This window comes from Pezoporus flaviventris, unplaced genomic scaffold, assembly GCF_033815535.1.
Source record: "Pezoporus flaviventris isolate CSIRO_AGI_PZ_B2104156 unplaced genomic scaffold, CSIRO_AGI_Pfla_v1 ptg000007l, whole genome shotgun sequence".
NCBI classification, from domain to species: domain Eukaryota; kingdom Metazoa; phylum Chordata; class Aves; order Psittaciformes; family Psittacidae; genus Pezoporus; species Pezoporus flaviventris.
The window spans coordinates 36,871,719-37,160,076 of NW_026892555.1; the positions used below are offsets into that span (position 1 = coordinate 36,871,719).

Sequence of the window (288,358 nt, forward strand, 5' to 3'; positions counted from 1 at the left end):
ATTATCTAACTTCTGCTTCTATTCCTCCTGTTTTTCTTGCTTTTTTCCTTTGCCTGACAAACTTGCCCCTTTCTCACTGTTACATTATTTTTCTGCTCTGTTTCTTTTCCTCCTACAAACAAAACTAACGATGCATATCTTCTTGTGGATTAGAGCATGCCCTTATAATATACCAAACATGTTGCTCTCAAACAACTGAGTGGATTAAAAGATGACAAGCTATTCCCATGAACATTCACCTGCTCATGTTGTTTGCTTTCCTCTCCATCATCTTTCCCACAAGGACATTTAAAAAATTTGCTGCAGTTTTCATTACATTTCAGATCAGAAGGGATCATCAGATTGTCTGCTGCAACAGTCACCTTGCAAATTTAAATTGAATTAAGCATTACTGTCACTAGAATAAGACACATCAAACTGTCCCAAGCTTCTTCAATGGTACAACATGGATCACAGAGCCTGTGAGGATTATCTTCACGTGATCCCAGTAGGAAAATCTGATCTACTGCTTTCTGCTAAATTTATCTGAAAGGCTGCTTACTCCAAAACCATGCACAATCAAATTTTAAACATGTGATCAGACAGGAACTAAGACTTTCTGATCAGTAGAAGACAACAGCCCCTTTTATTCAACATTCCTCTTCAGTTTAGAGTTATCTTTGGACTGGGAGGAAAAAGTCTTCCTAATGCTACAGGAGATCAACAGAAACCTTTGAATAACAAGATCATGCAGAAGGGTAGCGATCAGCATAAGATACAACACTGCTGTGAGCATCTGCATCTGTGTGTATAGTTTAATCCTGCAAGAGTCTGCTTGGACAGAAGAGCATACAAGCAGGTACTGAATAGACCAAAACTGAAATGCTGCAGCTGTGTGCCAATGAAAACAGAGGTAAGGAACTTTACAGTCCGTTTACAGCCATAAATTTTGTTCACAGTAAATCATTAGCAACATCCTTTGCAAGTGTCACTGCTCACCCAGTTGCTTCAATGTTCTTAAGATCTTTTCTAATCAAACTGCCACCTCCATAGTGGTTTCAGGAAACTGTATCCCACATTAACCACATATGTGACAGCAGTCACGACTCGCAAGAATATAGCCACACAGGCAGTTGTTTTCTACTAATTCTTAGGCATACAGTAATCCCAGGTACAGATTATCTATTTTTCTCTTGCTTGCTTTAGGACAATTTGTTCCTTCCATTGTACTTTCCGATTTGATGAAATGTTAATAATTTATCCTGTTAGCTTTTCTGTGATAAATTGTACATGCTTATGAGTGCATCTGCTCCTCCCTGTCAGCTTTTGAATTTGTTTGGCAGTTTCAGCCTCACTAGACAAAAGGAGTCTCAAAAATATTTGTACTTACACATCATTTGGACACTCAATACTAATAAGTAGGCTTTATTTGTTACGGCTTTCACAAAACTAATAGCTTTTACTTCTACTGGCTAAAGCACCCACACTGCCATCCCTGTTACCTGACTAAGCACTTCAGTTCAAGTCTCATTCAAAATTACTAATTAATGATCTTCAGTAAATTATTATTTCTGGTTAGCTCCATTACACTACTCAGCTCAAAACACAGTGCCACCATTGTTTGGGAGAAAGCGCTCTCTCCCCACACATCCATTTGCAAAGGTGCAAATTTCCAAACCTCTTTATTTTGATCTGAGTAATAAATACAAGCATTTACGGTCAAGACTCAAAGGTGGGGTTTCTTTTTTTGCTTCATTTTTACTGTTATGACAAACTAGTATTTTAAAAGTCTCAATCTAAGTAAGTAAAAAGCAGCATCCTGAATTCCTGTACTAAAGAGGTTTATTTTGTCACAGACTACTTTAAAGCCTCAGAAAGCTTAAGGATTCACCCGTTGGCAGTACAGCATTTGAAAGTCACCGAGCTGACAGAAAAACTCTCTCTGAAAGGCTTAACGAGCCATTTCACATAAATTGGGCATTTAACCGGATGCGTCATGAACGCCTGAACACAGCGGAGGGGGGGTTAAGAAACAGTACAGGATGCTGCAAGCGGAATCTCCATAGAAACAAACGCCTCCCGTTCAGGCACACCGTCATCCCAGCACACTCCCACTTCCCGCAGTTCTTATCCTCACACACCTAGAAGCACCTGAGGCCGCAGAACCTCGGGCCACACAACCCTCTCGCCGCACAACGGCAGTCACCACCTCGCCCACCTCCGCTCCCTTCTCTCGCGCTCGGGACCCGAGCCCCTTTCCCTACGAGCTAGGAGGGAAGTGAGGCGCCTCCTTCCCTCAGCTCAGGGCTACTGCAATCACTGAGCGCAGCCCCAAACCGGCCATCATGAGGGGCGCCCTCAGCGGCAGCCCCACCTCCCGCTCGCGGCCGAACCCTCGCGAGAGGCCGCCGCTCGCTCCCGCGTTGCCACGTTCAAAGTCGCCGGCGGCGGGGACACGCGCGCCCGGCACACCGCCGCCCCGCCCCCCCGCGCCACCCGCCAATCGGAGCAGAGAGACGCCCCGCCTCGTTCTCGGGGCTGGTCCGCGATTGGCTGGTGGCGGGCGGGCCGGTCCGCGGTGCGTTTGGTGCTGCGCTGCCGTGGCCGCTGGCGCTCCCGCACGCGGCGCTCAGGTGGCGGCAGCGGTTCCTGGCTCGCTGTCGCTGCAGCGGCACGGGCTCCGCCCCGCCGTCGCCTGGCGGTGCGTGACAGGAGCTGCTATGGCCTCACGCAAGGGCTCCAGAGGCGCTGGCGGCAGCCCTAGCCCTGGCTCTAAGAGAGGTGAGCGGGGCCGCTGCGCCGTATCTCGGCGGGAAGGGGCGGGGGCTCCCGCGGACCCCGATGGGCGGCCGCCGGCGTGTAGCGCGGCGGGGCGGTGGCTGGGGAGCCCCGGAGCTGGGGGAGGGGAAGTGGTTGATGCCGCCCTTCAACGCGGGCAGGGGGGGCTCCCGGGCGAACTGAGAGGGTGCTGCGCCTTTCCCTGTATCCGTCCCTCCCGGCGGGCTGAGGTGCAGCTTCCCCCACCTGTCCCTTCGCCCGGCCCTGAGCTCCTCCGGCGCCGCGGGGGCTGGAGAGGGGGCGATGGCCGCGGTCTGTCTGTCCCTTGCGTTCCCCGCCGTTCCCCGCATTGGGAGTTCCCGTGGAGAAGAAACTTGGGTGGCTGGGCCTAGGCGGTGGGGACGCCCCTCGAAAGCTCACCGGAATGGCCGGGCTGGCCCCGGGCGAGTCTCGACATTTGTTGGTATCTCCGGAGAGGGTGCTCAGACCTTTTCCTCCAGAACCCTGTGATAGAACCAGAATGCCCAGCATCTGATGCTGGTGAAGTCGTTATTCTTGTGTTGAACTTGGACGCTGGAGTATGTCCTTAGGCTGACCTGTTTAACCGCACTGTTCTAAAGTTATTAGTTTTCTTGTAGATGTAGCATCTAGGATGATGGTTTCTGTAGGTATAGAAGGAAAGAGAAATAATCTTAAAAAACTTGCAAGTGTAAGGTTTTTTGAGACAGCTCCCCCAGATAAAGGACATCTTAGCAAATCTGTCTATTCATAAAATACTGTGTGTGGACAGCTTAGCTACAGAAACTATGTCTAGTAGCTTTTTTAAGCATAGCAGAAAGAGGAAAAAAGTATGTACTTCTGAAGTCACTATGCAACCATGCACACTGTGCTGCACTGAAGAAAGGAAGTGATTTTAGAGATTGAATGTTTGCTCATTATATGTAATTTCTTTGGGTTTGAGATTCATATGCACAGAGCCCCAGTGGTGAAATGTGGCGGTAACACTGAAATAATATCTGCTGATATTCTCTGAATATAGCAGTAACATGGAGAACAGTGTCAATTAGGAGAGGGACTTCTTACAAGGACATCTAGTGATTGGACAAGGGGCAGTGGCTTTGAGATGAAAGAAGGTAGGTGTAGATTAGATGTTAGGAAGAAATTTACTGTGAGGGTGATGAGGCACTGGCACAGGTTCCCGAGAGAAGCTGTGGCTGCCCCATCCTTCGGCAGCGTTCAAAGCCGATCAGATAGCTTTGAGCAACCTGGTGTAGTAGGAGGTGTCCCTGCCCGTGGCGGGGTGGGGGTGAGTGTTGAAACTAGATGATCTGTAAGGCCTCTTCTAACCCAAACCATACTGTGATTCTAATGAAAGGATGAATCATACAGGCTTTTTTACCTATCACGTGATGAATTTAGGAGAAAAAGATTTCAAACATACTTAAGCATAAAACAGTTTAGAGATTATATTTAAATTATATAACAATATTCATAGAAATGTATTTTTTTTTTATTTTTCATTTTTAAAAGTAGCTTCTGTCATTGCTGGCCTATGCTGCAGAGTCTATATTATACTTTTCTTGCTTGGACTGGAGGTGCTTTGATCCTCATCCAGTATTAAACATCTAAATACAGATTTTCAATTACAATGCATTGAGAACATGCATCCCTGGTATGATTTTAAATACTGAATACAGGTCTGTTAATTCAGATATCACTGTAAAGCTGATAACTTTATCAGGAAACTGAATCTCTGACTTAGTAAAAAAGTATTCTGTTGGTTTTCATTTTAAATCTGAGTAAAATTTTATCTCTCTGTATTAAAAGATGTCTGGTTTGTGTAATTGCACAGGGGATTCTGTTTACTTTAATCCAGGAGAGGATGAAGCAGTATGAGTAATGGCTTAGGCACTCCCCTAAGATGTAACTGCTTTACACAAATGTTTTGTTAGTATCAGCAGCTCCTAGTTAGAATCTCTTGGACAACTGTAAAAATGACAGTGTGAAGCTGATGCTGTTTTCATAGTTGCAGCTGCAGAAGGAGGTAATGGATGATTACTCCTGTGCGAATAAAGGAACAGCTAGGGGAAGAGAGTCTTTAGAGCAGCCAGTAAGCCTTCCACAGCTGGGGGAAGTGAAAATGGGATAAGGAAGTAATTTTGAGACTGCTTTTAATTGAGACCTGAAGTTTGAGACTGTTCCTGATAATGTTGTAGTATTCACTTTCACAGCAGTCTGGGAGAGGATGTGGCTTCTTGCCAAGGCGTTGCTCATAGCTCTGAAACCACTGAGGTTGACAGCACATCTAAAAATCTATTTGCTGAAGACAATGCCTGCATCTAATTGTGGTCATCTGCTTTTAGGTTTCTGCATCAGAAAATGTTGACAGTAATCTTGCAAATAGATGAAGTCCAAGATAGATCTAAGTCTAGTGTATATAGGGTTTGTGTGGGTTTGTTGTTTTTTTTTTCAGATTTTTTGAAATGTCAGAACTGGAATTAAATATTTTTTAGAAATAGAACTCTGTGTTTTACTTTAAAAAATCATATTCTAGAAGCTGTCAAATCAGTCCTGACTAAAAATGCTTAAACTTGTATATAAGCTTTATATTGCTTATGATGAATACTTCTTTGAAAGCGACACAGAATTAAATAAATATGGCAATGATTATATTTGGAGTACAAAAATGAAAACCAGGTCAAAATTTGACAGTTTGAGGATACTTGGAGAGGGAAACATGTTTGTTATTTACTGGAAAGTTTGGCTGCTTGTCCTTACCCCACAGGATCTATTGTAAAAAATGTGGCTTCTCTAAAGGAAGAAAATCAGTTTTAGACATCTAGATGAAATAACAGATACTTGCTGGAATATTACTCAAAGCTTCATTAGACAAGGGACAGGCATGTCACCTGGTCATGAATTAACTCCCTCAAATCTCATGAGATGAGAGATTTGGAAATGTCTTGGGTATTAGCACTTACAGGAAAGCCTTCCAGTAAGAGTGAAGATCAGCAGCCCAGCTGCTTTTGAAACACAGTGTTGTGTGTTTCAAAACCCAGGACACACAGATAGCTGAAAAAATATGAATTACTTTGTAAGCTATCCTAACGTGTAGAAGTAAGAGTACTAATGATAAGGCATCTGTCATTGTGGTGTTGTCTTTTATCTTACAGTATGTAAGCAAAGACTTACTTAAACATAATTATCACCGATCATATAGTTGGGCAACAATTGCTGTCTGTTTTCTTTGTGTTTCTAACAAGTGGGTGAGTGGTTCTCCAGTAAGGCCGACACTACACAAACCACATTTCCAACACAAGGCATTGTCTATATTTACAGACAACTGTATTTTATATTGAAAGAAAAAAAAGTCCTAGCTCTGCTAGTTCTGAGGCTTTGTCATGGCGCAGATAGAAATCAAAGAACTCTACTGTTGCTTTGATAAATTTTCTTTAATCTCTGTAGTAATGATTGAGATCATCTTCTGACATTCTTTACTTTTCTCTGCAAGATCCCAGATGTTTGATTTAACTTTTTCTGGTTTTAACAATGTAGCTTCCTTATATATCCAAATACAAAGGTACTACCAAGCTTTTAACTCCTTTTACTCATCTTTTAGACCTTCTAATGTCCCTTAATCCAGACCTTTCACTAATTTCTGGCTTTTCAACTTTCTTCAAATTTGAATTATATATTTATTTGGTATACAGTAAAGTTGACCTGATAATAATATTACTTCTTATTTTAGTTAACAGGATCAGTTCTAGAAAGGTAGTTGTCTGTTAATTTGCATGAACTTTGACATTTTAGCTCATCTCTGTTTTAAAGACTACTTTATAGTGTATTCTCTCTGGGTGAGACTCTCTATTAGTGGGTGCTGTTGTTTTTGTGGTTTGTTTTTTTTTTTTTTTTTTTATTTACCTAAGGAGCAGAGAAAGATCATTGACTAAACAGGTTGCTCTTTTGTTGGCTCTTGGGAGTGTTGAACTTTGCATCACTGCTTCCAATGCATGTGGGACTGTTTGTGCCTTCTCTGGTTTCTCAGCTACCCAGCTGTGCTGTGGTATAACGACTCATCTTTTTACTCTGTGGATTCTATGTAAATATGATGCTCCCATCTTTCTAAAAATTCTGTCTTATCTAATTTCTGACCTGAGCTAGTGGGCTTGTTTTTATGCTCTTGGCTTTGCAATTGTGTAGTGTATTCTCTGATTTCTTGTGTTACAATTTATCCATCATATCCTTCTTGATTTTAATTGTAATCCTTAGGAAGAAGGGTATTAAGGTGTTGGAGTACATAAGTGAGGTGTAAATTTGAGTTGCTTTGTGGGGCTTCACAAATGTTTTGACTGGTTTGTCCAAGTCTAACTCCTAGTGTTTGCTGGACTAATACCGATCATTATGAATTCAGCTAGTACACTGCTCAGTACTTTGATTTGTCTATTTAAACTCAGTGTTACAGTGTTTTTGTGTCACATCTTTGGTGTTCAGGTGTATGCAACAGAATGTTACTACTTTGTTAGAGTTGCTATAGGCTATTGCAGACAGATGAGAAATTCTTTGTGTCTCACAGGCAGAATCTTTATATACTGTTCTAGAAATGTTGCTGTGATTTCTTCACTGAGCTTATCCTATTGCCTAATTTAGTTGCTTACAACTAGTTGAAGATCTTGAATTATTATTAATGTCAGATATTGCTGGTTTTTTAAACAGTTTGGCATAGACTGTTAAAAAACGTATCTATTTGGATGGATTTAATCAGAAAAGTTGATTATGGTTTGTGGGACTAATACTAGATCTCTGAATTTTAATGGCATCTAAATGCAAAACCATGAAATGCAGGCAGCCACCTCTGTGATTCGTCTGTCTGCCTTGCATCTTGGTCAAGATGGCAGTTCTGGAAAACATGTTGACATATTGTAAAATAATCTGCCAAATTAAGTAGTGGTAGCAACAGTAATGATCCAAACATCTGTAATTTACATGGTATGCTGCTGCAGTGTCATCACTGAAATTCCTGGTTCTCCTGTACAAAACTCGAGGCAGTACGGTTTCAAATAAGTAAGTTTTCTTATCTCTGACTACACAAAAGTGATGTAGATAACATTCTTACGGTTGTAAACACATGTATTCCCCTGTATACTTGAGCAGATTTGCATTGGAATAGTGAGTCCTTGATAAACCTCTTTGTTCATTCATCTAGAACTGGAGTTAAATGACTTCCATATTCATAGAATCATAGAATAATTAGGGTTGGAAAGGACCTTAAGATCATCACGTTCCAGCCCCCCTGCCGTGGGCAGGGACACCTTACACTAAATCATGTCACCCCAAGGCCTTGTCCAACCTGGTCTTGAACACTGCCAGCGATGGATCATTCACAACCTCCCTGGGCAACCCATTCCAGTGCCTCACCACCCTAACAGGAAAGAATTTCCTCCTTATATCCAATCTAAACTTCCCCTGTTTAAGTTTTAACCCGTTTCCCCTTGTCCTGTCACTACAGTCCTTAATGAAGAGTCCCTCCCCAGCATCCCTATAGGCCCCCTTCAGATATTTCCTGATATTTGTTCTCTTTGATTTTTCTCAAAGTATTATTTTAGGTTTTAAGATTGATACCTAAGTATAGCAGGATTGGCTAAAAAAAAAAAAAAAAAAAAGAGCCTGAACCTTTTCCCTCTTTCAGTACTTCTTGGGAATTTTGGAGCGATGGTAGATGCTTCTAGAGATGCTCCTGCTTGATAAAGACATCAAGGAAAGTTCTCCTGTCCCTTTTGATCTAGTGTGGTCTGAAATCCTGGGCTTGCTGTGTTGTCTAATATATCTTACCTGCATGCAAGAAGTCATTGTGGGCTAAAAGGTATTATTACTCATGGTGCTTCAATATGGAGGAGCCTTATACTTGACATCTGCGAGGATATCTGTGTTCATATATTTTTTTAAGTATATCATCAAGAGTTTAAATGTTATGCAAGAGAAGTAACCTTTTCAATTGCCTTTGGAGGATAGGATTTACTTAAAATGCTAGGAGGAGAACCTAAAGTACTAAAGTAATCCCAGTGTGACAGATTTTGCCAATTACTCAGAGAATGCACGTGAAAATTCCCCATCTGAGCTAGACTAGGTTCAGACTCCAGGTATGTATATTAGATTGGGGGATTAAGGCGTTACATTTTTTTACAGTTCAATGCTATATGTCTGTATTCAACTTAATCCAGTCAGAGATTGCTCTGCAGTCTTCTGTTTTTCAATTCCCCTTCTCTGTACCTGAATTAGTAGTGCAGTTCATAGGTGAACCACACAGGGAACTGACAACCTGAAAGCTGACTCTCCTTTTTCCCCCAGACTGGCTCAGCTCACAGCTTTATGGAAAGTCGTTTAGGTAGAAGGGAAGAGATGACAATGGGTGGCTGGGCATTGAGGCATGGTAAGGTTGAATCTGGAGTTTTATGTTTGATCATGTCATCATGGAGCGGTAGTGTGAACATAGAAGGTGAATGGTTTGGTTGGATATGCTAATGTAATGGCTGGATATGTAAGGACTTCAGTAAAATCAACAAAGTTTACCAGGAGTAGAAGATTGTTTCTTATTACAGAGTGCATAAAGAGGTGAGATTCCAATATTGCTATTTCTTTAAACTCAAACCCCTTTTAGCTATCACCTGTCTGAAAAAAATAACCATTTTCAGCTGGACATTTCTGGATCACTTTGAAACATGTAATAACTGTTCTTGTGCTAATTCTTATGTTGAATTCTTCATTATAGAGATCTTGAGCAGAGGAGTTCAGATTTACTCCAAGTGGTTCTTTCCTGATGAAGAGCACAAACTGGTAATTTGTGTGCATAGCCTGCAGCAACCTTTTTTCCTAACTGCATCCTACGGGCTACCTCTTTGCATGGAAGAGTTTTGAGCTATGCTTTGAAGTGAAAACTATAGCTCTATTATGTGTCTTTAAACACACTGGAAATAAGTATGCAGATAAGCGTATACTGAGTTTGAACAGACTGTGTGGTTCAGCTTTGTTAGAACTTTTTAAATGAAACAAATTTTAGACTGCTTCATGTGTAGTTGCACTGTTATTATGCATGTACTTACCCAGTGTAACAAATGCTTCCAAGTAGTTTGTTTGAAGATTTTCTTCATAAAATATTTAATAGCTAGGGGTTTTGTGACTATTGCATAGCAGTTTTCTTGCTTCACGTTTTTATTTCCTGAGGTTCTGTTGAATGACAATTAATTACTAATGTAACAAATCTCACTTTTTACACTAGTGTTTTATTAAGTTTGAGTTGTGTTGTGCCTTTATTTAATACTAAAAGAAAAAGGTTCACATAGTAATTTTGTAGCTGTACTATTTCTTTCCATAGTAACTGGAGGGGACAGCTGTATGTTTTGAAACAAGAAAGCTGTGAAAAGAGCAGTATTTTTGCAACTGCGATCTCTTAGCAATGTATTTTAACAAACATTTTTAAAACCGTAGGTGTGAGACTCTTTTGAACTTTGTAGGAGTTGCAGATGCATAGTGCCTCTATGAACTAACCCCTAGTTACCTTGATGTAGGGTTTTTGTTGTTTTTTTTTGTTTTGGTTTGTTTTTGTTTTTTTTTTTTTTGTGAGCAGAAACCTGCAAATAGCAAGAGTTGTAGGTACTTGCATGGCAACTAGAGTTTTAGTTGCTTCTATTTGAAACTTCCTCAAACCATGCGAAAAATTGAAACAATATAATCTGTTTTCTTTCTTTTGTAGCATAATTGGGACTTGTTGCTAAAACAAATTGATAATTTGTCGGTATGGTCAACTTGTCCCATATGACAAGATAGGAAAATGGAACAAGGAAAAATACTCTAAAATTAATTCCAGTGTGCTCCACACAATGAGGATTTTCAACCTTATGGAATAGAAACTCTTAAAGGTCACTACCAACAGAATTTGCATGTTCTGGGCTTAAGCATTTCTTGTGTTTCTTTTCCACATTTACCTTTTGTGATCTCTGCTCTGACCTAAATACCACCAAATACTTAATTAACCTAGTAATTATGTAGGACTATCGGCTGCCTTAAATCATTCAAATACAAGATGGGTAGATTGTTTAATTTTAGATTGGATTATTTCCAAATGTTCTGTGGGAGAGAGTTGGCTAATCAAAATAGCACCTATTAAAAGTCTTTGTCATCTACACAGTTAAAATTGGTATTAATTTTGTCTCATCAGTGTTATAGCTGATACAAGTATGTTGATCCTGTAATAGAAAACAAGCTAATTTTTTTTTTATAAGCTTGTAGTCTTATCCTGGAACTTCTTGGCTTGATGTTTAACTCAAGTAAATTTATAACAGCCAAGTTCTGCATTCAGTTTTGAATGTGAATTCTTTTTTTTGTGTGTGTGTATTTGTATACACGTACAATAACACTTCAGAAAATTGACTGAAGTGTTTGGGACAAATATCAGACTGTAGGAAAGTATACTTAGTCTAAATAGATCTGTATGGAAGAGTAAATAGATAACAAGCAATATTTTTATTCTGTCTTTAAAGGACTTAATGTGTCTGTCCTGAAGTGCTGAATCTTTAAGCCTGTGAAGAAAAGGTTTTATAAAAAATAATAGAAGTAATCCAAACTATGATACCTGAATAGTAATGGGGCATGAGGCACTAGCACAGGTTGCCCAGAGAAGCTGTGGCTGCTCCATCCCTGGTAGTATTCAAGGACAGGTTGGATGGGGTTTTGAGCAACTTGATCTAGTAGAAGGTGTTCCTGCCCATGGCAGGGGTGTTGGAACTGGATAAGCTTTAAAGTCCCTTCCAGCCCGATCCGTTCTGTGATGGATGCATTAAATACTGCTGTAAATACATTCCTGTTGACAGTATTCATTATACAACTCATTTAAGTTGTAAGCAGTGTTGGTTTTATCCATTTAAACTATGTGCACATCTGTGTATAGTTTTCCTTGTAATAAATCCTAATTGAGGAACTAATCAAAAAAGATGTTCATCTGGATAATCAAAAAGGAAAACCTCAAACATGGCTTGGACAAAATTTGACTGGCTTTTGGAAGCAGTCGTATTCCTAGCACGTTTAGAAAAGAAGCAGGTGCAGGTTCAGGATTTTCTTTTACTAACACGTATCTGTGCATTCATTTTTACCTCATCTGACTTCAGCAGTAATGCTTAGATAAACAGAACTCCAGAGGAAAGTAACAGCAGCAGCTTGTATGGTAGCAAACAGCTGGTCTCCCTAAACCTCACTGAAAAGTGCAGAGCTAGAATCGCAAGTAGAATTCAGTGTTGTGATGTGTTTAGATGAAGTGCCTTTGACAAGTCTTATGGAACTATGCAACCTTTCAGGGCGGAATTTCTCATTAAGTTTCTTTTTTGTCTTTAATTTGTGTCTGTTTGTGTTTTAGAGACAAAAACTTCTGTTCCTTTAAAAAGATAAAACAGCAAAGCTAGTCATTCTTCTGATGTTTCTTTTATGAGTAGATTACTTGTGGATAAATTTTCTGATTTTTGTTGTGTATGTAGTAGAAGAATCACTTGAATGGAAAGCAGTCAGGATTTGTTCGCTGTTTGTAAGACAGAATGCATGTAATTGCATAAGAATAATGATGAAAACAAATGCTATCCTTGGAATGATCCTTGACCTCAGTCAGCCTGATGCTAATCTTATTCTTGATGTGTGCTGGATTTTTTTCTGACAAATAATTAATTCCGTCTTGGTAACAAATCACCTTAGTTTGCAACTAAAAAACTCTTCCGAATGTTGTGGTGCTTCCTGTGAACCAGAAAGGTATCTATAGGCTTAAAAATACTTGACTTATAACAGCATGTATTCAGAAATAGGCTAACTTTTTAAAAGTATTGACCATCTCTCTTTATAAATTGAATATAAAAAAGAAAAATCGACATATATCAGCTATTTTACCTGAAGTGTATTTTCAGATAATAGGATTGAGGAGCTGATGCTGTGTTGGAAAAAGTGCCTTCGTACTTCTCAGCAAATATACTTAAATAATCAGAGCTCTTACTCAGGATAGAGTAGAAAAAGTTTTAATTCCATTTTCTTCCTGAAGAAAAGGTTTGGCTGACTTCTAGTTTTGCAGCTGCTGTTTATGTGGTATACTTGAACAGAAGTGAGAGTGTATACTTTAAATTCTTGTTGTTGAAACTGTTCCAATCCAATGTGAAACAAAAGATTCAGGCTGCTGAGGGTGAGCATGGGGATAGGCCAGTTATGTCTAGAGTCCCCTTCTTTACCTAGAAAGGAGGGAAAGAAATGTGCTTTAGTCTCTGTTTTGCAGAGCTCCTCTCTTACAAATTCCTGTTGTGGCCACTTAAGATAATGACTATGCATGAATAAATAGCTTCATCATGAAGGACTAAAATGGCTTTGTTCTCATACCCTTGGGCATGCTTAAATATGTGATTTAGACCTCTGAAGAAATTCAGACACTGTTCCTCATAGGAGAAAACTGAATCTCTGATTTTTCACATCCTGGTTAAGTGCTGAATTCAAGGGGGTCGTTCAATGGAATCACTTCATCTTTTGAAGGGAGGAGCTTCCTTTCACTAGGGAAGTTCAGCAAGGCACTTATGATCCTACAGTTCCTTTACATAATTTTTTGGTGCATGTCTTTTCTTTTTTTTTGTCTCTTTCAGTTGGCCACCAGCAGCATCTCTACAGTCAGCCTGCTTAGTTGTCACATCCTGAGTTTATGACTTTGCTTGTTTTCAATATTTATGCTCTTTGATTGTTTGCATAGTAGGATACTTCACTGTGAGAAATCTGACTGAAAATTAAGTACCTTAAAGGCTTATGTGAGGATCGATATGTGGAATAAGGAAAAATTCCTCAAATACTAAAGTAAAAATCAGTCAAGTTGGCAGCAAGAAAGACAAACTTGCCTTTCACTTGGTTAACTTATTATTTTGACTTTAAGTTCTGGTCTTTGTGTTTTCTTTGATCTTTCTGTTCCATTTCCCTGTTCTTCACTAGAAAGTTTCAGATTTAGTTTATTGAAGTCCTTTGATAATGTGCACAGGTATCTTTATAACCATATAGACTATATTATAGTCTATAGTCTATTAGAGAAGAGATTCGGAGCAGCCCTGTGGAAAACGACTTGGGGGTGGTGGTTGATGAGAAACTGAACATGAGCAGGCAGTGTGCACTCACAGCCCAGAACGCCAACCGTATCCTGGGCCGCATCAAAAGGAGGGTGACCAGCAGGTCAAAGGAGGTGATCCTGCCCCTCTACTCTGCTCTTGTGAGACCTCACCTGGAGCATTGTGTGCAGTTCTGGTGTCCTCAACATAAAAAGGACATGGAACTGTTGGAACAAGTCCAGAGAAAGGCCATGAGGATGATCAGGGGACTGGAGCACCTCCTGTATGAAGACAGGCTGAGGAAGTTGGGGCTGTTCAGCCTGGAGAAGAGAAGGCTGCGTGGAGACCTCATGGCAGCCTTCCAGTATCTGGAGGGGGCTATAGGAATGCTGGGGAGAGATACTTCATTAGGGACTGTAGTGTAAGGACAACAGGTAACAGGTTCAAACTTAAACAGGGGAAGTTTAGATTGGATATAAGGAATAAATTCTTTCCTGTGAGGGTGGTGAGGCACTGGAATGGGTTGCCCAGGGAGGTTGTGAATGCTCCATCCCTGGCAGTGTTCAAGGCCAGGTTGGACAGAGCCTTCAGTGATATGGTTTAGTGTGAGGTGTCCCTGCCCATGGCAGGGGGGTTGGAACTAGATGATCTTAGGGTCCTTTCCAACCCTAAGTATTCTATGATTCTATATAAAGTGCAGAGCAGATAATTTAGTTTTTAATGATAATAATAATAATAAAAAGGCCAGGTTTGGGTCCGTCCCCGTCCCCCCCCATTTCCATTAAGGTTGCAGTGGTGAAGATATTTTAGATAGCAAAAGGAAGAATCAGTTTCATATCACAAAGAATTTATATTGAATTTATTAAAAGTAAACCTTTACCTTAAGCTTTAGATCTTGAAAGACCCTGCTGTCATGATTGTTTGTAAAAAAAAAAAAACAAACAAATTTCTGAGTATGGATATTTGTGAAAATTTTAGATTGGAATATTTTGTATGTGAAACCACAATTATTTCCTTAAAAGTTTATGTCTTATCTGTAAAAACAACAGAGAGAAAACAATAATCCTGTCTCCCTTAAAAATGAAAGAGAGTTTGTAAAAGCTCATCAGAAATGCAGATTTGTCCATTAAAATTGTATTATTCCACCACTGGTACAATTAATGAAAATAAAACATTAAAATTGGTCTTACCTCAGGATAGTACTTGCAATCTTTGTGGTGTTTAGCCTCTTAGAATAGAGCAGTTCAACATAAATGCATGTTGACTCTAGATTTTAAAATCTGTCACAAACCTGTGTGTATACATATGCATACGCATATACGACAGTAGTGAGAGGGGAACAAAGAAGCTCCTTTTTTTAATAGTTAGGGGGAAAATAGTATCAAGAGAATACTGTATGTTTCCCTTTAATAGATATTTTACTCAAAATACTTGTTACTGTGACCCTACCCCAAAAAACTTGTGAACTGCAATTTTATTACAGAGAATGACTTGCAGAAGTTGTTTTATTGTTAATCATATTGGAAAAGATAATTTGGCAAAAATGTTGAGACGTAGTTGGCCATGCTCATACATGAGCCAAAATAACTGAGAGAGGTTTTTTTCAGTCTTTGCACTGGTATTAGTTCCGCTCTGTTGGTGGTAGGATGGTCCTACTGTAACTTTAGTTTTTAGTTCTCTTCTGTATCGTTTTATCACTCCGCATTTTGCTTTTAAAACAAGCTTGTTCTAAAGTCTCCCTGGGATCTATCTGGTTGATAATTTTTACTTCTGAAATGCAATTTTTAGATATTTTTCTGAGATTGGTGTTTGATTTGTTTGGTCTTTTTTTCTTTTAGTGTGGATTTCTAAATTCTAGTAGCTGCCTGTTGTTGTGCACCCTTCCCTTCATGCGATAATCCATAATTGCTTCTGTATTAATTCCTAATGTACCTTTGTGGGACATAATTATACACATTACAAAGTTCAGCTTGATGTCTTAAAGTCTGCCTTTAGTTTTGTATTTGTAGTTGACATTTTTTTTCCCCTCTAAGCTTCTTTGCTTGCATATTGGTAATGTTCTACATCTAGAATTAGTATTGCTAGTCTTGATTGTCAATTTTGATTTTTTGAAAATACCCTGGAGTGAATAGTTATACCAAAGCTAACTCAAAAGTAGCTTTTAAATTTGAAACGGTTACGCAAGTGAGCTGAAAAAATAATTTTGAGTGATAATGAAGCAATTTGATATGCTTCAAAAACAAACCAACAAAGTAGCAGTCATGGCATTTGAATGCAGTAGAATGAGACCTTGCAAGAAGTCCACGTGGTCTTGAATTGTATTTTAACTATATATGTATTTAGTTTAACCTTTTGTCTTCCACAAAACTAACCAAAATTCTATTGTTTGGTATTTAGTACCCTAGCATTCAGAGGAATATATGCGTAAGCTGTATTTTTCAAGGTGTGCGTTGATGAATGGTGTTCATTTGATGTATAGTCAGTTTTAGCTGTAGTCTCCCCTTTCAGGAAGAAAGGTGTTTGCCATTTCCTAAGAGGACATATTCTTGTGATCAGTTGATTTTTTTTTTAAAGGGCACAAGATGGCTGTGGGTATTTGGTTAAAGGTCAACATATGAGTGTTAGTTTAGATTGGGAGTGTGTATTTGAACTGAATTTCTTTACTGTCTCCCCTCACTTTGTTTTTATGTGATGTGCTGTTGTCCCTGAATATGCTTACTTAGGTTTGAGTGAAATAAAACAGAAAGATATGCTGCAACCACTTACAGGCATTCAGCCAGGTAAGATCTAGTTTGGGGCAGTCCCCCCAGGATATGTGTTATGTGGGCTTCAGGTTCTCAGCATCATTTGAATGCTTTATGAATCCACTTGTTCTGCAGACCTGGTATCAGCACATGCAGGTGCCCCTGAAGTAAAGTTTTAACAAATTGCCTAATCAAACCCTGCCTGTGGAAACACTGTAGGTTTTATATTCAGTAGACTACATGTCATTGCATGTAGAATTACTTCCTTAATGAGCTGTTAATTTCTCTCTGTATTAGGTGACTTTCAGTCTTTGTTTAAATTTTCTTCCTGTCTTGCTTTAAATTGCTTGCACATAGCATAAGTTGGTGAAATGTGCTAGTTAGGAGGTTTTAAAGCATCTGTTCTGTCTGACGAATTCGGGTGGCTTTAAAGATAGTTAAAAGATACACTAGTTATAGAATCAGCTGTCCGTGGTTTGTTTACATCCATTTTAAAACTTTAAAACTCAGGTTTTATTTCTTACTTTTTTTCTCCCTTGAGCTATTGGGAATTTCATTTGGTAATTAGTTGCTGGGTGTTAAAACCACCGGGGGGGGGGGGGGGGGGGGGGGGGCGGTATATGTTGTTTTTCAAATAGCCGTAAGATTCTGCTGTTCATTCCGTCTACCTGATGGTTATGTTATTTAAAGAAGCAAGGGGGAAGAAGGGCATAGTGCTAGATCCTGAAGTTTTTTTGAAGTTTGTTTCTGTCTTCTTCCCACCTAAAAGGAGCTGGCTTTTGTTTGAAATGCAGTGGGAAAATAATAGTTTGTTAAAATTAAATAGTGTATTAGTGGAGTTTTTGTCCTCCTTTTCTTGCTCTTAAGAAGTGTGTGTGTGTTAGCTTTAAATTGCACAGGTTAGGTGTGTATTGTCAGAATTAAAAGGAGGGGTGAGTGAGATGAGTTAGTGTTACTTCTTTCTGGAAAGGGAGTGCAGCAAACCAAATTCAACACCTCTGCTCCTCTTAACAAGCAATAGAAAATTTTCCTGGTTTAGCTTTATGGGATTTGCTTTGGCAAAAACCATCAGTAACCCTTCTTTGGGTCTGCTACAAGCAAACATGAGGTGTACCAGGGGAACGATTCTGATTTGAAAAATCTTTAACAAGAATGTGTGTGGTTGGTTTTAAGTAATTTTTTTTAAAGACTCAAAACTACGTCTTAGAATAACTGTTGTCTTTTATTCTTAAAGTAGTTAAAAAGTTTCAAATGAGCAGTCTCTACAGAATACTCGGGAAACCTGGTAGAGCAGTGCCAACATGGAGAAAGTTTCTTGAGTGAGAGCCAACTTAACAAATGCAAGCAGGCAAGCTTTGTGTTCAGACTTGTGTTTCAGCTTCTGCTGATGGATTTAATGTCCTTGGTGCTCAGGCAACTGGGGCATACGTTGCAGGAGAAATACTACAGTGCAGTGTGTTCAGTTTCATTTGCTGCTGTGTTTGATGTTGGAGGGTTAAGGGGAGGGGAAAGGATCAGCTACCCAGGATGCTCTGTTTGGAGGAGTAAATGAATTTTATTGTCGTCAGAACTACATTGCCATATGAGTTCTGAAAAGCGTTTGGCTCCTGAGGATAACTGCTCTAAAAATAGATTTGGAGGAGAGGTTTCTCTTGGGTCCAGTTTCAGGTTCCCGCTGAGCTGGCTCTATGAAACTTGTTTGCTCCTGTTGCAAGACTAGTGAGGATAATTTTTTTCTTATTTTGCCTTCAACATTAATTTTTGGAGATATCAACATACTTGCTCTGTCTGTGGAAATCAAGAGCTGTTGTTATGGCCGACGACACAGGTATAACCCTAATCTTTTTGTGAACAAATGGAAAATGCGTGGTTGCAAATACTGGCTAATGTCTGATTTTATAATCAGCAAGATAACTGGCTTACTGTGGTATGTTGCGTACTCTGTTTACTGTTTTAGTCTGTGTTACAGGCTGCCTCTGTGCTTTGATTAAATGTTCCCTGGAGTAATAGGATTTAATCAGTTTGTGACGGGCAGTTAATAGTAACTTTAGTTTTAGCTTGAGTAGGGTATGTGTTAACGGAAGAGATGTTTTGTCATCAGATACCTGACTTTCAAGTTATTTTGGGAGTATGTGAAATTAATAGGTGTCCTTTTAATGTAAGGTAAAGTAAAAGGAATTAATTTCATACATTTTTATCTGGTGTGACTCTTAATGCAGTGTAGGTGGGTTATAGGACTTTTAGAGATTTGCCGTTGAGACATAGAGTGCACTTTAAGACTTCTGATGTCTGCATAAAGACATCTGGTGGTATAAGCACAGGCTTACCAGATATGGCAAGTGACCTACTTCTGACATGGCTGGCAGCATGTGCAGGGAAAGGGCTTGAATTGAGAATTAACTGTCTGGAATGAGTGCTGAGCCAGCTTCAGTCCTTGCAATGTTTTGTTCTAACCCTGTGTATAGGGTTATTTGTGCAGACAATGGGTAAATGTTATGTAACTTCCATTTATATTAAAGCATGGCCTGATCAAGCTGCCATGCTTGAAATCTTAGGAGAAGTTTTCAAGAGTTTTGAAAGTAATGTTCCTATAAGATAGGAAGCCACAGCATAAAAATGTATCTTTGTGACTGTTGTGAATGATATCTTTATGGCAGGATCTGTTTTTGAGGGGTTTCCATGAACAGTCTTGTAGACTGGAAAAAATGTGGAAGACTATGCTTGATTACTTAAGTTGTATCTTCCTTTATTTTCCTGTTCTTTTCCTCTGATAAATAAAGCCCCTTTCTTCAGAAGCAATGAGCAGTAAACTGTAGAAAACAGTAAGGTAAATGAGTAAGTGAAACAAAATAAGATCTGTTTTCTGTTTAATTTTTCTAATGCCTAGCTTGCATAGGACAAAGTTGTAACCTGGAATAATGTAAAATGTTTTCAGCCTTAAGGTTTAATTTTAAATACACACAAAGCTTCCATTGACTGCATTGGAGCACAAGAGTAGCAAAGTTCTGCTTTTACAAAGTATAATTGTTTATTTCTGAATATTAACATTTCCAGCTCAACAGTACTTTAAAGAGTTTTCATTTACAGTTGATCCTATTTCTGAGTGTAGTGGCACATGCTGCATGACTTTGCCTCTGTTTTCAGGCTATCTGTACATCTTTCTAAGAGAGATGTTATCATGGATTATATATGTGAGCCTTGCACGCATGTAATTAGGGTACTGTGCAGCAGCAAGTGATACATGCTTGATGTGAAGCTAAGTTGTCTTGCTTTCTGAGTATTCTTGAAAAGCCCATATACCAAGGCAATTTTGTCTTTAATATAGAAAGGAAACTAAATAGTTGGTATTTCATCTTTGTACAAAGTATGCAATAAAATATTTTTTTTTAATTTATTTTTTAGTCTTTTTGTAAAACGCTGAGCTGAGTAAGAGCTGATGTGAGTAATTTATTGGTCTGAACTCGATGTAGCACAGTGAATGTAATAAAAGGTTAGTTTATTACAGCTGTGAACCTGATGGCAAGCAGGGTCTGAAAGTACTGGTGGTAATATCTATTACAGAAATAAGTAAATCAGTCACCAGTGTCTCATTACTCATCTTCCAGAGCAATGTTAATATTTCAGGGCATTTTTCATCTTTTTCTATGATTAGTGTTGATAAAGCATCAAACTTACTTGCAAGAAGTATTATAAATTTGTCTCCCTACTTTATTATATTATCACAATATTCATGGCAAACTTCCTCAAGTATTTAAAAATCCATGAGAAATAGTTTTACTTCAGTAACTAGGACTGGATAGGGCTGAACAAGCAAAGGCTGGTGCTTAGGAGGAAATGGAGTGAAATAGGCTGGTAGCCGTGGAACTGTGGCCAAATGCCAGCCTTGCAGCACTAGTATCTGGAGGCAGAAGAGCAGACCTTGAGCTCTGCAGAAAGCCACAGGCATTTTTTGGAATGCATGTTTATTTGCTACATGTATCCCTCTGTCCTGTAAATGATCCTAAAGGAATGGACCAAGTAATTTGTTTTCTAGTCGTGATGTCCATTTTAATCCTCCTACCCATATGCTAGGTTGAGGTCTTTCCCAGTGGTTTGTTTGTAACTACTGTATTTTTTTATACACATTTATTTTTCATATGTGCAGTTATAAATTAAGGTGTGATTTGTATTAAGTCTCTGTGTCATCCTTTTACTTGTATTTTTCCATCAGACTGTGAGTCTAAAGGCATGTAGTGAATCTCTTCTTGATTTTTGCAGCTTGATTCTTGCAGCGGGGGGGGGGGGGGGGGGGGGGGATATTTTTAGCTGGTACAGTATCTGAACATGGAGTCTTACCCTTAACATTGTTTTTATTTTAGAGCCTTCTTAGGCTATTTGAATTTTCATGTTGTTTCTGTGAGCTAATTCAACTAGCTTTGAAACTTGCTTCAGAAGAAAAGCTTTTCTTCCAAACTGTTTCTGCTAGTCATGTTGCCCTCTGGTGGCAGTTTGAGAGCTGTTGGCATAAATGTAAAGCATCTCAAAAATGTTAAGCTCTATATAAATACACACTAAAGGGGAGCAAGGGGGGATTTTCAACTAAGGTGTTAAGACAAATTGCATCTGGCGTTTTGGTGTTCGGTTGATTATAGGGCTTTTGCTTAGACAATCATCAGGCTTTCTGCTGTAATTCACAGTGATGTGAAAAGCAAGCAACTAGCAAAGTTTAAAAACAGCACAAAAATGTTACTCAAATGCTGTGTTCTGTGTAGTCAGAAGAAACAATATTTATAATTGTATCATAAATCATAGTTTTCTAACGTGTACAAATTCATCCTTCCTATTTGTTTGCCTTATTTTTACAGAGACCAAACATGGAGGAGGTAAAAATGGGAAGAAAGAAGGCTTTTCTGGAAGCTCATTTTTCACCTGGTTTATGGTAATTGCTTTGCTGGGAGTTTGGACATCAGTAGCAGTTGTCTGGTTTGAACTTGTAGATTACGAAGAAGTTCTAGGTAAGAATTTTAAATATTAAGCTGCTTCTAATATAATTATGATATGCCTTAAATGGAGGCCATTTTAAATAGTTGATTTGATTACTGGGGTGTTCGCAAATGACCTACGTGATTAAAAATAGGCAATGTAGTTCAAGAAGTGTATTTTAATGCTGAACTCTATTATGATGTTAAAATGGGATTCTCATAAGACTGAAAAAGATTATTAATATACTGCATTTATTAAAGAACTGAAGAAGTCTCAGAGGATAGGTCTGGATCCACAGATATATCTGTAATATATCTAAGATAGATCTGGATCTTACATCTGTAAAACAGTTCGTTTGGAAGGCTAGTGTTGCCAGTTCTCTGATGGATTGTGTTGCCTATAAAGTCAGGACAACTGATCAGTCATCCTCCCATATGTGACTTGTTGAGTGACCTCGGTTTTAAGCTTATAAAGATGATTATTGTATCTCAGTATGTCAGTGTTAAAATCATATTGCTAATATAATATCTAAGGATGAAAATTAGTATCTCAGATTTCAGGCTCTGTGTCCATATGTAGAGCTATTGACCCTGATGTTGTAGGACTCAACATGCTTTTGCAACTGCAGGTTTTACAAGCCTTACAAATCTGTTGGTACATGCTTCTTTTGATCTGGACTGATTTTAAGAGAAACTTCTGGTTTGGAACTTAATTGGGTCTAGTAATGCAATTAATGGTTTCTGTATTTTTACCGTGCATGCAGCCAAAGCAAAGGATTTCCGTTATAACTTGTCAGAGGTCCTACAAGGTAGGATATTGGAGAAATAACTCGTTTTGCAGTCTCTTCGCTGAAAAATTTGCTTTTTTATGTTTTTAATTTTTTTAGAGAATTAATATTCTGCATTGACATGAAACAGTCATTTCTCATCTGTCTCATTCTTCATGGTTTTGAAGATGATACAATTCTTATTTCCGGAGAATTACATTTATTCCACCAGTCTGCGTGTTTAACCATAAGCTGATAAAGATCCTTTCTAATTGATTTGCTTCTGTACAGTGGTGATGACCTTATTTTTTTTGTCCATTCTAGACCCAACTCTGAACTTTTCTTCCACAAAACTGTTCTATAATTTTCTAAGTACCCTATTATGAACTGTATTTATTTTAATTGTAATCAAGTTCTGCCTCCATTTTGAGAATGTCAAGTGTTAATAATATACTGCAAACTCTAAGGACTTAGAGGTTTTTTTGCAAAGAGTGCAGTCTCAATCCTATTAAAAGTTATGTCTGAAGTTCGTCAGAACTAATTAGAAAGCTCACTGCTCACATGGTGATCCCAGGACACTTCTAATCCTGGATACCATGTTTCTGTGCTAAAAATTCTTTTTGGATAGAAGCTGGGTTCTCCTGTGAATGCTTAGGGCTGTTAGAGCTGCAGTTTAAGAAAAAAGTGAGAAGTCTGACGTATTAGTTGCCTATAGGAGGATTGGCAACTTTTTTTGTCTGCAGTAAATGCCATACAGTTGTTGATTAAAAATTATGTATGTTTTTTCTTTGTCCAGGAAGTATGTTGCTTACATAATTTTTCATGCCAAGTTAATAGAAGGTATCTGTCTGTTTTTTTCCTCCCAAGAATTTAGAAAGGCAGGAAACCAATCTGAAAACAAATGGTGATTATTTGTTTAATTCTTGTTATTTCTTTTCCGTCAAACATGTTGAAAGTTCCTCGTGAACTGAGATTTTATTCTGAGCTCAGTATGTTCAAATAAAGTGCAACACTTGATTATGGATTTATTTTAAATCTGTGAGTAGCATAATAATGTGTTGAAAAAGACTAACTTGTGTTCAGTTTAAAGTCTAGAAATTGCAGAAAGGAACTTAAAGTATTTGTAAAATTTTCCAGGAAACTTAAAATGTAGATAAGAAGAGTATGGCTAAATGATTTTTAAAATACATGGCAACAACCTACCATCAGCAGTCAACCATTGCACATCGAAAACACTGTGCTGGGAACAAACTGCTGAATCCCTAATTCTTTCTTCTTTTTGTGTTTCTAGGCAAGCTTGGGATATATGATGCTGATGGAGATGGAGATTTTGATGTTGAAGATGCTAAATTATTGCTAGGCAAGTACAAACACAGGTGGAAAAATATATACAACTGTCATTTATGTTTGGTTTTTGTTTAATGTCAAAACAGTATTTCTGGATTTTTTTTTCTCAATTAGGGAACTTAAAATGATCTAATTGTGGTTGGCATTTTTCTTAGTGCAAGTTGTGGGATTGTGTGAGCAACTTGTAGCAAGTTGTGTTCTTTTTTCACTAGTATAGCAATGTAAGTGGGAAGCATTTAATTAAAGGATGATTTTGATGCTGCTGTATCAACTGCTGAAAGATGTTTGTGGTTATTAATAAATTAATTTATTAATTAATAATAGAGCATAAGATTTTTCAACAGTTAAAACATTGTGGTAACATGTTAAGCCAGATCAATTTTCAAGTTACTTCCAACAGGCCTTTGTACTTCTTCGATGACTGTTTAGCATATTTTATACTGGCTTTCCTCTATTCTGAGTTCTCCACAAGTCTGTTTATTTTCTTTGACTTTCAGAAATCCTATGTGACATAAATTTATCTTTTTTGATGTTGAAACTCTGGTTTTAGGTTTCTTTACTTCTAGTGTGGGAGAATGTCTCTCTGTTAACTATATGTCTTCAGAGAGATATTTCAGTCATCAGACATGCTTCATGATACTGCCCTTCTACATCTTCTAGCAGTTAAAGCACTACCATCTTCAGTCTCACAGTCAAGCATTGGATAGATACTTCTTGCATACGTGATGTTAGAAAGTTTACTTGATTTGTTCAGGTGTAAACTTACTCTGGGCACGCAAACCTAACAAGTTAAATAAATGAACAAAGCAACAAAAATCCCCAGCATAATAAATAGAAGCTTGAGCAGAGGGCAAAGTGAAATGCCTCAGACTACTCAAGATTGTCAGTTATGGCTTGCTATTCAAAGCTTGTATTACATTAAAAAAAAAGAAAACTTTATAGTCAGTTTTTTTTCTCCAATTATGCTGGCAGAAATAAGGAACTCTTTGGGGGGCGGGGCTCATTTGGTTAATTTCTTCATGGTTTAAAGAAACCCCATGCAATCAAAATTACTGAACCACTTTGCAGTGGTGTGAATGCAAGAGTCACTCCAAAGAATCTCCAGTGTCTACTCCAGAATCTACAAATTGGGCGTTAATTATAAATGGTCGATAAGATAACTCTTCATATATTTATATATATATAGGGTTTTTATATATATATATATATGAAGTGTTGTATATATGTAAATCCTGACTTTTCTTTGTCTGCTGTATAGTGTATAAAAAGCAGATATCAATTTCTTGTGCGTCATATTAGTTGGAGTCAGATTGCCAAAGTGGTAGTTAGAAATATGCTGCAGCTTTGTGACATCTCTGTCACTTGATACAGCTGGGAATTCTGCCAGTATATGACAGTGTTTCTATTACAAGCTTGTCTTATCACACATTTAAACCTTGTACTTCAAATGTGACATTAAAAGGTCACAAATCAAAAGTTATCTTTATTAACTTTTGAATACTTGCTTAGATCGTGATTTTATCTCATTTCAGAATATTTGATACATTACAAAGGAAATAGTAATTTTTGAAAAGCTTCACAACATTGGTTAAAATTGAGTATAAAAATATTTTTTCTAATAACTAGCATATAATATTATGAACTGAAGTTCCCAGAAAAATATTTTGCTTACTTGTATTTAGCTTTTAACCTGAGCTAAAAATGAATACGACTATGCTGATTAAAATTATTGCTGCAGAAACTGGAAGATTAGAAATTTGTCTTGCAAAATTAAGGCTTTGTGGGAAAGCAAGCCATATAGTAGGCCTATATTCAATTGCACTAGGGTATCATTGAATGCATAACTCCTTTTGTATTTTATTTTTGAGGATTATTGTTAGCATATATAATGTGTGTGAAGACTTGCTGCTTTCTGGGGTATTTCTCTGGGTCAGACTACAATAACAGCAAGTGGTTCCTTTGCTGATTTAATATTGTCCTGAAAAGGAAATGCCACTGATGTTTAACCCTAGGAAGTCGTATGCTTTTTTCTTCTCTGCTCTTTAGTTATTAGTAAACTACTGTGAATTGAGATTGTGGCAGGTACAATAGTTTAATGTTGTCTCCTTCCGTAATCTTTATGTTTTGCTACAAATTTTATGTTTAAATTTGCATATTGATGATAAATATATTTTTAAGTCAATTTAATTTGGAAAATGATTCTACCAGCTTAAGTTTGTTTTGTATTTCAAAGAATGATTTAGTAGCTGATAACTTAGTAGTTTTCTCTACTTGGTCACACCTAAATAAAAGGATTGCAGTTTGTTTATTTCTTCTATGTATAAGGTATGATAGGGTCTGTTCTTTTTTAATTTCTTGAACTCAAAGGAGGTTAGATGGTTAAGTTCTCTAGAGATATTAGTATAATTCTAAAAATGGTGTGCAACAAATGTGTTCTTCCCCTCTTCCCTGCTCTCCCACCCACAAGTAAGAGAGAGAGGACAAAACCCCAACTAAAACCTGGCCAGCTACTCAACCCCAGCTGTATTTGTTGGTTAGTTTTATATCTGTTTATATAAGAATTATCCAGGGTGGAAATGCAAACTTGTTGAAGCTAGCCTGCAGTTATCTTAGAGATTTTTTTTCCACAGGTATTTGTGAGGTCTGTATACTGAATTCCATTTGGTAATGGGAAGAGAGGCTTAACCTCCTCCTTTGAGGGCTCCTGTTATTAATAACTCTCTTCCCACTTTTTGCCGTCTTAACTCTTTAATTGTTCTTTGAAGGAACTTTTTATCCTTTTTAAGAGGAGTGTTACATCTCTCTACTTGCTTTGCTCAGTACAAACAGTGGCTGTAGTAGTATTACCCCCAAAATCATGTATAGAGACTACCAGTGTCTGTTGTAATAGACTCTTTGGAACTAAGCCAGTTTTTTATGTTTCAGATGTTTTTTAACAATCAACAATATCCTGAGAAATTCTACTGAAACACTTGCAGTAGTTAGTATAATTGTGGAACTGCAGCTACAGAAAGTTGTCAAAATGTTGTTCTTGTGTTTAGTTCAAAGTAGTTTGCCTAGAGCAAAAAAATGGGGGAAAAAAACCTGCCGAAACAACCTGATGTATTAGCAAACCAAGGGGAGTAAACAGCAGAATTCAAACTTTTGTAAACCAGCTTTTTTCCCATGGTTCACCTATGGCAGAAAAAAATGTTTTCAAGCAGTTGTACTAAGATTGCACATTCAGAAAATCTGTGGCGAGATAATAGGAGATCAGAAAAACACTTTTGTATGGCTCAGCTGTTTAGGGGAAGTTTCATACTCTTCTCTATTTTTCTCATGTTCTACTGTAGCACCTTCAAATATTAAGGGATGTATATGCTCATTCTCATAAAAGAGATGTTTCAGGAGAAGAAATGCTTTGACTTGTTAAATGAATGTAGGCAAGCCCTATGCGCCATTGATTGTGGCAACACTGTGAATAGATAAGGATTTTGACTCCCTTGATCACTTTTGGGTTTAAATAGTAATGTTCAGAGTTCTCTTGAAATAAAGTAGTTATTTCCTCTGGGTCACTGATTTAGCGTGGTATTCATCGGGCAGTTCCATTTTTATCACCATTTTTAGGCACTTCTTACCATGCTTATTTGTGCTTATCAGTACCTGAGTTTTAACATTGAAAAGCAGTTCTTCTCGGTCATAGGAATGACTGAATATGAAAAGCAGTTTGACTATTAATTAGTTTGGGATTTTTTTATTGTAAGTCTCTCTAAGAAAGAAAAAAAGGTAAGTTTATGAAATAATGTGTTACTTTGGGTAACTCAAGCTGAAGTGTTTTGTGTTAGATTCAAAGGCCATTAATAAAATCTTTGGTAGTTTTTGTAAAGAATTTGAAAGAAAAGGTTTGGGGGGCGGTTCTTTGGTGGGGTATTTTTTATGGTAAAGACTGTAAGACACGTTCTTCCAGTTTGTCTTTCCCTTTGGTTACCAGTCTTTTCAAAGAAAATACGCTGGTGTAGTCCATATTACATTTTACAATCTAATATGGACCCAAGGGTCTTATTCTTGATTTAGTGAAAGGACATCTATATAGGTCTTCACAGTGCTTACAGAAATACTATCTAAAGTCTGGAGTCTTTTTTTTGCGTGGCATTTTGTTTATTGAATTATTTTTAATGCCAGTTTCCAGCACAGTAGAATGATAAAAATATTTATAATTCTGTTTATAACTTAGTTTTTTTAACTTACTATTTTTAGATTAAGGTTTCAATTCTTAAATTGAAATTTCATTCTTCAGTAAACATACTTACTTTGTTTTATATCTTTACGTCTCACTTGGGCCAAAATTCGGAAACAACTTAGAATGATGATTGTCTGCCATGCATAAAGTTAAGTCTAAAAATTTAATTTTTGTAGAACTAAGCCATGGAAGAAGTTGGAGAGGGATATTTGTAATACCTTGATTGCGTCCTGGATTCAGTCTCTCATTTTTAAAACTTTGAGCTATCCTGTGAAAAAATTAAAGAGAATGGCTGATCACTCAAGTAGAGGTTCTGGACATCCAGGTACAAGGATGTGGAACATCGTGGACTTGGAAGTTTCCTCAGAATTATCATTGATACTTTCACTATGTGCTGTAAGAAAAATGTGTTGAAATGTGCTAAATGTCTCTGCCATGAACTCCTCTATCTTGAATGTTTCATTAACCTACACCTAATATTGCTTTGCAGTCTGCATGTGCGTCGTTTTCAGTTAATCTTATGTCTCAACAATTTGTTTTCACCCTTAGCCCACTGTTCTGCTTCTCCTTCCAACACAAACCAAGGTTTGTTCTGGTTAGAAGTAGGGGAAGCTCCTCCCTCTCCTGCTTTGACATTTGTCATTGCTTGGTCATTCTGTTGTGCTTTTTCTCAGAATAGAAATGTTGAAATATTATTTAGTACTGACTGTAAACCAGTGGATTTCAATTAAAAAACAACAACAAAAAACACCAGACAGGAAAAAAATCGTTAATTATGGCTTCTTGGTATTTTACAAACACCAGTTAGATCGGTGAATTTCATAGTCCAGGATAGCAACCGCTGGTATCTGAGAGTTTAGAAGTGACAAGCTCTTTCTTTTCTGCTCTGACCATCTCTTCTTCATCTGATTTTAGCCTGCTTTAGATCTTCTGTGTAACAATACACACTTTCATATTGGCTACATATGCAGAATACTAGATGAAAATGCATGTCCTCAGGTTTGGAAGCTATTCCTGAGAAGCAAGTATATCATGCAGAATATATATCATAGAAAAAAAAATTGAGAAGCATCTTAAAAAAACCCAAACAAGCAAACAAACTGCAGAACACTACCCCCCAGCAATTAAGAGTCCACACTTCTAATCAAAATCAAAAATCTGCATGGTGGAATAACTTATGTCTTTAATAGTATGTCTGTGACAAGATTTTTAAATACTGTTTGCTTTTGGATGTTATTTTCAGCTATCAGTTGCAAGCTCTCAAAATTGAACATGATGGGTTTAAAAAGAAAAGGGCAAATTGGGTGATTTTAAGTAGTGTGAGGATAAATGTTAAAGAACTGCCTGCATTAAGGTAAATGCCATGGCAAGAAAACTGAATATAAATAAATTTGGTTTTAGGACTAGGAGCAAAGGAAAGCAAAGCTGCTGCATTTTTTTCTTTTAAGATTTTGGCATAATATTTTGCGTGTTTATTGTCCAAATTGTAGTTTGTACTTTGAAAGGTTCAGCTTTCTTAACGTCTTTCTATTTTCCTGATTAGCATTCCTGTAAAGACTGCTGTCTGTGACATGAGATGTCTTTCACAGATCCTCCTTTTATAGTTTCCTCTTTCCACCTAACTGCTGTCTTTTTTTTTTTTTTCTTTCCTTCCCTCTTTCTCCCTCTCTTTCCTCTCTTCTTGTGTAGGCCTGACCAAAGATGGCAGTAATGAAAATATTGATTCCCTTGAGGAAGTCCTTAATATTTTAGCAGAGGAAAGCTCTGATTGGTTTTATGGCTTTCTCTCATTTCTCTATGATGTATTGACTCCTTTTGAAATACTAGAAGAAGAAGAAAGCGAAGCTGCAGATGATGTTGATGGTACGTCACAGAATGAAGGGGTTCAGGGAAAAAAGACTTGTGTTATTTTGGATTTACAGAACCAGTGACGGAGAGACTAATTTGATTGGCTTTCAAAAATGCCCATGAAATCATCAGTCTTAATGTAACAAGAATTCATGGCATTGAGGGGCGACTCCCTACTGGACGCTATAAATACTGAACTTGAAGTCAGCTACTCAATGTAGTTTTACTAGTTGAAAGCCTTCAGTTACCTTTCCATTTTTGTGACAGGATGACATACTACACAGTTGTGTAAATATGTAGAATAAAACATGTATCTGTGGTTGTGTAGTTGGTTTCTGTATGTGCTTCAATTTGTGCATTTTGTGCACAAAGCTTACAAAGCTGAGTGTAATAACCTCTATTAACACTGTAACATTTGTCTTTCTAGCAAACGTTAACTGAAACGTTTTGTAACAGCTTTAACTGTATTCTAGCATGACTGCGTTATGTAAATACATATTTATGTTAATCCTTAATATAGACATGACAATGATAATTCTCTTGTGAAATATGATTTTAATAAATAACTTTTGTGATTCACTGATTTCTCAGATTCTTTTTACTTGTTTGAATAAAAGCACTCCATTTAAAAGTGCTTGAAAATTTTACAGAAGCATTTATTTCTAAGTTAGCTGTTATCTGTTGTATTCAGAAGATATGATGTCATCATATGGTTTGTTCCTATTGATTTGACTATTCTCAACCCAAGTTTTCAGTCATTTTTTCAATATAACAGTTGCATCAGAAGGACTGTTCTAAATTTGAAGTTTTTTTAAAGTGGGCCTTTTATGGAAGTGGGAGGCTGTGATTGTGTTTCTCATATAATGCTGAATCTATTAAAGACAAATTGGAAATAAGATTGTCTTCTATTCCTTGCTAAATTCAAGAGCTTAATGCAGTTTTGAAAATTTTAAGCCTTTTCCTGTGAAATTGTCTTATGATAGTTGTTCCAAAAATATTTTCAGTGTACATGAATTCTGTCTACTATCATAAAGATACTGGTCTAGAAAGGGGAGTTTATAATTGTGTTTTGCAGTTTGTATCTGATACTAAAAGCTAAAACCAGACTGTCATTTTAATAAATGAATACTATACTCAATCAGATTATTATTAGAATTATTGTTTATTGTGATGCCTGCTATGCTTAAGTTCATATCAGTTTCCCATGTAAAGTTTATACTCAGAACTTAACACTGGTGGATGCAGGCTGAAATTTTAATCTTTTTAAATTAAACTAATTTTCACTTGCTCTGGCATGGCAATTTAACATGCCTGATTAAAGAAAAAAAAACCAAACTTCCAGTAAGTCATCCAACTCAGGGTTTTACTTAACCTTTTAAAGGTAGTAAAAGAGAAGTGTTAATGTTAAGCAAGTGAAATGCTTTAAAAAAAAAACCAAAACAACAGCACTGGGACATGTTAATACTGTTGCTTTAGATTTATGAATGGAATAGAGCCATAAGAACATTAGTCACATTTTCTTCCAAATATTTTAGGATTTGGATGTAAGAAAGTACCATGCAAATTTAATATTTTTTAGGATGATATATATGAAGCATAAAGCAAAGGGGGGGGGAACCCTGTACATTATGAAAATAAGTTGTAGTAGATCTGTGGAATATTAGTGTCTCAGCAAGTGGAAGAAACTTCTGAAGTATCTGACAAGTGGGAAATAAGCAAGCTTGTTTTGTTTGGTTTCTCTTTTAATTTTAGAAGCACATTTGAATTAGAAATAAGAGTTTCATCACAATAGTGGGATAATAATAACAGTATGAATTAGAAATACTGTCATCAAATGTGGAATTCTTTTGTAGATGCCTCAGTAAGGGAGCTAGATATCCTAGAAGAAGAATAAAACATCTACTATGAGGATTCTGTGTCATGAAGTTTATATGAAATTGTTAAAATATACAAGATAATCTGGTGAAGTTTCAAGTGAAATAAACAGATTGCAGCTTTCAAGTAGTTGAAGCAGGCACTGAAATTGTAATGGTTATATCAGTAAACTGTAAATAAATTTAACTTGGGCTGGGGAGATAAAATGCAGACCAAGAAAGTTCTACTCTGATATCATGGAAGTTCCTTGTTTTTATTGCGTGGAAATCCACAATTATAATGGTAATAAAGAATTTGTAGGAGTAAAAGGGGTGGGAGAGCAGGGAGCGGATAGGATGCACCTAGGGGAAATATTAACAGTAAATAACTTTCTAAAGCGTTGTTTCTGGAATGTAGGTGGTTGTTTTTTGGCTTTGTTTTTATTTTTCCAGAAGTGCTGCTCCTGTTGAGGTGACAGTTAAACCCTCATGAATGGTTTTGACAGAGCAGAACTGTCAAAGCTCTCAAAGTTTAGGATAAAGTGTTTGATTTTAATGTATTGGGTTAATTGTTGGGACTGCAAGCAGGAGGACTTGGCTAGTGAGGATAATAATAAGATTTAAATGAGTCTTTAGTTTATAATAGCATGGCAGCGATTTCTTTTGTGTGTTTGTTGGTTTTTGTTTGGGTGGTTTTTTGGTGGTGTTTTGTTCTTTTTTTTTTAAGTGATTTAACAGCAAAAAGCTTGCGCTGAGTATGACGTGCACATGAAGAAGGAAAACAGAACTGTATCTCAACCCTTTCTTCTAAGTCCACACAAAGTGTTTGGAATCAATTGAGGAATTTGAAACCTAATTTTTTAGTTTGACTTGTGATTATCAGTTATATAAAATACAGTCAGTATATTAATGCTTTAAAAGAAGTCCAGGAAACTTTTAATGTGCTTTTAAACTGCAGTTAGAAAGCCATAGCAGCTTTGCCTTCTGATGTAATTCTAGAATAATCATTTTTAGAGGCAACGCTGCTGCTTTCTACCTGCAGTTTTTTGGTTTGAGAATTTAAAATAGGAGCAAATTAGTAGGAAACAGTGTTTTTAATGAAGAAAATACATTGTTTAAATCACAGGAACTTGCTAGCTTTTGTAGCTAGTTAAGAATGAGAATTTAGTGATTTTATGTTGGACATGGAGCTTTCATTAGCTACTTTTGTATTCCTTACAGGTTATTTATATTAAATTTTAGAGAGCTCCAGAAGTAAAAGTCTGTCTAAAGTAGTAGTCTTCCAGTTTGGCCAGCATTTTTAGAAGTAAGTGGGGTGTTTTACTTTCTCGTTTTCTCATGTTGGTAAATGTTTGATATTTTAACTGTCAGTCTTCAGCGGAAGTTTACAAACTTTAAACAAAATACTGCATTAACCTTTGTAGCTCTGCCTTGCTTTGTTGTGGTACTAATATAAAGAAATTGTTGGGAAAAAAAACTTAATACCCTTATATCTGAAATGGTTGAGAATTTATGGAAGGTTTGAACCCCAGATTTCTGTGGCTACCTTCAACAGTATGTGAAAGTAAGACAGTGTTTTATGGGGGGAGGAAATCACAGTGCTCATAATTTATAGAATTAACTTAGAATTGAAGAAAATAAACTCATAATTGTTTGCATATCTGTTGAAATTCTTACTGCAACAACTTTTTGCTAGTACTTCTCCCCCCGCCCCACACGCATAGTGATCTCTGAGAATGTGTTCAATCTTTTGCTCCTGACATTTGTTTCAAGGTCAGTCAGTGAATAAGGCTTGCCACCTGTAGGTTTCGGTTTATGGTAATTTGCATTATTAGTTAGTCTCAGTTGGCTGGCCTTAGAAGAAATAGAATTTTTATTGCAGTTATTCATGTAGGTTATGTTGGATTGGGGGGTAGAAAAAGAATGCATTGAAGCATTAGGATTTTCATTTCATTTCATGGTCAGGTGGAGTGGGGGAGCCACCTATACTGTAAAAATTATTGATTAGTATTTGAGAGCTGGAGAAGACTGTTGTGTACAGTGTAGTATTTTGGGATGTTTTTTCTATTCACTTGCCATCATTTAAACAGATATCATAATGATCACACGCCAGCATGAAATACGCTAAATACTGTCTTTCTGGTCATGACAGATTTCTTAAGATGAGGCTAATAAAGGCAAGGCATACCTACTGGTTTCTTGTATGTTCTCATACAAAATGCAACATAAGTATTGGTGACTTCAAAAAAGAATATGTTTTCTACCCTATGTCTTCAATTCAGGTTTTTCTTCTAAAATTATGCAATTACAAATAAGCAAGAGATATTAAAGCAACTTACTGAGAATGTACTGAGAATAATTTGATTATTTTTAATGCTCATGTGAATTAAAAGCTGCATTGTATTAGCCCTTGCATTTGGGACAGTTGCAGGCTTTGGTATGCATACAGGTAACGAGTTAAGTTTAAGGTAAGTGGGTGCTAGCTTTCTTGGTAAGATACTTCGTTTAGTGGAAGACCTTGTATATCCAATGTAGAATATTGTAAATGCTGAATAATAGTAATAGTTAGCTGCAGGTGCATATGCAGACAATCATAGCTTTTTCTGACTTGCACTTCCAGAGAAAGAAAACAAGAGAGAAAAAAGGTTAATAAGGGTTAATAAGGTTAATAAGGGTTAATAAGGGCTTACAGATTCGTATTTCCATTTTTAGTTGTGCAGTTTTAACATCTTTTGCTAATTTTCTGTATGATGAAGACAGTTTTTGATGGGATCTCGTGGTTTAAAGCAAGAGTCTGAAAACAAGCCCTACTTTTTAAAGCTTGACACTTTGTTACCGAGGCTTCACACAAATCCCAGAAGGGTGGCAAGTTCTGTCTGTCAGCTGCATAGTGTTAACCTTGACCATATGCTTTCTATGGTAAATGTAAAGTAGCCTCTTCCCTTTTCGCATGTAAGTGGATAAGACACAATAATTAGCTAGCATTTGTTGCGTGATGCTGTAGGTTAAGAGGATTTATGCTGGGAGATGATGTGGTGAAGTTGATTTATAGGATTTTTATTTCACATGTCAAAACCTGTTGTATAGCGAGGCTGTCAAAGTTTTCTGTATTACTAAATGAATAATATGAAATTTATATATGCAAGAAGAAATGTCAGGTTTCTCAATATATTGCTGAATATGCGAATGTTATCTATCAACATCTATTAAACTGCTCAAAAAGAGTGCTTTGTATTATCCTTTGGTTTTGTTTTGCAGTGCTTTTGTATTTCCAAATAAAAATAGTATTAATGTTTTTCTCTTGATGCTGAAATTCTAAAGCTCTGCTCTCACTTGGGGGTTATTTTGTGGAGGTTATTCTTGAAGATTTTTATGTGGTAAAAATAGAGGAAATGACTGGATTTTGTTGCAGAATTAGAATGGTTTGTAATGTTCTAAGTTTCAAAGAATGAGTTAAAATATTATGTATCATATGTATCATTAAGCATTTGGTAAAAATAACCACTTAGACATAATTAATTTTTAGTATGACTGCTTAAAACAGTTCTTTGGAAAATACTGGAAACCTATCCAGCTATGTTAACTTTGAAGTCTACTTTTTAATTCCCTGACTCCAATAGTAGCCATTTCTGACATGATATCATAACCATATTTGTGGTTATAAATTCTGTATTTCTTTTTGTATTGCCAGCTCTGGCCATTTATAATGTAGTAAAAAAAATAGTTCAAAAAGAAGTTTCAAGGCACTTGAATTGAAACTTAGAATAAATGTTCATAAGCTCAGTTACGTGATTCATAAAATTCTGGACGTTGATTTCTGTCTCCCAAGGCTGCAAGAGCCTATGTCTTTGCCAGTCATTTTACTTAGGTGCCAGATTTTATCACATGCCCCAGGCCATTGCTGTCTTGGAAAAGTGAAGTGATTTTGCACTCATGTCTGCTTCAGGCTCTTTGGCCTTCACAAATGAGACTTCCCTGTGTTGTAGTTTCTGTAGGGAACCAGTCCAAGTGGAAATCAAGATGCAGCAGGATTTCTGTCTTGTGGTTATTACATATTGGGATTTTGAAATATTCATTTCACAATGAATACTTTTCCTGTAAATTGGTCTCTTCATGGTATGTTAAAGTATGCATGATTTACAGAGTTAGTTCATGCATTGATAATTTACTGAGAATCTTAAAACTCTTCATTGTATAAAAGCAGATTGAAAGAAATTACTGCTTGCCTGAATATTTAACAAGTATCAATAATCAGCAAACAAGGTATTTCATAATCTTTCAGTGTAGTACTTTTATTTAAAAATAATTTCAAACATCTGTATTACAATTTTTATGTGTACAGATATTTGTAAAATTTTCTATTTTCCCTGACAAGATGTGCTTTTAAGAGTATATCTTAAAACACTTAGTAACATTTAGTTTTATTATGAAAAGAGGGGAGGAGCTGGGAACTTAAATATGGCTTTGTGCAGCTTTGCTGAGGATCCTTTATTATTTATAGTTTCATTAATGCTGTAGTATAACAAAGTTGGAATCTATTCTTCCTTTTATATTAGAAAATTACTTCTTATTTTTCCATGCACTGCATATAAGTAATAAGATTGAGTAATGAATTTAGCTATATTAGAACTCTGGATTTAAGCAGTGATTGTAATCTGTGAGGGGGGAAAAAAAAGGCTTTTATATCCCAGGTATGAATTTGTAAGGACATTATTGTAAAAATTGTATTTTTACCTGGCTAACCCATTTTAAAGAAGTATTGCCCATAATGTCAATGCTTGGTACTTTCAATACCTGCAAGATAGAAATTAGGTGCAAGTTTATTACAGTGCTTTAGTGGCTACATTCTTAAATTTATGTATGTATGTATTTGTTTTAATTGTAGAATGTGGGGGGTTTGTATTGGTTCTTAAGAGTAACTTGATGTATGTTGTTACTGGAAACCTAAGACTGAGGTTCAGATGTCCAGCATAGGTGCTTTATATATCTGATTGAGAAGCATAATTACGTGACATGGGAATATCTCTTCTAGTTTAGTAAGTTTATGTACGAGTTTTAAAAATATATTTAACGTAACTTTTGTTAACTTTCTAGTTGTTTTTTAGGTAGCAATGCACAAGATTTTTGTTGTTAAGGCAGTTCTGGTACGATTTAGGTCTTAATCCACAGCAGCATGATGGTGATAGTCCTATATATTCTGATAATGTTAGAAGATAAGGCTAATTTGGTTTTCTTTTCTTGGATGGGGTGGGTAGAAGGCTTTTGCCTCCAACCCTTTTGTGGATCTACATGTAAAGCACAATCAAGGTGTTGAATAACCTCTTTCTGTTAGTTGCAATGGTGAAATAGGGCAGCTCTTGACTTTGGAGAGTGAGGTTGGCTTTTTCTTTAATGCAAGTCTCAATAGCCTTACATAGCCTTAAGCAAAACAGTATTTTAGCTGAAATGCAATGGCAATGAAATATGAGCGGTACCTTTGCCAAAACACACATTCTGCAATTGATAAACAAATAGTAATTCATTGTAAGAAAATACTCAATTTATGTGTATTAATTAGACATTACATATGTGCTTGAAGATCTTAAAGTTAGTGTTTATTAAATATTTATAAAATCACATTGAAACATAAGTTAGTGGGTTTGCAAGAGAACTCAATACCTAGCAGAGAAATCAGCTGGGAGATTGGTCATAATTATGTGGCATCACACTGTCTGGAGTGAACTGAGCTAGCTCTACGAAGTTAGAGAAGCATTTTAAGTAGCATGAATCTAGTAATGTGATACTTTTCTTGGATTATTAGTCTTCCATCTCAGTACTTGTGGTGGTCTTGCTACTGAAGATGCTTTATTCTTAATGAGTTAACATCATCTCTCCATTGCACTGCCGTGTGCTGTGTAACGATAACTTCTTACATAGCATAGCAAAGTCGAAAATTTTATGTCATATTTGTTGAACAGCACAGATGTGTTCATAACCTATTTCCATTTTGCAACAAATCAGGTGAGGAGCCAGGAGGGGTAGCCAAGAAAAAAACTAGAGTCAAAGGTATTCTTAAAGTTCTTTTTCTTGTGGAACTTTATGCAGATAATGATGTCTGAGATGCATGCACATTGCAAATACAAACTGCAGATTATAATAATGTTTACTAATACTAGCTGTGTTGGCTAAGTGTTGTTCAATGGTATAAACAAACTATTATCCTTCCCATTTTTCATTGTTTTGGTGGCGTTATTTTTAATACTGATTGTAATTTAATGGCAATGTGAATGCTTTCCTAACTAGAGATTTTGTTTGTGCAATTTTATTTTTATTTTTTTTTACAAGGGTTGTTTTGTTTGGGTTAAAAGTAGTTTATGGTAACTTCATATTATGCATGTGTTTAAAAACAAAAACAAAAGAAAAAACCAATATTCTGATTTATGTGTAGTTTTTACTCTGTGAAATCCTCCTTTAGTTATCTTATATGAATTCTTAATGCTGTTACTATATCGTAATTGGAATTGAGCACCTGAATTTCTGCTCAAGTCTGTATTTAAATAGTTTAATCTGTTTCTTTCTTATGGAAGGAAACATTTAGTTAAAATTCAATAACTTCCCTTTTAATATCATTGCAGGATTGATTGCAGTGATGAAACTTATCATTTTTTTCCCAAAAGCTTAAAGTAGGATAGCTTGCAACCAATTTATACCATATATTTAATTATAATTTCATTTCTTCATGATCAGGACATAATGGTCTAAATGTTTCAGTGCAACAGAGAGACTAAGAAATCTAATTAGCCTTAGCAAAACACCAAGTACCAGATGTAGTTCAGGTACTTAATTTCTTAGATATGCTCAGCTATTTCCACACAGCATGGCATTATGTAAAGAACACAGTCTCTTTGTTTCATTAAAGACATTTAGACTTTAATGGGATTTTTCTAGCAGTATGTGAAAAATGCACACTCTTTATAATATAAAATCTCATTGGTGAAAAAGTGTGTTTCCTGAGGGAAGCTTTAATACTCATGTATGAATGTGACTTCTCTTGGCATCTTCTGTGCAAGCTGAAATTTTCAGCATTTATTCTACATTGTGCTTGGTATGACTTGGTTGCAAATTGCTTGTTTCTAAGAATGTAATAAATATAATTTAGCAAGTCATTACTCAGTTTTTCATTATTTGTCAGTGTTTGGTATAAGAATGAAGAAATGGTACGATACAGTTTGAATGCTTTATGTCAAAAAACATTTGGAAGAATACATGATGTTATTCCTTTTAGTTTGAGCTGTGTGACTGAATTGTTCATTCCACAGAAATGTTACACAGTGGTTAGAGACAGATGTTACAGGAGAAATGTCACTTGCCTGCTTTTTACCTTCCAGACTGTGATTTCTCTCAGAAGTTTGAATAAAAACAGAGCTGTTGTATTTTATATATGAAATTGCGATTGCTTTTTCACTAATACGAGAGTATTAATTTTAAAATTAAATGTAAATACTGTATTTAAATCAAATGCAAATGCTGCTGGTGGAATCCAGGACAGCTGCATACAAAGATTTTATGGAAAAAAAATCATAAATTTTATTGAGTTAAAAATTATTTTGGAGAATGCTGCTGATACTGGCACATATTTTTGGAACTGTGGGCAAAGTGGAACTTAAATATTAAACATCTAAATTCCAAGGATGTTTTTCTGACTGTTCTTCAGATGTGTTACCTAGATACTGTGTCACAGCCAAATGTGACTTGAAATAGAGAAAATAAGCACAAAGCAAGCAAAAAAAAAGTATTACTAATAACACTACATATGGAAAATGTAGGAATTAATTTACAGTTGCTACTTTGATTTCACTGCATATGTGTGAACCAAGTAAAACTTTTTGGAGTTCATTTAATTCAGCAGGACATTGCTGTTTCTTCTTACTTATGGTGTACTTATTTCTTATTTTTGTAAAATATGTACTTCAGATACATTTTTAAGTTTTGGCTTAATCAGAGGTAACAATGTCAGTAGAACATAATATACATTTGTGTTGTTATAACACTTGCATTTGTAGTTTTAGAAAGTTGAGAAAATTGGAAGAATAATTATTTTGGTGATGCTCTTGACATTTATAGATCCTACCATTGTACGATCTATAGAATCTCTTGTCCAAGATTCAAAATCTACTGTGATTTTCATACTTGCAGAGAAAACTGATTTTAGCATTCTGCACAAGTTAGTTAACAGTAAGCTAATAAAGGCATGGTTTTTAATGGATTAATGCTTTATTTGGGTGCAGTTGCAGTAAGCTGAGGTTAGTTATTGGCTGGCTGCATGGTGTGAGATATTGCCAAAAGTCAAAACTAATTGTTCAAATTGCTTCGAGCTCAAATAGTTAATTATGCAAGTTTAAATTGGCGCCTAACAAACATTAAGTAATAATTCAATCAAAGCTTTTAGATGGTTGTTCATAAGATGTTTTCTGATCTAAGAATGGTTTTCTTATTGAACATTTCCTCTTTTTTAAATGAAAAACTGAAAAGTAAAAGAAGCTGTTAAAGAACCACTCAAGAAATTAAGGGAGAAGCAGGAATCCAAAAAGGAAGATAACAAAGATGAGGAAGAAACCAAGAAAGCCAGGAAAGGAAAAGATGCTGCTGATCGAAAAGACAAGAAAGCTGTTGATACGAATAAATTAAAGAAAGATTCTGACAAGGCTAGAAGAGACAGAGAAAAGGAAAAAAGCTCAGACAAAAATGTAAAATCCAAGGAGGCTACAAAAAAATCAGCCAGTGAAAAGGATGGTACTAGTCAGGTGGGAAAAGAGAAAGAAACAAAAAAGGTAGCTAAAAACCCATCCAAGGAAGACAAGAAAGAGAAGAACTAAACAGAGTATCAGTTCTGCTACCAAGGAACAGACCTGAAGAATGAGAAATTCTGCATATGTATGTGAATGTGGTAAATATGGCAATAAGAACATAATATTTTCTGAAAATAAGTGTGAACAAAGGCTATATATAATAATATTTTTTAAAAAGCTGTTAAGCATGTTCTTGCAGTGTAAACGCAAAGCAAAAAATGTCTTCTGTGAATCTCAAATACGTACATATGTGAATATGCCTGCATAACTGTGTATTGAAAACAATCAAATGTGGAATCAATGCAAGTTATTTCAGACATACTCTGAATCTCTTGGGTTGTTTTGCTCTTTCATTGTTTCCTCATATTAAAATGCTTTTTTCTTGATATGGGGATGAAAATGTGATGCTGTATATTAAATGCAAATTTAAAAGCAGCATTAAGAGGATTTTCTGGACACCTAAGAGGGAAATAGATTTTTGTTTCATAAAAACAACCAAGAGGAGTATTAATGGAATGTATTGTCATAGGAACCTAGCAAATAATTGTAAATTATTCCCTGCTAAATTTTTTTTTCCCTAAGTATGCCGAGAAAACTATTTAATACGCATTCAATCCAACTTTAGTGTTGTGTTAATTTGAGACTTCAGTGTCTACTCAACCAAAATGTTACAATACTTTTGCTTATTGATCCTGTGACAGTATGTTCTGCTTTCTTCTTTCATTTATTTATTTATTTATTTATTTATTAGCTATCTTTAAGTCTGAAAACTTGATTCATTAGCTTCATTGTCAGTGTTCAGTTAACTGCGTCCTGATTTTTCTGAGTTTCCTAAGCTTCTGGTAATGAACATTTCTAAAAATTAGGCCACCTATTTAACCATTGATGGGTATTGTTGGATTCCAGTCACATTTTAAGTGATGCACTGCTTACTACTAGTGTATTCTGGTTGAACTTGATTAGAGAACACCTTACTTATTTTTGCAGTTACTATTTTCTACAAACGCGACTTTTCAAGTATGTGATACTTCTGTAAGCAAGCTCCTGTGTTAGTTTGCTCTTATAGTTCCTGTATTTTTAGCACAAAAGAATGATTTATTCAGTAGTCTCATTAAAATAGACAAAGTTACAAAACATTTCTGCAGAGGTATTTTAGTATGTTATTGAATCTATACTTGCTTTCATGTTTATATGGGAAAGTAGTATATTCTAATTTTACCAGACAAATAATATTGCTGGGTATATTGAAATACTGATTGTACAATAAAATGACACAAGATTCAGAATGAAATTTGTAATTAAAGTTGAAGTTTTATTTTTATATTGCGGTATCATTTTAAAGAAAACAAAACTAAGGAGTGAGATTGAGCATAAGTATGTCTATGTGGGTGGTGGTGTAAGATTAGGGTCCTGATGGTTGCTTCTTTTCCTAGTTTTGCTTAAATGTTGTCTATAGCAGTTGGCAATACACTTACCTCAGACTTGCAGTAAAGAACATACATGTGTAAGATGCTTTGATCCCTACAGGTATAAAAAGTGGTAGAATAAGATCTAATCTGTTGGGGTTTTTTGGAGGAAACTTACAAAAAATAGTTTAAATGAAAACTGTAGAAAATAGTACTGTAGATTAAGATTCTAGCTGTGATATTTAACAGATTATATACTGAGCTGTTTTCTAAATATTTATATGTGTGTGAATAAGGAATTAAAAGATGTGTGTGTTATAAACATTGTAATGCTTAGCAAAAAACCGACAGAATGAAGATCTAATAAATGTACTTGCATAATGAGCATTCTTTTTTAGGTTGTGAAGATGATAGACGTGTTTATTAATCTTTGGTCTGATAAGTGCTAAGATAGATATTTAACAGAGGAGCACTCAAATCACACTTAAGTAACTGTCTGGGAGTGAATTTGGAATGAGTTGCCTTTCTGTTTAACATATTATTGTATCTATGACCCAAAGTCTAGCTGGTCCTAAAAAAAGGTTTGTTGTGGGTTTTTGGGTTGTTGTCTTTTTTTTTCCTCCCCTCTTAATTTTTGTTTCATTTTGTTTGAGCAGCACACCAGGCTATATGGGTAGCCACACAATAAAATGAGGTTTTTGCCCCAGGTGTCTGTTGTGCTGTTGTATATCTCCATGAAATAGTACTGTCATTTAACTTAACATAGCAGGTTACCACATAAGCTCAAAGAATGCACCACACAAGTAAAAACTGAGTGCAACTTTATTTCAATAAAAATATGAGACAAAATAGTATCTTGCAAAAAGTAAATGACTTAACATATTACATACTTGACAGGGTTGAATAAGTACTGTAGATAAACACATCATAGATGTATATAAAAGCCTGAAAGCAAAGTTGAGAAATGTGCAAGCTAAACAACCAAAATACTCTTTTTAGTATCTTTACTTTCACAACAGTCTGGTTGGCTGTGAAATACTGAGTATCTTTTGAAATACTTTGAATCCATTTATTAATGAAGCAAAGCAAGTGGTTGTCTAGAATTGGAGATGCAGGTTGTCAGAGAATATGAGGACTTGCTTGAAGAGGTGTGTATGTAAGGGAACTGTATTTTTGAAAACAAGTGGCAGTTTCTATGCTTAGAGATTCTAAAGTGTGAGGCAGTGGCTTATAGAAGTAACTGAGTTTATCTCAATATGTAGTTACAGATGATTGCAGAAGGAAGTAGCTTCTTACTCTTGTAACCGTTAATGCAGTAAAAGATTAATGTAAGTCTTCATAATATTTTTTAATGTTTCAGGGTCTTAATGGTGCAGAAAAAAACTGCAAAAAATAGAGTCTAAATTTGGTGCCTTTTTTTTCCTAGCTTCTTACCTTGATTCCATAGTAGTGGACTCTCGATTACAGTGCTTCTAGATACAGCCTAACTACTTACCTTCATGTAACTTGAATAATATAAAAAGGTGTAAGTAGAATTCATCCTGTTACTTCAGTTCCCATTGTTTACATAGAGCAGTAGAATAAATATATATTTTTCTCACGATGCATAAAATAATAAAATCTCTCTACATAGTCATTTTGAGACATACTAGTCCTATTGATATTGAGATACGTTTGACTTCAGCATGACATGGCAATTAAAACCAAAACCCAAACCAAAAAAACTAAGCTTTACTGACTTGAAATATAGTACTTGTTCCACTTAAAGTTACTTTCCCAAGACTGTTAGCAGTCAGGAGTGCTCATTATAGTGTAGCCTCTGCTTTCTTAAATACTATTTTTCTACTGATTTCTGTGCATACAGGTCTTGAGAAACTACTTTGTGTGCTTAAGGTAGTTTTATCTTCATCTTTATTGACCTTGGAACTTAAATGTGACCCTTAGAAAAATGGCGTAAGATTATAGGAGAATTCCATTTGGAAGGGACTTCAGGAGATCCTTATTCCTGCATCCTGCTCAAAATGTGGTCATCTCAGAGATATGACTAGGTTACAGTGGCTGTTATCTAGTATGGCCTTTAAAACCTCCAAGAATGGGAATGCACAACCTTTCTGTGCTGTGTTTTTCCACTGATTTGACTGTCCTCATGGGGTGGGTGTGTGTAAGTTTGGGTTTGTTTTGGTTATGTTTTTGTTTTTCTTACACCCAGTATGAATCTCTGTTGTTTAAGTCTTTCTTGAAACCTTCCTGAAGAATAGTTTAGGCTAATACCAATACATTCTTTCTTGAGGATGTGTCTTAAAATGTGGCATAATCTTTCAGGGCTATAAATTATCTCTTACAAGGATGTTGATTATTGCTGTTACTGGTTCCTTTCTTTTCATTGTGTTTTGATCTAGAAAGACTGTGGTATAAATAGTAAGTATCTTAGTGGTAAAATGCCATCAGTCATGTTTTTTCTGTAGTAATTTAGTTGTCAAAAGAAACTGGAGATTGAGATAACCTTATTTGACTTTCTGTCCAAAGAGAAAACAGTGAGAAAAGCCTGTTGCCTATTTTTCTTCTGGATACTGATTTGGTGTTGGGAATAGCACAGTCATTTGTTCAGTTACTTTTAAATAAAGGCATGTGCTTAAATTTCTGTTCCTTTTTTCTCCTCATTATATGTTGGTCTTCAAAACATATTTGTTTATTATCTGAATAATCTTTGAATATATCACTGTATATCAGGACAGATGTGTAATTGAATACATTTTGGAGAGTTTTGGCATCAGTTAATTTAATTGAAACAGCTTTCTTAGTTTATAATTGAATAAGATCAAAAAGAGCATGAAGTTAACTTTATAACTGAAAAATGCAGGCCTTAAAGAAACATCTGTCCCAGCACAGCCAATATCACCAGCATCTGAGGAGACCATCCAGCCTGCTGAGAAATCATATGTTGAATCAGGTAAGGCCTTTTGTAAGCTAAACTAACTCATTGTGTTCTTTGGGTAAAAAAATAACTCTTTTGTTGATTTTTATGTGTTGCTTATCCACTTAAATTGATTTAACGGTAATCACTGTTGATAACTTTATATAAATCACTGACCATGAAAAGCTTGTAATTTAAATGTATAGAAGGCACTCTTGTCAACTCTCATGGAGCCATATCCCATCAGAATAACTTTCTGTTGATGCACTGTTGTGGTTTTTATGTATATGCAACAGCAAATTCTCTACCTCAGAAAGCCCAAAACCAGCCAACCAAACGTAAAACTAACAGTCAACTTCGTAAGGTTAATCAAATATTCACTTTTCCACTAAAATGAGTAGTATATCATAAATACAGTAAATAGAAAAAAAAATCATTTAAACATTTTAAAAGCCCCATAGAATTAGTAAAATTCATTAGGTTTAAGAGGAATTAAAAAAAAATACTTCTATATGTAAGATTTCATATATGTGATTGGCATTTTTGTGTTACTCAGAGACTACGTGTTTTCTCCTGTTCCTTGAAAAGGCTAATCCTACTCGATGTTTATGTGAACCTAGCACAACCCACAAATGTTGAACATATGGTCAATAAAATAGAATTTGTTTTTAAAAGACTCGCATTACTTTTTTTAAGTTATAGTTTGTAAAATATGCAAAGTTAAAAATTTTCTTTCTTTCCACCCCCCGTAACTTTGTACCATTTTGGGTCTTTATTTGAACAATGCAGTTATTTGGTTTTGTGCTGTGGGGTTTCTCAGTGTTAATTTCAGGACATTTATACGAAGGCAACCCTTAATACAAATTCCTGTTGTGTCCTGGGCTGGTGTGGTAGCTGGTAATAATTTGTCCCTGAAATCAGTTTGTGATTAATTCTGGTGTGACTTGATACTGTAATGTTAGTATGTATTTTACCTGTTTATGAAGCCAACAAAATCCTACTTCTGCAAGTGACGTTTTGTTGACTAACGTGACATCCTAGTGCTGCTGCCTAAAATGTAGGAAAGTAATGGATGAAAATAATTACTTTGAAAAAGAATTCTTGGTTTGAATAGATACCTGAAGTTATCAATGTTACTGCCACTGAGAAAAATATACGTGCAGAGAATGCAATGTAGATAAATTCTTCTGATTCATCTTCAGAATTAATTTAGTGTGATTAAGGCAACACTTCCCATACTGGAGAGTAAGCAAACCCAAATTGTTTTTTGTTATTGTGCAAGTTGCAGAGGTTCACCAAGTCTGTCTCTGCAGAACTTTATGGAATGGAATAAGAACTTCATGGAGGCTACTGAAAGCTGCAAGCCTTGACCTAATGTTTAGACTTTGCCTTTTGCACTTACCTTCACTGTAATTTATAATCCTTTTAGAGCACAAGAATGCTGAGGTAGAATTGGAAGAAGAAATGCAGTCTGTTCTTCGTGAAGCTCTTCACTCCCAGCCTGGTAATGCATTAATGCTTAGAAGTCACTGAAGAATTTATAAATACCACTGTAGGGTAGACTGTAGAATCTCAAGAGTCTGGTTTTGGTACGTACTTTAAGTACTCATGCCTGCACAAAACATTCTAATCAGCTAATTTGTTATTTGCAAGAGAATACAGGAAGTTCAGTCACCAAATCCTAAAACTGTGGCCTCTTCCCCAGGGTGTAGCAGTAGCTCAAATCAATCACTTGACAAAAGCTTCTTCAAAATACTGAGTGGAATGCAAGAGTAGGTAAGCAGAGGTGGTTTTTACCGTTGGGCGAAGAAGGCACTGGCAGGTCAGTGCAGATACTTCGGGTTTATACTGCTGGAAGGTGCAGACAAGTCATCTGTCCTCATCCCCTTTGGAAACCAGTTGAAAAACATGAAGGGTGTGCTGAAGACAGAATGCTTGCTGGTGATAGAATTTGCCAGGGTATGTATTCTCTAACAATCTGTATGATTGATTAGGAGAGAGACATGAAGATGTAGATGAAAGTGTAAATAACCAAGTGAAGGAAGAAGTACATGGAGAAACACTTGAAGCTACCACAACAGATGACTTGCTCACAGAATTAGAGAATGAACTGCCAGAAGCATATGAGACACCAGATTCAGTTCAGAAAGGTATCCAAAAAACTAAATATAATGAAAATTAAATTCTGTCATAAGAACAGACAAATGGAAATGTGTCACTAAAAGTTTGATTAATAATTCCTGCTTGCAGTAGAGACTTAACAAATGTTAACCACAGCAAGTATTATTTAGAAAATTTTTTTTAAATCAATGCCTTGAGTTTTAGAATCAATATAACTGTATATTGATATAAATATATATTATATTTAATTACTGCTATACCAGCTTTCAACCAAACAAATTCTCTTCCCAGTAAGAGAGACTTCTTTAATATCTGTATGGAGTCTGCTTCTGGACTTCCTAGTTTATCAAACTACTTTTTATGAGTTTATTAGCACAGCCTTTTATAGACACTTAGTCTCATTCTACTTCTGTCATGGCTTAAGCGACTCTAATGTAGCGCTCTAAGAGAATAATTGTTTGTAATCAAAATATTAAAGAAGAATCATATGATCTAAATCCAATTCAGGAAAAAATGTTTCTGAATGCTTTTTTAGATGTACTACTGAAAATTTTACATATATCTTAATACCTGTTCTTTTTGGAAAAATTCATGTCATTGATCAACTAAAAGTTTTGATTGCTAGAAATACACTGGGATTTTTTTCTTTGCAACTGAAGTAATTAATTTCACTTTGTGTCTATTGTATGACCTTGTTTCTATATCTCTTTCATTCATCCACAGTGCAAGTTAAAATAGGGGAATAGAGGAGAAATTAAAATTCCAATTATTTTAAATCTTTTAAAATGACTAGTAGGAAGGCAGAGTGAATGTTCTGCTTCCTTTACATTTATACAGAAATTTCTGTGGAGAGTCATTTTTTGAGCAAATGTGAGTAGTTTATATATGTATACATATTCTCAGTATCTTAGAATTATAGAATGCTTAGAGTTGGAAGGAACCTTAAAGATCATCTAGTTCCAGCCACCTGCCATATATAAGAATAAAATATTTCAATCTCTATGCGTATCCTGCTGAAGTCAGAAATTTTCTTAAAATTTCTGCTTAGATATTTAACTATACTTACATAATCTTATGTAATATTCTGTTACAGGATTTGCAGTACTATATATTGATATAAAAATTTTAAGTTTTGTAAATACATGTTTCTTTCTTAGATGCTGATCTTTTGGAAGATGACCTTGGAGCAATGGAGCCTGAACCATACGAAGCACCAGGTATAATTCTGTTTTTTGAACCTTGGCAATATTTGCTTTCAGTCTCAAAGTAGCAAATTATATGAGAAAGCAAAACAGAAAAGGTTAGACTGGTGTAGGGATAGATAATTTTTTTTATCTTTTTTTCTCCAAACAATTATTCTTGATTGTCTTGGATATTTTCACTTTGAATGAGATGACTGTAGTGTATTTGCTATTGCAGATGGTTCTTAAAAAGAATGATGTCAGGTATGAAAATTGTCTTCATTGGTGCAAAAACTTCATTTTACTTTTCTGTGTGTATGATTAGGAAGTGGATAGGCAAGAGATGTGTGATTGTACAGTCTAAGAAAGTGAGAATGAGGTTTGTTGCTTATATTACTATCTTCATACAGCCTACAATGCTAAGGGCATTCTAGCCTGTTATTTTTGGCATTAGGAACTTCTGTTCTCACACAGATCCAGTCACCTTTCAGAAGCATCCAGTTTGTAACCTTTCCTTCAGGACCTTTTATTTCTTTATTGCCAATTCTACTATCAGAGAGCGAGTCAGGACCAAGAACTAGCCTTGCACTGTCTTTCTGCACACCTTAATTAATCTTTAAAGCTTTTTGGAATTTTGCCTGGACTAATATGATTAGTTTATTCATCTTTGTATTGTGCTTGATATCGCATACAGTGGTATTAGTGTTTCCCATTATAAAGTCCTGTTTGATGCCAAATAAGACAAAAATAATTTTGTTAGATGCATCTAAAACTACTTGTCCCTGTCTTTGTGGAAGACTGCTGCTTTCCAGTTACCAATTTAGAATCCAAGCTGCGATGGCTCCAAGTGAAAGAATAGTTACTTTACCTTCAGTACTCTGCGTTGTCAGATGTATCATACTGAGCATATTAATAACATTGCAAAGAATTGTAGTCATAGAGGAAAATAATCCACATATTTAACTAGGCAGCAACAACAACAAAAAAAAGGTAAATTGCTTTAGATCTCTGATGCCAGCAGTGAACGTACATGTTTCTCAAGGTCTGATTTCTGGCTTTTGTCTTCTGTAGATCATCACCAATAGGTCCTCCTGGGCATCAGTAAAGAAGCTTCTTTAGAGCTTTGAGGATAGGGGAAGATTACCTTTTTTTAATTCTTCTTAAAATAATTATTAAAAAATTGAGGGAGGGTAATGGTTCTTGTGGATCTAGTTTTCATACAGATGGCTAAAACAGAGTGGCCCAACACCTTCCATTAGATTGCTGTGTGTCAAGTTGCAAGTGTTTGTAAGGTTTGTAAGCTATCGACAGACGCATTATGGATGCAAGTTAAAATAATTGATTTTATTTTAACAATACTTTTTTTCATATTTAATTTACAGTTTCACATGAATATAGTATGGATGTGGAAAATACCTTAAGTGATCCAGAAGCTCCAGGTTTGTAAATTTTCATGGCTTCAGGTGACAATGTAATGACTTGTGCTTATATTTTTAAACATGCTTTGAAGTAATGTCATATTGACTGTTTCATCACAGTTTTATTTTCAATTTTTGTTAGTTTCAAATAAGCCTGATTTTTTTTTTTCTACGTTACTGTTACATTTGTGAGTTACCGTTACAAATGCAATTCAGAAATACATAAATATCTTGTTCTGTGAGGAATCTTACTGTCTAATCAATGGATTATCAAAGACCTACTTGTAAATACAGATATCATGGACCTTACTATATTGTGTTACTTACAGTGTAGCTTCTTGAACGTGTTTTACAGTCCAGCTGTCACTTTCAAGTAAACCACTGTAATATTAACTCATTAAGTTTAGTTCTGTTATTCTTGAGCTAAATATGTGATCTTTTAAACTTCTCTTGTGCTATTTAGTTGTTGCATGAAAATTTGATTGGAATATGAAATATTAAATATTTTTATTTAAGGTCACTCTGAGTTAATGCTAGAAGATGCTGTGGAACATTACGCAGGTACACTCCAAAGTCTTATTTCTTTTTATTGAAGTTTTATTGAATGTGGTCCCCAAACCAAGACGAACAAAAAACCAAACCAAAATAAAAAAAAAACAAAAAACCACCAAACAAAAAACCACCAAAAATATATAAAAAAAAAAAATTAAAACCCCAAACAAAGAAAACCAAACTCCTGGAGCTCATAGATAGTATCAGTTCCGTAGTGAGTTACTACATCTGTATTTCTATTTCCATTCTGAAAAAATAACGAAGACCTTCACAAATATTACTGTAATGTCATCGTAGTGGGCAGAATTGCATTTTAAGGGTTAGATTTCCAGTTTGTAATTCAAATTGCATAGAAATGTTTCTGTGGGTAAACAATATTTTGAGTTTACCAATGATGTTGAAGTTGGTATGATAAGTGTCAGGAAAAAGGTAGTATCTGAAGAAGAAAAAAAAAAAAGTTTGTAAAAAGAAAATGAATCATAACAGGAGGATTCTAAAATTGTAGAAGTTTTCTGTATATAGATACAATCTTAGAGTATTTCCATTCTGAATTCTAGGTAATTTGTAGATGAGTTCATGAACTGTGTAAGAAAAGCCTGCTCATAGTGTTTTATCTTTTTAAGTCTTTCTCATGATGCCGGAAAATGCTTCAGTTCTTCCTACAAGGTCTTTTAGAAATCTTCACCTTTTTTGAACTCTTAATAACTTTAATACAGTATAAAATACTATAGTTTTGATTATCATATTTGGTCTGAATAAACCATAGATTATTATTTGTGTGTGTTTCATGTCTTAAATTTCAGTGAATTTTTACATTTTTTTGGGGGGGGGGTGTTTTGTTTTCTTTTTTAAACAGAAGATAAAGTGCACAGCAATTATAATGAAGACCATGGTAAGACAACTGCTATATTTTGTGAAAAGATAGTATCAAGTCTTTAATTAATAAGAAAGTAAAATTGCTTTGTCTTTAAATTTTCTATGCTGTCACATTACTTTGCAAGTTTGAAGTTAAGGTTTTAGGGGGTTTTATGTTCAAATCCCCTGTAAACAGTTTATAGCACTAAATCAAGTGTAGAGTATACACTTGTAGAGTATGTATGTACATACATAGTATGTACAACTATGTCCTCTTTTTAGCATACATAGACATGTCAAGTCTTCAACATAGAATGGTAGTACTCGTTTATTTTTTACGTTTATGTAATCTGAGCAAAGGACATAGATTCTTAACTTCAGAATATTTCAGACAGAAAACCTTCAGGTTTATTCTTTGCCATCAGGAAGGAAATTCTGACATCCAGCTTTCGGCTAGAAGTCAAAATCCCATTGTAGGACTTTGAGTGGCCCAAAGGTGTATTTAAGCTCTTAGTGCAAGTTTTTCTCAGTCTACAGAAAAGAATTATTTGCCTCAGCTATGGTGGCCTTGGTGAAATGCGTCTGTTCAATAGAATGGAAAAGTAAAACAGACCTGGCTTTTTCCATGGGCTAATGGTTTACTCTCCTTTCCAGGAGATACTTATTTTACAATTGGTTCCTAATCAGGAATCACTTCTTGTTTCTCACACCTATATATGAATGAGAAGCACCACTTCTAATCTTTACTTTCCGTGCTCCTTCATATGTAGTGACATGAACAGAGAATGCTCAAATGGTTCCTGCCCCTAAGAAGTGTTACCTATACCTGCTTTAATAGTAAGATGTTCATGGAGGTTCCCAAAGTAATCTGCATCAGTTTTTCATAGAATTAGTTCCAAAATCATTGCCTATTCTGCAGTTTCTTGTGGTGATCCCGCACAATAACAGTGAATCACTCTATTTTGTAATTCATACTTTTTTAGTATTTAAAAAAAATCTCATGTAAATAATTTTTTCATATGAGAGTTAGTACCTTTTGCAATAATGAAATTGTCCAAAACATTGGATGAACATTGAACATCTTCAGTTCTAAAATTCACAATACTTATATTGAAAATTCAGACTGTTAGTGAATAGCATTTGTCTATTTTCAGATACTAGCTGAAGTAAAATAATGCATATTCTTAACTTATTTCTTCAGAATTACAAAAATTAGACTGGCTCTTTACTCAAAGATTAGGAGTCTGGGTGGATTTTATAACTGTACAGAATTATAGCTCTTTTTTTTTTTCCCGTATTTCATCTGTGTAGATAGAAATGCTTCAAATTTCAGCATTATGTTCAAATTTGATATTTGGGTTTTGTATAGAATTTTCAATCTCCAGTGAGGGTTCTTATAGCTATTCAGGCCCCCAAACTAGAGAAAGTCTTTGAGAGCTTTGCATTTAGCAGTAATGAACGGGATGCTTAAAAAACAAATTTGTAGGATACTCTGCACAGTGGGCACTCAAACTTTATTTTTTTTTTCCTTTCAGAACCAAAACATGAAGAGCAGACTGAGGCTGAAGATACAGGTATACATATACATACACACACACATATATACATTTATATATATGTGTGTGGGCAGGGTGTGTGTTTATTCCAACACGCATCCATCATCTCTGTGTATTTATATATAAGGAGCATATTAGAAAAATCTTTGTTTCCTATGTAGTTAAAGTAGAAAAACCTCCTAAAGAAATGTTAGTGGAATATAAATTGGTTTGAAGTCAGAGAAGTATTTCAGTTGAGTTACCATAAAAATCATTAAAATAATCCTGTTATTTATATATATGTATTGAAATACGTAATCTGTGTGATCTTCAATCATGATATATTGCCAGTTATACCACAGGTTCATTACAGTCTGTGTAGATACAAAGTTAGGGTTTTAACTATGAACTTAGACACCTTCTTTTAATATGCCATTCTTAAGGACTCATCTCTAAGATCTCAGATGAAACAAAGCTCGTATGTGAGGCTTTTTATGGACATTTGGGACACAGTAGTTCTGCTTAGACACTCAACATGCTGCCTGCCATGAGCTTTGCTCATAACCCTGTAACTGGTACTTAAGGTGATTTGAAATTTGAAGGCTGTCAATACTAGGTCTGCTTTGATGCATACTTTTTGCTACTACCTTTGTGTAATAAGCAGAAGCAATTTAAAAATTACTTGTCTGCAGTGCTCTCTCTGGGTCCTGTATGCTTTGTGGTCTTGAAATAACAGCTCTTTTTTTTTTAAGACAGTCTTAGAATCATAAAATCATAGAATAGTTAGGGTTGGAAAGGACCTTAAGATCATCTAGTTCCAACCCCCCTGCCATGGGCAGGGACACCTCGCACTAAACTGTGTCACCCAAGGCTGTGTCTAACCTGGCCTTGAACACCACCAGGTATGGAGCATTCCCAACTTCCTTGGGCAACCCATTCCAGTGCCTCACCACCCTTACAGTAAAGAATTTCTTCCTTATATCCAATCTAAACTTCCCCTGTTTTAAGTTTTAACCCATTACCTCTTGTCCTGTCACTACAGTCTCAGTCTTCTTAAACTGCTGATTGAAAAAGATATGATTGTTTAGTTTAGAATGAAGTCAAGAAATTCTTTAAGTAAATTTTACATACCTAACACAAACCTGTTTTGTTACCTTTGGGCTCAGAAGTTTAAGAGGACAGTTAAATGAGTTAGAAGGTGCCATATTCAAATAAAAATTAAAATAATTTATCTTTCTATGGAATCCATAACTTTAAGTTGAAGAACTTGCTCATTGTCCTTCGGGAAGGAAAGTAGGATTTACCAGGGAATTGCATGTTTATTAAATATAAGAAAGCCTTTTAAAGGGGAAGTTTATAGAGGGCTTTTTTTTTTTTTTTTTTAAATCGTTTTTAATGTATAGCAGATGGAGTTGATGCTGCAAAAGGTAAAATTTGGATTACTGATCATGCTTAGAAAGATGAAGTGTTTTCAAAATTTCAGGTTTTAAAGTTACTGTGTCTTAATACAAACAACATTTGTTCAGAGGGTATCTAATGAATGCAGCAGTTCTTCAGTGAAACAGGGAAGGAAATCTAAAAAGTAACTTGTTTGGGTTTTTTTCACCTCAGTTTCATTGAAGATCCTGTTTGTTTATAGCAGTTTATTGTTCATAGTTAAACATGCCTGTTTGCTAGCTCTGTTCTTCTGTGTTGTATGAAAGTTTCATCAGTTGAGGGTTTGAATTCATAATTGCTCTGAATTGAACATGTTCTTAGCTGTTGAGGACCTTCTGGAGGAGGTGAATGAAGCCACAGAGCCAGGTATGTATTTTGTAATTGTTATCTTAAAGTTTTTTGATGAAACAATTTTGAAATAATTTTGAAATCTGTAACTGTAAAAGCAAATGAACAAAAAAACACATGTAATTTTTCATTTGTGTTTTTATACTGTCTTTTATAGATGAAATATCAGAAGATTTTGATATTGGTAAAGACCTGTCAGGTATGAGGTTTTAGTTTGGGGGGGGGGGGGAAGTTCTTCCACTTAATTATTAATAAAATTAAAAAAAAAACAAGCAAATGAAAAAGCAGAAAAATGTGCTATATAGATTCACAGTATGGTTTGGGTTGGAAAGGGCATTTAAAGATCATCTGGTCTAACTCCCTCGCCATGGGTAACAACATCTTTCCCTAGACCTAGTTGCTCAAAGCCCCATCCCCTGATTTTGAACAATTCCAGGGATGGGGCAAGGGTGGATGCTATGTTTATTTAGGTTATCCATTTGAAAAATGTGCACTACTATAATTAAATGGGTAAAAAAAAATATTGTTTCACACAACCAACAGTTTTAGCCAGAATCCCTTTGGGGGTGTAATAGGAATGGATGTTAATAACAAAGAGTAGCTAAACTTATGGACATGAAATGCATTCAGTACCTTCTTTCTACTCTTACCGTAGTTAGGTGTTCTGCAGTTTAAGTCTTCATTTTTGTTTGATATTAAATTGATTGGGTGGCTGGTGGGAAACAAAAACAAAATTGTAAACATACTGTGTGTAGCTTTCAACACTTAATTTTCTTTCCAACAGTAGAAAGTGAGCATACAGAAGATCTTGTGGCCACTGAACCAGAGGCATCAGGTTTGTGTATTATCTTTTGCATGAGTTTGTTACTTAGAAAAAAAATGTTAATTTAGAGTAATAGGTGTGATAGAGTGGAAGTCTGTGCTGCAATAAAAATATTTTTATTGCAGTTATGCTAGAAATACCGTAAGTTTTCCTGCAGTTTCTTTTTTAAAGGAACCATAACTGTGGTGTTGGAATCTAAGGTCTTGGTTTTTTTAATGGTAATATTTTAGTGGCTTACTGATGAGCACACTCATCAGTTTTAGAAGTTGAGAGTGCTCCCAGTTCAGAAAAACTTAACTTACATTGATTAAAATGGTCATATTACATCATATGAAATCAAAGATTTCTTTGCTATGCTGTGTTTTCTACCAGCTAGTCAGTACTGTATACTCATGAAAGACAGTATATGTTAGAAATAAAATGGGATGTCTCTCCAGTTTTGAGCACTTAATTTATGGGCTTATGAAGTCAGCGAATATATTTTCCTCTCTTTGATTCTTATTAACTACAGCCAGCCTCCTGGCTATTGCAAATTCTTTTCTCTGACTCCCTCTATGCATGAACAGGGAGCTATGTTTAACCTTTAGTTTTTCAGCAGTAATGGCACTCAGTGACATATGACATGTCTAATTTAAACATACATATGGAAAGAAAGAACTGAATTTTGAAGTCAAGTATTTCACAGTTAGAGCTGAGGACATAATAAGTATATGAATGTTTTCTAAGCCCTTACTGTGATAGCATGTGAAACTGGAGGAGATTTGTGCTTTGAATAGTTTACTTTCAGAATTTTAAAGTATCTTTTTTGAAACTCATTGGCTTACTTAAGTATTAATCTTTCCCCTGAAAAAATTCAGCTGAGGAAGATTTGCATCCCACTTCTGCAAAAGTATTACAGAGTAGTCTTGATAGGTGTTTTGAGCATAAGGGAGAAAATGATCGTTTTGTAAATATTTAGTGAATGTCCAGTTTGAGTTGTTTTTATGCTTTTGACTTGCAGAAGTTCCTGTTCAAGCGGAGGATTATTCAAATGACAATCTAGTGGGTAAGTTTATCTTATATGCTTGTTGTTTTCCCCAAAGAAATGTAGCTATAACTATATAAAAAGTTTGTAAATAAATTACATCTTGGAAGGGAGTGGAAGAACATCAGTACTGTCATTTAAAGTTCTCTCCTGTTTTTGAGGCAATAGTTTTTATCTTATACTGGATAAATGCTGATGATAGTTCCAGGTTATATGGAAGCATTCCAAATGAAACTTCAGACAGAAGAGATTACTCTTACTGCATAGGGAAACAGAAAACTTTGGGTCTCAAAATATGTGTGTATTTCCTTCCCAGAGTAACTGATGGTGGTGATACTGTTACTTCTCTATGTACCAGTCAGATCCAGTGAAGTCTGACTGTGGCACATTCTGTGGGCACTGATCTGGAAACAGGACTGTTTGTCATGCCATCACATTTTTCTTGACATAACTGATTTTAAAAACAAGAGTACTTCCAGCTTTTCCATCTGTGCCTTGACAGTAGTAAGCACATAGTTTACCAAACCATTTTAGATTAGACAGATTGCTTCTGAATTTGAAGATTGTATTGCTACATTTCGTCTGCTTTTTGGAGATAATTGTTCTAAGTTGCTAGTTCTTTTTGCAGTTGTGTTGAGTGGAACAATGAGTTGTATCTCTGGGCTGAGATATCACAGAAGCTGCAATCCAAGAGCCCTGACAAGTATATTTCTGTTCTGTTCTCATTAGCTTGAGCACCTTTCTGGCTTAGTCAATCTTTGCAATATGCAGAAGCTCTTGTGTGATGTGGTGCCAGGTAGTTCTGTGGGGTTTTGCTTTTCCTTGCAGGTTCTTGGGCATGCCAAAAATAGCCAAAGAAGTGAAAAAACATAGGAGGCCTTTGTGTTTGCCCAGAACAGATTTGAGGCATGGTTTAATTCATGTTTTAATTTACATGGTAAACCTTAACTGGGGTGATCTGAAATGCTCATGTCAGTATATAACTGTGCTGTGAGGTCTTTCTAACCTTTTTATCTTAACATGGTGTGTGTTGAAATGTTTGAAGCCACAGGTATTAATAGATGCACTCTCTAAAAAAATGTTTCATAATTAATAAGAAACATTTTTAATCAAAGCTTATATTTGGCATGGGAGCAAGCAGTAGTTACCTATGGCAGCAAAGGCAAAAAGTTCAGGTGATTTGTTGTGCTTTAAGTTGAAAGTGTAGAAGAAGAAAAGGTGTTTTGGCAGAAAATGGTGCTGCTTAAAACAACAAAAAGTTCGTTACAGGGCATTACAGGACAGTTGCAAAGTTTCAGTAGTGGGTTGCTCTGCAGTGTCAGTTGTATTGATATGAAGATGTTGAAATGATCTCTTGACTTATATACACTATTTTAAAGCTAAATTCAGAATCTAGGTATCAACTTGAAATCTTTAATTTGTGTTTTTGTGGACCATGTTCTTACCACTTTTTAGGCTACAATTTACAGCTTGGTCTTGCAGCAGTAAATGCATTTCCTACCTTCACCATAAAAACTTCAGTGTATTGTACAGTAGTGGATGGTTTTCCAAATATTCCGTTTAGATTCATAGAGTCATTTAGGCTGGAAAATACCACAAAGATCGTTCAGTCCAACCATAAACCTAACACTGCCAAGTCCACTAATAAACCATGTCCTTAAGCATTGTGTGTACATGTCTTTTAAATACCTCCAGACATGGTGACTCAACCAACTGCCACCTTACTACAGCCTCCTTTCAGGTAGTTGTAGAAAGTGATATTGTTTCCCCTGAGCCTCCTTTTCTGCAGTCTAAACAACCCCAGTTCCCTCAGCTGCTTCTTATAAGACTTGTGCTCTAGACCCTTCACCAGCTCCGTTGCCCTTGTCTGGTCCTCCTCCAGCACCAAAATGTCTTTCCTGTACTGAGGGGCCCAAAACTGAATACAGTGTTCAAGGTGCAGCCTCACCAGTGCAGAGTACAACAGGTCACCCCTTTGATTGTAGATGGACTTTCAAATAAGGTGGTGAAATTGAACCTAATTATCCACTCTCCTTTTATTGTATTGTGATACAAAGAGATTCCTTACTGTTTTCAGACATGATTAGAATAAAAAAATAACTTGTATTACTCTGAAATAGTATATATTTCTGATCCTTTTGAAAGGGTTTTTTAGATTTGATTATTTTTTTTCTTTTTTCCCTTCATGAGGAAGAAGTGAAAGAATCAGTCACAGAATCATGGAATGGTTTGGGTTGGCAGGGACCATGTAGTTCATTTAGTTACGACTCCCCCTGCCATGGGCAGGGACGTCTCTCACTAGATTAGGTTGCTCAAAGCCCTGTTCAGCCTGGCCTTGAGCACTTCCAGGGATGGGGCATCCACAACTTCTCTGAGCAACCTGTACTGGTATCTCGCCACCCTCACAGTAAAGAATTTCTTCCTGTTGTCATCTAAGTCTCCCCTCTATCAGCTTAAAGCCATTCCTCCTTGTTCTGTCATTAAATGCCCTTGTAAAAAGTCCCTCTCCAGATTACTTGTAGGTCCCACTTTAGGTACTGGAAGGCTGCTATATGGTCTCCCCTGAGCCTTCTCTTCTGCAGGCTGTTTATTCAGTTATTAAACACAAAATAACTACTAGATGTAGTACCGTGTATGTGATTCTTTGTTTAGCAAGTAGAAAACGAAAATAATTTGATCAGCATAAAATCTGCGACAGTGTGCTGACATACTCAAGAATCTTTAGTACTTTGTGTAGTTATGTGGGAACCACTTTGAAGGCAGAAGAATCATTGTTTATCAGTTTATGTAAAAAGCTCATTGTTTTGGCACATAAAGTAAAATTCAAATAGCATCTCTGAAAATTAAGAAAAGAAGCAGGAGATGTAATTAAACTACTAATCAGGAATAAAAATTTTACTACTGTTATTATGTTTTCCTGCTATTAGTTGTTTATCTGCCTTTTTTGGATGTGAAAAATTCAGTTTGAAGGCAACATTATTCTCACATATTCCTCTTAGACTGCAAAATTCATATTTATTACTTTGGTATTTTCATTATTATTTGTGATGGAGGATTCAGTATGAGGGTTTTGTTAACAGAAGTCCTTTTTTTGTTCATGTGATTTCATTTCTCAGATATTCAAAGCTAGTATTTCCTGTTACGTCAGCAATAATACTAGTAAAGTTCATTGTACTAGAGACAGTTGAGAACTCTCTTCTGAATGAAGAAAATGTTTATATGCATATATATATGCTTTTTACATATATGAAAGGTTTTAGCTGTTTATATAATAAGCATATCTTCAGGCAGCATAAAGGATATTCAGAAATACCACTGTAGAGTTCTTATTCTTCAGTAATTTAAATACGTACAACTTTGTTTGAAGCATGACGGCACCAGTTTTTATCACGTTAGAAGCTGTTGTTTGATTTTATCTGAAACATAGGATCTTACTTGTTTTGGAAAGAAAACAGGAGATAGGATGAATTTAGTTATGAGGAACATTCTCATATCCCCAGTGAGGAGATTGGGTGTGGGACTTGAATATGCCAGAATGCAATTGAAATTTTTTGCTGACTTCAGGGCATAGCACAAAATAAATACAGTAGGCAACTGCATCCTTAGGTATCTGTAGGTACGGTTTTCCAATTCTTTAAGTTTACTTCTAAAACAATTACCCGTATTTCTTTGCAGCAGGAGGCTATTTGAAGTAGTTGTAGACTGTATTCTTGTAAACTAATGCACTTAAGTGGTATGAGAGGTCAGCTTGAAATATTTCCTATTTAAGATTTTTTGCTAATCCTGTTTTATACTGGCAGGAGGGGTTACTTGCTGAAGACCTATTTTAAGGGAGTCATATTATAGGTTTGGGGATATTTTTACTCTCTCTGTCTTAGAGTATTTTGATCCCTCTCGTAAATGTTCAGATTTAAAATATCTAAGGTTTGTTCCACCACCCCCTTCCCACTTCATCTACATTTATTTTACTGCTGAAATCCTTTACCTGTAGAAAAGTTTCCGCTTTAGAACTTTGACCCTTCCTCATTCCCTGGCTCCTTTTTTCCCATTTTGAGTGTCCTTGACATAAAAAACCCCTAGTGAGTTTAATGTATTTGTGCCATGGCCTAGATTTCCTTTACAAGGTATATGAAGTGCCATATATTGAGGAAAAAAGTTACTGCTTAGGTAAATATTTCAAAGTTTATATTTCCCACCTTACCTAGCAACTTTGTGCATATTCATTATGATAGCTCCTAGAAATGGTAGCTTTTTCAAATTAACTAATCTGATACAAAGTTGCATTTTTTAGCATTTAAGTTTAAGATTTTTTTTTTCTGTGGTTGTTCTAGAGTAAGTTGTGTTTTGGTTGGTCCTTTAATATAGATTTCCCCTTATTTTTTCAGATACTTAAAGCTTCAAAAGAAAAGTCCCTACATCAGGAGGACCAGCCCTAACCATACGCTACAAAAGGGGAGCAGATGGTTGTAATAGATCTTATGATGTAATTACCAAGCAGTTCAGGGTTTGGAGAATGAACACTAAGATACTGTAAATGGGTTTTAGCCAACTGTCATTTTAGTAAGGTTTTTTTAACACTTGAATGTTTAATTTACATTCCTGTCTGATTTCTCCCCTCTCCCCCCTTGGTCAAGTTTAGTGAATTCATTATTTTTCTTCTGTGTTTGTGATGGAGTTGCAACTTTGAGCTACATTTCTGATGTGCTGTTCAAGCAATTGTTAATAATCTATTTATAATGCAGCAGCAAGTACACTTTTTTTTTTCCAGATTTTAGTATATATCTTTTGTTGTGGATTCATACAGTATGTACAGAGCAGTTTGGTCACATGAGACATATAATATTATGAATTCTTAGATGTCTTACAACTGCTGATATAGCATACAACCTAACTGCATTTTAGTGAAAACACAAATCAGGCACACACTATGCTGTGAAGTTTGAGTTGCATCTCTTTGCACTGATGTTATGTCAAAAGTTACACTACATGAATTTCAGGTATTTTTAAAATAGTCTAATAAGGTACAAAATGTGTGTGTTTAATTCATGGTAGTAAAAAGGCAGTTTACTAAATTACTTTTTTCAGAAAACTTCTATGTGTGAATTCAAACCTTTTATTTATTAACATTTGGTTTTTAAAGCACAAATGTATAGAAACTGCGTAATAGCTTGGCAGGGAGTCTGTACATTGCAGTGAAACTGAGTTGCTGGAATCAAGTTGAATTCAGTAGAATAATAAAAATAATAAGAAATAATGCTGAATTTAGTAAGCTTTCTATACAGTGAATTATTTTAAGTCAAATTTGCTTAAATACAACTTGTAAAATCTATTTAAAAAAATTGAAAATTCAACCTTAAGAAAACAGGATATCAAAATTTAAGACCTAACATCATAAATGCTCTTGTAAATGGTACGTCTGATATTTAGACTTCAAGTGATTTAGAATTTTAACATAACAGGTGTACTTTTTACCTGTTCTGTGCTGCTGTTCCACAATTACAAAGCCTTTTTTTTTTGTTGTTGTTGCCATTTTGCATGTGTTCCTTTTTGGCTCAGGAATGATTGCTGTGATTTTAGGAAATTGCTAAGCCTGAAATAGGAGGTTAGAAGAAATAAGATAAATTTTGAAGGATAAAATAAAATCAGTTTGGTAACCCTAAAGGTGGTTGCCTTTTGTTTGACAGGGAAATTTTAAACTTCCATAGTACTGTTTTGAAGTCAGGTTTTTAGTTGCTAACGTTTATAGTGAAAGGGGCATCATATATGCTTGCCTTTTTTTGTTTGGCGTTTCAGTAAGACTCCACTTAAGTGAGTGGTACCTCTGATCAACAAACACAGATGTCCCAAAGTGGTTTCTTTAGACTTTTCAGGAAAGCAATAATACTCTTAGACTGTGATGTGGTTTGGGATGGGATATTCTGGTAAAATTACCTGTGATTGTGAATTGCAGAGCAATAATTTTTACAAAGCCATATTCTGTCAGGAAGCTTGGGAATAATTTTAGAATGGTATATGGAAGACTTATATAAAACAGTGGCAGCCTGTTTGTAGAATTATGGGACTGTGAGAATATATTATGCTGTGATCAACTTCTAAGTATTTTGTAACTGGGTATGTGATTTTATGTGCTTCATGTTTACAAAAATATGCCAAGCTGAGCAAGGTCAAGTGAACTATTAAAAAGTGTATATTTAATCTGTTTTAATGTTTGGCTGCAATAAAACACAGAAGAATCTATTTGTCTTTCTAGTGTCATTATTTTTTCTAAAATGTGGTAGATGTTAATTATGGGGATAAATACTTGCCCCATCTACAATGAACATTATTATTTTTCAAAGTTACAATTTGGAATGTTTAAAAATATATTTGAGAGATTATTTAGAAGGAGAAAGAAATGTAGCAAGTAGAAGAAATTTTTTTCTGGATGGTATTGTGTGAAGGAAATGGGCATTTCTTTAAGGTCTGTGTCTTCAATAATTGTATTGTGTTTCTTCTTTTTGCAACCAGTTTGGCCTGAGTTTTGCCCATGATATATAATTTCTATTTGTAACTAAAAAGGATGAGATAGTGGTCTTTAACAGCCATAAATGTGTGTGGGAAGTATGATATCTACCTTTCATAGAGAAGTATTCTGGGTTATGGTCCAAAATTTAAAACAGAACTCTAGCAAGGACGTTATGTCTTTGCAGTTCTTTGGTTTAAAGCAAAAGTATTTCCTAATCTTTTCAGTTTTCAAGCACCTCCATATTTTTATGATGAAATGCTGCTGAATAAAGAACAGTAGTTCAAGAAAAGGAAAAAGATTTCATCTTTGTTTTCACATTGCTACATTGCTTCTTGCTATATCTCACTGAATTTGTGAAATCTTGGATTCTGAAAATTACAGAAAGAAATCAATAAGGAAAGCAAATTTAAATAAAATACTAAAGTTTAATTTTAATATTGAAAATTTAAGTGACTTTCTCATTCTTAGTGATAGGAAAGGTATTGTATCATGACCCTATTCTTTCTAAGAAGTAAATTGATAAGATTAAATATAGGAAAGAGACTGGAAAATATCATATTTTTACTGAATATCATTATGTAATTTTGAGTTTCAAAAATTATGTACATTTAAATAACAAATTGTATTGTACACTTACAGTGTTGATTTGGTTTCTTGCTACAAGGTCTGAAACTATTTTCAGTTGGCTAATCATTTGGGTCATGGTTACATGCACTCACAAATATTTATAGACATACTGTTATATGAAAGATAAATTTATTCTTTATAATAGAAACCTTCTTAGGAATACCTGGTGCATACGTTACCCAGTGATAGCAGTCCTAGACTGTAGAGATTGGTTAAAACAATTTTGTCTGATCTTGAACTAGATTTATTTTGCTGGAAACAGAAGTTGAGTAATGGATGAGAGTGGTTTGAAGAGCTAGGAAATTTTTTTTGTTTAAGTTAATGACAAAGTAGTCTCAAGGTTTACTATCATATCCCTGTATCAAGATTATATGATACTTACTATCATATCTTTGAGAGAGCATATTTTTAAACCTTTGTCAGAAATAGCAGATGCTAATTTAGCAGAATACAGTTTGAAAAAAGTCTGAGAATTTGGAGAATAGATCCTAGTGCATAGATAGGTGTAGAGAACTGTAGGGTTATATGTTGTGTGAGCCTCAGTAAGGAAATGTGAAGCTAGGCAAGAAATGGGAGGTAGGAGCAGGCTATAGAGTGATTAGTTCATACCTCGTTCTTCCTGTGATGGAAGAGAAGTTGCAGAAATAACATGATTGCCCAAGATGGGTGGAAGATGGTCACTGAGTAGAGGGAATTAAAGAGGAGATGTCAGGTGAGAATATCAACTGTTGCTGATAAGGCAAAAGGTTCAGAGAAAATGGATGGCTAAGTAGCATGTTATATAACGGTTTACTATCCTGAGTTGTTCATGTGCTTTTAGTTGGTAAAAATAGTAGAAATACGAGTATATAAACCATTGTGTTTCATCTGGAGCTGCATTATTGCTCTTTTTAAAAATACTGTATTTCTGATGCCATACAGATGGACATGGCCATTTTATGTTTTGTGTGGTATATGAGAAAAAAAACCACAAACAAACAAAAAACAAGCAAAAATAACCAAGCCAATATTTTAGCAAGTACTGAAACACGCTTTCGTTAATACACCATTATAGTAATAATATTCCTTCTCCAGGTTATCGCATAGTATGTAACTGGCTCTATAGATCTTTTTGTCATTTCTTTCAGTTTAATTTACAATCTGGATTTTATGATGCAGTTGAAGAGGTGAATGACTTTTAATGTGGCCGTATTTATTTAATTTACCATATCATAATCAAGTTAATACTTATTCTGCTTTGTGCTGAATATAAAAATCATTTGTACTGTCCGCACATTCTGTAGTAGTAGTTGTCACCTTGTAGTAAAGGGTCAAATTAGAACGTGAAATAGTTTGATTTCTTGTGTGTGTATAACTCAGTTTCTCCAGGAAAAAAAGCAAAGGTTCTCAGTGTTTATATCTGGTGCATTCACAATATAAAGCTTCTGAGCAGTTGGTTTAAAAAGCTCTGAAGATTGAATATCCTGACAAGCTGTCTTTAATTGACTTAGGAATGAAATAAAATGTTTTTTTCTAGATATAAGTATACCTCAAAATTAAAGAGTATATGTTAGAGAGGAAAATAACTGAAAAGCCAACTGACCTCTTGTTTTAGTGTTTTCACTTGAGCTTATTGGGAGGAAATACTGGAAGCTTATTGGGATGAAACTGGAAACAGAATATTAGAATTGTGTGGCAGGATGCTTTAAATGTTACAGAGTAGGGCAGGATCAAAAAGTGCTGAGAGAGGAGAAAAAGAGGAGAGAACAAGCCTGTGTCTTCGTACTACCTTCAGAATATAAGTGTATGTGATTTTGGAGCAGTATGTCGTCTATCTTTTGCTGCAGACTCTTGTGCTTAGTTAATATTTACCTGTGCATTCAGATGCTTACAGTATTCATGGGTTAAATTATTTTAAAAGGTGAAGCAAGACCAAAGCTTCCAAGTTCCCAAGTCACTTCTGAAAATGCGACCTGGGTTCCCAAATGATTTTAATATTTTGTACATTTTAATCATAAATATATGTAGTAAACTAGTGGTCCCAAGAGTTTTTACTTATTGAACTGTTTTTTTTATTCCCTGCAAAATAGCTTGCGTTGTTAATGCGTATCATCGAAATCTACCAAATATCTAAGGGGAAAAAGTTTATCAAATCTTTTGTGACAGGAGCAACAAGGTAATATTTAAAGTGTCTGTAGAGAAAGAGCTTTATGTGACTATATAGTTCAGACGGTAATCTATGGTTACTTCAAAAAATACAAAAGTTTTTGGCCCAGTGATATTTTGCATGTAAGCTGAATTTTATTGTATCTCTTATCATAAACAATTAACATAAATTTATTTCAATGAAATAATATTTTTAATATTCTAGGGAAAAGTGAAAAAGAAACTGAACAAGACAAAACAGAAAAAGGTAAGTCTGAAACTAACATTCTGTTCTTCTGAAAGTCAAAAGCATGCTTTCTGAGAGGATTGATTTAAATCATATCAAATAGTAGTGAAGCTTTGTTCCTGGGCAATGTAGATAAACTGGAGTTGAATAAACATCCAAAGCGTGTTTGCTTTTGTAAGTGGATAGACATTTCCAAAGCTGACATCAAGATACTCCCCTCTTACATTGTCACAGGCTGCTGTTAAAAACTTCTACTGTTTCGGGAGTCAAGTGTTCAGTGTTACACTCCTAGATTAGGACTCAGGAAGTCACCAGCCTCCTCCTGCATCTGTAGGTGAGAGGCAACCTGGGCTGCCCAGCCAAAAAAGCTGGGTTCGGCACTGTCTGCTGTACTAAGCCTGGGGAGAGAGGTGGCACTAAAATCAGTCCTTGTCAACTCAGGAAGGCTAAGGGACACGCAGAGGCAGGTTTGGTTGAAAAGTGAGGTTTTGCTAAGAGTATTTGTGAATTTGTTCTCCTTACAATCACATCGGTGATGGCACCATGTGTTCCCTGTAACTGCATGGAGCTTGCACTATCTCCTTCATTGGGATCAGAGTCTATCTGATTTTTGCGTATATTGGCATGTATTGAATATTCATTTATATTGGTAAAGAATTTATATAATAATAGGAAGAATCATTCTTTTGCAATGAGTTGTTTCTTTCATGCACTGAATATCAGCATAGGTAGTTACAATAATTTTCACTTTTCAAAACTGATAAAATATGAAAGTGAAAATGAAGTTGGAGCACACAGTTGTGTTGTATCAGGGACAGAGGTATACATAAGCCACGCTTAGGATGATGTCATTCCACAATTAGCCCCACAAGTGTCATTCTGATACCAGGGTCAACATTCACCTCAGTTTACTATAGGTCTTTATCTTTTCATACGATATGTAGGATGTCCAAAGTGACACCTGTAACCTGCATAACCTGTGGAGGTTATATGCAGTTCTGGCTAAATGTAGGGTTTTTTTGCTGTAGGGTGAGATGAATTGCCACCTAAACTTGACTGAGAACCTTATCCAGAGCTCCACTGGCTATGGGAAGAGCTTACATGCTTAGCTCACCTCCAGCATTATCACATCAAGTTGAATGGGCTGAGTTCCACCCTTGTAAGCTCTACTTTTAAGGGTATACATACTACCTGTTGATTTACTTACATATTTAGTTGTAGCCTGCATCAAAAACGAGCTCTAGGCAGAATGACTGATGTTGTACTTCATAGAAATGTAGTTCTCAAAGCCCAAAACTGCTGCACAACACCATCCTGAACTAAATGTGTAGGACTTCAGAATATTAGCATGTATTTTTGTACAGAAAGTCAATGAAAAAATTTATTCCCGGTCTTGTCAAACGGTTGCTTGATTCTAACCTTTGAATGAAGCCAAAAGATTCCATGATGAAAGGGAGAGGTGAATGATGGAAATGCATGCCAAAAATAAAATTATCATTCCACAATTGTTTCTTGCAATCAGCATCTGACCAACCAATAGTAATTTCAGAAGAAAACCCTGTAGAATACTTTTTACTGCAAGGGAAATTGTTCTGGAATAAATGCAGCTAAAGATTTATTATAGTCATTAGATTCCACAGCCTTATTAGTCCCTAAAATGCCTCAGTTTTTATTGTCTGATTGCTTCCACAGATAAGCTGATTATAAAGGTATTGCCTGTTCTGGCAGTACAGTTTAGAAGGATCTTTTAATTATTGTAGTGCTACTGGCTTTAAATTGTTGAGATGCCATTACTTGTTTTTATATCTTCTAAGTTATCATTTATAGAACCACATAAACCAAGTGGATCACTTACACTATCTGTATCTCACCTAATGAGCTTCCCAAACAACAGGGCAGTGACAGTTTTTCATCATCATCAAATTCTCATTTGAGCACCCACTGAGAGGCAGCACAATTTCAGAAACTAATTTGGGTAACTATATGGGCCTAGTATGAGGAGAGAGGACAATTACTTGGGTAAATCTTGAATTGTGGGTAGAAGTGATTGGTCAGCTAATGTGCATATACATGTTTTTCAGCCCATAACTGAAACTGGAACTTGGAAGGTTGGAGTATTTGAGGGAGGGTTTGGGTGGAATTAGTAAAACAGAAGGTCACAAAATTAATTGGAAATATTACAGACAGTGATCATCTTTATCTAGTTGTCTTTGTCTTCTAAGGCACCCTTCCACAAGTTGCCAAGAGCATTATTACTGAATTTGTATTGCAGCAGGGATAGGAGGGGGTTTAGAAAACCAAGCTTATGGCTCCCCTGGAAATGGCTCCCTTAGAATTTGATGGTTTAAGAAGGAGAACTGGCAAGAGGAGCCTTTGTTAAGAAGGAGAACTGGCAGGAGGAGCCTTGGCTGTGAGACCACATCACATTAAAAAGATTTTTATTTCAGATCAGGCTTTGAGATGGCACCCCCCACTTGTCTACTTCTGTCAATGTGAGAGAAACAGAGACATCATTATATGGTTACGACCTCTACAGTTTAGAACTTAAATAAAACTTACCTGCTAGTCATAAGCACAGCTTACAGTTAGTGCAGCAGGATTGTTTCAGTGTAGTTTTCAATGCAAAAACTAGAAACCATCTGTCCTCAAGGTGGCTGTGAAGACTGTGGTTTATCTTGAATCCTTATGCCTATGAAGTAATTAACTAAAAGCCAGAGTTGTGGCTGCTTTCTGTTTTGAATGCCAGTAGTTGCAGATGCAAGATAGAGGAAGCTGCCAGGAAAGCTCCCTTAACATACTATAAGGCAAAATGGAATAAAAAAACTAACCGCAAGAGTTAAATCCCACTTATGAGGTGGTTTGTTAGAAAAGCAGCAGTGTCATTCTATCCTCATTTTCTCTCCCCACACCCTCAGAGACTGGGATATTATGGTCTTGCTATTTCTGAGGAACTAGAAGTTTAACTAAAGACACGTTTAAGAAGAAATACTCATGCCAATTGTGTAATATGGACTCATAATCGCTGAGGAGTCTACTGCCCCTCTCCATTGACTGAATCCTACAGCATTAGTTTCCAAACATTAAAGCAGTACAATTTAGCTGATGTGGAAGGCACCCTTTTTCCCATACCTCAGAGTTGAACCAACCAGGATGTCAGTCATCACTATCAATGTATGGGACAGGCCCAAGTTGCCAGCTCCAGTGCAGCAGGTAAAGCTTGCCCTCCCGCTCCACCACTTTCCTAGGCTCTGAACATAAGAAAGGGAGCAGAGGACTTAGGAAAGGTATTAGTACTGAGAGCAAAAGATGGAGGAAGAGGAGAAAAGGGCAGCAAGCATGGGTGGAAAATGGCCTTAGCTAGTCCCAGTTGGGATTTCTTCCTGGCCATAGTTGCATATCAGCTAACAAGCTCACTTGTTTGTGGTGTCCTTCTTCCTGGCAGTGCTTATCATGTCAGAATCAAATCACGGAATTGTAGAATATCTGCTCCCAAATTTTTGCAACGCACAAGAGTGAGAGATGATTTGTGTTAAGTGTATGGAAGTGCTTAGTGGTTTTCAGAGATAAGCACTAATTGTTCTGAGACTTTTAGTAGCAGTGTGATGTTGCCTCCCACTTACTTTGCTCAGGAGCAAAAATGTGCATGTGTCCTTTAATCAGAGGTTTGGAGGATGTCTATAAGGAAAAATCAGTTCATGCTATGTGTTGTGTTCAAGGTATCCCATTCTTTAAATGATCTTTTCAGAAAACAACTAATTGAAGTCTTTACAGTGTAGACAGTATCGAGACCCAGTTAAAAATAACTTGCTGTTAAAATGCCAAGTACATGGTGTAACTGTAGGACATAAAGAAATTGTATTTATCATGAAAGATAATTGTGATAGTATTCAATATTTTTGTTCTGTGCTTGTTAATGAAATTATTAACTCTTTTGAGATATCAGGCTGATGTCTGATCAGTTTGGTCAAAGGTGTCTCCTCTTTTAGGAGAATGAAGTTTTCCTTAGCCTCCCTTTCAGGAGAGGCTAGAGAGGGTTTATTTACTCCATTACAGAAGTATTCTTACTAGTTATTTCTGATACAATATTTCTACAAGTTTGTTACAATATTTCTACCAGTTTGTTCTGTATTGTTTTGGAGTTATGATCAGATGTAATTAATTTTTTGCCATGTACTGTGTACCAGTCACTATTACTTTCCATACATTTTTTCCCCTGGTACTTCATGATATTGGTTTGAATGCACTTACCACATTAACATAATTGGCTTACCTGGCATTTTACACTGACTTCAAACTTTGTGTTCTGCACAGTTCTACAGGAACATACAGACATTTGATCATTTGAAGACATTTGTCTAGAAATTTTGGAAAAGTTTCATTTCTCGACTGTTATCTCCTGAAATATCTTTTTGTATTATAAGTTGTAAAGCATCCCAAAATCATGTTTGCTTTATAATTATGTGAATAAAATCAACATAAAAGTTGCAAAATTATTTGCCTGATGCTGTTTGTCTGGACAGTTACTTAAAAGAAAATATAGATCTGCTTCAGATGAAGATTTACCGAACTTGATTGTTAATGTTACTAGCCTTTTGGTTTTAGAGCAGAAGTTAATAATAGAGCCAGTAATTCAGAGTGCTTTCACAAGGCATTCTTTTAATCACTTGTAGCTTTTCTGAAATTATATTTTGCCCTGGGAAAGCTCATCTTGAAAATGCCTTTCTAAAAATTGGTTTTTTTTGGAAGGTTTCAAGGAAGAAATTCAGTAGCTTAACAAGATGTACTTTGCATTGGTTGATTTGATATTTTCCCCCCAGTGTTTAAATGAAAAAATAAAAGAAAAAAAATAAAAGAAAAAGCTTTTCTTGTGAACTTAGTGTATGTTTTTTTCCTTTGTAAGAACATGTAGTATTAACACCTATAAAATATTAGCTCACACATGCACATGCCAGCTAGTAATCAGTGGAGACACATTTGTGTTTGGCCTCTATATTTCATTATCCATCCCCTGCCCAGTCCCTGTTTGCTGCTGTATCTCCACGTGTCTCAAAGCGGATGGCATATTCTGATCTAGATTTTCAGACCTGAGCAAGATTTCCTCTGATGACATTCCTGGCAGCTCTGAACTTTCTATGAGATCAGGTCCTGAAAGGAAGGAATGAACTATTTCCTTAGTCACACTATTGGCTTCCAAACAGTCTGTGGAGTAAGAGTTAGTATCTAACAGTAATGGCAGTGAATGAGGAGAACAACCTGGATGGGACTCGGTTCCAGATCAAGATGCGCATGTGGATGCATGTGCTGGTGTGGTGTCCAAACTGTGTTATATACAGTGGCCATCTGTACAGTCAGTGGAACATTCAGCTAATCACCTAGTACTTCATGCTGAACTCACTTTTTAGACTCCATGGGCTGTAATGACTAGATTTCTAAAGGTTGCAGCAATGTATAGGTGTCTACGTAGAGAAACCTAAACTTAGCTGCCTTAATTTTAAGCTGTCAGAGCACTGGTGACAAGCTCAACTGATGACTAAATGAATGACCTTTTAGCTAGAGAGCAAAGAGCTGTGCCATCAGGTACTGCAGCAGAGCTGAGTAGTTGTGCTGCTTCTTGCTCAGGCTATGATAATTTGCAGGTAATTAACACAGTCCTGCATCATATGTAGAAATAGGTGAAGTGTTTCTCGAAAAGGGGTACTTATGTTTGTCAGCACCGTTTGGTATGGGGCACATATAATTATGGGACAGCAGAGAGGCTTTGTCGCTTGCATTCATCTTTCCTTGAGTCACTTTCTTGACTGCTTGTAGCTGTAATCATTTTCTGAAGTACACAGCAGAGACTGAGCATAGCAGCATAATAGGTGGTGAGTAACCAGGATTTGGGCAAAAGAGTTTAGGGGAAAAGGCCCTTGAAGAAGGGCGTAAGCAACACGTGTGGAAGACAGTTCTCTTAGAACAAGTTGGGGATAATAGGAAGAGCTGGACTGAGGAACAAACTGAGAGCAAGTGTAGAAACGAAAGAGAAGAAATGTGGTAGGGCATTGAGGTTGAGAAGGGAGAGGTTCAACAAGAGGATGATAGGAAAGAAAGGAGATGAACAATAGAAGCTTAGTGGATGAGTAGATGCTGTAGAACATAAACACATGATAGTTCGACAAATCAGATAATCTGCAACTGATCCATTTAGTTTTGAACTTCGATATTCTGTTGCTGGCATAAGGCTAGGAGGAATCTCCGTCACAGTGATGACTGGCACAGTGAACTTCTGGGGGAATTTCTTTAATTAACAAATGAGAGAATGGAATTTCCCTATGTAATTATAACCTTAGCACTAAAGCACATTGATGTACAGTAGTATATTACAGAAATGGTAGAAAATAAGATTGGGTGGGACCCTAAGGCTTACTTTGTCCGTTCTGTTGACCAAAGATCTTAACTGAATACACTGTGCCTGGCAGATACTTATTCAGCTTGTTCCTACAAATTTCTGGGAGTTAGAATTCCATCACTACCCTCAGCAATCTGTTCTACTGTGCTTTCTCAGAGATACTCGTTCTGGATGCTCAATCCAAATTTTCTGCTCTAGCAATTTCAAGCCTTTTGTTCCTTGTCCTGAGCATAGTGGTAGAGAAAATAATTTACTCTTCTAATCTCTGTAGCTACTTTTTACAGAGTGCCCCTCTTCCAATAGCAAACTCTTTACTACTACGTTTTCCCCCTTTGTTGGTGCTTACTCAGATGTAAATGTTGTCCCCCACCCCTAGCAAAATGTTTTTAAACCATTCTTCAAAAGTACGTGTTTTAATCACCTTTAATCATTTGGTTACTTTCTCATGTGATTTCAGACTTGGAGTCTGAAGGGTAGCTAGCAGTGCATTCATTATTTTTTCAAAAGGTATTTCTCTGTCCTTTGTAGAAAAGACCATCACTGCCTTTGGTGATGACAAGGTGCCTTTCAACATAAAAACATAAAATATGCCTTGTATTTCAGTTTTCATGCTCCAGAATAAGTATATAAAACAGCTATTTCATCATCTTTCATTGGATATGTGGGAGGCTGTTAACTTTATTGTACATTTAATACATAACCTCTTAAAAAATGTTGTTCTTCTTGCGTTTGCTTTGTTGGTTTGGTTTGTTTTTTTTCCTTCTCTTCTATATCTTAATATAGAAGGAAGGTATGAGACTGCTTGTTTATTCCCCAACAGAAAAAAATTGTGTGGAGTTTCTTATAATACTTGTAGTTTGCTGCTGTGACAGTGGAACTGTTTTCTGTGAGGTGGTCTCCAGCTAGAAAGCCTATCCTTACATACAAAGCCATTATTGAAAATTCTCAGTATTACTCTTGCTAGACCATAGTATGATATATAAAAGAATTATTACCATTTTAATGCTCAACCAGATTTGGACTACAAATCACCCTAGCAGTTGTGTGATCATGCATCGCTTCAGCTACATGGTGAAATCTGTAAGTCATTAAAGGAAAACTGCATGTTTTTTTTCTTCTGAAAACATAACTTCTTTGTAACGTTGAATGTAATATATTGGGTCACATCTGCTAAAAGATTATTACACTGGAAGGAGGCAATGGATAATTTATTAAAATATCCCTGCAGAGAGATAGCAGGCTGTCTGGTTAATATAGAGGAATGCTTGATGATTGCACTGAAAGCTCCCTGGTGAATCCTTTAACATAGGAGTAGAATGGAAGATGAAAATGATTGCTCATTATATAATGTTTGCTGTGTTATATTGGTGCCTAGCAGCTGAATAATATTTATGTTAACAGCTCCTTTCCAGCTTTTCATATTGATCTCCTGCTGCTCTAGAGCTGATATATAATTGCACTGAAAATGGGAAAATAATACATTTTTTTGTAATGGAGGGTTGCAAAAAGGTTCTTCCAATGCATCACTGAAATTAGATATGGGGGGAAAGATGTCATAGCTTTGTGCCACAGACTTGTAAGATTTTCATTCTCTTTTTCTTCTGAGCAGTTTCTGTCTCATTTCCTTGTAATGTCAAAGGAATTGTGGAAACAGTGTCCCATAGGCAGTAGGAGTTTCTTGGTGGGTGGAAAAACACCTTTCCTTTGCTTCAGGGGAACCTCACTGGTGCTGTGCTTACTGAGTTTGAGGACCAAATGACTCTTTGTCTTTCCATGAATAGTGGAAGTTAGAAAGCTGACAGATAGCTTTCCTATATTAATGAATGCACAGCTTCTTAGCTAAAGATTTTCATTCATGCCATGAAAACTGAGAATTGACATATTAATTGTGACTTACATAATTTCTTTTATGTGCGGCCTCCTACGTGGAGAATAGGAGGAAACCTATTTTTGTGCTGATGTCCAGCTGGAAGCTTCCCAGATCATGTATCCACAGGAACTGACATGCCTTAGTTTTCCTGCTAACAAGAAATGACACTTTCACAGTGTCAGGAGCTGTGAGCTCAACCAACCTAAAGTCCTCAGGGACACTTGCTTTTTATTGGCTCTCTGAGCTGATGCCTCTGTGTTCATCCACACCTACCGTTGAGCAAGCCGGACCTTAGAAGTAGCAATGGTTTCTTGGAAAACTGAGCTGGCATATTTTTAGCAAAAGACAAAAAAAAATAAAATCACAAAACCACACAAACAGATTTTATTTTTCAGGCCCAGTGCTATTATGTTAGGAACTTCCGACCATACCTGTCAGTCACTGTGGACTCAAGGTCTGGGGTGGAGGGATACTTGCTGTCATGATAAGAGATGTTTCTATGGGTTTTGCTGGATTCAAGGGGTATGAACACTTGGAACAGAGCCAGTGAAGTACTCCATAGTCATTGTCAGTGACTTGAATGAAGGGTTAGAATACCGCCTCAGCAAGCTTGCTGGCAATATGAAACTGGGAGGAGTGGCTGATACCCAGTGTGCTGTGCTGTTGTTCAGAAGGATCTAGACAGGCTGGAGAGATGGGCAGAGAAATTCAACAAAGGCAAGTGCAGGGTCCTGCACCTGGGCAGGACAAACCCCATGTACCAGTACAGGCTGGGAGCTGACCTGCTGGAAAGTAGCTCTGCAGAGAGAGACCTGGGGGTCATGGTAGACAGCAAGTAGTCTATGAGCCAGCAATGCACCCTTGTGGCCAAGAAGGCTGGTGGGCTGCTTTAGGAAGAGATTGCCAGCAGGTCAAGGGAGGTGATTCTTCCTCTCTACTCAGGCCTGGTGAGGCCTCATCTGGAGTGCTGTGTCCAGTTCTGGGTTACCCAGTACAATGTTGCTCCTGGAACAAGTCCAGTGAAGGGCTGTTAGAACTGTGAAGATTTTGGAATATCACTCCAATGAAGAAAGGCTGCGGGAGCTGGGCCTGTTCAGCCTAGGGGAGAGAAGGCTTGGGGGGGATCTGGTCAATGTATTTGAGTATCTGAAGGGAGGGTGTCGACAGGGCCAGACTCTTCTTGGTGGTGCCAGGTGATAGGACCAGACGCAACAGGTGAAAGTAAAACATGGGAAGTTCCAGCTGGACACAAGGAAGAAATTCTTTACTGTGAGGATGACTGAGCACTGGAATAGGTTGCCCAGAATAGGTTGTCATGTCTTCTTCTCTGGAGATATTCAAGAGCTGTTCTGACACAATCCTGAGTAATGTGCTCTCAGTGTCCCTGCTTGAACAGGGAGTTTGGACTAGGTGACCCCCAGTAGTTCCTTCCAGCCTCAACCACTCATGAAAATGCAGTAAAGACATCAATTTCCTATGAAATAGATGATATTAAAGTAAGACACAGCAAGACTGGAATCAACCACAGATTGAAAAGCATTTCTACTGTATTATCTGTGGATGATGAATAAAGGACATTAAAGCCATCTATATTATTATATTGGGGGGAAAAAAAAAAAGAAGGATCAAAGAAAGCATCTCTTTGGTCAGTTCAGCATCATGATAACTAAATTCCTGAAGTATTTAGGGAAGCAAAACCAATATATTAAAGTGTGCTATTTGGTAGTTTATCTTGAAAAAGGAGTAAAACCCTGTATGCCAGGAGGTTTTTTCTTTCTAAACTTCTTGGTAGCTAATGCCTTGGAAAATTACAGTAATTTCTGCTATAAGAAGGATCAACAGGGATATAATAATCTTTATGCACTGCTTCTTTAGTACCTTTCCTTTATAGATCTTAATACATTTTTATATTTTATGCTTCATACAACCTTTGTGAATAAGTAAATGGAATTTAGTAGGATAACTTCAATCCTGCTTAAATTGTATTTACCCCCTGCCCCTGAAAAGCAATAGCATCTATATAACTGATGCAGAGCAGTTTATACGGGTAATGTAAAAACCTCTCTTCATGCAGAGCTGTTTGAATTCAATGTTGATAATGACAGTAGTCTTACACAGAAAGAACCACAGGTACCCAAGTTGATGGTTGTTTTTGTTTCGTCTTTTGGTGTTTTGTTTTCACCTGGTACGGAAGCATCTCGGACTCATGAGATCCTCTAGTCTTGGATGCGGTTAGCATTGGTTTAGCAGTAGCTAAGTGCCATGGTTTAAGCCCAGCCAGTAACTCAGAACCATGCAGCCACTCGCTCAGTCCCCCTGTTCTTCCTCCTCCTGCTCCCAGAGGGATGGGAGGAGAATGGAAAGAATGTAACTCCCACAGGTTGAGATAAGAACAGTCCAGTAACTAAGGTATAACACAAACCACTGCTGCTACCACCAATAATAATAATGATAAGGGAAGTAACAAGGGAAGAGAATACAACTGCTCACCATCTGCCGACCAATACCCAGCCCGACCTGAGCAGCTATCTGGGTCTTCCGGGTAACTGCCCTCAGTTTATATAGTGAGCATGATGTGCTGTGGTATGGAATACCTCTTTGGCTAGCCTGGGTCAGGTGTCCTGTCTCTGCTTCCTCCCGGCTTCCCCTCGTCCCTGGCAGAGCATGAGACTGATAATGTCCTTGGTCAGAGTAAACTTTACTGAGCAGCAACTAAAAACATTGGTGTTATCAGCACTGTTCCCAGTCTGAAAGTCAAAAACCCAGCACTGCACCAGCTACTGAGGAGGAGAAAAATGACTTCTACTGCTGAACCCAGGACAGTATCCACCCCTTATTCCATACCATTCACGTCATGCTCAGATCTCACATTTTTCAGTATACCATCAGTATACCATCTGGTCTTGTGTATATATATATATATATATATATATACACACACACACATACGCACAGAAAGTGAGAGAGATATCTTTCCTTAGTGCATGGACCAATCCCTATAAAGCTGTCAAATTCATCCGGTCCATGATGTCGGGCTGCATCTCTTCTAACAGTCTTTCAGAGCAGGAGAGATGGTGTGCAGTATTGGATTGTTGCCTGCTGATGACACCATGGAACTCATCTGGTCACTGCTGAGCTCATTTGGTTTCATCAAAGTTCATTCTTTGTTGGGTTGATGGTTGAAGGGAAGTCAGGGCCAGTCGCTGGTGACCTGAGGACATCTAGTTGGTGGGCTATAAAAGTGCTACATAGCAGGTAACAGCATACAATTGAGTTCATTGGCTGTTTTCCCCTAAAATCAAATCCCCTTGAGGTACACATTGGACTTCCCCATCTTCCTGCATTATCTACCAAGTATATCCATGTCCCTGAGCAAAATCAATCCCACGAGTGAGTTTGCCTTTAACTGAAGCAGGAATAACCCAGACTGTCTTCCCCAACAAATTCTTTATGTGCACCACAGGAACTTTGTCCCCCTCTACAATATGTAAAAGTTCTGAGTGGGCTGGGCCGGCCCTGTTGGCAGATCCTCTGGTGTTGACCAACCAGGTGGCCTTTGGTAAATGTGTATCCCAATGCTTGAAACTTCCCCCACCCATTGCTCTCAGTGTAGTTTTTAGCAGCCCATTGTACCGTTCGATTTTCCCAGAGGCTGGTGCATGGTAGGGGATGTGATATCCCCACTCAATGCCATGCTCTTTGGCCCAAATATCTATAAGGTTATTCCGGAAATGAGTCCCATTGTCTGACTCAGTTCTCTCTGGGGTGCCGTGTCGCCACAAAATCTGTTTCTCAAGGCCCAGGATGGTGTTCCGGGCAGTGGCATGGGGCACAGCGTATGTTTCCAGCCACCCGGTGGTTGCTTCCACCATGGTAAGCACATGGCACTTGCCTTGGCGGGTTGGTGGCAGTGTGATATAGTCAATCTGCCAGGCCTCCCCATATTTAGACTTCAGCCATCGTCCTCCATACAAAAGAGGCTTTAACCGCTTGGCTTGTTTAATTGCAGCACATGTTTCACAGTCGTAAATAACCTGGGCAATAGTGTTCATTGTTTAGTTCACCCCTCGATCACAAGCCCATCTATATGTTGCATCTCTGCCCTGATGGCCTGAAGTGTCATGGGCCCTCTGGGTTCAAAATAGTTCACCCTTACATTATCAGTCTAAGTCTACCTGAGCCACTTCCATCGTAGCAGCTTTATCCGCTTGTTAGTTGTTCTGGTGTTCCTCAGCGGTCTGACTCTTGGGTACATGAGCATCTATACAGCATACCTTCACCACCAGGTTCTGCACCCAGGCAGCAATATCTTTCCACAGTGCAGCAGCCCAGATGGGTTTACCTCTGCGTTGCCAGTTGCTCTGCTTCCATTGCTGCAACCACCCCCACAAGGCATTTGCCACCATCCATGAGTCAGTATAGAGGTAAAGTACTGGCCACTTTTCTTGTTCAGCAATGTCCAAGGCCAGCTAGATGGCTTTCACCTTGGCAAACTGACTCAATTCACCCTCTGCTTCAGCAGTTTCTGCAAGTTGTTGTCGAAGTCCCCATCTCTGATGCTTCCAAAGCACTGGAGAAGCCCACTGGACTAGATACTTGCCCATACAATCCCACACACCCTGCCTCTCATGACTGTCCAGCCTCGGGGAAAATCTCTTGGTGATCTCCCTATATTGTTGTTTAACCCTAGACAATACCCAAGCCAGACACTAATTAACTTTCAAGATCAGATGTAGTAGGGTGTTCTCAGGATGGGATGGCCATGGGTAAAACTTGGAGAGCATATGCAGCAGTAAGCTGGTTCCCAGCAAAAGGAACAGGATGCTTTCAAGGGCATTGAAAGGATATTCAAGATCTGTTAACTTTTCCAAAATCTACTACTACTGTAAATAGCCTGGTGGGGGAGCAGAGGGTGTGAGGGAATGTCTCCTCCAAAGGTTTATCCCCTGAGAGAAGGAAAAAGAAAGATACGTAATTGTTAAAAATTCCCATTACATGCTTCCCATAGTATAGAGGTGATGACCACACTGAGGACGCATACCAGGCCAGTTTTGTGATCAATTATTCTATTGTATTACAAGGCATTGCATGAAGTTCAGCGAAACAATAACCTTAGCCCAGGCCCCCCAGCTGATAAACACTGAAACAGCAAATAATGGCTGTAAGTAAGGTACGACATGCTGAAACTCTAAGATCAAGAGCAACAACTTTAAGAGCCTATAAATCAGCATTGTGATGAGTGACTATTAATCCGAAACAGTTAATGCTTATCATAAATAAGATCTGTCATTATATCTCAACCCTTTGAGCCCCACATTGGGCATCACAAAGAACTATTGTGGTTTAAGCCCAGCCAGTAACCACAAAGCTGCTTGCTCACAAGAAGGATCTTCTTGGTCTGAAGGTTGGTTGCTTTCTAGCAGTGGTGTCATTGACACTACCATGGGTGGGTCGTTGTCCCAGTCTTCCAGCTCACTTGTTATCTGTTGCGGTTTGTTGTTTAATGATTGATCTGCTTTGTTCCATTTCTCTGGATCAAATTCTTTCTTCATCTTTCCAGAGATTTGGTTTTTGCCCAGTCCATTAGACCCATGGCATCTAATGCTTGGGCTGGTAACTGCACTCCCATTCCTATTTTTCCCATCTTTGAAAGTAACATTTCTGCTCTTCTGTCCTGGTCTCTGAATGAGCAGTGTTGGGAGGGATGGGGAGGAGAATGGGAACAATGTAACTCCCATGGGTTGAGATAGGAACAGTCCAGTAACTAAAGTATAACACAAACCGCTACTGCTACCACCAATAATAATGGTAAGGGAAATAACAAGGGAAGAGAATACAACTGCTCACCACCCGCTGACTGATACCCTGCCCGACCCGAGCAGCGATCTGGGTCTTCCAGGTAACTGCCCCCAGTTTATATACTGGGCATGACGTGCTGTGGTATGGAATACCTCTTTGGCTAGTTTGGGTTAGGTGTCCTGTCTCTGCTTCATCTCAGCTTCCCCTCCTCTCTGGCAGAGCATGAGACTCAGAAAGTCCTTGATTGGAGTAATCGTTACTTCGTAGCAGCTGAAAACATCGGTGTTATCAGCGCTGTTCCCAGGCTGAAATCAAAACCACAGCACTGCACCAGCTACTGAGAAGGAGAAAAATGACTGCTATTGCTGAACGCAGGACATTTAAGGCATTGGTTTTTCTCTGGGGTTTGAAGTAGCTGAAATGATCTGCCTGCCTCAAGCTCTGTGTATCATCAGAGTCTCAGGGAGAAAGTACCATTTAATGAATCATGAGCACAGCTTCCAGTAGCATGTGGGTGGCTCTTGTCATTCCTGAAGTGTGCACCCAAGGACTTAGGAAGCAGAATAAAACATGGCTAGTTACAACGCCTTGTTATCCAAAATACTTGCTTACAGCACTGAAGCAGTCTGCGATCTGAAGCTGTATGGTGTTTGGGTTCAACTTTACACATATCAGTTAAAGCATTCCCTGTTTAAACTTCTACAAAGAAAATAATTTTACCTCTTTTCATGCTGTTAATGACTTCTTTTCCATACAGGGGAAAAAAACAGTAATGCATAATTTAAGCAACAATATGTACTACCAATTACAGATATACATAGTTAGTAGTCACTTGAATCAGCCAATATGTATTTTCCTTACTCATGTCAGAAAAGGTTGGTTTTTTTCCTAATGAAACCGAGTTTAGCTATAGCAAATGTGGGGAAAAGCACTTGCGTACTGTCATATCCTTCAGTAGTGTATTTGCATTTTTTTAACATCTAATCTACTTATTGTAACCAAATAGACATTGTTTAAGAGTGAACTGCTATGAAGTAAATAGCTGTTTAAATTGACACAATTTACTTCAATTTGCTTCAAATGCAATTTACTCCAAGGCTAGTTTACTAAATGCTGCTGCTCTGCTACTGTGTGGTAGCATGCTAAACTGTGGAGACTTGATCACTTCAAGAGTTCTTAATCAGGCATTTCAGCATTGAACATGTTTTCAGCAGGAAATTTGGTCTACGTGACTTTTTGAGTCCCTCCTACCCTAAGTAACTATGATTTCTATAAACTCTTTTAATTGCTTTAGATGAGGAAGTAGACATGCATAGGCACAACTTTAGAAACTGATAATATGTCCTGGTAATTCTATTTTTCATAATACCATATAAATGTGAAAAAAATACCTGTTTTCTTTATTTTTCCATTTCAATTGTACTAATTGAAAAAAAAATATCCTTCAATATATGCGATGAAAAATCCTTTATCAAAAACTCAACTGCAAAGTTATTCAGTTGGAATGACTGAAGATTGCTTTTTCATACAGGAATTTGTGATTGTAGTAAGTAAAAAAATCAATTTCAGTTGCTTTACTTGAAAATCATGCACTTTACCAGCACAGTACTAGTCAATAATTAAGCATTATTCTAAACAGCTGATGAAAAAGGTAATGAACGGTGTGGTTTTTAAATCTCTTCTAGCTAAAAAGAAGAAGAAGCCAAAGCTCTTAAACAAGTTTGATAAGACCATTAAGGCTGAACTAGATACTGCAGAAAAACTACGTAAAAAAGTAAGTTTTTAAATGTTTCAGTCAGGCCTGTAGACAAAAATAAATAAAATGAAAAAAAACTTAGAAAAAGGGAGAATTACTTTCAGGTTAGTTTCTGCAAAATTAACTTTTTAAAATTAAACATTCAGTGCATATTTGTCCTTTAAATTTCATTTCTGCTGCATAATTGTTTTAAATTTTTTGAAATCAAAAATGCGTGTCTGTTCATGCATGTTTGCTCACCTTTAACCTTGAAAGTATTTAGCTTAACTGTTGAGTTCCTTTCATCAAAAAAATGCTTAAATTAATCACATGGAACAGGGTTAATTTTGTCCTATCACTGCTGTCCTTTTGACTAGTCAACTGTTATCAGAGAACTTAAATAATATAAGCATATTAATCTCTCAGTGTTCATATACTTCGTGAGCATTAGGTGCACATCTTTGTAGTAGGCACTGTTTCTGTTGCAATTGTGTGTGTGTCCTGTGTGTCTCAGCTCCTTAGAGCATGAAGCAGATCTTCCTGCCTGTCACCAGAGGCAGCAAGGCATTAACATCAGTCAGTTTTGGTAGTTACGAATTTAAAAACTTGACTATGAAAAACAAATAAAAACCCCCAACGATAAAAACTCTTCAGTCATCTCCTCTGATAAGTTCCAATTTTATTCATTATTTGAGTGTTTCAGAAAACAAGACCTTTGCAGAGATTTCTCTTTTACAGATTTGAGGTTAAATAGTGAAGCAAGGCTATGTGACTATTTGTTAGAAATGAGAGACCTTAAGTCTTTTGGATGTAAATCTTGTAAAAGCTGATATGCCTCACAGCCAGTCCTGTCACATGGAGAACACCTGCAGGTCTGTACCCTGGGTTTGACATGGCTCAAACTCATTCCCAGTACAGTACAATAAAAACTATTCTGGTTACTGCAGATGTAGGAATAGTCTTGATTTTCACTGACTATGCATTTTTAGCTTTACTTTGCTGTCTGTGCAGCCCTGGATTCTGTGATGAGGCTGAAGGGCTACTACATAGAGAGCACTAACCTCAGCTGTGCCACTGCTGCTGCTCTTCACTAGGAGCCTTGTTTATGTGTTAGAATACAAAAATAAAAAGCAGTTTCATGCTTCTTGTGACTTAAACAATTGGTTAATCAGAGAAAGGCACAACAGAAAATTTCCACATATGTCTAGAATTTCTGTTTTATTCTCTGTTACATTCTGTTTGGAATTTGTTCTTAACAATAGAACCTTTACACTTTTATATACACAGGTTATTATCATTTCCAGCCAACAAAGGGAAAGCGAGTAAAATAAAAACAAAACCATTAATTTTAACCATGGAAAATAAATAATATTGTTTCATAAATAATAATAACAAATTTGTCTTAAATAAGCAGAAATCCCAACAAAAATATGAATGAAAACTGTTGATTGTGTCCATCTCTTTGTTTTTATTTTGTATTTAACTGGGGGAACTGTGTTGTTATGCTGTACATCCTTCAGCATTTTTTGTAGATAAAAGTGCTGATAAATATCTTTACTTTCCAGGGAAAAGTTGAAGAAGCTCTAAGGGCCTTTGAGGCTTTGGTGAATCAGTACCCACAGAGTCCTCGAGCAAGATACGGGAAAGCACAGGTACTAAAAAAAAAAGCTATAATATTAAAAAAGATAAACCTTTTTTAACAATGAAGTTCTAAACCCCAGTCAGACTTCATTTATAATGTTAGGGATGTTCCTAGGGAAAAACAGAATTATGTGATCTGTCATATTGTATCTATTTCAGGCTTCTATCCTTCTCCAATTACTTTGGGAGCATTGTATCTATTTCAGGCTTCTATCCTTCTCCAATTACTTTGGGAGCTTTTGTCTAACTTTAGTGGAAAGTATTGTAAATAACACAAAAATAGGATATGTCCAGTACATTCCATGAAAACTGTCAGATGAATGGTAAGCGATACATCCAAGCTAATGTCCCAGTACAGGAGCAACAGGAAGAACTTAGCTGTTACACTGTTCGCTGCAGCTGGTAAATCAACATGCCATCTGTGGGTTAAATGCTGCTTGTTGCTTAGTGGGAGTAGAGAAGGAGACTTGGAGTTTTTATAGAGTGAGTGTTAAAAGGATAACGAACATCAGTCGATCGACTGTTTGGCTGAGTAACCATGCTGTTTGTTTTTTCACGTATTCAGTTTCAAAGTAGATGAAGGATAAAAAGTAAAGGACAGAAGTACAAAAAGATTCCAGATACTTATTACAGCAGATGCAGCTAACACAGTTGAAGCTGTTTCATTAAAGTCTATGACTGATACAAGAGTGAATTTAAACAGATCAATAAGACTTTCTGCACCTGCAGAAGTGGTGCATCATATCTTGTTCTTCTAATTGACATAAGAATGAATGTAAACCAAAAAAATGAAACTATTTGGGAAAAATGCATTGAACATATGAAAATGCCTGCATTTGTATAAACAATTCAAACTAAAGCTTTAAAAAATTAGCATTTGAGGTACAGTCTTACATTTTTCAGCTACAGAAACAAATTATGAAAATGCCGTACCACAGGTGAAAACAGTTGTAGCTTCCATTAGCTTCACCAAAGCTGTAATTTCACAGTAGAGATCTCATTTATCCTTTGGTCTGCTCCTGAGCTTGAACAAATCTAAGTTCTGAAAGACTTGTAGGGTAGATATCCTGTCAACATATGCAAAAGTAAAGTCAACTCCTAATTAGTTTTCTAAAAAATGGTATATATAAATTAGTGTCAGAATATATGAAAGACATATTTGTTGGTGTGTTTTGATCTTTGTCTTGTTGCCAGTGTGAGGCTTAGCATACGAATAGTCCGTAGTCACCCATTTGCATGTCTTCTATATTATTAAAGCAGATTGCTTCCTCTATTTTCAAAAGCAGAAATTATGAATTCTATGAACAATAACCAAAATTCCATGTTAATGTATGTTTTAGGTGCAAAATTTCTCATGCTTTCAAACAGTCCATAGGAAACAAGAAATAACAGTAATTCTGATCTACCATACCATAAAGCACAACCAATAAAGTTTTTCATTGTTATGCCAAAATTATAAAGATTAAAGGCAATTCTAAAATTATTCCCATAATCTTAACAATTGTATAGTTTGCCTTTTAAGAAAACAATGTTATTTTTAAGCCTGATGGATTATTATGTGTTCTAATAATGGTTGTGTGATTCTTTCTAGTCTGAAGATGATTTAGCTGAGAAAATGAGAAGTAATGAGATGCTGCAAAAAGCTATCAACACCTACGATGAAGTGGTTAGTCTGCCAAATGTCCCTTCAGATCTGATAAAACTCAGCTTGAAAAGAGAAGCAGACAGGCAGCAGTTTCTTGGTAAGATTCAAGAGTGGTGTGAATGTTTTGGAAGTTGTGCAGCCAGACTTTCAGAAGATCACCAAGGATTTATAAGTGCCGATTACTCTGAAATTTTGATAGGATTTGTGATCCTAAGCTCTTAAATGCTTATGAAAAATATTTTAAGATTCTTTAAATGTTTTCTAGGGAAGTAATGTCTGTAGTTGCTTGTGTGGTGATAGTGCCTGTGGACAGCAGTTCACTGGGTGCTCTGAGAAGCTATGATGGGAGGTAGTCAAAAAACCTTTACTGACAGAGAAAGAAGAAAATAATCTTCTTTTTCTACTGAAGCTGAGAGAACTCATGAGGAAATTAATGGCTTACACAGAGTAAACATACCCAGAGTAAACTTTCATTGAATGGGAAGACTAATGAAATTGAACTCAGGGGATAACATCTGGAAGTTTAGATCTCAATTCTGGGATGCACGAGAAGTGCTGAATAGACTGTGAGGCACAGCCGACTTTGCAGAAAAGAGTTCTGCTCCGATCAGTGGGATTTTGTTATCAACTTGTTTTGATCTTGCTGTTCCTCAAGAAGACCTTACCTAGGAAGTTGAGGAACATACTTGATTTTAAGCGTGTAAAGCACAGTTAATGCCACAATGGAAATATGCTAGAACTATTGCATAACACTAAAAATGCTTTTAGTTGTGTAATCAGTTAAGATTACATTTATTTTCATATGTTTACCTAATTTTTTGAGCACTCTGAAATCTGTGTGTGAAAGAGCAGCCGAAGCTTCAGTAATGTTGAACTGCTACACTGTGAGCAGTTCTCCACTAGAGGTTACCATAACACTGCGTGATATGCCTTTGCACTGCTTTCCTGACATACTCCGTATATGACTACACCCGCAGTGACAACCAAGCAGCTGAATCTGCTCCTATCTGCACAAGGGTTTTTTCAAGTTCTGCTTCTTGATCATTAGTGAAAATGCAACACCTGGCTCTGATTTATGTTTCCTTAGATGTTGTGTAAGCATCTTGCTACTGTTACCTGTATATGTAATTGAGTCTCATTCAATCAAATTAGGTCGCATGAGGGGTTCCCTGGTTACTCTGCAGAAATTAGTTCAGCTGTTTCCCAGTGACACTTCGTTCAAGAATGATCTTGGTGTTGGTTACCTCTTGATAGGAGATAACAGCAATGCCAAGAAAGTGTATGAAGAGGTGAGTTTCTATTCTAGCCAAGGAAAAATATCATTTACATTCATATGTTCATTCTAAAGACTGCTTGCTTTTAACTTTTTCAGTTGTTAGACATTTTGCATGTCAGGTTTTGAAAGGTTAATATAGATACACAATTTGTTGGTTTTCTGGGGTTTTATTTAGTGCCATTTTAAAATGTCTTCTAATCAGATTTCCTGATACTGTCATGCTACATGTTTTTCCTCATAGAGAAATGCAGATGATTTTCATATGCTTAATAATATTTGATTTCTTATACCTTGTGGTAGCAAGGTTTGGAATATATTGACAACACAGATGTAATGTATAGTATTAAAAAAAAATCTTAGATGTGGAAAGCAGAAGAAAGTGTGTTTCATTACAGAAACATTCTGTCTAATTACATGATGCAGTATTTCAGAGCTCACACAGCATTTAACCTTTGTTTTTTCACGAGTTTTGTAGGGAGCCTAAATTCTGTTTTTCTTTCCTGATGCTTGTAGTTTGGACAGTTCATTGGATTTACATTCCCATCTTACACTATGGTTTTTGGGCTGGGGAAACTTCACTGCCAGGAAGGGCCACCCTGCTCTGTTATCTGGAAACCCTGTTAACATCTAGAAACTTTGACAGATGTGGAGCTTGATGTCACTGGTAGAACGCAAGCTGTCAACGGCTGATCGAAGATGATGGCATACTTGCTGCAGCACTCATTAGTACAGGCATGGTACTGTAATTGACTGGTTATATAGACCAAAGATAAGTCAGCATCATTAGTACCACCTTCTGAGAATATAAGCCTAGTTTTCCATCCCCTACATCAAGCATGAGGGGATTCTCATCTCAGGTAGTTTCTCAAAGAAGAAGAGGATGTTTGGCCACATGGTTGGAAGCAGAAGCCAAACCCTGATAATGCCGGTTTTTTTTCCTCAAGCTCCTCTGGTAGTCTCAGATGTTGCCAGAATAGTGTTTGCTTTGCTCCTTTGGCTACTTTGTAAGTCCCTCCATAAAACATTTCTGTGTGATAATCTTTGGCCTGCTGTCAGAATTTCTCAGAGGACTGGAAGCATCAGCTTTTAAAGATAGACTATATTAACAGAACCTGCTTCTTAAGCTGCAAGGAACTTCAAAACCATACTCCTTTTGAGCAAGATTTTCCTTTGCAAGTTTCCACTATTTTGCTGCAAACAATATAGATACTAGAATTTCTCAGTATAGATAAACACAGGGCTTTTTATAAGTGTAAGAATGTAATGAGTTTGCTATATAATTAGTTTGATAGCAAGTTTTATATACTTCCGAACTGCTCTGATTAAGAACAGATATGCAAAATAAGAACTAGTCTGCTTTTAATATGTTCTTTTCCATGCTTCTGTGGTCTTTATCCAATGTAATTACTCTGTTTTGCAGTTCACTAACCACTGAAATAGTATAGATCATAGTGATGTTCTGTCCTTGTAAAAGAGAAACAAATAAATACCTTTTAAAAGGAGTTGGATTTATTGTATTTAAAAATCATTCTGGCTATTCCTCAGGCTGAATTCCAACACAGGAATGTCTTTTTTTTTCTTTCTTGTAGTTCAGGATAAATTTACATGAAGAATTTTAAGAAAGGAGACATAGCCAAAGAAACAGAAAGAAGCTCATGTGTACCTGCTTTTATTCTTGGTTATGCTGAAGGCTTCTTACATGATTTTGGGCAGATTGCTCAGGGGCTGTATGGTCTTCTCTTGACAGCTTCACTTAGCTGTTGCAATACATGTTTAGAAAGTGATTGATATGTTGTTTGGAGCTCCAACCATAGTTACTCAAGTTCTCTGTATAGTCAGTAAAGAGAAGGACAAGCTGTGAAGGGTCATTATGGGCCTTTCAGGAGACATCTTCCTCTTCACATGATTTTTTTAAAAACCAGGGAAATTTCTGTAGTGTAGCTGAATCGTTCTCACTAGTGTAGGACAAGTTAGACTTTTGATAGAAAAACATAAGAGAGCACAGACGAAAACAGGAATTCAATGTTGCAGAGTAGATGCCTCCAGTATTTATAAATCCTGGGTTCTGGTGCCCACTGTAAGGACGGTTATACATTTTATGCAAGTATTCTTTAATGCAGAAGTCATGGACATCTAGAAAGAGAGAGCAGAGCACAGGACTCATCATCAAGAAAACACATCCCTTGTTTGACTAAAGGCTCAGCTTTCTGTTGATTTCCTTCTGGTTCCATTCCTCATGGATGTCTAACTTCTTGTGCACGTGGTACTTGTTTCTGCTCCTCAGGCAAGTTCCCAAGTAGTTTAACACTTTTCTGTGCAGGAGAATCTGGACTCCAAATTTCCCATTTCCTGGGAAACTGCTAGATTCCTGGGCAAAATGTACCAGTTTCGTCCTTTGCTTCCTGCTGTAACATTTTGATCTTAATTCAGTGTAAACATGGGCTGAGCACACACAGCTAGCTGGACCCTTCATGAGCACTGTCCCCTACATTGAGATATACCATTTCAGACCAGACTAACTCCAGCTTGCATCATCTCCAAGGAACTGGAATAGATGCGCACCAAATCCTAGTGAATGAAACTTTCTTCTTTACATTTAATAGCCAGTTTACTTCTTTTCCATTCAATTATTATTTTCCATTCCAAATCTGTTATGTTTTAGCAGAAGTTGAAGTATTGTAATCACATTTTTATTTCAAAACTCTAAATATGTGCCTTCCTTTAGCTGCGGAACTGATGTGTATGAACACCGCACCTCAGATCAAGAGAGTTTCATACTTAGAGCTATAATGTGGTATAGTCTAACACAAATACACTTTTCTAGTATGCATTTGCCAGAATTTATGCTGAACCACAGATGGAAAATGGTGTCCAGCTGGAGACAATTTCAGTTTTGCCTCTAATATTAGAGCGTTTTCTTTCAAACATTACACTTAGGGACAGGAAAACATAATGTTAAAAGTAGTCCTCCTAGAATTCAGAGCTATTTTTATTTTCAAAGAAAACATAATATTTAAAGTAGCCCTCATGGAATTTAGAGCTATTTTTGTTTTCAGGGATCTACAGATAATGATAAAATATAATGGAAGAGAATTTTATAAGACCAGTTACTCTGCTAATAGCACTTTTCCTGTCTGCCATGCTCAGGCATGTCTGCATGGCTCAGTGAAGCATTATTCAGATGTACATAAGCCAGCTCTGATTGAGCTATCTCAGGTACCAAAAGCATATTACCCAAATTAACATAGTACTTTGCCCTGGCTAATTAGCCATTGGTAGCCCCAGAGGTTAATTTCTATATTCATGATTAATATTTAATGAGCTATGAGCAGTTTAGTAAAACTTATTTCTAAACATAATTAATATTGCATGCAGCAACAGCAACACAGTAATACAATTTACATTAAATACTTCCAGTGTAATTTCTGCTGATTGTATCTCTTCACTTCTCTTTAGGGGTCTGAATGTAGATCATGCCTTAATGCAACTCGGCATAGTTTAAATGAACCATAATACAGAAAATTCTATTCTGTCTTACTTAATCACATAGCCTTATCCTATAGTTAAAGAAACTGCAACAAAATTATATGGCTAATAAATATTTCTGTCAGTCATTTTTTTTCACCCTGCAGGTACAGATTCTTGGATCAAAATAATTATGCACAGAATGCTGTAGTCAAAAGGCAGGAGATGTATAAGGTGGTATGCTATTCTTATACTAGGGGTCAAGCTCATCCTTACTCTGACTTGCTAGGTTCATTTTTTTCCAAATAATGTCTCATATTATGGACTTCAGATAGATTCAAAAATTGATAGATCCTTCATAGTAGCTCTTTTCTGCAAAAAAGAAAGTTAAATGCTGCTATTTTTAACTCAACATTTTATACCCACATTGTGCTGATTTTGGTTTTGCTTAGATGTGGTAGTAAGGTTTGAGAAAGCAGGGAATTTGGCCCAGAGAACTTGTTGTTGTTTTCAGTCAATTACTTTGATTGAAAGATTAGGTTAGACAGTGACTGGAAAAGGCAGAGGGAAATAGCTATAATGCATGCAGACATTTTATCCATGGCGTAAGTTTAGTAGCTTCAAAAATAGATTCAGGCAAGAGCAATTGCTCATCTGTCTGTTGTTTTGTATTTAGCAGCTGTGCTAGACATTCAGCAGGTATCAGCCTCTGTAATTCCACCAACCGCCAGGCTCTTGTGATGATCCTCACAGATCCCGATAAGACCATCCACCCTTATTTTAAGAAGAGGTGTAACAGCAGATTAACTTGACCTTGTAGTTGATATCACATAGAACTACAAATGATACTGAATTTATACATCATAGAAATGTGGACCTGGAAAGTAGATCAAGACTAAGTGTCTAAGTCTTGTTCAGGGTACAAAATTTTTTAGCTTAATTTAGCTTGTGAGGTCGTGGTCTTGGTCAAAGAGCGTAGCACACAACTATCATGAATGGTGTTAATTGTGTAATGTGGCATGCTGTACATCAAAAGAGAGGGTGGAGAAGGACAGACAACTAAACCAAAAAGCAATTCAGAGACTCTGGTTGTAAGGCTTTTACTTCTGAGACTTTAAAGTTTGGTTTGTAGTAGATTTTTCTGGAGAAGCACAAAAGTGAGTGGGGAAAAAAAGTACAGCCAAGCCAAGAATTCATCTGAGAGTCAGCGATGGAAGAAAATGTCATTCCATTACTAAATAGTAATATGTGCACAGGTATGTTAATTTGCATAGATCCATACATGTGTGAATTTAATTGATTTGCTCTCATGCAGGTTCTAAGCCTGGCTCCAAATGATGGCTTTGCCAAAGTACATTATGGCTTCATCCTGAAGGCAGAAAACAAGATAGCAGAGAGCATACCCTATCTAAAGGTATTTTTGTTTTCTCACCCACAGTAAATGTTTTACTAGTAAAAAAGTATAATTGAAATGTATAAAACATGTCAAGCCAGGAGCATATGAATTACAAATCACAGTGTAAGCTACATTGGTGGATCACTGTCTGTGACATGGAGCAAGCTTGTACATTGAGACTCATCAGTTCTTGAATATAATGTGTTTGTTTTATTAGTTGTTAACCCAAAGTACACAGCTGTGAGCTGTGTACTGTGAGCTGTGATTGTGCTGAGATTGGCAGTATGCTGCAAACTTAAGGTTCTTGAAAGATCCAGAGAGGGCTTGTGTATACTTCTGGGTGTTTGGGAAGGAAGTACTACAAAAATAAAGCCTTAATTCAGCTTTCTAAAACACTTGTGTATATGTTTATAGGTATGGGGTAAGCGTCCATCTTTGAATACACCTCTGTCTTGGAGGGACTGAGCGGAGAGGCCATGGAATTTGGAAAACATTTCTCAATAGCTTTTTACTGAAGTATTGTATTCATACAGCCTGAGTTCCAGGTTACTTTTAGAGGTCCTGTTGAAGTTTCTCTAACACATTTTTTGTTTCTATTAATAGGAAGGACTAGAGTCTGGTGATCCTGGCACAGATGATGGACGCTTTTATTTTCATCTGGGTGATGCCTTGCAGAGAATAGGAGACAAAGATGTACGTTTTTAATGTGTTCTTGCTTGAAAGTCTAAACCTCTGAGAGACTGCAGAATACAGAAAAAACCTTCAGCAATGGGCTCAGTGTTGAAAACATGAGTAGTCTGTTGCAACAGCTATCTGGTATATGTGTATAGAGGTCAAGATGAGCAACAGCAAAAAATCTGCCATTGATGTGGCAGTAAGACCTCTTAGCATCGCTTGCTTTAGAACTAACCCAAACTTTTGAAGCTTGCATGGAGCAGTTTGAACTGAGGGAACAGAAGTCTTTTGGAAATTCAGTGACAGTGTTTTTAGAGACTCTTTTATGCTCCTACCACCGCAAAGATTTTAACCAGACTTCAAAAAATACAGTTATGTGTATATCACTGTATAGAAGTTCTGTCATAGCTCTGGTGTAAGAGTGTTTCGCAAACCTTTCTTCTTTCCCGAAGTGACCTTGAGCACCAGCAAGTATGTGATAAAAGACCATGAGAAGACTGAATGTGTCGGATGAGTTATGGTATATGTTCAATAAGGAAATTAGCAAAGAGATCAGAAAAGCAGGAATTTGTGAACAAATCTGTTGTGTGCCCAGTGAAAACAAACATGCCACTGGAAGCCATATGAATATCTAATTTGTTAATTTAAAACAGTATTTCATTTTAAAGCCAAATTTGAATGTGTGAATTAGCCCTCCTGTTATGGTAGGGGATCAAAGGGTTTTGTTAAAGAATGTTATTAGTAATGAACTTTACTACAGGTATGAGTTTAAAAATAACAAAAAAACACCAAACCCAAACCCATTCAGGTTCGTCAATGGGAAATGTGATGAGAATAAGCATTAAAAAGCATAGTGGAAAAGAGCCATGAAATGCACTTCCTTTTAGTTAGTTATCTTGTAATAGAGTCATAGAATCATAGAATAGTTAGGGTTGGAAGGGAAGCCTACAGGGACTTCGTTTTTGGTTTTCTGTTGAGAGAAGGACATTCAGACAGAGAGGGAGAACATGTGCAGGCAGACTCTTGTGTGTAAGTGTTAAAACGAAGCGTACTGATTCTCACTTGTAAATGAACTTTTAAATTAAAAAAAAAAATCCCAACTTAATTGTAAGAATATTTCAGAGAAAGCACTCTAACTTACAAAATTCAGATATTACTACATTTCAATGTTATAAATTTACTGTATGTATAAGTTACTGCAATAAAAATTCCATGATTTATAAAAAAAGAAAGCTAACCTGATAGACTAGGCTTGAGAAAGATCACATACATAGACTTCTTTATAGCCCATCTATCTACAGAGTTCATACTGGAGAACTTTCTGCTGACTGGGTACTCAAGAGGTCAGCATTCTTTACAGTACTTTAGTATCTGAAGGGGAGCTATAGGGATGCTGGAGATGGGCTATTCATTAGGGACTGTAGTGACAGGACAAGGGGTAACGGGTTAAAACTTAAACAGGGGAAGTTTAGGTTATATATAAGGAGGAAATGCTTTACTGTAAGGGTGGTGAGGCACTGGAATGCGTTGCCCGAGGAAGTTGTGAATGCTCCATCCCTGTCAGTGTTCAAGGCCAGGCTGGACAGAGCGTTGGGTGGCATGGTTTAGTGAGAGGTGTTCCTGCCTAGCAACTAGATTACTGACCCATATTTGGTGTGAATGGTTGTGAGAAGATTATCCTATTTTGCTTATGGATTGGACAGCCTTGGCCAATGAATCTGTTTTGGGAATGTTAGTTGGGTCTAGGAACTTGGCTGATATGAATTTGGTTGTTAACAATCGTTATCTCTTAGGCATACAAGTGGTATGAACTTGGATACCAAAGAGGTCACTTCGCATCAGTGTGGCAGCGCTCCCTCTACAATGTCAAGGGACTGAAAGCTCAGCCTTGGTGGACAGCAAGAGAAACTGGTTATACGGAACTCGTGAAGGTAAGGCAGCTTGTTTCTGTATACTTTGAATTTATTTATTTTTTTATAATGAGAACTATTATCTAAGGTATTAAACAGAGAAAATGCTAATCTATAAGGTAGGCAAAGCAAGTGTAGATGCCCAGAGGCGGATTTAACAAAAGATAACAACATAGAATTTCAGTTCTTTAAAGTCCTTTTTCTATTTTGTGCAAAGCAAGTAGTCTGGTTGTTATTCATATAACAGTTTTCATTTCCCAAGTTGCAGAATTTGTAATATTTTAAGAATGGTTATAACAATCCTTAAAAAGTAAGAATTAAAATGGGAGAAGAACTTTTTTTCCCTGTATGTTTTAATTATTGGTATGTGGCTTAGCAAAATTATTCTACACAAATAATTTATTTGCAAGAGATTTTCTTTCAGTGGTTGTTTTTTCTTTTATACTTAGTTACATAACATGATAAAAAACCTACTATAAAAGGATAATTTTATTAGAAAGAAATTACAAAAGGAAGATTATTCTTTGTTATAATTTTGATGGCAGCATAAATAAGGCTAGGAAATTTATATTAAAGTGTGATTCTCCAGTGTTATCTTAGTTACATAAAAAAGCAATTGCCTTTATTGACTGGTGTTTGGGAAGATCTGAAATGGTCATCTAGTAAACTCATTCTTGAGGTATGCGTAGGAATAGATACTTACTGCCATAAAAGGGATGGAGAAACAAGGAACTTCTTATACTTTTGCCAAACTAAAAGGAAAGAATATATATTATTTTATTGATGTTTCAGAGCAATCTGCAGTGATGTTTTACAGTAAACCATTCAAATTATTAAATTGCAGAAGGTAATGGTCTCCTTACCCTTGGCATGAGGAGACAAGTCAGCTTTGAAGGCTGAAAGAATTCAGTTTCCTGTTATAAAATGCCAAGGGCTCCACCTGCAAGGGATTTTTTTCAGGTGGATCAGTCAACATATGGAGCTCATGATTTGGATCAGCATCCTTTGTGGCTCCTAGAAGAGCTGTTCAGAAGACCAACAAGGGTGGAAATTCACCCCTGACCTCCACAGCACAGCTGGCTCTCTGAAATCCAGTCATACCTCTTCAATCCAGCCATTCTGTGATATATATTTTTAGCTATGTTACTAGCAATATGTCATTGAATCTGGTTGAAATTGTGACTGCAAATTTACTTACATACCTGTCATAATTCAGGGGTGGTAAGATTTGCATTCTGCAAGATAACATTCACAGTTGAAAGTATAAACCTAAAATGTAAGTTAAATGCATCAGGAAAAAAAATTTGTATTATTGCGTTTCCCCCATAACTCAAGAAAGTTCTGAAGGAAAGCAGGCTTGTCTCTAGTAACATGCAATGCTGAAAGCAGAATTTGAAGCAGTGTTCTCCAGAAAATGGCAAAAGATCATTGAAGACATTGAGTTTATTAATTTCTGAAATATTCCAACTTCTGTACATGTTTCAATAGAGAAAAAAACAAAAAAACAACAACAAAACAACATTGTTTCTTACCTCTTCATCTCATTACATTCCTCTTACTTCTGTGTGGGAAATGCTACCAAGTCCCAATGATAAAATTTGACATGGAAAGTTGTTGTATGAAGTATTGGAGGCCCTGACCCTCTCTCCCTGTGTTTCACTGCTTGTTGTTAAGAGTGAATGGACAATTCTCAATATCATGGTAGTTCAACAATGCTAACTGAAGATTTGTTTGCGATTAACTGAGACAGCTCTAAAACCAGACTCTCTGTCGGCTTTCTTTGGTTCATTCTATTAAGCAGCACACCTGTGATCAGTGGCATCTTATAGCACAGACCTGGCTTGATTTTGTTGTAAAGGGTCATGTAGTTTCTTGGCACTAGAGACAGAGAGGTGAATTTTGACCATGTTTTTTCCACCAAAAGCCTGAAGATTGTCCTTTTTCAGTATTCTCAGTTTAATAAATTCCTTCTGAGGGGCATTCAGCTCACTTAACTGTAGTCATACCGATGCAAGGCATATTGTCTGCTAGTGATCTAGTTTACAGGTATCAAAGTATTTCTAGAGGATGATTAATTTTTACTACGTTAAATAGCTGTCTAAGGATGGCATGTCTCCCTTCCTGGTGTTAAGTTTCCTACTGATTTACTAAAAAATGAAGCCTAGGCAATTAATTTAGGCTTGATGTTTAACTGTCTGATGGGTAAGATTAAAGATGACAATCTCATACTTTATTTCCTTCTCTATTACTTACTTGCCTGGATGTCTGGGGAGACTGGAAATATGTCAGTAATACTTACCAGGATATTTATGATGGTGGTAAATCTTGCTTAGTGGTACTTTGCTTCTCTCTAGCTATGACCCATTAAGGCTTAATTATTTTTTTGCTTCTCTCTATCTGTGAGCCATTGGAACTTAATTTTGTTGTAGTTTTCTTGAAAGAGTAAGAAGGGTTTCTCCCTGGTTTCATAGAGAGCAGAAAATATAAACCTTTAGTTTAGTATCAAGTGATATATGTAGAAATGTTCTGCTGATGTTTCTGATCTATGGTATTTCAGGCCTTTGGACCTGGAGACTCGAGAAAATTTCTTGTTTGAGCTCAGCTAAAAGAAAACCTTTCTTTTACCTTTGAAAACCTGTCCTGTTCCCTTGGGACAATTAACTTTCCTTTCTTACTGAGTCATTGCATCATTCCCTGGTACCTTTTGTAAAACCTCAGCATTACTCTTCTATTCCGGTGCTCATTTTAAAAAATAATGAAAGGGGTAAAATGCTATTGGATCCTAGAGTCTTTTCACCAGCCTGAAATTAATACATAGGTAATGACCTAGGTAACTTTGTCCTTTCCTCATGCTGTGTCCTTTGACTTTTGGAAAGGACCTGGAAGATGCTTTTCCAATAAGGTACTACAGTGAACAGATGATTGATTAAAGTAGATCTTGTATTGTCAGTTTTCTCTGATGGCTTAGATTTTATTAATTGAAAGTTTCAAGTGCAGCAAGAAAAGCCCGAAAGAGAATTAAGCTACTGGCAACACCACATATCCATAATATTTTCTGTAGAGTGACAGCTAGGGCTTAATGGTTTATCTAATAAGAGCTAAACATTCATATTTAATAGAGAAATTAAATTGAAATGTGCATTTAAAGTGTGGCTGGATGCTTTAAGGGGAGCCTTGTGTTGGAAAGAGCAGAGATGATGCATACAAGTGCTGATGCTTAAGCACTGTGAGTGACCCAATGTGTGCAATGAATCTATTTTGAAAGGTTTAAAATACTGCTCTTTACTTGGAGGTTGTCAGCATTTCCCCAGCAGAGACACAGTAACTGATCATGAATACTCTCCTTCTCTTTTTCAGTAACAAAGAGAAGTAGATTAAAGTCTACACCATGTTTTAATTTTATAGTCCAATGGATTAAAATGGACGTGCACTCAGTAGTTATGCATTGAAAGGGTTTGACAGCACAGAGTAAGGATTCTTTTAATATAATAGTAACTCATAAAAATAAACCAATATTAAGAAATCCCTATTTAAATATAGTAATGCCATTGCCAATAAAATCTATACTGTTGCCAGATGTAAAGCAACTGTAAACTTCCATTATTGTTAGGAACTGTATTTAAAAAGCCATATGGAGGTTTATGGGAATCAGCTGCTAGGAAACAAGCACATATGTTCTCAATGCTGGTTGGCACCTAGTTCTTCACTTGGAATCAGGATATTGCACCAAATATAATACAAATTTGTTGCTCTAACCTGAGGCATGTATCCCTACGTACCATGAAGCATAAGCATATTTAACTTTTTGCTATAGGTAATGGCTCTCAGGTCAAGAGCTGTAAGTCCAAGACATGGACTTAGTCATTATGTTTTAATGGTGTTTTGCATTCTTACCCATCCAAGGTACGTTTAAGAGTCTGTAAAATCAGGGAGATCAAGGCTGAGCTGTATTTGGTCTTCCCGCTTCATTTCTACCTAGGAGCTACCTATTACTCATAGCAAAGCACTATCAGTGTGTTTTATAGATGGGATCAGGTTTTTAGGAGCACAGAGGTGCTGTTGATCTCAGGGGAAGTTACGTCTAAAACCATTGAGGAGTTAGTTCAAAATCAGTGACGTGTTCAAATCACTTTGTATCCAGTAAGTAAGTTGGGGAAGAAGCTTTAAAGTGTGAGGACAAACACCCATCTCTGCAGTTTAATTTTCAGCCTGGGCATTAGTGAAAGATTAGAGGTGACAAAGCAGCAGAAATGCTTTGTTCAAGAGCACAAAGAGAAAATGAAAACTATTCACACAAATAAGGTTTAGTAAGCAAAGTAAGCAGCTGGGAAATGGAAGTTAACTTTTATCCAGATCTGTTGTTACACTGTGGATTTTTCATTTATATTGCTGTAACATTAAAATGATTTATAATTGGTAGAATAAAAGATTTTCTAATCTATTTGATTTTTACAAATGTAATGTCCTAAGGCAGCAGAGAACAGAAATTTTAATTGTACTATTTTGTGGGTTTGGTATGTATGAGGTACAAGGCAGCTTACACATTTTGAATGGTTGTGTCCATAAATCATTACCTGGTATTTCAAGTTGTATTTGATCTTTTTCAATAGCATCAGCATGTGCAAGTGAATCTCTGCAAACTTTTTTGAAGGTTTAAATCATAGCTTTCAACTTAAGTGGTGTGTTTACCTTTGTCCTCTTTGAACTGGAATGTTCTGCCAAAGCCTGGAGTTCCAGGTTATGAGTGGTTTTGTAAGTTGCAGGAGTGCTTCCAGGTAAGGTGTGTAGTGTTTCAGCAGATTAATACATTTGTTAGCTTGCAATACAAAATGAGCTGTTAAAGAGCCCTTAGGCTAATCAAAAAGCAAGTCAAAGTGAGGCCTAGCCTGCAAAGAGGCTGGGGATTATTGAAATTTTACGATCTAAATGTAATTGAATCCGAGGAATGCTGTGACAGTTGGGTTTACTGCTTTAATATGTCAGAAGGGAAATGAGGATGAAGAAACTTGATAATGATGATGAGCACTTTTTTTTTAGTGCTTTTAAATTAAAAAAAAAAGTTAATAATGGCAGGGAAAAAATAAAAACAGTACTAAAACTGAACACAGTAAGTTCTCAGAGCAATAACCTGAATTTCACAACAGTCCTTAGAGAAAAATTGGAAGCTCATTCGGGATGAGGGGCTTGCTGTGATGGATAAGAAAAGAAGCCTTTTCCTGCCTGAAGATGAGAATCTACGAGAAAAAGGAGACTGGAGCCAGTTTACCTTATGGCAACAAGGTAAAACATTTTGTATTTCTTCTCTTTCCCCTCATTTCTTCTCATTTTCTCGGACTAATACAGTGTAATAAGGAGTAGCAACACAGTTTTTTCCAGAACCTTTTATATAATCACTGAATCTGCAGAAGAAGGGAACTAATAAAATAGCATCTGGGATCTCTGTGACAGGGAACAAGAGTTCTTTATTCTAAACCATGTTGTCTTGAAGCACTTCTAAGAATCGCTTGAAGGTAATACTCCTTCAAGTGATACAAGGCTGTCAACATTTTGCATGGTGATGCATAGTAAAGAGCAGCCTGAGGGAAGACGGAAGCGTGGGAGAAGACACATCCTCAATACTGTATTGTCAGCAAGGTGAGGATTGTATGAGCTAAAGAATATGACTTACAAGCTTGCTGCCCTATCCCTGAGCTGTGCAGAGGGAGGCCCATGACTTGTAAGTCTCTTCTAAGAGACTTAGTTTTATAATCATAATGTTATATAAACCTGCATATTAAAGAGTTCTGTAAAATAAAATATTAAAAGCAATTTATATCAAAATATAATCTGGTGTTGAAACAGAATGATGTTGGTGGCTTTTTCCATAATTTTTTTCTATGCAGTCTCATTATCATTTATACTTTTAGAATCATGCTTAACATATTAAAAGCAAGTTATATCCAAGTATAATGTTTTCAAAAATGTATGATGTTGGTGGCATTTTGTTTTTTCTATGCAGTCTCATTATTGTTTATACTTTTAGAGTAATGTTTAAAAAGTTATGGAAATTCTAGTCTTCACAAATAACTTAAAAACAAAGATGTGCAGTCTGCTTTGATATTACAATGTTCAACTACTTCTGTTTCACAATCTGTAAAATGGGAATAATAATATTTACCTGTCTTTCAGTGTCAGCTCTTTGATAGCTTTGTTATTTTCTGCAAAGCAGGAAACAGGGAAATATTTGGTCATTGCCCTTACCAATGCTCTGGCTGTTTTTTTCACTAGGAAGAAAAAATGAGAATGCCTGTAAAAGTGTTCAAAAAACATGTGCTTTATTGGAAAGATTCCCAGAAGCTACTGGCTGCAGAAGAGGGCAGGTACCTGGCAAATTTCTTCTTTTTTACTAATTCTTAATACTTGGAGCAGGGGATTTTGAGGAATGTGTATGGAGAGATGTATGACTTTGGTGTATTTAATTATGCCTCAAGCATACAATGGAGTTAACAATAAAAATATGCCTAGTTTTAGCCCTCAGTAAATGTAGGATGAAGTTGAAACCTTTCTATGGGCTCTAGCTGAGCCATTTTACCTTGTAGCTCTTGAGAGCTCATGGTTGTTAAGTAGTTATTTGCCATGGGTCAACCAATTAGTAATGATTCACTAAACCCCAGCCCTAAGTGACCTGATCTGGCTCATGGCTAATCCTGCTTTGAGTGGAGGTTGGATTAGGTCCTTTCTAACCTTAATTCTTTTTTTTTCTGATCTGAACCTAACTTTACAAGACTCTTTCAGTGAGCCAGATTCTCACTGTCTACTCCAGCCTTGTTGCATTAGACAGGAGAATCGCCTCATGGAAGCCAAACAAGAGTACTGCTGTCACATGCTTCTTTCCTAAAGGTAAAGAAATTTCACACCCATGAGCTGTGGCCTTGGGTACCAACCCAAGTGCCTGGTCTACTTGGCTACAAATTAACCTCGTTAAATCATGCAGTAAGACTTATATGGTATGGATTAATACATATGTGGTTGAATGAATGGCCCAGCACGGATACATGAATCTGTAGGACAGAATTTTTCATAATTTTTTTCCAAATTGCTATATTTTATATGTAATAACTACATGAGAACAACCATCACGTTGCAAAATTAAGGATGCAAAAGTTGGAATACACAGTGCTAGCATAATCCTAGTTCAGAGCCTTGGGAGTAAGTGTTCACCAGACGAGTACCTTTGATGTGCAGAAGAGCACTAGATGGCAGCTGTTGTGGGAATGAACAAGGCTATTGTTTCATTGATTTGTTGCAAAGTCTGATCATAGTGAATATAACTGATGAAAGAAGTCCTCACACGGTGTGGTTGACAGCAGGAAAACTGCTTTCTGTGGCATCCATAGCCAAAATTGACCTATCCGGGGGAGCAAAGTCTCTCTGAGAGCTACTATTTTGTTCATCATCTTTTAGCACCCCACATGTTATCACCAGGATTTGATTTTCAGAGTCATTGTGTACTTGCAGTTATAGCCTTAGTCATGTGTTTTGAACATATAAAATGTAAGATAATGTGAAAAATGGTGCTCTAGAAGTCTTGAGTTCATACACTATTGGGGGATGAGTAGGACAATTTTGATCTTATGGTATCCATGCCTCAGATTCTTACTGGTAAATTAAGTTTAAAATATCACCTAGTCTGTGCTCACATACAGAAACAATGGGAACAAATCAGGAAACTGGGAGTTGTCTGGTGGGTTGACTATTGGGATGCTTTGGGCATGTCATGTACTGACAAAGGTTAACAAAATGTAAAATAATCACTTGCTTAGTGCTGCTGAGGACTGTGTAGAACAATAACAAGTGATCATATTATTAAAAATTATGTCATTCTTAAAAATAACAGTAAAATAAAAGCACAGGGAGTTTTAATTCTGGGTGTTTCTTATCTCTTTAGAGTTTTAAATTACAACCATAGTGTAATCTGTTGGTAGATTGGCAAATAGTCCTATAAATAGGACTATTTATACTCAATAATATAGGACTATAGGACTATAAATAGGACTGTTTATATATAGTAGTTGAGGACAGTGCATACATTTAATTCATGGGCATATCCAAGCTGATCTGTGTGGACAGATAAAATACATGACAGTAATCATTCCGCAGTGCTGGTATATTAGCATTAAAAAAAATTGGTTTTCTGGGATATTAGTAACTATCCTGCCTAGCCAGTTATTTGCATTGCATCTGGGTCTGACAGGGCAATCGAGTTAATGCACCTCAGTGTAGCAAAGCTGAAATCAGGTTCAGGTAAACTGAAATAACAGCTAAGGCATTAGGCACACACTGTCTTCTACTGATTTTGTCACAGTTGGAGAGCAAGTAACACCTTAAACCCTAAGATTTATCAGCGTTACCCTGTCCCAGCCAGATGTGCAGATTTCTCAGTTGAAAAGATGCTTCTCGCCTCTGTGTACGTTATTCACACTTCCTCCTGATCCGGTTGTTGTAGAATTTCAAAAAGAAGGAATGAGAAGGGATGTCTGGAGATTGCCTAGTCCAACCGCTTGCTCAAAGCTTGATGAACTAGAGCAGGTTACTTAGGACTGTGTCCAGTCAGGTTTTGAATGCCTCTGAGGATAGAGACTCTACAGCCTCTCTGGGCAACCTGTTCCAGTGCACAGAAAAAAAAATTGTTTTTAATGTTTAAATGGAGTTTCCTGTTTTTCAATATCTGTCCGTTGCCTCTTTGCCTGTCACTGGGTACCACTGAAAGGAGCCTGTTTCCGTAATCTTCACTCCTCCCATCAGGTATTTGTATGCATAGATAAGATCCCCCCCTTTGTGCTTTCTGTTCTCCAGGCTGAGTAGTCCCAGCTCTCTCTGCTTCCCCTTGTATGTCGGATGCTTCAATCCCTTGATCATCTTTATAGCCTTTAACTAGACTTGCCTTGGTATGTCCATGGCTGTCTCATAGTAAGTAGCATAGAACTGGATTTAGCACTCAATAAATCTCACCACATCTGAGTAGAGGGGAAGGATAACCTACTTCTGCTGACTGCTCTCCAAAGCTCTCCTTACTGCAGCCCTGGTGGCTGTTGGTCAGCTTGCTGCAAGGGCATATTTCTGGCTCATGTTCAGATTGTTGTCTATGATGACCCCACAGTCTGTTTCTGGGAAGTTGCTTTCCAGTCACTTGTGCACCAGCTTGTACTGGTACATGAGGTTATTCCTCCCCAGTGCTGAACTTTACCTTTATTTTTGTTGATCATCATAAGATTCCTGTTCACTCCTTTCTCCAGCCTGACAAGTTCCATATGAATGGCAGCAGGAAAAACATTAGTGTATATCAGCCATTCCTCTCCAATTTTCTATCATCTGGAAACTTGCTGAAGGGAATGCACTCTGTCCCATCATCTGAGTCATTTGTGAAGCAATGAAACAGTGTTGTACCCAGCACTGAGCCCTGAAGTATACCTCTGATGGGTGGCCTCCAGCTGGACTTTGCATCTGTTCACAACTCTTTGAGCCTGGCTTAACTGATAGTTTTCAATACACTTCATTGTCACCTTATCAAGTTTCTATTTCATTGGTTTGTCAATAAGGATGTTCATGGCAGGATGTTGAAAGGCTTACTAAAGATGAGATAAAAAATATCTACCAATCTCTCCTCATCCACCAAGCTAGTAAAGTACAATTTCCCCTCCATAAATCCATGCTGACTACTCCCAGTCAAATTCTTTTCCTTTATGTGTTTGGAAATGGTTTCCAAGATTGTTTGCTCCATCACTATCCCAGGGATTGAGATGTGGCTGACTAGCCTGTAGTTCCCCAGATCCTCCTCTTTGACCTTCTTGAAGATAGGAACAACATTACTCTCTACCAGTCCTCAGGAACTTCTGCTGGTTTCAGTGACTTTTAAAAGATGATTGAGTGTGGATTCACAACATTGTCCAACTCCCTCAGCACTCAAGTGTGGATCCCATCAGGACCCATGGACCAGTTTGAGTTTGTTTAAACGTGCCCTAACCTGATCTTTCTTCACAGAAGTTAAGCCGTCTTTGCTCCAGTCTTTTTCACTGGTCTGTTACCTGGAATTCCTGGAAGTCAGTCATGCTAGTAAAGACTGAGGCAAAGAAGGCATGTAGTGCCTTAGCCTTTCCCATGTCCTTTATCATCAGATCTCCTGATGTATTTGTAGAACATGTGTTGCCCTTCACTTCCATCTCCAGATTCAACATCAGGAGAGCTTTGACTTACCTAATGTCATCCCTGCATGCTCAGGGAATGTTTCTACAGTCTTCCTGGGTGACCTGACCCTGCTTCCACCTCTTGTATGCTTCCTTTTTGTGCTTCAACTTTGTCTGAGTTCCTATGACTCCTGCACATGGGAATGAACCATTCTTGAGCTTGGACAAAGCTCAAGATACTTAAAATAAATACTTAATATAAATACTTAATATAAATACTTACTATGAATACTTAATATAAATACTTAATATAAATACTTAAAATAAACCAGCTGTCCTAGACCCTTTTTTTCTCCAGCACTGTATTTCATGGGATTTTTCCCAGCAGATCACTGAATAAGTCCAAGTCTGCTCTTCAGAAGCTGCGGGTGGTAATCCTGTTTTTGCCTTTCTACCTTGTCTCAAGATCCTGAATTCCGTCATCTCAGGGTTCCTCCAGACAAGGCTTACAGTCACCTTCACATCACTTTTGTCACCTGAGAAGGACTGGCCAGTCTGGCTAAGACAGGCCTTTTCTCCTGTAGTCCATCCTTTTAAACAACAAAAGTGGCTGTAACTCTTTCCATAGTAAAAAAAAAAACCAACACAAACAAACAAGAAAAAAAACCAAAACACAAAATTCTTCTGATTGTAGATAGAAGATAATTATTTCAGATTGAAATATGAATACTGTTTATTTTAAGCAAAATGAAAAATAAGGACTTTCGCACACACACCTGGATGCATAAACACTCCACAAGGCATGTATTCTATAGTATTGAACATGATTAGGATATGAGAATGAGCAGTTGCTGCTAAGACCATAACAAAAGATGACATTGCACTTTTGGCCCATCATCAAGGATGAGATGCAATGAAGTCCTGAACTTCTAGCAGTATGGCTGTGAAGCTGAACGTGTTGAAGGCCTGCCTTTCTCTTCTTGCAGATCAAATATTCTATCATGCACCCAGGGACTCATGTCTGGCCCCACACAGGGCCCACCAATTGTCGGCTAAGGATGCATTTGGGCTTGGTGATACCTAAGGAAGGCTGCAGGATTCGGTGTGCCCAAGAGAACAGGTATGGTTGGATGTTTGGGGTTCTTTCTTTCTACCGCTCTCAAGGCTGAAAAAGGGATGGGATTGCATGTGATTAAAAAAAAAAAAAAAAAGTAGGGGATATTTTACTGTTCAGGAGGTGTAATGTATTTCCTTAAACCAGAAACTTGCACACTAACTCTTGGTACAAGCATATAAATATCAGTACTCAAACTTCAATGCCAGAAGAATCTTCAGAGACGAAGCTGCTCCTCTTTGCTATGGCATGGAAATAACAGTGGGTTTAGTCCACAGATTCTCTATGTTTGCTTTTACAGTGCCAATGCCAGTCTAACAGAGTGTCAGCAGAGTTCCTCTTTGTTTTGATTTGGGGGGGCTTAGATTTCGTTGTATGTACCTCCGTTCTCACCACCATGATGGAATACTCTTGTATTTTTGGCAGAAGCCTCCTTCTTAGCTGGTATTATTTGTTTTAATTTGGTTAAAAATATTTCAGTTGAAGTTGATTTCAGTCTGAAGACATCTATACAGTTTTTGGCCCAATTACTTACAGAGGTAGCAAATTTCTTTAAAGTGCATTTCAAGTAAGAATTCTTACCTCTTAGGGAAAAGTTGTGTTGATTTGAAGGCCCGTTCTGTCTCTGTTTGCTTGGCACAAAAACCAAAATAAGGTTCAACAGCTTATACATTTACAATCAGGCTATATGCTCCCCTGGGAAATATGAGGAGATGTAAGAAAGGATAAAACATTCAAGCCTGTGCTGTAATGTGTTAACTTTAGCTGCTTTTGGCAAGAGCTATACATTCAGAATCAAACGCAGGAACGCAGGATTTTCCCTGAAAGCACTGAAAGTATGCCTACTGCTGGCAATGAAAGGGTTTTTTTTTTTTACATCACTTCCCCCATAAAAGAGGAGTGGGGTGAAGTACTGTGGAAAAGAGTGGTGCCAGGAGGAAATCCTACCTTAGGCATTTTTTGTTCATTCCTCTCCTGGTGGTTCAGAACCATGGTAAACCAGTGGCTTCAAATAGGAGTGCTGGTTCAAATATGAAGCTTATTGTAGGTCATGCCTTTTCTGGCCTTCTGTTCCACTGCTGTGTGTATGAGAACACAGAAACAATAAGAATTTTGTGCTTGGTTACCTTTGTGTCATCCAGTGTGGGTGTTTAGAAGGGCAGCATTACAATGCTACTCATAGTTTGATGGATAGGCAACTCAGCTCTGTCTAGTACTGCATTCTACTCCTTCACCTGCAGAAGAGTCTTTCTGCAGCTGCTAGGAGCTGTATACCTCACTATTATTCAGTACAGCTGTAGTAATTTTAGGTTGTTGGGCCATTTTGAAGTCCGAGCACTGTAAAGCATAGGGTAAAATGCACAAAAATGGTAGGTAAATAATATCTAGTACTCAAAATCAAACATGTCTGTCAGAAAAGGTAATCATGTTTTAAAATGAAAGTGCAGAATTACAGGCTTATGCAGAAGGCAGTCCGAGATCTCACCTTAACAGGTCACACTAGAGCCCTGCAGGTGATATAGAAACTACTCCCAAAGTGGCTTAACACTAGGCCAGAAGAATATCATCCCTGTGGTCCCACTGTGAAGTGTTTCTCACACCATGAAGGCTTCTAGAAAATATTTATTTGCATGCTAATGGTGGGGTTTGTAATCTATTCAAAAGGGGTGTCATGGTTTAAGCCCAGCCAGTAACTCAGAACTATGCAGCTGTTCCCTCACTCTCCCTTTACCGCCAATAAGCACAAGTGATAAACTGGGCATGACGTGCTGTGGTATGGAATACCCCTTTGGTTAGTTTGGGTTAGGTGTCCTGTCTCTGCTCCCTCCCGGCTTCTTGTGCCTGTCCTCACTGGCAGAGCATGAGAGACTGAAAAGTCCTTGATCAGGGTAAGCATTACTAACAACTAAAAACATTGGTGTGTTATCAGCACTGTTCTCAGACTGAAGCCGAAACACAGCAAAAAAAAAAAACAAATCAAACCCAAACCAAACAAAAAAAAACAAAGCCCAGCAACCCCCATCAAAAGTAAAAAAGCTGTCAATACAAAATACCCACAAAATACCAACGAAACCACAAAAAAAACTCCACACACCTCCCAAAAAAAAACCAAAGTCAACTTGATTTTCTTAATGCATTACAGCATTGAAAGTGGTTGATTCCCATTGAGTTGAATAATACCAGTGTAATTTTAGTGCAGTAGCAGAGACTCAGAGTCTATAAGGCATAAAATGTTTTTGTTATCAGGTAATTGATATGGTGGCAGAAAAATGATATCATTATAGCTGAAGCCTGCAAAAGGCTCATTATCTGAGCCTTCAAGGCTAATGTCTATGTGCAAGCCCGTGTGAATTTTTTACTATATTATGCTTTATGGTTTATGTACTCTTGCTTAAAATATGTTTAGATGATCATTTCAGTTGATCCAATTTCTGTTTCTACTTCTCTTCAGAACATTACAGCACAACCCTATAAATTTTGATGTTAATTTTTGCTTTTGTGGAATTCAAATACTAGATTACTTAGGATACTAAATTTCATTTGCACCCTGTTTTTGAAAAAGAAAATTGTTTTCTCTGTGTGTGAACACTGTTGAATAAGTTAAGCGATGCGTTTCCATGTTTGATGGCAAGACTTTTGTTTCATAGTTCTTAATTCCCTTTAAGAGCATCCGTCTTCTTGTACTGCTTCACCTCCTAAGGAGTCCTGTTAAAAAACTTGATTATGTAGTCATTGTAGAGAAGCTTCATCAGTCTCAACTGGGGGGATAATGAGAGGTGTGCTTTTGTCCTGCTGCAATGCAAAATAAAGTTGCTTTGCTCATACCACTGCCTGACTCTACAATAGACAAACCATGTTACACAATGAGCTGCAGTGTCTAAATGCTGTGGGTAAGGTTGAGATCTGAGGGGCAGTGACAAATGACTAGCACAGTGACTTTTTGACGTTGTGGCATTATCACTAGTGGTCACTGATGAGTTGCTTGTTTTTTGCAGTGTCAGGAATACATTTAATCAGACACTAAACTTCTTTTCAAAACTATGAATCCAGATCTCAGCAGGCTGGAGAAGCGTGCCAGCTGAAACTTCGTGAAATTCAACAGAGGCAAATGCAAAGCCCTGCAACTGATAACAACAGATCAACACCTTGCAACAGTACAGACTGGGCGATGGTTGCGTAGGAAGCAGCTTTGCAGCAAAGGACTTGAGGATTCTAGGGGACAAATTGCACATGGGTCCTAATGTGCTCCTGTCTTGATGAAGGCTAGCTGTGGACAGGAAGCAGTTTGAGGGGAGCAATTGTTTTCCCTTTCTTTTGCACTGAAGATGCTGCCTCTGAAGTGTTGTTTCCAGTATGGGGCTCTTCAGTACAAAAAAAAAAGTCATTGATAAACTAGAGGGCCTCCAGTGGAGGATGGAAAAAGATATTCAGAAGACTGGAATATGTGACACATGAGGAGAATCTCAAAAAGCTGGTTTGGAGTCTGTAAAAGAGAAAGCTAAAGAGGAGCCTAGTTACTGTCTTCAGCTACTAGTGAGTGACTGTGCAGAAGACAGAACCAGGCTTCTCTGAGGTGTCCAGTTATAGCATCAAAAGTAATGGACACAAGTGACAGTGAAGAAAAATCCATCTAGATAAAAGGAAATTTTTACAATGGGATTCGTGAAACACAGGAAGAGATGGTGGAATGTCTGTGGTTGAAGATATTCAGAAATCTACTAGTCAAGAACCTGAGAAATCTCATCTAACTTCAAAGTTGGATCTAACTTTGCAGTGAGTCTTGCTCTGAGCAGAGGCTTGGACCACATGCCCTGCCAAGGTTTCTTCTGACCTAGATTATTCTGTGGTTCTATGCTTATAGTAAGTGAAATTGACAGAAACACTGATTCTTCCAATAATTGATATCTCCCTTCTAAACTGCCTCTTGCCATTTCTGTTAAAGCTGGTAATTTTGTTATTTATCAGAAGATGGAGGTGCTCAAAACCGAGCCATGTTGAATAAATTATGTGTATTCCTTTTCTTGCCTAAAAAAGATACAGATCTTGGAAAAGTATCACTGTTTAAACTTAGCTCTTCCATGCTGTAGTGAACAATCACCCAGGGTATTTACATCTTTTCAGTGATCTGCTCTGCTAAACACTTAGCAAGCAGAGGGGCTTGCTAAATTACATGGTCTCATCCTTCCAGTTTAGTTTTGACAGTGTAGTTAACCCAGTGTACACCATGGCATGGCAACCTTCCTCTGAAGAAAAGTCTTTAGGCTCAGTGCTTTGAATGGATTTATGGGACAAGACTCTTAAAATCTCTGAAATATTAAGCGTGATCAGGGCCTGATTCTGTTGCTTTGATTTTCAGAAAAAGCAGATTGATTCAATGTAATTTGGTTTTGAACCATAAAATCAGATTACTGGTCATTCCCTCTGTTTCCATCGCTCATTATGTATGTATCTGATTAGAAAAGGAGAAAAGTTGATTACTACACTAGTTATTAATACTTGCTTCCTGCTTATTGGACTCAACTCATTAAAAGTATGTAAATAACAAATATTGTAAATGTCTGAATGTGTATGTGGGCAGAGTGAGGGGAAACAATCCCTCAGTAATAAGAAGGTCCATTAGACTGATCTTTCTGTAGTTTCTTTTAATGAAAACCCTGATACTTCAGTCTCTATATTAGGTAGTAAAGTCCTGACTGTGCAATATATACTGTATAAATCATTCTGGTATGTGAAAGAGCATCCTCAGAGCTGATATATAGCTTGTCTGCTCTATAGAACTTCCAATACTACACCAAATCATGTTCTTTTCTGTGTTGCAGATCCTGGGAAGAAGGGAAAGTTCTTATTTTTGATGACTCTTTTGAACATGAAGTATGGCAGGATGCTGAAGATTATCGCCTGATATTCATTGTGGATGTGTGGCACCCTGAGTTAACAGCACAACAGAGACGCACCCTTCCTGCTATTTAAGGGGCTGCTTCTGATGTGCGGAGCAGAGGAGCTTTAACCCCCTTGGAGAGGTTGTCCTATGCAAATAGGATTAATTTATCCAGCATACAAAGAATACAAGTATTGTAAGGGTTAGCAGAGATAAGGACTACATCCTGCAGTCATGAAGGACTTGATTTTTTTTAAAAAAAGGAAAAAAAAAAGCCATGTTTTGTTTCATACTGGTACAGCACTGATGGAAGTTTGAAAATAGGAATCTTGTCAGCCAAAGAACAATAGGTCTGGATTTTCAAATTAAGGAATGTGCAGATGTTTTTTGCCATGCCTGTATTATGCATGCTAAACTAGTCAGTTATTTGCCCGACCATGTTCAGGCACAATATTTGCAGTTCTCTATCTGGGAAATATTTCCCAGGCTTTTCTCTGGGACGCAACATGTAAAATATTTCCAAACATATGCACACAACCAACTTTGAAAATCAGTATGCAGTTTTAACGTTAGCTGCTTTAGGCCTAGAGCATGTCCCTATGTTATCAACTGTAGATGTGAATGGGTTATATGTGTTTGTATTTTTTCCTAAATAATGACTGTATTTTTCTAGCATAATTATGAACAAATCTTTACTCAACCACTATTTTTTAAAATGAACAACATATATGTAAGTGCATCTCTAGCTATTAGCAGAAGGAAAACACTACATATGATCAGATTTAATGTTTGTCCTGTGTAGCCTTCTCTTGCCTTCCTGAAAATGCAAACTGAAACTTGCATAACCAGCTGCTTAGTGAGGATTTGTTTTTCTAAAACAAAATCGTTCTCTTATTTAGCAGCAACCTTCAGTTTGATAATGTGACTTTGGAAGATAACAAGCAAATGTGACATCCGTAGGTTCAGACCTTAAACTTCTTAGGCTTATGTGGTGAACTGCTGTTTCTCCTCTCATTAGAAAAGTTTGTGTTATGATATCTGTTTTCTACCCAGCAAGGGTCTGGGATGCCTCCTTCCAGGGGATACTTCTAGGCTGTCCTTAGGTGTTCATTCAGCAGAAAAAAAATATAGCTGAAGAACTTCCTGTGCTTTGGGCAGAAGGACAAGGTCTGGCTTGCTTTTCTGCCAGAATGCAGAGCAGACAAAGAGCTTCAGGTTATTAACTTTTATTAACTTCTGCTGCCAGCATCATACAGTGTGCTAGAAAGATCCTTTAAATGACCTAATGGTGTTCTCCTTGTCTTGAAGTGTATGACATACTGCTGAAGTAGTCTTATCCCAGTACTGTTCACTGTATGTTCTATACTTGCCATACAGAATTTCTGCTATGGTAAAAAAGCCTGTTTTCAAGAAAGAAAACTGTTTGGATATTTAAGCAGTTAGCTGTTTTTTGGGGGATCTGTACTATTTAAATGGGAGATGGAGGGTGCAGCACCCTGCACTATTGATTTCTAAGAACACTAACAGGAAACAGAGACCTGAGGTTGCACAGTTGATGCTTATGACTGGCTGTTACCTACTCTCCCACAAAACTAGCTGGGTGTGGATAGGTGTGCTAGGATGCTCAGAGCTTGTCATGAGCAGTGGCAACATTACTGAGGGTTTTGAGAGACAAATACTACACTAAGGAAGGAGACACTGAGGTTACGTAGTCTCCACAGCTTCAGCTTTGCTGCCCAAAAGACACTGAACAGTCATCATATTTGTAAATGCTCAGTGGTTTTGTACTACCGAGACTACATCACGGTACCTAAGTCTCATGACCAGAATGATACCTTTGAGGGAGCAAAATACAGATAAGAGCTTTGCGTTGCCATAAAGCGAATGCTTTTCAGATTTTGTATTTTGCTAGGTAATTAAATCTTGTAATGTGATGTAACACATGATGATTGCACCATAAATTAGTGTAACCGGTTTCTGGAGGTGTGCACTTTAATTTCCTTTTTGAATATTAAACTGAAAAATCCTCTCTGGTCTAAGTCAGTTTTAGACAGCTGTGATAATTAAACTTTAACAAGTTGTCTGTGTCAAAAATAACTCTGAGACTATGCACAATATACAAGAAAGTAACAGTTATCATTTAATCATAATGAAAACATAAAATATTTGAAGATATTTTGCAGAGCTTTAGGAGAGTCAAGTGCTAAACTGGGAACAAGGTGCTTGTTATTGTGGGGGGTAAAGTAGTAAAAAGATCATAAGTAATTAAATCTGCTCGTAGTTTTATAGTCACAGGGTGTATCTTTGTAAGGTGATCAAGCAATACAAATTATATAGTATTTTGTAATTCTCTATAATAAAGACATAGTTTGTAAAGAGAGAATCAAGAACTGTTTAAATCAAAATTTGTGGTTTAGGAACATTTTTCTTAATGTTGCATTTCAGTTTCTATAGCTCAGAGGAAATACTAAATGAGTGGTAAAAGCTTTGGGACTTTCTTTATGAAAACCCATGCCATCCTTCACATTGTTTCGTTGTTCCTTTGAAGGGTTATACTTTATCTTTTCCTATTGCAAATGGCGAAAAGATAAAATTGGCAAATATAAAAGTAATCTACCCGAGATGTGTGTGTGCTGAAGTAGCACTGTTTATTAAATTGTGTAGTGATATATTGGCCACTTAAAATCATAAGTGCCTTGAATATAACAAAATATATTATGAATAGCTCCTGCAACACTGAAGTGAATCTACTCAATGCCTCCCTGTTAAGGAGCTGAGAGCATATCTGTTTGTTAGCTACAGTTACAGGATTAGCGATATATATGGTGGACAATACAGCAAACTACAGAAATCATGCCCTGAATAAGTCATATATTATTTAAGTATTCCTGTTTGCCAAATAATATTTCATCTTGAAAAAGCTTTTGAACATTGGAAATACCAATGGAAGAAGTGAATAGAAATGTTTTTTAAAATGGAGAACCATTGCAATTTAAATATTTTTTCCTTTAGATTTATTTGCAGAGGGAAATGCCAGAAAAGGGCAATATAGTCTCTTCTTTAAAAGCAGTACATACTCATTACAATGATAGGAGCTAGATTCCTCCCTGCCTGTAGTTACCTTGCTTGCAAGCACAGTCTGTACAAGATCCTACAGTTAAATACAGGCATCATACAGTTATATACAAGGCATCATATGTATGTATTCATGTCACAGCTAAAGAAAATAAATAATCCTCTGCAAGGTTTAATCCTCAAGGACAAGATTTCAGTGGTATTTGCACTTCCTGGGCAGAACAAGTCCCACATGAACGAACAATGATTGTAACAGGTCATTACAAAGATTCAGTGGTGAGTGTATTAACAGAGAAAAACTTGTAACCCAAAGTGTTTCCATTAATGCTGCAGTATAGCAGTCAGTGCCTACCTTTTATTGTCTGTTTGTTTTTTTACTTCCTGCTTTAGGCAAGTTCTCTATGACAAATCCAAATGCTTGTGAGAATTCATGAGCCAAGGGAGGCAGAACTGTGTCCTTTTATCAGGAGTTGACATCTAGTTTTCTGTAATAGGTGGTAATGCCAGGGGAGGGTAAATGGAAGAAATCCCAAAGATAAATGGGCTCAGTTGTCTTATCTGTTTAATATTCCCACAAGCCTCTGCTGCTTTTTCCTGACTCCTGTGTTGCCTTACTGGGACCATTCACTGCCTTATAGGTTCGCTGTCTACTGTGGAGGCCAGGCTTTGTATCAATGACATGCTGCTGCAGAAGAAGGGTTAGCCTGGATGAGGCTATCCAGTACAAATACTGGAGGGTAAACCCCAGATGTGTTGATAGGATCTGGCAGGATGTCCTTTCTGCCCTGTACAGACGTAAAATGTTGTAGATAAAGGCAGTATTTTGTTAGTCCATCTCTTAGGATTGACCGTGTCCAGTTGAACTATATGATCACTTCAGTATATCACTTAGGAATTCAGTGGATGTTCCAGAGGCACATTAAAAACTCTTGTGCCCATTATCATCTCATTGATATATATGGTTTACACTGCTACCTTCGATATGTTGTTGTCAACTGCTTGTTCTAGTAAATTGTCAAAGTATGGCAATTTAATTGAAGGCTAAAGGTGTGTACAGTGGTCGTAACTGTTTTAGGAAATAAAGTCACTGCACATACAATTTGATAACGATTTTTCTTTTATTTCTTTAATCTGGTTTCCATTTCAATGAAGAGATGGGGCTCTCTTTGCAGCTAGAGCAAACAGAGAAATAACAAACTGATCTTTGGCATTTCAGTTCTTCTATTCGTCCACATTTCCTTCTGGCAGAAGCTTGTACTGAATAATAAATTCAAAGTTTTCCTTTTTCATTTTAATAATGGCCCACATCTGCAATAAGCATACCCTTCTGGCTACACCTTTCACTATACTGCATGAGGGAAGGGGGTAAATGGTTCTGCCGAGCTTATATTTGCTGTTGTGACCTAAATGAAACAATCTGGATTGAACCATTAATCACTGCTGAATGCGTCCAATGGGTCTCCCTAGCAGCCCCCTTCCGCATACGCACACATGTGCACACACACACTTCTCTAATAGTCTCCCAAGTTGCCTGTGGAAAAACACATCATTAAATTAAATAATTGCATTTCATATTGTGTGCATCTGCTGCCCACACTGCTCATTCCACTTAGCCAACAGTTTCATACGGGCTTTGAAAGTTAAGAGTAATTTTTGCTAGATGTCGAAATGTGACCCCCAGTAAGCAGCATGGATGAGGTGGTCACAAAGTGTCATGTTGAATGGCATTATGCTCTCACTGATTTGTTTTGTTTTCTTAATGCAAAATCTTCCTGTAAAACTTGAGTGCTCTGTTGATGCTGCTGTTTCTGCCCTCTGTGCCAGATTAAACTGATGATTACAGTGCAAAGTTGTTTAAGTTTGAATTGTTTCTCTTTAAAACACACTTAACCTTTGCTTCTGTAAAACTGACCGTCCCTGATGGAGTCTTCAGGAAAGCTACTGACACACCCTGGTTTCTTTAACAGAGAATGCAGTCCCATAATTTCCAATGCTTTAATGTCGTAAGTCAAAAAAAGAAAGAGGTTTTTTTCTGTGGACAGACTCCTGTGTCAATAGAAATTTCTCAGTTTTTGTTCAGTGTTGGCTTCACAGACAGATGGCTGGTGACAGTTGTTACTTGTCAAGAAACATGAAGGACTTGTTCTCAAGCAAAACACGGGCATGAGTATGTGTGTTGTGTGCTCTGTGGGTTCCTGGTATGGTGGAAGTCTGTTGATGTATACGTGCATGTTGAGCACATGGGAGCTCAGTCCAGAGCCAGCAGCGGTTGGGTGTTCTCGCTTTCTCCCTGGTCTTCATGTTTCAGCGTGCCAGCTTCCACCACAGACTGGGACCTGAAAGCAAGAAGATATGCATGCTAGCGAAGGCTGCTGCAGAAGCACTCACCTTCCTGGAGTCCCTTTGCTTCATTTTATGGTTTTTGCTTTTGTCCATTTTCATCTTAATGGCCTTTTAATTCTTTTCTGTGGAACTCGTACAGAATTTGAGAAACAGTCCTTTAAATATGAACAGCGATATGACTCATTGCAGATCTCAAATGCTTATAATTTAATGCTTAGCTACCATCCATAATGCTGGACAGACCTAGCAATTTAAAGGCCTGATTCTGAGATACCATGAGATTGTTGGTGCTTAATGTCTTCCTAGGCAAAACTGCTTGTGCAACTGCTTGTTAGAAAGCAAAGTCATCTGTACAAGTGCTTGCAGAAGTGAGTCTCAGCTCATGCTTGTTACAGACCTAAAGTAGACAAATCACATTTTACTGATGTAGAGGTTTAAGAAGCAAAACATCTATGAGTTACCCAAGATCAATGAAGAAGCCAATGTTAATACAACAACAAAGGACCTTTTGGTGTGCCCAGTCCTGTACTTTATCCATTTCCCTGCCTATGCCCTTGAAGAGCTTTATTCAGGGGTAGTCTATTTAAAATTCATTTCTGTCTTCAAGATGGGAAGCATTATTTATTTGTTGTTACTGGCCGAAAAAATATAAACCAGACCCAACATATAAGTGAATAAACACTAGAGAAAGTGGAGCATGGTGATTTCTTGTAGTGACAAATGCTTAACAGGTTTAAACTAGTGGGAAAATTCAAGACTATTTCATTTTCTGAGGTCTGTGTGCTCCAGTGTTTGCTCATTGTGCAGCGGAAGGAGGAACTGTTGAGTTTATTGCTAAAGAGTTTTGTTATCCTCCATTTTCTATGGCTTAGGCTAGGAGCTGCCTCCCAGTTTGGAGTGGGCAATAAGCCTTAGAACAAAATTGCTGTATCTGGAAGATTTAAAAAGGGAACTTTTTCAAATACAGGGGTAGCATTTCCAAGAGCCTGCATTTGCATAGTGGATAATATATTTCTACAGAGCCCGTTTTCTCATGGATAGCTTTTAGAATTAGAGGTAGCTCTTATTCCCTATAGGATCTGTTTGTAGTTCCCAGTTGTTCATTATGGTAACCTCAGTTTAAGCCTTCGTTATTTCATGATATTAGATATCACCTCTTTTGATAAGAATCATTAATAAATTGCATCCTTTGGTAACAGCAGCACTTGATCAGGAATGAATACCATGACTGTGAATAACTTGTGTAATTATTTTTCTTATTCTTATGCCTGGAGCTTTCATTAAAGCATAATAAAAAAATTTCATTTAAAAAAATGTCTCTGAAGAGAGATAACAAAAACCGGATGCTCAATGGGAAAATTTTATGCCAAAGTTTTCAAAGAAAATATGTTTGCTCAAATGTTTTTGCTGTGTATTTTTACAGTAACATGACATGCGTGATGTTTATGACTGCATTTTAATATAGAAAGGCAGCTGGTTCAGGAGATTAGGCAAAATGGCAATTTACATATTTCTAGTATGTGGCAGCAAAAACATCTTGTGGCTTTGAAACCGGTACAGAATGGATACAAACTGCAACATCAACACCTCCTTATTTTCTCTTCTGAACAACCAGTTTAAATTATTATTAAATAATACCTTGTTAATACTTGTCACCAATGTATTGTTCCTGTCTGATCCACTGCTCTACAATACAGATCCATTGAAGCATTTGCTAGCATAGAATCACGGAATGGTTTGGGTTGAAAAGGACCTTAAGATCATATACTTACAAGCCCCCTTCCACTAGACCAGGTTGCTCAAAGGCCCATCCAACCTGGCCGTGAACACAGCCAGGGATGGGGCAGCCACAGCTTCTCTGGTCAACCTGTGCCAATTTCTCACCATCCTCACAGTAAAGAAATTCTTCCTAATGTCTAATCTAAATCTACCCTCTTTCAGCTTGAAGCCCTTTTCCTATTGATACTTCTTCTTATAAGAAGTCGCTCCCCAGCATCCTTGTAGGCCCCCTTCAGATACTGGAAGGCTGCTATAAAGTCTCCATACAGCCTTCTCCAGGCTGAACAGCAGAAAGTTTTGCTCTAAGACACATGTGACAAATCTCACAATTTTGCATTTTATGTTCACTGTTGATTTTCTTTCTCATCTCATTACACACACAAAAAATATATTCTTGCATCTATAATAGCAAGATATCAATTTTCTCTCCATACCGGTACTCAGATGCACATCAGGTTGGGAGCAACATCATAGTCTCAAACCCTGTGTGCAGGTCCTACGCTGTTCCTTTTCAGACAGAGCCAAAATATCTGGAGCATCAAACAAATGTATTGCAGCCCCCCTGACCTCCAAGCTCAAGATGCCAAATGATTCAAACACAGTGTCCAGCCTTTCTGAATAATGTAGAGATCCAGCTGAGATTTTAGTTATCTCCCAAGTTCTGCAGCAACAATCTTTTTGACTTTTCTGCTAGAAGCTTCTTAGACCCCTATCCTAAAGCAAACAGTTCAGACATCTATGTGAAGGGCACAATCGTAATTTAAACAATCATCGGTATTTTCTAAGACCTCACAATAAAGGACTTACTGTCTTGTTTGGATTTCTGTTTTCCAAATGCATCAGGTTTTGGTCTGCTGAAAAATGTTCCCAGTTTTGCTTTTAACTTTAGTTTTATATTGGAAAAAAAGAGAAAATTACTTAATTCTTAACAAGATTCTAATATAATTTTCCCATATTCATTTATGGTATTAAAAATGTAGATGCTCAGAAAAGCTTTTTGGCAGTATATATCAATGCAGCTCACAATCTAATGTAATAACTCAGTGTGAAAGATATGTTTTATGGGCCTAGAACATCCTGGAATATGTATTCCATAGATATACTTTATTTAATGACAGAGAAAAGATGATTTGCAATAGGTTGCTGTTGCAGAAACCATTTTTAACTGGCCGGTAACTATATCTTGTGGTTGTAGAAATTAATATAAGACAAATACTATTTGAAAGAATGCACCCTATATGTTGGTGTCAGCTTGCCTTTCTGTATCTAACCCATTTGGTTCAAGGAAAGCGGTCATATTCTAGGCATGTGCAAGTTTACACAATATTTAGTGGGATTTGTATGCTGACTCTAGTATTGAACCTAGGACTAAGACTAGTTTCTGTTTTAAAAGCACTGCTGCCTGGCTTAACTGCATTAACATTTTCTTCAGAGAACTTTACAATCGTGTTTCTAATTTTGGTGCTTGAATCGTGGTGCTTGAAAGGTCTTCAGGTATCTAACTCCAACTTAATTTCCATAGAAAAATAAACTGCAGTCAGGCACCTAAGCACCTTTCCCCTGACTAGTCCTTTTAATTTGCAACCATCTTTGCATTAAAAACACCAAAGCACCCTCTTCTACTACTGTTTAAGCCAAATCGTAAATATCAATGTGTAAAAATACCTGATGGGATCTAGAAGAGAACCTGAAGCCAGACTCTTAGTGATACCCAGTAATACTTCATTAGTGTATCCGCTATGCATACACTGGTATGTGGCACATTCCCTGTGTTCGCTGCAACTTTGGAATCCTAAATGAGTATGTTTGAATTCAAACCTTTCTGGTTTTCCTCCTTTCTCAGGTAACAATTCTCAATAACCAGTTTGGAAGAGGCTTCGGTGTGGAGGGTGTGGTTGAGTTGAAGTTTAACACAAGTAGATAATTGTATCACATATGATACAGTCACTGTGCGAGGCCCTGAGCTGGCTAATTCTGAAGTAATAAATAGATAAGTCAATGCCCACAGATTTTCCTAGTGTAGTTTTCAAGGCTAGGTGACCTTGCTTAGGAGAGCAAAATGAAAACGGAAAGAGAAATGAATTCTCAGTCTCATATCTGACACCTTAAATGCCATTCGAGTGTGCTCCATTTAAAGTGTCAATCAAACCCCCCATGGTTGTTTTACTGTTCAGCAAGAATATTTGGAAGTCTGGAAAATCAACACTACCCAGCTGTTCTTCCAGCAGGTCAGCCATATATTTCAAATGACAGCACTGCATAGGTATGTACATCAATATCTAAGAGAGCAGATGGCTTTATGCGTGTGGCCATTTGAATGCAACTATCTCAAGTTCACTCAGAAAACATGTAAGAAGACTGGATGCACGCCTTCTAGTTGCACTGATTTCAGAAGACTCCTGTCAAAGTACAGCTGGAGAAAATCAGCTCACAGGAATTTATGTCTGTTGGGTATCAGTTTTGTTTCCCATAAAAAATCAAATACTAAAATTGTGCGCTGAGCTAACAGTAACTGCCAGCGTACCATACCATGCTTGCCTTAAGACATTTTCCTGTTCTCTGATTCCTCATTCTATGCTTTTCATCACAACAATGCTGATGTGCTGCAGCCCACAGGAGCAAGAACGTATTACATTGTGCTAGGATTCCTTTGGAGGGTTTTGTGGAGGAAAGAGGAGGGTGGCATGCTTTTTTACCCATGTGCAGGAGGCTTCAAGCTGTCAGAGTGACACGTTGCAGCCAATCAATCAGACCACATTGTGTGACTCTATTCATCCACTTCTCACCCCCCATCTGCTCATTTCCCTCTAGTTCCTTTCCCATTACACCAGCAACTCAGGGCTGTTCATCTCCAAATTATTCATTGCATTTATGGAACATAATAAGCATTTTTTTAGATCACACCTGTAAATGTTTGTATTGACAAGGTCTGACTGGCATTTCTTTCTCATCTTCCTCACTCCCCATCAGCCTAAAGAAGTGGGTACAGCACCCCAGGGTGTGCTCTGCAACACACTTCAAGACTATGCCTTCATCAGGTGGCAAAACCAAGGATTTCCCCCCAGTATTACAGAAACAATGCATATGTGCATGTGTGTAGTAGTTGTGCTAAAAAGGTACTCTTTTACTATTGAAAGCACTAGAAAATGAAATGCATGGGCAAGGCATCTTGAAAGACATGTATGCTCCCGCGAGTGGTGCAGGCAGATGTAGGCAAGCTCTGCTCAGCAGTGCACAGCTCCAACCCAGAAGCCATGATGTGTGGCTCTCTGCCCAGGTTAATAAGCCCTGCTGAAATCTCTTGCTAATGCAGCTCTGCAGCTTCTGCACTTGCACTGCCTCACAGCTCGGTATCAAGGCAGCGTGGCATTGTGCAGCAGAGACCTGCCTGGAGGGGCAGCTTTGATATTCAAACCACAGCACTTCAAGGAGATGAAGCAGCGTCTGTGTCTAGGGGCACAGCTGAGCTGGTGAAGTGATCCACCAACGTGGTGAGTCAGAGTGTGAAAACTCTGGCTTAACTTTATGCCAGCCCAGTGCTTAGCCCACAGGACAATGGTGACAAGCTGCTGCACTTCCCGAATGGGAGCTGGTTTTGTGGGCACCATGGCAGTAGTGACAATCTTTGTGCTAATGGTTAGCACATCCTAGGGAGAGGTCTCTGTCTGCCTTGGCACATCACAGCCAGGGGTGACCATGGTCCAGATCTCTCTTTAACTCTGTGTGTGGTGAAGTCTTTGTGAGTGCATCTGTGCTGCTAAAGATGTGACTGCTGCACAGTGAAGCTCAGCATGAGACCCCTCATCCTCTCTGGGCCCTTCAGCTCTCTACACGCCCTTCCTTTCCCAACAGCTAGCCCCAGCTGCTTCTCCTGACCACAAACCCTGGGCATACCTCACTGCAGGGTGTGCACCAAATAGTGGTAAGGATGACACTGCACCACATTTGCCTCTAACCATGGCCAGCCAGCTCTGCACCCTGTCCTCTGAGACCCAGAGGAGAGCAAGAGCAGGCACTGTGCAGGCCAAATGCAGCCAGGCTACTCTGCCAGAGGCTAATCCTGATCAATACAGACAGGAGTTGTCAGTCTGTGCCACCGACCTTGGAACTAGGGTGCACACCCTGGTTTTCTTCATCAGTGTGGTTGTACCTGATTATCTCTCACTCCTAAATGCTCTGAAATTCCTTGTCAAGATATTGACTTGGTCACATCCCAAGAACAGAAGAGTGGAAATACATGGGTGGGAGCTTGTTTTTTCTGCTGTAGTCTGACTCATCCACATGCTTTTTTTCACATAGAAGGAATAGGAGCACCTGCTTCAGACAGAAGTTCCTGGAAGACCCTTAATCCCCCAGGGTGCACTATGTAAGCCTAGTTATGGGGCCAAATAAAGACAACACTGCAGCAGCAGTCAGCACCAATTTACAGCAGATTCAGTGAGAGCTGCTAAAAGCTGTGCAGAATATGACACCCAAACAAAAGAAATTCAGGCCAACTAATGAAGAGAATTTTCTTCTCCCACGTTATCAGTATTACACGCACACATGAACTTCTCATCACCATTCCTGCTTTTCCTGGTCATTCCAGTTTCCTTGCTCACCAAGCACTCTTTCTAGCCCAACATCTTCCAGTCTCTCTGCTCAGACACTCCAGATGTTTACACCTGCCTCATCTTTTTTCTGCCTTTTTTGCTCCCATTCCAGTGACTCCAGTTCCCAGTACCTCAACCAGATTTGTCACTGAATCACAGTCTCCTCACTTCTGCAATAAAAGGGAAGAAGAAACCCCAAGAGCAAACGATGTCAGTATTCTTACCCTCCTACGCTACATCAGAAATTTCCTGTCCTTGACAAGAACAGCAGTGCATCACGAAAGCAACCCTGCAGATCTACAATTTAGACTGGAAAGCAAGCACCAACACAGTTGAAAGAGCCAAAATGGCTGGGTATGTGGGGGTGTTGTAACCTCTAGAGTGCGCCCTAGCCCCAGGAGCACTCCTTGTTCTTTCTTGGAGGGCTCTTTCCTCCCTCAGTGCTCAGGGTTTTCAGTGCCAAGCTGGTAAGTGGCTATTTATTTTGCTTTCTTCTAGCAGTTCAGCGTGTGGCTCTGTGACACATTTGCTGCCTATTATTCCAAGCCTCAATCTGAAGATAGCCTTTGTTAATTCCCTCCTGAGCTTTTCCGTGGAGTTCATCAACACAGTACTTGTGTGCCTCTTAAATGCAAATTCATCTACTGCCATAGCACGACTGTGAGCATTTTTTTTCATTTCCATTTCACATGCGGAGAGCTGAAGCACAGTTAGATTAGGATCGAAGTATTCCTCTAATGTGGGGTGCCCGTTTCCCAGCGCCAAGAGGGTCTCATTTTGCAGAGTGCTCAGCATTATGTGGCAGCTTGTGTGTTCAAAGCACATGTCCCCTTGATTTGTGCTGCAGGTGAGCGCTGAGTATTTCTGGAAATTAGACCCCAGAGTCTCTAGCTTGGCAAGCTGAAAATAAGCAACGTTCAATCTCACCATCTGTGTGAAGGTTGGTTTAAGTGACTTGCCAGGCCAATGCAGGGGCTCAGGGAGAGGAGAGCAGGATCTGCCTCTCCAGGCCTGCACCCAACAGGCTTAACCAAAGCTCCATTCCTGGCCTCCATCAGCCCTCCCCCTGCCATCCTTGTTTGCTGGTCCATCAAGTGCGCTTTCTAGCCCATCTGCTTCCATTCCTTTATGCCTGCCTTATCTTTCAGTCTGCCTTGTGGCTCCCATCCCAGTGACCCAAATTCCCAGTATCCCAGCTGGGTTCCGTACTAAATCCTCTCCAATTCTCCTGCCAATGGTGAAGAAATGCAGCCCCCGGAGCATGGGCTGTCAGTCTGTCAAATCCTAGCTCCTTGTCTTGCTACAGCCTGGGCTAGTGCAGGGAAGGTTGTGATCACAAGTAGAAGTTGTAATTTCAAACACCCTCTGCACCCTATGGCCTAGGCCAGAGATGCATTGAGCCATCAGCCCAAGCTGAACAAGTTTATTTATGCTGGGAGGCCGAGCTAAAACATGAGGCAGTCCTTGAGGTCATTAAATGCTGAAATTAAATATGCTCCTACAGAGCATGTGTGAATTGCCTTTTCAAAGGCTTGTAACTCAGCCAGATGTAGGTGGGTTTTTCACAGGACAGCAAAAGACATAAGCATTGTAAAACCATTTGTTTTATTAAGTGTCATGTCTCTAATCTAAACTACAAAACTTTTGGCAAATTTATAGCCATCTGAAGACGTAATTTACAATGCAATATTTTAGGCAGCCTGAGCAGCACTGGTTCCACCATTCCCACCTCCAGCCTGTGTTTGTGCACCCATGCACTGGTAACTGAGTGCTGTGAGCAGATGAAACCTGTGCTGTTAATTCCCTCAGAGAGCAACTGATTTCCTGCCTTGTCCCAGGTGACACCAGCACCAAGCTGCCTGTCTTTCCTGTAACTGGGTCAGCTGTGGCTTTGCAACTGATCTCCTATTCGGCTTCTCTGCCTTCTGGCTCCTGAGGATATTCTGCATCGTCTCCCCTGCAGCCTCCCTGGGACCTGCTAATATGCCAGATCCACTGGCTCCCTTCCATTTCTCTCTGATGTATTAGCAGAACTCCAATCAAAAGGTATAAAACCATTCAACAGCTAATGATCTATATTACTAGATAGTGCATACATTACGTGATATGCATGTCCCCAGGACACCTGCTTTACTATTAAGACATGTCTCATTCATAATCTGTGTATGGGAGAAGCATTTCTGCAGAAGCATTCAGGAATTCTGTTTTGCAAAATAAGTCATAATAAAATAATGAATATAAGCCTTACACCATAGGTCTCACATACTACAGTGAGATATTTTAACTGAAAGCTTACAAGGAGTATTTCCCTTTTCCCCCAGTACATGTGGAAATGCACCCCAGCTGCAAGCAGAGCAATGCAGATGCCATCCACAGGCAGTGAGAAGTTTTCACACGTTTTCATACTGATTTTTATTTGCTGGTATTTTACTACTTCTGCAGTAAATTGGTGCTGACTGTGAACCAGCATAAAACATGACCCATAAAAGCAGAAACATATGGTGAAGAAACATTAAGGTCACACCAAGGATAACAACTAGAAAGTTCTGCCTTGCACAGCCCAGCCGGGAATATGGAGGAACCAGTCTGAATAAATAAAACCCTTGCATAAGTCACCCCAATGAATGGCCTCTTTTGGATCTAAAGCTGTTCCAGTCAGCATCGGTGTGTATCAGTTGGGAGCAGTATCCCATTTCTGAGAACCAACAATTAGTTTCAGCAGGCAAGTTCATTTGAAGATCAATCCTTTTGAAAGTACACACATCAGGAGGCAATAATGGCAAACCCTAACCTGTACTTTAAAATCCTCACTCTAATCTAGGGCATAAAATTCCACATGCTCTGGCTCAACAACATGAGGCAACGCATTCCAACAGTTTTTTTCACTGCATTTTCAAAATGCCTAAATACAGGGGCTTTTGATGAACCACTAGGCAAGTCATTGCATCTTTAGGTGCTCAAGTCCTTTAAGGTGAGAGGAAATGGCCTCAAGTTGTGCTAGGAAAGGTTTAGACTGGATATTAGGAAAGATTTTTTTCACCATAAAGGTTGTCAAGCATTGGAACAGGCTGCCCAGGGAAGTGGTTGTGCCACCCTCCATGGAGATATTTGAAAGATGTGTAGATGTATAGCTTAGGGACATGGTCTATTGATGGACTTGGTTAATGGTTGGACTCGATGATCTTAAAGGTCTTTTCCAACCTAAATGATTCATGATTCTGTAAGTTTCTACTTCACAGCAGGAAAAGGTGTCTCAATGCATAAATTGTACATTTTCACAATTAGCTTCTTGGCTCTAAGTTTTACTCTAACTCTGAATTTCCTGAGTCTCTAATGAGCCCAGACTGGTGCCAACAATTCTCTTCAATTCATATTATCCTGAAGGTAATTTTGAACCCTAAATTTGATTAAAGTTACTCTTATTTAGACTTTGATTAAATAAATTTTATTAAACAGCACAGGTTGTTTGGCCAGAACATATGTGTAACTGTTGGGTAAAATCTCTTTTCTCTGCAGGGAAATTTTAAATTGTACCAGGTTTTCAGATCTGTTTGCACCAGCAGCAGCTTAAAAGCAAGCACTCTTTTGATACCTGGGAGGGCAGAGAAGGAACATTCAGCTCCCAGGCTGTGCTTGGTGACTGCACAGGGAAAAAGTGAAGGCAGAGAACAGTCTTCGTCACTTGAACTGCAAGTTCAGATATCAAAAAGTGACCCAGATGCAGCTGCAGAAGGGCAGATATTCTAAGGGAAAGCAAGTCACAGGGAGCTAATGTGCTACTGCAGGTTACTTGCTGCTGCTGGACCCAAGTGTAGGAGTAGGGTGATACTAGGGAAAAAGGAAACTCTTCAAAGAACTGAGCTTCTTCATATCTTCTCTGTTCACTAAATCCATCCCTCCTATCAGGGATGCTCGCTCACTGAGGTTAGGTACCCAAATAGCTACAGTCATGCTTCTCCCACTGTGGCTGGCCAAAAGATTAAGCCCTATTGCACAGTGATATGTTGAGAGCAGTCTCTGACTCTTTAACTGCTATGCTCAGCCATCCACCATAGCTATTCATTACACTGCACATCCAGATAAAACCTCCAGCTGTTCCAAAAAAAAAACCAGCTTGTCAACAAAAGCCAGTGTGAGTGCCTCAGGCAAATGTTTTGCTTTTATGTCAGCTCCCTCTTGACTAAAGCAACCCAAGGTCCCTTTCTGACCATCAGGACTCGCTGAAGGTTTGGCCACAGCTGAAAGGGAAGTGATATTCTTCCCTGTGCTCTGAATTTTCACACCATCTACATTGCTCTGAAATCCCACAGCTCCTAAGTGACAGGCTCCCTGCATGGAAGGAGACCATTCAGAAGACAGGGCCCAAGATGAGAAAGTGATGGCTGCATTGCTGCTGCCACGAATATCAAATGGATGTGGCCAATCTCTTGGATTGAACCAACTTTACTATTACTGTATTAATGCTGGTTTGCATGTTTATTACCCGGCCCATTTCAAACTTCACTGAGCTGAATCTTAATAAACAGATACATTCTGAATGGATTTTTGTTATCACTTTTGTGTTGTTTTTTTCCCCTGGCCATTAAGACTCATTATGTGGAGTCATCAGCTGGTTTGCTTTGTTTCCCATCTGTTCATACAGTACTTGGGTTCTGGGATTTTTCCCAGGGTGTGTGATAATACTGTAGATGGGAGTACAATTTCCACTGTTTTGATTTTGCCTCAGTGGAGCTTCATGTGGCCACTGGTGGAAAAATGCCCGTTGCAATGGTTTTGATTACAGATTTTCCATATTATAGAAACTTGTCAAATCTCAAGATTTACAGGATCATGTTGCTAACTAGAGTCAGTTCTAGTTTTTTTCTAAGAGAATTTTCAATCTGTTCGCTATCTACAATGCCTCCATTTTTTGAAGTAAACAAGGACTCTTTTTTGAGAACAAATCTTGTGCTATTTCAAGTCACAGGGAAAAAACACCCCTGCCTGTAGTTGGGGAGAAGATAATGTTTTGATTCCATTGCTGTTAAGGGAAGCAGAAATTGGAATCTAATGAGAATTTGAGGGGCAAAGTCTCCTGTGGCCTCCCGTGATCAGTGGTAGCCACCTCATATCAGACCTTTCACTCATGTATCCGTTAGGTTGTCAAATAACTGTTCTCTCTCCCCAGTTTTTATTCCTTCCTGTATTTGTAGAAAATGATCATATCCATTTCAGCCTTTGCTCTGTGAGACTGAATAAACCACTGTGTTCTATAGCTTCTTGCTGGAAAAATATGCTCTCTGCTCGTCTCAGCCTCCTCAAAACTCTCAGGTGAACCTGTTTCAGTTTATATGCATCTGCCCTGATGACAGGAGCCAAAGCACTGCTGTCAGTCCTGAAGCCAAAATATGGGCACGTACTTGTTCCAGCTTGACTCCCTCCCACTGCTGCTGGGTGCTGCATTTTCTCCTGGTTTGTATTTGGAGACTTATTTTAACTTTCAGGTGATGACTTCAGTTTGGTCTCAGGCGCATCTTTAAAACGCCCTCTTTCTCCCTTCTGCATTCGTTTTCAAACGTAGATTAAGTGGCCATGAAAGTAGTCCTTTTCCTGGCATTTTAGTTCGAGATCTATAATACCTGTCTTGATTTCTCAGCATCTCCACTAGTAAAATCATTAGACACTGTATTTGTGCACATGGTGAACTTGTCTCTGAGTGTAGGATGGCAGTACTGCATTTAACAAGGGCATTTCTCTGTGGTCATAGTGCAAGGCTAAGCTATTTTAGCAGCACTGAGCTCCAACATTAAGAAAGCTTTAACACAGCACTGGTCCAGTGGCAGTTCTAGCAAGGACATACCTGTATGGCTGTACAGCAAGTGGATGCAGAGCCAGGAGGGGCAATCCCCAACCCTGATCCTTGTCACACAGCAGGATGGTGCCTCAAGTCAAGGAGAAGAACAACCACTGTCCCCCCCAGCCTCTGAGGTAAATTCACCTCTCATAAGCACTACCTGCCTCTGCAGCTAATTACTGGGCAGGTAAACCTGCAGTGATACCTGGGAAGTCAGAGAGGGGAAGACCCACAATTGTTCAGCAAGCCTTTTCATCCTTAAATTACAGAAACCCAAGAAGGCTTAGTCTTCATATATGTACCCCTTTCAGAGGAACAAAAATGCCAAAGAAAAGGTCAGACACCTTTTTTTTGTTAAACCAAACATTTCAACATAGAAGCACAAAATTACCACATTTGCTCAAGCATGTAAAGATTTTTACGTCTGTGAGTGGAGGAGGAGAGATTTTTAATGAAACTGCAAAATCGCGTTAATAAGGGAAAAAATCATAGGGCATTTGTGAGGGAATTATACTTGAGATGAAAACTAGTGCTAGGAAATCACCTATGCCTAGTGTAAACCTTCCTGGAGTATCCAGGAATCTCAGCCATGGCCTGAGACTCTTGTTGTTGTGATGTCTAAAGAGGCAAGGGGGGGAGATATATAAAGACAGGTAATGCTGTTAGAAATCTGTAGACCTTTCAATAGGCCTTAGAGATAACTCTGGTCTAATAAATCTAATAAAGCACACAATTAGGCTTCTTAAGCATAGGCTTTTACCTCATTAGGCCAAACTGTAATTTCAGGGGAAGAAGAATCAAAGCAAATACTCATAGGAGAAAATCTGTTGAACCAGTGAACTTTTCACCTCTAAGAGCTAGTAATGACCATAGGGTACAAGATCAGATGGTTCACTTAACTGCCGAGTAACGAAATTAGGCTAAAAGTTAGACCTAGTCTGCCCAGAGGCAACATGACAAATTAGATTCATCCTCTCGCCATATTTGTATTAATGCACTTTTGTATTAGTGAGCGGATTATAAAAGAAAGCTTTGCCTCAAGGCAGGGTTTTCTGGCACTGAACTCAATTTCAAGCTGAGGTTCTCTCCTGAGAATACGATAAGATCGTCCCTTCTTTACAGCCAAGGATCTGATCCTCAGCAAGGATTCACTTGTGGGTACCTGTGTTAGGAACAGCTTAGAGCTTTAGAAACTGTAGATTTCTTTCTATAAAACTATATAAATTGTCTGATTTTGATACACGTTTTCGTAACAATGGAATATTTAATTTGCATCTTTCTAAAATCATTCAGTGTGTTCCTCTGCTAATGTTTAAAGAATTAAGAACAAACTTGGTTTAAAATCAGCTCTCTGGGGTCGGCTCTGTAAATTCAGCCTGGCTTCCCGTCTTGCCTGGCAGTCAGTAGTGAGAACTGCTACGTAGATCACCACCTCTCTTTGTGCCATGGCTGCAACCCTGCAAAGGGCCATAGCCCTGCAGTTGCATGGCCCTGTTAGTCCTGTGAGCGTTTCCAGCACAAGGCTTCACTCTGCAGCTCCAGCAGCGTGGCACCCCTCTGACCTGAGAAGGAACTGTGAATCAAGAGCGCATTTCTTTTTCCTCTGAAGATGAAAGACTTTTAAAATTAATTGCGTGGCATTATGGCTTGCCTGTGTTGTCAGCTTTGATTTTGCTGTGTCAAAATGATGGCCGCTCCCTGTCACACAGAGTGACGCTGTGTCTCTGAGCACCACACTCATCAAGTGGCAGCAGTGAGTGAAAGCATCACTGCGATCTGCATGAAAAGCAGTTTTGCAGAATGGGGCACAGAGGGTGAGGTGAGTACAGATGTTACACTCCTGCAGAGAAGGCAACGCAGCCATCACTCATTGCAGGTGGTGCACATGGTGCTCTGCCATACCACCCACAAGCCTGTGCCAAGTATACAACCCTCCTCCCTCCATCCCTGCAAGCAATGCAAATTACTGGGGGTGATACTCTCGAGAAGCTTAATTTTAAGCATTCAGAGGTGAATGCAAAACCACTAGATGTAAACCCAGAGATCTTAAGAGAACAGCTCTGGCGCTTTAGCAGGGCTGGGCTGAGAAAGAGGGAGCAGAAGCTGAGGGAGGAGACTAACCCATTTTCCCTTTAGAGGGCAGTGGTGTTCATCGCATAAAAGCTACATTTCCGATGAGGTAAAACCCTTGTCGTTAACTGGGGTCAGCAGCAGCAAGCAATAGGGACCAGCACTGAAGTGATGCTGCCTGCCACACTATACTGTACCAAAGAGCATCTCACTCTGATATACTTTCTGTAATTCTCTGTGGAGGGGCTCATTAATTTCCCCTCATTGTCATGCACAGTAATCAGAGAAATAATTATGGTTCCACAGAGAGGTTTCCCTTCTCCCACCACACCATGAATGCAGTCCAGGGTGAAGTGCTCCTTACCGTCAACACTTGCCAAATCACAGCCTCTCTCTGAATCAGATGAGCCCTTCCTGCTAGACTCATGCTAGATCAGCTCAGAAAGCCAGTGTAGGAGGCGATTTCAAAGGCAGTACTGACCTTTTCATGGGTTTGGGCGAGGCCTCCCGCTCCAGGTTGGAGGACGCATGCTTCACATGCATGGCGTTGTAGGAGGTGTGAGTATACTCGTTTTCATCACTGTAGTCAGGACCGAGTAACGTTCGAGCCCATGTCCCCATGTCGTATGGAGGAAGAGTGCCCCCAAATTCAGAGGGCAGGCATTCAGGGTGTATTAGCTGGTGAAGGCTGTTCAGGTTGTTACCATGAAGAAAGATCTTAGATAAAAGAAAATTCAAAGTCATCATTGATTCTTACTCCGTTAAGTACAGTAACGACAGTACTAATGAGGTGTGGAGCATCATTAGTTGACACTGGAGTTTCAGGTGAGAATTCCTGAAGTGCTCAGGGCTGGCTTGGGTGGGGAGCAGGGTGGAGATTAGCTTTGGGGCGTGCAGCTGGGGAATTAGGCTGGCATTATAAACACTTCTGAAAACCCTGAGCTACTTGCTTTTGGCACATGACACTGACACTTTCTTAAGTACCAGATCAGGGAAAGTGAAAGTCAGTAATAATGACCATATTGGTACTGTAAGAAGATAGAGGCTTGTACCAAGACCAGTGAGAAGAAAAGGGATATAGTGCAGCTTACTGAAAGAAGATGTGATGAGCAGGCATTCAGTGTCCAGAGGGCAATCCAGCCCTGCTCCCCAGGACTGACATTTCCCAGGGGTGTACCAGGCTGTGTTGCCACTTTGCACTACTTCAGCAACATTTGTCTCTCTGATCCATCTTTTCTTTTGGACTGATACTACCCTTGTCCTGCCTGGTCAGACAGACCCCAGGGCAGGTTCTAGGCTTCCTGAGGGATGACCATCCAGCTGGTGCTGCCATCCAGCGAGACCTGGATAGGCTGGAGAGTTGGGCAGGGAGTAACTTGATGAAATATAACAAGGGAAAGTGTAGAGTCCTGCATCTGGGCAGGAACAACCCCAGGTTCCAGTATAGGTTGGGGAACGACCTGTTAGAGAGCAGTGTAGGGTAGAGGGACCTGGGGGTCCTAGTGGACAACAGGATGACCGTGAGCCAACACTGTGCCCTTGTGGCTAAGAAGGCCAATGGCATCCTGGGGTGTATTAGAAGGGCGGTGGTTAGTAGGTCGAGAGAGGTCCTCCTTCCCCTCTACTCTGCCCTGGTGAGACCGCATCTGGAGTATTGGGTCCAGTTCTGGGCCCCTCAGTTCAAGAAGGACAGGGAGCTGCTGGAGAGAGTCCAGCGCAGGGCAACAAAGATGATTAAGGGAGTGGAACATCTCCCTTATGAGGAAAGACTGAGGGAGCTGGGTCTCTATAGTTTGGAGAAGAGGAGACTGAGGGGTGACCTTATCAGTGTCTATAAATATATAAAGGGGGAGTGTCACGAGGATGGAGCCAGGCTCTACTCAGTGGCAAACAATGATAGGACAAGGGGTAACGGGTATAAACTGGAACACAAGAGGTTCCACTTAAACTTGAGAAGAAACTTCTTCTCAGTGAGGGTGACGGAACACTGGAACAGGCTGCCCAGGGAGGTTGTGGAGTCTCCTTCCCTGGAGACATTCAAAACCCGCCTGGACGCATTCCTGTGTAACATTATCTAGGTGTTCCTGCTCCGGCAGGGGGATTGGACTAGATGATCTTTCGAGGTCCCTTCCAATCTCTAACATACTGTGATACTGTGATACTGTGACCCAGTGCTTGGTTGATAGACTTCAGAGGTCAAATGGCTAAGATGACTGCATGGGTTTCAGTGGGGAAGCCCTACCTCTTCTGCAGTGTGAGCAAACAGCCTTCAGGTGTCTTTTCACCATGTGAAAACGGACAACTTGCTGAAGGAATGAAATAAGAAATTTTACCCTCACAAAAAGAGCTGAGCTGAAGGTTGCCTCGCTGCAAGTGACCTCAGCCAGGCCTGATAATTCCTCCACATTGCCTATTCTCTCTATCCCTGAGCATGTCCCATTAAAACGTATCTACACTTTGTTAGTGATAACAGCTTTCTGTTCTCTAGCTGAGTTATTGATTCAATCCAGACCACTGCAAACTCCAAGTTTTAATAACAGCAGCAATTCTCTGAGGCCATATGAAAAATGCAGAGAGAAAAAGAGCAAAGAAAAGATAGGCAGCTACAAGGCTACTTTGCCACTGCAGCTTCCTACCCCCCATCCCTGTCTAATTACCCTTTTCCTTGTCTTGTCTTTGAGGAACGGCTTGATTAACGTGTACAGGGCATGGATGTACCAGGGCTGGTTGACAAAATGGACTCCTCCAAAACGGGCAGGAAAGCTGTCCTACAGGAAGAAAGAAATAAAAGGAAGGCAGTTAGTAGATGCAGTGCTTTAGTCCAGCAGTCAATAGGATGGGAGTCAGAGGAAGAAGCCTGCCTCTTTCCATCTGCAAACAAGAACTGGGCTTACTGGGAGGAGGCAGGAGGGAAATGGAAACAGAAAGATGCCTAGAAATGTTTGTATCAGTCTCCTCTGTTAGCAGAGGCAGTCTCTTCTCCCCTTCACACACTAACACATCAGTTGCTGATGATTTAAAGTAGGTTTTCCTGCCACTTCATGTGATCATCTTTTAACTCCATCAAGGGCATCAGACTTGGCTGGGATGGGAAGAGAGAGGGGGTTGATGAGCCCCGCTTCCTTGAAGGGAAGCTTTCTAATTTCTCATTGTGCAGCGTAAGGCAAGCCCTGGTTCCCACGCACATAGCTGCACACAGCTCACCTTTTCACCCCTCAGCCTCCCTGCCTCCCCCCTGCTAAAATCATCATTACAATGGCTGACCTTTCGGGGTGAGCAAGCAGCATATTATGGAGAGGAGGATGGGTGGGAAATGCTGACAAGTGAAGGTGTGGGGAGAGCACACCATGACAGCACCATGGAAACTGCCGTTGCCCAGCTCTCGCTGCCGGGCTGTGCACAAACACCCTCGGCATTAGCATGCAGGTAGTGTCCCGCGGGGAGGTGTTTGCAATAAGTGTCTTACTCAACTCAGCCAGCCTGGCACACTTTAATAAAAGAGGAGGTTGCTGGCGTGTCTTCAAAGGTTATTGTATACTGTGATGGGTATTTTGTACCTACACTCTCATCTAACAAATGTCAGGCAGGCAGGGAAGAGCCCACGATTTTTTCACATTGCATAAATGGGGGACGACCACTGCTCCTGTGTGCAAATCTGCTTCCAGTGAGAGGAGAGGTACCTGTCTCTCCCTCGTGAAGGGAGATCCTGAGGAGGCCGTCCTCATCCTGTGTGTGCTTCTAAACCCCATGGCTCAGAATGGAAAGACAGGGCATAATCAGGTCTCGTCCTTCAGGACCTTGGCTGTGGGACTCAGGCAGGTTCATTCCCCCCACAATTAGCATAGGGCATCCTGGGGCTTTCTCTTACCTTCCTCTGGAGCATCAGAGATTGAACACAGCTGGTGAGGATGTGGATTTGTAAGACGATATGGAGAATCCCCCTATACACTTTCTTGGTATAGATCCTGCTCTGCTTCAAGGTCATTTTTTCCCCCAGATTTCACACCTGTGTAGGTGTCCCACCACCTCCTGCCACCCTGCACAGTTTAGCAGGACTTACCGTGCTCTTTGGCACTGGCCATGGATTGCCCTGGCAGTCATCTTAAACCATACTTCGGTAATGCTTGTGAGTGGCCACAGACATTAAGCGATACTTTTTTCTTCTGCTATACAGTAGTATAAGACACACCTTAGATACATCAGCTGACCTGAAATCGTTACGAATCTTAATACTGGATGCTCTGTGCAAGACTAGTGGGTAGCCGAGCCAGCAGGTAGGGTGCCGAACAGCGTAACAAGTGATCGCAGTTTAAATCTCAATAAACAATGAACTTAGCTTTTTGAAGGTGGTATGTGCTCTGTTGAGGTGTTCACTCACAGTAAAGATGACTGTATTTCCATTGCTGCTGCAATATTCATTAGAGTTTAGGGATGCAACTCTGAGTGACACAAACTGCTGCAGTGCTGCAGGTTGCAGTGACTTCAGCTGGGCTGTGCTGAGAAACAACTGGAAGAAGTCTGAGACTACCTAGAAAAAAACACTGACCAACAGAAGTGTGAAGCCCAAAGTGATTTTCTACCCTCTGATAACCTAGAATTGGGGTTTAGAGCAGACTAGAGCCAAAAATGCCCAAGTCATGCAAAATTCACATCTTTCCTCCTACATGGGAATGAAAATTTGAAGATCTGAAGCTTTTCACAGAAAATTCCAAGAGAAAAAAATAATTAAGAACTATTGGAATGTTCCATATTTGCCTTTTTTTAAATTTTCAATTCTATATTTGTCAAGCTGGCTGCCATCCCACAAGCTGCATCGCTAAGGGAGAAGTTCTGGACTCCATTTTGGGGCTGAGCTGCCACAGCTGTCCCAAGCTGTACCATAGCAGCTTAGGTCAGTGAGGAAGACAAGTCTGAGTCTGAAGCAAAGGAGAGTAAAGAAGTGAGAGATGGGAAGCAGGGGAAAAACTTTAAGACAAAGAGATTTATAAAGAAAAATTGTTTTGCATTCTCACTGGAATGCACAGGTGATACTAATCACAGTCTTCAGTTAGAAGCGTCAGTCAAACTTCATTTCCAAGGGGGAATGTGGGGATTGTCTTTAGAACATGTAGACCAGCCTAATGATAGCACATTACCCAGAAAGGTCTGAATGCTAAGAATTATAGGAAGCAGCCAGAGGTTTAAACTGTCATACAGCCTCTGCAAAAGGTCAACTAAGGAACAGGATGTACTTTCCTATATAGAAAATTAATTTTATGTCCACCCAACATAGATTGTTTAGTCCATAAACTAGATTCCGTCTGGTACATCAGTAGATTAATTGTTACATGGAAGTCCCTCATATAAACATTCTATTTAAAGGCAATTACTTTCTTTTCATTCTGAAGGTACACCCGAAAATGCACAAATACCCTTGAAAGGGAACATGATGGCCAGGGAAAAAAAAAACAACCACCAAATAACAGGGTTTTTTTTGTGTGTGCAGCTTTCTGCTGATTTTTGTTCCCTGCCCTATTAGGCACAATAAACTCAATCTGACCTTCATCCCTCAGTCCACCTGCATCTGTAAGGCTGTCAATTAGAACAAGGACAAAGACAATTTTTTCTCTTTTTTTTTTTTAAACCAAAGAAATTTGATCTGGGAATCATCCAGACACTGTTTGGAACTGCAACATACCAATTTTGCACAAGTCCCTAATTAGAGCAGAGCTGTCTTGGAAAGAAAAGCTCCCGTCTGGAGGTCTGCCTTGTGCAGTTCCAGGAAGATGTATGAGACATTTCCCACACCCCACTTAGTGTCTTTGCTGCTTTCCCTGGGGCAAGGTGAAAGTAGCTGAAATTGATTTTCTGCTGGAGAGCTTTTGCTTTTAGGAATTCTCTTTTGATTTTTCATGTCTTGTGATTCCTTGGGAAGGTGTATTTTATAATGAGGTACATTTTTTGGAGCCTACTGTGAAAAGGACCCTGGGATCATGGAGCCTTCCCTTAACCTGATTCCTTGTTAAAAATACCCAATCCTGAGGATATATTTACATTTTATTCCAATGGCATATATAAAATCTAGCACGAAGGAATTGCTTTAATTATTTGTGGGCACTACTGTCATTTTCTCTGAAAAACAGGCTGGGCATACTAGCATGGTAATGGTTGGGCTTGATGATCTTAAAGGTCTTTTCCAACCTAGTTGATTCTATGATTTGATGTTGCTCAGAGGTGAAATGGCAGCATGAAGAAATACATCCAACCCAGTGCTAATCTAGCCAACTTCTACTCAGCAGTAGAAAAGAAACAGTGAAAGGACTCCAAATACCTTCTTGGGCAGCTAGATCATGCCAGTACCAGATCAGTTCTTCTTCGCTGGGACCTAAAGTGAACTAAAGCAAGGACTATATCTAACTATGCTGCACTGGCACCTTCCCAAAGCAGTGTAGGCTAACATAGATATTGAAAATTGTCCAAACACAGAGTTTTAGTTGTTCCTGTTGATTTAATGTAACTTGTGCCATAGATGGGACTATTCTTTTGCCTGATTTGTCTTTTTTTTGACTTTATATATTTGTTTCTTTACTGTTTTCAGTTATTCCCTTCCTATGCTCAAAGAAATCAACACTTGAGTGCCACAGTGGAGCTGTCACAGGCATCCCTAAATCCAGTACAGGCCTCAATACATATTTTATTTCAGATTGGAGAACCCTCAAGCTTGCAGATCCAAGCAAAATGTTACAGAGATCATAGTTTCCCTTCTCTGCTCAGACATCCTGCGCAAGGGAATTTCTGAACTGAGTCTGGGACTGAAGCCTCCCAGTACATAATGTCCTGTTAAACAGCTCAGGAGCAATAGCTTAGGAGGTGAATGAGAGACACCCATTTTTCATTATTTCTTCCTGTTCTTGCCTTCATAACATCTATTTCTTTTGTCATGAGTAAACATCAGAAACCTTTTACAGTGGTGTTGTTCTGAACTGCCTGAAAAGTAAAAATCAAGATGATCTTCCAACATCTCCTCACACTGAGATGTGTGAGAAAAGCAAAGCTACCTGCGGAATACCAAAATTAGGAATAAATCCAACCTGATGATCATGGTCAGTCGTCTTTCTGAACTGCATAAATTTGCCTCATAGGCTAATGATCTAGGAGCAAAAACTAAATTATAGCATATTTCTAGGTTTTGTGTCACAGATTTAAAAATCCTGTCACAAATCAAAAGAGCAAACACACATCTTGCCAATCAAATGCATTTTAAGCTCAACCCTACTTGCCAGTTTACTGCAAATCAAAGCATAGTCCCCTTTGAAAAAAATAGTTTCCCTTAGATTCAGGAAGACTTCATTCAGAAACAAAACTAATGAAAATGAAAGGTCATTTAAACTGAGGATAAAAACAGCATCTTTGTGCCTGTGCACTTACATAATCAGCCCTGTGGTGGCTTAAAGCTCCCACAGATTGTATTAATAGTTCAGGAAGATTTTATTAATAGTTCAGTGATAGTTTTTCCACAGGGAGTTTACGTGAGTGTGTAATTTTAATGGATTGGCACCATAAATGAAGAGTGGCAGTAACTGAAAGTTGTTTTCCCCAGATTTTACAACTTTGTCAGATTTTAGATAGGTTGTGCCTATCAAAAACACATTCCTGAGAATGGGAATACCAAATAATGCCCTTGATGTGGACAGAGCAGGCTGTCCTACAGTGTGTGATAGGAGAGAAGGTAAAGTGTCTCCCCTATCGCTACAGCTTCAGCTTCTAATTTTAATGCAGCTCCTAAGAGATGAATGCTTAGTTCTGGAAATCCCACAGGCAGGAGGAGGTGGGAGGCAGCAGGAGGCCTGGGAACCGTGGGGACTGTGGGACTGGGATGCTCCCACATCTCTCCGAGGAGTTCGTGGGGCTGCGGGAGTCAGGGCTGCTCCTGCTTACCTGCTCTGGTCCCTGCTCTGAGCACAGGCACGTTTCAAACCTCCATTCGGGCGAGTTGCTCATCTTTCTGTTCTCTTTCTGCTCCCCCGTGTTTTTGTAAAGATGGATATGCAAAATTAATGTTGCCGGTGGCAATAATTGCAAACTCGTTTGCTTCTACCTTGGCATGCCCTCAGAGTACACAGGGCTTGGAAATAACTGCAGAGTAGTGGAAAACCATTAAAAAAAAACGACATTAGTGCTAGCAATATGGCAGTCCTGACCTGCTCAAATACGACCTTAAAAATGATTTTTTGCAGTCGGGAAGAACTCATTCATTTGGGTAAGCTGTGACTGTAACTGCTCACACCAAAATGCTCTCTTTTCTTTGAATCATACAGTAGCAAAGGATTGGAGCAAAATCATAGGAAAGTATGAGTGCTTGGTTTATTTTTGCACCACATACCCACATATGTAGATGAGTACACTCCGAAGTACTGCTGTCAGGGGAAGTGGAACTGTAAAATGAACACTGGGATGCATTCTCCTAGACATTTTTCATTATGTTTATTATCTCTCCTGCTACATTTGATAACTTTTAAAATTCAGCCATTTACAGTGGGTTCCTCCCAGTCATTACTGCACATTATAAGGTCCTACAGAGAATCTGCTCATGGGTGTTGGCAGATGGCACCAATAAATCAGGTTATAGAACACAGATTTGCTCAGTAAACTTTGATTTGTCCTGATAGAATCATGCTGTCATATCATCTGGTCTAACAAAGTAATTTATAACCTTCGGGCAAAAGGGGGATTTCTTCACTACCATTTTACAAGAAACCCTTTGCCAAACCAGGTTGGAATAATGGAGGAACAGAAAATTTCCCATAAGGAGGGACTCTGTTGGATACACACCATACCGTGACGCTGCTTTTTTGTTTGGAATGTGCCCCTATTGATTTCAAAGTATTTCTCACACTTAAAATACAGACTGAGGTTCCCTCCAAAGGAAAAGGTTAATAAATTATATTGATGGAGAAACAGCAGGCTCATTCAGGGCCTTACTTGAGGATGTATGCAGAGAAGAGAAGAACTCAAGATATGATTAAAAAGTAATAATAATAAGAGCACTGATACACTGATTTGGAAGTAACCCACACATGTGTGTGACTGGGGTGCCACAGTTTGCTCTAGATTAGGTCAGATTAGGCAAGGACAGATCAGGCTTCTGCTGGAGCAGGAAGAGTGAGTCAAATGCTAAACTAAGGAGGGGCAGATTGAGTCACAAGGAACAAGGAGCACCATGGGAAGGAACATGAATTAGCTGAAGGCTAATTTTCACAGTTAGTTTAGGAGCTTGCTATGATCTTTGCAGCCAGCTCTAGCAAAGTGGGCTAAATTGTCTCTAGTGTCCTGATTTTGGTGTAAACCATAGCTGAGTAACACATTTATATCCAGCTTCCTGAAGTGAGGGTGACTGCAAGCTAAGTCGCTTCTATTCCTGTATCTCACTGAACATGAATGTTTGAAATTAGTTGTGGGGGAAGAAAAAGAAGCAGGAAGATCACCAAAGCTGAAAGCAGTTTAGGATTTAATTAGAAATGCAAAATATGATGGGCATAGTGCAAGCTTGGCTTGGAAGCTTGCTGGATGAGCACAGGTGCTGCTGCCTGAAGTGTGTGACCACAGGTCAGCTGTGGTGCTTCACTCTCCCTTGGCTGGCTGTGACCTACGAGCTTTGGTTGCTCATTCAAAATCATCGTGAGAAGAAAGTCTCCATGCAAATGTCAGGAATCTAGAAGTGACCTCTCTCCAATCCTTTCCCTACCACCAAAAGTTAAAGCAATGCTGTTTGTTTCTGCTTGAGCCATTGGTGGGGTGTGTGGTGTGAGTTACTCTCAGTTTTGGAGGTGTGATAAAGAAGTAGCGTATTTTTGTAGTCAGATTTTAACGCAAAGTGATCACCAGCAGAGTGAACATGTCCAGAAATGGAAGTAAAACTAAGACAGCTTTAAGGAAAGACCACCCTGATTCCCTTGCACCTGAAAAAGAATCCACCCAGGCACGCTGGGGTTAAAAAGATTGGCACGGAAAACTTGACCCCCAAAATGTTCAATATTTAATATGCAATTTTGACAAAGAGCAACTTAAAGATTTTTTTTTAAGTTTTTTTCAAAGCTAAGCTCTAAACAAAATTAATTAGGGTTATTAACCACTGTAGCCAAAATCTGATATTCCTTAGCTGACCTGACTTAAACCTCTCCCTGGTTATTTCTATTTCCATAGACAGGCCTTGCACCCATCCTGATGAGTAATAGATCTGTTGGACACTGTGGTGGAAAGCACAGGGACTGAAGAATATCTCCTATCTCCTATCGGAGAGAGAAGAAAATCACACTGAGGCAAACCCACTAGGATTTAAAAGGCTATTGAAAGGAGACACTCAAGTGCATGCAAAATGCCAGTCCTGAAGAGGAAGAAGTACAGCATTTTATTTCCTGTTAGATACTGGGATTTTAAACAAAAACCCTGTGCAAAGACTGCCTTTTTTGGTATGCACTGTTATGCATACATCATGTATATAAGACATTTATTCTATATTTTCTTCACATCACCACTTGCTGTATCTGTGTATCTGCTCTCTGCCAAAATAGCCCTGTGTCTGAGTGAAGGGGCAATAAAGGCCAAACTGCCATGGTGAGGACAAATGCCCACAGCATTAGTTAAAGTCAGCCAAAGAAAAGCAATTAAAAAAAGGTCTTGTGGCACTTGCCTTTCTTCTTGGGAGACTTATTGACTTTGCAGAAAAGCGTTTCATCTCGGCTATGAAAGTGCCAAGGTGTCACACAGAAACCATACAGTCTTATTACACTTGCGTTGTGATTGAAAGCTGATGATGGAGAAAAAGAGATTTTGTTATTTATAGTGCTAGGCAACCTATCTGGTGCTGAACACAAGTCTGCTGTAGCTTGGCTTGAACAAAGCATGCAATCATCTTAAAGCTTTTGTATGTGCATTCACATGCAGAGCAGCATGTAAAAGAGATTATAAACTGTTATTGTGATGAGGATGAGAAAAAATGATCAAGCAATTTTTTTATTGGCATTTGTTGACTGATTGAAATAAGCTATTTGGCAGAGATTATTCCTTTTCCTGTAAATTTCTCTTCATTTAGCAAGAAGTTAAGAAAATCCTGTGTGTTGACTTTTCCATACATCTCCTTGAGGGTATCATAGGCTTCTCACACCCATTTTTGCAATGCTATCTGCTAAGCAGAAGCTATGTTCCCATCTTATTTCGCTAAGAATTCAAGTTTTTCCCCTAATCTGTTTGGGATTGAATCCTCATTTTAAAATGGAAGGATGCCCTTCACCTAGCTCTTGTAAAACACAAATGTGCTCTGATATATGTCCCCATGGTAAAGATATTCACATTGTGTATGTGAAAGTGGGTGAGGAAACCCTGTGACCTACTTTGTTTTAAAGAGCCAAAATGCTGCTGACTGTGCAATGGTGGAAACTCAAGTCTGGGGGATTCAATACAAGGCAACTGGGGATGTATTAGATAAACACCTGACAGCAGCAACACCTTTGCTTTATGTGCAACCTCTTATTCTTCAAAAGAATAGAAGCCTGGGGAAAAAAAATACCTTTTATTAGTCACGTGATTCTGTCCTTGTTACAATCTCAGCAAGACTGCTTAACTTTCTTATCCCTCCATGCTGAAGGGAAAATTGTTTAATGTATTTGTCCCACATAGTCACAAGGCTGATTTGGCAGGAGCAAACCGAAATGTCAGGTCTACAATAGAATATAATCTCTTTGTGTCTGCCCTTTTGTGATCTCTTTCCCTATTTTCATTTTTTTTAGCAATGAAAGAGTACCTTGGTAATGATAAACCTGACCATAATGGAATGTCCTTGAAATAAGTATTGAGAACAAATAAAATTATGAGTAATGCTAAAGATACATGTGGAAAGATATAAAGATACATTGTAGAAAATATATCTTTAGGAAAGCTGTTTTTACAGTGACAGAAGCATTTTAAGTTTCATGACATTTCTGATGCTCCATTTGCAATTTGTTATAATTTTGCCAAAGGTTTACAGTTTGGGCCCAAAAGTTTCAACAGGAAGCTAGACATATTTCCGTGGCGACACTTTTGGGGGCTGCAGGGTGGCGGTAAGGACATGATTTGAGTGTTTCTCAATGGGTGTGGGAGCAAAAAGTATTGTTTTCTGCACTTCAAAATATTTCTATGATTACTGGAGGCTGGAGATTTAAAGCTTGGAGATGGTGGTACATGGATCCAACCTTTCACATAAAGTTTTCCTAGTGCACATGGTTTTATTGGCACAGTGTGAATTTGCAGCTCCATCTGCACGTATGCCAGAACTCATTCAGGGAAGTTTGGAGGTTGAGGTGCTTCATAGAATGGATAGTCATAGTGATGCCCTCTTGCATTAAAACCTATGATCAGCCAAAATTCTTAGAGATCACTAGCTGTGTTTTGGTTAGCTGTAAGGAAGAAGCTTGTTACTGTGAGGATGGTGAGGCACTGGAACAGGTTGCCCAAAGAAGTGGTAAATACTCCATCCCTGGCAGTGTTCAAGGCCAGGTTGGATGGAGTCTTGGGTGACATGGTTTAGTGTGAGGTGTCCCTGACCATGGTAGGGGGCTGGAACTTGATGACCTTAAGGTCCTTTCCAATCCTAACTATTCTATGATTCTATATTCTCCCACCAGAGCATCTGCAGCCCTGACCCACAGATGGGAGGCAGAATTTTCCCTGCAGTGGCTGCTCCTAGAGATACGGTAGAGGCAGGGCTCCCCGAAGCTGTAGTTTGATTCTGGGATTTCTCCTTTTCTAAGTGCATGACTTTGCCATTTTAATGTTCTTTTTGTTCTGTATTCACCACCTAAAACAATGCTGGGTGACAGCCAGTGCTGCTCATCACATAATCACTCAGAATCAGGGCTTTTATCAGTCTGGCAGAGTTAAATGCTGCATAAACTTTGTACTCATTGCTGCACAAAATACATGCTTATACTCTGCAACAGCTCTCTCACTTCTATGACACAACTTCCCTTGAGTTCACACTTCTCATTCCTCACTACCTTGCTTTACTGTAAATTTAAATCTGATTTCAGAACAACTTTAACAGGTAGTGGTAGAAAAAATATTTCTGCTGTCTGTGTAGGCGCAAGGAAAGCAGGGAACTAATCAGTGTAGCTTCCCAGCCTTTTCCTTATCATCAGCCAAGCACTGATATCAGACTACAGGGATAATTCCAGGGCAATGTTTCAGTCCTTTGACCTCTTCTATGTTATCACCTGCTCCCACTACAGTCCCTGAACAAGAGGAGTCTGAGGGTTACCAGCTAAGAATACTGCCCAGCTAGTGCTTATGCTGCCTGCTTAGAAAGGTTATTCTTAATTGTGTTTTCAGGCAGCACAGCATCAATCTACAAGCTAATGATTCCTCCATTCTCCTGTTCTACTCTTAAAAATTTGTTCTGATTTTTTTCCTGAGGCCAAGAGCAGAAATGATAAAGACTTCACTGAACTTGCTGAAACTACAGCTAGCAGGAAGGTGTGACCCTCTATCTCACCCACCTTAGGTTAAAAAGGCATACAAATTTCCCTCTTTCTCTTTCTTCTTGTATTGGATTAAAGTCACACTTTAAGTACTGCTACACAGAGTCCTAAATGAATTAGGGTTTTTCAACCCCGAGGCTTGGAGTATGTGGTATCGTATCCCTGGAGGTCATTAAATTCCCTAGGTAGATGCAGTCAGTCTGTACCTTCTCTTTGAAGGCTTCCCATAGAGAACTGTTTTCACCTGAAGGCATGCAGCAGCATATCCTCCTCTTTAAAATCTAAGCAGTTTATTGCTGTTCCCTGCTTCACTACCAGGGCATTTGCAAATCAGTGGGGGTCATTAACTTTGATTTTAACAAGGCTTTAGGCACATTGGCTGATATTGGCTCTCCCGCTATTGAACTGGAGAGATTTTGTTTGGAGAGGTGGAATACAGTGCGGGTGAAAAATTGATGAGGATGCCAGGATTCAAGTGTTGAGATAAGAGGTACAAAGTCTCCCTCGTGGTCATTGACTTAAATATTTTCTCTAGGGTTGATACTGGAGCCAGTACAGTTTAATGTCTTTATAAGTAACCTGGGTGACGCTAGGGATTAACTAACCCTCAAAAGCTTTGCTGATGGTACCAGGCTGTGGAGTACAGATGATATGCTGGAGGTTAAGACAGAGAGTCCCTGTTTAGAGGGACAGATCATAACTGGCTGGAGAGACAAGTTGCTGGGAAACCCCATCTGTGGAGATGTTCATATCTCAGTTGGAGTAGACCTTGAGTGACCTAATCTAAACTCAAACCTGGATCTAACTCCAAAGTTTGCCCTGCTTTAAGCCATGAATGGGATCAGATGACTTTCAGAGATAGCCTTCCAACCTTAATTATCCCTGGGTTCTACTGCATTTTCTGCGTGTGCATCTGGACTTCTCAGGCTGTTACTGCCCTGTAATTTACTTAGTCATGTTCCACACTTACTGCTGACTGATGTCTGGTTACTCCAGGGCTTGAAGTTGCAGTTTGCATTTAAAGCTACAGCTTTTATCATCTTTAAAATATGCCTCAGAATTTATTACAGACTAATGAGCAGGAGGGTAAGTCTTTTTTATGATATGCTTTGTCACAAAACTCGTATTATGAGCATAAATGACAGCAATAAACAAAATAAAATAATTTGTTCAGACCAGAAGAAAATCTATATCACTAACTCCCTGCATTCAACTGTTCCAAGAATGAAGGATTTCCTTGTTATCAGGAATATGCTGGGTGAGCAAAAGTCATCAGAAAAGCTGCATTGCCTATTAACTGCTACAGTATTACGCACATCCCCCAATGCTTATTAATCTCATTTATGTCCATCAATTTAATTAAAGCTTCTCTGTTATTGAAATCTATAACTAGTACAAAAAGGTGTCAGAGCTTAGGAAACGGTATTCATTTATGCTGTCCACTGGTGGACAGTAGAGTTAGGTTATATCTGGCAGGAAATAAAAAGTTTCTGCTGGCAATCCAGCAATTTGGAAAACATTTGGAGACTGCAACCAAAGATAACATTTGTCTGCACATGTTAGTGGCAAGTTAGTAATACTGCTGAATGTTTTACAGACGCTTGACCTGGGATTCTTTTTCTCCTTTTCTTTTGGCGCTGATACAACTTTGTCATGTATATGCAGTAGTGTGCATGTACAGTACATCTTTGCACAAAAATTCAAGACAAGGCCACTGACAACACACTTTTAATGCAGAGGTTGCACTAATACCTTGTTTCCCAGCTTCTATAGGGGTTTGTCTGGGAAAATCAGTTCACTGCTTATTGGCACCACCCTCTCCCATAACTTTTAGCAAACTTTCTTGCTTTTTTCTCCATAATTCTCTAAACCAGGCTCGATATTGTTTCAATATTGAGGTTAAAACAAACCTTAGGCATACTGTGTTGCACAACCTGGGAGAGACTGCTCTGTTAAATAGGCCCTGCTGTTTGAACTACCTGAGCTGTGAAGGGGTTCAGGTTATGAAAGCCTGCTCCGTGTGAAATCCATGACTGAACACAGTGAATTCCTCACTCGAGGTGGTTTTTGAACAACTAATTTTCCCAAGAATAAACACCAAGAAAATATTCTGAATAGAAAAATAGAGATGTTAAATGCCTTTCCAGCACCAAAAATTCTTTCAGACTACAGAACATAAATAGAATAATTTTCCTAGTACTTCAGTCTGTATCCACAAGCCAGAAGTGTCACTGGAAAGGTAACTTAATTTCTGACAGAGAAGTTCTGAAGCACCTTGATTGTTAAAAATACTTTCCCATTAACTTAGGCAGAGGAGGCTAATTATCAATGATCATCACAGCAATTTGAGCACCCTTCTCAAGCTAAAGTGAAACATGTCAGATGTTTTCAAACCGACATTACAAACAAGATTGCAAGAATAAAAGCATGTTTATGATTGATCAAAAGTAAAATTTTTTTTCCGTTTTTGAAATCAAATTCAGTTTGTGATAAGATCACAGTTAGATTCTGAGAATAATAATTCAAGGAAGTGTCTACTGAAATACCCAGAATCAACTTACAGCAAAGAAATATCATTTCTAAAGCAATGAAGGACTTGCGAGAAGTTTGAGGAGGTTAGATGTTCTGATGTTGTGGACAGGGAAATAAACTCACAGTGTTTCTTTGACTGGGACTGAGGCAGGAAAGCATAACACTGTCAGTGTGGGAGTCCACAGAGTGCAAGACTCTAAGAAATCCATAGTGGACAAACAAGTCACACAAGATAATACCTGTCATTTGTAAAAGGATCACAACACTGAACAAGCTTTTACAAGCATCAGTAGAGATCTGTAAAGGAAAGAAGCAGACTTCTTCACAGTAGTCATGCAAAACAGCACAGTAACAACTGAGTGGACTGTCTACCTGAAGGCCCATAGAACACAAACTGATTTTCCATGATGTTTAGGTGCATCAGGGACAGCAATATCAATAGGCAAATCACTGATGGTAGGAGTCAATAAAACTCTCGTATTATAGAGGAAAAAATTATTCCATTATAGGTTGATGCCAGTAAGTGTTAACGAAAGTGATAACAAAAAATATGGAAGGGTTAAAAGTACCAGAAGGAAAAAAGGTGCATATTATTGAGATAAAAGATATCAGCTTCTGGATTTAAGAGAGTCGATTCATTCAGTGTTCAGACAATTGTTGACAGAAACCCAAGAGGATACTAAAGATGCTTTTAGAAAATAGAGGAATCCTCAACAGAGTGTTGGAGTGGAATAGAGACAAAAGGTTCAAGACAGTACATGTGTCATCTACCCAGGAAAGTTCCTCTTCCATAATCTAAGCTACAATAAGAGGACGAAAAATAGAAGAACAAGTGAAAGTAGTGCTCTTACAGATGAGTTAAAAAATCAAGCAAAAACATTGAAATGTTAAATTTGCATATGAATGACCTAAAAAACGGCATCTATTGCAATGTCTGTAATGAGAAACTGAAAGGACAGTAACACTCTGGGAGGTGACCTTTATGAAACTGGGACATGCATTTGTGCATGATCATTATCTCTTTAGGAAACCATTTTCTCAGAATGCCATTAGGTTGTGCTTGAAGCCAGAAAATTTGTGCTTGGAAATCCAGCATATTTGACAGTGTAGACAGTACTAAGTTATGCATAAATTATGTTGTTATGCATAAGTTATGCTAGAGATAGGGGGAAAGTATAAAAAAATCCTGTCTGGAGGCTTCAAGAAACTCAGCACAACAAATTCTGACATAAACTAAACAAATTTGGATGCAAAGTGTACAGAATATTCCAGAGAACCTTGTGGGAAAGCCTCCCCCAGCAAACCCCTCAAACTGGGCAGATATAAGGAAATTTGCACCTAATCAAGCTGCCTGCATTAGCAACTGGAGAAGGATACTGAAAAGATACAGGCAGGAAGGGTAGGTCACAGCCAGGTCTGTATTTAACATTGTGGCACCAGTGATGCACTGGAGGTCACATGAACTCTGAAGACAAGACGCCTGTGCTTGTCAGCCAGCTGTCAGAGTCGCTTTGGCCTCAGAAGTGTTTTGAGACAGATAAAGCAAAGCAGCAAGTCCAGTGTGGCTTGTGAAATGATGTTAGGAGTAATGAAGGTGGGAAGCAGTCATGCCAATGTGCAGTGGACTCATCCCAAATGCAAGAGACACTGCTGCACCAGATGGACACAAGCAAAGGTGGAGTGGGCTTTCTCAGCTTAGGCAGCTGAGCCCCAGACATGTGAAAGCAGGAACTGAGGGGCCTGGCAATGGCAGAAATGGCAGCATGTATATTACAGCTGAGATCCAAGGCTCCATGCCACAGTTCGGCGTACCTCAGGAGTTAGTCGAGCACTGATAACTGGTCTTTGAGATTCTGAATTGCATTAAAAATCAGTGATAGGGTGCCTAGAAATAGAAGTTGTGGGAAAATGAAGAACTTGCAGGAGGACCTTAAAATAGCCACCTGGTAATAAATGATTATTGATCCCTTCCCTTCTTCCATCAGTCTAGCTCTGACCAGTTTATAACCCACACTGTTGCTATGCTCACAACTTGGAGTGGAGATGTGAAACACCACTTTCTTTGCATATCCTTTAAAAGTAGCAGAAGCAGTCTCTTTTCCCTTTCAGGGTATAGTATAAGGTCTCCCACTCTGTTTATAGAGACCAGATTGATAGGAAGCAGGAGTAAGGAAGAGACGAAAAGAAGGAGGAAGAAGAAGGTAGGAAATGTGTTCTCCCCAATGGCATTGACACAACTGGATAATTTTTATGGCTTCAGATTCCCTGGTTATAATAGGAAACCATCTGCTCATGGAAAGAGCACACTTCAGGAAAAGGTAGCTGGTTTAGTCATCCAGTCACATCACAGCTCTGCAGGTTTTCTTTTATTTTAACAAACAAGGTTTCATTTTTAATCCTGTTTCTCCATTCTTTAAAAACATTTTGATGAAATTTGTATAGTTTAACCTGTCCATTCTTATAAAAAAAAAAACAAAAAAAAAAAGACATGCAAGACAAATAATCAAGCATCCTACAAAAGTTTAAAGCTACCAGCAATAGCAGGAACAATAAAGCACAACTGCAATTACAGTATTCTGGAATCAGATACAATACAAGGCAGTTTAAAGTACTCATACAGTCTTTGCTGTAAGAGTATCAGCCATATTTAATACCAGTAACAGGGGTATGCACAACCCTGGTGCTTATACCAGGGCTCAGCTCCCTGCGGCGGGTCTGACTCCTCTGCAGGACAAATCATAGGTTATGGACTCATGTGGGCTAAAAACACAGGCTCAGCTCCAGCTGTGTGGCTGGACTTGTCCTATGCTCATGAATGCATACATGTGCATGTTACAATCCTACAGTTTCTCTCTGACCTTCCCCCTTGGCCTCTTCTGACCTCTTGGTCTCTGAGCTGCCAGTGTGATGTGGATGAACTGAAGGCAGAGGTGCAGGTTAGTGGGACACTAATGTTTCACTGCTCTGCTTTCTGCTGCCTTTTTCTACTCCTCCAAGAAAGTCCCTGTATAGTGGACAAGGAATATTTTTTTCTGTTGTGTTGCAAGGCTTGTCAGAAATTTCAGATTAGGACTGCAAACCATGACCTGATGCTAATGTTCTCGATCTGCCTTTTTGTGCTTTTTTTTTTCCCACTTGTTGCAATTCCTTCACTCTTCCCATCATCCATAGTCCTCTCCTGGCTCAGACAAATTTGTTGAAGCAAAATCCTGGACAATAAGCAGTTTCTCTTTCATTTCAATTGACTTCTAATGTATTTTTAGAGCCATAGGTCAAAAGCTGCTTGTAAAGTATTCTAAATAAATAGTACATACCACAGAAGTATCTGGCTGTCCTAGCAAAACATGAAACTAACAATGCCAGCTGGAAGCTGAAGAAAACAGTAACTGCCTGCACACAGCAATTCTGAGTAATTCTAAAGACATAGAAGCTAAATGAAGAGCCTTGCCTCTGCTGAGACACAGGAAAATTTACTGGGGACTGAAACTCAATACATGAGAACAGGGGTGTAGCTCTGAAAAAGCAAGAGAGGTTATTGCTCTATAACTGCTAATAATGTTCTTCAAGCTGCTGGTTGCCGTCCTTTTGGGAACTGGGCCTTGTCAGAGTCCCTGTAGCATTCATTACAAATAAAACTTTCCAGGATGCCTTAAGTAAACCTGACATATTCACCTTGACACATCAAAGAGTATTTCTGGTCCACAGCTGCAAAAAACTACAAGATGAGAGCCGGATACTACTATCTGCCCATTTTGGGTACTCCTCCAAGCATATGCTCATGAGGTTTGAGTTTCTTAAATTAATCCCCTCTGGATTGTGTTGGGTTAACAACAGGTACTCTGCCATTTTTTACCTCCCCAGTTAAAACATGGTAACATGTAAAGTCTTATTAATATATACCCTTTCAATCATATGTTTAGTCTCTAAGTTGTTTAGAAAATACCTTTTCATGTGTTTAAGCTTTTTTAGAAGCCACATAATTAAAGACAAGGTTAAAACCTATCACTTGTGCATTCTATGTATAAAAGTATGGACAATGCTTTCTCTATTTAGAAGAAACTCTGAATATAACACTTGTGAGTGTCTGAAGCAGTGAAATTTGCTGTATGGTGGTTTTTTTCTGTCCGATGAGTGTCTTGGCTTCACGGCAGATTTTAATGTCAGTAGAAAATGTAGCTCCAAAGTACAGTCCCAGCTCCAGTGCCTTCAGATTACAGAACTGTCTGTCACAACGACAAGTTCTGAATGACTCTGGCCTCAAGGGTCTGATTCCACTGAGGAGAATTAGGAACTTTTCCATGAATTCTAATTTTCCACACTAGTCTTTGTTTCAGCTTTGTGTCACACTTATTTCGTAATACCTAATACAGCTCAGGTATGTTTTCTGTGGAATGAGCAGCACAAGAGGGAAAATTTCAGCCATTCACTTCTGCTATGCCGTGCAGCATTGTGTGCATTGACTCCAGACATGCTGACACATGCAGCCAGCAAGTAGATGGGTTTGCAATGGTGGAGAGACAGCAGATATTACTTTGTGTTTTAAACATATTGCACTGGCTGTGTCTGCAAAAGCTTCACACACACCTACCCCCTAAAGAACCCGAAGCTTCTTTTCATACTCTGTGGTATCAGACTCTGAGGAAGCAACTGCAGTATCATGGCAGTGTATTTTAAAAGCTACCTTCACTGTCATGGGTTTGAGATTATGAAACAATCTGACGTTTAAATGGAAGTAATACTGAATGCTGATTGTGTGTTATCTTGAAGGACTGTGTTTAAAAGTGGAAGCCCACAAAGGGGAGTTGGCAGTTCACCTTAATGTGAGGTCTCCAGGGGGAATATTCATCAGACAACATGAAAGGGCATCAAACATGCCTGAGAGGTGAGTCTCACAGTGGCTTGACAGCTTGGACATTTCCATGAGAATCTGCTCACCCTTTGCTTTACTTTCCATTGAATAAAATTGTACATTGAACATTGCCTTGCCATCTTAGCAATCTCAACCCCTCTCTATTGCACTCAGTGGTCTCATGTGAGGTGTCATGTGAGGCCATGTTTTGGAAGACACCTCAGGGTATCTTCCTCTCTAAGGTTCCTCTCTAAGCCTACCAGCTTTTTCTCCCTTCATATTTCCTCCTTTGCTCTTCAAAGAAGATATTCTTCAGAGGACATGCTGCTCTGACAGCACTTCAAGTTGGGCCTCCACATCTGATTGATGACCCAGGTGCCCTCAGGTTTGGTAACTGGTATTTTTGTATCAGTGAAAGCAAGAAATGGGGAGCAGGAAATTCCCCAAATCCCATAACTGGACGTGAACATCACTTCCTTCTCTTCTATCCCTTGACCTCACTTGCTTCTGTTAATAACTGGCTGCTGACACGAGTGTGATCTCTGAGTGCCTTTTCTTTGCGTCTGAATTATTAACAACAGGACAAATATTCAGGAACTCAACACTTCCTTGCTCAAATTCCATTTTTGAAAAAACCTTTCTTAAAAGCATAGGAAGATCCTTACTGAGTCAGATCCAGCTAGCCCAGTATTCTGTCTCTGGCAATGGTCACTGATGGACAGCCAGGAAGGAGTAGAAAAACAGGATAAAATCTGGTATGTTCCCAGAGCACTATCTCCAGTTAACAGCTTCCTGAATTTGCTCTTTTTCTGAAAGATCTTTCTGTCTCCAAAGACATCTCTTTTCTAATGAAAATTCAATCATGATTCTCCAATCTATAGGTAAAAAAAAGCAAAAAATGAACTAAAGTGATGGGAACTTTGATGACTATCGATATCTTGGATGTCCAACTTGCCTGCCTGGGAATAGATTGCAAAGTTTTGCTTTCTCCTGTCAAAACATTCCTTACTAAAACAGGAGGGAGCCTGCCAGATGCAAAGCTGTCCCTAGAAGTCAGGGTTTATTATAAGAAGAGGATACCACAATGATTTCTGTTTCTCTGGTTTTGCGTTTTCAGCATATTTTAGCATTGTCACAGTCAATAGATCCTTACTTGCTTCACTGAAATACTCTCTGGGGACTGTCTTGCAGGAGAATTTTCCACTGGGAAAAATATCTGAAAGTAATGCTGCTGGAGGGGTCACACCTATTATTTTTTCCTGAGAGCATGAATCAGGATACCAAAGATTGTAGCAAAATGTCCTTCCAGCTGCTTCCTTTCCATGTCTCGGGTCAGGTACCATCCTGTGTATAACTCCGTATGTGCTCCAGGAACATTTCAGTGCTAGCCAGGAACGTTTTACATGCACTCTTCAGATACTAGGGAATCTGGTGGGAGCTCTGCTTTCCCATGCAGTGCTTAAGCAACAAGGCTTAAAGACTTGTAAGATGAACAAACAAACAAAAGCAGGATCTTTTTGATCATGTTGGTTACATTGCTTTATACAATAGATAACTTTGCAAGTCATCCTTGGAGCTGAGACCTGCTGAGCATATTTTGCAGTGTGATGGTGACCTAAGGACCCATATGTTAGCAGATCTCCTTGGGCTACCTGAGAACCTGACCTGGCTCGGCACTCTCTCATGTTGAACACTTCCAAGTACAAATTCCTGACTTTCCAAAACACTTGCTTTTTTCATTAGGTCGACATTTCCTTTTCAGCTTCATCTCTAAGCCTGAGGCATGTGGGCTTTCTAAGGTGGAAAAGGGCTGAATAAAAGGCGATGACTGATAATAAGAAAACAATTTGCAAGGAAGGTGAGAACAACAGCACTTCATCCAGAAGCTTTTGCTATTCTGTGACATTCTGCAGCAGTATTTCTGGATCTCCTGATATTGCCAAGTGTTTAGCAGTTGCTAGTGTAGAGTAGAAGGGATAAAAAGGGTATTAAAGCTATCTTGGTTTACCAAAATATGACGTATTTAAGAATCCCTTACAATTTGTTATACTTAGCTGTTTAGAGTGCTAGAGTAAAACACTGACTCTGAAGAGGTCACAAGGAATAAAGTGTCTTCTAGCAGGTATTATATATCCCTCATTCCTGTGCTCTTTATTACTCCTGGGAATGCAGTAAAGCCTATATTCTAAAACTTCCACAGCATCTAACTAATAAACACTCAACATATCCTCCAGACAATACCAAAACAGGTGAAGACAGAAACAAGCAGTAATTAAAAAAAATCTGTCCATGTAAAACAGAATGTCTCATCCATAAAGCCTTCTGGTTTTAAGAAAAAAACTACAACTCACAAAATCTATGAAGCCTAATTCAGCCTGTTAGTGGAAGCAACTCACTGCAGCTATCCAGAATGCTGGAAGGTCACAATGCTTGTAAAAGACCCTGACAAAAAATGGGGCTAAAAGCAGGGAAGAGATATAGTCTCCTCTGCTTGCATAGGGTATACAGACCTATGCACAGCCTTCCCTTAGAATCAAGATGTGAATATCCTCATGGTAGGCCAGCCCCCTGCCTAGGGATTTCTCTCTTGCCTGGCCTGCAGGAAGCACTTAAATACTCCTCTTCCTTGGCTCTGAGAACACCATCTGTTCTGTGAAGTAAACAAGCTCCAGACTGGGAAACCACAGGAAGCCCTTTATAAACACTTAACCATTCTTACATGACCATTTAATTGTTTAGGTAAGTAAACAAGAAATTATTTTGCTGACAACATGACCAAATTGAAACCCTGCGTTCCCCGGTGAGGGATGTCCACACTTCCATCCAGTTCTATCTAGTTTTTAACACTGCAAGATAAGACAATTTGGTATCAATTTGTTTCAGGTAGTAACAGGTGGACCACAGCAGAAAAAGCATTTCTGTTGGAGGACAATTTCTGGCAATATCAGAAATTTGGCCATGAGGACAAAAATTATGAAGAAAGCAATCTATTCACTGAAGAAGCAAAAGATTGACTGAATTTACTTGTATTTATTTGATGAAGCATTTTGCCAAAAAAGAATGAAGGAAAAAATAAAGCAAATGCACAAACTGAAGCATTTGCAGCTTTTATTTTGAACTCTGATTTTGTTTTGATATATAACTTCAGTGTGATATGAAAAGAAAGAAATAAACATTTCAAAATTGCACAAAGCCTTTCTGAATGAACTGGATGTTTTCTATTTTGGTTTGACTCACAGTGATTGGTGTTCCAACTTTAATACTGGGACAAAGACTCAGAAAATCAGTTTCTGTCTCCAGTTGTTCAGTGGGTAATGGGGCTATTATTCACACCTGTATGGCTGATATATATTTGCAATCCAGCCAGAAACCAGAAACTCTTAGCAGAGTTAAGGCATATGACTTGAATGCATGTCAAAGGATAAGTGCTGTTCCAGAGATTTAACACAGAGGTGCCATGGGCTGTGAATCGCTGGTGCTAAGCAGACATGCATAACTGAACACTCTGAAACTGGAAAGCAATCCTATTTCTCCTTTTGTTTTCAGTGTTGTAAAATAAAGTGTTAAACAAGAGCTGGCCCATATGAAGTGAGTGTGAACAGAAATTGAATAGAAAACACTTCTGAAGTTTGAAAACTAATCTGGAAACATGTGAAGATGCAGCCTGGGTGTGACTGGGAAGGCAGAGCCGCTGTCAGGTGTCAGTGGTTGACCCAAATCTTTTGGCTGAGGGTTGAAATAAACATCTTTTCCAAACTATTTCCTCCCTCCTCACACAACCAGGCTAAAGGCCCTCAAGCCCATTTATAAACCACCACTGAAAACTATATTTGCTATGAAGAGGAGCCAGGTCCTCTTACTTGAATAAAAATATAAAACTCTCTTTATACCATACACCCAGGCAGAGAGAGACCATAATGGAATGTGGGAAGACTGTAAGGCTGGGGAAGACTCAACACTCAAATGCTGCATTTATCTTAAGAAATTAGCTCTTACTGAAGAATCCATTATGATGTTCCAAATTATCAGAAGAGTATGTCATGTAACCTCTATAGAGACCCTAGAAGTGTATAAGACCCACCCTTGTGTTATTTAATGGCTGGAAATGTGGGCTTCATGTGACCAAATGCCACATCCTCTTCTCATTCAGAGATGTAATAAAGACAGCTTCAGTATGCTCATATGACAGGGACATATTGAGTCATACAAGGGGAGAGGGAGACATCAGGACATAGGGAACTGGGAAGCCAGATAGATAACAAATTGTCAGAAGATTTTTATCCCTGTTTCCCTCACTTATCTGAGAAGGCTATAGCACAGATTCGTCTGAAGTTGGAGTTGTTCCTGGCTGAAAAGTCCCACTTTCGTTTTAACATACAGTAGTCCCATGTGTAGAAGCAGCACAGCTTTGCTGTGTTACCTGGACAAACTAATTGTGAAATAAACTGATATTCTTAAATTGGTCTAAGTTTCTAAATTGTTATTTTAGAGTTGCTTGGTTGAATTGACTTGAGCAATCACATAATCCCATTCACAAATAACCTTAATTGGAAATGAATGCAAACTTGCTCTTAAAAATCTTATAAGTTCTCTGCTGATACCAGAATCGGTTGCCCAGACATGTGCAGAAATTTTTCCTTTGTTATCACTATTATAATAAGACTTTAAATTAATTGTGCTAGTTATTACAATTTGAAAACTGTACCATCCCCTGTTGAGTTCAATTTCTGATTTAATGAACACATGTCTAAACATCTTCATTTTCCCTCTTGTCATGGCTGTTTTACTTTAAAAACTATTTTGCCTGGGAAACTTAATGCATTCATAATATTTTTCCATGTGTCTTTACTTAAGACACAAGGATCTAAAAATCCTGAGAAAAAGGTAACAGAGGTACTGGTTAAATTAATTATTTGTTCCTGGGTGTTTTATAATTTGCCATTCTCAAAGACAGCTCAAAAAGGAAGGTTTTCCTCAAACCTCACTAGTAAAAGCATGACACATGCCCAGGACAGTACTATATACTTGATATTTAGAGAAACAATTTAACTTGTTAAAGGAAAGAAAATGAGTCAACACAACAAGTCTAAGGGTACCAAAGTCATACCCACACCTCACCACAGAGTGCATGCCTGGACTATGCATGACCAGTAAGTTCACTTGATGCAGATTGGATGTGCCACATCACACCTGAAGCAGTATTACTTCCTTCACGTCTCTCTTAGCTCATTGCTAGTTCTTGAATTGATTTTCTCAGACATCTTCTGCCCTTCTGCAGTATACGTAAGCTATACAATGCACCCCCTCTGACTCAGTCTCCAGTTTTAAAGTACTTGTTTGTTCCTCCCAGCTTCTGAAGCCCCTTAAACTGTGCCCTGCACAGGGATGGGAGGACCTCAGCATGGGAGAAGTAGTGACTGCTTTCACTCTACATCATTATTTTCTGTGTCAGTTTAGTCACCTTCATGCTAGAATAATGGGCATTTTAATTACATGTTGTTAAACCTCTCACTCTGATGTAGCCATGTTTTGGAAGGCTCATCATCAGTTCAGCAGTCTATTGAGGAAACCTTGGATAATGAGAGTTTATTAACCCAGGTTAATGAGCCTCAAGCAAAAATGAGGGATTTTGTCCAGCTGAAGAGAAGAACTGGACACAAAAGAGGCTGCATGAGCAGAACTCAGCTCTCTCGAGATCTGCCTAGGAAATGACAAAGCATTTGGTAGAAATATCAACAAATGGTACTGAAAGCAGAACATCGGTGTTCTCGGGAGTTACAATTTTAATCATGTCCTCCCAATCTCTGAGGAGAGGTAGATACCCTAGCAAGTGCACCAGCAAAAAAAGGAAAAGGCTGAGAGGCAGTGAGCATGGTGGATGTCACTTAAGAAGTGCGCTAGAAACTTCCTTCAGGGTTTCCCTAATGGTTTTCCTTCTGTTGTCCACTCTGGAGCTGATAGCACCTCTGATCCAGTAAGATGCTCCCAGTCCTTCTCAGACCTCACTCTGTGTCCAGTTTGTGGTGCTGAGCATAAGCAACGAGCTACCTGCCTCCCCTGGAAGACAGCCCTCAGACAAAACACTGGCCCTATCACATAAATTCACAGGCACATGCTCCTATACGATGACTCAATAGAGACAGGGAAAAGGGAAAATCTGATCTCTGAAATAACTATTTACAGCCATACAGCTCCCCTTTTACTTTGGTCTCTCATGCATATCTCCACCCCTGCTATTCTACCCTGCCCTGATAAGACATCAATAGGTAAGGAGGTGAGAAACAAAACATTGTAGCAGAAAGGGCACTTATCTGATTAGGGTAAAGGACTCTTAATTAATAAAAAAGTTTGTCTATGGAATTGCTTTGAGTTTGCTTTATTTTCCTGCTCCTTTTTGAATAGCTGTAAATGTAGCTAAAATAACAATAATAATGTTTCAGAAGTATTTACTTATTTGCAAGTTGCTGTGTCATTTACAGCTGGAAAGAAAGACAGGTATTAGCAAACAAAGGAAAAAATGCATGAACTTCATGAACTCCAGAGATGTGAAATAGTCCTCTTGTAATAAATGCATCACTCAATGAAATTATGAGTACCTGCAGTTCAAAACCACAGTAGCAGTAGTTTTCTGGATTCCCACTTTTGCGTCCAATCCATTGTGATTACAAGCTCTGAGAAGAGCAAATATTTCAATATGACTCACTAGGCTGAAATTCTTGGTTCTTAAGTCAGCAAAAGATTTGCCCTTGTTGTCAGTTCTGGGAATTCATGTAAGCAGTACACTCACTCGTCAGATGTTGCTGTTGGCAAAATTCAAATAGATGCAAAATCTTTAAGCTAGTGGAAATAAGACAAAATGGCCCAGGAGAAAATGGCCCTTGATTTTCAGAACTAAAAAATAGGAAGTTTCTATTTCATATTTCTGCATCTATCACAAAATATAGCTCATGAATTAAAGTATATTGCCTCTTTCCCTATAGGGTATCTTTTCAAAGGAGAAAAGGACTGCCTAAAGTATCAAGTATAATGGAGTACCTGTAACTTTTTAAATGAAAACAACTGGGAAATGACTGAATAAATTATATATGGCCTGAAGAAAATTGGGTGCATATTGCTCTTAGTTTCAATATATACATAAAATCGTAAAGCTGTGATTCGATGAAAATTATGTCAGCTGTGCCAAAACTGTATCTGAGATAGATTTGTGTAAGTACTGTAAAGTCTATCGCAAAATTTCCACTGTGCTGCTTCTTCAGAAGGCAAAACCTTGCAGTTCTTATTAAACAAAACGTACATACATAGAAATGATCTGCAGGTTTTGTCCCAAAATTAGGACCTTACTCAGCTGGGAAAAAAAAGAAGCAGCAGTGCTGGAAGAGACCTCCGTTTAGCCACCATCACCTTATGTATACGCATATATATGTACACATGCCTATATTTGCAAAAATATCTAAACAGAAATATCTAAACAATAGCTACTGCTGTCAGGAAGGTTACTGCTATAGTGTCATTTCATGAGCCACGTGAGAAGGTTTAAAAATGCATGGGAGATTAATACTAAATTTGCAGTAGGGTTCCTGCAGCAGGACCATGACTATAAAATGGATCTTGAGTTTTACCCCTCATATTATTAATTCACAAGGTAGAAAATATAACCTCTTTCCAGTGTTGTAAGGCAAATCAAAACTTCACAAGCCTATGTGGTGACCATCTTGGGGTCACAGTCTGGGGTATGTGTGTAGCTTAGAAAGTCATGTTCTAGCTCCCTGTGAAAGACCCCTGCTGTGAGTACTGCTGGGAGGGAGGGAGGCAAGAAGAGGGGGATGAAGAGAGACTTCAGAGCTTTGAGTTGAAGGATAGGAGGAGCACAATAGATCATAGAATCATAGAATGGTTAGGGTTGGAAAAAACCTTAAGATCATAGTGGGCCTTAGCTCCACCCCCTCTACCATGGGCAGGGATGCCTCACACTAGACCATGTCGCTCAAAGCTCTGTCCAATACAGTATTTGTTTGTAACACAAGGGGTATTAACTAGTTTAGATTAAAATAGCCACTTGTGGCTTCAAATCTTCTGATGAACTTAAAGAAATGTAGCTGCACCAAAGTACTGACAATTCTATTTCTAAAATTCAAAGGTAGATAAAGAGCTAAGGGTATTGATTAAACAATGAACCAGAATACTGTTTCTGTATTTTACAGCTGCAGCTACAATAAACATATGTCAGATGAAAGTTTTAACCTGTATATTGCCACCACCTGGAGAAGGCTCCAGACCAGCAGGTGAGGAAAACTAATAACTTAAGAATAGAGAAGCATACTGTTGTGGTTTAAAACCAGGCAGAGGGCTCGTTCACTCACTTCCCCCCCTTCTTGCTCTCCCCCTACCCCCAGAGGGATGGAGAGGAGAATCAAAATGAATGCAACTCCCACGGGTTGAGATAATAACAGTTTAGTAACTAAGGTGTAACACAAATCACTACTGCTACCACCAGTAATAGTAATGATAAAGGAAATAACAAGGGAAGAGAACACAACATCTCACCACCAGCTGACTGATAACTCGCCATCCCCCCCCAGCCTGACCAAGTTCTGACCCATACCTCCTCCAACCCCGTAGTCTCCCAGCCCTTCTGGCTAACTCCCAGTTACATCCCGGGCATGACGTGCTGTGGTATGGAATACCTCTTTGGCTAGCTTGGGTCAGGTGTCCTGTCTCTGCTTCCTCCCGGCTTCCCCTCCTCCCTGGCAGAGCATGAGGCTCACAAAGTCCTTGGCCAAACCAGAACATCATTGTTATCAGCTCTGTTCCCGAGCTGAAAGTCAAAACACTGCATTGCACCAGCTACCAAGGAGGAGAAAAATGACCACTACTGCTGAACCCAGGACACCTATATAGGCAATTCCTGCTGGATTTGAGATTTCAGAGGGGAATTCTTTCAATCTCATTAAGCAAAAAGGAAAATATAAAGAAATACCAGTTCCTTGGTGTCTACATTAAGTGGCTTGAAAAAGTTGTGGGCTTTTTAATGGTAAGAGGCATGCTCACAGTTATTCTCAGAACTTACTCTGGAGCTGACACTGCCTACAACTCCAATTAGCTAACTCAAAATCATAGCCCTGACATTTCTTAAAAAGAACTGTCATGTCCAAATACACGCAAACTGTACTAAAAATGATGATTCAATAAAATACAATCCTCTAAGGTTTTGGTACTAGAAAGAGACTCCCAGAAGTGACCAGCTGGTGCTAAGCACTCTTGCCAGAACTAGCTTTGGGGAGTGAGAAGACCTGAATTTTCATATGGATGCTACCTACTTAAAATACTACTGATATTTTCCTTTGGATGTAGCGATTAGATCCATCTAGCCTCACATGTTAACAGAGAGTGAGAAAGGGGGCTAACACCCTTGTTTTATAAAACACTAGTTTCCAAACTCTGGCCTATCAACAAGGCATAGATACAGGCCTTGTATGGTGTTATGAATTATTAAAGCTGACTAAATGCTTAATTGAACTTGCAGACCTCTTGCAGGCCCTGGTGGTATGGAAAAAGGCAGGCTCCTTTGCTGAAGGATATAGGGTGGTGTTATAGACATTTGTGTATGCTCCCCATCCCAAACAAGGATCACCACAAGAATGCCTAAAAGTGATGCCCCATAGCTATCCCCTCACAACCTCTAAAGCTTCTTCATCCTTTTTTGTCTAACAGCCTTGAAGACCTCTTGCCCTTCTCCAACAGCCACAGCTCTTGTCACTCCATTAGAAATGGTTATTTCTAATTCCACTTATCTGTCTCAGATCAGAGCTTCCCAAAACTTCACAGTGCATAACAGACCACCCATCTCCTGTCCCCAAAAGCCATCCAGAGCACCACCCAACTCCAAATCTCATCAGTTTTTTCAATGTCCTGCCCCAAACATACTTCTGCCCAAACTCCCCATCTTCCCTGATCTTCTGTCACAGGCTCTCTGCAGCCACCTCTCACTGTTCCGTGGTCAGGACCCCCAAACACTAATTTCCCAGCAGTGATGGGTGCTCAGCTCTACATCTCTTGACCCATCACCTTTGCTTGAAGAATCTGCCAACACCTGCACCCACTGCAAGGAGCTGAGCCCACCTTCCTTCATCACAATACCTCCTCCCTCGTCATCCTCCCTTTCTCCAAGGGAAAGACCCAGCTCCTGCATCTCACAAGGATTTCTGAAACCTAGATACAGGCTGCAGTTCCCACCAATGCATTTTAAAAGGATGTTCAAAAAGAACAAAAAAAATAAGATCTATTTCAGGAAAACCAGATCTATTTAAACCATTTATTTCTTTTTACTCTGCAATTAGGTCTGGAACTTCCATTTTTATAGGATTTGGCAAATAAAAGCAGAGAAAATGCACATGTAATTTTTTCCCTCTTTTTTAAATCTTTCCTTTACATCTCTTTGGCAAAGAGATTAACCCCAGACAGCATTTTTGCCTTTATTTCCCTCTCTTTAGCCCTGCATTTAAAATGAAGGTGGGGGAGGTGAAAGGGGACTAAGATCCAAAGAATTAGAGGCTACTTGATCTTCTTTGTAAATAATTGCAGTACCATTGACTGAGTGCCCTGAAGCCCAGCTGCCTGCTGACAGACTGCTGCATCAGCAAAAATTCATCTCCTTTTGCAGCAGTCTTTAAAACCATCATGGGTTGAATATAAAGCATAGTACAAAAAAAACTCACTACCAATCCTTGATGACACACAGTCACTTTCCACCAAATTCAAACTTTTTTTTTACTATCCACTTGCACCAGGGGTGTTGCCTCTATTGTGCTTATCCGTTCTTCCATCCTCTTGGAGGGAGTAGTGTTAGTTGCTTCATTCTCACTGAACCACTCTTTTTCCATTGAGATTTCTCATTGCAATCAGAATGTAGGAGGCTGTTTAATTAATCACTTTATTAAACCTGTTTTCACCTTTGAAAAAAAACACTTCATTCTCCTTCATTTATAGTGTGCTAATTCCTGCAAGGCTCTGTGATGCATACAGGTATGGATCAGCACTCTCTGTTCATCCATTTTTTGTGATTAAATACCTGGGTGAAGAGGCATAAGGACAACCTGAATAACAAAACCCTGCTAGGTGCCTTATTTAGACCTTTTCCTATTCAAACCTCATTGTTTCAGTACAGGAACATGTGTGCTTCCTTGTAAACTGTACATGTTAATTTGCTTCCCAGCCTCACGCTGCAGCCAGTGTTAAAAAGATGAACAAAAATCAAGGTACAAGGGAATGGGACAAATAGGAGTCCCCATTTTGCAGCCATGCAGAACTTTAAAGGCTAGAATGAAGCAAGCCGGAAATCTGGTTTGAGCTATTCTTTAGCAAAAGCCACTAAATCTTCAGCAGGTGATTGCTGCAAACTGTCCCAGTAAATGCAGCTAGGGATAGCCCACAATGTGAAAAAAAACCATCAAGCCTTCTCTAACATATCTCAGAAAGTGGAAGATCTACTGCACTCCTAGAGGAGACGCTGTAGTTGATAGCACACATCACTAAGTAGAGACCTGTTTCCTGGTCAGAACTGGTCTTCTGACAACTCGATTAAGGGCTCTAATATCACTGAAATAATTTTCTGAATTTATGGTCTCCAAATCAAACTGTGGCCATTTTGCAATGGACAAGATGGGGAGGTAGAGGGAGGTGCGTTTCTAGCTAAAACCTGGAATCAGCAATAACGGTAGGCTTTTCCTCACTCATCCCCACTTCATGGGAGTTCAGGGGTGTGAAGTGGTAGTAAAATCAAGCTTGCTGTCTCCTGTCTGGCTTGATTCTGCAGTGCTAGTGGGAACAAATGACAACATAGCACTTCAGCCTCAAGGTAAACCTCATTACTCTGATTTGAAGGGGAAGAATATGATTTCTCAAATATCATCCTTTCACTCTGAGCAAAAAAAGATCCCACATTGTTACTGTGCAAAATTAAGTAATTAGAGTTTCTCTGTGCATCTTCTACACCACAAAGAATTCTTTTGACTGTATCCAAAGGAAGAGGGAGGTGGTCTTTTGTAATTAATCATTTTAGCTGAAAATAAACAGTATTTCCAGGGAAAACATTTAGATGTGGACTTGGTGAGGAAGGAGGTGTTGGAGCTGCTCACCAAACCTTGCTTAGTGCAACAGATGCTATGTGTCATCTGGCTCAGAGAGGTTGTACCTTTTCATTCATCCCTCCTCCTCCATCCAGCCAAACCGTTCTACTGCCATCACAACCATATTCAACACAGCTGTCTATTCTGTAAGGGCAGCAGCAGCAGCCAGGTCACAAGTGAGCCTTGCAAGGGAGTGAGAGTATATGTAAACCTCCTGTTTTGTGGAGACACAGAAGCAGCGCTGGCAATCAATCACATTGCGATTTTCAAAGATTCCCTTAAAGCCCAAGCTGCTGTTCCCGTGGTATTGCTTTAAAGCTGAGTTTTCATTAAAATTAAAATGAAAAGAAAGTGGTTCTAGCCTTCTTGGCAGCAGACAAAATCCTGAAGACATTAACTGAATGTACCTCAGAGACTCAAAACCTAGACTGCAGATGCAAAGGAAGAGTCTTAAATTTTCAGTTTGCACTTATATCTCCACTAAAAAAATAAATCATGGTATTAAGGAGATAAAAGAGAGGAGGAGTGTGGGGGTTTTGGATATTTCCAGAGGAAACTGCTTCACCTGGCCCCAGCACAGCATGAGGGGTGGTTTCCTTCAGAGGGTGGAGAAAGAGGCTCTGTGATTCTCTGCTCTTCCCACCAGCAATGCTCACTTCAGCATCACGAGAAGGGAAACAGACTTTCAATTCAGCAGCTCCTGCCCTCACCCACCTTAGTCAGCCCACCAGGAGGGCAACAGTGCTGGTTAGGAGCAGGTGATGGATCAATAGGAACAGCTGAATGTTCTGTGCTTCTGATCCACCAAACACTGCGGAGGTCATGCTTAGATAAGCACAGGGAGACATACAGTCAGCTTTCCACTAAATTTCATAATTCACTACATTTTTACTAGCATCTTTTTTTTGCTTGAATATGTTTATTTTTATCCTTCAGGCAAATATTTCTTCCTCTTGTGTACCTTTTATGTAAATCAACGGAGGTATTTGGCATGCTATATCAGAACTGCAGCTTTACATATCACTGAAGTGGAAAATAAATGGAAATAGCTACTGATGCCTCCAAGTACAGATTTATTTCAAAATGAAACCTGTGGTTTGGGGGGTGAGGGAGAAAGAGTGGGCAGTACACGTCTAATGATTTCTTATTGTCTTACACGACATTGGCTCAGACATTTTTATTTCATTCTGGGATGTGGTTTTTCTCTCTTTTCAGGATGATCAGGGAGAGATGGTGGTGGGTTGGTTGCTCATTTTAATCATATTGAACAAAATCAGATCTTTACTTACTTAGTAAACATTGAAGATTGTATTTATAAATTCCTCTCTCATGCTAGATATTTAAAGATAAATAGTGTTTGAAGGAAAAATGTATCTGCTGTTCTGCCAGTGACATCGCTAACAGAGCCACTGGCTGAGCAAACTGTCGTTTCTATATTCACAGGGATCAATACAAATCTGTTTTCATGAATTTCAGTATAAATCAGTAATGCTCATCCTGACACTGCTGAGTTGCACTGACAAGAGGAGAAGCAAGTCCTACAGCGCCAAGGACTGTTCCTGAGCCATGACTGCAGCCCACTATCCTAATTGTACTGGTTGTATGCCAGCGGAAAATTTAGGGCCATTTTTGCTTAGTGTCTTTGGACTCTTGGGGGCAAATTTTTTAAAACTGTTACCATAACTAGGCAGTACTTGAAGGAATCACTGAGGACAGATGCAAAATTTGCTGCTTCTGGAGCAGTAGGCAGCCATGCAGCCAGGCCAAAGACCCACCTGGCCTTGTATCCTTCCTCCAGACCACCTATCCTATACAGCTGCTGAGGGAGAGGAGGAATATGTAAACCTGACTGACAGGTAAGCATGTCTTCATCCTATACAGCTGCTGAGGAAGAGGAGGAATATGTAAGCCTGAATGACAGGTAAGCATGTCTTCATTCAACATGGTCTCAGCCTTCAGTTATTCTCAGCTTTTAGATTCAGATATGATTTCTATCCTCTTAGTCACCCAAACTGGATTTCTCTCAAAATAACCTGTCCAGTGTCTCTTGAAACTATGTGGCATCCACATATCCTTCAAGACAAGGACTTGCAGGTCTACAGGGCACTACAGGAAGTGTTGCTTTCTTTCATTTGTTCCAAACCTGGCTCCTGGTAGCTTCATTTGTTAGCCCCTTGTCCTTGTGCTAGTGATGACAGAAGCAAAGTATCAGCCTCATGGTCCTTTAGTTTTTTAGAGCAATAGTTCCCAGACTTCAGTTATTACTGCCCTGCTATTAACATCAAGGCGACAGAGAAGGGTTTTGCCACGAATTCACATTCAAAGCTTTGGTTTTGCTGGATCTAGCTTTTAAACGCACCATCAACTGGACTTCTTGGGGGTGTCACATCCCCCTTGGTATTGCTATTGTTTCACGAGCCCAAATATATTTATTGCTTCTCTGCCTGCAACCCCAGGATATAAAAAAAATCAGTTGTATTTTAAAGGCCAAATCCAGTTTTATTTAATTTGTCCCCATTTTTATTTTAGTTCTTGCTGCAGTGCGGAAATGAACGGGGTTTTGTGGAGCTCTGTTTGTGTTCCTATAGCACCTCAGCGTGTTCTGGTAGTACACCAGGCCTGGAAATGTGTCTAGTATGAAAATATGACGACCCCTTCTACCCCCCCACACATTACAACTCTTATAAAGCTCTTAAAGATAGTAAAAGTATTAAATATAATCTGACGCAAAGAATGTGGGAGATATGGCAACAAAAGAAACAGTGAAATGGCATGTTTTCTGTTATATTTAACAAAGCAAATGATTGTAAATGTCCTTCCAGTACTACCTCCTGAATACAAACTTTTCAATGTGTAACATGTGGTGCTGAGATCATTCACATAATTCTGATATCCGGGGGGGGGGGGGGGGGGGGGGGTGTGGAGGGATAAAACAATAGAAGACAAAAGAAAAGACAGAAGACAGATATGGCACTAGCTGTTCTACCATCATGGCAGTGTAAAAGTTCTTCAGCTTTTAAAGCACTGCTGTGCATTAGCAATTGGAGAAATGCTAGGGAAATGTCAGCTCTTGACTGAAAGGGCAGAAAAACAGATCAAAACAAAAAGATAATTTAAAGTTGTTGGTTTGCTACATGTAGCATGTACAAACAGTATTTTGAAATATTTAAAGGGTGCAAGATTTGCTTCACATGCTACAACAGTTGAATAGCAAAGAAAATCAGAAGGGTTTACCTTTGTCACATCTTCCAAGGCTGCTCCCTACCGAGGTGGCAGGTTTCTCAAAAGGATGAAATACACACAAAAATCAACAGACATTTCATCTTTAGTGATATGTTCCTGCCAAGACTTATTTCACATCTTCTTTTAGTATGCCAACCAGCCCAGATTCAAAGAGGTTTTTGCCTTGAAAGCACAGCCTCGAGGGTCTAGGGAGTGGTGGCATGAAGTTGCTCTCTGGGCTTGGATACAACCTCCCAAATACACATAAAACAAGGGAGACATTGATTTTCGCTTGTGGTTATACAGAGACGCTAACAATAGTGGTAACATACTTGGAGATTCACTACACTGAAATCTTTGATCAGTTGCCCCTGTTCATGTCAGTGGCATGGGTACTTCCTGACTGGTCTGGGGCAATCTGAGGAGACCCAGTGTCTGAGATCACTGCTGCTGAGGGAAAACTGCAGCCTGACAACTAACTGTATAGATGCACACTGAAGTTAGGTACTTATTTCCAATCACGTGCAAGCCCAACAAAACGCTCTGCTGTTAAAAGCATATTTCTGACAATCATGTTCTGATATTATTACAGAATTTGTACTGTAATTTATTGTAATGAAATTAATTGTAATTTCAAATTTAGGAAAGTCAGCACAGAGGACTAATTCAAAATCTCCTATAAGCATACAAGATTATTTATTTCCTCTTTTTGTTTTTTTCTTTTAGCCTATATCTGGAATCCTACAGGTGTACTTTCTGCATTAGCTTCAAAGAAAAGGAATGCAGTACTACAAAGGTTTGTGGGGTTTTTGTTTGTTTTTTTTTCCTGCGCACAAACCTGGGACATCCTTAGAGGCAGATACCAAATAAATCTACTCAAGCTAATCACAGCGCTCAATTATTTTTGTTTTGGTTTGGTTTGGTTTTTTTTTTTGCCTAGAATATATTTGAAAAAAAAAACCCAAATCAACCAAAAGAAAACCCCAAACAAATAAAAAAAAAAAACAAACAGAACTCAAAATTGTGTAAACAGTAAAAGTAAAATATTTCAAATATTTAAATTTATTTTATTACAGATGGCAGGAATTTGTTAAGGTTATTTCTACATTCCCAGGCAATATTGCTCAGGCATAACTTCTCTCTAGACTAGAGACAAATCTAAGTTATTTTCATTGCCTCTTAAGACAATTCAAACGGAATTTATTCCGTTCTTTACTCAGCAAACTGGATAAGAGGTCTAGCCCTTTAAATGCTGTTGTTCCAGTTTTTAAGGAGAGAGGCTATAAAACGGGGGTGCTTCATTAAAATACCAGAGCTGGCACCTCTCAGAGGCACAGGAAAAGAATATTCACTGAGTAAGTAACACATTATAAATTATAATTGAGATTCAATTCTCCCAGGGAGAAGAGAAGGTAACATGTCATTTGAAGTGTTGTGAGTTTCTGAGAGTGGACCAGGAGTTTAGAGTGTATAATGATATCATTAAGAAATGCCCTTGCAAAGCAAGCAAAATTATACTGTGCTGTTTCTTGAAAACCACAGGAACTCTTTATTGTTCTGTCAGCAGCAGTTCAAAGAGCTATGTGACCCCATTAACATTCACTCAGGCATGTATAACAAATTGAAAGAGGGAAATTTCTTGAATAGTTAATTAAATTTTGTGTGTTTGAACATCTAATGGTGTAAACCATGTGAGCTCAGCACCACAAAACGCACACCTTGCACACCTGGTTTACCTCACAGCTTTATGCATCTTTTAATATTTAGAGGAGAAAGCAATATCAAATACAGAGAAAGAGCATGGAGGTTGGGAAGTGGAAAAACCTAGATAATGGCCAGCTGATCTGATGGCTGTGGTTGAACAAATCTAATATTTGCAGTAGTTCTGCTATGAACAGCAATTATTATTAGATGACCAGAGCTCCATTTGAACTCACATATCCATGGCAGAGACTGGGTAGGAGTATGTGGGGTGATAAAACTATTAAGTGTAAGGTAGAATCTTGCAGAGAAACCAAGTTTCTCTCAGTTTCAACAAGAGACAGCTCTTCCAGCCAAACTATTTATTTATTTCTGTGTGAAAAGTTGTAGCCTTTTTATTGAAAATGTTGACTTTTCATAAAGAAAGCTTAGTTGCAGAGATTCTGCTGCAGCAGGACCAGGACTGCAGCTTGGCTGTTTTCTGCTTCCTTAGTCCTTTCTAAATCTGGTTGTCCAAGTGGCTCTTGCACACATGATGCCAAATGACTACAGTCTCCATGCTGCAGTGATCGTTGACTCAGATTAGGCATAGTGCCCAACAACAGAAACTGAAGTTTGCCTGATTGGTTTTGAGTGCAGATGTTCTCTTTTTGATAAAAAATTCATAATTTGTCTGAAAAAATGGAAGGTAATTTTTTGGCATAGTTAGAAAACTTTTTTTTTTCCCAGAGAGAATGAGTAGTAGATGTTGTTTCCAGTGTTAGCAGAAACCCACTTACATAGATTAAGTCAGAATCTTTATCTGTACCAATTCATTAATTTAAATTACAGTACAGATTCAGGAATCCTTATCTCTTTAGGAGTGTCCACTTGCACTTTTCCTCACAGTTTGATAACTGATATCAAATGATGCGATAAAGGAAAGGACCATCACAAGGAGGTTAATGCTTTCTGTGCTATGCTGAGGAGAGGTTATTTCCAGACAAACTTTTAAATTCAGGTTCTCTGTATTTCTAAAAGGAACCAAATAAAGTTAGGATTGTTGGAGGTACTCTTCATGAAACTTCACACAGAAGTTAGAGTAGGACTCTTTGTAACTACTGCAGATGTCCATTTACATAAGCATTCCCACCAACCCACCAGAAACCATCTCTTCCAGAAATTGAGCACACATGCTACTGAGAACACTTCTACTGATCCAAAGATGTTCCTAAATTCTCTTGGAAAACAGAAAAATAGGATTTATATTAACCTATAAGCCTAGGCAAGCCTGAACTCTATTTTTGGTTTATTGAAAGTTCTGCTGTTATCATCCATAATTCTTAAACACCAGCCAAGTATTTCACTTATCACGTATATATTCATGCTTCTGCCTTTGTTCTGAAAAACTGTCAACTTGATGACATTCCAAATGTACCTGTTATTTGTAGAATATTTGCATTTTAATTATTTGTGTTAGCTATGCTTTTTCCCTAGCTGCATTTTCATTGCATATAGATTGGAGTTGATCAGAAAGCCTCTTCTGAAATGGAAATTATTTTTATTACACCTCAGCCATGCTTTAGGCTGGTTCTTCTGTAAACAGTTTGAAACAGTGGGAATGTGCTCAGAATGAAAAGTAGAATGCACATTCAAAAGGGCTAATACATGTCTACCAGAAAGAGATGTAAAACACATCCTGAAAGAATCATAGGAAGGTTTGAATTACAGGGCAGTACAGCCTCTGGAGGAATTTCCACTAAAATTCTTTTTTCCTCTGAAAATGTCCATTTGTTGGAATCAAAGCTTAGGAGGGGGCAAGGGGTAGAGAGGAGGGGAGAAGGAAGTAGGATGAATTTTTCACTCGATGTTTTCATCTTTCCTTGGAAGACTGAGATGTTTCATGTTGACATTTTTGCATCAAGGAACCCCTGCTATTCAGGAATGCTTGTTTCAAGTGTTAAGCTCTACACAGTTAAGAAGAGACACAAAAATGCTTGAGAACAAAATGTTTGAATGCTTCAAGATCACCAGACAAAAAGTTTAAGTTGATGTGCAAAATTTCCAGAAAGTGCTTGGATGTTGAGGGCGATTTTCTGCATGCCTGGAAAACTTACAAAGTGGAAAATCACTTCCTACCATGGTGTATTAGGGTTGGAATTACAGGCTCCCTCAAGACAATGGCAAAATCCTATTCACATCAGTTGGAATTTCACCTCAAACATTGTAAACATTGTACTCCTCTTTGACCATACGGATCATAAACCTACTGACCATAGAAATACATTTGACCATACAAAGTATTAAGGAATTTATAAGTTACTTTGTTTAGAAGGAAATAACAATAATAGAGGTTTTCAAGAGAATTGCTGTGGTAGAAAAGTCCTGGTTTTCTGTACGTAACAGGAGTCAAAGAATAAGGCAAACATTTCTCAGTCATTGTCGTTATGCACAATTTAAAAATGTTACTGTCTGTAGCTCTTTGTTAAAAACTTGCATCAGAAATTATGACCTTGCCTTGAGCAGCAAAGTGGACAGTGTGGACACAGAGTCCTGGCCAGAGCCCTCTCCTGCATTCGCACAAGCTGAGCTGCTTGCTCTTGCACAGCAGAGACCACAGCCAGTTCCACTGATGCAGCACACTCTTGAAGGTGTGTGCTAAAAAGGAGGCTGTGTAAAGGGATAACTGGTCTTACACTGTCACAGCTGTTTTCTCAGTGGGCTTAAATTTCACTGCTTCAGCATGAGCCCTCTCTCAGACAGTGCCAAGACCTTCCCTGCCTGTGCTCAGGAGATAATCCGTGCTGCATAGCACAGTGTACAGGAACATAATCACTCCTACTCTTGCTGCGACCTGCCTTCATCTCCCTAGCCACAGGTACCTCTAGCACTGCCTCACATCACAAACAAAATAGTACCCATTCCACCTCTGTTGACACATAAGTCTCACTGAAAAGTCACTACTGTATCTTTTTGGTCTGGTCTTGTAAATATGGTCTTTTAATATTTTTACATAATTACTTTATATGTTTCTCATAGCAAGAAGGTATCTGTAGTACACACACTCTTCAGGAAGCTTTCACTCAGTTTCTGTGCTAAAAAGGAAAAGGCTCTTCGGGTTGTAAAAGAAATTACATAATTATTGCAGATGCATCACTCCTGAAGTTCTGCAAAACTAAAGAGGACAGGAATAATGTAAATTAATGCACGTACATTTGGCCACGCTCACATTTTATGATACAACATGAGCTATTTACACATCTGCTGGTGGGAGGGTTCAAAGATGACTGGTTTTAGCTATAGCTGCCTTTTTGCTGGCTACCAGTAAGAAACAGCTGCTTTCTGTTCTAAGAAGACTTATTGCAATAAACTTTTTCTTTTCTTCTTGTCTAACTCAACAACTCAGTGAGATCTTTACTGAAATACAATAACTGGCATTAAAAAAAGACATTCCACTTAACATATCCAGCCTCTCATGCTGTCCACATTGCAGCTTATCCTTTACTCACAGCCAAAAGCCCCAAAGCCCTCCAACTGGCAAACATGACTGGGCTGATCAATTTTACTATGCAGCTAATTCCAATTTTCAAGTGACAAGTGCAAGTCTACAGCTACTATGCTTTTCTTTTTCTTTGTTCCAGTCAAATCCCTAGAGATGATAGGCACACAATGAGCATAGGCTTTCTCTTGCAGACAGCAAAGTCTGTTTATCTACTTTTATTTTATATATAATGAGCCAATCCCTTTTCTTGTCTCCTATAATTTCAAAGGCACCCTCACTGACAGCTCAAAGTGCTCACTCTACATATCACAACAGCTGTTGGAGACAGATAGCATGAGCAATTATGGAATGATTCAAACTGACCTTCTTCCAATGGATACTAAGTGCCCATCTTTAGCTGTGACTTCGTGTTCAGCAGTTCAACAGAAGTCTCCAAGATGGAGCACATTACAATATTGAGGAAACAAATAACTACAGAACAGATTTGGGAACTTTTGAGACAACCTGTAATGGAAAAAAACTGGTATGCTCTTTCTGTATATATACTGCAAATGGTTTAATCCCAATATCTGTGTAAATGTGCAGACTTACATCTCTTACAAGTAGTGAATTTGAAATCAAGGAAGTTTTTTGCTGAAGACGTTTGGGAAGAAGAGTATCCCACTGCATTTTACAGCATCTGTTAAATTCTGATCTTTAGCCACTTTCAGATGCTGAACATCATTAGATCTTGAGGCTGTCTCTTTTTAGAAACACTTAAATCATTCTTATTGGAAGGAGTTCTCTATTTTCTTCACAGACCTGATTTGTCCCCGTCTGCAAGTAAACCCATGTTTTTCAGATAATCTTGCCTCTATGAGCATAAACTTGAGTTATTAGCAGATCTTCTATAGTTATTAGCAGGGACTTTAGTTTGGGAAGCTATAATACACCTTTTGGTCTTATCAACACACAATGATTATGACACAGGACAGCAACACACATGCTTTTATATTCTGAGGAAATTGCCTGTCTTCTGGTAGACCACTACTAAAGAAACAATTATCTACCCTCAAGAACCCAGCCTAGAATATCCCTTTCTCTTCAGTTTCCCTGTCCTGGGAAAGATAATGGAAAGGCTTTTGCACAAAATTCAAAACATCAATACTCTCTTAATCTTTTACATATCTTTAAATTCTAGACATAAAATCTGCCTTCAAGTAGGTTTCTTTCTAACAGGGGAAGGGAAAGAGGGACCAATTCTCAGTTGTCATAAATCAGTATTACTCTGCAGATGTGCACAGAGCCCCAGCCAGTTATACCACTCCAGCAACTGGCCTCAGCTGTCTGCTGATTCTGTATTTCAAGATTTTCAACATAAAAGACTGAGAAGCACTCAAAGCAATGAATGAGTGACTTTTGAGTCTACATTTAGTCTCCCAGAGATAAACAGCGGTAGGGTCTACACTGAGGGGCTTTTTACACTAGGTGCTAGCATTTTTTCACTTGTCCTTGTCCAGATCGGTGTGTAGATGTGCCTATATGTGGTTTTACTTGCCTCGCTTCTATTTCTAAAAATTTGATCTGTTCTGCCTTCTGTAGACAATGACAGAGAGCTCTCTTTCTGTTAATATGACCTGTTATAAATACCTGATGAGACATAACAGCATCATAGGATATTTATAACACAGGTAGAATTCTCCCTATACTACAGGTTTCTACAGAAAGGCTGAGCTAGAATAGTGTCCTTTAGAGTGTTCTTCAGTTTGTTATAAAGTGGATTTTTACTCACTTTACATTTTCAAGTAATGATGATAGTAGTATGTTCAGACATTCTATGTAAAGAATGGTTGTACCTTATTCTACTGCATCTTATATCCTGCATCCTTCACATGACAAAGAGTTCAACTGGAAGTACTAAGTCAAAGCGATCACATCTACCTGAGGTTTCAGAGTACAAATGTGTTTAAACAAGGAAAGAAGAGTCAGTTCCTTGCCCCATGGTCCAGGCTGGTGAAGGAAAGACCAAGTTTGCAAAGTCTCCAGATGCACAGGGACTGTCTGGGCTCTGTTCCGATCCACAGTTTGACCGTAACAAAGATTTGATCATACCAATCAACCCAGGTTATGCTGATCTGAAATGTGTTCCATTACCTCAGCTCGATTTCAACTTTGAAAAAGCAAGAAATTCTAACAATTAAGACAGAAGTCAAGTGCTTCTTACTAGCTATAATAGAATGGAATATTAAGTATTTAGATTTCCAGATGAAAATTTTGGAAACAAGCACATTTCCAGACTTTTTTTTTTTTTTCCCAAGGAAATTTTGGGAATATATTTCACCATAATACTTTTATTCTAAAAGAAAGCCGTTGTTCCAGAAAAAGATATTTTCCACTGAAAAACTTTATCAGCTCTGAAAGCTCATATCTTTCATTTAAAATTTGGAAAAAGAAACAGCCACAGAAAATTACACTTTGATATAATATTGGATTACACTTTTTTCCTTCAAGCCTTACGTTATAGCCTGCATTTTGAGCATAATTTTTATATTGGCTCTTCCTTCTGAAGCACAAGAAAAATATTTGATTGTATAATACAGTGCCAAGAGACAAATAATCTGCTGCTATAATTTAACTGACATTGTTTCTCAATCCCACATAATTACAGTGGGAAGAAAATAAAAAAAAATACACAAAAGCAAAACTAAGAAGAATAAAAACCCCAAAACAACTTTTAAACTTATTGCTCATAATGTGGTATCTCATTTCAGATTTTGAAATGGGATACCTCCAATAATGTCAAAAAACCCTGTTAGCTTGATTAGCTGGCTTGATCTCAGCATCGGAGCTATTCTGGACAAATGTACTTTGAACAATTTTCTAAGAGAAGCTTACACGGTTTCCTTTATTTGATTTTTTTTTTTTCTCATAAGAATTTTATCAGTAGCAGTATCTGATTAAGGTGTTTTTAAGTCAAAAATCATTGATTTCTTTCCATTTTCTTCTCCTTCGAGAAATACCATTTCAAATTTTCACTGGATGATGATAAACTGAAGGTAATTAAAAAAAAAAATAAAAGAACTTTAATGGATCCCTAATGGACATAAATTCTGTCAAGTTATTTGCAGTGGAAATCTAGGGACAAATTCCTGTCTGCAGATCTTGGTTATTCAGTGTTGTTAATGCTATTTGCTGCAATGATTGTGAAATTTGAATCAAAGCCCTGTTGAACCCTAAGATCACTCCTGCAGTGATTCATCATTGTTACAAAGAAGGTGTAAGGCTTTTTTTTAAGACTCACTGTCCTTGCATATGTGAGTACAGCTGCATGTTACAGAATTATCAGAGAAAGAAAGAATATGCCCAGGATATAACCATTCACCCTACTTCTTGTTTTAGTACCTTGAGAAAGCCCTGGGCAAGTTAGACTTTACCTAAGGTAGTACTAGGTATGCTGCAGTGCAAACCTGATCTTCAGTTCAGTTTCGAATCCAGTTTACTGATTTGGGCCATAAGCCACTCAGCTGGGTCTTGGTAGACAGTGGCCTTCTGGCTTTGTTTTCACCAAAGCAATGGCAGGAGAGATCAGCCCTCATGCTGTTTTGAAAGTTTTGAACTATTTCTGGATGCTGTTGAAGAAGTTGTTGCATTTCAACCCATAGTGCTAGGTGGGGGAATTTCTAAATTGATATGTGCATGCATGTACACAGACTGCCGGACGTAGGTCTGTATATATTCTGCTTTGGATAAAGCAGAAGCAAACAGCATTTTTCTGTATTCACTGGTATTCTGTATTCACCCTACAATGAAAAGTCCTGTCTGGAGGCAAAGCAACTATATCTTCTGAAAAAAAACCAGCTAGCATTAATAAAAATAGTCTGGACTTCACTGGACACCCAGGCTATGTTTCCTGTAATACTTCTTACACTTCAGCCCTAATTCCCATGTTTATTAGAGGTCATCAAATGCAGTGGTCAGTAATAAACATCTTGCATACTAAGAAGGGACCATTTTTATATGCTTTACCTGCTTCAAAATTGGAACATGGGTTTCTTACCTTTGCCATTAGACTTTGATGCTTCTAAACTGTTATATAAAATGTCAAATGATCAGTCTCTTCTTAACTTGTTAGTCTTGTTAACTTGTTTGTCTGTAGTCATCTTGCTAGTCTCTTAAGCCATGATTAAATTTTGACTGCCATCATAAAATAATTATAAGATCGGCATGATACAGAGAAGTGTAACTTCACAGATGAAGAGAACAGAGGGGAGAAATACACTGTGAATGGGAAAATCTGTTCACATTAAAAAATAAGGATCAGAAGCTAAAAGTCATTAAGTTATTGGCAAAATAGATTGCTTTTATATATGTCTTTCTCCACCTTTCCATCCACACGATAATTTTTTCTTTAGTGTGTTAAAACTCAAAAGATCAATACAGTGTAGGAAGGAGTATGGTATGAGCTCAAAGCATACAGTAGCAACTGTCTTGTGATAAAAGAGCTCAGTAGTCAGAGATAGTTTAGTCACTACGAAAACATTTGTTCTTGCACTGCTGTGGCATAATGTGAATTGCCATGCTGTACAAATACTTGTTTTGCATCTGCACAGCTTTCATCTAAAGTGGAGACATAAGGCTACTTTTAGATGATTAAACAACATAACTGAAAAACAGCATAGTTATAATGACCTATCTTGTGTGATGCTATATATATACAGAAATCCAAACAGAATAAAGAGTAGTATTAAGCAAATACGCTTTCAGCCACATGGTGATGTAATTCGTACTTCATCTCTCTGAGCATTTACAGACTATACAGTGTTTGGAACTAAGCATCTTATATAATCACAACATATTAATCTCTACAGACAAGTCTATTAGATTTGCTTAGTGCTGGTCTTACAACACAGGATGAATTAAAATATGCACCTGTGTAATGTTTGTTCTCTGTACTTGGTGATAATGTACTACAGGAGCAATTTGAGGATAAAAATTAAATTAAATACAAATGCAAAAAATGAGCTGCCAATATATTAATTGGTTTAAAGCAATTTGAAAGTAAGGTAAAAAGAAAACCCAAATGCATAAATTTAAATTTTCTAATACACTACTGTTTATTTTTTAGCAGTTCTATATTTCAGAAAATTAAGTTCTGAGACACTGAATCAGATGAGAGCTAAACAAAGCTATGGGAAAATGGTTCAACTATGACATTACAATTACTGTTACATTCAGAGAGACTAGAAGTTCCTGGGTCAGATACCAACATGTGAAGATAAGGGTTCAACTCCACTAGAAATTGTAAGAGAGAATTATTTTCATACCATCCTCTTCACCAGACTCACACAGGACTTAATATGACCCAAAATCTTTCCTTAGAAAGGAGGACTGGGACAGTCATATAATCTGCCTGTCTGAAGATCTGTATATGCACAGTGCCTTAGCTGTGAGAAATAATAAGGAACTAAATCAATCTCCTTTTTTTTTCAGACATCATCATCTCATGAGAGTAGAACCTGACATTTTTGCTTCCAGTGACCTCCAATGCAACTCATATTGTGACTCTTCCTTTCCTGTGTGCAGGTCTTGCTTGCATTTCAACATTTTACATTAATTTTACATTAGGATAGCAGTAGTTCTTTTAAAATAATAATACAAAGAAGTCTTAATGAAGGTATTTCAACAGCAATTATGGGAGCCAAAAATACTCACCCCTAATATAAACCAACACCAATATTGTTTGCTAAATATGAGCTTTATAATCATGAATGACTTGCTTCTCTATACCTGCCAAATGGGAGTACAGCATTCACAACTCCTACAGCTCTTCAAGCCAGCCAGTGGTTAGAAAATCTAGGGCACATTATCCCAGTCTGTACTTTTTAGAGAGAGAGTTATATTTCTATTTATCACAGAGAAGAAAACAGTAACTTAAAATTAAATTAAATGCCCACCCACCAACAACAAGCTAACTTCCTTAAATTGCAAGCACAGGAAGTTAGGCTAATGATTAATCATAAAATCAGCTTTGGTACTCCCAAGCTTTGGTACTTCCAGAAACATATTGATGCTGAGAACTGCAAAGAAAATGTAAGCAGACAACCTGGCAGTGCCATGTTCAGAAATCAGATGGGATGTAAGCTGGACTGGCCTCTTACTAGAGAGCTGGAAGTGCAAAATTTGGACAGGCATAAGGACACCTTGCTGGAACCTGCATTCCTTGTGAATGTCACTTGGCCTTATCTTCTTTCTGACTGGAGGGTTTTTTCAACCACAGAATGTTATTCTGTGAAGGAAGGCAGATGAAGTGATAGTATCAACAGGAGAAGATAAGGTATTGTCCTAGAGACTAATTGCACATCTTGACTTTCTAATTTGTTAAATAGACAAAAATTCCCCACAAAGGGGAACACAGGTTTCAAAGTGCTGGCAGATTTTTCTACCTCATTTTTGAATAACACAACGTAGAGACAATTCTTATCTAATTGTAGACAATTTGTTAGTCAAAAAACTAGTCGAATAAATTGTTCTTTCTAGTCTGTAAATTAAACTTAGAATGCACATACTCCAGGGAAGATTATTCCTGAGGTATTTATGACTGCAAGATACCTGAAAAGTACTAAAAATAAAATGAAAATAATAAACCCAACAGCTTATATAATCTCTCCTTTTAAGTATGCGGCTACAACATGAAACTTGTGGCCATTAAGAAACCTGGTCAAGGACTATGTCAGCCCCACTTTGAGCAGGCAGGTGGACAAGATGATATCCAGAGGTCCATCCAACATAAATAATCTTTGTATCCCATCAAATGCCAAAAATTAATAAGGTTGTGTCAGACTACTTCAAACCTAAGAATCCATCTTGGGTCTAGCAGCAGAGATGGGTTCACGCTGTAGTGGAAAGGGCTGAAGTGTTCTCTGAGCAGCACATCTTACCCTCACCCTCAGCTTACCCTGTCAGGCCCCAGCTACCTGGTCCTCATTTTCATCCTATCCCTGTAACACCACGTGGTTTAGCTTGCTCCTATTTATTTGCAAGCAACAAGTGTATACACAGCCCCTGAAGAGTCTGAACCATAATGTAGCAGGATCCTGTGTGACAAATGAAGGCAGTCAGAATGAGGGCACAACAGGAAGCCTGTCCTCCCTTCCCCTTATTTTTGTCCGACTCAAATGCACTCACATGAACACAGCGCACTTCCATCTGCTGAGGGAGCTACTCTCTTCTTCTGTCACCCTCTCTCTGCATACAGATGTGCTTGCATGTAGACTGCACACTCCAGAAGGCAGACGCTGTTGGATTTTAATCACCCTGAATTCTCTGATGGATTAAGCCTTAAATCCCTAACCCTCCTTTTAATGCTGCAGTAAGCAACACATATATTGCTTACACTAATTTACAGTTGAAACAAAAGTGGAAGACAGTCAAACTGAAACATCTGAAAATCAATCTATGTTGAAAGTGGATGGGACACTAAAGCATTCTGGATTATTTTCTCCACCCTTCACTCTGCCAACTGCCTGATGAGGCAAAAATCAATGTCTGCAGCAATAAGAGTTGCAAGTACATGTATTAACCTCCACCTACCTGTAGCCCTTCAATTGCCAGTTTGAGGATAGATGGCGTAAGCTTGGAGGCTTGCTTGAAGGAGAAGTTGCTCCAATCTATAATTAGAATGAAGCCATTTATCTGAAGCTCCTGATCTTCAATGAGCACTTCCAAGGACAGCAGGATAGCCCGGAGGATATCTATGAAGGAGTTCCTAAAGCCAAAGCAGAAAAAGAAGTGATCAGTGGTTGCAGTTATCTTCAAACCTCAAGATACTCAGCTTTGCTGTGGATGAGGTGTGAGGGAGGGATAGGGATTTATTCTGGTAGAGTTCTCCTGAAAAGAGAGTCATTTTAGAGGTGTCACTAAAGAGCTCCTTCCCTGAAACTCACATCCTTCTGCTTGGTGTGATAAGTCCTGCACACTGGTGGATAAAATAAACCCTGAATGAAATAGTTTCAATTCTTCTGGCATTCCTTACAATAGATTCTAGCTAAGCTACTTCGTGAAAATATTTGTCTGTGGTGACATGAAACATTCAGGCTATCAGTTTAAATCCCTGCTCTTTTGGATATACTTTACCAATCTGCTTGTTTGTTTGTTTTCCTTCTTTTCTTTCTATAGGAAACAGGAAAATTTGAAAAGGAAATAAATCAGTGGCATATTAATATAAATGGTATGGTTACAACCAGGTTCCTTGGCTTCCTGCTTGAGTGAAGGGAATGATTCTGGGCTTTGCACTATAAATTTTAATTGTTGCCTTATTTCTGCAAACCAAATGAAATAGAAAAAATAGCTGCATCCGCTCAAAATAGGAACTCTTTATTAATTAGCAGCTCCCAGTAGGCTGGCTGAAAGGCTTCCCTCAGCTCTGGGAGAATAATTAGAAAGCCCTGAAGGAGGCCCTGGAGGAGATAGAAAGTGACAGTGAAGAAAATACTGAAATGCTTTACTTTCATGTGGAAGTCTGTACAGAGAAACCTGGGCCTCTTTCTACTTCTATCTCATGCATTTTACAAAAGCAAGAGTTGGACACTTAATGACTAATTCCATATTCACACCTGAGTAAGCTGAATCAGGCTGTCTCCTGATCTGTCCTTCTCACTAAGATGATTTACAAATAATAGAGTCTTTAAGAGAGGAGCAAGAAAAGAAAGCTTCAGAAAGTTCAGATTAACCTTGTCTAAAATGAGATTGTAACATATTGCTTTTGCAGTCTGCTTTATTTCTGCCTAATTCTCAAATTTTGATGATGCCTGAGCTCTATTACAGGGAAAGTTCGCACCATGTTCTCCCATTGAGATTTTAATTTAATCCTCTTCTGTTGTTTTCTTTAATTTGAAACAAGTCATTGAAGCCTTCAAGGGCAGTTTTTCAAATTCTGCCTGAGAGAAAAAACCTATGTGCAGTCAAAGCAAATTTCTCCACCATCAAGACCTCTTCCTGAACAGCAACAACACAGGAGAGATTTCTATTAGAAGTAAATGGTGAATCATAGACTCATAGAATAGTTAAGGTTGGAAGGGACCTCAAGATCATCAAGTTCCAACCCCACTGCCACGGGCAGGGACACCTCCCACTAAACCATGTCACCCAAGGCTCTGTCCGACCTGGCCTTGAGTGAAGTGTTTTCCTGTTCTTTCTCTTCTCTTTTCTCTCATCAGGTTTTGAGTGGAGTCTTTGTCTAAAGACACGGTCCTTTGAAAAAGCTGTTTCTGAACTGTGCCTTTCTGCAAAAGTTAGAAGCTCCTCTGAAGTGTAATTGCTGAAGCAACTTGCAACACACAGAGCTTAGAGATCTAACTTTTTTGCTGCTGGGTACCAGACTACCCCTCTCTCATTTGCAGTAACAGGACAAGGTTGACCTTTTCAAATCCTGTGAGGAAACTGTGCTAAACAGACAAGCTGAAAGTAATTTCCTTAGCAACATAAGGTGAGGGCATACTGATTGGATTGGCAAATTACATTTATGTTTAGTCTAAATTTATTTCAAAAAACTATGATATGGATATATTACCCATCACGCAGCTGGTGATGATTTTCAAACAGCAGCACCAGATTACTAGGATTTCAGTGACGGTAAAAGTGAATGCACCCCTAGACCTTATCTACTTAATATATCCTACAGGCTCTAACCCAGCATCCCTATTCAAGGGGGTCACCCTTCCACAAGAACTGCCCTAGAGAAGCTCCCAGTGGTTGTACAGTGGCTCCAAAAGTGTCATCACACACATGCCAGCCTTCTCTACCCTCTTAGTGACATCAACACACAATGATGTCATCATTCATGGATTGGCTTTCTGGCTAGATTGGGGAAGGTGGACTAATCCAGAGCTCAATTTAACTCCACAGCTGCAAACCCGAAAATGAACTGAACACTTGTTATTACTGAAGGCCACACTGTAATAAAGAAAACTTTCATCCTTCATTTGTGGGAAGAAGTTTTCTTAATAGACCATTCAAACTCATATTCATGATTCTGCTACCCCTGATACTTACAAAATGATTTCAAAGGGCTGTATAAAAACGGTGCATACAAGACACCTTCTGTAATATGCTTAAACTCTAAATCATAATGAAAGATTTTATTTGACTGAATGCAAAATCTTCTTAGACTCTATGCTGAGGAATTCCAGACTTTACTTGGGTGTCTACATAAATTGCCACTATATGAATCAATTACCCACCTGTACTTTCAGTAAAATTATTTGCCTGGGAGATATGGCACTCAGTTTTCTTAGTATGTAAATGATTTGGCTGTGCCCTGCCCAGAGTCCTCCCCAATCCCACAGGTATTTGCAGTTTTAAGACATGGTGTAGGAAATAATTCTAAGTGAACATAAAGACGTTTTTCAGATGAGGACAAGGAGACATGAAAGCAGCACACAGATCTTCCAGGTGGGCTGTTTGCAGGCATGCTGTTTTGTGAATGTAGGGTCTGGATAGAAATCAGAAAGAGTGCCACTTGAGCCTGAAGCCCTCTGCTCCCTAATCTTGAGGCTTTGAGACAAATCATTCAGCTGTGTGACTGATTTGCATCCAAATCATTTTCTATGTATGAACACAGAACCACTTTCTATTAGTCCATCTCTTTTGTTCCTTAGCTTAATATTCCCTTCCCTCCTCCAAACCCCTCTCCACCAGTTTAACCCTCTCTCACACAAAAAAATAGTGAAATAAATTACTATTACACAAAGGGAAATGTGTAGGGTGCTATAAGGATTCAGCATGGAGCCTACTGGAGTGAGCCACTAATGAGTTACAAAAGATTTGCACAAGCTCCAGAAAGACAAAAAGGAAGAAGGAGGGAGAGTGCCTATCTGCCTTGGCTGAATGGAAAGGTACCACAAAAGAGGCTCTTCAAATATCCTTTGGAAAATGGGAAGTTAGCCCAACAGAAGCTAGTGGTAGGGAACAATAATGTAAAACAAAAATGAAGATGGTTTAGCTGAGGGATTTGGTGGAGAGATTAGCCAAAGGCATAACACAAAAATAAATAAGAAGAAATTACTTAATTATAAGAGGCGTAAGCAGGCTGTGAGAGAATCAAAAGGCTCGGTGGAGTACCAGGGAGTAATGGGAACAATTAAAGGGGATAAAGACATTGCAGGGAAATTAAATGATCTATTTGCATGTCTCTGCCACCAGTCATTTTGAAGAGATACATGGATAATAAAGCTGAGGGACTGTTGGAAAATAAGGGGTCAAATAAGATATGCTGCAAAAAAAGCAATACATTTGGGAGAAAACATTAGTAAAGGCTTTTGACATTACTCTCTCTGAACAGTTTCATGCAGGCTTTGTTTTAGGCATGCTAGGGAAATTAATTGGATTATTCAGATGGTTAAGAGTATGAACATAGGGAAGTACTGGCAGCTGAAGCCATTAAGATAATTTGGCAGTAAGCAAAAACAGTCACTAGAAGTCCTGACTGTCCCACAAGACAGCAGGCTAACAAAGTCTGGACCAGTGTCATTACCCTGGCAGTTACAGACAACTCTGCTTAATATTCCTGAGTTAGTATGCGGTAAGAGTCTCTCTCCTATACTTACTTAAAAGGTGGCCAAATCTGAATAACATTCAGCAAGCTGCAAACATGGCAGAGATGCAAATCAGGTAAGAGACCACATCTCGCTTTGTTCCCTCTCCAGACAGTAAATCACCAATGAAGAGCTTTTAGTGGAGTCAGAGGTGGTACTGCCCTGCAAGGAGGATTCCCACTGGGAGAAAGCACATAAGAGGAAAAGGAAGGACTAGAAAAACATCTTCAGGTTGCCCAAATTATTTGAGCTAATCCAAGCTGAAGCAGCTAGCTGCACCTTGAATCCTGTGTTCAGTTCTGGGCTCCTCATTACAAGAAAGATATTGAGGTGCTGGAGCATGTCCAAAGAAGGGTAACAAGCGGGTGAAGGGTCTGGATTACAAGTATCATGAGGAACAGTTTATAGAACTGGGGTTGTTTACTCTGGAGAAGACGAGGATGGGGGTAGACTTTATAGGTCTCTGCAACTACCTGAGAGGAGGTTGTAGCAAGGTGGGTGTCAGTCTTTTCTCTCAAATAACAAGGGACAGGTCAATAGGAAATGGCCTCCAATTGCACCACAGAAAGTTTAGATTGGGTATTAGGAAAAATTTCTTTACTGAAAGGGTTATGAAACATTGGATCAAGCTGCCCAAGGAAGTGGTTTACTCACCACCACTGGAGGTACTTAAAACGTGTAGATGCAGCACTTACGAGACATGGTTTAGTGATGGCCTTGGCAGTGTTAAGTTTGCAGTTGGACTCTATGATCTTTTCCAACCTAAATGATCCTATGATTCTATGAAAGCCTTAGAAAAGGAGATGTGGAGAACACAGCAGATCAGCGCTGGTGGACGAGGGAGAGCCCAGGAAGGAATATATTTCATAGAATCATAGAGTCATAGAATAGTGTCGTCGTTTAAACCCAGTCAGCCATAAATCATGCAGTCACTCTCTCACCACCACCCCCCCCCCAACACACACCCCTCTTCTTGCCCTCCCCCTGCTCATGGAGGGATAGGGAGGAGAATCAAAAGAATGCAACTCCCACGGGTTGAGATAAGAACAGTTTAGTAACTAAGGTATAACACAGATCACTACTGCTACCACCAATGACAACAATGATAAAGGAAATAACAAGGGAAGAGAATACAACACCTCAGCACCAGATGACCGATAACTCACCCCACCCCGCCCGACCGAGCACCGGGTGATACCTTGTCCAACCCTGCAGTGCCCTAACCCTTCCAGGTAACTCCCAGTTACATCCTGGGCATGACATGCTGTGGTATGGAATACCTCTTTGGTTAGTTTGGGTCAGGTATCCTGTCTTTGCTTTCTCCCGGCTTTCCCTCCTCCCTGGCAGAGCATGAGACTCAGAAAGCCCTTGGTCAGACTAAAACATTTGAGCAGTAACTAAAAGCATCGGTGCTATCAGCGCCATTCCCAGGCCAAAAGTCAAAAACACAGCACTGCACCAGCTACCAAGGAGAAAAAATGACTGCTACTGCTGAACCCAGAACAAATAGTTAGGGTTGTAAAGGACCTTAAGATCATCTAGGTCCACCAGCCTGGCTTTGAACACTGTCAGGGATGGACTATTTACCACTTCTTTGGGCAATCTGTTCCAGTGCCTCACTACCCTCACAATATAGAACCTGCTCCCACACAAAGACAAGGTACACCGTTCATGGAAAAGCCCTTGGAATCCAGTCATTATTGGGTTTTGATCTGTTGTTCATATGAAGTAATTTATTTCAGTAGATTAAATTCTTCTTTCTACTCATCAAATATTGATAAGAAAACCCCAACATCTATTCATGTGTTCTTTGAAAATATCTGTTTTTTTTTAATACATGTATTTATTTTAGAAATATAAAACTCACTCAGCTGGAAAAAACACTGGAAATTACTGACATACAGTCCTTGAGGATGCATGTCTCAGAGGAGCTCACAGCTGACTCATGCATTGAAAAGGGCTTGTTTGTCTCATCTGTGTGAGGTCTGAATAGTGCATATGTGCACAGAAATTAGCAGGGTTTTTCTGCGATTCACAGAGAAAATGGGTTTCATTCACAGCAAATGTTCACAGCAAGTATTTTGACCAGGCATAGGTAACTTCCTTCATAGAACAATCCAAAGCCATTTAAACTTGTTAGTTGCAAAAATATGAACAATTCACTAGCAGGAAAAATGGAGGAATTCTTACACAACACTATGAGATGTTTTTGTCTTATTTTGTAGGGTACCAACCTCTTGTTTGTCACGGCCAAGTTAAGTTACAGAATTTTCTATTTCTTTGTAGAACCAGAATATATGCACATAAAACTCCTACTGAGTAAAGCACAGGTTGCATTAAGTTAATGTCATAGCTCCAAATTATTCTTCTGTCACATCCAGTGTAGCTATCTTTGGTTGTTCCAGTATGTCAGCTTCAGACAGGCATCTCTCCTGTTTTGTAATGAAAAGATAACAAGTTTTTTCCCCACAGCATCTGTGTAAGTCTATAAATAAAATTCCCAAGTAACTTTACATCCAGGATAACAGACTGGATAGATAAGTGTACTGATTTTTTATTTCTGAAGTGCTCAGTGCAACAATGCGCTAGATACAAAGAATAGCATTGACCAAGCTGAGACCTGAACTGTGTTTAACAACATTAGAAAGCTACTGCTTAGCTTATAACTGAACAGAGGCCAGTCACCCACAGATATCTGTCTGGCCTTGAATTCCTGCTTGGAGTGAGCTGGAAGCCTCTGCCATTGCCAGTGAAGGGGAAATGTGCCACAGAATCGGTTTATTCTTTTATCATGCAAAAATTGCCTCTCAGTGTCTTTCCTAAAGATATAAAATTATTCATATTGTTATATTTCTGTGGAAGTTCTTCTATATACAAGTATTATGAGGTTTTTTGCTGTCACTTTCCACTTCAGTTGAACTCCATAGCAACCAATAGCCCCTGAATTGCATGCTCTGCATTCAAGTCTGCATTACGAATCTCCTCCTACATACACTCATTCATATTGTGGGCATCCTTGCCAAATGGATACCTTGTTCCTGATGTTAATGTGACTGTGCAAGGACCCTTTCTTATGTGGAATCTGGCTGAAAAAAGGGGACCTTCACAGCCCCTGTGCTTGCTGCTGGAGAGTGCAGGTGGCTGGGGCTCTTAAAACCCATGATAGGACCAGCTTCCACCAGAGAACTATGAAGGGGATGGGGAGGTGACACCTGCTCTTCCCTTCGCCTCAGCCCAGGGAGGTGTCACCCCGTCTAGCAAGGAATCAGACCAAGATAAAGCACTCCTGAGAGTTTCAAAAATCCCTACATGAGCTCTCCAGGGACTTGATCCCAAATGAAGCAGGCAAACGATTGCAAACTATCACAGCACAGACTGCTCCTAAGGGGTCCACACGGGTACAGTAGTGCTGCCCAACCATCAGGCTTACGGCTTGGCTGGGCTCCAGCATGAGTGCTCAGTGCTGTGCAGGGTGAAGCCTCTCAAGAGCAGTGTGCAGCTCTACTTTGTAGCCTGCTGCTGAAAGGAAAGGCCGGAGATGAATCTCAGGTGCAACACAACTGCTCCTCCAGCCGTGGATTTGTTTTATTCCTTCAAGAGTTAAGTATTTCTGAGCTACACACCGGTGATTTTCTTGCCTTTTTTGCTCCTAGAACAAAGTCATGCTTGCAAACTGCAGATTTCTCTGTTGAGAAGGAATAAGTGACAATCATAGGCAGTGTTTTATAATACCGTGGAAATTATCAAAAGCCCTATGCTACAACCCCTAAATGCAATCAATAAATCAGTTCTACAGCAGAGCCAGTGGAATAATTTGCCTGGATAGTCCCAAATGCAATGTCCCCTGAGAGAAGCATGGGAAAGGTGAGCAGAGAATGCATTCCAGGATGAGCACAGTTAGCGAGTCTGTGGTAGTTTCAAGTTAGTGGTCTCCACTGTTAGCTGGAGACATGTGGGAGCAGATTGATAGTCACAGTTCAAGACACTGTTAGGTAGTTTTTATGCTCCTATTGAGATCTTACTGATGTTATGACACTGTCCCCTGAAAGCACATCTGCAGTAATAATGAAAAAAATGAATGCTGGTACAGGAATTGCTTATGGTTAGAAGCATTAGGATTGATGACTTCTGTTGTTTTACTTTATTCTGTTTGTTTGCATAGCCTTATTCTCTTCTGGCACTGAAATCCATCCTTGCATCATACTCAGCTATTTGCTCTATTTCTTGCACCATTGAGTTCCACAAGTTAATTTTTCATTACTGAAAGGGAAAGGATATTCTTTTGAACATTATGAAGCTACTGTTTAATCACAGAAAGCAATTACACAGCTGCTTTGTTCTGTTATTAGAAGGTACAAATGGCACCACCGATTCGGTCCCCCTGTTATCATGTTTCTCTGTGTTATTCCACTATATCTCCTTTAGCTATAAATCTATGGCATCTTCAGCACCTTTCCATCTGAACTAACCTGGGACTTTTTGTCTCCTTCTGATGTGATTACCTTCCTTGTTCATAATGTTAATGAATTCCTTGCATTGCCCTTTTTCTTTTTTTTTTTTTTGACAATTATTTTTTACATCCCCTTCTTTTTGAGATAATACAATGTAAAATTAATTCAATATTCAAAGTGAGTTTGGAATACCAACATACACGAAAGAATGTGTTATCTTTTCCTATTTGTTCTCCATCTCCTTAATGCAGCCTAACATCTAATTAACTTTTCTGTCCACCTCTGCACAATAAGTGCGCTTCTTAATTGTGCTGTCTATACTGACATGATGTTTTTCTTAAAAGGTTAAAAGTAGTTGAAAACCCAGAAGAAACTGCATAGAGTTAAGAGAGGATCTGCATACTAGATTTGGCAACATATTAAAATCCAACTTGTTCTTGCACTGCACTTGGACTTCTTTGCATATTAAATGTTGATTTTATAGGTCATTCTAGAGTTCTCCACAACTTCTGCTAATCTTCACTAACTTACACAACTTTCCGTTTACTTTTTGTCACATCACCACCCAAAGAATATTACTGCTGGATATTATGTTAACATAATTTTGCCACTTACAAATCCTACTTTATGCCTGAAGTATCAGTGCCGTTTTTATGTGCAGGGCAAGAATTCACCTGCATATTTATTAACTTTTCTGAAAAGAGTTTAAAACAAACTTCACAGGAAGATTTTTTATTAGCTAACAAGACAGAATACTTAAGCCTTTTATTTCTGCAATGCTAAAAAAGTCATCTAATTGTCCTTTTGACACCAGTCATTCTTACAGCAAACCTTGCTGATGACTTGATGAAATAGTAAAGTTAATATCAAATAATAGCTTACCAATGCATATATTCTGAGAGCACTGAGTTCAGAACTACAAAAATCATATAATTGCTTGTGGCTATTCAGATGGCACCTGTTTATTCACACAGCACTTATCAATCCAGAAAGATTTGAAAAATGTAGCAGAATGCCTGGAATTTCATTCAGAAACCCACTTTTCTCTATCTCCATTGGAAAGTTTGACTATTCAGCTAATAAAAAGACTCCTTCTGTGCACTTGAAGTTACAGTAATGAACTTTCAGTTGGTAATCCTAAACTGACAATGAACCCAAAAGGTACTGTGTAAAGTCACCTCTTTCCTTCTAGTACCTAGTGTGAAACCTCTATGAACCTCTAAGGTCAGAGGAGAAATCTGGTCCATCTGAAGCTCAGATTTTCAAAGCCAGTGTAAAATTGGTGTGCTTGAAAGTTTAAAGTTAAAACATGCCTGTGAAAGCATTTCATATTTTGCAAGAAATTTTACTGATCGGTCCATTTTTCTTGTGTTTGGAACTGTGGGAGGTACATTTGATTCTACAGGATGAAAAAACAGTCAGAAAAATTCATAGGAAAACTGGAAAACTAAGTGAGTCTAGGCTGTCAGCAAGAGGTTGCATCAGGCTCAAGAAATAATGATTTATGCAGTAGAAAGAGCAGATCTGAGCTGATTATGGTGAAAAACCACTGTAAACTGAGACTTAGTTACGGGTAGTGAGCTGGACATGAAATTTCAGGCACTGTGCATGATGGTGACAGTTGTGCACTCTTATTTCCCTAACAAAAGCTGAATATGAAGAAGAAAAAGAAAAATACAATATTTCAGTGGACTTTAAGTCAGCGTGACATCATCCTCGGCCTGTGTGAAATGCATGCACACACAGACTGCTGCAGACCTCTCAGCAGTAGCATGTCTAGAAATGGTTCACACAAAGATGTCGGAAAACGGCCTGTGCATCTTCATCAGCAAAATCATCCCGTGGCAATAATGTGTGTCTCCACATACAGATTTATAAAGTAATTTTGTTATCACCACAAGGTATAATGGAGAACCAGAGAAACCAAGTTTTGTCTCTCAGGAGGAATAGAAGAGAAAAACAGGGCAAGTATAGGTAGTCAGCAACAATGCCACAGTGAAAACAAAGGAATAATTTGCAAAGAAAGCAATCAATCAGGAACATCACAGTCTCTAAACTTACAACATTTCTCCAGTTAAAATATCATTTTAACTATCATAATATAAAGTATGAAGTAAAAATGATGTCTTTAAAAAGGTTGGAGAAGCTCAGTGGTCCCTATGCCTGTTTGGTGGAGAGCATAATAGGGCTTTGCTAGAACAAGAAGAACAGACCGATGAAGCCATGTTGAATGTCATCACCAAAGGCAAATAATCAAAGCTGAATCTCTTTAGAGATATTGGGTAAGAGATTATCAAGACATGAGAAGAAGTGGCAAATAAAAGAAATGCAAGTGCACCTTATCAAATATCTAAAATGGCTATTAAATCAGGCAAATAAGCATATACCTGTGCTTATGCTTGTACTTAAATCCAGACATTGAAAATAGCAGACATTAAAAAGGTGTACAAAAGTGATGTCAATCTCAAAAAGGGTTATAAATTATTTTAGTTGTAGCCCTTCAAGGTAAATAAAGAACAGACATATTCTAATCATTTCTTATAAGCAAATGAAAAGATCTGTCAAACATTACATATCAAAGAGATTTCCCACTCAAACAACAGGCAACCTTGATATAGCTGGTAAAATGGAGGAACTTGGTATTATTGGTGTAGAAACGATCACTGGGGAATTCCAAATAGGTGTTACGAAGATTCATACGGCAGCAGCCTAGCTAAAATTAACTGCATATCTCTTCAGAAACAAGAATGAAGAAAATTTGCTGTAATGATTCAACTGAGCACAGGAGAAGAACCAGAAAATAAAGTGAACCTGTGTGGATTTATGAAATAGGCTGTTAAATGTGTATTGGATCATGGTGCTGCCAGCCACAAAGAAACTTCTTTGCAGTTGTGCTGAAAAGGATATGCAGTACCATGAAGCTCAATGAAAATGAGTAGTTTTACACCCTAGCCACTTTTAAGTGCATTGTGTTTCATGCAACTTCATTGAAGGAAGTGAAGGTATGAATAGCAACGACCATTCCCCCTAAGAAAACAGATTTTGTTTGTTCCCAGAAATCATACTGAAGGTGTAAAAGAGGCAAATCTGTTGAAAACCCCAGAGTTTACAGAATCTTTAATGGGATAAAACCATAATGCAACCAAAGCAACAATGAGGAGTCTGGTCAAATGTCACCAATGGCATTAGAAAAAGGTATATCTCCTTACTCACATTGTTCAGGCTTCTCTCAGACCTCACTGGGTATTGGACCTCCCATGTGGAAAACAGATGACAGCAGTTTCTTTGGGACATCTGGATTCCACAGACACATGACTCTCTAGTATGTCAGTCAACAAACGACTGCTAAAGAATGAATTTTATAAGTAGCTAGTAGAAAACAGAAGTTATGGAAGACACCATGAGTCTGAATCATACTACATTTTAGTAGAAACCTTAGGAATTTAATTCTATAGGCATTATGAATGATAACTGCTTCTGTAATGACTCCAGTGAGTGAGGTAATTGCTCCCTTTGAAGGGCAATTGGTGAATACAGAAATCAAGTGTCATCAGCATTATATTATGTAGCATTACTAGCTTTTTACTAAGTGTATTTTTGTGTGGATGACAGCAATGGAGCAAAAGAGGTCTGCCTAAAGGAAGACAAAACTCTTTTTCTGTGTATTTTACTAACACTTATGCAGAATAGGCTGGGTAAGGAGAATAAAAATTGCTTAGATCCAGAGAATTTCCTTGGATGTATGGGGTTTCTTTGACAAAATAGTTCTTTGGAATGGTTTTTTTCTTCTCTTATTTGTTTTCATTTTTCCCTTGAAGCTGCAAAATATGGTTTTCTGAGAAAATTGCAGGACAAAAGGAAAAGAGGTGACCTTGGAAGGAGTCCCCTGAAATTCTTCCAAAGAGCAACCTGAACAAATTAATGTGAATGGCCCAGCCCACTTACAAATACAAGTGTGTTTAGACTGCCTTTCTCAAAGCAGATAAAGCAATCATGGAACAAAAATATTAAAATGCAGGCTGAAAATTGAAAATTAGAAACTACCAGGGTTACAGTTGTCCTCAAAATGCCCCCTGTGCAGGATCAGTGGACAAAATACGCTTTAATAGATTTGTAAAGTATGATTTCAGATATCATGATCACAAAGGGAAAAGGGAAAGCATATTTTAAAACTCCAGACTGATTCTTCATAATTTGTGAGTACTTCTATTTCTGTGAATGCAGTAGCATGGTACATAATTTCCTCAGAAAAGAAAAGAAAAGAAAAGAAAAGAAAAGAAAAGAAAAGAGAAGAGAAAGAAAAGAAAAGAGAAGAGAAAGAAAAGAAAAGAGAAAAGAAAAGAAAGGAAAAGAAAAAAAGAAAAAAAGAAAGAAAAGAAAAAAGAAAAGAAAAGAAAAGAAAAGAAAAAAAAGAAAAGAAAAGAAAAGAAAAGAAAAGAAAAGAAAAGAAAAGAAAAGAAAAGAAAAGAAAAGAAAAGAAAAGAAAAGAAAAGAAAAGAAAAGAAAAGAAAAGAAAAGAAAAGAAAAGAAAAAAAAAGAAAAGAATAGGCAATCTACCGGAAACATTTAATCAATGCTTTACTTCTATTTTATTGTCAGGTTTTGAAACCTTGAGTCTCTGAAGCAAACACTGCCATTTAACCAAGATTGCTGATTCCATGACCTAACAGCATGAAGGCTTTTTCCTGGATGGGATGAAGTTGAAATCCCAGATGGGCAGAAATAGAATTGTATTGAATACATGTCATGGAGAAAGGAAGTCCAGCATGGTATCCCTTATTCCCCTGAAGCCAGTGCAATTTTTTGGTATGTGCCAGCAATTCCCATTAGGGTGCAGATTAGTATTGAGGGTGCAGTGTGGTCCTTGCCTTGGAGTAGTAATGCTATGTTATTATTTTGGCAGACTATCGAATTTTCTCAGGAATTGCCAACGAAAAACAATTTAAGTGGCTTAGAAACCATTAAAAATCAGTTGAGCTGAAAACAGAATTTCATGTGAATTGCAATGTTAGGGATACTGAAATAAAAGTTTCATTAATTTCTTATTACAGAAGTTATCAGCAACCTCCCAAATCAATCTAACCTCTGTACAATAGAGCATACTTCTATGGCTGGATGTTTCTTCTCTGCTTTCTGGAAACCACTGTTTCAGGGTTTGCTGTTTCTGTGGCAAGGGCTGTACAGGCTTCTAAACAACTGGAAACTGTGCAATGATAATGTAATGATTTATACTTTTCTATCCCTTTATATTGCTTTTTATTGTAAAGCTAATGTAATTTTTAAAGTCTTTTTTTCATACTCCTAATAAGAATTCTTACATACTACAGAGAATTACTGAATAAACTTGATTAATTGAACTACTTTTTCAATTATAAATAATTGCTCATGGAGTGACATATGTAACAATTTAGTACAGAAAATAATAGACAAATTTTTAGTGCTTTTGAACTCAATACACAATAGCATCCTGCCAGACCCCATGTTAGTATTGTAGGAGGCAGCTCTGGAACCAGATAGTTGGAGCAAGCAGGATCTTTACTCCAAACACAAGCAGTAAAGACCACTGAAATAAAGATTCAGATAGTAGGGAAACCCTGTTTTGTCAAATGTCAAAGGAAAAAGAGGCCAAAAGAGGATCAGCAGACATTGCAAGTCTAGTAACAAGGCCTTGAGAAAAGTGCCAGAAGGAAAACTTCAATATTTAAGGAAAATGGGGAAGCCTAAAACAAATAAGTCACTCCTTGTTATTTACATCCTCTTTGTTTTCTGTAAAAAAGTTGCATGCAGTGATTGGTACAAGCTTGTTTACAAAGAAACACAAAAGTCACAATTAATTTTCCTTGAGATCTAATTGGTTTTATGGTCAAAAAGTAAGGGAAGACACAGTGTTTGTAAGAATTAATATATAAAAGCTACAATTTGGTATCAAGGGATGACTTGTTAAAATTGCAGGGTTAACACTACATCAGGTGTCCTTTTTTGTCTGTTTTTATCTCACAGTTTAGACTGTGTTGAAAGCACAACCTTACATTTGTTAAAACAGCAGAATTCATGTGCTTAAAAACAATACTAGTACATCTTTTCATTCAATGCTTTGACTTCACAAGTACGTTACTAAGAAGGCCTTATGTCAGTATCAGAGAAAAACCACAAGAGATCAAGTCTTTGCAAAATGAATCCCAATATGCTGCAGTTAGTTTCACTCCACAAAAATGCAAAAAAAGCAGAGAGATGCCTGTCTCTTTTTTCTCCCTGATGTGGCAGAACTCTCCAACACTCCATTCCATTGCATTCAGTTGACTTAACTTAGGTTATTGTTTTGCAATTTTATTATCTATCAACAGTCCTCAACAGTCAAGTAAATGCACTGGATTTATTTCTGCACAATAAGTATTTTAAACCATAAGGTACATAGCAAATGTCTAATGTGAAACATTTAAATATTCTCATTGCTGCATTTTGTCCCCATAGTTGAATTTGCTGGGGTTGCTCGCATATATGCATTGCTGCTTCAGATTTCATGAAAGAAACTTTTCTTTGTCTTCTTGCTCTTTGGAAACGAGTGAAGCCTTTTACATACATGCTTTTGAAAGAATAAGATAAGGAGGCTCTCTGGCTTCAGCCATGCAATCTTCTAACTCATAGTTTCATGCAAGTCAGAAAAGACTTTTAGTTCACCTATTCTGACCTAGTCATGTGCACTACTTTTACTAAAGGCCCCACAACATGACTGTAGGCATGAATTCCGTCATTTTTCATTCCAGAAGCAGGAAACTGCATGACAGAGTACAGCACTGGCACAGTGGGACCTTGTGTGAGCAGGACATAGATGAACATATTCCTTCCCTCTTCAGTGTCTGCGGCACTTCATTCCTGTACCCTGCCACTACCCTGGTCCCAGCCAGAGCCTCTCCTCAGATGACACAGCTAATTAAGGTGCAGTGCTATAAATCACACCTGCTTCTCAATGATGGGCACTTCTTCCAGCATAACTATTTCCATTTTCATACTTTGTTTCACTTTCCAGTGTATTCACTGGAAAGAAGTGCCCTTCTTAACTGCTCAGCACCACCATCCTGGCAAACAGTTGTTTTCTTAACATACCATTAGTATAGTATCACTTCTTATCTTTCTGAGTACCTCAGGGTAACAAAATAACCAGTTTTTAATTGAAGATGCATTTGTAGACACTTACCTTTGGCCTTTGGGAGAGCAGCCCTGCAGAGAAGGACTTGGGGGTGTTGGCTGATGAGAAAATGAACATGAGCTGGCAGTGTGAGCTTGCAGCCCAGAAAGCCAACCGTATCCTGGGCTGCATCAAAAGGAGCATGACCAGCAGGTCAAAGGAGGTGATCCTGCCCCTCTGCTCTGCTCTCGTGAGACCTCACTTGGAGTATTGTGTGCAGTTCTGGTGTCCTCAACATAAAAAGGACATGGAAGTGTTGGAACAAGTCCAGAGAAGGGCCACGAGGATGATCAGGGGACTGGAGAACCTCCTGTATGAAGATAGGCTGAGAAAGTTGGGGCTGTTCAGCCTGGAGAAGAGAAGGCTGTGTGGAGACCTCATAGCAGCCTTCCGGTATCTGAAGGGGGCCTATAGGGATGCTGGGGAGGGACTCTTCATTAGGGACTGTAGTGATAGGACAACAGATAACGGGTTCAAACTTTTTCTACTGTGAGGGTGGTGAGGCACTGGAATGGGTTGCCCAGGGAAGTTGCGTATGCTCCATCCCTGGCTGTGTTCAAGGCCAGGCTGGACAGAGCCTTAGGTGACACGGTTTAGTGTGAGGTGTCTTTGCCCATGGCAGAGGCTTGGAACTAGATGATCTTAAGGTCCTTTCCAACCCTGACTCTTCTATGATTCTTTGGGGGAGAAAAAAGTAGGCAAAAGGGTTTGTCCTGATTAGCCTCATGCAAGAGCTGGACCAGGACTGCAGTGTCTCTGTGGGTCAGTGGAAGCCAGTTCAGTTTCCTTCTGCTTTATTTTTTCATCCTAGTGTGTTAGGACCCAGTTTAGAGCTGATAGCAAAAATTGTAAAAATTCACATGGAAAATTCATATGGAAGATTGGCTGCTGGTGAGCACAATTGGCTAGTGCAAATGCAATATCCACTTAGATACATCATGCAGTAAATATCAGCCACTTCAACAATCATGGTCTGGATTGACTGAGTAAAAGCTTTGATGCAGCTGCATTTTATATCTATGCATTTTATTATGTTTGACATTTGCCTGTACATTACCTCTCTGCATTAGATGTTAATATAACCTTTGCTACTTGCTGTCTTTCCCTGACTTTAATGAAGTTGAATGAGATAGCACAGTAAACCTCTTAAAGTTCAAACCCGCTCTACTAAGGCAGTATTTTTGGCTTGGTAGGTTCACTAGTATTCAAGATCAGCATTTAATATCCTGGAGACTACATGCTCAGTCAGCTGTGCCAGTACCATACCCTCGTGTATTTCAGAGCTAAGATGAAAGTGCCTTTACACTAATTAAATTTCCTTGGACATAAGGATGTGGCTGTTGATCGGCAGGGCCAGCAAGAGCTCTGAGGGCCTTCCTTGTGCTATTCTTCTTGACAGCAGCCAACAGGACAGTCTATGTGGCTCTTGCATCAACTAGAGCATTCCCTCCATGAACACTATGCCTGTACTGTGACATTTCACAGCCAATCTCAGTACTTCACAAGCTCCCTCCCATGGGAAAACTCTGAAAACGTCTGAAAATAAGACAAACACAACCATTCTCGCTGCATCTGTATACTCCTGACAGGGTATTTGCTCACCAATACTTTCCTCAATTCTCAGAACTTCTTTTACTGAAGTCAGGGCAGAAAGTCACCTTTGGAGGACTATTTCCAAATGGGCTACATCTGGTGTCTCACAAGGCTCCTTGGCTTTTAACATGGAGTCTACATCTGATATGCCTTTGTGAAATAAACCCCCAAACGATCCTGGATTACTTTTAGATGAATCATAGAAAATGTTCTCAGAAAGAAAGTGAATATACATCAACCTGCACATACATTTTAGCAGAGAATAATAATAATAATATGCTGGAAAAAGGAAAGGCATTCAGCGCCAGCTAAGGCATACACAAACTGTCATTTTCCCTAGACTTGCAAAGCTCTATTATTCAAACAGAATTGGAAGCTTTATCAGAGTGAAACTGAGTTTAAATCGCAGAAGCCAGCTAGAAGTGGCTTACATGTAAATGGGAACCTAAGAAACAGAAAGATTTCCTACCATCCCTCCCTAGGTCAGTTTATTCCTCCTTTTTTATCTTAGTTTTCAAATGAATATTGCTGTGCATTTGGAAGCAGGATTTTTCAGCAGTCTCTCTTTCAATATAAAACACATTTCTTCTTTTGTACTTACACAACAGATGGGTAGGATTATCCCTGGGAAAACAAGGCAATGCATTCTTATTCAGAAACCTCTCAAAGCGAGAACAGCTTAGTGGATCACAGGTCCAAGATAATAGCGGATGGTGGAGATGCCTTAGATAAGGTCATCACACTCTGGAGTCAAGTTTCCTTGGCAGAAATACCTATACAAAATAAATTTTGTGTGCTAACACATACTCCAGCACTCCATAGGGGTATAGGACCATATATACTCAGTAGATTGATCTGTGCATATTTAATATACATGACTGGCATATCTTGGATTTGCTGTGAAAGGAAACCAGAAGGAAGGAAAGAGTGAAAGATTTAGCACTGATGTGGGGAGTGCAAGCTGCTGATCACACCATAGCAATGGCCTCGTGCTTGTTACCGCCTTTGTTACTTCATTCGTATCTGAATATACAGTATTCAGTTCCTCTACTGATGTGGTATAAACCCGAGAGGCTTTGTGGCAGGTAGCACAGCATTATCTATGAGAAAGAACAAGGAAGGCATGGGGGTGGCTTATAACTGGAACTCAGCGAAGAAAGCCATATTGGTCTGAAAATGTAAAAAAAAGTCTTCAGCTTCCTGCTTTGTTAATTCAGAGCATCAGCTACATGTCTTGTTAAGTAGTGAGAGTACGTGCCTTGCAAAATACAAGTGAGAGTGGTTCTACTGGATCAGACCAAGGGTTCCTCTCCCCCCAAATCCTCACTGTGATAGTGGCCAGCAGCAAGTCCCTAACAAGAGGTTTGACACACAGCTGGTTGACAAGGTTAAAACAGAAAACGTACTGATTTGCCTCTGAAAACCAAATATTTCTTATATATATAGATATGTTAACTTCAAAAATATGATAGTCAGTAGCTTAGAATCTTACAGTTTCATTCAAATCCTGTATTTTGGCCCTTTAAAGATGCATCATGGAATAATATAGAGATAATCCATATAATTTTCAAATACATTGTTATTGATCACATGGCATCATAACATTACTTGGCGCTGCGATCTTTGCTACATACATACATAACTGGCACCACACATGTTAATGCATGCTCAGGCATGTACCATCCACCATGTGTCTGCAATAGAAAAGTGGAAAAGTGATATCTTTCAATAAAGAAAATGCACCAATGACAGTATTTGCATATTATCTTTCCCTTAAAAATTAATCTTTACTGATGCAAAATGTCTCAGCATGGGCATAAAATAGGCTGCTACATAGGAAATAGTTCCAGCAGGAGTCTAACAAGACCGGCGTTGCCCTCTGTTCCCTGCTACAAGTGGAACCTCCAGGAAGTTTCCAGAGCTGAGATTATCACGGTCTGGAAGCAAGTGATAGTTGCTTTTTACTGCTTCTGTGGTTGCTGCACTTACTAAAACTGAGAGTGTAGTCAGAATTTAAGACAAAAAATATCCTTTTTCTCAAGGAGTGATTCCATTTTCTTTTCTTTCAGAATCAAGTCATGGCATATTAATTATTATGCTCCACCTGTTTTATTGGCTTGCCCATGTCAAAAGAGGTAAAATATCTTTTATAGAAGAGCTTTAACAATTTGATTTTTAGGCTGGTTTACTGCAATGTATTTATTCCTTCATCCTCTTCTTTACTTCTCCACCCTGGTCTTCACGTCTGTCTGCTCTGTCAAATTTTTAGGTGCCTGTGGCAGATGGGTGCTTGTACCACTTCTTTCCACACATTGGCAAGAGCATCCCAGAGGTACATGGTCAGGTCACTCTCACCCGTACAACCATGGGTACTATCTAGCTATCTCCCTCATCCTCCAGCCTCACTAGAGCAGACAAACACTCTGAAGCAAAATGACCATGGTGGGAGGGTGGAACTTAGCCCAACATGCTGTTCAGCCATTTTATAGAGATCAAGCCCACATACCATGAACATCCTAACCAAATTCATGCTGTAACACCTCTGGGATCACTCAGCCTGCTGACCTGCACCAGTTCCTAAACATCCCTTGTGCTTCTCTAAGTGTGCTGGAAGTGGAAGACGCTGAACACCTACCAGTGTGTGCTGAAAAACACAAAAATTTTTATGTATAATGCAATTGATACAGAGGGCTCAGAGTTCAGAGAAAAGAATCTAAAATGAATCATGGCCTAGGAAAATAATGTATCAAAAAAATGTAATTTTAAAATTTCAAATGTATTTAATGATTCTATCTCAATATCTCCACTCTTTTCTGACATTTCTACTGTATGCAGCCTATTAAATAGCTAGTCAGAGAATTATGGTTTCTTCCTCTACTGACTCTATGCAGTCTGTTCCTGCTGCAATGCATGAATTTGCCTTAGCTCCTTTTAATTAGGTTGGCAAGCTAGAAACTGATCAGAATATTAGATATTTAGAAAACTTGATTTAGGAAATGCTCCAATGAAAAATCTTCTTACCTCTCCCTACAATATCTTGCCTCAAAAAAACTCCTTTTTGTAAGAGCATTCAGTCATGGTTACTTGCTGTTCCCAAGGGTCAACGGGACAAAGAGCTGAATGGGAGGTCATATTGTTTGGCTTCGTACTATTCTGTTGCTATAGCTCTGTTCAAATGTTGTTTTGCAGAACCCAGCTGTGAGGATGACGTATACAGCCCACGTAAGAGTATGGGTTATTTTCTAGGGACAAGGGACAAGTGCTACCGCCACTGTATGCAGTTTGTCTTTTCTGCCACCCAGACATAAACCTCACACAAAATTTGGGTATTTTGAGAGTCTGGGAAGGAAGGGGGTGTGTGCATGTGTGCCCATGTATTTGCTGTGTACATGTTTGACTGTGTGTATTTTTCTTAATCAATTGTTCTTCGCTCTGGTTCATAAAACTTGGGTGTTGGATTTGTTTTTTCTCCACAGGAGGGAGGTGGCACAGAACAACTTTCTAGTCTACCCTTCGTTTCCCTTTGGAAAGGTCAGCTCCAGCAATTGCGTGTCTCACCCACTGGCACTTCACAGTGCCCACTTCTGCCCACAGCTTCTTCACGGCTCTTCAGTCAACCCTCAGCCCAACACGATCCAGTCACCTCCTCTTCCCTCTCAATATGTGTCTGATTGCCTTACCCCCACCCCACTGATATTTTTGTTTTTCACTTTGAGTCTGGCTTCTCTCAGTCTTCAACATATGCTTCATAACTTCCACAGCTGCTGTTTTTCTTTTGCTTTTTCAGACATTTTCCTTCTGATTCCCTTCTCAGCCCTACCCAGGACTCTCATTTGTGCATGTCATCCTTCTGTCATTCATACGGACTACAATTGCTTTCCCAAATGCAGCTTCCATAATAAATGGTAATAACCAAATTAAGTTGCTCACTGCAAGCAAATTAAAACATTTCAAGGCAAAGCTCCTTTTCACCTTCTTTGTCCAACATTTAATTTGCACATCTGTTACTCCTCAAAATGAGAATTCTTCTTATGCTACTCTTCCTACCCTGAATTTGGCTACCATTTCAGACTAGCTCAGTAATGTAATAATGTAGTATTAATTATTTTTTAATACAGTGTGCTTCTAGGCTATTTATTGGTCAATGCAATGCTTGAAACACAACCTCAGTCTGCATTACTATAAGCATCTCACAACACAGAAGGACTGCCTCCTAACCAAACCCAAAGATTTGTTCTGTAAAAATCATCATGGTCTCAGGGCTGGCTGTATTTCAGCTGCAATCTCTCATAATAAACAGCTGTGAGGATGAGTTATTGCCACAGTTTGCCTGTGACTATAAATCAGTCTCAACAGATGTTTATTCCTTCATATTCTATTAAACATCTCTGATTATCCTTGAAAAATATTGGAATAAACAGCATTTGAGACATATTCATTTATACCAACAGGATCTGCTGACGACAACATTCTTGTAGTTACGCAACTACGAGCATTCTCAGCAAGGACATCATTTGTTCTATTGTGATCCTTGAAAGTATTTCTAGCTGTGGTTTACCACTATGTCAGAGTATTTCCTTGCCCTTTAGCCTATCTCAATACACTTTCCTACAGAATGGCAAGTATCTGGCATTTGAGATTCCTTGGCTGATAAAAGAGAATTTATGGCTAGAAGCTGATATATTGGGAATATATTTTGTATACAGAGCAGCAGTTTTTTCCATCTCACTGACTTACAGAATTTTTGGAGCTATGTGACAGCTTCTAAGACACAACAGTGCAAACATTAAGACAGAAATTACCTACCATTTTACTGCAAATGACTATGGCAACTGTCTGCCCCCCTGCCCCCGTACCCTATTCACAGATGATCATGATTGGAGGTAGCCCTTCTGCTGTCTCTCTGCATAGAAATAAATTTTACTCTGGTTGAACAACCTTGAAGGAAATACCTTTACTTGGAAGATTAATGAACACCTTCTGCTGAGTTACTTGTTCACCCAAATCCCCATTTCCCCAGTGTACAAGCAGGATGTATTGAAAGGCAATCGCAGACCTAGGAACAGCTGTGGTAGTGAAGACTCCTCAATCCAACAGTCAAAAAGGCCCTCTTATCAGACTTCTCTAAAAGTTTCAGTTTTGCTGGAGGTGCATCAGAGGAGTGAAAGCTTAGGTTTGGTGAGACTGATGGAATGAAAAACTGGGAGAAAAAGTATGTGCAATGCAGCAATGGCACATTTGCTTTTATGAGAAATCCAGGGCTCATCAAAACCGTACATTTGTATGCACAGATGTATTTGTTTTACAAACTAGGATTTTTTTATTATACAAATTATTTAATTAAAAAAGTTCTTGACAAGATCATTTTGACATCCTTATCTACCTGTATTACTCCACAATTACCATTTAAAAATAAGGTGCTCTCTAAGCAGTGATACATGTGAAGACTTTGTGGGTTTGGGGTGAGTTCACACCTTGAGCTCTGATCAAAGAAGTGAATGATGACCATCCCCTGGATGGATGGCCCAATACAGTAATATAGCTCAGCTTTTTTCTTCTCCCTCAGTGTGGAAACAATCTGATCCTTTTTCATCCATCTCCTCATTTAACTTGTTCAATACCTCTGAAGTTTTCTGTTCTGTACCATATGTGATTAACATTAATGAAGAGTTCCAAAATATACTATGCAGGACCTAGATGGAAAGTGATAACACTATCTCTAAAAAATATGTCTAAAAAATAGAAAATCAAATCAATGCAGCACATGCTAAATGAATGAAACCCTGGCGCCATGAATAGATCTCAGCTAGTGATTAGCAATAAGAATTATAATTCCTTTTTTTTCCTAGTCATCAAGGAGGTTTTGATCAAAACAATAATCATTATATTTTTCAACGATGTGGAGATAAAAACAAAAGTCTTGCCAGTGAACTTTGCAGCTGTCACAAAACCCATGCAATGATAATTTATGAGGAGGACAGGTTTAGCACTGCAGAAGATTGTGAATCACATGCTAGACTATGCCCACATTATGGATGGGAATGTATGACACATTTACCAGTGGTGTTTGTATTTTAGGCAACAGTGACTTGGAAGCAGATATGAGCTGAATATGAGCTCAAAATGCAATAGAGTAGCTAAGAAAACAGTGACAATCTTATATCTAAAAAGAGGGAGCTACTGATCAGAAAAGATGGTGTTACCACATGATGGTTTATTAATGAAAGTTCATATTCAGTTCATCCATCTGTACATTAGCAACAATCTTAACATGATAGGAAAGATCCAGAAAAGAATGACAAAAAAATTTTAGCAAGCTGGAAAATCTTCCTAATTCTGAGAGTAAAGAAGCCCAATCTATATAAGATTTGTAAGCAGAAATGTATTGCAAGACATTAAGCCAGTGCAATACTTTGCAGAACATTATCTTTGCTCTGCTGGCTGTCCACAAGTATGTTCTTTACCTTGTAGACAGCAAAAGGTTGTTTTTTCCCCAAGAAAAATGGGGGGTAGGTGTTTTTTCATTCACCCTGGTTATAGAATCATAAAATGGTTAAGGTTGTAAAGAACCTTAAGATCATCTAGTTCCAAGCCCCCTGCCATGGGCAGGGACACCTCACACTAGACCATGTCACCCAAGGCTCTGTCCAACCTGGACTTGAACACTGCCAGGGATGGAACATTTACCACATCTTTTGGCAACTTGCTCCAGTGCCTCACCATCCTCATAGTAAAGAACTTCTTCCTTGTATCTAACCTGAGCTTCCCCTGTTTTTGTTTGAACCCAAGTCACACAAGGATCACTGCTGTAGAGTAGCTAATATATTATCTTGTTGCTGTCTAACAGTAACCTACCCTACAGTGGTAGGGTCAGGACACAAAAGTACAAACATGGGAAGCTGTCATTTTTATGCTCCCTTTAAACTAACAGAATCCAGCAGCTGGAAGCTGAAGCTGAAAACATTGAGACTGGAATCTGAAACCTAGTTTTCTAGAGAGCTATCAAATTGCATTCTTGAAGATAAAATCACAAGTGTTTCTAAAAGCGCACATAGAAGTTTTAACTTTGATACAGGGAATCCCTTAAAAAGTATTTTTGATTCAATTTGTCCAAGCAGTCACACTGCAGAAATAATGACCTTTCCTTTTAAAAATCAACACATTTGTAAGACCAAAAAGTTTTGAGGCTGCTTCTGCCTCCTTGAACTGTCAGTTACTCCCAGGAGTATAAATGATGTCTGGACTGAAAATTACTTTATGGATTACAGCCATGCTGATTTTAAGAAATCCTTTGTGAATTATTAATTTTTTATAAATTATGATTTAATCATACAGAAAGAGAAGGCATGGCTACCTGAAAATGAGATTAAAGTTAGGAAAGGCGTGCTGAAGGCTGAGCTCCTACATGGTGGTGTGCATGTCACTCTTACATGATGATGTGCATGTCACCATCACAGCCTCATATGAATGGCATTAGCATTCAACTGAAATACAAGTTTGTGCACATCTTGCTGTCACTGAAGTCACATGTATAGAAAGGTTGCCTGAGACACATGTATGCAAGATATACACAATGCCTATTTGTTTGAGGGGTTTTGTGAAAGGCATATGAATATATATTTCCTCTGGCCAATAAACGGCTTCCCAGCTGATTAACAAGATGTTGCACTCATCATTTTTTGTTTCTTGAAAGCTTTTTCTCTTCTTAATGCTCTTAAACAGTAGAAAAGGAAAAGGTCATCCCTCTATTCGCTTACAGTCCAAATCCTGTCCCAAATCCCTGTTGCATTTGAAGTGCTACAAAAGCCCACAGAAATGAATCCATAGAGGAGTCAAACTTCAGTGGCTCAACAGAGGTAAAATTTGCAAGTGGATTTTAATTTCACTGAGGAGCCTTAGGAAAGTATATCCTATCCTATTTTCCTCAGCCTACCTTTTTTGAAGGTAAAAATTACATTTTCAGAAATGAGGTATGTTGCAGGCAGGATCACCTTAGTTTTTGAACCCCCATACACACATATACATGGATGCATATTAAAGCATTGCAGAAATTTTGAGCCAAAATCTTACAGGAATCAATATTCTGTCAAAATCTCATTGCAGGAGCCTTAGACAGCAGCACTCTCAGCTTCCAACGACCAAGACAGTGTTCGAGGTTAATCACAAGGACTCATTTTGTTGAGGGATCAGAAACCCAAAGCTGGCTCTATATAATACCTAAATCCTCTAATGCAACTAGCAGAGCCACAGAGCTTCTGTCATCTAAAGCTGATACTTTCTATTCATTCAAGATACCTGTTCATTCATCTTTCTTTACAGGCCAGTTGCTAAAGGAAGGGGTTTATGGTTGGAAGAAAAGCAAGCCCACAATTCAGAAAGACAGGAGATAAACTGCTAGCCCCTTTGTAGTCAATAAGACTTTTATCACTGTCTTCAGTTCTAGGTTTCACCAAATACTTTCTTATATGCAAAGTTACATTTCTGTAACTTTCTATATTTCTTTACCAGATCTGTACATGAAAATGAATATCAGAAAAAAATTCTGTACTCTGTTTTCACACAGAAATGAAATGTTCTCCCAGAAAACAACTAATATGAAAAATTGCATATATTGTATATTGTTCTGTAATAATTTCCATAATATAAATTCAAAGTTCTAATCAATTGACTCCTAAATATGAGACACTTTGTTGGACAACTTTAAACCATGACGAGACAAAACCCTATCTGGAACTCAACAGAATTTGTAATACTGAGAACCTGAATCTGAATTTTGTTTTCTGATCTGATTTTTGTCAAAAATCAGCAGAACACATGGCAATCCTACAGCTGATTCCATTTCTCCCTCTCACCATGAAGACAGGGAAAATGGAATAGAATGGCTTCTGGTGAAAAGGACAATGTGAACATGATATTCCTGGACTAGGCCCTTTTCTCTGTATTATTTCAAATAGGTAGTGAAAGCTGACTAATCACATTAACATTTAAGGACATCATTTTATAATAATGGCTGGGAGATATCTTTGTTCATACCATTCTGTGAAGAAATGACCTGAACAGAAAATACACTTTGCATGAACCTCCCATTTATCAGACTATATACATAACATATACAGTGACCAGAATGTGTAGAAATTACAATGCAGTTTGTGCAAATCTCATAACACAGATTGTAACTCCTGAAATGGTTAAAAAAAACAAACACAAACAAACAAATAAACAAATAAAAAAAAAACAGATTATCTGTTAAAAAGTCTGGAGACAGAATAAGTATGGTCAGTTCCTTCTGCACCAGAAGATCTGAGAACTCCCATATGTTTTGAGACGTTTGCTTTCTGTCAACCTCTTTGGCTAGTCTGTGATATTGCTGAAGTAATCACACAATAAGCATTAATGTATTTATAGCAAACACTATCTGGTTAAAACTGGGAAATGTTTATGGAAAAAAAAAAAAACATGAGCTACTTATCTGACACTCTGATACATCCTTTATATGGCGTATCAATGGTGTTATGGCTGAAGAATGAGAGGTGATGAGATCACAAGAAAGTTTAAGTGAAATGGACTCATTGTTACAAAATGTTTCAATGAAAATGGCCTTGCTGCTTCAAGTATGGCCACAAATATTCCATTACAAGTTGAGTGCGAGTGTATGTAAAAAAATAAGGACACTATCTACATTTACCTACTCTGATCCCAGTTGGCTGCAAAAAGCAGAAGAATCTTCCTGCCACAGTGGTCACGATTTTCCAGTACTCCTGGGAACCCATCTGTCAGAGCCCGTTTGATTCCTGGATCATCAGCTTTGAAGTTTTTGAACATATCCAGATTTAACTGGCGGTACTGGAAGTACTGAGCCAGCAGTCTGAAGGCCTCAGTTTGGTGAAACTTTCTGGCTCGGAGAAATCTCAAGATGAAGGCATCATCTGTACGTAAAAACCCAATGTCAGGCCTTGTGATGATCATGTCCCTGACTTGCTGGATATCCTGATGCAAAATGTCTGGGTTTTCATTCAGTTCCAGGCGGGCTTTCTCTATAGTCTCTGGACTAAGTCCAGCCTGTAAATGGGTCATCTCTGCAAAAACCTCTTTTCCAAATCCTTAACTTCAGATATTTCAGTAGGAGAAGTGCTGATCCCATTCAATTGATGGTCTGCTGTGAGTGGGAACCATTCAGAAGCTTTTTGCTGTCAAGCTGATATTTAACAAATGAAAGCAAATGGCTTTTCTTATTCTTGCAGTAACAGGCAGTTCACATGTAGTGTAATCCATCCAAAGGAAAGTGCTGTTTATTCCATCACTAACTAAAAGAAAAAGCAAATATATAAAAGAAAGATTAAATACGTATGTAAAGCTTACAGGAATGAATTTCTGAAATTTCTATAGCAATAAAATTACTTTGTGTGCTTCATATGTAAGAGGATACCAGTCAAATTATTTCAGAATGGGTGAATTTAAGATAAGGCAGTCACTGGCATCTTGAATGTATATGTTCAAGCTTTCAGAAAGGCAATCTGATCAATTGTCAATTGATACTAAGCTGCATCAATTTACGATTACAATACACTTTCCAAAGTCGTCTTACTGAAGTGTGGGAGTTCCAGTATCCCATAGCATCAAAGCCAGGATGACAAAAGCAGAAATAAAAGTCTTCAGGATCTTGTAGCTTTCCTGAATACCTAGTTCTGAATTTAATTTTTATTCCTGTACCTTTCCTAGAACTTGTTTTTACAAGTGCTAGAAGAAAAGCTGCTTAAGCTGTTATGTGTGAGCAAAATGGTACAGTGTATCTCTCACATTTCAGTGACATAATTAGCAAGAGGCTGTCATTGATGTCTGTGTAGTTACACTTGTGTGAGGTAAGATCAAGGTCTGCTCCAAAGAGACGTGTGTGTGAGGAAAGATCAAGATCCATCCAATTTTTCAGTCATCACAAAACCAGACAAGCTATCAAAAAGCCCCACCACTTAACTGATCTCTCTCTCTAACTTCTGAAAAAGAAAAAATGGTTTTAAAAATTAAAAGGTAATCCCTTAGTGAACAACATACTGCATTAAAAGAAATCTGTTTGGAAAGTTATGAACTATTTATAGCAAAACAACTATTTCACTCAGCCACTCTCTGGGTTCAGCATTATCAGATTAAACAAAGCGGAGAGCAGCAGCCAGAGCATTCCTTTGTCCAGGGGCTGCTCAAAGTCACATTGCAGGACCTGGATGTTAATCAGCACAAGGGATGCCCAAGTTCCTTGTTTTGTGAGCTTCATTTCATGCATTGCTAAAAGCTACATTTTAGATGGCACAGTTGCAACCCCAGGATGAGATCCCAAAATCTGAATACAGAGAGTTTCTGCATATTTGCTTAAAGGACATTTGTGACAAAAGATAAGCTTTTCATGTGCATTAGACTTGTCTGTAGGTGATACAAAGGAGAGTTTGTTAAGCAGCCTCCTTCTGTATTCACTGTGGAGCTGGAGATGAGAAAAGCTACCTGCAGGGCAGAGTATCTGGTAACTGATCAGCCTAGGAAAACCTAGGAAAAGGAAGGCACTACAGAAAAACAAGTCCTGAAGTTTTGAGGAGTAATCTATGGTTCCAGGTTATTAATTTCTCAAAGAAATTAGAGTTGTGTTAGAGGTGGATTTCAGATATAAATGTTAAGTAACTGTTACTTCTTTGCTCTTACGTTTACTAGACCATATTAGGGTAACTCTAATGATATCAACTGAAATCCACTGATGCAGAATTGATGTAAGCCATTGGGAAACCAGGACAATATTTTATGCTTAAGATCTCAACTTAACAGTGGCATTAGCATTTTCTTGCATAAATCATGTTTTTAGTTACAATTGCCTCTATGGGCTAGCTAGGGGAGCTAGGTGTATTGAAGTGTGACACTGTCAATGGGGCAGTGTAGTGTAAGGATTGGTTGCCTCCCTAGATTTAACAGCAGGTAGTAGAGTAAGGAGACTGTGCTCAGAGGTGCTCAGGAGAAGACTGGAAGCAAGGAGCTTGTCTGGGGTCTGCATGGACTCCAGCTCAGGGCCCACTATATATTGGAACAGCTTTGGAGCTCCTGTGACGTAGAATCCCAAAAAACATTGAATCACAGGATGGTTTGGGTTGGAATGGATGTTTAAAGATCATTTGGTCCAACCTCCTTTCCCTGTGGGCAGGGACGTCTTTCACTGGATCAGATTTCTTAAAGCCCCATACAACCTTGCCTTGGACACTTCCAATGATGGAGCACCAACAAGTTCTCTGGGCAGACTATTCCAGTGTCTCACCACCCCATCATAACAAACTTCTTCTTTGTATGCAATTTAAATCTATCCTTTTTCAGTTTAAAACCATTAGCCCTTGTGCCATTACTACAGTAAAAAGTCTGTCCTAATCTTACTTTTTAAGCCCCCTTTAAGTACTGAAATGTTGCAATAAGGTCCCCTGGAGACTTCTGTTCTGCAGACTGAAAAATCCAACTCTCTCAGGCTTTCCTCACAGGAAAGGTGTTCCAGCTCTCTGACCATTTCTGTGACCTTCCTCTGGAGCACTTGTACCAGGTCCAGGGACAAGTGGCAGGTGGCTGTGACCCACCAGCTTCCTTTTCTAAGAGTTTATGGAAGTTAAACTGTCTCTTCTACTGCTCCTTTTCTGACTCCCACCTCCACTAAGATGCTTCATTGGAAATAAGGCAAATTCTTAATAGGTCAGTTGCAGCCTGCTCTAGGAGAAAATGGGATTAGACCAAGGAGATAAAATCTGTCCCTTCAGGTTTTATTATAGGATCCCAAAGCATTTAATGTCACAAGTTATGCTATTTATTTTCATTAAAGTTTCCTACTTTTTTAAAACTTATTTAAGTGGATTACCACCCTTTATGCCCAGGATGATCCCAAGGTGAGGGAGATACAGTCCTTTTGTGTCAGACATTGCTGTCAAAAAGCAATTTACCAATATCAGTCTAACAAAAACCAAATCTTTTTAAATACGTTTCAGAGTTTTCTGATAGTGAGCTGAGCTATAGCTATGGGTTACAGCTTACAGGAGAGCAGTGTTGACACTATCTGAATCATAACCCAGATCATGGGGTTAGCAATCCACTGACTTCAAAGAATCTGATTTACATCAGCAGATAATATGGTTCTGCCACTGCTTACCTTGACAACATAGCTACCCAGTTTGTCATTGTGCTTTCTCAAATGATACTGATTTATCCTGATTCCCAAAGGTACAACAGAAGCACCTTCTCCATTTTCACCCCCTCCCACACATGGCAATTTCACTTTCTCTTGGGGTTCCATCTGCCCATTTTTCAGATATTTACATCTTTGTTCTACTTTGATGTTGTTTGTTTTTTTTTTCCAGTGAAGATGTTGGCCTTTTTCCCTTATCTTGAATATTTGTTGCAGCATGTTGGCACACTGGACTCTTTGTTAGTCTCAACAGCTGTTTTTCTGCGTTGTGACTCTTTGTTCCCAAAGGACTATTTGCTCTCCTAACGTCTTTTCACAGCCACTTGCAATAAATCAGATGTCTAAAGGAAAATGCAGCTTTAAACAAGGAAAAATATGAAGGTTTGAAAAAAAACCCCAACATATTAATAAAAAAAGAAAAAGGATATTTTCACTGAAATTGTGGTGTCATCTACCAGTTTGGTTTATTCATGGCACTCCTAAGAAGAGAATGAGAAGGGACAGAGAGTAGCTTTAGGATGTGTAAAATACTGAAAATCTTCAGACTAACAGCTTCTATTTTTGCCTGACCCTCAAAAATAAAATTTAGTTAATAATAAAATATATAATAATGCTTACTAAACAAATAAAATTAAAATAATATCTTAAGAAGCATGTACAGCACTTTCCAGTGCTGAAGATCTTAACACGCTTTACTGCTCTCTCTTCAGTGACAGCTTCTGGATTAGCATTCAACCCCTATTTGCTCTGCATCCCCTGGAAAATTGACCAAAACCTGCTCTCAGTAATGATGACGCTTGTCTGAATCATTTTGTTCCTGCCCACTTAGCTGTCCCTACAGCACCATTTGCCTCTTGAAGCACTGTTCTCATGTCCATTTGGCCCTTCCCCATCAACTTCAGTTCCAGAAAGATTTTGGTTGCTTCTATCTACCGAGTATTTTCCATTCGATCTAAAGCTACATGCCATGTGAAATTTCATCCACTGCTTTTAAATGGGAAGGCACTAGGGTTTGATCCTCACCTGGTATTGGTACGCATCACTGTTATGATTTGTATCATTATATAATACCTAAACTCCTAGCATTCATACAGATATTAGCTGCCAAAATCGTGCCAGAAAAGAAAGGAGTGGGCAGGGAGGGAGGGAAAATGGTAATCTAGAATGATTTCATCTCAGAGTGTGGGTGTCATCTCATTAAATTTCTTTTTAAAAAATATTTTGATGTTAACTGTGGAAAACATCTTTGAGCTATGTTATGCTTAGTAGGGCAGGGTAGGATGAACTTGCAGATGTATTTATAGGAATGGTTCTTATGGCATTTTGTGGCTTTGGGGTACCTTGGTAGGAACCCACACTGGAAATGGAGTGGTCAAACATAGAAAGGGACATACCCAGCTTCATGAGCTACTGTCAAAAGAGTGATGAGAAAAACTGACTCTTGTCCTTGGCTGCAGCTTCCTGGCATCCTTCACAGGCAGTGCGAAGAAGTACAGCCTTGAGTGATTTGCCTGAGATTATGAAGGACACATTTCACACAGTTGGGAACAGACCATATGTCTCCTGAGCCACAAGCTTACAGGTTAACACCTGGGCAATCTTTCCCCCTTGTGCATAATGCTCTGCATCCTAAGAAAGATGTCAAGCCATGTTGAACACAAGAAAACCGAGAGGTAGACTGCAATGTTCCCAGTGTCCCAAGTGTAATTCCCCTAGGCTTCAAGAGTGCAATCAGGACCCCAAAAGTGTATTATTTCTTTATGTTTTTTGTAAAGAACTATCCCTCTATGGGGGTTCCCACAAGTCTTTTTCATACCCCAAGTCAAATAGCCTCACATCGATTATTATCGAATAACAGAATGGCTGAGATTGGAAAGGACTTCTGGAGAGCATCTAGTCCAACCTCCCACTCAAGCAGGGCCTCCTAGAGCTGGTTTCCCAGGACTATGTGCAGACATCTTGTGAGTAGCTTGTCTCCAATAGGGACATTACACAGTCTCTCTGGGAAACCCAAATTAGGGCTTCGTCACCCTCACAGTGAAAAAGTGTTTCCTGATGTTCAGGGGGAGCTTCCCTCGTTTCAGTTTGTGCTCTTCGACTCTGGTCCTGTCACTGGGCACCACAGAAAACAGCCTGGCTCCATCCTCTTTGTATCATCCCTTCAGGTATTTGTACATATTGATAAGATCCCCCTCAGCCTGCTTTTCTTCAGGCAGAATAGACCCAGCTCTCAGCCTTTGTGGGATGCTCCAGTTTCTTACCCATCTCTATGACCTTTTCCTGGACTTTCTCCATAAGTCCATGCCTCTTTTGTACTGAGGAGCCCATACCTGAACACAGCACCCCAGGCCTTACCAGTCTTGACTATCATGAATATCTCCTGCTTCCCTATAGCCCTTCTCTAAGGTACTATATTCTCCCAGTGAATCTAAACAAGTTGAATATCACAAGTTTGTCTCCCTCAAGTCCTGGTGCTCCTGTAAACCTTCACTAGGGAGCTGTTACATCTCATCAATATGAAAATAGCGAATGTTTGTGACTGCAACAGTTGTGTGGGGAATTTGATGGTTTCTCACACTTTCCCAGGATGTGATCTCCTTGCTCAGGCACAAAGAATAACATTTTTTTCAGTTCACTAAAAACAATACATTGTACATTCCTACTACCCTCATATAATAGTCTTCTTGTTAGCTTGAGCCAGTTAGTCTACCCTCAGGCCATATCTAGCTGTCCAGTGGTGGTAATTTAGCTGTGGCACAGCACAAATCACAGCAGCAATTCAACTGGTCTTTGCAGCTCTGCACAGTATGTAGGACAGGAATGTCTGTAACACCGACCTGCAATTGTCCTGTTGTTGCTACAAGCTAGCAGGCATGAGGAGAGACTGAAAAGGTTTTCTTATAGATGTAAAAAGAGCCTCATTATCTTTTAACATGAAATGTACAAAATGAACTGCCTACCTGGATATTAAGAAACAGGACCACATGCCAAGGAGAGTAACTTAACTTGTAAAGAAAAAGGTTTAACAAAACATCTGTGAACTTAATGACATTGCTTCAATTTTAATCCAGATCACGGTTTTAAAGTTTGAAGTATTCATTAGCCACTGCAAGCCCTATAGGAACATGAGGCCTGACCTGTGGCATGTTAAAGAAACAGCAGGCTTCAAAGAACTTCCATGTCAGTCATCACACTACTCCAAGTGTCACTATGCAAAAAATTCTCCAATAATATAGAAGCTTCTTGCAGCAGAAATTATCAGCAGCATGCAAAACATTAATTCTGATCCCCCAAGCCTTATAGTTAAGCTGTATGTAGAAATCTGATAGCACAGGATAATAACATTGTGCCTTAAAATCCCGAAATGCACTGTAGAAGTTGTGTTACAACATCTGCACGAAGAGATGCAGAAGAAACAAAACGTATTATCATGGCATTTAGTCCTATATTCTTAATAAAATAACATTCACATAATTTGCTCCCCATTTTAAAGATTAAGTTCCTTTTAAAAATGTAAAATGCAATGGTATTGTATTAGTGCCCTATTAGTGACCAACTTCTTTCTGCTTTATACATGATGTCAGAGAAAGGCATCCATGGCATCCTGTGGAGTGGCAGTGGGGGAGGAAGGCAAAGAGAGAAAGTCAGGGGCAGAAGGGAAGGAAGGAGGAAATGAATGCAGGGGGAAGGAGGGAGGCAGAGAAGGAAGGAAGGAAAGAAAGGAGGGAGGGGAGAAGGGAGGAAGATTAGAAATGAGAAAGGGAGAGATTTCTGCACCCAGGAATCTGTGAAATTCTCCTGTTTTTTTCTCTCCTTCCTATTGAAGTCTGAGCACAAACACAAAGGCCTCACACAGATGCTTCTCCCAAAACTGTAGAAATAAAGTTTAATATAATTTGATGATACCTTGTGGGTTTGTTTTCTCAGTGAAAGAACATATCAGACTTAAGGAATTTATTTCTATAAATCTTATTGAAGGAAAAAAAAAAATCAAACCCCCAAACCTGTTTGGAAATTCTCAAACTAAATCCTCAGAGCACTCAAGAGGGAAAGGGCTCACAACTCATCTGCTAAAAACTATGTGAATTCTGCTCACCGAATCTCCGACTCCATAAAAGACTGATGTTGTTGCTTTGGGTTTTTTTTAACTAGTAGGACCCAATTGTCTTATCTTGTTTGTGTATGTACCAGACACCACAGCAATGGGCTGTGGGAGAAAATAATATTCACTTGCCAAACAGTAGCACAATTGTTTCAGTAACTGCACATTTAAATCAAGAATTGCATTTATTTACAGTCTTAGTTTGAAGGAAATTTTCTCCAGCATTTTATGACATTGCTCATTTGTATTTTAACTGACATGGTCCTCTTCTGGAACATGAGGAGGCTGTTGTTACATGTTCCAGTGAAGCCACCTCTGTGTTCAAAGCACATAGAGCTTAAGGAATTATGACCCAGTGTGATGGGTGGATTCTACAGTTTCTTCTTTGCTCAGCTCAATTACGCAGCTTACACTACTACTCAGAAGCATTCAGTGCTACTCAGTATGAGTATCTGGTCTCTGCAGCAGATTATAAGTTATAAATGATGATGTAAATGAGTAAGTAGGTTTTTGGAAAAGGCTGTAATATCTTTAATTGGTTTGTATATGCCTTACAAAAGCCTGATTTTTAGGAAATAATAGTTTTCAGTTGGGTGAATCAACAGAATTCTTAAAATGATCAGCAGCATTTTATAGCAGATACACATCAGACCTGATTATGTTAACAACACAAGCGGCCCCTATAACCTTCGAGCTGGAATACAGACTGCAAACCAGGGAAAGCTCTATAAGGTTATCTGACTGATCATTATAACACTTTTGTTATGCAAGGCATGTAATAATACTGTTAAATAATATGTCATTTAAATGTTGGCATTGCATTAACTTTTAGTATGGGAGAAAATCCGTGTTACCATTTTATTACTCAGAAAGCACACGAAAGCAGCCTTTCTGTAATTTAATTTTCCCTTTCAAATATGATCCAATCAAGGTTTTGTGATGGACAGTGAGTAACTATCTGATCCTTTACTTCATTATTCCTGGAGCTTGTTTAGATTTAGGAATCAGAATTTTGAAAAGGGAAAGCTCCTTCTTTCCTATGACCTTCCCCATGCTCCCAGGATTAAACTATTGCAAACAGAATTAAGTACAGGGCAGTAGCACACATGGCGTTTCTCCAGATGTTATTTGCTCTCTGTTTATTATCTGTATGAAGTTGTCACTGAACACCCTCACTGCTTGCAGAGATCACAACTTAATTCTTGACTTCCTGCAGCAAAGGATCCACACAGTAGGCACAATTCGCCTCACTTTTTCCCTACACCCATTATTCATCACTGCTTGTCACTGGAAAAACAAAATATTTGACTGACCCTGCACATTTCCTCATTCCTCATTCCTCTTTGGGTTGAATATACCTGGTCAAAATATGTGCCGATTTGCTGAGGAGCACAACTGGTGTCTACTTCTGTTCAGCAAGCTCCTATCTGTTGGCACTTGGCTGGAGTCCTTGCTTGGTTCCTTAACTCCTAGTTTTAACACTTTCCACTCCGTGCCTCTCACCTCCCCCCTGCTTTCAAATTGTATCTGGACTTTCCCTTCCAACTTGGACTCTTTCCCCTGCTTGCCCTGATCCTGGGCTGCTGAGCTGATTTTTCCAGCTCTCATGCCCACCTTCAGGAAGAATTGCAGCTGATGATGGAGAAGGAAAACAGGAGGGGAGGAAGGGGCAGGAAAGTGAGGAACTGGGGAAACAGAGGTGGAGAGGAAAGGAGGCAAGGGACTAGGGTAGGGAGGAGAGTAGACAGGAAAGGCAGAAAACAGGAAGGCAGGATGCGAAGAAGCAGGACAAGGAGAAGTGGAGGCAGAAGAGGCAGGGTAGGTAAGAGGCAGGAAGCCGGACAAGGAGGAGAGGCAGGGGAAACAAGGGAAGGAGAAGAGGAAGGGGAAGTAAGACAAGTAGGGCAGACAGGGCAGGGAGGAGAAGCAGGAGAGGCAGGGGAAGTAGGACAGGCAGGGAAGGCAGGGATCGGGGCGGGAAAGAGAGGCAGGGCAGACAGGGAGCAGGGGAAGGAGGCAGGGAGGCAGAGTAGTGAGGTAGGAGAGGCAGCCAGGGGAGGCAGGCAGCAGGATAAGGAAACAGGGAGGGAGCAGGCCAGGTATGATGCAGAGGAGGCGGGGAGCAGGACAGGAAGGGAGCAGGGTGTCAGGGCAGGCAGGAGAAGCAAACTGGAGGCACGGGACATGGAGACAGGGGGGGCGGTGAGCAGGGGAAAGAGGCAGTCAGGGCAAGAAGATCAGGCAGGAGGCAGAAAAACAGGCAGGACAGGCAGGAAACAGGGATAGTGTGGGCAGGAAACAGGGCAGGCAGGGAAGTGGGGAGGCAGGAGACAAATGGCAGGGAGCAGGGCAGGCAGGAGGCCGGGCAGGGAGGGGGCAGGCAGCAGGGCAGGAGGCAGGGAGCAGGGCAGAGAGCAGGGCGGGAGCAGGCAGGGAGCTGAGCAGGGAGTAAGCAGGGAGGGAGGCAGGGAGCAGACAAGGAGCAGGGCAGGCAGGGAGCAGGCAGGGAGCGGGACAGTGAGCAGGGCAGGGAGCGGCCCCTGTCCGCAGCGCAGCGGGGCTGCGGCCGGAGCTGTCCGCCCGGCGGTACTGAAACGCCGCAGCCGGGCCCGGGGGTGCGGAGGTGGGGGGGGGGGGGGGGAGGGTCGGAGATCGCGGAGAGCTTTCCTGCTGCAAACCGAGAAAAGACGAATGCAAATACCTGCACAGCGCCAGGCAGCCTGCCGTGGGGCCGCGGGGGCTGCGGGGGACGGTCGGATTTTTGTCCCCCTGTAGGTGTCCTTGCTGTCGAGCTGGGTGGGTGAGAAAGCTCTCCCGGCTCTCAGGTTCAGGCTCAGATCTCTCTAGAAAACTGTGAATGAGAGAGCGCCAGCTCCACGGGTATGATTTTTTTTTTTTTTTTTTTTTTTTGGTAGGAGGCGTGTGCACCAAAGCCTGGGTCCTTCCACTCGGCGGCTGCCGTCCCCCTGGGTCCTAAGCCCTCCTGACGCCCGCCCGACTGCCTCCCGGAGCTCCCCGGCCGCGGGCTCCGCGCACCGCCACCGCCGAGGGACGGTGACAAAGGAGCTGCGGGCTGCTGACAGCCCGGAGAGCCGCAGCAGCAGCACAGCCGGCCACTGCTTGCTTAGCAGCGACGGCTTTCACCTCGTGGCATGGTCGCCGCCGCCCGTTTTCTCACATCACCCCTCTCCCAGCGAAACTCGGGGGGAGCAGAACCTCCTGCGGCATTTACAGCAGCCACAGAAAGGGTAATCCTAATGTACCGTGTGTTGTTATAGATGGGCTGCTTTAACGAAAATGGCAGCCAGCTTTTGTAAGAGAAGTTTGGCTGGGTTTGACTACAGGTACATCTATCTCAGAGCGCTGTCACCAGCAGCAGCCACAGCAAATGACTGCTGAAGAATATAAAACCAGGACAAGCTTCACCCCTGCACTCTCTCAACCCCTCTCCCAAGCATTTTAAGTTCAGGGATTTCCCCAGCAACGTGGTGCCTGTGTTTTTAGGATGAGTCCTTCCTCCTTGAACTTTCACAGGGTCTCTTAGGACACTTACAAATTTCTAGAACATCCTTCCGTAACATCCTTTGACAAGGATCTCCATGGTCCATCTGCCTACTTCACAAACTATCACTTCTCTTTCATGACAGGGATCTCTTAAGTTTTAGCTAGCATGGTACGAAGGACAGGAGAGGGGTAGGTGTCTCATTAAGTTGGGTCCCAAAATCACTTTCTGTATGAGCCTCATAAGATCTCTTCTAAGCTGTACTTGGAAGATATTGGGTGACTTAATGGCTTTGGCAACCAAATTCACAAGCAATTGCTCTTAGCAACGCAGCAAACAAATGCACCAGCAAAGTGTATTTCTTCTTCTGCTACCCCAATTCACTCCACATTGTGGAGTATAATTCCTGGGAAGTGGTGGATTAATGTCAGCTGACTGTCTTGGTCTCTTTGCTTTGGACAGCCCTCTTGTGCCAGTTACTGAAAGGTCTTGCATAGCAAAGAAGCGGGTGATAAATAATAAATACAGGAAGCAACTTCTACTAAGAAATGGCTGAACAGTAGGATTCTTCAGCATGGAAAAAAAAGAGATGAATAAATGTGGATAAAATAGTGGTGTGTTTTTTTCATAATTTACAATATTTCATAATAATGAGCAGCATGAGGAAGATAAATTGGAACAGTATCTCAATATCATTTCCAGTTCAAGGAACTGGGGAAAAGAAACTCACAAGGGGCCAAAGGGCATACTTCACAAAATATTCAGTGAAGCTGTAGAACTCATTTCCACAGGAACTCAGGCTTCAGAGATTTGTTGGACATATTCATGAAAGAAAAATACATTAAGGGCTTTTAAATGTGAAGTCATGACCTCTGGCTCAGGAAGTCCCTGTTCCACAAATTGCTGAAGGCTGGCGTAATATGTGGGAAAGAATTACTGTATCCTTGCCCTGCTCTTATTCTTTGCCTTAGCTGTCCACTGCTAATCACCACTGGAGACTGGCACTGGGCTAGATGGACCTTTGATCTGAACCAGTACTGACTGTTCGTATATTCCTATATACAAAGTAGACACAGCAGGAGCCCTTTCAGCTTTTCTTTCCCTCGAAAGGGGAAGAGCCAGTGGTTTTGTCCTATTTGAAAGAGCGTACATCCAGAGTCACTTGCTTTTTAAAGGAAACCCCACAATATTCATAAACAAAGGCAAAAGGAATCTGTGGGGAAGATGCTTTGTGCTTTTAGAATGATTACCATATACAACCACTAATTTAACCCACACCAGGTCTTAAACTGGCATACAAGGTGTTTGCATCCTGTGACTCAATCACATTGACTGGAAGAGATGAAGCAACAACTCAAAGGCAGAGCTCAACATTCTCACAAGAGCTTTTGTCCCAGCACTTGATGGGAGAACATTTCTAGCCCCAGGCAAGTTGGTAGTCAGTTAGTAAGTAGTCTGATTAGGTCATTATTTTTTGCATAGAGATCAGTTTGGAAATAAAACAATAAGCACTCCTTTTTCATAATCCTGTTGCAAGCTTCCGCTTTTGCACATATGATAAAGATTAATGTACTAGCTACTGTAACTATGCAGAACTTCCCTGGGAATTGTTAATAATATTAAGTGGAATGAACATGAGTCTATAAACCAGCTTCCTTAGGCAGTCAAATTAGTTGCCAAATTTGATGTATGCTTAACATTTAGGGATTTAATATTTTTATTTGGTTTGTTAATTGAAGTTGGGGTTGTTTTTTTTTCCTTTTGTGTTGCTTTTAGGTGACCAGTGCCTTCTGATACACTGGATGATTGACATGTAGCACAATGCTATGGTAGAAGCAAGTCTATTACAGCAGGGCCTTATATTGATCCCACTGAAAATATTGTCAGGTTTCTTTCTTATCACCACTTCATCACTTTCTTTCTGCAAAGTCTTCTCTGTACGCTGAGGTCATGCTTCAGGTCTTCTCATTCTTTTCTTTGCCCTAGTCATTACACTTCATCTGAAGTTATGATTTCAGAAACAGCAGGGCTGAAGGTATAAAGCCTTCAGTTTCATAAAGGTATGTCAGGGACATTAGGAACACCCTTGCTGATGTGCACAGGTTGGAGCTGCATCCTTTTCTCATCTGCAGTGTTGAATATGCATAGCTAAGGGGAGAAAAATGTGCCTGTAATCATGGTTTGTCACCGAAGACGTTAGAACTGACTGAACAAGTGGAGAGAACAGATCAGTTTGGAAGGGGGAGGATATTTTATGCAGCCTTTTCGGACAGTGAAGTAGAACTTTGATATTAAATTTATTCTAACCTGGCCCTCCCTGTCATCACACATCTTGATTTTCTGTTTTAATGAAGAGCAGTGAAATAACAAACTTGGATAGAGAATATTTTCACCACTAGTAGAAAGGATCCATGAGAGAGCAGAGTGGTTGGTTGCTCCATGGTGTAGGTGTGATAAATAGTTTCTACTGAATCTACTGTCTTTGCAGCAAAACATTATGTCTTCACTCAGTGACATTGCTGTAATTGTGACTCCCAAGAACAGCCATGAAACTAGGAGCTAGTTTGCATTTTTTTCACCTCTGATACTTTTTTCTCTTTGACACAAAGTGCAAAACTATTGAAATATTTTAATTCATCACAGTAAAGAAGTAGAAAACTGTTGTCACTCTGCTTTAAGACTGAAACATATATATATCTCTCTACATTACACAAAAGCATATTGATATTCAGCATCTTACAGGTGATGGTATGAATTATTGTGAATGGTGTGCATATATAAGGAGACAAACAAATCTTTGGTGTAATTCAGTATATATCTAGCATCACTTACTTTTTCAGCATGATTTCTCTAATATTTAGAATGTTCTTTACAACTTGTGAATAGGGTATTTGAGAAAAAAGAAATAATACAGGATGTTCCTGTATCTTTAAATTTTCTTTAATGAACAATTTGCTGCAAGTTTCTAAAATTAACACTTAATTTTAATAATTAATTGGGAGCTCATTCTTTTTCCCTAATCTACAATTACCATCTGGTTTTATTTCCTTTGAAAGTAACTGCATTGAAAACCCCAGTAGATTAAAAAATAATAATGCAAAAACTGCTTAGACCAAATAAATCATTATTCTTAAGGGATAAGTAACTCTTAGATCACAGTTCAGAGGGATTCATGTTATAAATCCTCCCAGGTTTCTGAACCTTTAAAATATTTAATAATTTATACCCAAGAATGCAAAACATATGCAAATGGATTGTTCATATGATTTATTCAACGAGAAGGGTCCAGTTTTTGATGTTTTCACTCTTGATGGAGAGAATTCATTCTTTTGCTAAGTTCACAAGCTATCATCACTTCTGCCACTCTCAGAATAGCATGTAACTAGGACACAAGCAAAGTTTAGGCCCTGAGCATGTAGAGGGGTGAAGCAGAAATGTTCCCATCTCCATAGGAGTCCCAGGAGCTGGCAAGGAGAACCAGCACAGAGCTGGAGGCCAGCAGCACTAGCCAGATAAAGTCAAGCTTTCAGAACTGTGACACAGAATTTCCCCCCTCAGGACTTGCCTAACTCTGAACTGGTCTAAATCCCATAGCTGGCTTATTGTGGGATCATAAAGTTCCTCATGTAGATCCAGCCTGAGTAGGTTGGTACCAAAGATCAATCAGCATTCAAAAAACAAGTGTCTCTCTGATGGCCTAATCATTTGGGTGCTATAAACATCGACTTTAGGCCCAGATGTGTTGTATAAGTCAGGTGCAGGTTTGGCCTTGGTTTTACTTGGCAGCACTCACTGTGATGACTTTAGTGAGATACTTGTGATTTAAACCACCTGGGGACCTGCTTCTATGGAGTTCAAGTATTCACAAAGTCAGTGCTACTCTGTCTAAACAATAATGGTGCTGACTTGCGAGACCATTAAATGTCCTTTTGCAGAGGGAAATAAATTATGAGATGCCATGTTTTGCATAGCTAGCACCTAAATGATACAACCTTTTAAGAATAAAACATCAAAACTTAGTCTTACTGCCTGAGAAAGTGACTGTCAGAGCTAATGTTCTTCCTATCCAGGAGTAAGACAACCTGAGATAGGCAGGAATGACAAAGAAAAACCCTCACAGAGAGTCAAGTGGTCCAGCAAGTAGATGGGTCTAGCAAGAAGGTGTAGGATGGCTGTTAAAGAATTAATTCAGAAAAATCCTCTCGGGAAAAACCTGGCTGCTTTCTGGTGCCTTACTATATTGCAATCAATTGAGTTTGCACATAAGGAATACTTAAGTCTGAATTCTAACATACTGATCTTGGATATGATTTGTTAAAAGCTTGAAATACATGCACTGTTTAATGTTAATTCTCCAGTTAATTCTTTAACTTCCCAAACTCTGTTGTATGTTTTCTTCAAATTGTAACTTGATCCTATGCATTTGTTCAAAATTGCTTGAATTGTTGAGCTCAAAGTGCAAGAATATAACTTCTGAAATGATAAAAAAGGATTTGAAGTCTGGTAGTTTGACTGGAATAGTTAGAGATGAGAGGAATAATAGGATACTCATCTAATTGCTTAGTTTGTTGCGTGATGATTTACTTCTGAAATATTTTAAAATGAATGATGTACATAAATGCATACAGCTTGGGATGGCAATAAGATAAATCAGCAACAGTAATAATGACTGTGAGCTCTTACATGTGTAAACAAGCATATGTGCAATATAAATTCAATTATCTTAATGTCACTGAGGATATAGAATAATTTCACATTTGCTACTCAATAGCTGCAGAGAGTTGCGTTGGAAATAAGAACAGATGGAGGACACAGTCTTATTCTGGATAGCTGAAGACTATTGAAAACCAAAGTATTTGAATGTATATGCATACATGTACAAAAGTAGAGGTAAGTATCATGGCTGCAATCCTCAGCAGATATAAATCAACATAACTCTACTGACTGTGGTTCAGATGTGCTAATTTACACTAGCCAGCACGGGGGTAAGTGTGTGTATATGAAACAGCTATTACACCTGTCAGCAGGCAGATGTTTTACATTACCACTTCATACAAGAATATTAGGATGCAACAATCTGCTGAAGCTACTCTGCAGTAGAGTTTTATCCCTCCTGGGATGCAGCAGTGGAATCAGGGTGTAAACAGCATCACCATCATCTTGCAAACACTGGGTATAGTTTAATGCCATTGGGGAGCCCCAGCACAATCCATCTAGAATACATATCAAGCAGAGGGGCATACAGCAATCACATACTTTTTAAAAGGCAGGAGGCTTCTCAGTTGTCATAGCTGGTGAGCCCCCAGGGAGGTGAGGCTGCTGCCATCCTGATTCCCAATATATGCTGATTCAGTCATTAAAATGTGCATTCATCTCCCTTCTCCCAAGACCTAGCTGTGAACAGCAGGTTTAACTAAATTGCCAATAAGAAAGCCTCTCAAATCATCTGCAGTCCTGACTGGCAGCCTCACAAGCAGATGCAGCGACCGATCCTGAGGCAAATGGAATCTGTTCAGAAGCAGGTTTGCACTTCTGTGTGTACCAGATAGGGGGGTTTGTTATCATTAATGAGTGAGTACATTGGAGATGGAGGGAGGAGGGGCAGAGGAAGGGTGAGAAAAACAATTGGGAAGGGAAAGGTGAGACTCTCGGAAAATTCTCATTACTTTGTCTGCAGCAGAACCCTCTCTGCAGCTGTAGGATAAAAGGAACAACCCTTTGCCTTAAAGTGTCCCTAGCTTCAGGGTACAGGAAACTGTTAATCAGCTTGTTCTCATGCAGCAGAGACCTGCAGGAGAGCTGGCTGGAGAAGTGCCAAGGACTGTCACTTCACACATCCTGAGAAATCTTCCCTTCAGCTGAGGTTTTAATGGTTTTGGGACATGTCTGCGTGTGTGTGTGTGTGTGTGTGTGCGTGCATGTGTACGTATAAGAGAGAAAATGTATTCCCCTGCCACTCTTTCATGTCTGAAAATACACTACTGCAAATACCCGCTTTTTCCTATGCATACACATGAAAGACGGTTTCGGTAACCAGCTGCAAAAGTGCTAGAAAGGACACCTGATTCTGGCAGTAAGTCCTCTATCTCAGATATTGTTGGAGTCTATCACAGCTGCCAGATCATCTCAGAAGAGGCATAAAGTCCCAGAAACTCTTCAACCAGGTGTTCAAGCTCAGTTATTGCCTAACTAGCTGGGCAAAATTAGCCTTGCTTCCCCTTTAGTAAAAGGTCAAGATTTAACTTTGGGCTGTGAAGACTGTGTCTGGCCCCTCTTGATACAGGACTTACGATCAATACCATGACAGCATGCAGCAGTTTGCTCCACACTAACGCTGAGGTTAGGTTATTGGCTTCCACTCTTCTTATGATGTGGTGCACACCCTCTCTGTGCTGGGCAAAGCCTAGAAACAGCCATTAAACTGAATTGTCCCTTTCCAAACATTGGATATCTCATTGCAGATCAGAGGCTGGTTAAGTCCTGCTACTGAACATTCCTTGCCACAGACCCGCAGCACACTTCAGGAGGTGTCACATACTCTGCATGGCTGAATACCCAGATGATGGAGTGGTTCAACATGGGCACTTGTATGTGACAGAGCTGCAGTTTCTCTCCTCTTGCCAGTATATTTTTTCATGTGGTACTGCAGTAAAATGTAAAGAGACAACAAGTATCTACTTGTCCTAGACACTGCTGAAAACCATGTGCTTCTCAGCATCTCTGGAAAGATATAGACAAGTATAAAACATGAAGAAAAACAGCAGGGTGTGTAGGACTCAAAATATATTTTGTAAAAAACCCTCTTGAATTCCAAACTAATCTCTATAATCACATATGATGGTGAGAGCTAGAATCATGGAATCATAAAATGCTTAGGGTTGAAAAGGACCTTAAGACCATCTAGTTCCACCCCCCCTGCCATGGACAGGGACACCTCATACTAGACCATGTCACCCAAGACACTGTCCAACCCAGCTTTGAGCACTGCCAGGGATGGAGCACAAAAAAAATACAAAGAAATTAAATGTCTTCAAAAAGAAGTGATTAGGGACTTTAGAGAAAGGGGCTTTGTTAGCAAAGAGTTATAAATTGCCAGCCAGTAACTTGTCTCTAGCAGGATCAGAAGGAAGACAAGTACTTTGAATGTCCAAAGAAACGACTCCACTCCAAGCCATGGAGAAGGAGAAAACTGGTGAAATATATGTGCCCAAAAGAGACCCACGAAGAACATTTGTGAGTATAATTGGTGTTGTAGTGAAGAAAGCATCAGTAGTTGACAGCAGTTAGTGGAAAATTTATTCTGCCTCATTTGAACCATCTTCAGTGTGAAAAGACTAGTCTGTCTGGGGAGAAAATATTTCCGCACATTAGAAATTTGCACCACGTTTCTGAATGCCCAGTTGAGTCTGCTGACTTTCCTTCCTACAGACAAATGTTTTAGAAATACAATGGAAGATCACTGCAAATGATGCAGAAACTAGAAAATAACTCCAGTAATTCAATTTTATATGTTCTATGACAAAAGTTCTGTGACAACTTTTCTTAAAAAAAATCACCGACACCAAAAACTTGAATTAAATATGTGTTTTACCCACAAAGAATTGATGAGATGACTTGTTAAAAAATAGCACATTTTCTAACAAGTAGTAGATTTAAGCCAAGAAGTTGGTGTAATGCTGTTACAGAACAAATCAGGGGCTAAGAACTTTTTCTGGGTTCATCTGGGGAAAAATATGTAAATAGAGGATGGCAAAAAAATTTAGCTACATTTTAAAGCAAGTTTATTTTCCTCCATAATTTCTCAGCTAAATCTCTCTTTTCTGTTGGTTACAAAGCTCTCTTTATTTTCAGCCCAAGTTTATTTTTTTGGCTCCCTGTTTGCTGTGTTGGTTGTTTTTCCTAACATTGCCCTTGCGGGGGACAGGACAGCTAGGAACCCAAGTGTTTATAGAAAGTGATCAAGTTTCTAGCTAATTTTATTTTTTTCAGCCAAGAAAACTACATCTGGGAGGACACGTCTCTGTTGCATACTGGGCTTGCACTGTCTGGGGCTGATGAATCCATCAGGTATAGCACAGCACTGTGCAGGGAACTGATCCAGGCCCAGGGGCAGGATAGGGACGTTCACATGGCTATGTTGCCTTTCATTCACACAGAAGAAAATCCCTGTCTCCACCTCTAAGAAAATCCCAGTAGCTGATACCAGGGATTACTAAATCTGTCCTTTACAAAAAAGGGAAATAGGTGACATTTCACATGATTTCTGATTAGTATCTCGCAGTGACACAAACACATCTCTGGCTTTACCGGCTATACCAGGAAAGGTATTTTCTAGCTGTGGCACTTGTTTTTTTCATGACACCCCTACACTGGTGGCTCACAATTCTCCTGTAATCACAAAGTGCCCCAGGGTTTCCCGCCTTCTCTGTCATTTTAATCTGAAACTCCCAATTTGCAGAAGTTCATGTTACAAGCTCGTTAAGTGCATGACTTTGCACATTATGCAATTAAATTTCATCCCATTACTAATACTCTACTCTCAAGGTCATTTAGTTTTTCCTGTACAATATTACAGTCTGCCTCTCTGTTGAGCTTTGTGTCATCACCAAATTTCATTAGTACATGCCAAATACTTATCCCAGAGTCATTAATGAAGATGTTAAAAAATCAATCCCAAATGTTTAAGGATTTCCACAAATGGCAGTTCTTTCTAGACCCATTATTTTTTCTCTTCTTTTGCTGATTCTGAGCTCATATTTCTTGCTACTTTCTTCATGTAACCTCTACATATAATAATTTCTTATAAGATATTGGTAGTTAGCTACAGTACAGACAGATATTTAGCTTTGAGGTTTAGTGGTGTTTTTTTCTATATTTTACAGTAATCCATGGTATCAGAAAGTATAACAACCATCTGATCAACTTACCACTGCTAAATTTATACTACATTTTATCCTGGGTTTTACTTGATTTCCAGCTTTTAAATATTCACCACTTCAATATCTGTGCTAATTTTACATCTAATTCAGATTAATTTCTCATTTCAGGATTAATTTCTGGATTATTTTAGTGTGCTTGCTGTTTTCTAGTCAGATGGTGTTCCTCCATGCTCCATTAAAAAACCAGGATGTTTTACAGATTTCAGTTTCTCTAAAGAGAATGGTGAGAATTCTTACACCCAGATGTGGTCATTTCTGTCACTGTGCATTCACTTCCATAAACCATTTAGCCTTTGCTTCCGTCATATCAACATCATCTTTCTTACTGAAAAATGAGGTGAAGCATTAATTTTAGATCTGGAAATGTGTCATTATTATCTTTCATTTTTTCACCCATCCTCACTAATACAGTGGACTCATTTCCTTATTTATTTGCACAGAAAAAGATTTTCACTAATTTTTCTAATTTTATTTGCAAAAATTTAACCTTGATTTTTAGCAATTCATACATCTTGTGCTTTAATTTTTAACAAACAGCATGGATTAGAGCCCTTTGCCAGCTCCAAACAACATACAGTGCTTCCCTCCGTTGTTATTTCTAGTGCATTTTTTCCATCACTTTTTTAATAATCCTCAGTGAGATCAGTGGTCTGCCTTGTTCATGTGGCTAGAACCAGGAAGGCATATGAAAACTTGTCCAATCTCAGAAGCCTGTCACTGCCTTGTCACAACAGAGATCAGGGAACTGCAGATTCCTCAGATCCCTGTCATCCTGTTGTTTCCAAAGTGGGGCAGAACGAGCAAGCATTTCTGGGTAAGGGTGGGATGACAAGAAGTGTGGTCTCATTGAAACCAGTCTAAACCTTTTCAAATGTGCCAGCATGTCTGAGGTTTGTAAAGTCTATCTCAGAACCAACATTTTCTCTCTGCTGCTCTTGGTATTAAGTTACTTATCGCAGACATACCACTACAGGGCCTGAGAACATGTTATGTACAACAGCTACTATATAGGCATTTGGAAACTGCTGGGGGAACCCATTGGTGTGACAGATTTGAAGCAACAAAATTAAATCCCTGGTTTATATTCAACGCTCAGAGGGATGGCTGAACATATGCCACAAACATATAAAGTTGCCACCTCTCAGCAGAGGAACCCTAACATACGGGATATGAATATACTCAGTACTAATTTAGCTTGTTTCCACTGATTTTAAAGCTCAATAGAAGAGCAACACCTCACAGATGCAGCGCTCTGAGAATGCACAAATGACTGATCCAATATCCTGCTACCTTGCATAGTCTGAGGAAATGCATGAGTCCTCATTATAGTTTCTCCTAATTCAACACCAGTTGTTACTGTTTCTGATGGTAAAAGGAGAATCCTGAAGTACTGATACCCGAGTTCTGGGACTGAGGAGGTCTGTATCTTATTCCCATTCATCTTGCATATGTGCTAAATGACAGTGAACAAAATCATTACTGTGATTGCCTTAAATTTTCTGCTCTGTAGACTGACGATAATAATGCTAGCTTAGAGCATGGAAATGTTATAGGCCCTAATACTTTAATATGGGTAAGAAGTGTAGAAGATGACCAGAATATTATTGTGGCAAATAGGCTACAAATCTTTGATGTTTCTATCATATTTAACTTTCTTAAAAACCCAGTGTTCTAATTGTCAAACAACCATTTTTCTAAAGCAAATGCTGTTGTGTCTTATAATAGTCAGAAGTGACACCACAAAACAAGGTTTTGAGACAGAGCCAAGATCATTTCTAATGCTTTACACTGAGATTTTCTCAGCCTTGAAGCATGACAGCCATTCAGGAGTTTATTTTTCTGGCTTTGAAATCTGAGTTGTACTTAGGTATGGGATCTGACAAGTTTCTGCTGCCTCACATCATCCCTGCTCACCTGACAGTACAGAAGAAGGTGTCTCACATTAATGTTGTCAAGCTAAAGCTCCAGTGAGAGGACAGTGATGAACGCCAGTTTAAGTCTATTGAGATTGTGCTGGGAGGGCAATAGATAAAGGCCAGATATATGAAGCAGCAAGAATGATAAACTGAAATGAAAGGCTCCATTGCATATGGTCTTTAAGTGATCAAAATGTAGACACTAAAATCACTAAACAGTGATTTTCCTAAATCATCTTTTCCCCACAGGTCCCCATAGCCATAAGGTGCTTGTCTCCTGGAATTATTGGCCCTGGCAGACAATGTCATACTTCTACTAAGAGGAATATGGTCCTGAGAAAAGAATAATAATTCTGCAAGAAAACAATCATCCTTTGACTTTTATGCCCCTATGCCCCACTGACTATTCCAGTGACTGACCTCCAGCTATGCATGTAAGCTCAGTGTATCATTCCTTAGGTGAACAAATTTCAACCTCAACAAGATGAGCACAGCCAACACTGTAATTGCTCAGTGAGTGATTTTTAAACACTTTTAATGCTGCCAAATCAAATGCAATTTCCTCCAGAAAAACGTTGTTCACTGATGCCCCTTGAAAGACATTTTCATGACATTTAGAAGTAGGTTGTGGATCAATACAGTTGTACTCTGTGGGAATATTTTAGTTCCTCACATGGTGTAATTATCCATGACCACAAATACACAAAGACAGCAATTACTGGCCAACTGAACATGTGTTAATTGAAAGTGTGAATGCTCTAAAACAACCAACAGCACCAGTTTCTTAAATAATCACTGCTTTTGGATTGCCTTCTTGTTGTGGATGCAGCTAGGATGCAGGGTTTTATTGACTACTTCCAGTTTTTAGTCATTGCTTATATTCCATACGCTACAAGACACAGCCTTTCCTCTATATCTCATCAGCCTTTTCCAGCAAAGGGCAGTGTAATGGCTGTGTGTTGCTGTGTTTCAGCTCCCCCTTGTCTTTACACACTCTGACTGAAGACCTGCAGGATCTCACACCCATGAATGCCGGCTGCTGGATATTGTGACATTCCCTGGACCCCTAAAAACCCCCCAAAAACTGTGGAAAGGGTCTGTTTCATTAAAGCAGACTGAAACACCTTTTTCATTGCGTTATTTATATTAAGCATGTATAAAAAGTCAAGTATGTGTTAAATAATAATACATGTTTTAAAAAATAAAACCTGCTGTATTGCAAAGCAAGGAGAAAGGCTCCCTGCCTGCACAAAAGGAAATTAATAGGCACAACACTAAAAACTCCTTCCTGCAAAGGTGAGAAGAAAAGAAAGCTGAAGTTCAGGAAATGCTTTCAGCATCGGAGATATTTAGCTAAGCCTTGACTACTGTTATGTTTGTTGTGAAATGAGGAGGTAGTCAAGCCAGCTGATCTGTCAGAAAGATGAAACAGCCACAGATGACAGAGTCTGGCTGGATGGGGTGGATCTGCCAGTTTTCTAGTGTCGGATATTTCTAAGGGATTTTAGGCATTAATTTTGCTAAAATATCTACTGACAAGATGTACACCTGTTAGCTTGAATTGATGTTTTCCTTGTTACTGAGATGTGGTTAGTGATTTATGGGCCAGCACTCCTTCCCAGCTTTAAGCTTTGGCTTGCTGAGCTTTGGGCAGGAATCCCCCTGGTCTCGGGTTCCTGAGCACACTTCCCCCCACACTGGCAGGAGCCTATTTGACTATGTTAAAGAGTCTGACTGAGTCCAAAGTCAATTCCCTCGCTAATGAGAACTATTGTGAAGAACCACTAGAAGCAATGTCCTGTCCTCCAAGTCCTCTCCTGGGAGCTGCTTTCAAGCTGCAGCTCTTTAGCTTGGCCGTGACTCTGGTCCAAAGACCTCCTCAGTCCTGACCCATACCCTGTCCCTAATCTTTACAGACTGAATTACTTCCTGGCTTGACCCTGGACCAGCCACATCACAATGGATTTGCAGGGCTGTCACTGGACTAAGGCTGACCCTGATCATTGTCCCTGGACCTGACTCTGTCTCTGGCTGTCTAAACTTCCTGACTTCTTGCCACAGACCCTGCCTGCTTTGCCATCACCCTCTGCCCCTATCTCCGCTTCCTTTGAAGAGCAGCTTGCTCTTGCTTTTCCCTGGCATCTGGAAGGCATAAACCCATGTTCCTTTTTACAGCAAATGGGCTTCAGTATCAGCCCCTAGGTTATTCTGGCTATTTTTTGGCATCTTGACATTGAGCTTTTGATCACTACTCTATGAAGCTGATGATCCAGCCAATTTTGAACTCACATGACTGCCCATCTGACAAACTCCTCTCTCCAGCCCACACTGCTTCATCTTCCAAAGAAGTATGCTGTGGGAGATGGTGCCGAAGTCTTAAGAAATTGTCCTCCCCTCATGAACCTAGTAAGGGGATGCCAAGTCATAAGCTACAAAGAGTGACTTTAAACTTCTGGTAGTGTGCCACAGTTGCTCGCTTACATGGCTATCCATGGTTGCTCTCTTCACAGTGCCCTGCCTCAAATACTGTTCCATAAGCATTTGTACCCACATGCCTGTGTCTAGTGACCCACAACCTCTCTAACACATAGACACTATTTGTCTGCTTTCAATGCTTTTCATCATGAGTCCCTTTTAGTCTTTTTAATTTTGAGCCACACAACCTGGTTTGAGCCTCAAACCTCTTACCATGAAGTGACACTGCTGCTCCTCCTGAATAAACAGGGAACTTCTTCCAGTCTCTCATTTCTGTGTTTTCTTAATTCCTTCAGATATAAGAGTCTGAGTTTTCCTCTGGGCCAAGTCAAGCATCTCTTTCATCCTGGCAACGTCACTTTTGGTTTGATGGTGATTTCTTTAAAAGAAACTTTAAAAAAAAAACTTCTTTTTCAATATGCTTGGAAAATGAGACACCTGCAGTACATTTATACCTTTCCAGCAGACTGCTGAAAGTTTGGGCTGCATATAGCAGGCTATGAAATCACAACATATAAAAATATCCATCGTACTGGGTACCTGCTGGAGGACTGAGCTGGGCAGAAAGACAGGCATAGCCCTCGCCATAACACCTACTGGAACTGTCTTTGGTTAATCTAAGCACCAAAACACTCATGGGTTTTATTTGAGAGATACCCAGTTGTTACCAACCAGAACAGATCCTCAGATAAATCTAACCTGCATGCTGTGCTACTGGTTAGGGAAACAGGACCCTGGAGTGAAACAAGTAATCCAAGTTGACAGTCTTGTGACCTGTTGACCCTTAAATAAAGAGCTCATTGCTGATGCTGCTAACACAGGGAAAAGAGTGATCCAAATTTTCTTAAGTATTTGCAGTAGATGGACAGTCTGTCAGGGAGCAAGACAACTTGATTGACATCTCTTGGTGAATGAAGAGAAAAGACTGCATTGGCCAAATGTCACTTGTATTCCTGTCATAGGTCACTTAAGGCATATTTTTTACCAATTTGTCATTGCTGTATTTTGCTCAAATGCTCCATGAAGTGTTAAATTAAAGAAATAACTAAATGCTGCTTTATTCTTTTAAGGTCAAATGGAATCATAGAACTTCAGAGTTTACTTTTGATTTCTTTTTGTTGAGGGCTTACAGCAGACTGATACAGCTGAGGTTTGGAGCATTGGAAAAATAGTAAGAAAGAAAAAAGTGGAAGTTTCACATATAGAGATTCTAATGTAAAAACTCCAGGGTAGAACCCTCCATGCCACTTTTTTTCTGAAATCTTTGTGACAAATTTTAACACCACAGAGGTGGCTTTTGCTGAAGCTGCAGGAGCTGATCCACGTAGCTGAAGAACCTGAGGAGGGACTCTCAAGTCAGCAATCAAGCTTACAGCTACTCTTTCAGGAGGAGACAGCATTGCTTTGGAGAATACCAGGCAAACCTCTCTGAAGGGCAAGCGGCAATCCTTCTCAAACTTTGTGTTCTGGCAGTGCTGAACACCAGACCAACACTGAATACCAAAGAGCAAGTGTTGCATCTGCGGAAGGGGAAGAGAAAAAACTGCTACTGCAGAAACATAGTGTCATATTGGGTACTTCAGACTATGACAGTCAGACTGTTGCTAGGAGTGAGAAACTGCTAAAAATCTTATATAATAGACATTTACAGCGAATACTATCACTGGATTTCCCAAATGTAGGTTGTGTTCATTTCAGGCAAGCACATTGAGTTTCTACCTTATTTTTTGCACTCAATGAATCATAAATACTGACTCAGAGAGTTGGGAAATACTTGATAGCTGTTTCTTTTCTGCACTTGGAATAAAGCATGAGCATGTTTCCCCATATGATACACTGGACAAAGGAGATGTCTGTGATGAAGAAAGATGAGCAATCTGCTAAAGAAGGCCAGATAATCTAAATTAAAGAGGAAGTAGCCACGGATCTTCCTCAGCACACTAATGATTAAATAACTCAAAGAATGTAGCACTACAAAAGATGGAAGAATTGTCAGTCAAGGCCTCGTATTTAAAAGGGGTTTGAAGACTTCAGCATCTATAATCTGGTTCGCCTGACACTACCGCCATACAAAACAATGGAGTTTGTTTGAAGCAAGGCACAACAGTATTTTATGAAAACTTTTAAAGAAAATGGCATCTTTTAAAAGACCCCAGTGGAAAAAAAAGCCAAAAAGTTTCTCTTTTTTCTTTTTTCTTTTTTTTCTGAAAACAAACTGAACCAAACCAAAACCCACAAACAAAAAAGATGTTCATTGGTTAACAAAGGCCTTGTGTTGGCATCTCAGGGCACTGATTTAATGCCATGCTACATCTTGACTAAAAATTTACAACCTGAGAATGAGGGTCCCTCTTACAATTTGTTGCTTTGCTACCTGTCTACATCTCTAGGAGACATCTCTCTGAATGGACCTGCACTTTTTGTCTGGCCTTGAGGAAAGTATGGTGAAGAATAAAACCACCTTTAACAATAACATACACCTTAGTATTCTACACAGGAAAGTACATATAAAATTTGGGAAGATCTATGCAGGTTATCACAGAAGGCTGCTACTCAGCTCAGCTCAGCTCAGCAGTGTCTCTTTGCACTGACAACACCCTGCTTGCGCTTATGTGTATCTGAATCTCTTACCTGTATTTATCAAATAAGCCTTGTTTTTTTGTCAACAGAACTTGAATCTTGCCTCAGGATTACTTTGCTGTATTGCTGGAGCACCTGGTACAGCAGCTGAACAACCCAACGTTAGTTCTGATTCAGCTGCTCTTTCTTGCTGGACTACTTTTTCTGCTGGCCTGACTGCTCAACTCGAGGACAATTTTTGGTAGAATTGAGAAATCTTCAAACCATATTAATGGCAGGCAGTGGTTTAAGGTTGACAACACACCTAGGAATGGTAGAAGGCCAGATGAATGATAAAGTCCTGTAAATTATTTGTTATTTAGGAAGAAGACTTCCAAAGTGGAGACCAAAAGTCAGCTGTAGGTTTTACAGGCCCTTAAGATCCAGTGATGTTTTTGAAAGATGGGTGGTCACTCTGAAGGCACAGCCTTTCTTTGGAGGCCTAATGGAGGCAGTGGGAGACTTCAGATGGGGGCTGCTCAGCAATGAAAACTTACTTTAAAAACCAGGGCCAATCCAACATTTATCAAACATCTGGAGAGTCATTTGATTAAGACATAACCTTTAAGGCATCTTAAGATCCAGTGTAGAGTGCAGGCAGGGCTGTGCTGATATGGCCTCTAGATCTATTCCTGGAATATCATAACTCCATATACTTTTTTCTTAAGGGCATGGAAAAATATGTGAGGAGTATTCGATGGTGCATTCACAAAGGCAACAGCAGATTCTGAAATTAAATTAGGTGATAAGCTTTCAGCTCAGAAAATCAAACATCTCCTGGGAGGTACCATTAAAACCTAGTACAGCACCAGTGCAGTATCATCTGATCAAATGGACTGCAGGACATGAATATAGCAAAAAAATCTGAATCATATAACCAGCCTGCTCAGGACTGCTTCTTTCTGTTACAAAAATATGTACTTTATACCACTACTTCCCTGACATTGTCATGGTAAAACACATAAATGGATTGGACAAAGAAGAAATACTTTTTTCCCTTCCTGTCTTCCACAAAAGGCTTCGCTTTGTTAAAGACTCACGTTAATGTGCCATTCCCCATATGATGCCAACATCCTTATTCTCAGCAGCTAAAGAGCAGCTGCATCTGCAGTGTATCTTCATTGAACTGATTTCAGATGACTGTGTTGGCAAATACTGGGGAGACCAAACCCAGCTGTCAGCATGAAGTAATGAGTGATGTGTAATTCAGAATATTCAAGCATATATGCCTTAGCAGAAGCCATGAAGGTATAAGGCATGCACACCCACTACAGAAATAAATGATTAAATTAAAAACATTTATGAAATTCTGAATGCCTCTACCTCTCTCTTAAATACAGGAAAATCAAACTTAATGACTTCTGACAGCTTTCACAAGTCTGACAGGAAGCAGACTAGAAATTTTGATCTTATATTAAATATATAATCATGATAGTGCCCTGCTGACTTTTCCAGGCCTATTCTTCTGTTTTCTTCCACGTCAAATGTCAGTAAATTGCAGTATGAGCAGCTTGCTGCCACTTTCGGTTAGCACCAAAGTGACTATAAGAAATAGTCTCAACTATATCATTATCTAGTTTTAACTATTTCATAACAGTCAATTAACCAGCCAGTATGACATGTATTATACAGAGGTGATGCTTGCTCAATATGGTGTAAATTTGCACAGCCCAGAAGAGCACGGAGCAGGGATGTGCATAGCAGTGCACACAGAACCAAGCATGACTTGGATCACCAAAAACTACAGACACATTTATGCTGAGATAAATTAGAATCCTCTGAATGCTGCTTATCAGTCCTCAGTCACTGTGAATGATAAATGAAGAGAAAGCACTAGCATTCTTTCAGCAGCTACAATAAGGGCTGTTCTGGTATGTTATATTAAAATATCATTGTAGCAGTCTGTTTTCAACACGGTGTGTTATTAATGGTGGCCTCACAGACAGGGGCAGGTGGGGAAACAAATGACTTGTCACAGGTTGCTCCAAAGAACTGCCCAGTTAATTGTAGCAGCAGTGAACACCTCTGCTCCCTGAGTTTCACAGTGGCTCTTATGAACACCAAGTTTCACAGAACAAGGCACAAACCCTTAGGTCATGGTACCTAAGGTGCAAGAACCAGATATAGAAATGGGTTTTAAAAGACAGCTTTTATTTTCATTCTCTACTCTGCTTATGTTGAGAGGCATCAGTTTTCTTCCTATCTATGATAAGACTGCTAACTAGATCTTGATTTCTTGTGAACATTAAATCAATTTGATTTCATTATGAAAGCTCTTGGGGATAATGTAAATAATTTCAAAACAAAACAAAACAAACACAAACAAACAAGAACAGAGAAGCCTGAAGATTTCAGATTGGTTCCTTTATGTGTTATTCCAGTTTTACATCTGAGGTTGATTGATTTGTTCATAAATCTGGAGTGAATAGTAACTCAAAAGTGAGGACATCTGTTCCATTTTCTCATGTTGGTTATTTGCAGAGTCTATACATTAAAAGAGGAAAGGAGACATATTACTTCATGTAACCACACCAACATTTATCTCTCATTATAGAAATATTTCAGTCATTAATTATTATGGAAAGATCATTTTTATGGTGCAGTTATTTTAAACAGTAATTGGAGCATGCCTCATGTCATGAATTTAGTACATTGTAAGTGAGTAGTTATATATATTAACATTAAAAGAATAATTACTACTTGGCAATAACAGAAGAGGTGCAGGACAAGTTCAGTGAATTGATGGAGAAGTGGGAAGACTTGACACTTGAGTCAAAGGCCACTTATCCCAGTCAGCCACTAATCCCCAGGAAGTACCCTGTGCCAAGATTGTTAATATAATTATCATATTTTAAAAGACATAAGAATGGTTTCAACTTCTGGGTTAGTGAACCTTGCATTTTGACCATGTTGAAGAACAAACGTATGCTCTCACATAGACACTGTCAATTTTCCTTGCTTTTATATTTGTGTCCTGTTGGATAGATCTGCCAAAATACTAGATGATGTTTAAGGCATCTACATGCTAAATTTAAAGACTTCCACCATTTTGGAAAGGCAAAATATATGTTTTCATAAAGGTTGCAAAGCATCTGAGTAAGAATCAATAACCAGTTTTGAACCAGAGATCATTTGTGATGCTCTGTAGATAAGTTCAGAGCTCACTGCTAAGCATCTAGAAGATGGAAAACACTAAATGCAGAAAGAGAAATTTAACAAATATCAGGCATTATTTAAATTAGAAAAGACAGTTATGGAGGATTATGAAATCCCTAGAAAAGGAAATATAGAGTAAATAACCAGATAAAATAAATTCCTTTTCAATGAATACACAGTTACTTGCAACAAAGCCCTTTTGAAGTCAATGGTAGTTTTTACAACAATATTGCATCAACAGAGCTTTATAAAAAATATTATAATCCCTGTTGATCACTTTTTTCTCAGAAAGGACCTACCAAATGCTAAAAATGTCTATGGTAAAATAATGCAGAGGAGGACTAGGTGCATTTTAAAAGGAAAAGCTACAACCAAAAGAAGAAATGTGATGAATACATAAAATAACAAAAGATATAATTAAAAACAGATCTTTGAACCTCTTTGGCCTTTAGATTACCACAAAGACAAGAAATACCCATACTGACAGGCAATGCAACAGACCTAAAATAAGTACTCAGTTTTTTACCATTTTACCAATTAACTCATGATGTTCATTGCCATAGGATACCAGTGAGAGAAGTAGCCTAGGAAATCCTGAAAAGAGCAGTATCTGCAGCTCAGCCTGTGATGACCACATGATAAGAACTATGAACCCTCATGCTTTGAGGTATCAAGTCAGGGCCAGCTGGGTTTCTGGGAAAAGTTCTTATTTTGTGGCCCAATAGAGAAAGAAGCTGAGGTACTATGGTTGAAGGGCAGATGTTACAACAGAAGAACTGCTTCTTTGTAATGGCTTCACGGCTTTTATCTGCGGTTTTACAAATCTGGAGGACAGGATTTGGTATTTACTGGGAAATATTGTATTAAAATGTCAGCATGCATGTCACGCCTTCCTAGTGCTTGTGATTCATATTCCTATAGATCACTAGAAAGACAGGAGTATTTTTGGCATTTTATTTATCTCAGGCAGTTGAACAACTGAATGACACTGCAGATTTTTCATTGAAATCAAGTTAGCTACATATCATAAATTAAATTGCGTTTATATCTTTTAATCCAAAAGCAACAAGTATTTTAAAACAGATTCTAGTTTAGTGGTTAAAAAGAAGATGGCGTTTTGGATATTTTAAATTACATTATCAGCTCTGAGTCAGAACTCCTGTCTGAATTCAGAGAAGATATTTAACCTCCATGCATCCCCACACCTGCAAAATGGATCTGCCTAATGAAGATGATGTTAAATCATAAAGTGCATTCTGTGTTCCAGACATGAAAAACTACTATGTAAATGCAAGATGTTATTACTGAGCTCTGTTCTGAAGCTCCTACAAGTGAGTCAGACTTCTCTAGCTGTCATCTGTCATCAAATAAATGTAATTATATAGTGCCAGATACAGCTTGGCATATTTACCCAGGTTTGTAGCATGGTGAACCTTTCCTTGAAGTTCTCCATTTGTTTATTTGAGGGTCTTTTTTTGTGTCATGCTCTCTTAATCTCTCAGGTCATCTACAGACAGTTCTCAAAGATCACTGGGCCAGTCACAAAGTGCTGTTTTCACACTGATGAAACAGCACCACAGATGCTAGCTGAGCTCAGCCCAGGAGCTGTGTTCCTATGCTGCCTTCCCTTTCCCATCAACAGCCAACACAGTTCCTTAATAGCAAGGGCTATTGTGTCAGCGCTGATGATTTTAGCAGTATGCATCACACAAAGGTGTTCTGCAACATATCTGCTCCCAGTTAAAAAAAGCAAACTGAAATCATAATTCTCTGTGTTACTAAGAAGATTTGATTATGTTCTGCTGCCGTGTCTTTCAAATCCATGCTGGTTCTTCTCCTTAGAGAGAAATCTTTGACTGCCTCCTCACAGGTGCTGGATGATGCTGGAGGGTGCATTTGGGCAACCAGGTGGAGACTCACAAGGCTTGGGATTACATCTGTGAGCCAATTTACCTCTATCTGCCCAGGCTTGCTCCAGGGCAAAGGACAGGATGAAGGTTGCATGCAAGAGATAATCAGGATAAATGTTCCCAGTAACAGTACCAACAGGAACAGGTTGTGTAGAAAGTACAAACACAGGAACACTTCAGACAATGCACTTCAAGCAATGTGCATGGTGATTTTATGCCTACAACTGCAGATCACTGTTATTCTATATGAGCGTTACCACCTCCTTGTGTCCTGGATCAGGCCTAAGAGAAAAATCTTTTCCATAATAAATGAAAGAAATAACAAAAATGCACTGAAAACCACCCCCGTACAAGAACTGCTTCCTGCTTTTGGTAAATATTACTATCCAAGGAGCAGTGTTTTGTTATTTCTAGGTGTGTATTTTCATGTCTATAAACTAAACAATCCTTTTGAGCATCAGTGGAGTTGCTTGAAATTGTAGGTGCCCTACTCCAATTTGTGAAACAAATGCTAGATGTAAGCACCAGTCCCAAAACTTTGGTTGCAGTATCTCATGTGTGCTTAAGGGTTGATGGCCCCAGAATTGTATATATTCCTTCTAGCACCGTAGTCATAACATAGGAACCTCAGCACAATCAAGATGATCCAACCTCAGCCTGAACAGTGTCACTACTGGGGAAATAGTTCAGATTCTTGCAAATCCTTTGCTCAGATGCTGAGAGCAGGAAATAGTTTCGACTATATGAAACAAACAGCAGAATAGATTCCCCCATCTGTTTCACACAGCTGATAAACAATAATGCCCTTCAGTCTCTTCCCAGCTGGCCCAGGTTCAGACGTCCAGCACAGTAATGAAAGTGTCCATATCCTATTAGGCTAGTTCTCAGGCCATCCACAGCTCATTGAAGAAATGTCTGCTCTGAGCTGAGATGGATGCCCTCTTCTGTGATGAAAACAGAGTGAGAAATAAGACTGCATAAGGAAGACCTACTTCTATTTCATCTCTATGCCTGGAGAGTGATACTTGGAAGGGGGAAGGGGAGTTTTGTTAAGTATCTGGTACCTTTGTTTCATGTAACAAAGGAAAGACAAATGGTAACAAATTCATAATTCTAGCACCAGTTTTGACATAATTGGACAAAATGGTGCCTGAGGATTCCTGTGTATCAAGCAGATGGGCCATCCATTATTTTCCTTTAGGTCAGGGGTCACCTTAAAACGAGAGCCGGCAATCATTTTGCAGGGTATAACAAAACCATTTTTTTCCCTGCATCTTAATCCCAGAAAGCACTACTGTCCTCTACTTTTGTCCACATACATTATCATTTTTGTCTATTATCTACATCCCCAGAGACCTAATAGTCTTTTCTTCAGTGCGGCTTGATCTGGAGCAGCTGTAAGCTTTGCTGCAGGCAGTGTCTGACAACTGCTTGCCTCTTGGCCAGTGTCAGTTCCCTGGGGCGGGGCAGGCATTCACTTCATTATTAGAAGAGTGGAAAAAAAATCCCATATTCATTTAGATCCAGAATAAATACGTAATATTTGGAACAAAGGACTCATGTTCCAGTCCAGCTGGCAGTGCTTTTACCATTGCCATTCTTCAAGGCCAGCTCCTGCTTAACGCATGCATTAAGGTCATTTATTTAAAAATAATGGAATGTGCTGCAAAAGCCCTTTTTTTCTTCTGTCAGTCTAAATTTCACCTTCCAGCATCTCCCATTGATCCTCAAGCACTAAGAGATTGTGTGAGACAGCACTTTTGTAAAAATAAAGATTGTTGAATTACAGTACTTAGGAGAAGACCGCAAGAGCAAAGAAGCAGACCAGTGTTTTTTCAAAAAGCAGGCCTAAGTCTCATTATGTCCTATAACATTGTGCTCTTATGCAGGTGTAAGGTGAGAGTGAATTTTGTCTATAAATTACCTCCTCCATTACTGGGATAAAAATGGATGCCAATAAAAAGCTTTATTGTTAGCTTACTAGAGGACATCCTAGTACTCAACATGATTACCCAAGATAAGAAGGTGCCCTTCAAACCTATTCGTGTGCTTTTGCTGCAGTTGTCCAGCACGTCTGTTTATGTTCCCTTTTATTTGAGACATGCAAAAAATGGGCTCTGAACCAGATGGCTCCTCTTTGTTTCAAGAAGGAGGTAACACTGAAAAAGTGCAGCATTGAACAGGTTTAGGATGAAATCTTGACCCTGTTGTTGTTAATAGACATGACCATTTACTTCAACAGAAAAGAATCTCATTCAAAAGATACAGCTAATATTTAAGTCAGACTGTCTTCTTAGTGGACTTCAAGGTAACTGCACATGTGGATGCTTCTTCCTCCAAAGACCATGCAGAAAGGCTAACTAAGATTAAAGCCAAATGCACTTCAGGGGTAAAATCAAACATGCATACATCCTTTGATACCAACTTCCAAAAACTGAGGCTGAGATTTATCTGAAGCAACGGTAGCAACTAAAATCTAAGCATGAACTCTGAGTTACCATGTCCAGAGGGTGATTTATCCTCCAGCATCACCTTAGACAGTGAGATTATCCTTATCCTTATTGTTATCATTATTCTTGTTCTTCTCATATTTGAAATGCAGCCACACCTGTGACCTTTTCTTAGCTGGTTAATGACTTTTGAATCAAGTTTCTTCAGTATTTTACCAAGGCCTAGTGAAATAAACTAATCCTGTTGTGGGAAGCTAAGTAGTTTTGCTCACACTAGTGTTTTTTATATAATCACTTTGGTAATAGAAGCAGTAATTTGAGAAAAAATCCAATGAAAATATTTAATCTTCTCTAAAATTTGCATTAGTGCAAGTATCATGGATATTTTGTATAAAAAATACCTTTCTCCTACATTCAGAAATGTAAGGCAACATTGCCTTAAATAGGACAAATACCAAACATTTTGTTAAATGTTGTAAAAGAGAACTTTATTATTAATGTGCTAAATATTCTCCATCATGTAGGTATCCTCTCTTTTCTAACCATTTTATTGTAAGCTGAGAAGAAGATGAGAGTGTGGACAGGACAAGAAAGCATCTTGAATATCCTTCTGGGGACCCTCCAACATCTTTCATGTTATTAGCTATCTTCCACACCACATGTTGGCCTTGAAAAGTAATTTTTACTGAGAGCAGTAAAAATTCTTCCTTGGGTTTGGAGTAATGGAATAAAGCATTTTTTTTAGTGCCCTGAAAAGAGAAAAAGAAAAATATTTTATTTTCTATCATACCATGAGTCATAACTGAAAGTTAGTAAAGGCTACTCAATCTTTTTATTATTTGGATAACATTGACTAGTTCCAATGATAAAAATAGAAACGTTAATAGTGGTTTACTGGAATTTCCTTTAGAAAATAGTTACTAATTGAGAGCTTTCTCAGAACAGGAATTACAATGGACAAAAATGAAACCTATTTTGGAAGTTATCTCCTATTTCCTTTTTGTCAACTTTTGTGGGCTTGGCCTAACTCCAAGTGAGAAACTAGAAGAATATTTCTTCCAGAGGACACAATTTTGTGTTGATAATCAATAAACACAGCTATTATCAAGTCATAATCAAATTTTCTACATAAAAATTTCAAATGTGCCCCACTCAAATATTTCTGAGGAAAGAATTCCCTACCACCCTTCAGGGAAATATGACCCTTAAATGTGCACCATGCATTTACAGAGGTGATGAACAAGCTGAAATACAACTTTATAGTATGACTTCTAGAAGTTTCGTGAAAAAATATGCCCCCATCTTATTTCTGACTATTTCTGAAGTCATGCAGTCTCCATTACTTAAATCAACTTTGTGACCCTACTTTGTGGCTTTCAGAAATGTCTTTTTTCTTCTACTCAGGGTCTTTTAGCTTCTTTTGTTTATTTATGATGACATATTCTGAAGATTCTTTTGAATCTAGTATAGCCAGTCCGTTCAAATGCCCTGCAACATCAGATGTGTCACTTCTTTGAAGGTTTTCCTTCTCAAAAGCAAGTTCCAAACCCTTTCAAAAATGTTTTGCAGGCAGATATTTCAAGCTGTAAGGTGAGGATAACTATCTGGGAGGGAATGGGATGAGGCTTCATCATTTACAGCTGTTTTCCTTCAATGCACATACTTCACTCTAATTACTGTTAATAGGAACTGGTTATGCAATCTCAGGAAGTCTGAATTAGTTGCTGTTCATTCAGCAGAGATGAAGATGTTTGTGACTAAATAAAACCCTGCCATTCTGTATGCCTAGCACATAGCACTAATTGGACCACCACCTTGACAATATTGAAAGGGCATGGAGGGGGAGTAATTTTGTCTTTCTTTTGCATGCTCCACATGAAGGTCAAGAAGAATTGCACCTGCTTCACTCTGGAAAACACGAGTGGCTTCCTTCCCTATTCTTGTTTCTGTCCATTTCCTGTTTGCCTTCCACTCTCAACAGCAAGATACAGAAAAAAAAAACCAAACCCATCAAAGAGCCAGGAAAGAAAAGTTGGAAAGGAAATCTTTCAATGGCCTTAACTTCTATGCATTATGGCCTGGTGGAAATAAAGCTCATCCTGAAGAGGTGCAACCCTGAAGATAGACGGTCTTATACATGGGTACTCATTTCTGTCAACTTGGTTCAGGCACATACATAACTGAGTTACAATGGAGTGTGTATTGGCAGATATAGTGGCTGCTGAGGTGGGTTACTATACCAATGGGTTGTAAATCGGTATACCATTGTAAGTCAATCATGCATCTGGGTCCTAATTTAAAGCAGTATTTAAATTTTGTTTGGATATTTGTTTCAATCTCACTTGGGTTTTGGGTTTTTTTTAATCTTGTCTTGCATATCAGCTTAGACTATGTCTACAAAACCGCATGATAAACTGAACAAAGAGTGCTTATACAAACCTTACATCTGGTTTAACTAAACTGATGTACAGTCTGGCCTGAAATTAAATCAATCAGTTTACTGAATGAGATAAGATCTGAGACAATACGCCTGTGCTTCCCTTGGAAACATGGGATCACTCTATAATGTGCAAATTATGGCTAAGGCGACATCATTTCCCCTTTCTAGCCTAATATGATATCACAAATATTATCTTGGAGTTCTCCAGAATAATACATATATAATGCATTTATCTGATTTTATTTTTTTTTAGACATTTGATAATTCCTGATTTGTATGGCAGAAAATAAGCTTTTTTGTCAACAGTCCTATTTCTCTTTGATAAAAGGTTACTTATTGTTATTGTCTTGGCTGAGTTCTTAATGAAAAAGTACAAAAAAAATTTGCTAAGAAACCAGAAGAAACCAGACATTCAAGGCCAGGCTGGATGTGGTTCTGGGCAACCTGATCTAGTTGAAGATGCCTCTGCTCATTGCGTGGATGGTGGACTAGATGAACTTTGAAGGTCCCTTCCAACCCAAACTATTCTATGATTCCATGATGATGAACAGAAAGGTAATAAAATTATGACTGGCTCCTCTGTAAACTTCTAACTTCCCATATCATGAAATATGCTCCATCCCTATTCCCAAAATGTCATTCATTAAAAATAAGTAGCCAGCTTCATATGAACAACAAAGCACCCTGAACATGTCCTAGAATGTAGTCATTGTGTTTAACACGCTCATTTCTTCACTCTTCATAGCTTTTATATCAAAAACATGCTGGCCTAAATATGTAATGACCTCAAAACACAATCAGCCTTCCTTCAATTAGACTTTCTTCAGTTCCACACAAAACCTCACCAAGCCCTTACCAGGCACAATGCACTGGCAGAGCTGGCTGCTGCAGGGTTTCCTTGGTCCCAATTAGAAGCACCCTCCAAAATTGGCTGGGGACATACAGATTTTTCTGCACCAGGAAATGAAAACAAGACAGGGCACAGGCTCAAGCTACGTCCATAATACCCTGCACTGTTTAACTCTCTGCCACATGTGCTGTGTGCTCTCAGGCTCTGGCCCATGAGAACTGCAGTCTCCATACAATGCTGAAATGCTTTGCAAGTGACACAGACCATAAGATACTCCATATTCATAAACAGATGAAGATTCCCTGCAGTTTCCTTGGTTTAGTTTGGGGGTAGAAGGAAGGCAAGCTACATAGATGTGACCTGTGCATTTGCTGTCAGGGTCAGAAAAAGGCTTTTGAACCTGTTCAGTTTAATATGGACCTTGTCTGGGTACAGGAGTGTGAAATAACACTGAATATGCCACTCTCTAGCCAGCTCATGAGGGGGACTGAAGAGATAGTTAGTCTTCTTTCCACTCACCCTCTAGCAGCCCCAGGTCACCTGCAGTTTACAGTCCTGTAACATACCCAGCAATTCCACCACCATCTGGGCTTGTCTTCTGGTTCTACCAGCTCGGTGGGACAGCAGCTGTGGCCAGCTCTAGCTGTCTTCGTTTCAGAAAGATTTAAGCCACATGTTTTGCTGGGGGCAACATTACCACAGGGAGTTGTTTTAATATTTTATCCAAAGTAAAACCAACCAAAGCATCACTTTGAAAGGTAGACATTTTCACAAGAAAGTCTAAATCACAGCAACTACTCAGTCATTAGAAAGTCTTTTATTTGTCCAAAATACCATCATACTGGGTTTTCCAGTTGTATATATACTACCATTGAACTCAAATGTTCAAATAAAAATCCATATTTTCATTTTATTCTTACAAAATGAAAATATGGATCTTTGTGCTGCTCAATGAACAGATACAAGAATACAATCACTGATGTGGTCACACTTAGGCTAACAATAGAGGAGAAAATAGCAGGCACATAATGTGCTGTATTATAATCATATAACTGGTTCTTTTTGCCTAAATCTACTTGGAATCTTATTGTTCTTATTTTGTTTCCCTTCAGAGTGATTAAACTGCATGATTTAGGCTATGGTATCTGGAAAAGAAACAAATACACAGAGTACCTATAACTCTCCCTGGAGCTGGCATCTGCTACAGGAAACACTGTGGAGAAAAGGGCGAAAGTTGGTGGTGAAATGTCATTCTGTAATTATTTTTGCAGTACCTGAGCAAATTCTTAAGTAGCCAGTGACCTTATGGAAAAATACTGTATTTTAGAGAAGGCATTACATACTATGTTGGGTCAGCTCTGTTTGCCCTTAATGAAATGAAACACATCCAAGGCCTAGATGACCATAGACATCAGGAAACCAGCCCTACCTCTGATTCTGACCAAAGCACATATCCCTTTTTCCTATGCCCTACTTTTCATTTGAAGGAGTACCCAGCACATGGTCTGGAAGGAACTGGGGGTGCAAACTCCACTCTGGACCATGATGTGGTCACCTTGAAGAGGCTAGAATCACTCTGAGTTCCCACCACTCCAGTCGTCTAGATGTAACCTTTCAATTAATCTAGAAAGTCAGGATCACCATGACTGTAAGGTTTTAGATTTTGTCCTGTTCCAGTGAATGTTATGGTGGCATATTAATTAAGGTCATTTATGTTAGAAAGGGCTTGCAAATATTGAGTAATACTTGAAAGAAGTAGTTTCTAAAGACAAGCTGAAGAGAGATGCAATCAGCAGATAGGTCTTACCTGTCTTCTGAGTTCATACTTTGCCTTTTATCACAAAGATAAGAAATTTCTGCCTGTTCTACTGCCACCAGCTGCCAATCCCCTGAGCTGCTAAAGGCTAACGTACCTGCTCCATGTTCCTTCTCACCAGCTAGATGTACAAAACACCGCTGGGAAAAGGATGCTTTAATGCTATAGAAACCAGCAAACCAGAAGTAAAGCAAGGCACAGCTGCTGCCTGGAGAAGCCCCAACCTGAACTCCAGGCTGAGCACTTGTCTTAGCCACAGGCTGCAGAGCAAAGCAGAAGCAACAAAAGTGAATTGCTCAAGGGAGAGCAAAAGTTTGAGCATGAAGCAAATGAAGCATGAAAAATGAAGCAGTGAACCAAACAATAATTCACCACTACAAGAAAATCCATTAAAGAAAAACAAAGCCATTTACAATAGTGCAGCTGAGGGAGGTAGAGATGAAAGCATGGAAAACAATCCCCCCTGAAAGCTATCTTGAAATTCTCAGACTGAGAAAGAAAAGTAGAAGGGGAATGGAGGGGAAAAAAAAACGGATGGGGGAAGGAAAAATATCAAAATGCAAATTAGCAAGCTTTATTAGTGGCCTTATTCCAAAACATGTAAGGAAAAGACTAAACAACAGCAATTGCCTTCCTGGGCATGGTGCTGCTTCCCCATGTGTGAGGACAGAATCTCAGATGACTGAAATGGGATACCAAAATATCATGGAAATGGTAAAGTGAATGATGGAAAAGGTTTGGGTGTTTCTTCCCCTCTAATAATATTCAAGATGCCGTATATTCATCATCACTGTGTAGTTCTGTGATGGAGTTCACTAAAAATAAAAATAATTGAGGTGTGCACTTGCTGTGGTAGTCTTACTAAGTAAATTTTGAACATGCTAATTCTGCCAAGTGGCTTACCCTGCAAAGAAGCTGCTGCTTACTGCATGGGAGCAGCACCAACAATGACATCTATGGGCACATCCAATTGTCCAGAACAATCTCCTGTTAAGTCCCGTTACTGACAGATCAAGCCAATATACTCACATATGTGAAAATGTTTGGAGCAATCCAGTCATGATTTTATGTACCATCAATCAGGGTAGAAAACCTAGGGAAGCGTACACAATGACACCAAGATCATGTACGTAACACATTCTGGGATGTCATGTTGTACAGGAAAAAAAAAAGGAGAAGGAAACAAATTGTCTATGATCCTTGGATATGTAGTATTGTTGGTCTAGAACATGAAATCCATCCAGTATCTATTATGTAAAAGTATGAGATTGTTTCGAATGTCTGGAGGGCTATAGTTTATGCCTACTATGTTTATTGAATCTTTCTTGTTTCCAAATGTATTTATTCATAATTTTAAACTTTGCTGTCTGACTAGGAGAGAGAATATTTTCTGAATGGCCTAAATGGTATCTAAAGCACAAACATGTGGATCCAGGAGCTGGGGCTTTTACAGGTAGCATGACACTTGCAATAACGGGTGAGAGTCAACAAAACACAGGCTGCTGTATAGGGAACCTGGATATTTATCCCAACTGCAGAACAGTGCTGGCGGGGTAACAGCAGAGACTGCCATTGCTTGCAGCATTCTTTATCTAATAAATTAAAGGCTATGATTTGTATGCATTATGAGAGATTTAGAGGTGAAGAGTACAATTTGGGTTCATTTTCCTGAAGAACTAACAGTTTCTATGAATGCTAGCCTAAGATTAACACACGTAAAAGCAAAATCTGTATTTGGAGCCAGATACCAGTTTAAAAATAACTTACAATTTTATTTGGAGGCAGGACTTCACCTTCTCCCTACTAACAGAAGCAAAATAACTTATCTAAAACAAATTCAAATTCAACTTAAGGAAATAGAACAAAGATTTGCAATACATGAAGCACTAAGATATTTTAACATATTTTTTAAAACAGAGAATTTAAATTCTGCCTTTGAAAATTATTTATTACTCAGACTCATACTTTTTTTTTTTTCTTCCTTTTACATGCATGGTGCTTCTATTCAGGATGCTTCTTCTGCAAGACCTATCAGCCTCTTTCTCTGATACACTACCAGTATTCATCTTTAAATGCTAGAAAATACACTCAGTGTTGCTGGCCACAAGCAAATTCTGTAGCATATCTATGCAGAATGGGTATTTTTTAGGATTCATTGTCTCATTTGGCCCCAGATTCCTGACACAGTTTACTGAAGCATCCTTGGAGCAGAAAAGAGAAAAAAACTGCCATGGTGGATGACACACACGGCCCACCTAGCACAGCACCTTGTTTCCAACAGGCAAAAGCCCTGCTGCTTCCAAGGAAATGTCTGTGTACTATGTCTTCAGAGGAATCTGCAGGGAGCCTTTGACTAGCTGAATATGTCCTACCCTCATCCTAAAGCACAAAGTTGTCTTAAACTCTGATGGAAGAGACTTTGGCCCCTCATTCTTTCTGTATGTTAATCTAAATATTTTTTACAATCATAAAGGTATGAAAAAGCTGAGAAAAAAAGATCAGAGCTGGTTCTGGAGGCCATCAAGCATGTGTCTCCTGCCAACATACCCTACAGGTGTCCCCAGTAAGCTCTCTGATCCTCCAGCAGTCCTGTGAAGAGTAAGGCTGCTTTGTCTTCTCTCTAATTACAGTAGAGGTAGAAAAACAAGTATACTACCAGTGTCAGGAACACAGGGTTTAGAGCTGCTACTAATGACATTGCTTTTCTCTTAGACTGTAGAAAGTGAAAAATGAAGAAGGAGAAAATTTATCAAGGTTGGAAATAATATGTGCTGCCAGACAGGTTTCAGCCTCTTCAGCCCACAGTGAGCAAAGTTGCTGGGTTCAAGCTCTACTGGTGCTCTCATAGGTTCATGTGTTCAAGTTGGACTCTGTCTTAAAAACTCAGCCTGTTAGAATACCTATATCATGCTTTTTTACTAGTTCTTTTCATTGCTGTTTATTTTGTAGGGAAAAAGTAGTATATTCACCTTGCTTTGCTTCCAAAACTACTTGAAGATACAGGTCACGAAGGATGATAAAGAACATGCACTGCATACTGCTTGCTCTTCCTTTCCATATCCTCTGTAATAGAAAAATGGTGCTGACACTCTAATAACTATATCTGGCTTTCATATAGTAAGATTTAGTTATGTCTTACAGCTAACAGTAATTTCTCAAATTTAGCTCCCCAGGTGAATACGAATAATTACATATAGTCAAGGTTTCAATCACTCTTACATTTGTGCACAGGGCTTCTCTCTATCTGTAGAGGTTCCTAGCTGGAGACACTTCCCAACCCCCACCAGTAAATCTATGCATTTACACTAGATATAAGGTTTACTCCACACATTTAGATGCAAAAATTCATTTATGTGTATGATATTGATCACAGAATAGTGTTTGGTTTTGCAACTGTATTAAGAAGACATAAGTTAGACTACTTGCTCTAAGGTGAAAATAAATTCACTTGGCTAAAGGCCATCATATCTGCTTTATTATTGATTTATTTTAAGATGTAGCCCCCTGGACTATTTAGGAACTAGTTTCATTATGTATTTCAATAGTATTTCATCAGTTGATTTTTATTGAACTGGCAGAATGATGTTATATTTTCTCATATGTCCTGAGATACAGCACATTAGGAATATCACCTTAGTTTCTAAAGCTAAAAGGGGTTGCACATTACATACCACAAAAAAAAAAAAAAAAAGGAACCCATGAGACTAATCATTTGTATGCAACCCATTGAAGTATTGAGAGTTTTGAATATGGCATTTATTTTTAGCAATTATGATGTATGAATTACAAGTCTGTACAGAACCCCCTGAGCTAAATTGTCTGGTCCCACAAAACCAACATCTGCTAGAACAGAAACTCCAGAACCTACTGGAAAAAGAACCCAAACTGAATCAGTTCAAGACCAATACAACAGAGCTTGCTCTGCCCTTCTCTGACAGTACAAGGTAAGAGGCATTTCTCATTGGGAAACCAAGCAAGTGAACACATTGTTCAGACACAGCATTGATCTGGCTAGTTCAGCATGCTGCTGAGGGGTCTGCCTGCAGTTGGCTGAGCAGGTGCATCCTCATGTGTGACTAGAGAGCACCACAATTAGCTTGGCTTTTGGCTAAATCTTTGCTTGATCAAGGATGCTAGGAGATTTGTATATCCTTATTACCACCTCTTAAATCCAGAGCTGGGCACAGAAGTACCCAGGCTGATGCCGGCTGTGTTGCATCAGCACCTCCAGTAAATGTAGTGTGAAGGAGGAGACTGACGGAAGGACAGCTCTTTCGTAGATCAGCAAAGCACAAGTGCCTCTGAGTTTGGGTGAGCTGCAGAACGGTGCTAGGGATCAATGAAGAATGAATGTAGGGTGCTTGGACATTTCCTTTTTTTTACCCATATAATCTCGCTTTATTTCTTTCCTGTTTGTTGGAAAGAAATGGTCACCTTAGATACAAGACCCTCATATTCAGAACAATACAGACACAGGGGATTTCATCTGATGAGTCCAGAAAAGAAAAACACTAATCTTGGCAACACAACATCCAACTCATCCTTTTCTCATTGAAAAAGGAGATTCAACTCCAGTACATACTTCCTCAGAGTGCTATGTGTTGAGAAGGAAACTGCTTCCTTGTCCCCTCCTCCCAAGCCAGGGGCCTCTTTCATTTCAGTCCAGCAGATGATGCCTGCAGAGCTCTCCCATGGAGCACTGCTGTAGCAGAGAAAAGCTTTTTCCCTTTACACAGCTGCTTCCCTACCCTGTTCTATTAAATGACCACAAAGGTAAGGGGAAAGACACATTTAACTCTTGAATGTACTCTCTAGTGGCATTCAGAGCTCGTTAGTGTGTTAATGCTTAAAAGTTGCTATGTTTTCTTAAATCGCCTTAAATATTTTAAAAGCCTTGAAAGAGATTTTCCTGCCTTTTTTAGATAGGTGTTTTCTTCCACAGACTACCCAGGAGTCTGCAAGAAAGATCCCTTTCTGTGTTCCCAGCAACAGTTTTTATATGACTTCCCTTTCAATGCAGCATATGCACAGTCTCAGCGCTTAAAATCCAATCCTGCTATCAAATCCATTATTTCACATATTCAAAAGGGTTGAAAGAGACACAGTATTTTCTTCATAGTTGAGAGAAAATATATTTGTAAAGGTTGTCATATATTAGATGTAAAATCAATTAACCCAAGTTTTAAAAGAAAAACAAGCAAAAAAAAAAAAAAAAAAAACAATCAAAACCCAAATTAAAGTGGGTTTTAATTAAAACAGCAATTCATATCTAGAATTACTTCCTTCACAATGAGGGACTAAGTAGCCCCAGAAACTTCATTCAAGATAGCTTGCCACTAGAGAGCAAATCAGAAGTATTAAAAGCAGGAGCTAAAAAAGGTCAGCTCATTCCTTAATAGAATAAAAATCAATGCCTTCAATTATTTAAAAAAAAATGAGTTCTGTAGCATAAAAATTGATATAAAAGCCTGAATGCATACAAACACAGCCATCTCAAAAAGCTTCTGAATTTATGGAAGATGATAGAACATGAGGTTTGATTTCCGTAGGTGAATATGTAAAGGTGAATTTCCTTCTGTCATCTTGAGAAAGGCTGGGGGAAGAACACAGACTGTTCTCTCTTCAGTAAACTAAACACATGCAGGTTTGGCTCATTTCAGATGATTTCAATCTGTGCTGTAGCTGGTGTTATTTGTTGTGCCTGAAGAGGTATTTCACATTTTATAAACAGCCTGATTAAAAAACCTGAGTTCATCCCCGTATTAGGAACAAAGGCCCCCAGGGGCAGAGGTGAACCAGCTATTTCATTCTTTCCACAATGAGTGAGTGTTGTGGTCAGTCACCATGAATCTGAACTCACACTTGTCTTTCTAAGAGGACCCCAGAGCTGAAAGTTATCTGCACTTGGGTTTGCCGTTTGAAACAAAGCCAAAACTGAGGCAGCAGAATCTAATCTTTCAAACATGACCATAATCCACTCCTGTAGTTTAAAGGGTTTAAAATTAAAGTTCTCCATTTAGATCACCTTTACTAAAAAGTAATTTTCATTCTTCTCTGGAGTTCAATGCCCTTCATAATTCAATCTAGCTAACCACCCCACAAAAAAACACAGTCACACCTTTAATTCCTGCTGCTGCTTTTCTCAACAAAAACCCGCTACCAGTAAATCCAATAGGTTCTTTACCCTGGATTTCTAGAGACATTTCATTATCTAGGTAGCCATCATTCCATCCTGGTACTTAAATTATCTTTTAGGAGCTGTAGTATTGCTTCGTCTGTCTGGTGCTGTTTTCAGCATGGGTGCGTTGATTTGCAAAGTGTGAAATTATTACCTGTAGTAACCTGTAGCACAGCAAACCTCCAGACCTCATGATCCATAAATCTATTCTAATCTATTCTGTTTACCTCAATATCCTTAAAGCTTCTCATTTTATCCTGGATGTGCATAAATAAAGTCTAAACAAAAGATCTAAAGTCTAAAAAAATTGATATTCTTTGCTTGCAGACTCCTCAGAGCTACCAGAGCACCACACCTAGAGTCTTCAAACTGAGCTGGAAAGCAGAGCTGGCAAGAAAAATTTTCAATCCTACTATTCATCAGAATTATCTAGTTCACCAAAATCAACCTGCATTATTTCAACCAACCTCCGACAGGCTTTGGAGAGCAGGCAGGCCAGAGAGATGGCACTTGACAGGCTTTTTCCAGAAATCTAGCTACACACAGCAGCCCGAGATCAGAGCCTAAAGTTTGGGAGCCTGTATTACCAGGGGCTTGGATGCCTTCATCCAGGATGTCATGGTGTCTGGGTCTCTGCATCCACAGCCATCTGCTATCCTAATCCTGAACCTGGGGGGCCTGGAGCCCTGATAGCTCTCTAATGAACCCCTCCTGTCTCCTGCTGGGTTGACAGGAGAAGGATGAGGTAGGCGAGGATGTCTTTTGTCCACCCATGATTCTGCTGTTGGGACACTGAAATGGTAGGTGTCACACGGACTGCAGTCAAAAGTTTCTGGGATGCTTGGCTCTATTCTACTCATACAGATGAAGTGCTTGAGATCCCAGGGAACACTTCATTTGGGGAACCACAGTTTCTTGTCTCCAAAAGAAAATATCTTGGGATTTTTAGTCTGAAAACAGTTTTGAATTTTCAGGTTTCATTCTGCTTCCAGGCAATAAAACTGCCTTCCAGTCACCTTCACTGGTAACTTTTCTGAAGTTCAGCCTTCAGCTCTGCTTGATATCATAATGCCATTAGTGTTAATGAGCTCTCCAGCAAGCATCTTATTGTTGCTCCCTTACCTACTTACTTCGGGGAGAATAAAGGACCGAAGATGCTGTGGCTATTAACTCAGAAACCTGCATTCACTTACATTTTTACTTTAACTGTCTCTATTCACTGTAAATTCCCTTCACACTCTGTGGTGTCAAGAACACATTATCAGTTTTTCACTGATCTCAGTTTCTCAGGTGCCTATCACTGCGTGTGTTGTAAAATCAGCATCTGTGTATACATGTGGCAGGCTTAGCAGCTGCTTTTACAGGATAAGCTGTGATGTATGCTCTGTATCTGAAATCCGATTAAGCCCCAAATACATCAAGCATTCCATTTTAAAGAAAGGCTATGACGCCATTTGCAGCAAACATATTTCTTTATTAACAGTTTCACAGCATGCTCCCCAGCTCCAAATTTTCTGGATCTAGGATTACAATTCATTAGCTCACTCCAAGATAAACACTCATTCATTTTGTATTATGCCTGCTATATATAATACTACACTGGTACAGAACACTGCTACTGCCTGCAGCTCTCCAGCTGTCAGGGAACAGGAGCCATCCTGGAAGGGCAGTCTGCCCTGGACCAGCCACCCTGTAGTCTTGCATTATTGTCAGATTTTGTGCAAGGCTCTTCCTAACTTTCAGATCTCTGGTCAGATCTGAAGATGAACAGTCAAACGGTAATGTTTGTCCTCTGGCAAAGATCCCACGGAAGTCAGAGGAGTGCCCCTCCACAAAGGCACCATCAATATTCATTGTCTCTGCTGGTGTTAGGGAGAATGGCTCCAAAGAAGAATTAGGCCCTCCAAACTCCTAACCTAAGTGGAAAACAAAAGGCAAGCTATCCATAAAACCAGCAGATGGTAAAAAGGAGGTAATAATGAGTGGTGTCACCAGCAGCTCAGCAGCCACACAGCATTATTGAGTGTTTGTTGTGGAGCACTTGGTGTGACAGTGAACCCCCCCCCCCAGCCCTTAAAAGGAGCTGTCAGCTCCCTGTAGGTTAGACTCTGTGGTTCCTACAGCTAAACCCTTACTACAACCCCTACAATATAGGGCTTGCAATATTTTCTTCTCTCCCACTTGACTCCCTGGCTACTTATAGATCAGCAACTGCTGTTCAAGGGATTCTGTAACCTCTGGCAGGATCCAACAGCGTGGGCCCATAAACCCACACCTGGCAAATGCAGAAGTCAAAGGTGTTGGGATTTGGGGGTAAGAGTGCAATGGTAATTTCAACCACACAGAAGAGCAGAAAAAAAAATCAATACATCTAAATGAGGAAAGCAAAATGTGAAGACAGAAGAATAATACCCCAGCCTCCACCCAGATAGGACAAACACTGAAGTGCAGGACTGGTGTATAAAGTCCAAAAGAATTACTAGCTGGAGTTCAGTCAAAATTGTCCCCTTAGGCTTTTCCTGAGTCTTTCTCTCTACAGCTCTTAAAATGGCATCGACAAAGGAAGGTACAAAACATTTAGAGGCGTATTTTTTTGTCTACAATCTTCTTCTCAAGCTACACAGAAAAAAGTGAACTGTTATGTCTTAAAAGGATTTAGGCCATAAGATTTCAAGTCATTTGTTTTTTCTCTAATTCATACTGGATATTCAGTCTCTGACAATGCTGCAGGTGCAATTTTCACAGGTCCTCAGCATTGACCTAATTCTTTTCTTGTTCAATTCATTGGAAAGATCAGTGAAAAAATTAAGAAGTTATGCAAACTGCTTGTATCAGCGACCAGTATGAGGCCTGGTAGGAAGAGTAAGGTCACCATGCCTCTGCTTCAGTCACTTTCTCTAACAGGTCTGAAACTTATCCTGACATGGTAGGCAGAGCTAAATCTGACCTTTTGGGGTATGGCTAAACCCGTGGTTCACAGCTGCCATGGTATAGGAAACTACTGCATTTTCTATGCGTTTCAGAAAAATCAGGGAATTCAATCTGAGTGCTTCAGGAGGAAACAGGAATCCTGGAGACCAGTCACAAGTAATGTAAGTTGCAGCAGGCAGCAGGACTTCTGACAGAAGTGTGATTGAAGCTGCCTGACCCACCACTGGGTGAAATCACTAGCATTCACTGCTGCTGCAGCTGGCAGCCCTTTGAGCTAAAGTGTCCAGTGGCTGAGTTAGGAGATATCACAGACTCTGCTGGACTTCCTCAGCCCATTTTGCTCCTTCAGGAAGCAAAAGAAGGAAGGGCCTGGTTTTATTTTGGTCTTGTCCCATGGTCCAAGTCATATCCAGATTCAGGAGCTTGGAAGCTATTCTGTCACCTCTGGTTTAGAAACAATTTAGTAGGCAAAAGCCACCAGCCCCAGGAGCGGCACCCTGCTTATGGATGTTATCAGCATGTGCCTATAGCACCATTCACAAGTCAATCACAAAACAGAATCATCATAGAACCATAGAATGGTTTGGGTTGGAAGGAACCTTTAAGATCATCTAGTTCCAGCCCCCCTGCCATGAGCAGGGACACCTTCCACTAGACCAAATTGCTCAAAGCCTCATCCAACCTGGCCTTGAACACTGCCAGGGATGGGGCATCCACAACTTCTCTGGGCAACCTTGTGTTATCATTGGTTCAAAGACAGATGTCAGCCAAAGCAGCAGTCCTGGGGACAACTGAAAGGGGTGTGAAATCCCAGAGAAAAAAAGCTGTGTATAGGTGAAATTGAATTACTATGGGAGAACACTGTATTTTTATTCAGGTCTATTTTCATCCCTTGCAGGTAGTTGTTCAATTTTCCTGGGCAGTTTTTGTTGGCATGGAAGCTTAGAGTGGTGCCAGAATTTGGCAATGTACCCTTACTCTGGTTATATTGATCTTCCTGTGAGCATGGATACACACATGCATTGGAAAACAAAATTCCTCATTTCTGCACACAGACACCAAGCTATAGATGAAATACTGCTGGGGTTGAGATTGAATTTCCTGCTCAACAAAAATGAATGTCAAGGCTGGTCTGTTTGCAGAGCTCTACGCCAGAGGTACTAACATTGTTAAGCTTGTGGTAAGATATGAACACGCCCTACTTTTAGAGCAAGGCCCCCCAACCAAGGCTCTACTAGGAAGGAAATGACCTTAAAGAGTCTGGCTGTTCCCTTTGCAACAGGATGGGAATGTGAAATATACAACATAATTGCCTGGAAACATACCATTTGGTTGAAAATCTTCCAAAACCACACATTAGATCCATGTTTTATCCATTTGTCTGTTTTCTGCTTTAATTTGCTTTCAGTCAGGGGTGAATACTCTAAACTTCAGGCATGTGGCCCATGCACACAGATAGGCTCCGCTTGTCTCCTGCTCTGTCCCTTTTTTGAGAGATTACCTGGGAGATTCAAGGTCTCCTTCTGTTTATGGTATGTAGAGGGTTAATCATCTACTCACAAAGGCTGTAGGAAGAAACCATTTATAAAAATCACTTATATGTGTGCCTAATCCTTTTTTCAGAGACCTATTTCCCTGCATAAATGCAGCACATCACCAACCAGAAAAAGCTAATTGAAAGAGGGAATTCTTTCACCTTGTATTTTCTAAAAAATGCCATTGCTGTTTATGATGCCTTCCTTACTCTTTAGCTTTCCAGGCCCGTCCTTTCAACATGAAGTCCCTTAAGAACTGCTGGGAAAAAAAAATCTCTCCTTTAACCTGTCTTCCTAGGGCAGTGATGCTTCCAAGGACCTTCTATCTCTGTGTTCTTTGTCCTCCTAAAGACTACCAAAACCCCTCACTAGTTTCAACCCAATTTAAAAAAAGGGTAGAAGTCTCAACTACATTTCTGTTCTTACAAGCTTTGTGAAAGCCAGCAGCTGAATAAAGGCAAGGCAGACAAATTAGTGCCATCACTGAAGGAAAGGAAAATTTGCAGTGCAAATGTGCAATACTATCTACTAAGAGCAGATTCAAGAGAGCCTTATGAGTGGGAAAAGCTTTGGGGAGAGCTAACACTCTACAGGAGATAATTAACCGTGTAAGCCACTTGTTTGTACAGGCTTGGTTTAATATCAACTACAACAACTTGAAGGCAATTGTGAGAAAAATTCTGGCTGCTTATGACTGATCCTGGTGCAAGGCTCTCCACTGATATTTTATGGAAGGAAATGGGAATAACCTAGGAAACCAAACTGATGCAAAACAGGAAGGAACCTTTGTTGCTCTGCACCCATCTTTCCAGCATATTGGACTAGCACTGTAGTCAGCAGTGGGATCTGTCCTCAGTGTATATTCAGTGTTATAGTCCTAAAGACAGACCAATTCCGTATAGTTTGGCCCCAGCAGAAAACTACAACACATTATGCTGTTTGTCATAGCCCTAACCACTGTCCTGCTGCAGTGGCACAGTAGGGCTGTGCATACTCACCCATCTCTGTCCTGGGTGGTTTATGCCTTGACTGATTGGACAAGTCTACCAGGGGATCTCTCAAAGCTCTAGGTAGTGACATAAGGACCCACTGGCCATTCACCAAAGGGCCTTGTTTTAGCTGCTGTGATGGATAATATGACTTCATCTGCCCCTAATCCACCTCCTTATCTTTTCTTGAAGCATGGTGATTCAGCAGTGCCTTCCTGACCCAGATGAGATGAAGCAGAGCAAGTGATTTTGGATGTGCTGATAGCAGCAGGAAGAATAATCATCAGCATCATAGCTCAAGGACATCCGGATCCTAGTATGTGACTCAAATGCAGAAATCAGACAGACTTAAAGCCATACCTTTCTTAAAGTTCATTTGAGAACTTTGTCTCATTCTGTGGCTTTTGGCTGCTTTTTTTCCCTTTCTTTTAAGGGCTGGCTCTTGCTGCACCATTGAATCATCCTTATGTTTTCATACTGGGCGATTCTAATATAGTTGTGTTGTATACTGTTCACACTCCAGCTTGACTTTTCTCCACCTAGCAAAAGATGCTGTGATTTTATTCACACTTTCTGACCTTGGGTGAAAGCATCAGACATCTGTTCAAAATATATTTTGCTGGGACCCAGATCATGACACTTCCTTGTGCTCTGCAGTCCTTGGTTGTGTTTGAAGAGCAGGCTCTAATGCCACTAAGGGACATAAGCATCTCATTGCCTTTTTAAGATCTGAAGTCTGAAAAATACCTCTCAGTTGTCTAACATCTATGTTTCTGCCAAAGTCATTTCCTGCTGCTAAACACAGAGAACTATCTTATTTAGAGGGTGACAAAAAGATGCTGATGCCAATCTCATGAAGTTTAACCATGCCAAGTGCAAGGTCCTACACCTTGGTTGGAGCAATCCCAGGGACAGCTACAGGTTGGGCAGAGAAGAGATTCAGAGCAGCCCTGCAGAGAAGGACTTGGGGGTGTTGGTTGATGAGAAAATGAACATGAGCCGCAGTGTGCGCTTGCAGCCCAGAAGGCCAACCGTATCCTGGGCTGCATCAAAAGGAGCATGACCAGCAGGTCAAAGGAGGTGATCCTGCCCCTCTACTCTGCTCTTGTGAGACCCCACCTGAAGTATTGTGTACAGTTCTGGTGTCCTCAACATAAAAAGGACATGGAACTGTTGGAACAAGTCCAGAGGAGGGCCACGAGGATGATCAGGGGCTGGAGCATCTCCCATATGAAGATAGGCTGAGAAAGTTGGGGCTGTTCAGCCTGGAGAAGAGAAGGCTGCATAGAGACCTCATAGCAGCCTTCCAGTGTCTGAAGGGGGCCTATAGGGATGCTGGGGAGGCACTCTTCATTAGGGACTGTAGTGACAGGACAAGGGGGAACAGGTTAAAACTTAAACAGGGGAAGTTTAGATTGGATATAAGAAGGAAATTCTTTCCTGTTAGGGTGGTGAGGCACTAGAATAGGTTGCCCAGGGAGGTTGTGAATGCTCCATCCCTGGCAGTGTTCAAGACCAGGTTGGACGAGGCCTTGGGTGAGATGGTTTAGTGTGAGGTGTCCCTGCTCATGGCAGGGGGGGTGGAACTTGATGATCTTAAGGTCCTTTCCAACCCGAACTATTCTATGATTCCATGATCCCGCAAGGCTTCAGTACTGTTGTGACCAGGGCTGCAGTGCCAAACCCAAATTCTACAGAGCTCATCTTAGCTGCAGAACATACAGAGCTGAGCTACTTACGTACCCAGAAATCCTGAAAAATTAGTGTGGGAGAATTCAGTGCTAACTCATACCTGAGCCACAGCAGTCACAAGTTAATAGTAATGCTTGTAGACCAAAACTGACAGAAATTCTCAAATCTGGTCTTACAGATAACAAAGAAAGAGACAGAGCTGATGAAAGCCTTTTTCATCCAAGCAGTTTAGTAGATACTGGGTTAGACAGACACTGGGAAGTCATGAGTCAAAGAACGCTTATTTTCAACTCCCTCTTTTACCTCCAGGTATCTGATATCTCTTCTCTCCTAAGCAAAAGGTCTCATCACCAGACTATATAACACATTCGTGAATGTGACTCTCTGTCTTTCAGTTGAAGTCCTTCCAGTCTGAACAGCATAATTAAATAGCCTTTTTGCTGGAACTGATGCCAGTGAAAATGCTTCACAGTCTAGAGGTTAGACCGCTCAGCTGGGAAGAAGTCCTAGCTGTGCGGCCCTGCTCCAATGAATATTTACATATTGTACACAAAATACAGCACTGCTGCCAAGAAGAAAGGAGGAAGAATCACTTTCTGGGCAGACAACACCCTGCCAATTTGACTGAGTGCATAGAGGAATAGAGGGAGAGAGTGATTTGAGATGATCAAATTCGTCTCAGATGTAGGTAAGATGTGAGCTTCAGGCACTCTTAACTTCTTTAGGCTAAGCAAAAAGAACACTTACCGACTGCTGATAGAGCTGGCTTTTACTGCCTTTATGCATTGGTTACTTACACTGCAGCTATATAAGGTCAGACAGGGTGCCAAAATCTGCGTTAGGCTTTTTCCACAGTTCAGCATTGTGCAGAAATCTTTTCCACTTAGATTCTGTCAGGCTCCAAATACTGTTTCCTGAGGAAGCTAATCAGTTCCCAGAAACCTCTGTGTGGTGCATAAGCTGTTGCTTATCATCAGCCAATGGTTCACTAGCACTTGTAAAAATAACAGCTTTAGCACTGATAGCAATTTTACATAGTTCATTCTAATTTTCATTCAGAGAAATGAGTCACATAATCAATACCAAACCTTTAAAAGTGGATGTAGTAATTTTCAGAGAGATTTGTAAATTAACATACCAAGAACAATTACTTGTGACTTATTAGTAGCCAATGGAAATTTCAAGAACTCATGATACGCAAAACATCCAGTGGACCTAAACCAGCAGAATGGAAGCAGAGATCTAACCAGATTAAAATGATTAAAAACAGGAAAGGGAAGAATTTGCAATGACTGATTTAATCATGGGGGCAAGGTGTCCCCGTGGTAAACTACTACTGCTCTTAAAATACGCCTCCTCTTCTTCCTGGGATGCCTGTAACAAACAAGACAGCAAAATCACCCCTGTTCTACCTGGGAATCAACAGAAAAAGGTCATATGTGTACTGAACTGGAGGCAGTAAAGGAGTGTTGAGTGAAGTGCTGAGTGAATGTAGCCTTTTTAAGTGCTCTTTGTGGGCAGATTTAACCCTGCGGTCTGGGGAAAAGTTCTTTGTCACTACGCATGCCCAGAGCAAATGTTATCATTTTGGTTACAGCAAAAGTAGTACCTGCAGCAGCGCAACTGCAGTTTGACAAATCTCTTGGGGTGTTGGACTAGGTGGTCTCCAGAGATCCCTTCTAATCTATGATTCTGTGATTCTGTTACATCATTCTAGTATGTCTTGACTCAGGAATCTGCCCAGACAGCAGCTCAGCTGCATATCCCAGGCAGCAAAGCTGAAGGAGATATTTAGCAGCTTAGGTGTTATTTAGAGATGTTGGAAGTCATTAGTCATCTCCACAGGGTAAGAGCAGTGGTGAGATCCTTCACATAACATGTCAGTGGAGGGGGATAGCAATTCCTCTCTGACTCAACAAAGGCACATCACACAGGTTTTTCCATGTCAGACAAAGTGGAACACCACACCAGGACAGGAGCCTCATGACTGAAAATGGTTATTCAGCAAGAAGCAGGCCTGTTTTCTTACTGCACTTACTGAAATACAGTTGATAGACTCACATGAGGGATGCTTTGAGTAGCACCTAGGCAGCCAGCATCATGGGAGTGCGCTTTTAAACCACATTGTCTGGAAGCAAAAACCTGATTGAAAAACATAGCAAATAATGGCAAGATGTTCCTTCACAAACTCCCTGTAACACCTCCTTGAGGGGCTAGAGATGGGCATCTGAGAGAAACTGCCTGGGTCTTCGCAAAACACCATAAACCACATAATCATAAAGCATGCAGGAGAACAAGAAAAGGACATCCATAAGATGGTCACCCAGAACAGTGGACTCAAAGATTATTGCACCAGATCGGAAAGCTTCTTTCTCACTCACCTTCAAAACTCATGTGAAACTTTCCACAGACACCCGGATACTAGGTTTTCCTTTTTAACATCTTGTATTAAGCATCCGTACACACTAAGAGTTTGTATTTGTAAAGGCCAAGGCTTCCCAGGTAATTATATGAGCAGCCATAAAGATTTTCAGGATATATTCTGTGCTAGATGAGTTAGATATCCCTTCACTATCTTCTTGTAAAAGCTGTCTATTTGATAAATCAGTCATCCTGGATGCTAACCATGGCTCTAACATGAATCTTTAGGTATATTGAGCTTTTTTCTCTTTTAATTCTCAGATGCTTGTAGTCCGACATGTTTGCTGATGACCTTTAAATGACTCCACTGTGTCAAACACTGAATAATCCAGAGTTTTCTCTTGCTTGTCATTTCTTCCTCCTTGGATTTTGTACTTTTGAAACTGATGTTTCAAAACTGTATGGGATACAAAAGTTAATTTTAGAAATGGCCTTTCTCCTTTTCCTCCTAAAATTAAGAATGTTCTTTTTTTCTTTTTTTCTGTTAAATAGCATCCAAAATCTAGTCTTGCCTTGTCTCAGATAGGCACTCCTGACACATAATGAGCACTGTTAAGGAGGCATGGTTTTGGATAATTTATGTTTCAGAAGTGATGTTTGGTTTAGTGAGTGCTGTTATTTCCCTTGTTGTCTTTCTTCACTGGTAACAAGCATTGCACCTCACCTTTCTGGGGCCCATCTAGTTGGCCACTGGTGTGCTGTGCACCTCACAGACTGTGAGCCAGGGGACAGTTTGATAACTACCTTGTGTTTCAACCTCATGGAGAGCTCAGACCCTCAGGGACAAGAGGTTAATTGGAACAGATGTTATTTCAGAAATTGCATGATGCCCAGAGCTCACATCTTCGCCTCCTTAAGCCTTTTCGGTGGTGTTGGACCGCGTGATCTCTCTTGTTTTTCTCACACTGAGCTCCTTTTCATCTTTTGAATCGCTCTGAACAATGGCAATCTTTACAAATACAGCTAGCCCTCCTCTTTATATCAGGCATTCTTCCCTCTAGGGATGCAAGTGATCTTAGCTGAAGCAAGAAGTAATTAATGTCATTTTAAAAGCTGTGTGTTTCCCCTGTATAACCTTAGCAAAAGTTGTGTCTAATTTATACTTCGGTGATGTGTTCATGCTCTTTGCTGGTTTTGACCTCTTCCATTGAAAGACACTTGTATAACTTCAAAGAGGTTTCAGATTTACTTTAAGTGTCCCAAAAGGGATGATGTAAAAACTTTTTGACTTCAGACCATTCTGCCTCTCTCATAGTGGGAAATAAATACAGACTTTCTCATATCTTTGAAAATCTCTTTGCCGGTTTGAAAGAATGCAGCAGGAGCACCTCTGAGATTACATGCACAATTACGTCCCAGTACTACTTCTGTTAGTGGGAACGAGAAAAAAAATGTTAAGGGCTCCCCCTCCTCTCAGTGAATCTTGTCCCAGAGCTCATTATTATGAACAGCAGATAGAGAGGTAAGAGATGGAAACTAAATCTGAAATCATAAACTCATTAACAGACATCTATGACCATTTCCCACATGGCCAGGAATGTGGGCCATCAGGTATTTCTGAATAACAGCTGAGGTCTGGTGTACCCTAGGGAAAGCAAACATTTCTTCACTGAATGCTCCTCAGCAGCTTCATAGCGAGGTCGAAGTTGTACAAAGAAGTAGGTGTAAGCAAAGGAATAGAGTTGACAAATAAATACCTGTGGTCTGTCCCTCATAGGAAAAGGCTTAGGTATTGTCTGAACTAAGGTGCAAGTGAATATTACTGGCTGTAAGGTGCTATTACTGCAGTGCATGTTTTGTTTGACCACTTCCTTGCCGGTGGGCATTGACTTAGCTTTGGGCTTATATGTTGCTGGAAAGTTGAAGCCAAGCTACAACCTATATAAAAAAATGAAGTAAGTTTCAGCCAAAAAGTGAATGTACTTTGTCACAACATCACTTTCCACAGGTGTTCCACAGGTGACTGTATCACGTCATGGCTTACCTCAAAGAAAATCTGAAAGTTAGTGGGAGTGGGGAAAATCTATAAAAGTTCAAGACAAATCTCTCAAATGCAACTCATCGGGATACAGATGCCAGGTGACAGCTTTTTAGTATTGTTGCCCTAATACAAACCCTGAATTACTTTGCTGACTTCAATGAAAGTAAGAACCACAACTGTATAGAGCTTACAAAGGAAGAAAGCTAGGAGCAGAAAGCTGGCAAAAATGTTCCTGTGTCCTGGGCAACAAAACTTCATCCTGTGCCCTATCAGCATGGCAAGATTACATGGTTTAATTAGAAAATGCCATCACCAGAAACACCTCTGGTAGGAATAACAAAGAGTGTGTAACAGAGCTAACTGTTTAGACTGAGAGGAGGGTAACAGTAAGAAATTATTTGACTAAGATTTGTACCTAAAAAATGACATCTTTTTTATTCCTGTGCTATTGTAGCTAAGGATATGAAATATTCATATTTCTCCCAGTCCAAGTTGCTCACTGCCAGGCTGCGTTCCTGTGATGTTAAGTGATGTGAAAGTTTTACCTGTCCTCAATATTAAACAATATCATAAGGTAGCTTTTCTTTAGTGTAATGTGTGGTGGCATCTCCCTCTGGTAATGTGATCTATTATACCCACTCTACATTTGCAGAATGATGCATGTGGCCAAGTATCTTTAATGCAAAGTGATGCCTAGAGAAATGTTTCTCCAGAAGAAAGAGTATAAAAAGCAACTGCTGACCTCTCCCTAGCTACAGTGATGCATGAGTTACTCCAACACCCAGTGAGGCATGGAGTTAGATATTCCTTATGTAAATTGAGCTAAGATTTAGTTGGTTTCATACAACTGGTGATACTTAATATCTATTTCTCCCTTACAGAATGAGAAACCTGAAGACATTGTTCCTTGATACCAGATTTTCAATGGTGTCACCATTTAATTATATATGGTTAGGCAGGAGAGATCAAAGATCATTGCTATGGCACAAACTGTTTGATGAAGCTGAGTTTTACTGTTGGTCCCTGCAATCAATGCCTTACATAAAGGCCTTGAAGAGGCAGTATTTTCCTCAAGGCAGGAGGACAGTTTTCTATACAGGAGTGAGGTGTTCACTCCTGTATTTCTGATTGTAAAGAGAATGCAATCTACCAAACCTGTACTGAACTCCAGTGCAAAATGACTGACTAACGGAGGGATTGGGCTGTGAAGAGTCCACCCCACTCCTGCAGGCACCATGGACCCAGGTCCTGCAGGTGCCATGGACCCAGCTTACCAAATTCATACTGTGATATATCCATCCCTGCTGGACTTCCCATTAATACATGAAACCAGTTTCCCTCAATGTAAAGTGAAATGTAGCCTGGTATCTGCCTCTGCAAACCACAGCTGAAATAAATGCTCATTTTGCATTCTGGTTGTCTGAGAGGGTGTAATAGGTGAATATTGTACCCTTTAGGCCCACAGACCTCATTACAACTATCACACAAAGCAGTGGGACTCTAAGACACAGCATTAAAACTGCCATAGAACAATGAAAAATTCATCCCATTTCAGAAAGATAAATTATTTGACCGCATGCTGACTATCTCTTCCACATGTGGAAAATCTCTCCACTGGAGTCTCTTTTATTCAATTCAGTACATGTGTTTAATAAACTGGTATTTAATAAAATAGAATGAAGGAGAGAAAAGCTTTTCACTCTAATACAATATTCCTCCTATTTACATTTCCTCATCTGTTTTTCCCAAGGACCATGTTGACCCATCTATTACAAGCAATCATTTGAGCTCTGAAGCCCTATTGCTGACATGAGCAAGGTCTGCCACGTGTTTGAATATAATTTCCTACATGCTCCTGCTTTTCTCTGAGTGAAGTTGAATATCTCCAACATAATATTTAAGCCTGAAACTCTCTTATGGCAGGTACTAAGCAAGAATGAGTTTTTCTGCCTCTGTTTGTAACAGGAAGGATGCAGTTAGATAAAATTATTCTGAGAGGTTTTGTGCCAAGTAAAATGAATCTCGTGGTGGTGAAAGATGTACATGGTGAAGCATCTTGTTTCTAGGTATGGTATGAAGAAAAGGCTCTTTTTTCTAGCAGTAAGGAATTTTTAAACTCTTGCAAGAGGGGAGGAGAAATACATTCAGCAAATATTGAGGATGGGCTATGGAATTTTCTTTGCTCTAAAGCAATGTTTGTATTCCTCTAAATTAAGTGATCCAACCGTGCATTTTTACTGAAATAATGTGATACAATGAAGCCATGGTCCCTTCATGGACAGAATTGTATTATGCAATGCTTACAGTCTAATAAAAGATAATTGTCTTGAGCCCCATCCACCTTTTTGCCTTAATCCAAGACTATTTAAAGCCCAATTACAATTGCAGTAATCGGTTACTTACTGTTGTTTGGGAGAACAAAGACTTTACTGATATTCGTCTTAGATTACAAAAGCAGAAATAAAGTGAGTGATAAGTTGCCTCATAAACATGAGGCAAAATTTCTTTGCTGAATGAATGCTAAGAATCTCTCTGTTGAAGGATATTTGATTTTGTTTCTCTAGAAAAATTCCCAACTTCAATATCATTTATCACTGCACTATTGTACTCAACATATGGAGACAACATCAAGGTTATTTAAAATGGATTGCATATTTAGTGTTTCTGCAGGGCTGTTACAGTAGCTTTTTGTCTACACAGGGCTGTCAGCTGCACATTCCATTATATTTGCTTTGCAGTGCAATAGATTTTCCTCTACTCTAGTGGTTTCCTGGTCTCCAATCAGAATTCCCACACTAAAAGTAATGTAGCAGGTTTATCCTGATCATAAAGTGAATATACACAGGGTGATATCTGCTGTACGGAAACTTTATTCATCTTATGGGAAAGATAATGCATATAATGCTAATATATGAATGCAATGCAGTATCTAAAGATATACATCCTCAGGAGGCAATTTATCTGAAGGGCTGTTTTTCTGGTGTTCGTTCATTTGTGGGAAGATGGTATTCCCAGACTGAAAATGAAGCAAATGAAGGGACTTCCCTGGTGCAAAGTGATGGATGATGATTTTGTTGCTACTGTCAAGAGATGCATTAGACTAGGTTTCTCATTCTGAGGATGCTAGATGAAAAGGGATTAATTTCATGACCATTTGGGAGACCGAATTTCCATTCTTAATTATAAAATGATGCCCTATTATAATTTTCTCTGAGGTACCTTGACGACTGAAGCTGAGTTACTTGACTCAGGGACACACAGAGGTTCCAGAAGGCCCAAAGGCGAAACTTGAGGCACATGATTTACACAGCAGGATATACCATACTGTGAAAATCCAAGCTCCCTTCACAACAGGAATCCAAGGCAGACTGCCACCCTGACCCTCCACCTCCCTGCCCATCCTGGTAAGAATGGATTTTTGTGAAACAGCTACATGTTGGGAATTGGAAATCAAATGCCATGATCCAAAAATGTAACCCACCTGAGAAACTATGGGATAAAACTTCCAAATCTTTCCTTGATGTGTGACCCTCTACTTTTCCAAGACTGACATATGTTTTGATATGAAATATTTTACATACAGCATCACTAATTTTTCTACTAAAGACAGCTAGTTTGCATTATAAATCTGTTAACCATTTGCTCAGAAAATGGCTCATGTCTCTGTTGAAGTTCACTGAAATGAAGCAAGGCATCAATGGTGGGACTTAACTGACTGGGTACAGTATCATTTTAGAGACACTAGGCTATACTAGACTGCCTCCAGTCATGGCCCAAGCAGGTTGGAAACCCATGGGCCTAATGCCATCTGTGCTAGGACTCTGAGGATTTAAAATGGCACGAGACATGCCTATCTGAATGCAGCACTGACTGATTCTCATTAAGATAGTGATGGGTTTGAGCCAGGGGTGCTGTTGAAGGAGGCAAAAAATATTTCTTTGGCATTGTCATTCCATGTGATTGCATTGGCATCATCAAAAACATACTCAGCCTGTGTGATATTCCCTGACCAGAAGCGCTGGTGAGAACTAAGCCTGCAACTCATAAATATGTCCTGACTGACAGCTACTTTGTGGTTTTGAGGTTTGGGTTTTTTTCATTGGCATTAGTTTGTGTAACAAGATTGATGGTAAGTGGTGGTTTTAGCAGAAGTCAGTTATACTAACTTAACAGTTATACTAACTTAACACACTGAGTTTTTCTCTAATGTAATACAATGCCATGCGAAGATTACCTGACATAAACTGATGCTCAGGTCTGGATTTTCATGAAAATACTAGATATGGCTACACTTCTCTGAGAGCCAGTGATGGACGAGGTCAGGTTTCACTAATGTTTTCTGATGCATGTCACTACATTTCTTTAATATAAACTAATCCATGTCAAGGACTATCCTTGACTCCATTTGATATATGAGACTCAGTTTTTCCTTCTTGGACATAATGGGAATGCACAGACACCTTTTTTAATTGTGCAGCCACAAGTGATGCTGTATTTCTCTGTGTTCAGAGAAACTCATTTTCATGCATCACTATACATTAAAGACTTTCATTTTTTTTCCTACTACATTAAAACACAGCTACTTGCATAAATAGCTATCAGCAAAAAATTAGGTTGCTCCATCATTTATATCAGTAACACCAGTGCACAGACAACATCTTTTGGCAAGTAGGCCAGTCTTATGCAGGCCTAAGTTATAGAGGGAAAAGTCATTTTATTAATCATTTTACTGCACATTAGCAGTTTTCTTGGATATAAGGAGAAAGTTTTTTACTGTAAGGGTGGTGAGGCACTGGAATGGGTCACCCAAGGAAGTTCTGAATGCTCCATCCCTGTCAGTGTTCAAGGCTGGGTTGGACAGAGCCTTGGGTGATACGGTTTAGTATGAAGTGTCCCTGCCCATGGCAGGGGGGCTGGAACTAGATGATCTTAAGATCCTTTCCAACCCTAACTATTCTATGATTCTATGATTCTATATCCAGAAATAATGTCATGTATTTCTTTTAGCTTAGAAGCAGGGAACGCTACCATTATATAGCAGTTATTCCCTGCAGCCCTCAGTCTTATTCATTATATGCTACTGGTAAATCTCTGTCATTTGGGATGTTTTACATTATCAAATAAATACTGATTCTGTTTATATCAGAGAAAACAAGTAGAGTGCATTACTTATTTCAGGAAAAAAAAAGAAAATTAATGACAATAAACTATATTTTTTTGCTATCTCAGACTGAAGTGGCTTCTTCAAAATGCAGTTTTCTTTGTTCAACTCCTATCAGGGAATTGAGGCCTCAGACATCACTGGGAACAGAGAAATCCAGCACTGTGTGTTTCTTTTCACACAAAGGGACAAGTGACACATTTTACACACACAAGGGCATTGTAACTCATTTTCAGCTACTGTGACCACCACTCTCTGGGCCTGCCAACAATTACCTAGAATAATGGAATTTTTATAGGAAAACTGATGAAAACTGAGTAAAAGTTAAGTAGTCCAAACACATTTCTGCGTCTGAGTAATACCCAGGATCTTACTGTTGTTAGGGTCTATGGTGAATTTAGCCTACAGTAAAAACTTTTTGATTGTTTTTGTGGTTACCACTCCAACTGGTACCTCCCCATGTCCCTCAAGACCTGCGTCCCCACCTCTATCTGGCAGTGACATCTTCATGCTCTGTCTTAGTCTTTTGTTTACATACCTGTGGAAGCCCTTCTCCCATAGGACTTCTGTTCAGACCTCTCTATGCGATGAATACTGGGTAAAGACTTTACACAAATCTTTCAATTTCTGATGCTAGATCTCTTTCACTGGGCATTTCAGGATTACCAATATTTAAAGTAATAGTAGGCAGTCTTCCATTTAATGAAAGAAACCTCTGAATTAAGAAATGATGCACAAAGGTGTTAATATCCATTCAGCCTTATATGATATTATATTCTTTGGTAACTTCTGTTTTCTGGGGACTCAAATGGGGGACATGACCATACTGTGCAATACAGTGGCTGGCAAAATTATCTAAGCTAGTGCCATGCAAGCTAGTTCTGGAAAAGCAAGCAATTTAGTCATGTAGATATCATATGCTTAAATAACACTGCTGTGGGGCTGTTAACATCAAATGAGATGGAAAACACAGTTCTGCTGCTTCCAGGCCATATTAGTGCATCTCCCCAGTGCTACATCATGCCATGGTGGTGTGGCTGCAGGTACAAAATTACCCCAGACGTATTTGCACAGAGTTCATGCTGGGTATATGCCTCTTTTCTGTCTTTGCATGAGACACCAGTGGTGATACTCATCACTGTAAAGTTACTCAATTCTATAATTATGTCTACTGGGATGAGATATAATTTCATTTGTATGTTCTTCTCAGTTCTTCAGAAAATCTCAGCCTCATACAATGTATACTTCAGAAAATAACTCATACTTTATCTTGGAGAAACACAGATCTAAGCTTCCATTTGTATTGTAAATATAAGATGTAAAAGAAACACAGCCTCTTTAGATTTGGAAAAGGATCCACATCATTTTAAGCAAAGCAGTTAATCAGTTGCAGTTCTCTTCAGCCAGGAAATCACTGGCATGATTCACTAGCATTAGTTTAAGATGTGCATCACTATGATTATTAATTAATTTCATAACTCAATAACCTCAAGCTCACACAACTCTGCTACTGCCAAGATTCTCTTACCTGCACTTTTTTACTTCAGAAGAAGATGAAGCAAGCAAGATGAAGCTGTATGTGTTTCTACATCTAACTACCTTACATCTCACTTTCCACTGGGCATTTTGGCATTTGCCATCATTTGATCTGGAAGGGACCCAAGTTTCATCATTATTCTCAGGAGAAACAGGCATGATGCATCATCTTACAGTAGGAAAATCCAGTTTCTTGCACCAGCTTCAAATCAAGGAATCCAAATATGAAATGATTCATAAAACAGAGCTTTCCTGGAATAAACAGTTCCATGAAGGAGAGTTTTACTGATTAACTGTGATGAATGGTGTTCTGGTTTTTGTGTCTACAATTATCCGAGAGAGCTGGTGTTGTGAAAGAAAAAGGTACATCAGGCTGGGCTTTTTAACAGGCAGTGATAGACATGATTTCTTCCATATTCTATGAATTTTAGAGAAAGTTTTATTGCTGAGAAAGAATTCAGGTGGGGATTTTTTCTTATATAAAGTGCTATGTCAAGTCACATTCAGAGACTCATAGGATCACAGAATGGTTTCGGTTGGAAGGGACCTTAAAGCTCATACAGTTCCAACCCCCTTGCATGGCAGGGACACCTTCTGCTAGACCAGGTTGCTCAAAGCCCAGTCCAACCTAGCCAGGGATGAGGCAGTCACAGAGTCTCAGGGCAACCTCTTTCAGCCTCACCACCCTCACAGTGAAGAATTTCTTCTGATCTAACCTCAATCTCCCTTCTTTCAGTTTAAAGCCATTCCCCCTTGTCCTGTCATTACATGCCCTTGTAAAAACTCCCTCTTCAGATTTCTTGTAGGCCCCTTTGGAAGGCTACTATAACGTCTCCCCAGAGCCTTCCCTTCTCTCTTTAATTTAGAAAGCACATAGGTCAGAATAAAGAAACTACCGGTAACTGCTGCTGTTTTGTCCCAGAGCGCACGATGATGCGTACAGCATCCCACCGGCCGCTGCTCCATTCTCCCGGCTGTGCTGACCTCTGCTGGTGCTTCCCCGAGGCGCGACGGGTTCCGTTTCTCGCCCGTTCTCAGCATCTCGCGTCATGGTGCAGCAGCGGTGATTTCCTTACATGAATACTTTCAGGTTTTCCGGAAGTATTTGGTGCACGAGGCGAAGAAGTGATGAACTCGGTTTCGGAGGTGCAGAAGCACATCCTCAGCTTTTCTTCATTGCTCTGCTCCTCAATTGTGGACTGAAAGCAAGCAAACTTGCTGCTCTGAAAACCCACCTTCTCCCTTGCTCTGTGATACCTCAAGGCAGAGAAGCAGGGCTTGGGTTCTTCTGTGGGTCAGGCTCTCCCTCCTTACACTCACCTCCACTGCTATTCTAAGTATGCCATTTTACTCTATTTTTAATTTGAAGAGTTATGCTTGCCGTATAATGATATGGTCCGCTGTGTCAACTGCTGTGTTATCACAGTCTCTAGACTTTCCCAGTTACTTGATGGCTTTAAGCTGACAGAGGCTAGGTTAGATTAAATATTAGGAAAAATATCTTCGCTATGAGAGTGGTGAGGCACTGGCACAGGTTGCCCAGAGAAGCTGTGGCTGCCCCATCCCTAGAAGTGTTCAAGGCCAGGTTGGACAGGGCTTGGAGTAGCCTGGTCTAATGGAAGATGTCCCTGCCCATGGCAGTCAGGTCAAACTAGATGGTCCTTTAGGGTCCCTTCCAACCCAAACCGTTCTATGATTCTCTGATACTCCAATATAACCCTTCCTATTCTTAATAGAGCAGCTTTATTTGGCTGAACAAGCTCACTGTTTAATCTGGGCTTTGCATTCATGCCATAGTTCAAATGTTCAAAAGAACAAAATTCACCCCTGGCTAATGGCTTCTGTCTGGTAAAATATTTCAAAGCTCTGAATAGATACATTAGGCGTGTCAGGCATTTTCCAGGGTCCATTTTCAGCATGATTCATATTATTTTCTATCTAAATACAAAAAGAACTACCTTTCAATATCTGAAAAACAACTCCTGATGCTACACTGGGAATTCTGCATGTGTAAGGCTCAAATGAAGCCTGAGCAAGGACTGCAAGTTAAGCTCCAGAAGGACTTTGACACTTCTACGTGGACTTATCTTGTAAGTGAATGTTGACTCACAGTTCTCTGAGTAAGGCACCCTGACCATTTCAGGGGCATGACCCAGTATTTAGCATGAATCAGTATGACACAGCTTCTGTAGGTGCCTCCTGTAAAACCAAACTCAATTCTTTCCTTCACTTATGAAACTAAAGTCCTCCTCTCCCTTTGGCACAACCCAGTGAGGAGCTAGGTGCCAGGTCTCAGCATGTTTTCTCCTAAGGTTGTTCAATAATGCAATGAAGAATTCAGGATTTACTGTGGAAAACAAAGCAGTATCTTGTAATCTAGTGCTTACCCATTAGGTAATGCCTACATTATTTTAATGAATTTAGTTCTTCAGGAACTGACCTCTAATTAACACCATTGTCCTTTGCTGTTGCCTTTGAGTGTTCTGTTTTATTTTTGGATATTCTCTTTGAGCCTTTCTTCACAAGGAAACAAGGAGCATTATTAGCCTGTGCCAGTCCCTCATTTGATTTTGGTCATTCTATTGAATAAAAGTAGAATTAGAATCCAAACACTAATAATTATCAAATGGCTTTTTTATAATGATCTGTTTCTAAATTATAACCTTGTTTGTTTTTTGACCATAGAATTGCTCTTCCATTTCCGTTTCCCTGAATGATCTTTACCCCCATTCGTTGTTTTAAGGGCCATATCTTCATTCGTTTGTCACATGAGTCAGGAGAAGGCTGAATCAATTAATCCAAGCCTTGCAGAGCAACATACAGCAATGTAATGGTTGGTTGAACCTTGCTCTCAAAGTAGAACTCAGCCTTAGAAATTCCAAAGTAGGTGTTTCCTTACTATGAAAACAACCTTGAGGTGGAAAAACAATTTTTCTTTTAATTCTCTTTTGACGTCGCCCTTCCTTAGGCTCAAACTGAAGAGCTGCAATAAAAATCATGTCTGTAACCTCACTCCTGAGGCTGGCTTGTTAAAACATCACACTACCACAGGCTTCTGGTTTTGTACTTGTAATTTAGTGCAAGGGTAAGGAAAGGACAAGAAAGAAGAAAACTTCTAGAAGAGTTAATTAATCGTTATGTAAATAGCAAATCCTTGTCACTGCTGTGTATTAATACTTTATTATGACAATTTAGTGTGTACTTTAACAAGGTCCAGGTCTGGAAAATGATAGCAAGCCAGTTCCTGAACACATTTCCAGTTGGAGACTTTACTAGACCTTGAGAAATTTTATCTGGAAAGAGTAATGTCAAGTAAGGAGGATGTTGCTATGAGAGACTGCTGAACAACTGAAGACAGTGCTGACACTTGGAAGGATGGGAAACAGAAAGGGGATGGGGCTTCCTTGAGACCAAGTCTAGAGGAAGGAAATTTTGTCAAGAGATGAGGTGGAAAACCTCTTCCAAAAATGCAAACCACCTCTGATCTCTCCACTGAGCTCAGTGCTTGAGTACTAGAAATGTATACAGAAAAAAGACCAGAAAGCAACTGAAAGGAATTTCTTGAGCAGTCCTTCCCCAGTTCTTTCCCAGAAGGACTTCCAAATGGATGAATCCGCAATATTTTCCTAAAGATTTCATTGAACTTCAGTCTTTCCTATGTTAGCCACTTCTTCTCAAGCAACAGCAGATTACATTTAAAACTATTTTTTTTAAATAATCTGAATGCAGGAAATTACTTCAGCTTCCACTAAAATGCAAAGTTATATTTTCTAAAATGCATTTTGAGAGCTCTGTATTCTACTTTAACAAAAAATGTGTCTACTCAATTTAATGGTATCTGATTTTAATTTTCTTCTGTATAGTTAACAGGAGCTAAATACTATATGTACCTGAATCCATTGGCCCAAATCAAAATCAGGGAGGACAGCGCATAGAGACTGATCACAATATCACAGTCTAAAGCTGTCTATAAATACTATTTCTGTATTTTTAGATGGGCCAAACTTATATTTAGCCAGCCGTGTTCATCAGCAACTCATGACACACAGTAAAAGCAAGAATGGTCTTTACGCTCATTTGCTTTCTGGAATTAGAGAGGAAATGATTTTTTATGGCTCAGTAAAGGTAGTAATAATTACTGACAGGTTTATAACAGTTCACAGGGAAGGTGTTTACTGGTGGTTGATTGTCAAATGTAGGACCACAAGCAAATGAACTGAATCAGAATAGCAATTTTTGTGTTGTTTCTAAGAAATTTGAAAACTGAGAAAATGGCAAGGTGACTGTTGTGTGAGAACAAAGAAGTGCCATAAAATCAAATTAGTTTGGAAAATATCTCAAGGAGTTACTGCTGTTCAGTCTCAAGACTGAATCACTCAGTCACTCCTGACAGGCATCCTTCTTATCTGTTTGTAAAAGACTTTCAGTGTATCCTCCATACCTAGGAAACCTATTCTTGGGCTTTAACAACATAAAGGTTAAAATCTAACCTAAAGCTCCCATGCTGTATTCATGCATTCTACTTCTTCTCACTCACCTTTGAGACGACGAACAGATTTTTCATATTTGCACCAATATTTTCTATTTTCAAAACTGTTACAATATCCTGTCTCTTTTTTTCCCCATCCCTCATTATTTCCTCCACTTTAGGCTATCAGTCTCACCTCACCTTATTCTCCATGTTTCATAGACTTCTGACCATTCTTGTTGCTCTTCTCTAAGCTTTTTTCCAATTAGCCCTGATTTCCTTTGGAGTGCAATACCTGAATCCAGACACAGTGCTCCAGCTGAGGTCTTAGTACAGAAAAATTCATAGCTCCTACATCTTGCAGACCTTTCTCTAGTTTGAAGTGTATGTTTGCCTATGCTATGATAACATGACAATGCTGCATCATAGCTCACAAACCCCAGGCCCTTTTCAACAGAACTGATAGTTAACTGATCAATGTTATGGTACTTAATCTTACTAGATACCCATCTTTTAAATTACGTCTGTCTAAATGCAGTACTTGGTACTTTTTTCTATTGTTTTTATTCTGGTTTCATTTCTTCTCTCCAATCTATTAACACATCTTTTTCTTCCCCCAGTGCTTCCCATCTTGGTGCTATCTGAAAGCTTAAAAAAAATATGTTACTCCTTATTGGATCACCCAAACTAATTAATGAAAATATTGAATAATACCAGACCCCTATAGAATTGAACTTTATATATCCTTGCGTTTTGCCAGGAAATTTCTTTGTTAACTGAACTCTAAATAGTGTGTTTTCTGGGCAGTGCTCTATCTGTTCTATATTATGTACATGTAAATCTTGTTTTCTTAAAAGGACATGAGAATTGATGTCAAAAGCTTTGCTAAAGTCACTGTATATGATATTCACCATTTCCACTTACTTATAAGGCCTAGTGTCCTACAAAAAAGTAAATGAGATGGGTTTGAAATTATTAGTTAATGACAAATCCATGAGGATCATTCCTTACCTTCTTCTTACATTCCAAGCACTAAAACATATTCTGTTTCACCATTTGTAAGGAAGGCAAAATTAAGCCAATGGATATCCTTTTCTTTGTGCTTTCATTTTACAGCATTATAGCCATCTTCACAGATTCTCAAGGAGTCATAGCTGGGAGATGACATGAGTCATCTCTATCTGTACTTTAGCATACAGCTCACAGGGCTCTCTAGTTTGAAAACACCCAGATCTCTATGAGTAAACACCCTGACTCAGTGTTGCTCAAACCTATGCGTATACAGCAACATGACAAAAAACTATGCATTTAAAAAAAAAGCACAATTAATTGGGTTATAATAGGACTACTTTTCTCCATGGCCATAGGTTTCAGTCTATGTCTGATAGGCGTATATGACTTTGCAACTGCAAAAAGAATAACTCCTTGTCCGCCTGTTTTCATTACATTAATGGGACTGTATTAAGAATATTCTAAAATTTGACATGTAAGCTTCAATCTAATGTTCCAAACTTTGATAACGTGAGTTGCAGCACATATTTTTAATCAGATTTCCTCATCTGACAAAGAGGTTTAGAATTACTACAGATATTTAATTTTGTTAACTCTGGAAACAAGGAAGTGTAGATGCTTGTTCCAAAAATATGACTGTTTCCACACCTTGCAGATGCATGGTGGGTTGAGCCTGGCTGGATGCCAGGTGCCCACCAAAACTACTGTATCGCTCACCCTCCTCAGCTGAACAGGGCAGGGGATAGGGAGATCATTCACCATTTACTGTCCCAGGCAAAAAAAAGACTCAACTTGGTGAAATTATTTTAATTTATTAACAATCAAATCACAGTAGAATAATGAGAAATAAAACTAAATACTAAAAAAAACCTCCCCACTACTCCTCTCTTCTTCCCAGGCTTAATTTTACTCCCAAATTCTCTACCTCCTCCACCCCACCAGCACAGGGGGATAAGTAACAGGCTGTGGTCAGTCTATTACACAGTGTTTCTGCTACTCTTTCCTCCTCAGGTGTAGGCCACTTCACACTCTTCCCCTGCTCCAGCCAATACACACCTCTAGGAAATTTTCAGCACTTTAAAGTGGGACCATTAAAACTGATGCAATCTGATCATGTATGTGTTGATGCTCACGGCCAAAAGCTGTTATTAGGAGTTGCAACAAAGAACTGACAAATTCTGTAGTTATAATTGCACTTCTTCTCTAAAAAGACAGGGAGTTTGGATATGTTAATGATCAGCCTTTGGATCAAAAATTATCTGAGATCAAAATTATTCACGTTTGACTAACCCTTAAATGATAATGGCTAAATATAGGTTTCTCATTCCCTTTGAGACTACACTGCCCTCCATAACTTCAAGAATTTAGACCTCTGTCTGATTATCCCTCAACTTAAAGAGTACAAGAAAGTAGTATTATGTTTAAAGTGCATGAAAAATTGGGATACACTGAAATTAATAACAAAAGCCTTTGATGAGGGCAGGGTTGTAATCAATGCCTAACGGTGGAGCTCAACCACTATGAGTGAAAAGAAAGACCATCAGTTTCATTTTTCTTTCTGATGTTTTGATAACATCGTGGCATTAACTTCAGCAGAGCTGAGATCTGACATTGAATCTCAGCACTGGTCACTTGGCTTATTTACACAAAGCCAGCAGGAGCAGTCACCTCATTAAGAAGTAGTGCTTATTGCTTCCAGTCTTTTTTTCACATCACCTAGACCTTCACACCCTAATTTTCCTTTCAGGCTTTCAGTATTTGAAGTTTATGTCTAGAAGTGCTCATAAACCAAACTTGAAAATAGAAAATTTTAAAAAGATTTTTTTTTTTTAATTTCAGCCAAACAGAAGAAATGTGTATGATGGGGGGAGGGAGAAATACTAAAAGCTGCTGAAAGGAGGAGGGAACAACTGACTTAGCCCACAAACTTGTCCCTGCAGGTCCAAGCTGGGGTTGTCTCCAGAGAGTGCAGAGCTCAGACCTTGCTTATGAGGGGCTGGAAAACAGACCATGGATACATCTCCTTTCTGCAAAGGCAGGGGAGCTCAGCACAAACCAGTGCCCTTCCTTCCCCATGCCATATGAGGTGAGATGCTGGTGAGTCAATAAAAAACAGGCCACTTTGCTCAATGGCCATCTCAGTTTTGCAAAGCAGTTGGCAGTGCTGCAACGTGCCACCGGGTTTGTCACTGAGCTCCACATGCATGGAAGTTGAGTTCATTGCTGCCCCCAAAGAAACTTAATGAAGGTGACCTTAAAAGCTTTAAATACCAGCTCAGAGCTCAGGCACCATATGGAAACAATGAGCTGGTAGAAGCCAAGGTGCTGATGCACCGAATTAACACAGGACCCAGGTGCTGACATGTTACTTCCAGCTCTCTCTCAGCCTCAGCTTGTCACACACACGGATTTTGGCAGCAGGGACGCTGCAGTCTCAGGGGCCAGAGATTGCTGTGCTGGTGTGTTCACTGTAGCTGGACCTGGGTGAGAAGTGGTCAAGATTCAGGAAAAGATGCTATTTTCCTTTTTTGCATTATATTTCTCTGGGATTTTTCAATTTCTAGGTCTTTTTCAGCATACCCTTACTCTCATCAGTTTCTTTAGCTTTGTTTTTCTACACTACATGTTTCCATCTTATGTTTATTCCTTCTTTTGTTTCATCCAAATGTAAGATTTTTCATTATTTTTGCTTTCCATTAGTTTATAGTATGTTATTCTGGTTTCATTTTCCCCTCTCTTTTCTCTTGTTTCATCTCAGTCTTCCCCTCTTCCTTTCCATCACCATATTTACATTTCTCTTTCAAGGCCCATTTTCTATAGCCCTCTCCACATAATCCCTGGACACACTTTCCAACCCCCATACCAATCCTTTTACTTTTTCTACTTATAACCTTTTGTCCTTTTACTGTTTTTTTCCTCCCAATGCACATTTTCTCCCCCTTCTAACATCCAGATGTTTTTCCTTCTCTATCTCCAGCTGTGCGAATAAATGACTTTTTTGTTTGTTTCAAGGAAGTTCAGTCAATTCTGAACAAAATAACTCATTTTTCGAGAAAACAAAACTGTGTAAATGTTCATTTTGGGTGAATGTTTCAAATAAGACAAACTGAAAAAAAAATGATGAGTTTGATTTTTGAGAAATATTTAGTAAATAATAGCTGAAGTAAAGTTGTAAATGCTGGAGGGACTGAAAAAAAATAAAATCAAAGCATTTTTTACTTTGGGGTGGAGATGAGGGTAGGGCAAGTAGCTTTCTATTTCTTTTTTGGCAGGAGTAAAGGGAGGATTTCTACTCAAAATAACTCAGGTAGATCCCACTACGCCTTCGAAATGTATTTCTTTTGATCAAAAGTAATGTTTGGAGAGGAAAGCAATTTTTGCTAAACATTTTATTCTAGCCCTAATTTCCATTCCCTTCTCTTTCCCTGTCCAGTGTGTCAGTATGGTTAGATGCAGAGAGCATGGAGGCATGGTGAGCTTTTTATCTAATATTTGGATGTTACTCTGAAAAAGAGAGAGTTGATATCTTCCCGTGAAGGGAGTATCAACCCATGAAGTGAGTATCAACTAGGTATCCCGGTCCCTAGCTTTTCGGAACAGCAATTAAAATATATCCCAGCTGACTTAAAAATCTTACATCACATCTAAAGCATGGAAGCTTCTTACTATTGACAGCAGTTTCTTATAAAGGGGGCAAATGCATTCCTTGCAAATGTTCTGCTGCACTTAAATTCACAGTGGCAAGGCATTAGTCTCAGATGAAGGCTACAAAGTGAAAAACAGCAGCTGAGGACCACCACATTCTGCCTTGGGACATGCAGTACAATTTCTTCATATTCGAATGGGAGCCACATCTGGGTACCTGGAAGAAGAATCTGGCCCCAAATGCCATGGGGTATTTGTCCATTGTGCCTAGACCACAATTAGCAAAAAGATTTTGTGGGAGAGGAGGGGAAAGAAGAGGAAACTGCCAATGAGAGGATATTCTTCGCTCATAAATCCCAGTGCATTGAAACACAGATTAGACCCCTTCTTTCTTTTTAACCATCCCCTGCCTAGAGTCACTCAATCCTGAAATTTGCTGAACTGTTCAGCTCATGTCTACCCTGAAGTAATGAAATTGCAGGCCTATTTCTAACAGTGATTAATGAAGCTTTTCAGAGGCAACCCATTATTTGATCCAAAGTTAAAACAGTGGTTCATCATTAATCACTACAAGACATAGGCTCACAGATTCATAATTCTCAGCAAGCCTATTTCATTAAGGGTCCCACTCTTTCTTTTGTTAACCCAGGGCTCCCCTGTTTCCCCCACCCTTGCAGCCGCCCTCCTGGCAATCCATTTCCAGGTCGGCTCACATAAAATGTCACATGCTCTCGGGAATATTTTTCAGGCTCTGCGGCCTTCCAAAACTACATCATCTTGTTTTGGATTTCAAAAATTCCTCTTCCCATAGAAAAATGTCTCAAATTATCAAATATGAGCCAACATTGGCACCCAGTGGCTGAACAGATTAATCACAGATACATATTCCCTTGAGCCCACCTTTTCTATTCTTCAAAGACAGGTTTTCCTCTGGGATGTATGCAGTACTTTTACATAGCCTTTCAGCTCTAGGCCATATAGGCATGGCTGTGAACTAGTTATGCTAAGAAAAGAGAAGGAACATGCACGCTGTGGCTGGTTCTCCCCTCTGCAAGGGCCTATCAAAGTCACTCCACAGAATTCACCAGGTGGGACTAATATCATGAAATTGCACAGGGTGAGGAGCCCTACACTGGCTCCTAGGAGGCCACGGCACCCACACCACACCATTCGGTATCCAGCAGACAAACCAGGTCTGCCCCTGCAGGTAGCCTTCGCCTGCTTGGTGAAGGGCTGCAGCTGAGTTCCTAAGTCCTGCTCCCCAGCAGAGCTGTAAGACCCTTTTAATGGTGTGACCAGGGGCCTTTGGAAAAGTAATTTTGAACCTTTTGTCTCAAATAATCTTTCTGAACTTGCCAATGTCTTGTACTGGGAGAACATGGTGGGTTGACCATGGCTGGACATCAGGTGCCCACCAACCTGCTGTATCACTGCCCTCTTCAGCAGGATGGGCGTTAGTGGAGAAAACAGGACAGAAAAAAAAATATGGGTCAAGATAAAGGGTGTTTAAAAAAGTAAAAGCAAAGATTGTGCATGGAAGCAAAACAAAAGCTGTATTCTCTGCTTCCCATCAGCAAGCGATGTTTAGCCACTTCAAGATGGGAAGCAGGGCTTCAGTAGTCATAGAAGTTGCTCCAGAATATGAACATTGTTAACAATGAATGTCCCCCCTTCCTCCTCCTTTCTGTTAGCATTTATTGTTGAGCAGACATCACATGGTATGGAATATCCCTTTGGTCAGTTTACGACAGCTATCCTGGCTATGTCCACTCTCAAGATCTTGCCTACCCCACAGCCTACCTGTGAGGGGGGTACGTTGAAGAGACAGCCTTGATGCTGTGCAAAGCCTTGATGGTATGCAAGCACTGCTCAGCTGTAGCCAGAACACTGGTGTGTTATCAACACCTTTCTAGCTACCAATACAAAGCACAGCACTAGGAGGGCTGCTAAGGGGAAAATTTACTCCACCTCAACTAGATCCAATGCAATCTCCACCCCTTACTCCATGCTATTTGCATAATGCTCAGGTCCCACATAATTTAATGCATAGATCTCCTAACCATCCCATTATATTTCATTTTTATTACTGAAATCCTTCTTACCAACAGTTAAACTACATACTTAAACCACCTGTATACCCACCATAGACATTTATACATTAACTACTATCTGTTGCTCGTTAACACGTAGATATGGGCTTCCTACGCTCTTCCTCATAAGAACAGGCTGTGACTTAGGCCCCATCTGTAAAGATGGGTGCTCAGGACAGGAGAAGCAGTGTGTTTGATTGTTGGCCACCAACACTGGCTTGGTTTGGGTCATTATTGCACTTGTCTGGTTCCTTGCAAAACTCACTTTGTCAGTTCAGGTCATTCCTGCTATGTTACTTCCTACAACATACAATTCACATCACACGTTTTTTTTTCCCCAAGGTTAAATCATCTTGAGGTACACACCAGGTCTCCCCATCCTTATAGGGTCCACTATGGGGACCTTATCTCCTCCCACAGTATGTAGGAGTTTTGTTAGGACCAGAAAGGTTAGAAGACCCTCTGATGTTAACCATCCAATCCAAGTGGCTTTTGCTAAATTTGTATCCCAGTGTTTCCATGCCCCATTGCCCAAAGCTTTCAACACAATCTTTTTTTCAGTTCATAATATCCCCCAGTCTTTCCAGAGGCTTGTGGGTGACAGAGGATGTGACACACCGACTCAGTGCTGCGTTTCTTTGCCTAGGTGTTTATGAGGTTATTTCATAAATGAGTTTTATTGTCTGATTCAATTCTTTCTGGGGTACCACCTCACCCCAGAACTTGTATTTCAAGGCCTAAGATGGTGGTTTGGGCAGTTGGATGGTTTACAGGGTATGTTTCTAGCCAACCAGTAGTTGCTTCCAATATGGTTAGTATATCGCATTGGTGTGTTTATGGCAGGGGTCTCATACAGTCGATTTGCTAGGTCTCACCATATCAAAAATCAAGCCACTGCCCTCTGTTTCAGGAAGACTTTATTTGTGTGGCTCTCTTGAAAGAGAATATGCATTCTCCAGAAGGCCTAGGAAAGCTTTTGTTTCCTTCTTGTTAGCTGGTGAAGTTAGTTGTTGCTATCTATCCTGCTGACCACATCCGTAGGCACATGATGGCATCCATGCTACCATTTTATTCCTAGAAACTGTGCAGGTCCCTTATCTTGTTTTTTTTTATGGCAAAACCAGCTTTCAGAAGAATCTGGACTACTTTTTTCTCTTCTCGAACACTATTTCTGCCTTGTGGCCCACACAATGATGTCATCAATGTATTGTAGATGTTCGGGGGCATCAATCTTTTCCAGTGCAGTCTGGATCAATCCATTGCAGGTGGCAGGGCTGTGCTTCCACCCTTGGGACTGTTGATTCCGGGTGTATTGGACACCTCCTCACATGAAAGCAAATTGTGGCCTGCACTCTACTGCCAAAGGAATTGAAAAATACACACTGGCCATGTACAGCAGCACTTGGTTGTGGCATTACTTTATTCAGGCCACAGTAGTCTATAGTTAATCATCTCCACGCTCTGTCAGACTTTTGCACTTGCCATATGGGACTCTAAAAGGGTGAGTGAGTCCTGCTGATCACTCCTTAGCTATGCAGTTGATGAATCAGCTCATGGATAGGAGCCAGGGAGTCTTGATTTATGTGTCACCTGCTGTTCTTCAACCCACAGCCATCCCACTACAAAGGGATCTTCTGAGAGGACAAGCAGGACAGAAAGCTGTTTGATCCTATCTGTGTTCACAGTGGCTACACCAAAAGCCCATCAGACACCTATGGGTCTTTGAAGTATCCTCTCCTGAGGCAGTCTATTATTTGGATTAACATGTTCCCAAGCTCAGCAAAATAAAAAGATAAGCAGTACAGCCAACAAGCTCCATGACCTGCACAAGAGCTTGCCACTTATTAACTACTACAGCTGTAGCATGCTGAATGCAAAACTGACATTGTCTTGCGCGCCATGTTGGGTACCAAAAGGGACTGTGGTGGTTTGACCTTGTCTGGATGCCAGGTGCCCTCCAAACTACTTTATCACTCCCCTTCTCAACAACAGCTGGTTGGGGGAGAGAAAATAAGATGGAAAAAAATCATGGATCAACATAAAGGCAGTTTAATAAAGCAAAAGCAAAGGGTGCATGCAGAAGCAAAGAAAATAATACAAATTAAAATCTAAAGTTCAATTAAATCTTTTTTTGTCTCACAGAAATGAATAACTTGGCTTGATCCCATCAGAGCAACAGCTGTGGGACATTTCCTTTAGCTCTTTAGCCAGAACCAGCTTCTTTAGTCATTGAATTGAAAACGTTTCATCAGCTTTAATCATGTCTCTTATCAGATGTAAAGATTAAGGCATGGAGTAGTAAATGTCTTTTTGTTCAAGTCTACACAGAAAACTATCTGAAGAATCATGAACCATTCTCCCTGCAGGATAGTGCCCCTTCCAGCACTTACTATGACTATGTCCATACAATGTAATGTTAATTCATGAGAAGCTGTATTCGGGTTTTCAAACAGTGCTTTACAATACCTGAACCCATTTGAGAATCCAACTTTTCAATTCTACCTTGTTACACTTACCTCGAATCCATTAAGCAATATTATAGACATAGAAGACAGCAAGATGCTAGTGTCTTACACTGGAAGTGTGGATGCTGTATGGGATTGAAACTCTACCTGAAAACAGATGTTCAATGGCTTACAAAATCACACAGATCTGTACGTCAAAAGGCAAAAAAATGTATTTCACTAATAAGGTCCAAAAATAGTATTGAAATTCCCTCAAACGCATAATTTTGAAGAATTTATCACAATTTTGAAGAATTTATCACAAATAAAAATAAAGTTCTGTATGAAGGAAAGCCACGTTAATTGATGTTCTGTTCATTGTGAGAAACTTTCTTCCCAGTGAACAGTTTCCATACTGCAACCAAGGCTGTAAGCTACACTGTAGAACAGCATGAACAATGAAAGACACTTCCTGAACCTGATCCATGGGCACACCAAGTAGGGCTGCTGAGATCATGATCAGTTTCAAAATGAAAACAACTAGCACAAGAGAAAACAGGATCTGTTCTGCCTGCCTGCAACCTTGCAGCTTTACTGGAGAGCTTTCCTGGAGCTGTGAGTGGTAAGAGTTTGACCTCAGAGTACAATGGCCCAGTGTGCCACAGACCAGAAGTCCTCTCACCAGGTAAGCTCTGAGCTGAAGATTTGGGCTGGCCCTGCAGGAATCCCAGGAATGTGCTGATTATGACTGCTCAGCAGGGTGCTGCTTTCTGTGCACAACCTCCTGCCTCTCCGGGATACTATCCCTCTCAGGATAGCAACATGCAATACACAGCATTTGGGTGCAACCGGTTTCTTGCAATCAGACATCAGGTGATGGACTGTGCCCAGAGCTTAGACAGGAGGCACTATGTGTATGTCTGTCTACAGGCACACACATAAGGAAACATTACAACTCTGCAGTTGTTCCCTAAAACACCAAAACTTTGCCTTCTATCCAGCCAAAAGTGCTGCTGTGTGCACAGGCTTCCCTCACCTCAGCCTCCTCCTGCGTAGGCTACTTTTCAGCATGCAGCTACACGTGCTTCCACAACTCTTCAGCCTTCACATGCTGGCTCAGCCTTCCAGTAACACCACGCTACCGGCATTTGTGGTGTTAATTCGATATTGGCAGCTGCTTGACAGGAAATCAGCAGCACTCCCAAACAGGAAAAGTTCCCATCCTCACATTTTTCATTGCTGGTGATTTGGCACAGCATCTGCTCAGCCGCTACTGGCTGACACATTAGCCACACCTTGAGAGCACCGCTCTGTGGCTTGGCATTGCCTGTATATCTGTTTGCAAGAGGTTCTTCCCTTTATGCTCCACAAGCTTATAGAAGGCAAGGAGAAGATTTCCTTTCCCTCCTCTCGATCCCTTTATTTTCACAGGCTTTGCTCAGGAACTGATTGGGAATACTTGGTGGGAATATATTCCATGTAAATAGTTTCTTCTTCTGCCTGCCTCCTCTGTGCAGTCAGGAATGTGGGATTTATGAAGCCAGAAAAAGACTATTCAAAAGAAGCCTGTCTGTTTAGTGCCAGCAGTTAAGGTACCCAGCCAGGCTGAAGCAGATCTTAGTTCTGTCCCCTTGACATTTATGCAATCTACACTAGGTAATAAAGTGAAAGCAGATATGATCTGAAGACCACCTACTCAGCTGCCACCCACCCTCCGCATTCACCCATTACTGACACATCAACCTGAGCTTTCTCCCAATTCCCTGGTGTCCCTGCCTCACCGGACCCAGCAGTAGCAGCCCAAGCGATGCCACAGTCCTGTGCCGCAGCCCAGGTTGTGCTTTCCTCACCAGAGTCCCGCTTCTCCAAGCACCACAGCTCTCCGCTAGCACACAACCTAGCTGCACCTAATTTGTGTCCCTGCTACAAGACCCCCTAGACACCCACAGAAGGTGGGAAAACTCCCAAAGTTGTCCAGTGCCCATTAGGGTGCTCGACCATTGCAATACGTAGCGCTGTAGCAGAGAGTACATGATGCTGAAGGGAGCTTGCCAGAGAGACAGCCTTTCGGAAGGCATCAGGAAGGCAGGCTGCGAAAAGCAAATGAAGGTCCTGTTTTAAGAAGCTCTGACAGAGGCGAGGGGAGCAGCTTTCCGATTTTTCTGCAGATCTCTTTCCTTTAGGTGGCAGTATGTGTTTGCGGCTCCCCTCCGCACTGCCTGCGCTCCCAGCCTTGCCGCCCAGCATCCTCTGCCTGGGCTCACCCATCGCTGGGTTAATTTTCCAGAAAATCCTACACAAGCAATTAAAATGTTAATGTTGTGAGGGAAATGCCTCCGTTGAAGTAAACTCATTCGAGAGTCAGTTGTGCTCGGTGGAAGGGGAACAGTCTATTGATTCTGAACAAGGTCATATCTCATCAGACTTGCCACCTGGATTATTTTTGTTTGCGCTGATCAGCTACCGAGTCCTTGATTTCACAGCAAGTTTGAAATCACCTTAATGAAGCAGAAATTCGAGGGGGGGGGGGAGAGATGGTTTCCCTCCTAAGACTTTTCTTTATTACAGAAATGCGTTCCCTCACCTGTTTATCTCTGACTACCGGCTCACCTCTGTGCTTGTTAACCTCTACAGCAGCAGTAACTGATGCAAAACTCTCAGACCTGGCAGCTGCCAACCAGATTCACACCTTATGCTGGGATTTGTGCTGCAGCCAGCCAGCAGTGCCTTCCCTCAGGAGGGTGGGAATGCCTCAAAGTGGAATTCTGTTAAAAAACAACAAATTCAGCAGCAGTATTGTGTAGGCATGGGGTAGTTCTGCACTGTACTTTATTTATAGCAGAAAAGGCTATAACAGAAGGAAAGATGTGCACTTTTTATGGCAGTTCTTGCTGGTGGAGGCTGCCTTACACACTGAAAGACTAACCCCATTAAGACAAGGTGTGCTCAGTGAGAGTGTGCTAGTATTTCATTATGAGCAAGGGACACCTGGGACAGAGAAGCAGAAGCACCTAAAGTCTGCCTTCATTTGCAGGTTCCCTGTGGCCTCCGCCTAGAGCTTGCAGTGTTCCCTTCCCAAGCCAAAGGTCTTACAATGCTCTCTTTTCACAAATGTGGTCATACTGGAAAAGGTGGATGTGCTTTTTATGATATCTAAAATAGGTTATGCTATTTCTAGTGATACAGGCTATGACTCTCTAACCCAAATGCTAGGATATTTGCATGCTTAATTCACGTGTCTAATTGCCATAATTGCACATGTTCATTAGGGAATTTTGTGTGTAAATGCTGAGTTAGGCACATAACTAGGCATAGTGTTTGCAGTGTGGTTTGGTTCAACACTCGTGGAAAATTTGTGAGCAAATTAGACATGCAATTGAATGCACATTTTCTACTCTAAGAAGTTGGGCAGGGCCTGACACCAGGCAGACTGCAGTCTAAATGAATGCACTGCCCTTGCGAATCCCAGTGCGAGACTGAGTCCTTTATCCAGAGAAAAATCAGAACTAGGCTGTCCTTCACATTATCCGAAGATTCACACACTCCTTTCAGGCTGAGCTGGAATACTGGGAAGCAAAACAAACTTAACGTTCATATGGGGAGAAAAAAAAAAAAAAAAGACCACCACAACAATGATGAAGCTCTAATTTTATGATCTGACTGCTGAGGACCAGTAGATACAGAGCCTCTGTCAGAAGGCAGACAAAGCCAGCCTATTTCTTCCTATATTCCCATAGAAGACACAACAGTGAGTAACCCAAGTAGCTCACTGTTAGCAATAAAGGGTACTAGCACGGCTTTTAACCAGCGCAGCTGATTTGAGTTAGAGACCACCTGTGGAAGCATGACTACAAGAAAGCCCAACCTTCATGGTCTAATATTTGTAATTTCTCTCTCGCGCTGAAGATATATGTTCCTTTAATAAAAGCTACAGAGGAAAATACCCAAAAAGTGAGAATTCAAGGCACAGAAAGATTGAGTTATGGTTTGTTTAATCCTTCAATTTTACCCTTCCCGAGCCAGCCTGCAAACTCACTTGCCCAGAATTTATGACAAGCAGGACTAAAGGGGCTGTCTACAGATTAACATTGACATTTCCTCTGTGCATTAATCCTTTGAATCTCATTTACCATACGTTTCTGATGAACGACATAAAAATGATGATTTTTTTATTACTGAGTACATTATGATGAGGCGCATTTTTATCACCACTCAGGAAAATACCGAACAGGAGTCAGAGCTTTTTCTCTTTGCCTGTGTGGTGACAATGTGGGTTTCCTCTGTGGGACTACCTCCTAGGGGACAACGAGGTGCAGCTCCATCCTGCAAATTCCCATAAGCCAAAGGCACAGGATGCCTGTCTCACTGCAGCAATGAGCCCTTGAGGTGGAAGCACTCACAAGTGGGACAACCTCAACTTTGCCCTGCCCAGGACAGAGGCTGCAGCTCTGCATGTGTGTCATCTGTAGTGTACACACCACAGCACTTACCCACCCACCATGACACTCACCACCATCACCAGCATAGCCTGACACATCCAGTTTCAGAGGAAAGATAAGGAGAGGAGACAACAGGAGAGGAGACGAGAGGAGAGGAGACTGCAGCCATTGTATGAACAAATATGATTGTGGTTTCTTCACCCAGCAGCTATCAGACCCTTCTGGTGCTGCCATGTGGGATTTTGCCCTGCAGTGTCTTTAAATGGACATAATTACTCTGATATTACATGGCGCTGACTGGGAACCTCCTTGTGTTCAAAGGTTTAAAGAAAACATGGAAAAATGTGTACAAAAAATTGTAACAGGCTGGGAGAGGAAGGAGGGAAGGAAGGAAAGAAGGGGGATGGAAAAGAGAAAATGCATCTGTATAATATTGCATGTGCCTATCATGCTAGCAAACATTGACAATAAGATTCCATGGTTTATTAATATAAAATCCTCAATTTTTAAAAAAAGCCTAAATCACACAGAACATTTAGAAGTGGATATTGTGCAGTAAATGAATGTGAACAGAAGGAAAAAAACACCCAAGTGAAAATTCAGGGGCTAAATACCCCATCCTGCTTTACAGCGCACACAGCCAGGAAATATTCCTTAGGATATAAAATTACACAAAGGACTGGAGTGTCCCATTTTTCTTTTTAATTTAAAGAAAATATTCAAAGCCATTGAGGAGAGGGAATTGACCTCTTTGGGTCTCTCACTTTCTCAAAGATGTTTCTGGTCAATCAAGCCTGTACATCGTTCCTGGAAGAATGACCACAGCCTCCGCACTTCTGGCCTCTACCCTGGAAGCCATTGCTTATATTTCCATTAACCTACTGTATGTCTGACCTGTCCACAGCCTTTGTCAATGGTGAAAGGTCAGAAGTCTCCCAAATTTAGGTATTGGCATATAATCTCCCACAAATTAGTCACAGAAATTTCAAAATCCATATTCTGATTGATGGGGTATGTCATTCCCCTTTTCTGCTTCTTTTCAAGGGCTCACATGCAGTTTGGCCTGCGCAGCTTTA

At 39.2% G+C, this 288,358-nt stretch overlaps 2 protein-coding genes across 9 annotated transcripts; one reads left to right on the top strand and one right to left on the bottom strand.

The window, feature by feature from the left end:
• The first annotated feature begins 2,472 nt into the window (after positions 1–2,472).
• ASPH (aspartate beta-hydroxylase) lies at positions 2,473–113,672 on the top strand. 8 transcript variants are annotated; one of them, XM_061448394.1, is made up of 28 exons: positions 2,473–2,760; positions 21,448–21,597; positions 22,329–22,373; positions 23,623–23,691; positions 44,693–44,782; positions 46,176–46,250; positions 46,741–46,896; positions 48,025–48,084; positions 49,431–49,487; positions 49,983–50,027; positions 50,875–50,910; positions 52,409–52,447; positions 54,167–54,211; positions 54,351–54,392; positions 54,978–55,028; positions 56,017–56,061; positions 65,523–65,564; positions 81,286–81,374; positions 82,901–82,987; positions 84,568–84,718; positions 85,774–85,910; positions 90,678–90,776; positions 91,362–91,451; positions 93,227–93,364; positions 98,488–98,623; positions 99,611–99,702; positions 104,493–104,626; positions 109,441–113,672. In XM_061448394.1, exons 1-28 carry the CDS (start codon positions 2,700–2,702, stop codon positions 109,589–109,591), a joined length of 2,412 nt encoding a protein of 803 aa, XP_061304378.1. In that variant the 5' UTR covers positions 2,473–2,699; the 3' UTR covers positions 109,592–113,672. The 8 variants fall into 8 exon arrangements, with proteins under 8 accessions (XP_061304378.1, XP_061304380.1, XP_061304383.1 ...); XM_061448396.1 differs by having other exon boundaries at positions 54,981–55,028; XM_061448398.1 differs by lacking the exon at positions 2,473–2,760 and adding an exon at positions 18,120–18,431.
• Position 113,673: 1 nt separating this feature from the next.
• CLVS1 (clavesin 1) lies at positions 113,674–215,524 on the bottom strand. The gene is made up of 6 exons (XM_061448403.1): positions 215,390–215,524; positions 205,080–205,698; positions 178,164–178,338; positions 131,849–131,959; positions 129,673–129,908; positions 113,674–114,910 (listed from the first exon to the last, which is right to left on the bottom strand). Exons 2-6 carry the CDS (start codon positions 205,466–205,468, stop codon positions 114,823–114,825), a joined length of 999 nt encoding a protein of 332 aa, XP_061304387.1. The 5' UTR covers positions 205,469–205,698; positions 215,390–215,524; the 3' UTR covers positions 113,674–114,822.
• Positions 215,525–288,358: the final 72,834 nt, after the last annotated feature.

What these genes read in the sequence shown, in the direction of transcription:
- CLVS1 (XM_061448403.1), bottom strand. Translation starts at nt 205,468, where the DNA reads ATGACCCATTTACAGGCTGGACTTAGTCCAGAGACTATAGAGAAAGCC. An exon ending in GCCAACTGGGATCAGAGTAG is followed by an intron (nt 178,339 to 205,079) that starts GTAAATGTAGAT and finishes CTTTGGCTTTAG; the next exon opens with GAACTCCTTCATAGATATCC. An exon ending in AAGACAAGACAAGGAAAAGG is followed by an intron (nt 129,909 to 131,848) that starts GTAATTAGACAG and finishes CTTTTATCTAAG; the next exon opens with ATCTTTCTTCATGGTAACAA.
- ASPH (XM_061448394.1), top strand. Translation starts at nt 2,700, where the DNA reads ATGGCCTCACGCAAGGGCTCCAGAGGCGCTGGCGGCAGCCCTAGCCCT. An exon ending in TGAACCATACGAAGCACCAG is followed by an intron (nt 48,085 to 49,430) that starts GTATAATTCTGT and finishes TTTAATTTACAG; the next exon opens with TTTCACATGAATATAGTATG. An exon ending in CTGGCTGCAGAAGAGGGCAG is followed by an intron (nt 99,703 to 104,492) that starts GTACCTGGCAAA and finishes CTCTTCTTGCAG; the next exon opens with ATCAAATATTCTATCATGCA.